The sequence below is a fragment of the Pongo abelii genome, chromosome 5 (assembly GCF_028885655.2).
Source record: "Pongo abelii isolate AG06213 chromosome 5, NHGRI_mPonAbe1-v2.0_pri, whole genome shotgun sequence".
Classification (NCBI taxonomy): Eukaryota; Metazoa; Chordata; class Mammalia; order Primates; family Hominidae; genus Pongo; species Pongo abelii.
The window spans coordinates 29,249,453-29,516,770 of NC_071990.2; the positions used below are offsets into that span (position 1 = coordinate 29,249,453).

At 40.5% G+C, this 267,318-nt stretch overlaps 11 protein-coding genes, 1 long non-coding RNA gene and 2 pseudogenes across 16 annotated transcripts; 7 read left to right on the forward strand and 7 right to left on the reverse strand.

Moving 5' to 3' along the window:
• Positions 1–12,954: 12,954 nt before the first annotated feature.
• Positions 12,955–14,392, reverse strand: LOC100447926 (probable ATP-dependent RNA helicase DDX6; annotated as a pseudogene).
• A 24,342-nt stretch (positions 14,393–38,734) lies between these two features.
• Positions 38,735–147,791, reverse strand: LOC100448298 (olfactory receptor 5V1). Of its 3 annotated transcripts, XM_054557331.2 has the most exons (3): positions 147,681–147,791; positions 145,831–145,916; positions 38,735–39,865 (listed from the first exon to the last, which is right to left on the reverse strand). In XM_054557331.2, the coding sequence occupies exon 3, from the start codon at positions 39,781–39,783 to the stop codon at positions 38,821–38,823; it is 963 nt and encodes a 320-aa protein (XP_054413306.2). In that variant the 5' UTR covers positions 39,784–39,865; positions 145,831–145,916; positions 147,681–147,791; the 3' UTR covers positions 38,735–38,820. The 3 variants fall into 3 exon arrangements, with proteins under 3 accessions (XP_054413306.2, XP_002816651.3, XP_063581487.1); XM_002816605.5 differs by lacking the exon at positions 145,831–145,916 and having other exon boundaries at positions 147,681–147,782; XM_063725417.1 differs by lacking the exons at positions 145,831–145,916; positions 147,681–147,791 and adding an exon at positions 97,303–97,500.
• Positions 59,186–60,135, reverse strand: LOC134761610 (olfactory receptor 12D3). Its single transcript, XM_063725275.1, is given in 2 exon segments — positions 59,186–59,868; positions 59,871–60,135. Coding segments are annotated over 2 exon segments (948 nt in total).
• On the forward strand, positions 86,916–87,835 carry LOC134761611 (olfactory receptor 12D2-like). The gene is given in 2 exon segments (XM_063725276.1): positions 86,916–87,180; positions 87,183–87,835. Coding segments are annotated over 2 exon segments (918 nt in total).
• LOC100449030 (olfactory receptor 12D1) lies at positions 108,517–109,479 on the forward strand. Its single transcript, XM_009241574.4, is given in 1 exon segment — positions 108,517–109,479. A coding segment is annotated over 1 exon segment (963 nt).
• On the reverse strand, positions 116,762–147,765 carry LOC100449389 (olfactory receptor 11A1). Of its 3 annotated transcripts, XM_009241575.3 has the most exons (5): positions 147,681–147,765; positions 123,106–123,226; positions 121,544–121,668; positions 120,161–120,203; positions 116,762–118,998 (listed from the first exon to the last, which is right to left on the reverse strand). In XM_009241575.3, exon 5 carries the CDS (start codon positions 118,905–118,907, stop codon positions 117,960–117,962), a length of 948 nt encoding a protein of 315 aa, XP_009239850.3. In that variant the 5' UTR covers positions 118,908–118,998; positions 120,161–120,203; positions 121,544–121,668; positions 123,106–123,226; positions 147,681–147,765; the 3' UTR covers positions 116,762–117,959. The 3 variants fall into 3 exon arrangements, with proteins under 3 accessions (XP_009239850.3, XP_054413308.2, XP_002816653.3); XM_054557333.2 differs by lacking the exons at positions 120,161–120,203; positions 121,544–121,668; positions 147,681–147,765 and having other exon boundaries at positions 123,106–123,311; XM_002816607.4 differs by lacking the exons at positions 120,161–120,203; positions 121,544–121,668; positions 123,106–123,226; positions 147,681–147,765 and adding an exon at positions 119,479–119,731.
• LOC100449736 (olfactory receptor 10C1) lies at positions 130,561–132,232 on the forward strand. The gene has a single exon (XM_002816608.5). The coding sequence runs from the start codon at positions 131,271–131,273 to the stop codon at positions 132,207–132,209; it is 939 nt and encodes a 312-aa protein (XP_002816654.3). The 5' UTR covers positions 130,561–131,270; the 3' UTR covers positions 132,210–132,232.
• An 81-nt stretch (positions 147,792–147,872) lies between the features above and the next one.
• Positions 147,873–153,555, forward strand: LOC100450092 (olfactory receptor 2H1). Its single transcript, XM_063725418.1, is given in 5 exon segments — positions 147,873–147,901; positions 149,146–149,261; positions 149,962–150,056; positions 150,714–150,859; positions 152,188–153,555. A coding segment is annotated over 1 exon segment (951 nt). The 5' UTR covers positions 147,873–147,901; positions 149,146–149,261; positions 149,962–150,056; positions 150,714–150,859; positions 152,188–152,462; the 3' UTR covers positions 153,414–153,555.
• A 21,137-nt stretch (positions 153,556–174,692) lies between these two features.
• MAS1L (MAS1 proto-oncogene like, G protein-coupled receptor) lies at positions 174,693–178,132 on the reverse strand. The gene is made up of 3 exons (XM_002816622.4): positions 177,904–178,132; positions 176,774–177,207; positions 174,693–175,415 (listed from the first exon to the last, which is right to left on the reverse strand). The coding sequence occupies exons 1-3, from the start codon at positions 178,130–178,132 to the stop codon at positions 174,693–174,695; spliced, it is 1,386 nt and encodes a 461-aa protein (XP_002816668.3).
• A 442-nt stretch (positions 178,133–178,574) lies between these two features.
• Positions 178,575–178,982, reverse strand: LOC100461108 (small ribosomal subunit protein eS17-like; annotated as a pseudogene).
• Positions 178,983–218,729: 39,747 nt separating this feature from the next.
• On the forward strand, positions 218,730–223,728 carry LOC100938784 (uncharacterized). Its single transcript, XR_008526715.2, has 2 exons — positions 218,730–219,744; positions 220,109–223,728. It is a non-coding gene; the product is annotated as an uncharacterized LOC100938784 (long non-coding RNA).
• Positions 223,729–230,811: 7,083 nt separating this feature from the next.
• On the forward strand, positions 230,812–237,684 carry LOC100461842 (protein lin-28 homolog A-like). The gene is made up of 2 exons (XM_063725283.1): positions 230,812–230,869; positions 235,821–237,684. Exons 1-2 carry the CDS (start codon positions 230,812–230,814, stop codon positions 236,549–236,551), a joined length of 789 nt encoding a protein of 262 aa, XP_063581353.1. The 3' UTR covers positions 236,552–237,684.
• A 7,094-nt stretch (positions 237,685–244,778) lies between these two features.
• Positions 244,779–250,063, forward strand: LOC100450467 (putative olfactory receptor 2I1). Its single transcript, XM_054557081.2, has 2 exons — positions 244,779–244,784; positions 247,232–250,063. Exons 1-2 carry the CDS (start codon positions 244,779–244,781, stop codon positions 248,171–248,173), a joined length of 948 nt encoding a protein of 315 aa, XP_054413056.2. The 3' UTR covers positions 248,174–250,063.
• UBD (ubiquitin D) lies at positions 249,621–253,827 on the reverse strand. The gene is made up of 2 exons (XM_002816611.3): positions 253,683–253,827; positions 249,621–250,355 (listed from the first exon to the last, which is right to left on the reverse strand). Exons 1-2 carry the CDS (start codon positions 253,707–253,709, stop codon positions 249,885–249,887), a joined length of 498 nt encoding a protein of 165 aa, XP_002816657.3. The 5' UTR covers positions 253,710–253,827; the 3' UTR covers positions 249,621–249,884.
• Between the last annotated feature and the right edge of the window lie 13,491 nt (positions 253,828–267,318).

Below are 267,318 nucleotides of genomic sequence, written 5' to 3' on the forward strand. Positions count from 1 at the left end.
TTCTTTATGAGCATATTTTATTTCCCTTTATGCACAGCTCCAGGCTCCTTTTCCTACTTCCCTGTTTCTAAAAGGTATCCACTATAAATTTCTGAAAAATTATGTTTTTCCCTTTGACATCTAAAACTTCCCGATATAATGTGAAATCGTTCTTCAAAGTAGTTTTAGCAATTTACACCCTTACCAACCTTGTATATGAGCTCTCAGAGCTTTACATACTTATCCAACGAGTTACTACTCTAAGGATACTGACAGATACATCACACTCTACTTTTAATTTGCTTTTTCTATCTTATTAGACATTTTTGTTTATGTGTTTACTAGGCATTTGGATTTGTTTGCACACTTTTGCTCATTTCCATTTTGGCCATTTTCTTTTTCTTATTTTTAAGGGAATTATGTGTCTCTTTAGAATACTAAACTGTGCCACTTAATAGAAGTGGCAGATATCCCTTTCCCTTCTGTAGCCTGATTTTTCATTCATTCTGTGGTTTCCTTTGATGTGAAGATGCTCTAATTTTAGATTGCGGAATTATGAAAATAAGTCTTTCTCTTTATGCTAAAGTCTTTTTTAGTTCTTTTGTTAAGGAATGTTTTCCACTCCTAAGGACATAAAGATAATCACTGTCAGGCCTCTGAGCCCAAGCCAAGCCATCGCATCCCCTGTGACTTGCACGTATACGCCCAGATGGCCTGAAGTAAGTGAAGAATCACAAAAGAAGTGAGCATGCCCTGCCCCACCTTAACTGATGACATTCCACCACAAAAGAAGTGTAAATGGCCTGTCCTTGCCTTAAGTGATGACATTACCTTGTGAAAGTCCTTTTCCTGGCTCATCCTGGCTCAAAAATCACCCATACTGAGCACCTTGCGACCCCCACTCCTGCCCGCCAGAGAACAAACCCCCTTTGACTGTAATTTTCCTTTACCTACCCAAATCCTATAAAACGGCCCTACCCTTATCTCTCTTCGCTGACTCTCTTTTCAGACTCAGCCCGCCTGCACCCAGGTGATTAAAAGCTTTATTGCTCACACAAAGCCTGTTTGGTGGTCTCTTCACATGGACGCGCATGAAAATCACTTTATAGGTACTTTAAGAAGTTTTACAGCTTTGATTTTAATATTTCAATCTTTAATCCACCTGAAACTCATTTTTAGATACACTCATAGTGAGAAATATTTCAATCTATTTATTTTTCTTTTCTTAATGTGGAAAACCAATTGCCCCAGTGCCATTTACTGACTTGCAATGTGTGTGTGTGTTTGTCTGTGTGTGTGTGTATATATATATATATATATACACAGATCTCTTTGGTGTCCTCTCTTTTTGTCTATTCATCTACCTGTCTGTTCCTGTGCTAACACTATACTGTCTTATTTCCTATACATTGTAAATCTTGCTATTAGAACAAATCTCTGAATTTTATTCCTGTTTTTTTACTTTTTGTTTTTGTTATCTTGCACTCTTCCCCCTTTGCATAAATGTGAGAATTGGTGCAATAAATTTTTTTATAAATTAAAAGTATCTTTTAATTAAAATTTCATTGACTCTATATGTTAGCAAAAAAATAAAGTTACTGAAGATAACTCCTCAACCATTATCAAGGTAAATATCCATGTTTATTTAGATCTTCTCTAATGTATTTCAGTAAAGTTTTATAATATTCTGTGTTCTATTAGATTTACATCTGGACATTATTACTTTGGTAGTTATCAAAATTATATTTTCCAAACTACATTTTACTCTTTGTTGCTGGTATATAGAAATAAATTTGATACCTGGGCCAAGGGATTTTCTAAATTATCTCATTTTTCTAATGTTTTATTTGCAGATTCTTAGGGATTTTTTTTTTTTTTTTTTTCGAGAGGGAGTCTCACTCTGTGGCCCAGGCTGGAGTGCAGTGGTGCGATCTCAGCTCACTGCAAGCTCCGCCTTCCAGGTTCATGCCATTCTCCTGCCTCAGCCTCCAGAGTAGCTGGGACCACAGGCGCCTGCCACCACGCCCGGCTAATTTTTTTGTATTTTTAGTAGAGACGGGGTTTCACTGTGTTAGCCAGGATGGTCTCGATCTCCTGACCTCGTAATCCACCCGCCTTGGCCTCCCAAAGTGCTGGGATTACAGGCGTGAGCCACTGAGCCTGGCCAGGGATTTTTTAAGTAGGGAAATATAGCTCCTATAATTAAGGAAAGTTTTTAAACTTCCATTCTAGTTCCTATAAATTTTCTTTATCTTAATGCACTAGCTAAAACAATCAAAACAGTGTGGAATTAAAGTGATAACAAGTGGCAGTCATGTCTTGTTCTCACTGAGTACGTGTTTTGACCTAGGTTTTAGATGGACAAGTGTTTCATTTATCTATTTTTGTATAAGGAGACGCCCCAAAACAGTGACTTCAAACAATAACTATTTAACTTATTTACTTTAGCAGAGCTTGGTAAAGATAGCTTGCCACTGTTCCAATAAAATTAGTATTAGGTTTTGCCTAGAAGTCCAGCTAGAGCTGTTGGCTGGTCCTCCATATGGTTCTCCGTATGACCTTTCTACATGGCTAGGTTGGGCTCCTCACAAAATGATGGCTAGGTTCCAAGGATAATCTGAAGAACAGGTGTTTGAAGAATATAAGCCACAGGTGCAACCATTTATCAAGCCTCTGCTTAGATCTGTCACATTGGTCAAATTTATCACATGGCCAACTGTGGAGTAAGTCATTGTGAAACAAAGGTGAGTACTGAGGGCATGGTTCATTGAGCCCATTGAAGTACTAATCTACCCCAGGAGCCTTTATTAAATTGACGAAGTCCCTTCTTATTTCAGGTCTGCTAAACTTTTCATCATAAATATATGCTGACTTGTATGCAATGTTTCTTTTTCTTATGTCTATTAAGACCATCATACAGTTTTAATTCTTTTATTCATCATTTATTCATGTGAATTTATTGGAACTCCAACTGAAAATCCAGAAGTGATGAATTAGACAAAGTTTTCATATTCATGAAGTACAATCTATAGTGGTAGAGAAATCACTAACAAATAAACATGTAAGCATGAACCAGGTTAGATGGCAACACACATTACAGAGGTAAAGAAAGCAAGGCAAGTGACATAGTGCAGGAAACAAACTATTTTATATTGTAAAGTTTTCACTAACAGCACCACATGTAAAAATAAAGCTTAAATACAGTTAGCTAATTGAGTATCTGAGGAAAAACATTCCAAGCAGAGAAACCAATGCAAAGTCCAGAGACAGGAGCATTCTTAGAATGTGTAATTAATAGCAAGGAAGCCAGTATATTTTTTTAAATTGTTCTTCACCGTTACTAAATTATATTCACTATTTTTTCAAACCTATTGGCATAACGTTTCATAATTTATTCTTTTATCTTATTTTTGCGGTTACCTGAAGTTGTGTTTCCTTTCAATCCGTAATATTATTAATTTGTGCATTATCAGCTATTATTCTTAAAAGATTTTGCCAGAAATTTGACATTTTAGTATCTTTCCCTCTATTGTTCTTAATTTCAATAACTCTTGCTCTTATCGTAACACTGTATCATTTCTTCCACTTATTTTGAAATTTTTCCATTTTGTATTTGTAATTTTTCACATTAGAGACTTAGCTAGTTAATATTTATTTTTTTCTTTTTTAATGTAAGTATTTATGGCTAAAATTATCATTAAAATCAGTTTAGCATATTTGTCATAAATTTGGTGATGTTTATATATGGTGATGTTATATTTCTTGATACTTGATTCTATGCCATAGATCTAGTTAGTTATCATAGCTTTGTAAGTTTTGATATCCAGTGGTATGAATTCTCCAGCTTGGTTTTTCTTCATGTCATTGTGGCTTTTGGTTGCATGCATTTAGATATTAATAGAATCATTTTGTGAATTTCCATAAAGCCAAAAACCTGCTTGCATTTTACTGAGAATCACAATGAATTTAAAGATAAATTTGGGAAGAATTGACTTCTTAGCAATATTGAAACTTCCACTTTATAAAAATGTAATATTCCTTGATTTATTTGTCTATTTAAAATTTTTTTTAGCAATCGTTTGTAGTTTTCAATGTAGAGATTTTGCCAATATTTAATTAAATTTGTTCCTAAATATGGGGAGCCTTTTGATGCTACTAAAATTTTATGGCCTTTGTATTTTATTTAGTTTACTATTTAATTCTAATAGTTTGGGTATATTTCCTTTCCAAATCTTTATGTACCCAACCACATCATCTATTTTCAAATTTTATACCTTCTTTGTCGTTTTCCTGGCTCTATTGGGCTACTGAGCAGAAATATTGATAGTAGTCATTCTTATCTTATTTCTTAACCTATAGTGGAAATTTAAAGTATTTCATCAAGTATGATATATACTGTAGCTTTTATGTAGAGTCTTTTCATCAGATCAAACATTCCCTTTTCATCTGAGTATGCTCAGTAATTCAGCGATTTTATCTTTAGTAAATGTTAAATTTTTTCAAATGTTTTGCTGTATCTATTGGAATGGTTAAAGTTATTTTTCATCTGTGTATATGTCTGTGTGTGTGTGTGTGTGTGTGTATAATGTCTTCGTTTAATTTTGTTACCAAGTTGATACTGGCCTCATAAGACAGATTGGAAGTGTTTCTTCTTCCCTATTTCCTGGACAATTTTGTGTAATAAAATTTTATTTATTTATTTATTTTTAAGCATTTTATTTTGACATAATTTCAAGTTTACATAGAGATTATCAGAATAGAATGAATAATACTCATATATCCTTTACCCAGATTCACAAATTATTAACATTTTTGCCCTAGTTGCTTTATCATTTACTCTTTTAATAAACTTTTTTTTAACCTTTTGAACAATGTGTATTTCCTAAGAACAGACATTCTCTTGCATAACTAGTGAAATGACCAATATAAAAAAATACCTTTTATACAATAATATTATGTCATCTAGAGCCAATATTCAAATTTAATCCATTATCCAAATGATATCCTATATTGATTTTATTTCCTGGTCTAAAATTCAACTCAGGAATAAAAATTTCACTTAGTGGTCATGTCCCTTGAGGGTCTTTTAATCTGGATTAGCTCCTCAGTCTTTTCTCTTATAACATTGGCAGCTTGGAGTTCCTGTTATTTTGTAGAATGTCACTCAGTTTGGGTCTGATATTTCCTCTGATTAGATCTAGGTCATAAATGTCATACAGGAAAACAGACATGAGATTGTCTTCTCAGCACATTACATCGGAAGGCACATGATGTTGATCTGTCCCATTACTGGTGATATTGGCTATAATCAGTTGGCTAAAATGGTTCTGCCAGGTTTCTCCATTATAAATTTACTATTTTCCCCTTAGTAATTTATGAGTAATTTGTGGAGAGGTACTTTGACAATACATAAATATTCTTTATTCCCCAAACTTTGACCTACTCATTTAAGTATTCACTGATAATTTTTGCTTAAATTTTTGCTTATAATTTTTATTACAATTGTAGCAAAATGGTGATTTTCTAAGTCTACCATCTCTTCCACATTTATTGGTTGATGTTCTACTTAAAGATATTAAATCCCCTGCTATTAAACAATTTTTTAAATTTATTTGTTATTTCAGTGGGTTTTTGGGGAACAGATGGTGTTTGGTTACATGAATAAGGTCTTTAGTGGTGATTTCTGAGATTTTGGTAAACTCATCACCCAAGCAGTGTACACTGTACCCAACACCCAATGTGTAGTATTTTATCCCTCACCATGCTCCCACCCTTTCCCCTGAGTCCTCAAAATCCACTGTGTCATTCTTAGGCCTTTGCATCCTCATAGCTTAGCTCCCACTTATGAATGAGAACATGCGATGTTTGGTTTTCCATTCCTGAGTTACTGCACTTAGAATAATGGTCTCCAATTCCATCTTGCTTGCTGTGAATGCCATTATTTTGTTCCTTTTAATGGCTGAATAGTACTCCATGGTGTATATGTATACATCTCCCACATGTTCTTTATCCACTCATTGATTGATGGGCATTTGGACTGGTTACATATTTTTGCAGTTGCAAATTGTGCTGCTATAAACATGTGTGTGCAAGGAATCTTTTTCATATAATGACTTCTTTTCCTCTGGGTAGATACCTAGTAGTGGGATTGCTAGATCAACTGGTAGATCTGCTTTTAGTTCTTTAAGGAATCTCCACATTGTTTTCCATAATGGTTGTACTAGTTTACATTCCCACCAACAGTGTTAAAGTGTTCCCTTTTCACCACATCCATGCCAACATCTATTATTTTTTGAATTTTTGATTATGGTCATTCTTGCAGGAGTAACGTGGTATCACACTGTGGTTTTGATTTACATTTCCCTGATCATTAGTGATGTTGAGCATTTTTCCATATGCTTATCGGCCATTTATATATCTTCTTTTGAGAGTTGTCTATTCATGTCCTTAGCCCACTTTTTGATAGGATTCTTTGTTTTTTCTTGCTGATTTGTTTGGGTTCTTCGTAGATTCTGGATATTAGTCCTTTGTCAGATGTATAGATTGTGAATATTTTCTCCCACTCTGTAGGTTGCCTGTTAACTGCTGATTATTTCATTTGCTGTGCAGAAGCTTTTTAGTCCTATCTGTTTATCCTTGTTTTTGTCGCATTTGCTTTTGGGTTCTTGGTCATGAAATCTTTGCCTAAGCCAATATCTAGAAGGGTTTTTCTGATGTCATGAGTTTTTATGGTTTCAGGTCTTAGATTTAAGTATTTGACTCATTTTCAGTTGATTTTTGTATAAGGTGAGAGATGATGATCCACTTTCATTTTCCTACATGGGGCTTGCCAATTATCCCAGCACCATTTGTTGAACAGGGTGTCTTTTCCCCACTTCATGTTTTTCTTTGCTTTGTTGAAGATCAGTTGGCTGTAAGTATTTGGTTTTATTTTTGGGTTATTTATTCTGTTCCATTAGTCTATGTGCCTATTTTTAGATCAGTACTGTGCTGTTTTGGTGACTATGGCTTTACAGTATAGTTTGAAGTTGGATGATGTGATGCCTCCAGATTTGTTCTGTTTGCTTAGTCTTGCTTTGACTATGCAGGCTCTTTTTTGGTTCCATATCAATTTTAGAATTGTTTTTCTAATTCTGTGAAGAATGGTGGGGGTATTTTGATGGGAATTGCATTGAATTTGTAGATTGCTTTTGGCAGTATGGTCATTTTCAAAATGTTGATTCTACCCATCCATGAGCATAGGATGTGTTTCCATTTGTTTGTGTTGTCTATGATTTCTTTGTAATAAAATTTTAAATAAAACATTAATGGACATAATATGTAGCACCATTAAGTGTCTATTTTTGAGTCACTCTGCTAAGCACTTTACAGAATTATTTATTCAATATGCTCATTTTACAGATGCAGAAAGATTAAGCGACTAAAGTCACCTCACAAAGGATAAATGGTAGCACTAGAATTAAACCCAAGCAATCTGACTGTAGTTGTTATGTACTTATATATGATACAGTATGCCTTCTATTATTAAGTATAAAAAATAACAAATGATAAATTCCTCATGTTGGCTAGACTGAGGGAGAACAATACTGGAAGCAATATAATATTTTACAATAATTTTAGAAAGGAATTTATCAATATTTAAATGCATACAGTTTTAGAAATAAACTTAAACTGAATAATCTTATATTCTTTAATTTTATTTTAAGGAAAAAATCAACTGCAGAAAATGCAATATTTATAAAGATGATTATGCTATCACTTAGTTGTTATGTTATTCATAATTAAGAAAAAATATTAATAGAGCTATTTAACCTGTTTTGTTAATGTGATAATCATTACAGAAAACATTGACTAATGCTGCTTATAATAATGAAAAACTGGAAAAGTGACTGGTATGCAATAGGCAATCAATAAATATTTGTTAAATAAATAAAGAAAATTTTTCTGCAAATTGTGAATTGTTATCTGAGCAGAATGCTATGTAGCCTTTAGAAAAATAATGTATATCCACATAGCTTCAGAGGATTTTTTTGTAACTAATTATATTATTATTAAAAATACTAAAATGTGTATACAAGATGGTGAGACAACTCCAAAATACAAAACAACATTATGGACTTACCTTTATTTCTAAGTACTTACAAAGTTGTTGCAAAAATTTTAATATACATATTAATGGATTTAGCTATCATATGAGATTTGCAGATATAGTTGCTAGATTTGTTTTTGAATATTTCAGTAGATATTTCTGATTGTTAGAGATCGTAATTTATGACCAAAATAGCTGTTCTAAATCTAATTTTGACACAAAGGTTCAAATTTGTAGCATAAAAAAAATGTTAAGTACTGACTTCTAGTTTTCCAGGAGGTCTGGCATTAGAGATCCATTAATTTTTTAAAGGGTTAAATATTTCTGTTTCTTTTTTGGAAATATGTGATTTAGAGTGCATTGATTCTCCAAGTTTGGCTCTTGGACTAGCAGCAGCAGTACCTGGGTGCTTGTTAAGCATTCAAATTCATGAGTGCCATTCCAGACCTACTGAATCAGAATTCATGAGTTTGAGGCTTAGACTTAGGTCCTTATGTTTTAACAAGATCTTCAGGCAACTCAAATGTCTGCTAAAATTTGAGAACCAATGCTAAGGACGACAAAACCTCATAACTTACTAAACTATTTCCCTTCTATATGAAGCTTTTAAGGGCTCCAAATTCCAGGTGCTAGAAGAGTATGAAATTGAAATATTTTTATCATATAGTCCAGACTTCCGGTATGAAAGATGTAAAATAAAAAAATCCTGAATCTTCTAAGGAAACAATATGTTTAAAAATATCTGAGAGTAGATTTGAGAGTTTTAAAAAAGAACTATTTTTAAAGACATAAAGTAGAGCTATGAGCTCACCAAAGTCCACTGAAGTTCGCCAAAGAGCTGAGTTACTTCAGCTCTCATGAGACCAGTAATTTTTGCTTGACAAAGGTATTTGGCAAGAAAATAATTCCACAATAACACAATTAAAGATACCTAGAACATTGAAAAAATTCTCAAATTAAGATAATATGGCTTAATTCCCAAGAACTTATTTCATCTCTTTTGTTACTAATCTAGAAGGTCAGGAGTGTGGTAAAGGCAGTGTCTGATAAGGTTATGAGCTTCCAAAGAGTTTCTACATTTTTAGTGCAGACACTCTCCCTTTGGGGCAAAGTACATTTCCTCCCATCCCCATTAAAAAGAAAACAGTTAAACTAAGTCATCAGAATGAGATATTTTGATTCTAGCAATTTACACTCAAGGCTTTATGCTGAGTTGTCTTGTTCTAATCAAGCATGAAGGTGTCAAGCACAAAGCACGTGGCAAAGGAAAGATGCTCCCGCCTCATTCTGAAAACAAATACTGACAACCAACCCCACCCTCTTACCATTTCAGGCCAACCCATCTTATGATACTGGGACCAACTTGAAATAATTTAGAGGTATATTTAGGTTTCCCTCTCCCTTACTTCAGTGAAAGATCATTTTAGAATAACTTTATTCCTTTCCTAAGGGAAAGACAAAAAAGTTTCTACCCCATCAGAACATACGGGGAGAGAAAACACACAGGCCCAGAGGTGGGAAGGTGTGTAACAGTCCATAACCCATTACACAACGATGCAACCAAAGGCTAAACCATGAGTTGAATACAGTTTTAATATTAAAAATAGGAACTAGGTATCATCCAAATGAACCACTGGAAAAAATATTACCATTACTTTAAAAAACACATTCCAATATTGGAAATAATCTGAAAACACTTTCCAGTAGTAACAATCCTCCTTAATATGAGGGACAAAAAAAAAGAAAAGACCAGGCTTTGACCAAGTCCTTAGAGCATATTTCCATTTCATGATTTATATTCAGGAATCAAGCAACAAAGCTGGACAGTTGCCTCTGTAACACTGTGTCCAATAGTGGTGCCCCAGATAGTTTAAGTGCCACTCCTCATTAGATGTTATACTTCAGCAATACTTTCAATTTTAAGTCTGTACTTTAAGAGGGACCCACAGGCACACAGCACCAGGCAGAGCAGTGTAAGACTGGAAAAGAAGACTGAACTTTTGATTGGTCACTCACATGTTCTCTAGCGAGATATAGAATTACATTTACACTCTTTCCTTGCATTTCTTCTATATTAATGATCCCTCTTGCAAGAGGTGTAGGAGAAAGAGTGCTGCGTCAGTACAAGAAGAAGACTTTTTGGTCAAAAGTTGATACCGTTTAAATTCCCTCTCCCAACCCTTCATGCAAAAAAAAAAGGTTACTTCTGAATTAAGGTCTGTATTTAGTAACCAACATTGACTGGACAGAACATACGTGACTTGGATTCCAAATAAATGAGCTTGCTCTTTTTTGGGTTTGTACTGTGCAGCTCTTGCTATCAGGAGGCATCTGTAGGATTTTGATCTCCAAGGAATTGTGGGTGAGTCACATAGTTTTGCTTAGAAGTAGGCAAAAATTAGCTGGGTGTGGTGGTGGGCACCTGTAATCCCAGCTACTCAGGAGGCTGAGGCAGGGAGAATCTCTTGAACCCGGGAGGCAGAGGTTGCACTGAGCCGAGATCATGCCATTGCACTCCAGCCTGGGTGACACAGTGAGACTCTGTCTTGGGAAAAAAAAAAATAAAAGAAGTAGGCAGAGTCAAAAAAGCAGCTTCAAATAATTAATTCCTTTGTCCATATGAGTTAAATACAAATGTACATATTTTAGGTTTTTAAAAAACAATGGAATATGGGAATCAATTTTTTAAAAATTATTTTTTGCTTTCTTTCTTCCTCCCAGATGCCTTCTGATTGACCTAGTACACTGGGTTAAAAGGGAATTCAAAAACATTAAAAAAAAAGTTCACTGGTTTTGATTCATCTCACTCTTTCGGCCTGGAGATTAGGCCAAACATCAAGCATGTTGGGAGGGCAACAATTTAAAGCAACATTATTGACTGTAAAGCATTTGCCAGGAATTTACAGTACAAAACGACAGATAACAATTACTGTCATAACACAAGAGAATGGTAAGCAGCTTTGTGTGGTATGAAAGTTAAACAGCTCTCAGGGGTTGTCCATTCCTGCAAAACTTTATGTATTAAGGTGGGCAGAAGGCAATACCTTTACACACTACAGATGATCCATAGAAAATTAAGCTCCAGAACTGCTCACATTACCAAAGCTGGTACTGGCTAATACTATGAAATGCGAATCTGTGCTTTATGCATGTACTACTCAACAATACTACCACTCAACAGAATCCCCACACTGCAAGGTGCAAGGTAGATTAATCTTTGCCCTCTTTTGGAGAGCTTGAAAAATTCCTTAAACTTTTAGAAAGAGTGAAGAAGCAAAATAAAAGAGCTTCTCAAAAAAAAAAATCTTGAATTATCAATTTTTGACGCTTTCTTGCTCTCTCTGGTAAGCCTCCTCCAGGGGTACTAGATGAGACAGTGTGGGAGCAAACAGGACATCCCAGATTTCTGTGTCCCTTTCCTAACAAAGGGTACCACAGAAACCTGCTTTCTACAGCAAGAGGCCAAAGTACTTTCTAGAATTTAGTGCTGAGTAAACTCAGCCCCTTCATCTTTAGCTGCTCCCATAATCACTCTAATCCCCTTAATCCCATCAACCTTCATCATATATATGTATATATATATATATATACACTTATTTACAAGGTTTATAAAAGTATACACACTCAATTTTCAATGCAACACACTCTGCCACAAAAGAAATAGGGTCAAGGTTCTGACATGTCTACAAGTCAAGTGCCATATTGTTACTGGAGACGTACGTAAACTTGTCTTTAGTGTTTGCTATAGAGCACAAAGTCTTGTCATATGGCTCCTGCAATGATAGACTGCTTTTCCTTTGGGAGCATTGATGTTTTATCTACTCAGACCAGAATAAATTTTTACTTGGAATTATTATTATTTTGAGACGGAGTCTTGCTCTGTTGCCCAGGCTGGAGTGCAATGGCACGATCTCAGTTCACCGCAATTTCCACCTCCCAGGTTCAAGCAATTCTCTTGCCTCAGCCTCCCAAGTAGCTGGGATTACAGGCACCCACCACCACGCCCGGCTAATTTTTTTGTATTTTTAGTAAAGACAGGGTTTCACTGTGTTGGTCAGGCTGGTCTCAAGCTCCTGACTTCAGATAATCTATCTGCCTTGGCCTCCCAAAGTGCTGGGATTACAGGCATGAGCCACCATGCCCTGCTGGGATTTTTTTAATACATGTGTTTACAGTGTGGATGAACTGCAGCTGCATATCAACTCCTCCATATAAAGAAAAAGAAAATGGTGTTTAACTGACTAATAAGTTTCATCTACCAGCTCTGGGCTTCAGTATTGGGTAGAAAGAAAAGAGAAAGACTTCACTCTAAAACCAAAATGAAAAGACAAAAATTTTTTAAAGAATAAAGGAAAGAAAGAGTACTATTGTTGATTCTTTGATCTGTGTCTAAAAGATGATATTCTGACTATCTCAGAGCATACAGCATTTAACACAAATGAGTAATAAGCTCTTCAGGCTTAAAAAAAATGGATGACTAGGGAGAAGTTGAAATGTCCTTGAGAGTCAGATGTTGGAGAATTTTGAAATAATAGACAAGCTTTTGTGTTCATTAAGATTCTTCTCTTTTTAGGGTTTCTCCCCTTCTTTCTTTTCCTTTCCTGTCCCCTTTCCCCAGAAAACATTTTTTTAAAACCAGCAGTTAGTGCAACTAATGTTCACTTAGCATACAGTGCAAACAGATGAAACAAAAAAAAGGAATATTCCTTCTTTTCAGTTTTTTCTCTTCACCAGTTAAAAAAAGAAAAAAAAATTCTGAACTCTTTTAAGTCTTCATAGTTCTGAAATAAAAGATGAAAAACCCACAAAGAGAAGAGCACCCCTCTCTAAAAAATGGCATGTCATAGATCCAAACAAGGCTTCCACAGTTTGTCAAAGAGTGCTTGTTAAGGCTTCTCATTTTCTACAGCCTTGCTGTGGAATTCTGCCACATGCAGGCTCTTGTCAGTGTTGCTTGGAATAGGTTTAGTTTCTGTTCCCAGCTGCTCCTCAATACTTTTCAGGTTGAAGTGATCACCCTATGTGATCAAGTTGACGGCTAAGCCAAAATGGCCAAAGTGACCTGGTCTTCCAATATGACGGAGATAGGTCTCTTCTAGCTTCGAAAAGTCAAAGTTTATTACCACATTCACAGCTTGTATATCAATACCTCAGGTAAACAGTTCAGTGCAAATGAGAATAAGCCATTTCAGAAATAATAAAATACACAATTTTGACATTCTTGCCTCATTTTAGCATGAATATAGAAACACAAATAACCCAGTTGAGAAATTTTGGCTGGCCATTCAACTTGCTGAGAGCAGTTAAAGAAAATGATCGTCTGGTTTAGCTGAAGCCTGGAGAAAAGCGTGGTGAGGCCGTGTACTTTTTCGTGCTCAGTTACATATGCGTAATACTAGGTTATGTCCTTCAGAGTTAGTTTTTCCATCAGGTTAGTCTCAGGGTTTCTGCAAATGGGAATTCATGAACTTCTGTATACTAAGAGGGAAAGTAGCAGAATACAGTAAAATCTGCCTGTCTTCAGGTAGCATGAGAATAATATCTTCCATTAACTGCACAAAATCCTGTGACAGCAACTTATCTGCCTCATCCAATACTGTCACCTGGACATGACTGAACTTTGCTACTCCTTTCTTAATAAGATTCAGGATTCTCCCAGGGGCAGCAATCACCATGTGCACTGTATCATCAAGCCTCAGTACGTCATCTCCTGAATTGGTTCCTCCTGTGGTCGTAATCACTTTGACTCCTCCCATGTGTTTGCTGACCTGGATGCAAATTTGACTGACCTGTAGAGCAGGTCCTCCTGTGGGAACAATCACCATTGTTTGTATAGTGTCCTTCTTCAGGTCTAGCCTTTTAAGTGGGGGAAGTCATGGGCACTGCTCTTGCCTGTTCCATTTTTTGCTCTAGCTAAGATATCCCTACCAGATAAAGCAATGGGAATGCTCTCTTCTTGAAAAGGAGATGGCTTTTTCCATCCCATTTCAAAAATTCTCATCAGTAACTCCCGCTTCAAACAGTAATCTTCAAATTAATTTCCTCTTGTGGAGGTCACATCCAACGTTTTGATTCTTAGATCCTTTGGAAGGAGTTTTAAAGTCTTCTTCCAGTTATCACCAGGCTTAATAGTGGTGGTCATACTCTGCGCTTGCGGCTGAGTGCTATTATTGTGTTGGTGTTTTTCAGCTGGTTCATCTGTTGCTGCGTCTGTGTGGCCTCTCCTCTAGGGCCACCATGGGGTTTCACGGGACCCCTCAGCTGACCATTTTGACTGTCATTTTGACCCATTATAACAGCGTTCTCTGTTCTGGTTGTGCTCATGCTGTGTTAATTGCAAAGGTGTCTTTCAAACTTCAAAACGTTTGAAAGTCAGTAGAGAAACTGTAATAATAGTTTATTAGGCTGTCCAAAGTGAAGAGATAAATATAGGTCTTGCTCAATAATTGAGTTCTTTTATTATAATGCAGGCAAGCACCCGTAAGTCTCTGAATGGTAAGCAGCAGTAACTTGCTTTCTTGTACTGAATCAACTTTTAATTTTTAAAAGGCCCTCTTACCAGCTTCAATTATAGCTGAATTCACTCACTTCAATCACTGAGGCCACTCCTGTGCTGGACATTCTTGGTCCTTTATTGTTGACTGGAAGCTCCCAAAATAGTGCCACTCCTTCCTCTTTGGACACCTCAACCTGCACCTCCAGATATAATTTCTAAGATCAATTACTGAGACACACAAAGAAAGCTGGTGAGATTTTACATGGTTTAGAATAAAGTCCAAAGAGGCTGTTTGATATAGTGGTTTTTCCTACTTCTTTCTAGAACTCACAGATGAAAAAGAAAAATGCAGAAATATGAGACTCATTACCAAGTGACTCGTCAACACTCACATACTGATGTGTATTTTGTTTTGTTTGTTTAGAGATAGTCTTGCTATGTTGCCCAGGCTGGAGTGCAGTGGTGATTCACAGATGTGATCATGGTTCACTACAGCCTCAAACTCCTGGGCTCACCCTCCCACCTCAGCATACTGCGGAGCTAGGACTGCTGGCATGTGCCATCATACCCAGTTAAATTATATGTATTTTAATTAGGGTAGAACCCTTAGTTATTTCCAAAGCTATTTCTTATACTGTATTTAAAACTTAAACTTAATTCTAAAGAAAAGATAATGAATAAATGAATCCCTTTTTTTTGTTGAGATGGAGTCTCACTCTGTCACCAGCCTAGAGTGCAGTGGTGCGATCTCGGCTCACTGCAACCTCCGCCTCCCGGATTCAAGTGATTCTCCTGCCTCAGCCTTCCGAGTAGCTGGGACTACAGGACCACGCACCACTACGCCCAGCTAATTTTTGAATTTTTAGTAAAGATGGTGTTTCACCATGTTGGCCAGGATGGTCTCGATCTCCTGACCTTTTGATCTGTCTGCCTCAGCCTCCCAAAGTGGTTGGATTACAGGCGTGAGCCACCGTGCCCGGCCATAACTTATTTTTAATATCTCTTGACTGCAGCTGCTACCACAATTTGCATCTTCAAACTGGTTATGGAGGTTCAAGATGGCTGACTGGAAGCAGCTAGAGTATGCCACTCTCAAAGAGAGAAAAGAAAGTGGCAAGTAAATAGTAGCTCTTCAGGTGAATTCTCTAAGAAAGCATGTCAAGATTCACCACGGAAGTGAGGGGGCTCACGAAGACCTCAGCACATTTTACCAGGAGCTTCTCCTAGCCACACCCATCAGGGCTGGTGCCTGCACCTGTCATTGAGATATTCGTGGGAAAGCCATGGTTCCAGCTCTGCCCAGGTATATCCCACCACCCTCACAAATTAGGAAGCTCAGAACACTGGGCACCCCACTGTCCAGTCCTTCACCTGAAACAACAGAGAGCACCTCACAGTAAATAAAGGTCAGCTCCGCTCCCACCTACTTGTGTGGCAGCTGACTCTTACCTGCAAATGCCATATTCTGAGTCGTAGGTCAAACCACACAGCTCAACACAAAACCTGCTGACAGAAGTGCATAGGACTATAGAAACAACCCCAAAGACCCTACCTAGTACAACACTCTCCAGATGAGAAGGAACCAGCACAAGAATTCTGCCACCATTAAAAATCTGAATGGATTGACACCATCAAAGGCTGACTCTAGGTTTCCAGCAAAGGTTCTTCACCAAAATGGAGGCAAGAGGATGACAGATGAGGAATTCAAAGTATGGATCACAGGGAAACTCAATGAGATCCAAAATAAGGTTAAAAATCAGTACAAAGAAACCTGTAAAGCAATCCAGGAAATAAAAGAAGATGCAAGCATCTTAAAAAGAAATCAGTCAGAGCAATGAAAACTATAAAACTCACTTAGGGAATTTCAAAATACAATTGAATGCTTTCTCAATAGACTAGACCAAACAGAAGAAAGAATTTCAGAGTTTGAAGATTGGTCTTTCAAACTAACCCAGTCAGACAAAAACAAAGAAAAAAGAAATTTAAAAATTCTTAAAGTTCTTGGAACAAAGTCTCCAAGACACATGGGTTATGTAAAATGGCAAAACCTATGAATGACTGGCATTAATGAGAGAGAAAAAGAAAAAGTAAAAAACATGGAAAACATATTTAAGGGAATAATTTGAGAAATTTTCCTTTATCTAGCTAGAGAAGTAGACATACAGATGTAATAAATCCAGAGAAGACCTGCCAGATCCTATATAAAATGAACGTCACCAAGGTATATGGTGACCAGAATGCCCAAGGTCAATGCTAAAGAAAAAACGTTAAAGGCAGCTAGAAAAAAAGGTTAGATCCCATACAAAGGGAATCCCATCAGGCTAACAGCAAACAGAGGAAACATTATAAACTTATGGGGGCCTTCTCAGCAGAAATCTTATGTGGGACTTATATTTAGCATTTTTTAAGGAAAGAGACTCCAACCAAGAATTTCATACATCACCACACCAAGCTTCATAAGTTAACAAGAACTAAAATATTTTTCAGATAAGCAACAGCTAAAGGAATTCATTACCACTAAACCAGCCTTACAAGAGATCCATAATGGATTTCTAAACATGGAAAGAATAATAACTGCTACTACAAAAACACACTTAACTACATAGTCCACAGACCCTATATAGCAACCACACAATAGAAACTACAAAGCAACCAGCTAACAACTTTATGATATGATCAAAATCTCACATATTGATATTAAACTTGAATGTGAATGGTCTTAACACCCTACTTCAAAGGCACAGAGTGGCAAGTTGGATAAAACACAAGACTCACCCATCTGCTGTCTTCAAGAGACCCATCTCACACGTAATGACACTGATAGACTCAAGGTAAAGGGTAGGAGAAAGATCTATCACCCAAACAGAAGACAAAAAAGAGCAGGGGTTACAATTATTATTTCAGATAAAATAGACTTTAAAACAACAGCAGTCAAAAAAAGGATAAAGAAGGGCTCTATGCAATGATAAAGGGTTTGATCCACCCACATGGCTTAACTATCCTGAATATATATGCAACTAAAATTGGAGCACCTAGATTCATAAAACAAGTACTGCTAGACCTACAAAAATGCTTAACCACACCATGAGAGTGGGTGACTTCAACATCCCACTGACAGAGTTAGATCATCGAGGCAGAAAACTAACAAAGAAATCCTGGAGTTAAACTCGACACCTGACCAATTGGACATAATAGACATCTACAGAACACTCTACCCAGCAACCACAGGATATACATTCTTCTCATTTGCATATGGAACATATGCTAAGATTGACCACATGCTTGGACATAAGGCAAGTCTCAATAAAGTTAAAAAATTCAAAATCATACAAACTATACTTTTGGGCCACAGTGGAATAAAAATACAAATCAATACCAGTAAGTTCTCTCAAAACCACAAAATTACATGGAAATTAAATAACTTTATTCTGAGTAACTTTTGGGTAAACAATAAAATTAAGGCAAAAATTTAGAAAATTATTTAAAATAAATAAAAACAGACACTATTTTATTTTTTATTTTTATTTTTTATATACATATTTTTATTATACTTTAAGTTCTAGGGTACATGTGCACAATGTGCAGGTTTGCTACATATGTATACATGTGCCATGTTGGTGTGCTGCACCCATTAACTCATCATTTACATTAGGTATACCTCCTAATGCTATCCCTGCCTCCTCCGTCCACCCCACGACAGGCCCTAGAGTGTGATGTTCCCATTCCTGTGTCCAGGTGTTCTCATTGTTCAATTCCCACCTATGAGTGAGAACATGTGGTGTTTGGTTTTTTGTCCTTGCGCTAGTTTGCTGAGAATGATGGTTTCCAGCTTCATCCATGTCCCTACAAAGGACATGAACTCATCATTTTTTATGGCTGCATAGTATTCCATGGTGTATATGTGCCACATTTTCTTAATCCAGTCTATCATTGATGGACATTTGGGTTGGTTCCAAGTCTTTGCTATTGTGAGTAGTGCTGCTATAAACATACGTGCACATGGAGACACAATAAAGCAGTGTTGGGAAAGCTTACATCACTAAATACCTACATCAAGAAATTAGAAAGATCTCAAATTAACAATCTAACATCACACCTAGAGAACTAGAAAAACAAGAACTAGTCCCAAAGCTAGAAGACAATAAATAACCAAAATTCATTAGAGAATTGAATGAAATTGAGACTCAAAAATACATGCAAAGTAATAACCGAAAGCTGGTTCTTGTCAACAAGATCAATAGGACACCAGCTAAATTAACAACAAAGATAGAGAAGATCTAAATAAGTGCAATCAGAAATGGCAGAAGTGAAATAACAACCAATCCCACGGATATATAAAAAATCCTCAGAGACTATTATGAACACCACTATGCACACAAACTAGAAACTCTAGAGGAAATGAATAAATTCCTGGAAGGTCACAACACCCCAAGATTGAGCCAGGAAGAAATAAAAACCCTGGAGAGATGAATATAGAGTTCTGAAATTGAAAAACAAACCTACCAAATAAAAAGGGCCCTGAAACAGGTGGATTCATAGCCAAATTCTACCAGATGTACAAAGAAAAGCTGGTACCAATCCTACTGAAATATTCTTTAAAAATGGGGAAGAGGACTCCTCCCTGACTCGTTCTATGAAGCCAGCATCACTCTGATACAAAAATCTAGTAAAGACACGATCACAAAAGAGAAAATTACAGACAAATATCCCTGATGAACATGGATGCAAAATTTCTCATTAAAATACTAGCAGATGGAATCCAGCAGCACATGTAAAAGCTAATTCACCACTATCATGCAGGCTTCACTACCAGTACGCAAGGTTGGTTCAACACATGCAAATCAATAAACATGACTCGCTGCATAAACAATTAAAAACAAAACCATTTAATCATCTCAATGAATGCAGAAAAAATGTTTTGATAAAATCCAACATCCCTTCATGAAAAAAATCCTCAACATACTAGGCATGGAAGAAACATACCTCAAGATAATAAGAGCCCACTATGACAAACCCACAGCCAACATTATACTGAATGGGCAAAAGCTGGAAGTGTTACACTTAAGAACTGGAACAGGCCAAGGATGCCAACTCTCACCATTCCTATTCAACATAGTACTGGAAATCCTACTCAGAACAATCAGGCAAGAGAAAGAAATAAAAAGCAACAAAATAGGAAAAGAGGAAGTCAAATTATCTCCTTGCTGGCAATATGATTCTATACCTAGAAAACCTTAAAGACTTTGCCAAAAGGCTTATAGAGCTGATAAAAACTTCAGTAAAGTTTCAGGATACAAAATCAATGTACAAATCAGTAGTATTTCTATATACCAATAACACTGAAGCTGAATGCCAAATCAATAATACAATCCGATTTACAATAGCCACAAAAAGAATAAAGTACATTGGAATCCATGTAACCAAAGCAGTGAATGATTTCTTTGAGGAAAACTACAAAATACTGAAGAAAGAAATCATAGAGGATACAAATAAATGGGGAAAAAAACCCATGCTCATGGATTGGAAGAATTTATATTGTTAAAATGACCATACTGTCCAAAGCAATATACACATTCAATGCTATTCCTATCAAACTACCAATATTGTTTTTCACAGAATTAGAAAAAATATTCTAAAATTCATTTGAAATCAAGAAAGAGCCCAAATAGCAAAAGCAATACTAAGCAAAAAGAAAAATGCTGGAGGCATCATACTACCCAACTTCAAACTATATTGCAAGGCTACATTAACCAAAACAACATGATAGTGGTACAAAAACAGACACGTAGGCCAAATGGGAGTCTCTTAGCAACTACTTTACTAATATTAATTTGCTTATATTTTGAAAAAGAGTATGGACCATGTCACTAAGCTGTTATGAGTTACATAATTGGCATGTGAAGTTGGTTGGTGGAGAGGAGAGACTGTGCTTCTATGGAATACAACCTCAGACTGCACTCTGATCCTAATCTCTGTCATGGCCCTATCAATCACGAGCCATCTCCAGAGACTCATTCTGGCCAGATATTTAAAGTACATTTTTCAGTGAAAGTATTCAAACTATAGTAAAATAGGAGAATGAGGTGGAATAATGGAAAAAACTGCTTATAAATTTACTGTACACATAAAAATCATCTCTTCAAATCACCATGCCACCCCTTACTAAATGTGACTAAAGGTTTCCAAAAGCTAGGGAAAGTTCTTTAGCCTTTCTGTGGCTTTGTTTCACCATATTTCTTCTGCGCCCACACATGAAGAATTATGCAGTCCAAAATGTCAATTGTTCTTCTGTTGAGAAACCCTGAACTAGGTGCACTGTGACTTAAGAAAACTACTCCAACGCAAAGACAGATAAATTTGTTCATGTAATTTTTATATTCCAAGTTTAGGGATATTACAGCCAACATGGAAGTAAGGATAAGTTGTTGGTTAAAGAGAAGTTGTTGATCCTTCATTCTATATTAGATGTAAAGAAATGAAAAATAAGGAGTGGGAAAGATTACCCATTCACTCTGCCTACTGAAATTAGGGTTCCACCTGTATCTCTTTACCAGAACTTTTCTGGTCAGGGGAAATAACTTCCTTGCATTTAGCAACAGTTTCATGGGTGGACCTAATTTTTTTTTTTTTTTTATTCGAGACGGAGTCTCTGTCGCCCAGGCTGGAGTGCAGTGGCGCGATCTCGGCTCACTGCAAGCTCCGCCTCCCGGGTTCACGCCATTCTCCTGCCTCAGCCTCCAGAGTAGCTGGGACTACAGGCGCCCGCCACCACGCCCGGCTAATTTTTTTTGTATTTTCTAGTAGAGACGGGTTTTCACCGTGGTCTCGATCTCCTGACCTCGTGATCCACCCACCTCGGCCTCCCAAAGTGCTGGGATTACAGGCGTGAGCCACTGCGCCCGGCCAAGGTGGACCTAATTTTTAACAATATTTTAAGTATTTGAACTTGATTATAGACTGAAGTAAGACAGAAGAGTGGTTGGAAATACAGAGAATGACATTAGATGAACTTATCTAATGCTTTATGTTTCTTCTGTGGAACAGAAGGTGAGACTGTCTGCCAAGCATGAAGGGAGTGTGGGTAAATTAATGAAGGAAAGATGAATGTTTAAAACAGTTTCTGAAGGAAATAGGAGATGGCAGTAACCATAACAAATAAAATAAGAGAAAAGTAAGATTGCTATTAGTTTTAAATAACATCGGAGTGTGTGAGTGTGGAGTTTTCTCCAGATTTTCTGAACCGTATGTATAGAAGAGACTGGATGCTGTTTTGGAGTATTCCCTGGAGATGTGGCTAGAGGATAAATGTGTTATGAAGTTGGCAGTCCCAGAAATAAAATGCAAATTGTTTTCCTCTGGCTTACTGTTCTAGCCCTTTACAGACATAGAGTTCTGGCTCTATAGGGACATAAGCACAGTTACAAGGAACTGAAAGACTTACGGAAAGTGGGCAGTTAAGAAACTGAAAGTATCTTTGAAGCTAAAATAATGAAAACGAAGTAGAGAAAAAAGACACATATCATATGATTCTACTTGTATTATTACATTAGGGAAAAGAAAAAAACTATAAAGATGGAAACAAATTTATGGTTACCAGAAGCTGGAGTCAGTGATGTGTTGTTTATAAAAAGGAATGGGAGGATTTGGGAGGTGATAGAATTGTTTTATATCTTCCTGTGTCTATAGTTGCATGACTATATGTGTTTGTAAAAAATCAAGTAATTATATGCTAAAAAAGGGAATATTACTGTCTATAAATTATACATTTATAAAATAAATTGGAATGAGAGAAGTAATGGGAGAATGGCAAAGAGCATACTCCAACACCAAACAAAAGACTATGAAGGTGGGATATAGTCTTAGAGTAGACATGTAGGTAATCTTCATGATGTGATCATAACATCTGCACTACTTTTGTAACTTTCATATTAACTGTTGCACTTACTACATTGTATTCTAATTATCTGGTATATGTGTTTCTCTCTTTATATGGTGAATGATTTGAAGGTGAGGAATTGAGACTTGACCTGATACACAGTTGAATTTTTGATATCTGGATTATGCCACAATGTCTTGTATTAGGTTGATGATCAACAATAATTTTAAAAAGAATAGAAAAGGAGTGGAGGTCAAGGAGGTCTGAGGTTATTGTGGGGAGGCAAGATAATCTACCTAATATTGATTGTGGCAGCATGATGGTCAGTGAGAAGGTTGCATCATCAACATAGATGCCTGGGTGATGGCCATATTTGATACTGGAAAGAAGAAACTGGTATAGGCACCCAATATGCTGTTAGGAACATGCCTGGAAAATAAGCATATGAGCAAAACAAGAAGATGTAGAGAATTTTTTGGTAAGAAAATGGCCTCAAAGTGCAAGATATTTTATATGAAAGAGAAGAAGTAACAGTCAGAAAAAAAATAAGGAACTTAGAGAATACAGACCTTGATCCTACCCACCTCCTCAAACTGTGAGAGAAGGAGCAGCTTTGAATTGAAGAATAAGAGAAATAGCTTTTGGGAGAAGAACCAAATGTTAATGACAACACAGAAATATCAGGACTAGGTAGTGGTATTGGAGAACTTTTTCATAATAGTGCTAGGGTTCTAAGGAATTTTATTAGTGAGCAAAGAATTCAAAAAGTAACATTCCAAAATGTAGGTATGATAGCATGGGATAGGAAAAGGTGGGATGACCTAAGTTAAAGAAAAGAAAATAACATTATGTTGCTTGAAATTATTTTTCTAGTGATAGAACTTCTGCAAATGAAAACACTTCTTCACCATGCAGTTATGTACCTTTTGGTCCTAGAGAAGAAATAATTTATTTTCAAAGATGTGCTAACCTTTTGGGTTAATTGTTATTTAACTAACAACTATTTACTCATGAGAGAGAGTGACTTGCATGACAAAAAAAATTTCATAATTATTTTTGTAAGTAAGACAAACATACAGTTTCACTTTGCTTTACAAAACAGTCTTTTGGATAACAGCATATAAATTACTTATACTCCAAATCATGGTTGCCACACACAACAATGACATTATTTAAAACAACTTTTTTGTAAATCATTTTGTAAAATGGAAAAAAAAGAACATGTTTACATTAGGTGCTTCCTGCAGACAATAAAAACAAAATGGAATTTATTTTTCCCTCAGATGTGTTTGACATGTGATAAAGGTAATTCTCACATGAGAAATATTGTAGAATGCTTACAAAGAATACATGAATCGTAAGAATAAATCAAACACAAGTCTCTAGAACTTGTATTGCCATATTAATATAATTATTCCAAAAAAAAAGGTTAATTTATAGTTTCCTAAAAAAGATGACCTTTGAGAAGGACAAAAGAGAAATATTACAGCTACGTGAACTGGCATTTTGAATGTTGATATGGTTTGGTTCTCTTTCCCCACCCACATCTTACAATTCGAATTGTAATCCCCAAGTGTCGAGGGAGGGAGGTGATTGGATCATGGGGGTGGTTTCCCCCATGCTGTTCTCGTGATAGTGAGTGAGTTCTCAAGAGCTCTGATGGCTTTATTAGTGTTTGGAAGTTCCTCCTACACTCTTCTCTCTCCTGCCACCATGTGAAGAAGGTTCTTGTTTCCCCTTCACTTCCTGCTATAATTGTAAGTTTTCTGAGGCATCCCCAGCCATGCAGAACTGTGAGTCAATTAAGCCTCTTTCTTTTATAATTACCCACTCTCAGGTAGTATTCTTTATAGCATGTGAAAACGGACTAATACAAATGTTTTACCCCAATTAAGTTTGATTATTTTTTTCTTTTTTTTTTTTTTAAAAAAACAGCTTTATTGGGAGTATAATATACAAAGAATTGCACATACTTAATATGCACAATTTGATGAGCTTTGACATATACAAATATCCATGATACCATCACCACAATCAAGGTAATAGACGTATCTATCACCTTCCAAAGTTCCGTTGCATCTCTTTGCTGTTTTTGTTTTTTCGTTTTTTTAATAAGAACACAACATGAGATTTACCCTCTTAGCAAATTTTGAAGTGCACAATACCTATAGCCACTATGTTGCACAGTAGAGCTCTCTATGTTGCACAGTATGTTGAGAGCACAGCTCTCTATGTTGCACAGTAGAGCTCACAGTCATCTAGCATAACTGAAACTGCATACTCATTGGAAAACAATTTCCCTATCTCCATTTCCCCCATCCGCTACCTTTGGCAATAACTTTCATTCTCTACTTCTAGAGGCTAAATGTTACAGGTCCTCATATAAGTAGACTCATGGACTATTAGTCTTTCTGAGTGGCTTATTTCACTTAGCATAGTGCTCTCCAGGTTCATCCATGTTGTTGCAAATGGAATAAACTTTTTATTTTTTATTTTTTTATTTTTATTTTTTATTATTATACTTTAAGTTTTAGGGTACATGTGCACAATGTGCAGGTTAGTTACATATGTATACATGTGCCATGCTGATGTGCTGCACCCATTAACTCGTCATTTAGCATTAGGTATATCTCCTAAAGCTATCCCTCCCCACTCCCCCCCAAACTTTTTATTTTTAAAGGCTGATTTTGCATTTTCAAACTAAAAAATTGGAATACCTCACTCTATTTGTTTGAAAATAGGCAGGATACGTAGGTCCACAATCATGCTCACTGTACTCATAACCCCACCTTTTTACCAGCTATCTATTGTCGTTTGATTTCAATTAACAGTTAGATTTGAGTGAGGCTTGAATAGGATAATCATGAGAATGGTTCTAGCATGTGAGTCTGAGTAGCTATCAAGGTTTCCAATTACCTTGAAGCAGGACTTAACTCTCAGTCATATCACTTTTGTATATGCATATAAAAACACAAATACATTAATAAAAATCAATGAGACTTATTTCATGGACTTGTTTTTTTATTTGCTTTAGAATAATAATATATTTGTTTATATCTTGAAGTACACACCAGGAGATTGGTAATGGAAGACAACTGGTAAATTAGATATTAAAATTTTGATATATCATTTCAAAACCAAACCAGATTAAAATTTAAAAAGCATATAATTTTCACTTTGAACTAAATGACATTATCTGCAATTTTGAACAAGATAAAAGTATACGTCCTCTGCCCAACTAGTAACATGAGAATGTCCTTGCAAAATGTACCTCTGTCCCATATAATATTTTACTTAGTTATGTATGTAGTCTAGTATCATTGAGCAGATGATACTTTCATGCATTTTAGAAAATAAAACATATGAAAGCTATATGATGGAATATTTTTCTCATATTGATGTGGCAAACATTTATTCACCACATCAATTCATTTCCTCCAAATAAAAACTGATACTAGTTTCTTGATACAGAAAAAGCAGAGGACTTGGATAGAGGGAATAACAGTCACTAATTTGACTGTACCTGTATTAGTCCATTCTCACACTGCTATGAAGAAAAATACCCCAGGCTGGATAATTTTTAAAGAAAAGAGGTCTAATGAACGCAGAGTTCTGCATTGCTTGAGAGGCCTCAGGAAACTTACAATCATGGCAGAAGGTGAAGGAGAAGCAAAGACACATCTTACAGGGTGGCAGGCAAGAGAGCTTATGCAAGTGCAGAAAAAACTACCAGTTATAAAAACATCAGATCTTGTGAAAATCCACTCACTGTCATGAGAACAGAATGGGGAAACCACCCCCATAATCCAATCACTTCCCACCAGGTCTCTTCCACAACACCTGGGGATTATAATTCAAGGTGGATTTGAGTGGGGACACAGAGCCTAACAATATTAGTGCCAAATGCAATCCTAGATGAATTCCTAGAGCAGGAAATTTTAAATATAAGTTTTGAATGGAAAGATTCAGCTATAGAGGAAGAATATGATTTCTCAAAGAACTATTATAAGTGTCCTGTTCTTGTCTAAAGTAATTCTTCCCTAGCACAGAATCTCACTTCCTATAAGTTCTTAAGCATGGTGATACATGTTTTATGGCTGAAATAACCTAATGAAATATTCCAATACACAATTTTATTACATATATATGTTAGTAAATTGTACATAGCTTTATAAGTATATATACAAGTATACATAAGTTTATAATATGCATCTAGCTTTTCAAAACTACATGAAAAGAATCTATGAATGATATAGTAACAAAAATCAAACATAAGGCTATATATACAACAGTAAATTGAATTCATAGATGACAAATTTATACTATAATTCACGAATAGCAATAAATAGTAGAAAAGCATGATCTTATATTATGAAACTGAACAAAATTGATTTTAAATGCTACAACATAAATATCAAGTGGAAAAAAGCTTCCATTTTACAAGATGAGGCACATTTTTTACAATTGTATGTTACCTGGATTAGTATTTTAATTTGTAATTTAAATAGAACTTTCAATATGGTAGACTACTATAATAATGATCCAGTATATCAGAATAGTGAATTAAATAAAACAAGAGAATAAGTGAATGGGTGACTATGTGAATATATACTGTACATACATAGTCCCCAGGGTGAATGAGAACTGGAACTTTGCTGATACCAACTCTCTCCCTTGCCTCTCTCTCTGCCCTCTCTCTATGCATATATATTTGTATTAACAAGAACCCAGTTCTCATTCATTCTGGGGTAAGGGGCTTTCAGAGAAAAAGTAAACACCCTTGAGGTTTTCTGAAATGTCTTCCTTTTTTAATAGTAATGACCCTTTCTCCTTTACAGTTGAGTGTGGTGCTTTGCATGAAGTCACCCATCTCTTTCCCTAAGGAGGCCAACTTTGAAGGATAGACTTTGAAGAAAGTTTATCTCAATGCTGTTTGTTAAGTGGCTTACCCCAAGAGGCCTCTTGCAGAAGTAATTTTTAAAACCATGAGGCACACCTGAGAGAAAGGCACCAGGGACTACCTAACAAAGCCGGCACCTCTGGAGACACTTTGGAGGTATTTAATACTTATGCCCTGATGGATCATCTTGCTCTTCAAAGAAAACAGTTTTGAGGCACCTAAGCAATTATGTACTTATTGACTTTGTGAAAACATTTATAACATCTTAACAATACAATTATCTGTAAGCTTTCTAATGAGCCCCCAAGTGACCTACTAGTAGAACAAAAACTTTCTTGATAAGAGCCAGTTTCCAAGAGACCATTTTTAATTGTACGAAAACTGAAAAATGATGGTGTTAAGAAGCTGCTGTTAGCTCTGTGTAAACTGTGTGGACTCTTTGCCAGTACAGCCCTCAGTGAACACACATCTTTAGTAGAAATTAACAATTGCTATAACCTGTAGTCTTAGAAGAAAACAAATACTGAGGAGGCCTCCAAAGTTATTCTAGTTACCTACTCTCTATAGTGGGAGACAGAATTCAAACTCCAAAATTTCAAATTCTTCTTTGTTTTATGTCTAAGTGGGTTAGAATAATCTAATAAAATACTCCCAACAAACAAATCAATCCTGCATTCTTTTTAAATGTTCTGTGAAAGCAATAAACCTTGTTGCTAATTTTCAATATGGCATATACACCAGTTAACAATACATCTTTTAGAATCAGATTGTGTGAGTTTGAACAATGAACCACCAATTGTTAGGTATGTGACTTAAAGAAAGCTAGTTAATTCGGTGGCTCAGTTGTAAAAAAGATGGTAATAGTATCTCTCACATGTGGTGTGTTAAATGGGTTAATATATATTAACTACACTAAATAACATCACATATAAGCATGGAAGAGCATTCAGCCACCCTAGTAATGATGTATTATTTTCTATAGTTATTTCAAAAAATACTTTTGTATTTTTGTTTTTAAAAATTATTTTTATTTTATAGGAAAGAAAATTCAGATTAAAGAAACCATAACTATCTTGACTAAGATTGCACTGGTATTTATCAGTAGTGTTCAACTTCAAATGCACGTCTTCTGATTATGAGTATGGTGGTTCTTCCATCACCTTATAGCTATTTCCACATCCATTTACAATTCAAACTCTTCCAATACTGGAAGTGTTAAAAATGGGATGGAAAAATGTAACTGGAAGAAATAAACACTGACTATTTTGTTTCACTTAAGGTTAATCAAATTTCAAAATACACATTCTTTTTCCCATTATGGTGGTGTAAGTACACTCATTCTGTCTCTTCCCCTGAGAAGGTTAAAATTGTCCCTGATTGCATGTGGTATATTATCATACATAAAAACTATAAAGAATTTATCAAAAAACTGTTAGAAATAATAAATGAATTCAATAAGTTTGCAGGATACAAATCAACATATAAAAATTATTTCCATACACTAACAACAAACTATCTAAAAAAGAAATCAAGAAAACAACCCCACTTACAATAGCTACAAAAAAAGAAAAATAACATACTTAGGAATTAACATAACCAAGGAAGTTAAAGATTTGTACACCAAAAAACTATAAAGCATTGATTAAAGTAATTGAAAAAGACACAAATAATTGGAAAAATATCCTATGAATATATCCTACGAATTGGAAGAATTAATATTGTTAAAACGTTCATGCTATTCAAAGTAATCTACAGAGTCAGCATAATCTCATCAAAATATCGATGATATGTTTCACAGAAATAGGAAAAAATCCTATAATTCTATGGAACTAATAAATAACCCAAGTAGCCAAAGCAATCTTGCAAAAAATGAACAAAGCTGCAGGTATTATACTACCTGATTTGAAAATACACTCCAAAACTAGAGCAATTAAGACAGCATGATACTGCCATAAAAACAGACAGAAAGACTAATGGAAAAAAATAAAGAACTCAGAAATAAATGTATGCATTTACAGTCCATTGATTTTTGACAAAAATGCCAATAGCACACAATGGAGAAAAGACAGTTCCTTCAACAACTAATGTTGGAACAATCGGATATTTGCATGCCAGTAGAATGAAATTGGACCCTTATCTCACACTATATTTTTTAAAAAAACTGAAAATGGATTAAAGACATTTGGATTAAATGTGTAATTTGAAATTGTAATAATACTAGAAGAAAATATTGGGGAAAAAGTTACATGACATTGATGTGGGAAAGACTTTTTGGATATGACCTTGAAAGTACTGGCAATAAAACCAAAAAGAGACAATTTTGACGACATCAAACAAAAATGCTTCAGCACAGCCAAGCGAACAATCAACTGAGTGAAGAGACAACCTTTGTAATCGGCCAAGCACACATCTGTTAAGAGGTTACTATTCAAAATGTACATTACAAATAACCCAATTAAAGAAAACAAATAACCCAGTTATGATCAAACGACCTGAAGAGACATTTCTCAGAAGAAGACATGCAAATGGCCAACAGGTATATGAAAAAATACTAAATTATTAGTCAGCAGAGAAATGCAAATGAAAACCACAATGAGATATAACCTTATATCTGTTAGAATAATTAATATTAAAAAGACAAAAGGTAACACATGCTGGTGAGGATGTCAAGAAAAAGGAACTCTTCCACACTGTTGATGGGAATGTGAATAAGTATAGCCATTATAGAAAATAGTATGAAAGTTCTTTAAAAAATTAAACCCACCATATGATCAAGGAATCCCATTACTTGGTATATATCCAAGGAAATGAAATCAGCATATCAAAGAAATATGTGCACTCCAATGTTTATTTCAGCACCATTCATAATAGCCAAGACATGGAATCAACCTAAGTGTTCATCAGCGGATGAATGGATAAATAAAACATGGCATATGTACACAATAGAATACTATTCAGTCTTAAAAAACAAGCAAATTCTGTCATTTGTGACCACATGGATGAACCTGGGGAACATTATTTTAAGTGAAGTAAGCTAGGAACAGAAAGACAAATGCTACATGATCTCACATTATGCAGAATTTTTAAAAGTCGAAGTCATAGAAATAGAGAGTAGAATTGTGGTTACTAGGGGCTGGGAGGGGATATGGTGGGAAGATGTTGGTAAATGGATACAATATTTCAGTCATATAGAAGAAATAAGTTCAAGAGATCTATTGTACAACATGGTGACTGCAGTTAATAACGTTTTGTATTCTTGACAATTGCTAAAAGAATAGATGAGTTTTCTCACCACAAAAAAGTATGTGAGATATTGCATATGTTGATTAGCTCAGTTTAGCCATTCACAAGGTATACATATTTCAAGACATCATGTTGTATGTGATAAATATAATTTTTATTTGCCAACTATAACAATAAACGAATAATAGTGTATGACAGGTAAAAAAAGATTGTAAGCAAATTATTTTCTTATATTACAAAGAAAAACAAACCTTTGATTCCTTTGATTTAAAACCTCATCAGTTTTTAACTTCCAAATCCACAGGTGTACCTACCATTTCTGCCTTCATTTCTCTAACTGTGGTGAACTCCTCCGGCTATGCTCAGTATGGTAACTGCTGCTGCTTTCTCAGGTGTATAATGCCAATGACTATTGGCTCACTTTTCTATTTCTTTATCCTCACTTCGCACAGTTCTGACTGTCCTTCCTTTTCTGTTATGAGAAAACAGGGCTCAAATTGTCTGTGAACCTCTCTAGTGGTATTGAAATGGGAAAAGTTCCCTTGTCCCCCTCGCAGGGCATGCGATGGGGATGTGGCTCGCTTTTTCAGGGCCCCACTGCTCAAACATCTAGGGGAGCTTACAGACAGGCAGGCTGTGGAGCTGCAACCCCATGGCAGTGTTTAGGGGTAAATGTTTGCAGCTTCTGAAGCCCCAGTGGGCGTGTGTTACAGGGTGCTCTTAGTTTGCTGTCTACAGGTGGCTTGTGTTAGCTCAATTAGACCTTCTACCTTGTCACAAGGACAGAAGGCTTTCTGTATCCCAGGGTTTCTTGCCTTGGTGTACCGGGAGAATTAGATCACACATGGGCTTGGAGAATTAGTGTAAAGCTTTATTGAGTGGAAGTAGCTCTCAACTGATGGGGGAGCCAGAAGGGAGATGGTCTTCCCCTGGAGTTGGGCCACTCGGGCCTTGCTCTCCCATGCCGCAGTCAAACTCCACCTCCTCCCACCAGTTGATGGCCTGCTGGCATGCTGGTGCCTGTCTGTGTGCTCTTCTGCCTGCGTGCTCTTCTGCCTGCGTGCTCCTCTCGACATCCTCTCGAAGACCAGCCGCTTGCATCTTCTTCCGCCAACGTGCTCCTCTGGACATCTGGCCACCTGTGTGTCTGCCTGCTGGGGCCTCAGGTTTTTATAGGCCAAGGATAGGGGCATGGTGGGTCAGGGTGGTCTTTTGAAAAGCAACATTTGGGCGAAAAAGCAGGAGTGCCTGTCCTCACCTAGGTCCGTGGGGGTGGAGCCCTAGTCAGGGACCACACATTCCTCTACCCAGCACTTCTCTTCTCCCCTTTTGTATCATTTAAAGGGACCACGTTCTTCCCTTCCCAGCACTCCCTTATCAGTATGGTAGCATATTGCTTTTGGGATTTGCTTCTCTAGGTTTTATTATATGTATTTTACTTTTTTTTGTTTTTAATATTTCTTTACTTATTTTCTTTAGTATATTGAAACTGAACAGCCTTAGATTTAACAAAATGCTATATTTATTCAGAGCTGTGAATTAATCACTGGAAGAGCATCAGAAAGTAAAGAAAACGAATGGGATATAAACAGAATGTGAGAATTGCAGTGGTATTGATAAAACAGATGGCAACTGATTTTGATTAAAGGGTTATGAGTTTGAATTAAAACAAAATATGGCATTATGAGATTTGGTTGAATTTAGAATAGAAGTAAAAGCTGCAGACATATAAAGTGAAAGTCAGTTGTACATGGTTAATATTTAAAGCAAAAAAAAAGTGAAAGAGGTAGACTACATTGAGACAGAAGAGCATGCTGTCAAAGTATGAGGCTTGGATGTTTCCCACTTTGGAAATATTTGATGAGAAATATGTGTTGACCAAAAAAATTTTTTATCATCTAATAAGCAAATGTGTCAGAAAATTTTGACTTAAAATAATATTAACAACCAACTAAATTATATCATTTATTATCTCTGCTTATTCATCTATTCTGTGAACATAATATTCTGGAATAATATTCTATGGTGAATGAAATAAACTATGGGATGTGAGAAATACTAAAATATATACTTCCTGTAAGATGTGTGTTAACTGGGAGCATAAAAAGTAATAAGAAAGCAAAAACTTTCATGCACAAACCCTCTAGAATGTTCAATGTCATGGTAGTTTTATGGTATGTTTATATATATTTTAAATTTTATTTTATTTTAGGTTCCGGGATACATGTGCAGACATGCAGGTTTGTTACATAGGTAAACGTGTGCCATGGTGATTTGCTGCACCTAACCACCCATCACCTAGGTATTAAGCCCTGCATGCATTAGCCATTTGTCCTGATGCTCTCCCACCCTCCACCCTCCAACAGGCCCTGGTGTGTGTTGTTCCCTCCCTGTATCCATGTGTTCTCATTATTCTACTCCCACTTATTAGTGAGAACATGCGGTGTTTGGTTTTCTGTTTCTGTTGCTTTGTTGAGGATGATGGCTTCCAGCTTCATCCATGTCCCTGCAAAGGACATGATCCTATTCCTTTTTATGGCTGCATAGTATTCCATGGTATATATGTAGTACATTTTATCTATTCTATCATTGATGGGCATTTGGATTGATTCCAGGTCTTTGCTATTGTGAATAGTGCTGCAATAAACGTATGTGTGTGTATCTTTAAAATAGAATGATTTATATTCCTTTGGTTATATACCCAGTAATGGGATTGCTGGGCTAAATGGTATTTCTGGTTCTAGATCCTTGAGGAATTGCCACACTGTCTTCAGCAATGGTTGAACTAATTTACATTCCCTCCAACAGTGTAAAAGTGTTCCTATTTCTCCACAGCCTTGCCAGCATCTATTGTTTCTTGACTTTTTGATAATTGCCCTTCTGACTGGAATAAGATGGTAGCTCATTGTGGTTTTAATTTGTATTTCTCTAACAATCAGTGATGTTGAGCTTTTCTTCATGATTTGTTGGCTGCGTAAATATCTTCTGAGAAGTGTCTGTTCATATCTTTGCCCACTTTTTGATGGGGTTATTTGTTTTATTATTGTAAATTTGTTTAAGTTCCTTGTAAATTCTGGATATTAGACCTTTATCAGATGGGTAGATTGCAAAATTTTTTTCCCATTCTTCAGGTTGCCTGTTCACTCTGATGATAGTTTCTTTTGGTGTACAGAAGCTCTTTAGTTAATTAGATCCCGCTTGTCAATTTTAGCTTTTGTTGCGATTGCTTTTGACAATTTCATCATAAAATGTTTGCTGATGCCTATTTCCTGAATGGTATTACCTATATTTTCTTCTAGGATTGTTATGGTTTTGGGTTTTACATTTAAGTCTTTAATACATCTTGAGTTAATTTTTGTATAAGGTGTAAGGAAGGGGTCTAGTTTCAGTTTGCTGCATATGGCTAGCCCATTTTCCCAATTCCCATTATTAAATAGGGAATCATTTCCCCACTGCTTGTTTTTGTCAGGTTTGTTGCAATTCAGATGATTGTAGATGTGCCATCTTATTTCTGATCTATTGGTCTATGTGTCTGCTTTGGTGCCAGTACCATGCTGTTTTGGTTACTGTAGCCTTGTGTTGTAGTTTGAAGTCAGGTGGCGTTGTGCCTCCAGCTGTGTTCTTTTTGCTTAGGATTGTCTTGGCTATACAGGCTCCTTCTTGGTTCCATATGAGTTTTAAAGTAGCCTTTTTTTTTTTAATTCTCTGAAGAATGTCAATGGTAGTTTGATGGGAATAGCATTGAATCTATAAGTTACTTTGGACAGCATGGCTATTTTCACAGTATTGGTTCTTCATATCCACAAGGATGAAATGTTTTACCATTTGTTTGTGTCCTCTCCTAATTCCTTGAGAAGTGGTTTGTAGTTCTCCTTGAAGTCCTTCACATCCTTTGTTAGCTGTATTCCTAGGTATTTTATTCTCTTTGTAGCAATTATGAATGGAGGTTCATTCATGATTTGGTTCTCTGCTTGTCTATTGTTGGTGTATAGGAATGCTTGTGATTTTTGCACATGATTTTGTATCCTGAGACTTTGCTGAAGTTGTTTATCAGCTTAAGGAGATTTTGGGCTGAGACGATGGGGTTTTCTAAATATACAATGTCATCTGCAAACAGAGACAATTTGATTTCCAGTCTTTTTATTCAAATACGCTTTATTTCTTTCTCTTGCCTGATTGCCCTGGCCAGAACTTCCAATACTATGTTAATAGGAATGGTGAAAGAGGGTTTCCCTGTCTTGTGACAGTTTTCAAAGGGAATGCTTCCACCTTTGCCCATTGAGTATGATATTGGCTGTGGGTTTGTCATAAATAGCTCTTATTGTTTTGCGATATGTTCCATCAATACCTAGTGTATTGAAAGTTTTTAGTATGAAGGGATGTTGAAATTTATCGAAGGCCTTTTCTGTATCTATTTAGATAATCATGTGGTTTTTGTCATTGGTTCTGTTTATGTGATGAATTGCATTTATTGATCTGTGTATGTTGAACCAGCCTTCATCCCAGGGATGAAGCCGACTTGATTGTGGCGGGTAAGCTTTTTGATGTGCTGCTGGATTTGGTTTGCCAGTGTTTTATTGAGGATTTTCACATTGATGTTCATCAGAGATATTGGCCAGAAGTTTTCTTATTTCATTCCATCTCTGCCAGGTTTTAGTATCAGGATGATGCTCAGCTTATAAAATTAGTTAGGGAGAAGTCCCTGTTTTTGAATTGTTTGAAATAGTTCCAGAAGGAGTGGTACCAGCTCTTTTTTGTACCTCTGGTGGAATTCGACTGTGAGTCCATCTGGTGCTGGGCTTTTTTTGGTTGTTAGGCTATTTATTACTGCTTCAATTTCAGAACTTGTTATTGCTCTATTCAAGGATTTGACTTCTTCCTGGTTTAGTCTTGGGAGGGTGTATGCATCCAGGAATTTATTCATTTCTTCTAGATTTTCTAGTTTACTTGCATGAGATGTTTATAGTATTCTCTGATGGTAGTTTGTATTTTTATGGGGTCAGTGGTGATATGCCCTTTATCATTTATATTGTGTCTATTTGATTCTCCTCTTTTTTCTTCTTTATTAGTCTAGCTAGCAGTCTATTTTCTTAATGTCTTCAAAAAAGAAACAACTTCTGGATTTATTGATTTGGTGAAGCATTTTTTTGTGTCTCTCTCTTCTTCAGTTCTTCTCCGATCTTAGTTATTTCTTGTTTTCTGCTAGCTTGTGGATTTATTTGCGCTTGCTTCTCTAGTTCTTTTAGTTGTGATGTTAGGGTGTCAATTTGAGTTCTTTCCAGTGCTACAAATTTCCCTCTAAACATTGCTTTAGCTGCATCCCAGAGATTCTGGTATGTTGTCTCTTTGTTCTTATTAGTTTCAAGAATGGTTTCGTTTCTGCCTTAATTTCATTATTTACCTAGGAGTCAGTCAGGAGCAGGTTGTTCAATTTCCATGTCGTTGTTGGTTTTGAGTGAGTTTCTTAATCCTGAGTTCTAATTTGATTGATCTGTGGTCTGAGAGACTGTTTGTTACGATTTCAGTTCTTTTGCATTTGTTGAGGAGTGCTTTACTTCCCATTATGTGATCAATTTTAGAGTAAATGCCACGTGGCACTGAGAAGAATGTATATTCTGTTGTTTCAGGCTGGAAGGGCTTGTAGATATCTATCAGGTTCACTTGATCCAGAGCCAACTTCAAGTCCTGAATATCCTTGTTAATTTTCTGTCTTGATGATCTGTCTAATGTTGAGAATGGGGTGTTAAAGTCTCTTAGTATTATTGTGTGGAAGTCTATGTCTCTTTGTAGCTCTCTAAGAACTTGCTTCATGAATCTGGGTGCTCCTGTATTGGGTGCATATACATTTAGGATAGTTAGCTCTCCTTGTTGAATTGACCCCTTTTACCATTATGTTATCCCCTCCTTTGTGTTTTTTATCTTTTTTGGTTTAAAGTCTGTTTTATCAGAAACTAGGATTACAATCCTTGCTTTTCTCTACTTTCCATTTGCTTGGTGAATTTTTTCCATCCCTTTATTTTGAGCCTATGTGTGTCCTGGCACATGTCAAGGATCTCTTGAATACAGCACACTGAGGGGTCTTGACTCTTTATCCAATTTGCCAGTCTGTGTCTTTTAATTGGGTCATTTAGCCCATTTACATTTAAGGTTAATATTGTTATATGTGAATTTGATCCTGTCATCATGATGCTAGCTGGTGATTTTGCACACGAGTTGATGTAGTTTCTTTATAGTGTCATTGATCCTTGTATTTCAGTGTGTTTTTGCAGTGGCTGGTACTGGTTTTTCCTTTCTGCCCCCCCATGTTCATATATTTATTCAGGAGTATTTAACACCTATGATAGGCCAGGAATTATTCTATTCATGGCCCTAAAGATAAAGAGGTGAATAGGATACATAATTCTGATAATAATAACTTTAGATAACTGCTATGAAATGAAAGACAGAGTGGAGTTATCAAGAGTTATTGAGTGGGGGAGTGGTGAGAAGTTGTAATTTTAAATAGATTAGTCAAGTAACTCTCACTACCACCACCACCACCACCATTTCAGGCAGTACCATGTGATTTAAGAAGGAATAGAAAACATTAGGTGGAATGATGGAGGAGAAAGTAGATTTTGAATTGAACTATAAAGAATGAAGAGAATTTTGAACAAATAAGGGAGGAGATGTGAATTCCAAATTAAGGGAATCATCATAATATTCCCTTATGTAGTAATATTACATCACTACATAATAGTGGTATGTAGTCAGAAAAGATCAAGCAGTACCTGGGGAAGAATTATTTAGGGTTCCTGCAGGAGATGAGTTACAAGGTAGGTAGTACTTAGATTTTATAGACAGCGGTTACAAATATATTTAGTTAAATGAAGAGTGTGCCAGTAAGCCAGTAGAGTTTATTAAAACAAAAACAGTACAGGAGACTGTACATAACGCCATGTTAATAAAGTTAACTCAGAGATGATGTGCAGGGTACATTAAACAGGATAGGAGTGGAGACAAGGCACTCCACTAGAACACTATGACAACATTACACAAAAGAGGGGCTGAGAAGTCAAGACTTAATCAAGGGAGTCATCAGTAGGTATGGGAAGAAAAAGAAGACGGTCCTGAGAGAATAGTGAAGAAAGACACTAGACAACTTGTTTCTGCCTGATCTATAAGCCTTTTTCTATCTCTCTTTCCATCTCTTAGGCTCTTACATTGTATGTTATTTATTTTCCCTTCTTGGTATCTCTAGGTCTCTTTATCTTTTAAATTTTCTCTCCAGTGTCTGTATTTATTTCTCTCTTCCACCACTTAGTCTTCCTTCCCATTTGTCTTGACTTCATAACTGTACGTTACATGGTAATAACACATAGAAAATAGTAATTAAGTACTTTTACTTTTAACATTAGTAATTTCTACTTTTTTTTCTAAATTTAATCATTATATAACTAAGACTTTTTATTACCCATCAAAAAACCCTTGCTTTTTCTCTGTATTTTATCTGATTCTGTTTTCTAAATTTTTAGGGAAAAAAGTTTCCCAAATTTAAGATACTCTATAAAATAGTAATATGTTTTGGGGACTTAGTTTTAGAAAAATCCCTCAGGAAATTCTGCCTTTTGAATAGAATAAAGAATGCATGTGAAATGGGATTGAAAATTATGACTGTCTTCATTCCAGTGTGAAGATAAATTGGTCTTGGCCCATGCAGCAGGTGATAAAATTAAAATTAGCTACCAACAGATCTGGAGGTAAAACATCACTTTACCGTGATTACATTTCTTAATCTATTGGTGATGATGTTTTATTAAGAGGGCCTACTAAAGAAAGAAAAGTCAAAAGCATGGCTTAAGTAGTAAGAACAGAAAAATATGACAAACATATGAGGAATGTGAAGAAAAATATTTCACATTATTTAATATACAGAAAGCAATATGAAAAAGCAGGGAAATTTTCAAGTGATGAAGTCCATTAAACAAATATCTCATGAAAGAGGGAAACAGTCTTTGAATGCAAGATTCAGGAATGGAAAAATAAATAAGAAGATAATATCTAAAGAGAGCAACATTGATATCTCTCATAGAACTAACTAAAGCTCAAGAATAAGTACACTAAGTACACTTAGACTGGAGTGTACCAAGTCTTCAATATCTGTCCCAACATTGCAATTATCTTTTAAACTTTTAATAAAAACTGCTGACTGGTGAAAAAGTTAATTTTGTAGTATAAGATTATTGAACCTGTGAGGTTCAATAAGTGAGTTTACTATCCAAAGAGGAAATTGGTGGCTGCCACTTGCTCCCTATAGTTTTGACAGCTTCTTTGATGTCCTTATTCCTCGATGTGTAAATTATAGGGTTTAGCATGGGGGTAACAACACTGTACAACACTGAAATCAACCTATCTTTCTTTAATGAGTAAGTTGAGATGGGCCGTACATATGTAAAGATGGCACTGCCATAAAAGAGAAAGACAATGGCCAGGTGGGAGGCACATGTAGAAAAGGCTTTTCGTCTTCCCTCTGAGGAGTGGATCCTCAAGATGGTGGAGATTATGCAAATGTAGGAAAGTACAATACAAAGGAAAGGAGTCCAACCAATGAAGACCCCAATGGATAGCAGTGCCAACTCATTGACAGAAGTGTTTCCACAAGACAAGATCAGCAAAGGGGGGATGTCACAGAAGTAATTAATCTGATTGTTGCCACAGAAGGGCAGGCGGAATGTCAACACTGTATGCACCACTGAGTTAAGGAAACCAGCAGCCCAGCATGGGGCTGCTAATTGATTGCATAGAACCTTGTTCAGAATAATTGAATACCTTAAAGGATTGCAGATTGCAATGTCACAATCATATGCCATTGCTGCCAGTAGGAGACACACTGATCCTACAAAGAAAACAAATGTAGAAAGTTGAACCACACACCCCAAATAAGAAATGCTTCTTTTCTTTGAGAGGAGGTGCACCATCATCTGGGGGACATTGCTGGTGGTGCAGCAGATGTCAATAAAGGCCAAGTTCCCTAGAAAATAATACATAGGTGTATGCAGGTGTGGATCAGTCACAGTCATCAAGATAATTAATATATTTCCTCCCAAAGTAAAGAAATAAGTCAGAAAGAAGATGGTGAATAGTAAAAACTGCAATTCATTTAGGTTGGAGAATCCCAAGATGATGAATTCAGTTATAGCTGTTTGATTCTTTCTTTCCATGATGTTGCCTGGTTTCCTATCAGGAATGGGGCAAAGAGAAGACCAGATTATAAAAATGAATCATATGCTGCAATAGCATGACCTGAAAAATATGAGAAAAAAAGGTTACAAATAAAAGTAATCACCATTTATGTCAAACCAGAGAAGCAGCATTCTTTTGCAAACCATAGCTCCTACCTACCATGGAACACAGATATAAATACATCCAATGTTTCATCTGCAGATCAAATCTTTGTAAAATATACAACACTGGAAGTTTTAAATTAGAATACAAATGGACACCATATGTCCTAGAGTTCTCTGTTAATAATGGCTGGGTCAGCTCACCAGCATTTTCTTGGGGATGTGTGAACCTGTGCTGTAGAATGCGATTTCTAGAAGAATCTCTGGTATTCATTTGCTTCTTTGAAGCCATCCCTGCTCCCCTTTTTCATACTTCAACGTTAATATAAATTTTGTTTTATATTCTTTTCCGATTAAAATTAATGTATTTGTTTTAGAATATTTGGGAAAAATATAGAAAAGAAAATTTAAAACATTAAAAATCTTTAGTAGTCACCAGAGAAAATCTCTATTAATGATTTGGTATATGTTCTTCCGATCCATTTTCCATAAGGAAATGTTGAATAGAGGATCAAAAGTACCTATTTTAATCTGATTTTTCCTTAATTTCCCATGGCAATACGTTTTATGCTAAAACATGATCTTTGAGTTGTATTCAAGTATTTGTATGAATATAGCAAAGTTTTTATATATCCCACCCTTATTAATGAATATTTATATTGTTTTATTTGTTCATTTTTGATATGATAAATTTCAACAAGAAGTATATTGAATTAGATTCCCTGAATTTGGGGTTAGGTTATCTGAATTTTTATAAACTTTCCAAGAGACTCATCCTAATGAATTAGAAACCTATTGCTATAGATCATCAATTTGGAAAATTCAAGAGCTATTTGGCTGGTGCAGGAATTAGTGTCTGTTTCAACAAATCATTGTTAAGTGCTTCATATAGAAGGACACTGATAATCTCTGAGCACTTCCTACACAGCATCTCATTTAGTCTTTACATAAATCCTTTAAGATAAGTAATATTTATCATTCCCATTCTCTGGATGAGAACACTGAGTCTCAGCAAGATAAATGTCTGGAAGATGTCATGCAGCTAGCAGGTAAAAAAAGGTAGCTTTATCACTCCCAAAGCTAATATACTTTCAATTGAGTGGCTAAAAATTTAATTTCCATTAACTTATGACAACAGAATGCCCTTAAAAAACACTTCTCTTGTTTTGAATATAACCTAGGTTCATATAATTGAATTATTTTAACTGGTTACAAATTGTTATGACTTCTATTTCTGACTGTTAATGGCAATGTGCTATGCTTGCAGTGTTTTGATGGTTAAATCCAATTGTTTCTAAATATCTGGTTGTTATTTGAATATGGTTATTTGAACAATCAATTTCTAGTGTAGTTGTTTATTTCTTGGACCAGCTATAGATTAATTTAAATGTTCATGTTTGTGTTATTAAAAGATACTCTTCTAGAGCTTAGTTTAAGTTGGTTAATAAAAATGTTTAATAAAATTAAAACAGTTGTAGGGAGAATCCCCTAATTTAAAATGCTCAAGGCCTAATTCAAGTGAGAAAAATTAATCTGCAGTTCAATGTTTGAAGCAAATTATAAAAACGTAGATAAATAAAATAAAATAAAAATGTAAAAACGAAGATAATTGTTGTATATTCATTCAAACTACATACTTTATTGATTGCCCTCACCTATAGACAAATATGCATTTCAATGTGAAGTTTGAAAGGTGGCTTAATTGTGCTTTTGTTGTAATTGCTGTCTTCTTTCCTTGTGAACTACTGTGGATGTTTTTAATGAAGGGAGAGGATAAGTTGAAAAAATTCACATAATATAGTATTTCATATTACCACAATCGAATAAATTCACTAGGACAATTTTCATTCCATCTACAGAAGAACTCCAAAATTGTATTCTCAAATCAATCTTTTTCCCTATTCCTAATCTCTATCTCCCCTTTCATCTTTTTTAACCTTTCCTTCCACTTCTGAGGAGGAATTAACCCTTCTACTCATTTTATTCAACAAATATATTTTAAGGCAAAAATGTGGAAAAAAGGGAACTGGCACAGTGTTAATGGAAATGTAAATTAATAGAGCCATTTTGGAAAACAGTGCAGTTTCTTCAAAAAACTAAAAATGCAACTACTATGTGATCCAGCAATTCCACTTCTAGATATATATCCAAAGGAATTGAAATCACTATCTCAAAGAGATATCTGCACTCCCATGGTCTTTGCAGCGTTATTCACAGTAGCCATGGAAACAACCTAAATCTTCATCAATAGATGAATGAATAAAGAAAATATGTTATATATACCTGGTGGAATACTATGCATCCTTTAAAAAAAGAAAATCCTGTCATTTCTGACATGGATTAACCTAGAGGACATTATGCTGAGTGAGATAAGCCAGGCACAGAAAGACAAGTATTGCATGATCTCCCTTATATGTGGAATCTAAAAAGGTCAAATCTATAGAGGTAGAGAATAGAATGGTGGTTACCAGAGGTTGAGGTAGGGGTGGACAGGGGTGGACTGGTCAAAGGGTACAAAGTTTCAGTTACACAGGAGAAATAAGTTCTAATGATTTATTGCATAGCATGGTGACTATAGTTAAAATGTATTGTATATTCCAAAATTGCTAATGGAGTGGATTTTAAATATTTTCCCCACAAAGTAATGATAAGTATGTGAGGTGGCAGATATGTTATTTAGCCTGCTGTAATCATTCCAAAATATATACACGCATTATAACATCACATTATATATATACTGCAGACTAGAGTGGTGACAATTTGGTTGGATAGAAATAGAGGCATTTGAGAGATATTAGAATATACAGTGTTACAATTTTGGTATAAAGTGATGAAGAAGGATAAATTAAGGATAGTAGTCATAACCAACATATATTAAATGCTTATTATAACATAACAATTCAACAATCATTATATTACCCAGTTCACACACCCACACACACCAAAAACACACACACACACAATGGAAGAGACATATCATGTCCATATTACAAGTACAAAATTTTAAAATAAGTTTCAGAGAAATTAAATAATTTGCCTAAAGTTACTCAGACTTGCAGTGGTGATATTGGGTTTTACATTTCACTTTGTGGCCTAAACGAGTGCACTGTGCTGATTTAGATTCCTGGATTGAACATGCAGATGGCTGGGGGTGTCGTTCTCTGAAATGAAAGCAGGAAATTGGCACTTGCTGGCGAATCTGGCAAGATGGCTGAATAGGAACAGCTCTGCTCTGCAGCTCCCAGTGAGACCAATGCAGAAAGCAGGTGATTTCTGCATTTCCAACTGAGGTACCAGTTAGGTAAATGGTTAGGAAGAAGGTGCAGCCCCTGGAGGGCAGGCAGAAGCATGGTGCAGCATTGCCTCACTCGGGAAGCGCAAGGAGCTTCCCCAGCCAAGGGAAGCTGTGAGGGACTGTGCTCTTCAGCCCACATACTACACCTTTCCCACGGTTTTTGCAATCCGCAGACCAGGAGAGTCCCTCATGTGCCTACACCACCAGGAGCCTGGGTTTCAAGCACAAAACTGGGTGGCTGTTTGGGCAGACACTGAGCCAGCTGCAGGAGTTTTTTTTCATACCCCAGTGGCACCTGGAACATCAACAGACAGAACTGTTCACTCCCCTCGAAAGGGGGCTGAAGCCAAGTGGTCTCAGTCAGCGGGTCCCACTCCCATGGAGCCCAGCAAGCTAAGGACCACTGGCTTAAAATTCTCACTGCCAGCACAGCAGTCTGAAGTTGACCCTGGATGATCGAGCTTGTTGTGGGGAGGGACATCCACCATTAGTGAGGCTTGAGTAGGCAGTTTTCCCCTGACAGTGCTAAGGAGGCCTGGAAGTTTGGACTGGGTGGAACTCAACACAGCGTGGCAAAGTGGCTGTGGCCAGACTGCTTCTCTAGATTCCTCCTCACTGGGGAGGGCATCTCTGAAAGAAAAGCAGCAGTCCCAGTCAGGGGCTTAGAGATAAAACTCCCATCTTCCTGGGACAGAGCACCTGGGGGAAGGGGCAGCTGTGGGCGCAGCTTCATCAGACTTAAGCATTCCTGCCTGCCGGCTCTGAAGAGAGCAGTGGATCCTGACAAGGAGGGTTCTCCCAGCACAGCGCTCAAGCTCTGCTAAGGGACAGACTGCCTCTGCCAGTGAATCCCCGACCCCAGTGCCTATTGACTGAGAGAGACTTCCCAACAGGGGTTGACAGACACCTCATAGAGGAGAGCTCCAGCTGGCACTGGGCTTCCCTTTGGGATGAAGCTTCCAGAGGAAGAAGCAGGCAGTAATAGTTGCCGTTGTGCAGCCTCCACTGGTGATACTCAGGCAAATAGGATCTGGAGTGGACCTCCAGCAAACTGCAGCAGACCTGCAGAAGAGGGGCCTGACTGGTAGAAGAAAAACTAACAAACAGAAAGCAATAACATCAACATCAACAAAAAGGACCCACACACAAAATCCCATCCAAAGGTCATCAACCTCAAAGATCAAAGGTAGATAAATCCATGAAGATGAGGAAAAACCAGCACAAAAATGCTGAAAATTCCAAAAACATTTTTCTAGAGAAGAATGTCTTCTCTCCAAATGATTGCAACTCCTCTCCAGCAAGTGCACAAAACTGGGCAGAGAATGAGTTTGATAAATTGACAGAAGTAGGCTTCAGAAGGTGGGTAATAACAAACTCCATTGAGCTAAAGGAGCATGTTCTAACCCAATGCAATGAAGCTAAGAAATTTGACAAAAGATTACAGGAACTGCTAACTAGAAGTTTAGAGAAAAACATAAGTGACCTGATGGAGCTGAAAAACATAGCATGAGAACTTCATGAAGCATACACAAGTATTAATAGCTGAACTGATCAATAGAAGAAAGGATATCAGAGATTGAAGATCAACTTACTAAAATAAGGTGGGAAGACAATATTAGAGAAAAAAGAGGGAAAAGGAAGGAAAAAAGTCTCCAAGAAATATGGGACTATGTGAAAAGACCAAACCTATGATTGAGTGGTGTACCTGAAAGTAACATGGAGAATGGGACCAAGTTGGAAAACACCCTTCAAAATATTATCCAGGAGAACTTCCCCAACCTAGCAAGACAGGTCAACATCCAAATTCAGGAAATACAGAGAACACACTAAGATACTCCTCAAGAAGGGCAACCCCAAGACACATAATCATCAGATTATCCAAGGTTGAAATGAAAGAAAAAAATGTTAAGGGCAGTCAGAGAGGAAGGTCAGATTACCTACAAAGGGAAGCCCATCAGACTAACAGTGGATCTCTGCAGAAAACCCGCAAGCCAGAAAAAAGTGGGGACCAATATTCAACATTCTTAAAAAAAAAAAGAATTTTCAACTCAGAATTTCGCATACAGCCAAACTAAGCTTCATAAGTGAAGGAGAAATAAAATCATTTACAGACAAGCAAATGCTGAGGGATTATGTCACCACCAGGCCTGCTTTACAAGAGCTCCTAAAGGAAGAACTAAACATGGAAAGGAAAAACTAGTACCAGCCACTGCAAAAACACACCGTAATATGAAAACCAAAGACACTATGAAGAAACTGCATCAACTAATGTTCAAAGTAACCAACTAGCATCATGATGAATGGATCAAATTCACACTAACAATATTAATCTTAAATGTAAATGGGCTAAATGTCCCAATTAAAAGACACAGACTGGCAAATTGAATAAAGTGTCAAAACCCACCAGTGTACAGTATTCAGGAGACCCATCTCATGTGCAAAGACACACATAGGCTCAAAACAAAGGGATAGAGAAATATTTACCAAGCAAATGGAAAGAGAAAAAAAGAGCAGGGGTTGCAATCCTAGTCTCTGATAAAACAGAATTTAAACCAACAGAGATCAAAAAAGACAAAGAAAGGCATTACACAATGGTAAAGGGATCAATGCAACAAGAAGAGCTAACTATCCTAAATACATATGCACCCAATAAAGGAGCACCCAGATTCATGAAACAAGTTCTTACAGACCTACAAAGAGACTTAGACTCCCACACAATAATAACGGAAGACTTTAACACTCCACTGTCAATATTAGACAGATCAATGAGACAGAAAATTATCAAGAATATTCAGGACTTGAATTCAGCTCTGGACCAAGCAGACCTAATAGACATCTACTGAACTCTCCACCCCAAATCAACAGAATATACATTCTTCTCAGCACCACATAGCAATTATTCTAAAATCGACCACATAATTGGAAGTAAAACACTCCTCAGCAAATGCAAAAGAATGGAAATCAAAACAGTCTCTCAGACCACAGTGCAATCAAATTAGAACTCAGCATTAAGAAACTCACTCAAAACCTCACAACTACATGAAACCTCACAATCACATTAACAACCTGCTCCTGAATGACTACTGGGTAAATAATGAAATTAAGGGAGGTATAACGAAGTTCTTTGAAACCAATGAGAACAAAGAGACAATGTACTATAATCTCAGGGACATAGCTAAAGCAGTGTTAAGAGAAAAATTTATAGCACTAAATGCACATGTCAGAAAGCAGGAAAGATCTAAAATCGACCCCCTAACATCACAATTAAAAGAGCTAAAGAAGCAAGAGCAAACACATTCAAAAGCTAGCAGAAGACAAGAAATAACTAAGATCAGAGCAGAACTGAAGGAGATAGAGACACGAAAAACCCTTCAAAACATCAGTGAATGCAGGAGCTGGTTATTTGAGAAGATTAACAAAAGAGATAGACTGCTAGCCAGACTAGTAAAGAAGAAAAGAGAGAAGAATCAAATAGACACGACAAAAAATGGTAAAGGGGTTATCACCACTGATCCCACAGTAATGGAAACTACCATCAGAGAATACTATAAATACCTCTATGCAAATAAACTAGAAAATCTAGAAGAAATGGATAAATTCCTGGACACATACACTCTTCCAAGCCTAAACCAGGAAGAAGTCGAATCCCTGAATAGACCAATAACAAGTACTGAAATTGAGGCAGTAATTAGTAGCCTAAAAAACAAAAAGTCTCCAGGATCTGATGGATTCACAGCTGAATTCTACCAGAGATACAAAGAGGAGCTGGTACCATTCGTTTTGAAACTATTCCAAACAATAAAAAAGAGGGACTCCTCCCTAGCTCATTTTATGAGGCCAGCATCGTCCTGATACCAAAACCTGGCAAAGACACAACAAAAAAAGAAAATTTCAGTCCAATATCCCTAATGAACCTCGATGCAAAAATGCTCAATAAACTACTGGCAAACCAAATCCGGCAGCACATCAAAAATCTTATCCACTACAATCAAGTTGGCTTCATCCCTGGGATAAAAGGCTGGTTCAACATACACAAATCAATAAACATAATCCATCACATAAACAGAACCAATGACAAAAACCACATGATTATCTCAATAGATGCAGAAAAGGCCTTTGATAAAATTCCATACCCCTTCATGCTAAAAACTCTCAATAAACTAAGTATTGATGGAACATATACATAAAAAAAGACCTATTCACAACAAACCCATAGCCAATATCATAATGAATGGACAAAAGCTGGAAGCATACTCTTTGAAAACCTGCACAAGACAAGGATGCCCTCTCTTACCACTCCTATTCCACATAGTATTGGAAGTTCTGCCCAGGGCAATCAGGAAAGAGAAAGAAATAAAGGGTATTCAAATAGGAAGAGAGGAAGTCTAATTGCCTCTGTTTGCAGATGACATAATTGTATATTTAGAAAACCCCATCATCTCAGCCCAAAAACTCCTTAGGCTGATGAGCCACTTCAGCAAAGTCTCAGGATACAAAATCAATGTGCAAAAATTACAAGCATTCCTATACACCAATAAGAGACAAGCAGAGAGCCAAATCATGAGTGAACTCCCATTCACAATTACTATAAAAAAAAATAAATACCTAGGAATACAACTTACAAGGGATGTGATGGACCTCTTTAAGGAGAATACAAACTGCTTCTCAAGGAAATAAGAGAGGACACAAATGAAGAGAAAAAAATTCCATGCTCATGGATACGAAGAATCAATATTGTGTAAATGGCCATACTGCCCAAAGTAATTTATAGATTCAATGCTATTCCCATCAAGCTACCATTGATTTTCTTCTCAGAACTAGAAAAAACGACTTTAAATTTCATATGGAACCAAAAAAAGAGCCCGTATAGCCAAGACAATCCTAAGCAAAAAGAACAAAGCTGGAGGCATCATGCTACCTGCCTTCAAACTAGACTACAAGGCTACAGTAACCAAAACAGCATGATACTGGTACCAAAACAGATATATAGACCAATGGAACAGAACAGAGGCCTCAGAAATAACACCACACATCTACAACCTGACAAACCTGACAAAACCTTTGTTTTGACAAACCTGAAAAAACCTGACAAACCTGACAAAAACAAGCAATGGGGAAAGGATTCCTTGTTGAATAATTGGTACTGGGAAAACTGGCTAGCCACATGCAGAAAACAGAAACTGGACCCCTTCCTTACACCTTATACAAAAATTAACTCAAGATGGATTAAAGACTTAAACATAAAACCTAAACCCATACAAACCCTAGAAGAAAACCTCGGAAATACCATTCAGGACATAGGCATGGGCAAAGACTTCATGACTAAAACACCAAAAGCAATGCAACAAAAGCCAAAATTGACAAATGGGATCTAATTAAACTAAAGAGCTTCTGCACAGAAAAAAAAAACAAAACAAAAAAACTATCATCAGACTGAACAGGAAACCTACAGAATGGGAGAAAATTTTGGCAATCTATCCATCTGGCAAAGGTCTAATATCCAGAATCTACAAGGAACTTCAACAAATTTACAAGAAAAAACAAACAACCCCATCAAAAAGTGGGTGATGGATATGAACAGACACTTCTCAAAAGAAGACATTTATGTGGCCAACAAACATATGAAAAAAAGGTCATCATCACTGGTCATTAGAGAAATGCAAATCAAAACCACAATAAGATACCATCTCATGCCAGTTTGAATGGCAATCATTAAAAAGTCTGCAAACAGCAGATGTTGGCGAGGATGTGGAGAAATAGGAAGGCTTTTACACTGTTGATGGGAGTGTAAATTAGTTCAACCATTGCGGAAGGCAGTGTGGCAATTACTCAAGGATCTATAACCAGAAATACTATTTAACCCAACAATCACATTACTGGGTATATACCCAAAGGATTATAAATCATTCTACTATAAAGACACATGCATATGTATGTTTATTGCGGCACTATTTAAAGTAGCAAAGACTTGGAACCAACACAAATGCCCATCAATGATAGACTGGATAAAGAAAATGTGGCACATATATACCATGGAATACTATGTAGCCATAAAAAAGAATGAGATCATGTCCTTTTAGGGACATGAATGAAGCTGGGAACCATCATCCTCAGCAAACTATCACAGGAACAGAAAACCAGACACCACATGTTCTCACTCATAAGTGGGAGTTGAACAATGAGAACACATGGACACAGGGAGGGAACCTCACATACTGAGGCCTGTTGGGGAGTAGGTGGCAAAGGGAGGGAGAGCATTAGGACAAATAGCTAATGCATGTGGGGCTTAAAACTGAGATGACGTGTTGATCAGTGCAGCAAACCACCATGGCACATGTATACCTATGTAACAAACTTGCACATTCTGCACATGTATCCCTGAACTTAAAGTATATTTTAAAAAAAAAAAAAAAGGAAATCCAGATCCAGGGGGAGATCACGTGTTCAGTTTTGGCCATGCTGAATTTGAGATATCTTTGAATATCTAAGAAAATATGTTTATTTGACATATTTTGGTATGTGGCCTCAGAGGAGAGGTATGTACTAGAGATACAAATTTGTAACACATCAGCATATAGAGGATAGTTGAAACTACTCCTATGAATGAGAGAGTGTGAAGTAGGAAAAAAGAGAACACAGAATTGAACTTTCTCAGAACGAATTTCCTGCAAGTAGAAGCTAAACTACGAGACTAAGAAGGAGAAGCATAAAAGTAGAAATTCAGGGAAGCACTGAATTGCAGTTAGTGTATGAAAGAGTGCTGTTATTAAAAGAATTGTTTGTGAAAATAAGGGGCCCCATTTTTCTTGCCAGACTGTTCCTCATGTGAAAAGCTATCCTGCAGAGAATTGTCCTCCAACACAAACATAGGCCATTATGAGATGGTATCAGCTGTCCAGTTCTCAAAATACAGGAGGAGGACACACTTGGCTCAGCAGCCCACCTCCCTTCTCAGGGTCTCTTACACATTAAGAGAAGGAATTACTTTCTCCCGGGGATCTCCTGATGCTTTTGTTTTGTTACCCAAGTCCTCTATGTTCTGTGATCATTGCTCTTTACTTCAAAACATGCCTTTCCCATGTCCCTATTTGTGGGGAAGCTGTTGTGATAAAACAACTAAACGAAATAACTTAAACAATAATATATTACTCCTCTAAGGTTATTTGCCTTGAAATAAGAATTTTCTTTTTCAGAATAGCCTCTTAATTTTAGTCATTTTTTATCCACTCAGCCTGTATGTTTTTCTTCCTGCTTTCATTTCTATCTGCTAATCTACATATTTTTAAAGCTCAGCTTAAATGCCTCTTTTCTCTTCAAGTGAAATGTTTCTGTCCCTTCCTGGAAAATCTGTAGGCATTTGTTTCAATCTTGACTATGACGCATAACACACAACGTACTTATTTGTGTGACTTATATAACCTGTTTGTCCATAATATCGTATGGTGCATATTCTGTCTTACTAATCTATTTCTCAATGAATTAATAAGTAACTGGGGACACAGTGGTCTAACATTCAGTAATGGATTACTACTGTTGAAATATAAGGCAGTATAGCAAAATTTTCCAAGAAAACAATTGCATTTCCTCCCTTTTTTACATACTTATTATGATGTAGAACTTGGAAAAAATGTTCAGACCTTACATATTATTTTTATTCTTATAACATTTATATTAGTTAGAGCACAGGAGTCTGTAATTTATGGAGGATTACTTATAAGATCACATAGTTAACAAGTAGTGAACTAAGAGTAGAAAAAAATTCTTCTATTTCCAAATCTAGAACAACATCCCGCAGCTGGTACTCAAATTGTGCTACATGGATCATTGTTGCCTCTCATAGGCATAGATTGACCCTGGCACAGAATAGAATTCACCACACAAAGCACAAGTATTTCACACAGAGTTATAGGAAAATTACTCCTTTTCCAAGCAGCCATGGTCTTGACTCCTTACTAAAGAACCAAAACTTGATATAATACAAGGACAACCGAGAAAATGTTTTCAGAATTTCATATCATAGTAAAGAGCTCAAGAATGGCCTCTAAGAGCCCACAAGGAAAGGCCGCCAGAAAATTCACGAGAATGTGTGCCCTCCAAGCTCTCAGTCTTGACTTTTTCATTTCCTTCTAACAGACCCAGTAGCTCTTCATTAAAGAGTGTTCTCAAAAAAGAGACCTTAGGAATTCAGAATCTTAAAATTTCAAATTTTCTCAAAGTATACTATCCAATTTCTTACTAAAAACTGAAATCATATAGCAAATATGTGAAAATCAGTGTGGCAAAACCTCAATCAATAATAGCTAGCATGCAAGGATATTAGATCGACATGAAAGATGGTTTCTTGTGAGAAAGTCACACAAAGTGTGTTCCTGATACTATTCTCTGCAATCCAGTGGCATTTTAATCTCTTTTTACAGAATAAATACACTGTCCTTTATTTAATAAAAAATCGGCAAACCAGCAGAGGGCTATTCTGAATGACATAAAAATTACCCAAAATGAAAGAAGCTTCCTGATTCACATACTTAATAGGTTGAGTGTCACCCAAAGCATGGGACAGACAATTTTATTATCCCCTCCTTTGGAACCCCTCAGGTCATTACACTTCCATCTGCTACACAGTTAGTCTCATATCCGAAAAGCAAGACAGAAAAGTGTATCTCTAAGAGCAATGAAGCCATAGTTAAGCAATTAAAAATACTTACTCACCTGTGATTGGAGATATTGAGCAGAGATTACCATTCAGACTCTGAGAGACTGATACAGGGCTGCTTTTATGAACACAACGAAGTAACACAAAATAATGTTCCCTACAGAGTCTGTGCTGATAAACTTCTGAGTGATGGGTTTTCTAGGTGAGTGCCAAGACTCTACTCAGTCTCTGAAGGCCAGTGCATGGGGCTGGAGTGAGTAAGGAAAATGCCCTTTGGATTAAGAAGATCCCCACATCTTATGGGAATATTTCAAGAGCCTCAGAGACACACCTTGGGGATCTTCAAGCACAAGTCCTGAGACTCACTACTTCTGATTCCTGCTTCAACCCCTGAGCATCTATTTGTCTTCTAGTGGCTCTGTTGCCATCATAATTATGTTTCAGGAAGTGTCCTGCGGAGTCCGACCTGCTCCAGGTGGACTACTACCTCCTGGCCCACATCTGTCCAGTGAGAAACAACCCACATGCTTCCCCTATTATCACAGGAAATGCAGTTCTCTAGATTTTGCTTCTTGGCCACGTAAGAAATATCAGTCTTTGGACTCCAAAATTCCAGATGTAGAAATCAAGCTCTCTAACTGGTTTTTCTCTCAGCTTAAATTAGGAGAAAGCATCCTGATTTCCTCCTGGAGGTGGGGGAAGCTTACATTGCACACTACTTCTTACTAAAGAAATATTCTTCAGGCACTGAAGACTGATTAGTCCTCCAAATATCTATTCCTTTGCATGTTATGTGTTCTTGAAGATGTATCAAAAACTCACTAAAGAATATACAGTATCCATATATTTTGTGATAGATTAAATGTTAATTTTGAGCATGCCTTGTAAAAGTATAATTGCTTGATTAATTTTGATCATATAATTATTTAAGAATTGAGGCAGCTAAGTATGCCACTATCACATAAAAACAGAATTTCTGAATCCTTTGACCTCTAATCATTATATTGCCTGCCCTTTAAAATTAAGAATTTGGATTAAAGAAGAGTTATTTCTCCCAGATTCATATGGTTCTTAATCATCACCTGTGATTTAAAATCAAATCTCAATTCTCAACAAATTAATTACCTACTAGGCATTATCCAATTTCATCACTTGCTAAATTCTTACTGGCTGACTTAGGTACATACAGCAAGAGAGTTATCATCTGAAGATATCTATGAGTGGTTATTTCACTCCAAAAAGAGACGATAATAAATTTTGCATTATTCATTTATTGTATCTAACATTCATTACCAATAAGTCTTTTTTAATTTTTTTATTTTATATTTATTTTTAGTTTTTACCTTTTTAAAAAAAATTCAACTTCTATTTTAGACATAGTGGATATATGTGCAGATTTGTTACATGGGAATATTGCATGATGTTCAAATTTGGAGTATGGATCTCATCACCCTGGTAATAAGCCTAGTACCTGGCTTGATAGGTAGTTTTTTTAACCTATCCTCCCCCATCCCTGAAGCCTCTGGTAGTCCACAGTGTCTATTGTTCCCATACCTATGTTCACGTGTGCTCAATGCTTAACTCCCACTTATAAGTTACAACATGCAGTATTTGGTTTTCTGTTCCTGTGTTAACTTGCTTAGAATTATGACCTCCAGCTCCATCCATGTTGCTGCAAAGGACATTATTTTATTCTTTTTTTATGGCTGCATAGTATTCCATGGTGCTTATGTAACACATTTTCTTTATCCAGTCTATCATTGATGGGCACCTGGGTTGATTCCACATCTTTGCTATTGTGAGCAGCGCAACAATGAACATATGAGTGTATGTATCTTATTGGTAGAATGATTTATTTTATTTTGATATATACCCATTAATGAGATTGCTGTACTGAATGGTAGCTCTGTTTTAAGTTATTTGAGAAATCTCCAGACTGCTTTTCACAGTTGCTGGACTAATTCTCATTCCCACCAACAGCATATAAGCATTCCCTTTTCTCTGCAGCCTTGATAGCATCTGTTGTTTCTTGACTTTTTAAATAGTCATTCTGACTGGTGTGAGATAATATCTCATTGCAGTTTTGATTTGCATTTCCCTGTTAATTAGTGATGCTGATAATTTTTTCATATGTTTGTTAGCCACATGTATGTCTTCTTTTGAGAGTGTTTTTTCATGTCCTTTGCCCATTTATTAATGGGATTATTGGCTTTCTGCTTGTTGACTTGTTTAAGTTCCCTATAGATTCTGGATATTAGGCCTTTGTCAGATGCATTGTTTGTGAATATCTTCTCCCTTTCTGTAGATAGTGTGTTTGCTCTGTTGATAGTTTCTTTTGCTATGCAGAAGCTCTTTAGTTTAATCAGGTCTCACTTGTCTATTTTTGTTTTTGTTGCCATTGCTTTTGGTGACTTAGCCAAAAATCTTTTGCCAAGGCCAATGTTGAGAAGAGTATTTCCTAGGTTGTCTTCCAGGATTTCTATAATTTGAGGTCTTACATTTATATCTTTAATCAATTTTGAGTTAACTTTTGTATAGGGTAAAAGGTAGGTATCCAGCTTCAATCTTCTGTATATGACAAGGAAGTTATCTCCACACCATTTATTAAATAGGGAATAATTTCCCCATAGCTTGTTTTCTTCTTATAAATCTAGGAGTTTGGGGTGTCTTTGCTTTTTATGATGTATAATAAGGGATTTACCAATAATGTGTGCTCTCTAACATTAAACCAGCTGTTTTTTCCAGTGAATAAATTGAGATTAAATGAGTGTACGTGACTATAAATGGCCGTAACAAAAAAGAAATAGATAGGGTAGAGAAAAAAAGGAAAAAAAATTCACTTCCTTTTTAAATATGATCTATTCAGAATAATAAAAATGAGGTGAAAATAGGAAAATATTATTAAGAGCAAAATAATAGTAGAATCAACTCTTTTATACAGATGTACTCATAGAACAGAGTAGGAAAATAGGGACATCATACAACGAAATATTTGCTCTGTTTGTTTCTACAAAAAAAGCAGAAAAAAGTTAACAAAGTGTGAATTTTTTTCTTTTTCTTTTCTTTTATTTTATTATTATTATACTTTAAGTTTTAGGGTACATGTGCACAATGTGCAGGTTAGTTACATATGTATACATGTACCATGCTGCTGTGCTGCACCCATTAACTCGTCATTTAGCATTAGGTATATCTCCTAATGCTATCCCTCCCCACTCCCCCCACCCCACAACAGTCCCCAGGGTGTGATGTTCCCCTTCCTGTGTCCATGTGTTCTCATTGTTCAATTCCCATCTGTGAGTGAGAATATGCGGTGTTTGGTTTTTTGTTCTTGCGATAGTTTACTGAGAATGATGATTTCCAATTTCATCCATGTCCCTACAAAGGACATGAACTCATCATTTTTTATGCCTGCATAGTATTCCATGGTGTATATGTGCCACGTTTGCCTAATCCAGTCTATCATTGTTGGACATTTGGATTGGTTCCAAGTCTTTGCTATTGTGAATAGTGCCGCAATAAACATACGTGTGCATGTGTCTTTGTAGCAGCATGATTTACAATCCTTTGGGTATATACGCAGTAATGGGATGGCTGGGTCAAATGGTATTTCTAGTTCTAGATCCCTGAGGAATAGCCACACTGACTTCCACAAGGGTTGAACCAGTTTACAGTCCCACCAACAGTATAAAAATGTTCCTATTTCTCCACATCCTCTCCAGCACCTGTTGTTTCCTGACTTTTTAATGATCACCATTCTAACTGGTGTGAGATGGTATCTCACTGTGGTTTTGATTTGCATTTCTCTGATGGCCAGTGATGGCGAGCATTTTTTCATGTGTTTTTTGGCTGCATAAATGTCTTCTTTTGAGAAGTGTCTGTTCGTGTCCTTCGCCCACTTTTTGATGGGGTTGTTTGTATTTTTCTTGTAAATTTGTTTGAGTTTATTGTAGATTCTGGATATTAGCCCTTTGTCAGATGAGTAATCCTAGTCTCTGATAAAACAGACTTTAAACCAACAAAGATCAAAAGAGACAAAGAAGGCCATTACGTAATGGTAAAGGGATCAATTCAACAAGAAGAGCTAACTATCCTAAACATATATGCACCCAATACAGGAGCACCCAGATTCATAAAGCAAGTCCTGAGTGACCTACAAAGAGACTTAGACTCCCACACAATAATAATGGGAGACTTTAACACCCCACTGTCAACATTAGACAGATCAACGAGACAGAAAGTTAACAAGGATACCCAGGAATTGAACTCAGCTCTGCACCAAGCGGACCTAATGGACATCTACAGAACTCTCCACCCCAAATCAACAGAATATACATTTTTTTCAGCACCACACCACACCTATTCCAAAATTGACCACATAGTTGGAAGTAAAGCTCTCCTCAGCAAATGTAAAAGATCAGACATTATAACAAACTGTCTCTCAGACCACAGTGCAATCAAACTAGAACTCAGGATTAAGAAACTCACTCAAAACCGCTCGGCTACAAGGAAACTGAACAACCTGCTCCTGAATGACTACTGGGTACATAACGAAATGAAGGCAGAAATAAAGATGTTCTTTGAAAACAAAGTGTGAATTTAAGATAAGGCCTGGAGTGCTGGCTCACACCTGTAATCCTATCACTTTGGGAGGCAGAGGCAGGAAGATCCCTTGAGCCCAGAAGTTCAAGACCAGCCTGGGAAACATAGGGCAACTTTGTCTCAATTTAAGAAAAAAAAAAAAAATAAGCATCAACCCTGAACAGTATTGCCAGCTACATATGTTGTACCTCGATCAGGAGCGACTACATTAGTGGCTGTGATTTAGATTATATCACACTAATGTTATTGATGCTAGAAAGTGGTCCTGTGTACCCACAACAGATAGGAAGATCTACATTCCATAACCCCAAAAATAATGATTTTTGTATCTCATTACTTGCCATAATAAAGTAATGAGATTTTCTCTCCTGATTAAACATCTAAAAAATGGAACAAAATATATAAAGCAATGATTTTAATACACTGTACAAGACAGGGTTGGGTATGTCCCATGACCCATCAGCCTGATTGGAACAACTTGTAATAGACAAGGACTTAGGTAGAGTCCCGAGAAGGATATTACCTTAGTAGTGGTGGCTAAATTAACCTCAGAATAAACAATATTCTGGATCTACATTAACAACAAAAAAAGTATGCCTCAAAATAAGCATAATAATTTAGGGGAAATACAGACATAAAAAGAGAGAGAAGATTTTTTTAAAGACCCACATAGAACTTGTTTAAATAAAAAATACAAAATATAAAGTGAAAAATGCAGTGCATGGAATAAACAGTAGATTAATTACTGCAGAAGAAAAAATCAAGGAACTTGGAGACATAGATATAAAAAAAACCAAAATGAAGCATAGAGAAATTTTTTTAATAAAATGGACAAAGTGTCAATGACCTATGTCATAATTTCAAATGGGCTAACATATGTGCAAGTGGAGTCCTAAAGAAGTGTTTGATTAAAAAAATTGAAGAAGTAATGATTGAGTTTTTCCAAATTTGACAAAATATATAATCTATAGATCCAAGAAGCTCAATAAAAATTAAACAGAATAAATATTAGAAAACATTACAATGAACATCATAATCTATTTGCTAAAAAAGTCATAAAGAAAAATCTTAAAATCAGCAAGAGAAAAATGAACACAGTTATTACAAAGGAATAAAGATAAGAATGGCAGCATGCATCCCACCAGAAATTGTGTGAGACAGGTAATGGAGCAACAGCTTTAAAGCACATAAACAAAAGTCTGGCAATTTAAAATTTTATATACAGAGAAAACACCTCTTAAAAATAAGGGCAAAGTACTTTTTCATGCCAACAAAAGTTGAAGTAAATTATTACCAGCAGAATTTTACTGCAAGAAATAGTTAAGGCAAGTCTTTAGACAACAACAACAAAAAAATGATACCAGATGAAAATCAGTGTCTCCATGAAGGGACCAAAAATGCCAGAAATTATAAATATGTGTTTAAGTGTAAAAGACATTTTGTTATTTTTAATTACCTTAAAAATAATAGAATTTTTTTAAAAAAACAATTGCAGTGTCTTGAATACTAACAACATAAGTAAAAGTAAAATGTGTGACATTAAAATCACAAGGCATGAGCAGGGAGATGGAAGTACGGTATGGCATGACTCTAGCAATATATCTTAAATGGTGTAATATTATGTGAAGAAATATTTTGAGAATTTAAAATGTACATTGTAAACCCCAGATTAACCACAAAAATGTAAAATAAAAAGGTATAAATAAAAGGGCAATAGTGAAAATATAATGAAATCATAAAAATATTCCCATAAAAAACAGTAAATGAAGGAAGAAGCAATAATGGACAAATAGGACAACCGAAAGACAAACAGTTGGAGGAAAAATTTAAATTTAATTCTATCAAAAATTTAGTTGGAGGATAAATTTAAATTTAATTCTATCAAAAATTTACCAAATTTAAATTGTGCAAACACTCCAACTAAAGCAAAGAGCCTGTCACATTGGCTCAATGGGTATGAAAATGCAGTTAGATAGAATGAATAACTTCTAGTATTCAATAGTAAACTAATGCAGGGACAGTAATGTAGGTTTAACTTGATTGTGGTAGTCTCTTCACAATGTATACATACGCTAAAGCATCATAGTGTGAAGCCTAAATATATGCAATTTTTATTTGTTAATTATACTTCAATAAAGCTGGGGAAAAACAAGATATTTTCAATGGCTAGAAAAATCTCTCCCTAAAATTAAATACCCGTTAAAAATTCTCTTTAAGAATTAAGATTAACAAAAATGATATTCTAGACAAAAACTATTGTGAGAAAAATTATCATCAGTACATTCCTGCTGAAGGAAACACAAAAGGAAAAAAAATAGGCAAAAATAAAGATTATCTCATAGGGAATTTCAGTAAGATACTTCTGTTACTTGGAAAATTCCAAAGGTTTTTGTCCTAGGAGAAATGCCACATTCTTTTTTACACAGCAGATACCTACTCTAACCCTCCCCATACTTCCTACCTCCTTAGTTCTCCTTGCCACCGAATTATCCTGACATATGTATTTATGCGTTTGGTTATTTTGGGACTCCATCACATTGAACTTTACATTTGATGACATTATGGAATTTGTTTTGCTCGCTCCTGTGTTTCTTGAACCTACTACACTGCCTAATATAATATGTGCTCAAAATTTTTGAAAGAAAAATATAAACCAGGTAAACTAATCATTTCTTACAGTGAAGTGATGGACATCAGTCTTAATAGAAATCAGATATCCCTCATTAGTCCTAGTGGTGTTGCTGCCAGTCTTTAAACAACTTCCTACCAAAGATTTTCTTCAGAGCCATCATCACTTCTTTGTTCCTAAGGGTGTAGATCAGTGGATTCAGTACAGGGGTGATGGCACTATATATGATGGCCATTATCCGGTCCTGAATCATGGAGGTGGCTGAAGCAGGATGAATATATGTGAAGCCCACAGGTCCATAGAAAAGACATACCACCATAAAATGGGAGGCACAAGTGGACAGAGCCTTATGGAGTACTCTGCAGGACCTGTTCTTAAACAGAAGGAAGCCAATTATATGGAAGTAGGAGAGAAGAGTCAGAAAGAAAGCTCCCATGGATATGCTGCCTGTGACAATGGAAAGAAGCCATTGATTGAGTAGTGTGTCACTACAGGCCAGTTCTAAGAGCGGCTTGACATCGCAGAAAAAGTGATTGAGTTTTTGAGAGCCACAAAAACTCAGATGTGCAGTCATGACAGAATGCATCAGAGCGTAAAAGAAGCTGATGAGCCAGGCTGCAGCTGCCAACAGAATACACACCTGGGGGTTCATGATGACAGTGTGGCGAAGAGGATTGCAGATGGCAACAAAATGGTCAAAGGCCATGACAGCCAGTAAAATGGCCTCTGTGCTTCCCAAAAAGTGGAAAAAGTGTAGCTGGGTGATGCAGCCTAGACAAGATAAGCCCTGCGACTGCACACAAAGTTTACAAGCAGCTTGGGCAGTGTCACTGAAGAATAAGAAATATCCAGACAAGAAAGGTTTCCCAGAAAAAAATACATAGGGGAGTGGAGTTGTGGTTCTAAAACAACCATCACCAATATAGATCCATTTCCAATCAAGTTTATCAGGTAAATGATTAAGAAAATCCCAAAGAAGAAAGGCTGCAGCTCCTGAACACCAGTCAGGCCAAGTAGAAGAAACTCATTCATTGTAGTGACATTCTCCATTGCTCTGGGAAGCAAATTTAACAAACAGAATTAATTTTTCTGAATTTTTAATTTTACACTGTGAGGATTAAATAAAGCAAGTTTACTATTTGGAGGAACCTAGGGGTGAGCAACAGTGTGAAGAATAGTTAGGAACAGTAAAACTAAATTTATTTACAACAAAATTGAGGAAGACTAATATACCTGATAAATTCTGGGCTGTTAAAATGGCACTAGACTAATAAAAGCATTATATTATGAACAAATCAGATATCGATAAAGGGCATTTGTTTTCAAAACTAGGAAGTGTAAGATTTGATGGACATAATCATAACCTCATGTATGGCATTAGAATTATGTATTACAAAAATTTTAAACATACAAACAGGGAATAGTTTTTCAACTTATGATTCTAGGTTCTGGCAAAAATTCAGATGTAGCTTAGTGGGGATTTTGTCCCTTCTTCTAAGATACATAAAAGCCACAAGAGAGTAACATATCTCTTCTGACAACCCAAACTTTCAGTGAAAGTAAGAAACATAAACACCCACAAACCAAATGTTGTATGAGTAGAGGAGAAAAAAACAGCAAAATTAGCATCATTAGTCACAAGACTGTGGCATAGCAATGAGGCAGTGGATGTAGTTGGGAAAAACTTGAAATAGTTGGAGGTCCCATTAGTAGAAGAACTTCGAAAACACCCCCAATTTTTCAGTCCAAAAGGGGAGTACCTCCCAGGGAGTGAGAATTTCTGTGGGGCAGGGGATAGAAAAAGACACAGTCTAAGCACTGAAGGTGATGGAGAGAAGAGGTATAGCAAATGTATGAAGAACAAAGGAAGCTTGTCATTTGTAAGTAATTAATAATAATAATGATAATAACAATAATAATAATCACCACCTTATCAACAGAAGAGGGAGCCCTTGCACTGCGGAATTGGAAAGGCTAACTAGGATACTCCTCCCATCCACGCCTACTAACATTCTTCTGCTAATAATTGGTCCAGAATATCATAAGTTCTCCAGTGTAAGTTCTCCATAAAATAACTCTAAAAATTGACAGAAATAAAGACATAGTTAAAACCACAATCACAATGAGAAGATTTAACAAGTTTCTCTCTATACTTGACAGAAGAATCAGCCAAAAAGTCAGTAAGGATATAAACATCTGAACAACATAATTTACAAATTTGATTAACATATAAAGAACACTGAACCCAACCAAAAAATGATTCACATTATTTTCAAGCATGTCTTGAACATATTTACAAAATCAAGCATGAGTTGAGTATTACCAAAAGGCTTCAAAAGATTTCAAAAGGTTGAGCTATTCAAAGAATGTCTCTTGACCACACTGGAATTAAAAAACAATAAGAAAAATGCATCTAGAAACTCACCAATTGCTTAATATTATGTAATACACACAAATAATTCATAAATAAAAAATTCAAATAAAATTAGAAAAAATTGAAATGAACAATGATGAAGATGAGATATATCAAAACTTTTGGCATATAGCTAAAGAAATAAATAGAGGGAAATTGTCAGCCTTAAATTCATATGTTAGAAAAAAAGAAATATTGAAAAACCAATAAACTAAACTTTCGTTTCAAACAGCTAAATGAATGAATCCATGAATGAATGAATAAATAATCCAACAACTCAAACAAAGTAGAAGGGAAATAGCTAAAATAATAACAAGAATAATTGAAATAGAAAACAAAAGTTCAATAAAGAAAAGTCAACAAAGTCAAAATTTAGTCATTTGAAAAGATTAATGAAAGTTATCAACTCAGTAAAATTGTTAAAAGAGAGAGAATACAAATTTTAAGGTAGTATCACTACAGATACTATCAACGTCAAACATTGTAAAAGGTCGTTATGAACGACTTCGTGCCAAAGAATTTGACAATTTAGATAAAAGTTTAAAATTACTTAAACCAAAAGTAACTTACCAAAATTGACAGTAGAACAAAGAAAATTTGAATAGTTTGATATTTATATAGGAAAGTGTAGTTCTTATTCAAAATTTTTCCAGAAAGTAAACACCAAGTCCAGATTTTACTGGTGAATTCTACCAAATAATTAAGGAAGAAATAATAACTTACACAAATACTTTCAAAACAATGAAAAAGGAGCACTTCTGTATTTCTTTTATAAGGTTAGCACAACTTTGATACCAACACTTTAAAAATAACTTAACAGAGGCCAGGCACGGTGCCTCACGCCTGTAATCCCAGCACTTTGGGAGGCCGAGGCGGGCGGATCACGAGGTCAGGAGATCTGGACCATCCTGGCTAACACGGTGAAACACCGTCTCTACTAAAAATACAAAAAATTAGCCTGGTGTGCTGGCGGGAGCCTGTAGTCCCAGCTACCCGAGAGGCTGAGGCAGGAGAATGGCGTGAACCCGGGAGGTGGAGCTTGCAGTGAGCTGAGATCACGCCACTGCACTCCAGCCTGGGCGACAGAGCGAGACTCTGTCTCAAAAAAAAAAAAAAAAAAAAAAACTTAACAGAAAGGAACTGCAGACTAACCTGTCTTGTGAATATAGATGCAAAAATCTTGAAAAAATGAATAAAAACAAGCAATATCTACATTGCAACCAAATAAAATTTATTTCAAGATGTAAGGGTAATTTAACATTAAAAAATAATACAATAGCCATATTAGAGAAAGAAAACAAGAAGCACCACAGATGCAGTAAAAGCATTTGATTATGTTTAGCACCCGCTCATGATTTAATAAAATAATCCTTAGCAAACTAGGGATACAAGGGGAATTAGTTTATTTGATAAAATTAATTAAAAAATACTATAAGAAAATATCATACCTAATGAAGAAACATGAAAAGTTTCAGATCAGGAATGAGACAAGGATTTCTCCTATCATCACTTTTTTGAACATTGTCCTAGAGGTTCTAGCCAGTGTCATAAAGCAAGAAAAAAATAAATAAAATACTTTAGAATTAGAAAGGAAAAAGTAAAACTCATTTTCACAGATGATATGCCTGTATGGTTAGAAGATTTCTGAGATATGAGGACATTAAACAAGAATTAAATATATTTTGTATGCTAACCACAATGAAATGAAAATAAAATGTCCAATGATATTTTCAATAGCACCAGAAACTATAAATGTGTAGAAATAAAACTAAATAAAAATATATAAGATCTCTATCCTAAAAACTACAAAACATTATTCTGAGGAAATAAAGAATATCTAAATAAATAGAGGAATATGGTATATTCATGGGCTTAAAGATATACTATAATGAAGATGTCTACTCTCCTAAAAGTAATCTAAAAAGTCAATGCAATCCCAATACAAGTCCTTGATTTTTAAAATATAAAATTGTCAAGCTGATTTTAAAAGTTACATAGAAATGCAAAGGAATGGGGAACCTGAAAACTCTCTGGGGCTGGGTTCTCACCGGCATCTGGAGACCTTCCTGAGCCCCCAGCAACAAAACCACAACGCAGTGCCACTGCACGATAACTAGAACAGTTAAAATAAAAAATGATGGAAAACGCGAAGTGTCAACAAGGATGTAGAGCACCCTGAGCACTCATATACTCCTCCAGGGAGTTTAATCAGCATAGTGATTTTGGAAGACAATCTGGCAGTATCCTCAAGCTAAACACATGCATATATGAATAAGCCAGAAATTCCACTTCTAGGTATATAGCCAATATAATGTGCACATAGCAAAATATATAAAAATGTTCATAGCAGCAGTATTTTTTATCAAAAACTGACAACTATATAAATGTCCATCAACAAAATGCAACATTGTGAAGGAGTCAAAATGAACTACAGCTATATTAAGTAATATGGATGAAGCTGTTTCTTCATGTGGGTGTTTTTGTTATACAGCTATGTCATTTTGTGAAAATTCATTGAGACTCAGGATTTATCACTTTTCTGTATGTGTGTTGTACTTTATATGTCATATAAACTTTTACAGAAAAAAAGAGAATAAGGGAGGAAACAATAATCTTGGATTTGGAAATAGTTTTCTAAATATCATAGAAAAACCTGAAGCAATAAAAGAAAAGATTAACAAATTTGACTACCTAGGCATCAAAAATGTCTGCATGACAAAAATCCTACAAATAAAAGATCAAAACGCATCCAGGAATAAAATCACAAGACAAATTGTAGACCATGTGCTAACATTCTTAATATATAAATTATTTAATAAACCTAAAAGACACAGACCAATTTTTTTAAAAGAGAGAAACATACAGACAATTCATAGAAAAGGAAATATGAATACATCTTAAAGATAGGAAAAGCTGCTCAACCTCATTAAAAATAAGAAAAATGCAAATTAAAATATGACATGCAGGCAAGGGCTACAGTGGTGAGCTTGCCTGCAGCATTGACATCAGGCTGCTGTGAGCACTGTAAACAGCACCAACGCGCTGCACCTCGACTCCCACCCCACTTAGTCACAAGCACATGCCCAGCTGTTCAAGGCATGTTCTACCGCTGCCCAGCTCAGGTCTAAGCACCCAGCAAGTTTGAGATTTTTTGAAATAAAATAACTTAAAAACAGTGATTTTGACTTCCGGATAAGATGGTATATACAAGTTTCTCGCTTCTCCCTTCCCATTAAGTACAACTACAGACCGTAGAAACAATACAAGAGGTAACCAAGAAAGAATTCTCAAATGTGGGAAAAGGAAGGTGAACTGCTTTGGGATTCCAGAACTGTAGGAACCACACAGCAGCAGGGCTGTCCCTTCACCCAACTAAAGAAGGCAATTAGTTTATTTGACAAAAAATGTTTGCCTCTTCCAACACACCATCCCACAACAAAAGGCAGCGCAGGTAGGTTTTTTCCTGCCTCCTATCAAAAGGTAGTTCCTCCAACAACACAGCACTTGAGTAAGGGAGGCCCATCAGGAATTCTACTAACCCAGAGAAGTACTCTACTCAGCTCCTCTCTCCCTGCTGTCTGGCATTCTCTTCCCCTAAAGAGAGACAACAGAGCAGTCAGGTGGCATCTGCAGAAGGACCCCACCATAAAAAGCATCCTGGCCCTCTGGCCCTGCAGGCCTGAGACTTCCTTCTGCCACCCACAGACACCAGTGTGAGAAAGGGAGAAAGAGAGCACCAGCAAGAAATATTCCAATTTGACAATCATCCAGCAAGTAGCAGTCTCTGTCTGGCACAAGCAGGCAATCCCGCCACAAGCACCCAGACAGGGAAGCCTGTTTGCCCTCATAGTCTTGATATTCTCTCCACTGTACAAGGACACCAGAAGGCTTAGCCTAAGGAAACCCCTTCTTCTGCCTTCTCAGGCAGTACCAGCAGAGAACAATGGAAACCCCAGTAGTACCAAATAAAACTAGAACACAAAAATAACAGCTAAAAGTATCTTAAAAAATTGCCATTGGATGCACAGCCTACAAAATTAGGTCAGGACCTGTGTGCTAGGTCTAAACAGAGTGACTATCTGCTAAAATTAAAGATTTAAACAGGACCTAAATTCCAATTTATGGTTATATAATAGCCAAAATGTCCAGGATACAATATTTTAAAACTCTACCTGTTATAAATTATGGAACTAGAAAGTTCAGTAACAGAAATAAAATCTCACTGAATGGGCTCATTAGCTAAGTGGAGATGACTGAGGATGAAATCAACGAACATGAGGACAGATCAACAAAATGTAGCCTATCTGAACAATGGGAGAAAACAGACTGAGAAACAATGCAAAGAACCTCAGGGACCTATGGGACAATAACAAGAGATTCAACTTTCATATCATCAGAGCTCCAGAAGAAGAGGAGAAAGAAAATAATGCCAAAGGGTATTTAAATAAATAATAGTTTAAAACTTCCCAAATCTGTTGAAAACATAAGCATATACAGGTTGAAGAAGCTGAATAAACCCCTTGCAGGATTAATCCAAAGAAATCCAAGCCAAGAAACATCATAATTTGATTAACATTACATATACTATTATACTATATAACATGTGTATATATAAACACACCAACATAAATATATAGACTAATATGCAGTTCAACTCCAAGGGCAGTATGAAACAAAAAAAATACATTCCAATATCTCTCATGAATATAGACAAAATATCCTCAATCAATTATTAGAAAATAGAATGCAATATGTAGAAAGAATTTACATAGGCCAAGTGGATTTATTTCAGGCATACAAGACTACATAGACATTTGAAAATCAATAAATGTAATCTATCATATAAACAGAATAGAGAAGAAAAATTATATAATCGTATTAATTGAGGCAAAAAACAAATTTGATAAAATCCAACACCCATTTATGATAAAACCTCTCAGCAAGCTAGGAATAGAGAGAAATTGTGTCAACTCAATAAAGATCATCCATAAAAATCTTCCAGGTAAATGCTTTCCTTCTAAGATTAGGAATAAAGTGTGGATGTCTGCTCTCACCACTTGTAGTAGGCAAGAAAAAGAAATAAATGGCACATATATTGAAAAGTAATAAATAGTCCCTCTCCCTCTCCCTCTCCCTCTCCCTCTCCCTCTCCCTCTCCCTCTCCCTCTCCCTCTCCCTCTCCCTCTCCCTCTCCCTCTCCCTCTCCCTCTCCCTCTCCCTCTCCCTCTCCCTCTCCCTCTCCCTCCCCTTTCTTCGGTCTCCCTCTCCTTCTTTTTTCAGTCTCCCGCTGTTATCGAAGCTGGACTGTACTGCCATGATCTCGGCTCGCTGCAACCTCCCTGCCTCGGGCTCCTGTGACTCTCCTGCCTCGGCCTGCCGAGTGCCTGGGATTGCAGGCGCGCGCCGCCACGCCTGAATGGTTTTTGTATTTTTGGTGGAGACGGGGTTTCACCGTGTTGGGGCTGGTCTCCAGCTCCTGGCCTCGAGTGATCTGCCTGCCTCGGCCTCCCGAGGTGCTGGGATTGCAGACGGAGTCTCGCTAACTCAGTGCTCAATGGTGCTCAGGCTGGAGTGCAGTGTTGTGATCTCGGCTCGCTGCAACTTCCACCTACCAGCCTCCTGCCTTGGCCTCTTAAAGTGCTAAGATTACAGCCTCTGCCCCGCCGCCACCCCGTCTAGGAAGTGAGGAGCATCTCTGCCTGGCCGCCCATTGTCTGGGATGTGAGGAGCCCCTCTGCCCGGCCGCCCTATCTGGGAAGTGAGGAGCGCCTCTGCCCGGCCGCCCATCGTCTGGGATGTGAGGAGCGCCTCTGCCCGGCTGCCACCCCGTCTGGGAGGAAGTGAGGAGCGCCTCTGCCCGGCTGCCCCGTCTGGGAGATGAGGAGCACCTCTGCCCGGCCGCCCCGTCTGGGAGGTGAGGAGCGCCTCTGCCTGGCCGCCACCCCGTCTGGGAGGAAGTGAGGAGTGCCTCTGCCCGGCTGCCCCATCTGGGAAGTGAGGAGCGCCTCTGCCCGGCCGCCCACTCTGGGAAGTGAGGAGCGCCTCTGCCCGGCCGCCCACTCTGGGAGGTGAGGAGCGCCTCTGCCTGGCCACTCCGTCTGGGAAGGGAGGAGCGCCTCTGCCCGGCCGCCCTGTCTGGGAGGTGAGGAGCGCCTCTGCCTGGCCGCCACCCCGTCTGGGAGGAAGTGAGGAGCGCCTCTGCCCGGTTGCCCCATCTGGGAAGTGAGGAGCGCCTCTGCCTGGCCGCCACCCCGTCTGGGAAGTGAGGAGCGCCTCTGCCCGGCTGCCACCCCATATGGGAAGTGAGGAGCGCCTCTGCCCAGCCGCCCCTTCTGGGAGGTGAGGAGCGCCTCTGCCCAGCCGCCCCGTCTGGGAGGTGAGGAGTGCCTCTGCCCGGCCGCCCCGTCTGGGAGGTGAGGAGCGCCTCTGCCTGGCCGCCGCCCCGTCTGGGAGGTGAGGAGCGCCTCTGCCTGGCCGCCATCCCATCTGGGAGGAAGTGAGGAGCACCTCTGCCCAGCTGCCCCATCTGGGAAGTGAGGAGCGCCTCTGCCCGGCTGCCACCCCGTATGGGAAGTGAGGAGCGCCTCTGCCAGGCCGCCCACTCTGGGAAGTGAGGAGCACCTCTGCCTGGCCGCCCACTCTGGGAGGTGAGGAGCGCCTCTGCCTGGCCACTCCAGCTGGGAAGGGAGGAGCGCCTCTGCCCGGCCGCCCCGTCTGGGAGGTGAGGAGCGCCTCTGCCCAGCCGCCACCCCGTCTGGGAGGAAGTGAGGAGCACCTCTGCCCGGCCGCCCCGTCTGGGAAGTGAGGAGCGCCTCTGCCCGGCCGCCACCCCGTCTGGGAGGAAGTGAGGAGCGCCTCTGCCCGGCTGCCCCATCTGGGAAGTGAGGAGCGCCTCTGCCCGGCTGCCACCCCGTATGGGAAGTGAGGAGCGCCTCTGCCCGGCCGCCCCGTCTGGGAGGTGAGGAGTGCCTCTGCCTGGCCACCCCGTCTGGGAAGTGAGGAGCGCCTCTGCCCGGCCACCCCGTCTGGGAAGTGAGGAGCGCCTCTGCCTGGCCACCACCCCGTCTGGGAGGAAGTGAGGAGCGCCTCTGCCCGGCCGCCACCCCGTATGGGAAGTGAGGAGCGCCTCTGCCCGGCCGCCCCGTCTGGGAAGTGAGGAGCGCCTCTGCCCGGCTGCCACCCCGTCTGGGAGGAAGTGAGGAGCACCTATGCCCGGCTGCCCCATCTGGGAGATGAGGAGCACCTCTGCCCGGCCGCCCCGTCTGGGAGGTGAGGAGTGCCTCTGCCTGGCCGCCACCCCGTCTGGGAGGAAGTGAGGAGCGCCTCCGCCCGGCTGCCCCATCTGGGAAGTGAGGAGCGCCTCTGCCCGGCCGCCACCCCATATGGGAAGTGAGGAGCGCCTCTGCCTGACCACTCCGTCTGGGAGGTGAGGAGCGCCTCTGCCCGGCCGTCACCCCGTCTGGGAGGAAGTGAGGAGCACCTCCGCCCGGCTGCCCCATCTGGGAGATGAGGAGCACCTCTGCCCGGCCGCCCCGTCTGGGAGATGAGGAGCACCTCTGCCCGGCCGCCCCGTCTGGGAGGTGAGGAGCGCCTCTGCCTGGCCGCCACCCCGTCTGGGAGGAAGTGAGGAGCGCCTCTGCCCGGCTGCCCCATCTGGGAAGTGAGGAGCGCCTCTGCCCGGCCGCCACCCCATATGGGAAGTGAGGAGCGCCTCTGCCTGGCCACTCCGTCTGGGAGGTGAGGAGCGCCTCTGCCCGGCCGCCCCGTCTGGGAGGTGAGGAGTGCCTCTGCCCGGCCGTCACCCCGTCTGAGAGGAAGTGAGGAGCACCTCTGCCCGGCTGCCCCGTCTGGGAGATGAGGAGCACCTCTGCCCGGCCGCCCCGTCTGGGAGGTGAGGAGTGCCTCTGCCCGGCCGCCACCCCATCTGGGAGGAAGTGAGGAGCACCTCTGCCCGGCCGCCCCCTCTGGGAAGTGAGGAGCGCCTCTGCCTGGCCGCCACCCCGTCTGGGAGGAAGTGAGGAGCGCCTCTGCCTGGCTGCCCCATCTGGGAAGGGAGGAGCGCCTCTGCCCAGCCGCCACACCGTCTGGGAAGTGAGGAGCGCCTCTGCCTGGCCACCCTGTCTAGGAGGTGAGGAGCGCCTCTGCCCGGCCGCCCAGTCTGGGAAGTGAGGAGCGCCTCTGCCCGGCCGCCCAGTCTGGGAAGTGAGGAGCGCCTCTGCCCGGCCGCCCTGTCTGGGAGGTGAGGAGCGCCTCTGCCTGGCCGCCACCCCGTCTGGGAAGAAATGAGGAGCGTCTCTGCCCGGCCACCCCGTCTGGGAAGTGAGGAGCGCCTCTGCCCGGCCGCCCGGTCTGGGAAGTGAGGAGCGCCTCTGCCTGGCCGCCCCCTCTGGGAAGTGAGGAGCGCCTCTGCTCGGCCGCCCGGTCTGGGAAGTGAGGAGCGCCTCTGCCCGGCCGCCCCGTCTGGGAGGTGAGGAGCGCCTCTGCCCGGCTGCCACCCGGTATGGGAGGAAGTGAGGAGCGCCTCTGCCTGGGCGGCCCCGTCTGGGAAGTGAGGAGCGCCTCTGCCCGGGCGGCCCCGTCTGGGAAGCGAGGAGCGCCTCTGCCCGGCCGCCCTGTCTGGGAGGTGAGGAGCGCCTCTGCCCGGCTGCCCTGTCTGGGAGGTGTACCCAACAGCTCCGAAGAGACAGCGACCATCGGGAGCGGGCCATGAGGACGATGGCGGTTTTGTTGAAGAGAAGGGGGGGAAGTGTGGGGAAAGGAAGGAGAGATCAGATTGTTGCTGTGTCTGTGTAGAAAGAGGTGGGCATAGGAGACTCCATTTTGTTCTGACTAGGAGAAATTCTTCTGCCTTGGGATGCTGTTGATCTATGGCCTTTCCCCCAGCCCCCTGCTCTCTGAAACATATGCTGTGTCAACTCAGGGTTAAATGGATTAAGGGCGGTGCAAGATGTGCTTTGTTAAACAGATGCTTGAAGGCAGCATGCTCTTTAAGAGTCATCACCACTCCCTAATCTCAAGTACCCAGGGGCAGAAACACTGCAGAAGGCCGCAGGGTCCTCTGCCTAGGAAAACCAGAGACCTTTATTCATGTGTTTATCTCCTGACCTTCTCTCCACTATTATCCTATGACCCTCCCATATCCCCCTCTCCGAGAAACACCCAAGAATGATCAATAAATACTTCATAAATTAAAAAAAAAAAAAAAAAAAAAAGAAAAGTAATAAATAAAAATGTACTTATTTTCAGATGTCATTATCTATGTAGAAAACTCCCTGGATTCCACATAAAAATTCCTGTAGCTAATACGTGAGTTCAGCAAGGTGACAGGATACAGGATTAACACAAAAAATTAAATATTTTTAATAAACTATGAATATGTGAAAACAAAATTAAAACACAACTTAATTTATAATCTCTCAAAATATGGAAATATCTGGTTGTAAACCTAAAAAAACATGTTTAGTACTTGCATGCTAAAAACTTCAAACACAGATGAAAGAAATAACAAAAGATTTACATAAAGATAGAGGCATATTATATTCATGGATTGTAAGATTTAACATAGTAAAGATGTCAATCCTCTCCAAATTGATATACAGATTTAACACAATTCTTATCAAAATCCCAGAAATATTTCTTAGCAGACAGAGATAGGATTATTCTAAAATGTGTATGTAAAGGCAAAGGAAATTGAATAGCTAACACAAATTTGGAAAAAGAAGAATAAAAGTGGAAAAATCAATTTACTCAATGTTAAAGCTTATTATGTAACTATAGTTATCAGGTTTTGTATGGTATTAACACAAGTGATAGTGAAACAGATCAATGGAACAGAATAGAGAACCCATAAATCAGCCCACACAAATATGTCCAACTGATTTTTTATGAATGTGCAAAGTAATTAAATGGAAGCAAGACTGTCTTTTCAACAACTAGTTCTGAAATAATTGGACATCCATAATAGAAAAGAAAAAACTAAATTCAAATTTCACCTCATATACAAAAATTAACACAAAATAGATCATGGACTTATATGTAAAATGTAAAGCTATATATCGTCTAGAAAAAATAGAAAACAGTATTCAGGGTCTAGAGCTAGGCAAGGAGTCCTTAGATTTTCCACCAAAAGCATGACACATTAAAGGAAAAATTTTAGTTTGACCTAACCAGAAAAAAAAAGACCTCTGCCAAAACACTCTATTAAGAAAATGGAAAGACAAGCTGAAGACTGAAAAAAAAATACTGTTTCAAATCACATATCTGACAGAACTCTCAAAACTTAATAGTATTCTTAAAAGTCCAAAACATGGGCAAAAACAAGGAAAAGACATACAAACATAAAGAGAAAATGATATATAAATGGCAAATTAACACAGGAAAAAGTGTTCAAAATCATTTTCGTCAGCACAATGCAAATTAAAACCAGTAAAATGCTACAACACATCTATCAAAATAGATAAAATAAAAATAGTGACAACACCAAATGCTAGGGAGGATACAGAAAGACTGGATCACGAATATAAAACTGGTCAGGATATAAAATGGTACAACTGCTCTGGAGAGAGTATAGTCGTTTCTTACAAAATTAAACACACACTTACTATATGACCCAACAATTGCAGTCTTTGGAATTTATGTCAGACAATAAAAACATGTTCACACAAAAACTTGTATGTGAATGTTCATAGACTCTTTATTTATAATAGCCAAAAACTGGAAATACCCCAAATGTCCTGCAATGGAGAAATGGTTACACAAACTGTGGTATATCCATACCATAGAATGCTACTTAGCAACAAAAAGAAAACAACAATTTGGTAAACTCTCCAGGAAATTATGCTTAATTTTTTAAAAAGTGAATTCCAAAAAATTATATACTGTATGATTCCATTTATATAACATTTTTGAAATAATATTTTAGAAATGGGGAAAAGATTGGTAGTTACAGTTGGAGAATGAAGTTGGAGAAGGAGCAGAAGAGAGGTGGGTGTGGTTATGAAAGGATACCAAGAAAGATCCTTGTGGTAGTGGAACTATTCTGTATTTCGACTATGATGGCAGACACAGGAACATGAGATAAAACTGTGTAGAATTAAACTCAGATACACAAAACAAATGAATAAAAATAAAACTGGGCTATCATTCAGATTCATGGGTTGTATCAGCATCAATATCCTGATTGTGAAACTGTGCTGCAATTTGTTACCATGGGGAGGAGCCATGTAAAGGGAAAACAGCATCTTTGTGTATTTTTTCTTACAACTGCATATTGTAATCATACATAAGATTTTAATTAAAATGGCAAATCATATTTATACAAAGATCAAAATACTTAATAAATTATATGTGTTTGAGAATGGCTAAATAGGAATTTCTGATGATGATAATTTGTACTAGTTATATGCTGGGTAATTTTTTCAATAGCTCTCAAAGTTGAAAATTGTGAATCACATACTTTGTATTATAATTTACCTGTAGATATTATTCAATGTGTGGAAATCATTATTATATACCATAATATTTATTTGAGTATTTTAAAAGCAAAAATTAGACAGAACCCTAACAGCCAAAGTAGGGGACGAGGTGAATTATTACACCTATGAGAGAGAATAATATACAGCTTTAAAATATATATATGTACATATATATACACACACACAGAAAATAGCCAGGTGGATAGATACAGAAAGGTGCACAGATCATATATATGCAAATTTTTACATATGTACCTATACACATATAAATTATATATGTTATGAATGCCAATGTGACTTGTTAAATTATATAATCAAGATGCAGTACAATGTGAGTCGTATGCTAAAATTTCTGTTTAAAATTTTTTTCTATACGCACATGTACTTCTGAATGGACATAAAAGAAACTGATAGCAGTTGTAGTCTCTAGGAAGAGAAACTGGCTGTCTAGGAAACAAAGGCAGAAGAAATACTCTTTTTAGTATATTTTGAATTTTGTACCATGTTCATATATTATGTACTTAAAAAACAAAATTATTTTCTTTAAAAATAAGCATGGCAATACTATGCACAAATATATAATTGTGAAAAAGAGCAGTGAACTGAGCATCTAAAATATTTAGGCCCAGTAATATTATGTATAAATGGCAGTGTGTATGACAAGTACAGTCTGTTTTATAGATGGCAAAGTGGAGACTGTGACTTACTTTGGACTAGAAAGTCTACTTCGGCATCTGTAAAACAGATTATAATTGTCATACGCACTTCTCTGTTTTATCAAATCAAAGGCACTATTCCACTTATTCTTTTTTTTTTCAAGACCGTCTTGCTCTGTCACCCAGGCTGGAGCGCAGTGGTGCAATCTTGGCTCACTGCAACCTCCGTCTCCTGGGTTCAAGCGATTCTCAGGCTTCAACCTCCCAGATAGCTGGGATTACAGGTATGCACCACCACACTGTGCTAATTTTTGTATTTTTAGTAGAGACAAGGTTTTACCACGTTGGCCAGCCTGGTTTCCAGTGCCTGATCTCAAGTGATGCCCACCTCGGCCTCCCAAAGTGTTAGGATTACAGGTGTAAGCCACCATGCCTGGCCACCATTTATTCTTATAGGTAGAATTTTACATGTCTGTCTGCTCATTGGAATATCAGATTATTAGAGGTGAAAAAACTAAAAGTCTCTTACTCTTCATATTCTTACAGTTCCTATACCACGTAGAAAAACAGAACAATGGTGTGGAAAAATAATCTATAGAATAAAATTGGTCACTTATTCTGGCTATCCACGTACTCTTACAAATGACTGTTATTCTAATATAATAATTAGTAAATATAAAATAAATTCTGAGAAAAAATAAACATAATATTGAAAGAAAGACAAATAGTAATATCTTTAAGTGACTTTGAACTAGTGACTTTGATGTCATAACTACATGTCTTCCAAGTATAAAATTAATTCTGGCTATATAGCTTCTAAGAGGGAGATCTCTAGTCTAACCCCCACTCTGAGTTCTGGACTTATCTAATTTCATATTTGACTCTCCACTTGAATTCACACAAAAACTTGTATGCATATATTCATAGAATCTTTATTCATAACAGCCCAAAACTGGAAGTAGCCCAAATGTCCTTCAATGGAGAGATGGTTGAATTCTTTACTGAATTACAAAAATCAACATGTCAAATAGAACGCATCCTCTTTCCAAGCATGCTCCTCTCACAGTGTCTCAATGTAGTGAACAGAATAAGAACCATCTAGTTGCTCAAACCAGAAATGTGAGAACCACACTGATTTTTCCTTCACTTCAATCCACTCTCTTTAAGTCAGTCATCAAGCCTCTGAAACATCCCTCAAATTCATGTCTCTTTATCCACACTGCCACAATCCTGGCGCAAGTCATGATTTCCTTTCAACTTAACTACTTCAAAGCAACCCTACAGTTCTTTTCTTCCCCTACTCTCAAGCCATCTTCATAGTGTAACCAAAATGATTGTTTAAAGGCCTGTGTTATAGTATAAACTTCTATGTGAAACATTTCAGTACCTTCCAACTGGACAAGCTTACAAACCCTCCATGAATGTCTGTGGCTTATCTCTTCAGTCTCACCTTTTATATTACTTGGATGTGGTCATACTGGATATCTTCCAATTCCTCAAATATATCAAGGTGTCCCTCGACAGGGACTTCATTCACGCTTGTCCTCCCTGGATCACTCTTTCCTTCCCCTGTCCTTTTTTTTTTTTTTTTTTTTGAGACAGAGTCTTGCTCTGTCGCCCAGGCTGGAGCACAGTGGTGTGATCTTGGCTCACTGCAAGCTCCGCCTCCCGGGTTCACGCCATTCTCCTGCCTCAGCCTCCCAAGTAGCTGGGACTACAGGTGCCCGCCACCACGCCAGGCTAATTTTTTGTGTTTTTAGTAGAGACGGTGTTTCACCATGTTAGCCAGGATGGTCTCAATCTCCTGACCTTGTGATCCGCCTGCCTCGGCCTCCCAAAGTGCTGGGATTACAAGCGTGAGCCACCGTGCCCAGCCTCCCGTCCTTTAATGTAAGAAAATACCTATTTATCCTTTGGGTTTCAGCCTATCTCAAATTAAGTTAGATCCTATTATGATACCCTTCTATAGGTTTCTGTACTTCCATTTGTCTGATAATCATTATTATCCTTCTTCAGCTACTTTCTCCTATCATTAAACCCTAGATTTATTAGTCATTACTCACTAGTCATTAATAACTTCAACCCTTCATAATCTCAGTAATAAGCATCCTAGACTCCAACTACCACCAGATAAATTCATAATTTACTCTCTCCAATACCACAAATCCTATCATCTTTATCCCCTAAATTACAGTTATTCTATTTCATGTTCTTTACTACTCTCATGTACTCACACTCCTCCTTACCCATCTTAAGTTCCATATGCATATTTATAGTCACTTTATAGTAGCATATATCCTTACATCCCTTGACCAATTTGTGCTTCATGTCTTTACCTGGAAAAAGTCAAATCACTCTCTACTTACTCCGCATCTAAACATTTGCAGCTGAACACGATTGGAGGAAAATGCACCTATGCTCACTTGCCTAGATCCAAATTCATTAATACTCAACTGCATTGAAATCTTGGGAATGCCATTGACTCAGCCACCAGGCCCACCAACCTGATGACCCAAGCACTAAGCCATCCTGCCCAGGACTCCAGGAACAAACCTACTTCCAGACCACGCCATATGACCTGCCCAGAATCTCTGGATAGGCTGATGCATGAAGGGCATTCCCTGCTGAAACAGTCTGTAAAGACTGGAATATATTTCTTCAGATGCACAGACACCAACACATGACCACAAGGATCATGAGCAATAAAAAAAAAAACCCAGAAATCTTAGAGATTCCAGTCAATTACATATTTCCCTTTCTCTTTACAGCCCATACCTCTAACTCTTCTCTCTCATCCTCTCTCTCGGAGAATGACATTGTTTCTTTTATTTTGGAAAAGTAAAGGCAGTCAGAAGAGAATATCTCCAAGTTTCATCCTACTATCTACCCACAGTTTTGTAACTGTGCTCATATACTGTGCATTCACTGTGTTTCTAATGGTTTCATAATTGATACTCCTGATGAAGGCCACCTCTTCCACCTGTGTCCAAGAGCCCATTCTCTCTCATCTTCTAAGAACATTGCTCCAGTTATTTTCTCATCTGTCTTAAATCATGAAAATTTTCCTCTCCTCTACTAACTTTCTACCTCCATTCCATTTCTGTGCTCCCCTTTACAATTAAATTCTGTAAACATTTGCCTATACCAGCAGTTTGCAATTCTCTTTCCATTCTCTCCTACACCTGTACCAATTAAAATTTTACCCTCACTCTTCTACCAAAATTTCTTTTATAAACAACACCAATAACAATCACGTTAACAAATCAAAAAATGAAGTCTCATTTTACTTGATCTTTGAACACCATGTGGCAGGGTTAATCACTGTCTCCACCTTGAAATGGACATCACATGCTTGTGTTTTTCTTCCTGTCTCACTAGCTTCTCTCTGTCTTATCTTTCTGTATTTTTTGGCTCATTTTCCCTCATCCCCCCACCCCATGTCTTAATGCTGAAGTACCTAGGACTCAGTCTTACATCTCTTTCTTTTCCTCTTCTCTAACTACTTTCTTTGGTAATCTCACCAGGTTAATGGCTTTCTATATAATCTATTCTCTGACAACTCTCAAATTTATATCAATGGTTAGAACCTCTTCCTTGAATTCATGAATTTCCAACTGTCTAATCAATATTTCACTGGGAGGTACACTAAGCATACAAAACTTAACCCTGGATGTTTTGCACAAATCTTATGCATTCTTCTCCACCTGGTAAATAATAACTCCATCCTCTCAGGTGTTGAAGCCCAAAACCATGATTCAAGCCTGACTCTACTCATTCTCTCACATTCCATTCTATTGACAAATTCTATTGGCTGTAGCTTCAAAATAAATGCAGAATCTAGCCTTTTTTTTTTTTTTTTTTAACTATCCCCTATGCTACTCTGTTAGTGTAAGCCACAGCAATATTAGTGCATCACCCATTTGGAATATTGGAATAATCTTATTTCTACTCCTGTCCAACTAACACTACTCTTGGAACAACATCCAAGATTATTCTCTCAACTGTAATTCTAATGCTGTAAGCTCCCTAGTGGTTCCCATAGTAATCAGATTAAAATTAAGTCAATATAGTGACCTACAAGATCCTGCATGATCTAACCCCTTTTTACTTTCTGCATTTACTTCTACTCTATCCCTTAATTACTCAGCCCCGTTGATCTCTATGCTGTTCCTAGCACTCACTAATCACACTCTAATTTCAAGCTTTGTGCAGTAGGTCTCCACTTGATTAAAACACTCTTACATGTGGTAAATGGACATGGTTAATTTCCATATGCCTTTCATGTCTTTCCCTAAAGTGTGGCTTTATCTGATTGCCCTACATTAAATTCGTCCCCCAACACATACATATGTGAGCACACTTTCATCCTTTCCTGCTTTGTTGTTATCAATGGCACCTCTTTTAATCTTGTGTAATAGATCTTATTGCATATCTTAAATTTAAACATAAGCTCTAGAAAGGAACAAATATTACATATTTTATTCAATACTGCACTCTCAGCAACTAAAAGAGTGCCCAATACATTTTAGGTACTCTCTTTCTAGTTACTGGATTAACTAATGGATTGTTATTAACTGTTCAATGCTTGTCAGCTATGAAAGCTATCCTCATGAGGTCAGATCTGTCTTTTTGTAAGCACTCTAATATAGAATCTATTCACAATATTTCTCTGAATGTGATACCAAGCTCAGAACAGATTCCTCCACTTTTATCAAAGGACATGGCAACACAGAACGTAAACATGTATATTTCTAGAAAAAGTAATGGTTTTTAGTGAATAGGTACAGGTTTTTCCACAATTCATTTTTGGCATGACCTGCTCTCAATGGCATTAATAATTCTTATTGATTAATTAGCATCAGTAAATAGTATTGAAAATTTAATTATAAGATTGGTGAATTGACACAAAAAGCTAGGAGCTGTATTCCATGGGTATAGATACAGAATAAATGTTCAAAGTGGAATTATTGATAGCGGAGAGAAGAGAATTAATTTCACGAATCATAAACATAGCTGAAGGACACTGTAACGGATGCATATAATTAAGGGTTTGGGATGTACACTTGTGAAACTACATAAGTAAATACTTTATACAACAGTTTCGAAATTATTTTTTCCTAAATAATTAACACCATCCCTCTTCTACTAAAAATAATACTACTGCAAAGTTATGTAATTATCTAACACTAAATACAATCTAATATATTATCTAACACTGGAATTGGAATCTGCTACTTTTATGAAAACTGATTGTGATAGATACTAAAAGATTACTCACCTATTTTTTTTTTACTTCTCCCTCACTTCCTTTTCCCTTTATTTCCTCTCTTTGTAACACAAATATACACACACTACCACTATCTCCATTAGACAGTCGTACACACTCATAGACACTTAACTACAACATACACCTATACTTGATCATAGAGTCTGCTGCCCTGAAACCAAAAAAAGTCCAAAAAAAAGCATAAGTAAATAGATCAGGAAATTTGAAGCTTCCCTCATAAATGTTTTATGTAATGAGCTCACCTGTTGCATCCTGTAATCTTCACAGCCTATATTCAAAGAGGTTCCTCAGTCACTCTAACCCACTCATTCCAGTGATCTCAACCTCTTTTCATCAAGAATTTTTCTCTACTATCATAATATCATTTTTCTATTTAGTCTAAGCCAATTTGCCCTGCACATTCCTTTGCATGTACCTTAGTATAAATATAATTTTTGGCTCAAAAGAGTTATCCAAATATCATAGATCAGATGTATTTATTGTGTCCTTGAATAAAGTTATCAGAGAAAGTTCTGACTGCTCAAAACCTATTATAAACACCTTTATTGAAAACAACTTATATGGAATCTAAGCAAATCTCATCTCTTATTATGGACAGAGAATTAACAGGCTAAATCCTCTCAGTAAACCTTCCCAGTAGCATCTTGAGCATTAACACTTTGGGATTTTCTCTCCAAGGACTTATTCTCTTCATATTTCTCTTCCCCTATGTATCGGCTTATTCCTTCTTTGATGTGCTTATGAGATCACTACATTGATTTAAGTAATAATAATAAATTTTTGACACAGCCCTTCATTAATCATAAGAAAAAAAGAGTGATGATAATATAAAAGAAAGAGAAGACACAGCTCCTATCCTTGAGAAATCTAACATCTAATGAATCTGAAAAGTAATATCACTTAGAACAATATAATGAAAACTAAAAACGATTAATTATAAACCGAGGTCTACAGTTGTTGAAATGAAAAGATTTAAGCAAATTATGATCAAACATGGAAGACTAAACAGTGGAGATAAATTTGGTTAACATACTTTTAGGGATTAGTGTTTATATAGATTCTTAGCAGAGACAACTTTATGTATGGAGTCTATTGAAATAATTAAAAACATCTAACTAAACTGATTATTTGTACTATTATGATCAGTGTTCTTTCTTACTGTGAATAAAGAAATGATAAATTTCCTGGGCCCTATGTTAATTCACGAACAACCAACAAAATCAATTTTATGATTTACTAGAAATATCTCCAAAGTTTTAATTTCAACACTATCCCTGTTACTTTAGGTTAAGTGTCAAAGACAAGTCATGTTAACACAGAGATTTGTTGTAGGATAAGACTCAATGAAATAGGTCTTAGGAAACTCAGTCTTAGACAATTTAGTTTTCAACAATTGGCCTATTCCCCTCAAAGTCCCATACAATGGAGAGTTATGCTGCCAATATGGCCATGAAAGCTCCTGTAGAGAAATAAAATGCAAAATAAATCAAACAAAAACTTAACATCCTAGAGAATGTTTAAAAGCAAGCATATTTGTGAGTGGAATCAAAGGTAGAAAAAAGAGATAGAGAACTAGGTGGGGTTTTTTTTCCTGATATCTATATCTTTGGTACAGTTCTCATTCATAAACTGAATTGTTTTCCTGATTTCTTTGTATAATTTTTAAATACTGTCTTGTATCTCACTGAGCTGTTTTAGTATCAAAATTTTGAATACTTTGTCTGGGATTGTTTACATTTCCTTTTTATTGGGATCTGTTGCTGGAGAATTATTGTGTCCTTATGTTGATATCTGCCTATCTAGTGTAACAGTTACTTTTTTAAATTTTTTGAATTTGCTTTCATGGGGAGGACTTTTTCCAGAAGATGTTATCTAAGGTGTAGGTTGGGTAGGGTTCTCTGGTTTTGATTCTGGGTGTGTACAATAGTGCAGTCTCTGTATGATTTCTTCATCTGTAAACAGTGTCAGTGGTGTCTGTGATTTCTTTGGTGGCTTAGGATATGGTTGTTAGTGGAGGCTGTGCTGAAGTCTTGCTAAGAACTGAGATGCCAGGTGGGCCAGTCTTCGGCTTCCATTGGTAGAATCAGTGGGATAAGCATGTGTGTCCTTGGGCCCCAGGGCAGTATACACTGGCACCAATGTTAGCAGGTTTAGGCAAGCCAATTCTTGTGCTTCCATGTGGCTTGCTTGGGTTCTGGGAATGGCATCAGTAGTTCAGATATGGAGATGAATTCTTGAGTCCTTTGGCAGTGGATGTGGTGTGGGTGATGGCAGTAGCAGTTGTGGGACAGCCCTCTGGGACCTGTGTAGTCCATGCTGATATTGGCAATGGCTGTGACAGGTTGGGCAGGTCAGTTCCCAGATCCACAGGAGGCACATGAGTGTGGATGTCAGCTGTGGTGCCAGGGGAAGGTTGATTGGGCCTGACCTCAGATCCCAGGAGGGGTGCTGAGGTGCTACCAGTGATGGACTGGGCTAGGTGACCCTCAGGCCCCTGTACACTGTGCTCAGGTTCTGTGGGTGGGTGAAGCCAGGCTGAGCAGACCTTCCCATGGGCTCCTTGGTGGTGTATGAGGTACTGGCTATGGTAGGCAGGGGCAGGGGGATCCCCAGGCCACAGATGGAATGCTCAGATAGGAGTGGTAGTGGCTGTTTTGTGGTCCTGGACTGGGGAGTACTGGGTTGCTTTTCCTGGGAGCAGCCATAGGCAAGAAACTGGGGAGGCATGGGCTTTGCTCATGCCTCTGCCCCACAGTAACTCATCATGGCAGCAGTTGCAGGCAGTGAAATTTGTCCTCAGGGTGAGTAAAAATGTGTAGTTGTCCCTCTGGTCGGGGTAATGGGAGGTGGGATTACTGCCTAGGGCTCTTGCCTTGGTCCCAGAAGCAGAGTAAGATGCAGTGCTTTGGGATCTGTGCTGTCAAAATGGTGCTGTGCTGCAGTTAGTTAGGACTAGGGTTCGTGGGACCGAGTGTGAGGTTCTTTCTTGGGCAACGCCTTCACATGGTCTCCAGGCAGCTCCCTATGTTAGTCTCAGGGGCTACGATGGTTGAGAGGATCTCCTCTGGCTAGAATTGTAGGTGTCTGTGGTGAAAATGCGGGCTGCTGGGAGTCTCTCCCTTTCCCTTTTCCCACAATGGAGAGCCGCTTGAGACTCACATCCAATCTTGGTTGAACAGGCGGTCTCATTTCCTTCTCCTTTGCTTTTGGTGCTTCCTGGTCACTTCTCTGCTGACTTCCAGTGTCCTCTCTTAGATGATCTATTCAAGGTGTGATTATTGACTGGTTATTTTGGTTACTTTACATGTAAGAGTCAAGTACCAGATGTATCAAGTCAGCCATGTTGGAGCCTCTCCAGTTCCATTCAAGGGACCTGTTTTGAGTTGGCCATAGGCCTTTCCCCGTAAGCAAAATTTCTATAACATTGAAATTACTTGGGAAAAAAAGCTGTCAAAACACTTTGAGGGTTTTTTGTATTGTTTTGGTTTATGGCATCTCACTCCGTCACCCAGGCTGGAATACAGTGGCGCAATCTCTGCCTCCCAGGTTCAAGCGATTCTCCTGCTTCAGCCTCCTGAGTAGCTGGGATTACAGGCGTACACCACCATGCCCAGCTAATTTATGTATTTTTAGTAGAGATGGAGTTTCACCACGTTGGCCAGGCTGGTCTGGAACTCGTGACCTCAAGTGATACGCCTGCCTCGGCCTCCCAAAGTGCTGGGATTACAGGCATGAGCCACTGCACCCAGCCAACTTGGAGGTATTTTGGGGGGGGGAAAAAAAAAAGAAGTAATGATTTTTCCTAACTTATGAGATATTAAGACCTACAATAACATCATATTAATTAAAATACAGCTTATTCAATGGAAAAAATAGTAAGTGGAGAAACAGACCATGTATTGAAGGGGACTTGGAATAGTATAAAGATGGCCTCACAGATCTATGAAGAAGGAAGCGTTAGTCTGTCTACATAGGGACAACTAGAACCAAGACTAGCTGATTATCTCACAGTATATGTAAATATAACCTCTAGAAGACTAGAGTCCTAAAAGACAAATATAAAACTCTAAATCTAATTAACAGGACCAGTTACATAATCTTTAAGGCTCAATGCAAGATAAAAAATGATAAAATTTAGGGGGCTGACATTTTGAAAAAATGGAAATTACATTGCAGTAATCCCTAAAACTAAAGAGCCTTATTTTGAATCCTAGTTTCACAATCCATTGCAAGGAAAAGGAAAATTTACTTAAATCCTTTGAGCCTTGGTTTTCTTGTAGTAAAGGAATAATTTTAATACTTTTACATTGAGTTTTTGTGAGAATAAAATGAGCTAATATATGTGAAGAACTCAGAACAATAACATACATAATGAGCATGCAATAAATAAATTATTTATAATATATTTGCAGTATATAAAATAAGGAATTATTTGTATGTGGAATGGCTCATACCTATAATCCCAACATTTGGGGAGGATGATATGGGATGATTGCTTGAGGCCAGGAATTAGAGGCTGCAGTGAGTTATGACTGCATCACTGCACTCCAGCCTGGATGACGGAGCAAGACTCTGACTCAAAACAAGAAAAAAAATTAAAGATTGAAAAAAAACCCCAAAATTAAAAAATTAAAATATTATTGTGATCAATATATATAATAAATTTTTGCCAAGCAACAAAAATGGAAACTCAATGGAAAGCTGGAAAAAATACAACACAGTTATAATTGTTAGTAGAATCCTTGGATTGATGGAAGGTCACACGTAGATACCCTGGTGTAAATCAGACAGAATTTTCTTACCTAAAAGATAGCAAAAAGTAAGGCTATACATTGGTAAGACCAACATCCTTATCCCAAACAGAGAAAAATGTGAGCTTTTGAACCCCAAAATTAATTATTTAAAATAATTTAGTATTATTAGCAACAGTGAAGAATAAGATGTAGAAGGTACAAAAGCAATACTATTTCTCTTTATTTCTCTTTCTTTGGTTTTCACAGAACCACCGTAGAATATTAAAGATAATCATCTTTCTGTACTGATCAATGGAATGTGGGTGACCACATTTATTAATTTTTATTGCCAATTTTCTTTCACTTTATATACCAAAATATTTTCCAAGGGAGCCCTCAAGAAGAGAAAGTGAATCTGAACCTCTACCGTAGGAAATGAAAGGAAATTTGACTAGGAAAAAGTATTTTAAATAAACAAATAAATATTTTAACAAACAGTATTGTGAAAGGTCAAATAAAATATTGGGTTACTATTTTAAAGAACAAGTCCAGCAAATATATTAAGCTATTGAAAACTGTCTTGTCCATGGTTATGAAACCAAGGAGCAAACACATTAAGAAAAAAAAATAAGAAGAATGTCAACAACAGAAAAATGGAATTCTACAGAGAAATTCCATATGGCTACCCCCTCGTGCTGCAGGTGTGGAGAGACCTCCTGTTTATTCTCACAACAATCCTTCTCAGCACCCAGGGGACAGTTTCTCTCAGGTTTTTATGTCTAGAGATCTCCAGCTCATTCGAAGGCAGGCAGATTTTCAGAGAGGAAAAGATTTTTGAAGATAATTTATGTCGCAATCTCAACATCAACCATCACTTCAAATATTTTTCTATTTATAATCACTGGGAGTGTAAATCTGAAAAGCTCTTTTACCTGTGATTCTGAACACTCAATCAGGTGAGAGAATAGAATAGGAGGCAGGCTGGGAAGCTGTTCGTATATTTTATCTGTTAATGAGTGACCTGACTGCTTGTGAGTATTAAAGTTAGATGCCCAGGATTTAGAGCTGGTTTCCTATTTTTATGATGGAGTCTTCATTGTGGTTGTAGATTATGAAAGCATTTTGTCTTCTGCACTTTTATTGCCATATCTCCTTCTCCATTCAACATGCCTGGTTCTCTAGATATTCACTAAAGCAAATCTGAAATCCCTAAATATTGAAATTGCAGTGAAAGAAATATTTTCATACAGAGAAGTTGGCTAAACAACATTCTTTAAATGTTAGGAAAATGTTGTTTTATTATTTATTATTTTTTAAATTTTCTTTTTACCAAATAGATTTTTGATACAATTTTATTTTATGGGTCAGAGAACCAAAAATAATATTTTAGCTATCATTTGTACTTTTAAAAGACATGATAAAAGTTTTGAAAAATATGCAACATATGTGGCTATCAAAGAAAGCTACTTTAAATTGTTTGAAGGCAGTCCTTCAGGAGGTGTGGTAAAGGTTAGATAATTTCTCAAAATTTCCTCCAGGTGTAAAGCCAAATATCCTATGGGCTCCCTAGAAATGTTTCCTAGTTCATTTTTTTTTTAACTTTAGTCACACCAAATCATTTTCTTCTCTCATCAGTAATTTTTCAACCTTGAATTATTTCCCATTTATAGGAAACACTCTAATGTCTGCATCTTTCTTCTGATTTCCTATTAGTTCTTATTCTTTTCTAAGTGCCTTCCATTTCTATGGATTTCCCACACATTCTTGCTTCTTTCCTCCTAATATGCAAAAGTTAATCCACTATGTTTGTACAAGAAAGGAACAAACAGGAAGCTATTTCACAAAATTATGTCTGCTTTTGTCAGTGCACCTATAGAAGATAATCCCAAGTACTTTGCAAATAATGTTAGAAAAAACCTCCAAAAGATATTTCTGCCTTTCGGTAAACAGTATAAATTTAGTCAAATATTAAACCTCATTATAATGATCTTACTTATAATCCCTCGTGTGTTTTAACAGTTACTGAAAAAATTCTATTATTTCAATTCTGCAAAAGAAAGAAAAATGAATACATTTCTTTCATAGAAAATGGAAATTTTATTTGATGGAAAGAAGGGGCAAATAGAGAAAACACATTTTACAAATGAAAAAGGCTAGAAATGTGTGGCAACTTTGGAGAGAACTGGTATGAAGCCAATGGACTCTGGGTTGATGGAGGAGAAACTGTCAGTGCCACATTAATGAAACTAGAAGTAAAGAGAGAAAATTCACTTGAGATACAATGTTTCTTCACATCTAAAAAGTGAGTTTATTTCAGGAAAAATAAAAATAAGACTTAAGAAAAGACACAAGAGAAGACAGAATTTTCAGTGGTCTAAATTCATAGATACTTTAGAAGAAGAAACTATTGGGTAAAATGAAGGAAGAATTGTTGAGTCTATTGGAAGAGTTTTTCTTATTCAGAGATTCAGGGGTATGAAAAAGGAAAAAGTCCCAGTGCAACTGGAGACTAGAGGAACAGTATTTGTCATCAAGTAAGTAATTTGGGATTTACTTTGAAAAAATTTAAAGGCTTAGATAAGAAGAAACTAAGCACGTTATCTGATATAGCAGAGATAAAACTTCAAATATACCTCAGGTTAATATTTGATTGATGTATTATTTTTTCCTATCCCAGTAGAGCTCCATGACATTGCCAGAGATGTGGGTTAGAAAGAGATCAGTAAGAGAACATCTCTAGCCTTATCTACGTTCTAAGATGAGAACAAAACAATTACTACTATTTTAAAGAGGTTTTTATATCTCTTTAAAGACTTTGTGATTATAATGAGTTCATCTTTATCTTTCTCTCTTAAGTCAAAAAATTTCAGGAGCCATTTTCCTGGGTCAAGAGATATCCAAGTGGTGGTGCACCTAAAAATTGCCCCCTATTAACGCTGACTTGGTTAGGAAAGGAAAGTTGTATCAGAATACGGATGTTCACAACCAGAGAAGATGTAAGTTAACAACATGTTCTAAATCCCCAGAAGAAAGAAATATGTTAATGATAAACTTAATTTTAAAAAATAGTTAAGTCATAGTCCATAATATGCATAAATCCTTAACATTGAAGAGACCAACAGCTAAGCTTCTGTACAACTTCTGAGGTTTGGAAGAAGTACAACAACAGTACTCTCCTTCCAAGTATCTTTGGCTTGGTGAGAAAATTCTGAGCTGGAAGGATTCTGATTAGTGTTCCATACTTTATTTTGTCTTTTGTCTGAAGTGATGCTGAATACAACCTCAGTCACCAAATTTCTCCTCTTGGGAGTGACAGACATTCAACAACTGCAGCCTTTTCTTTTTATGGTTTTCCTCACCATCTACTTCATCAATGTGGCTGGGAATGGAGCCATCCTGATGATTGTCATCTCTGATCCTAGACTCCATTCCCCTATGTATTTCTTCCTGGGAAACCTGTCCTACCTGGATATCTGTTACTCTACAGTGACACTGCCAAAAATGCTACAGAACTTCCTCTCTACACACAAAGCAATTTCTTGGGATGCATAAGCCAGCTTCATTTCTTCCACTTCCTAGGCAGCACAGAGGCCATGTTGTTGGCTGTGATGGCATTTGACTGCTTTGTGGCTATCTGCAAGCCACTTCGCTACATTGTCATCATGAACCCTCAGCTCTGTACCCAGACGGCCATCACAATCTGGATCATTGGTTTTTTCCACGCCCTGCTGCACTCCGTAATGACTTCTCGCTTGAACTTCTGTGGTTCCAAACGTATCCATCATTTTTTCTGTGATATTAAGCCATTGCTAAAGCTGGCCTGTGGGAACACTGAGCTTAATCAGCGGCTACTCAGTACTGTCACGGGGACAATTGCCATGGGCCCCTTCTTTCTGACACTTCTCTCCTATTTCTACATTATCACCTGTCTCTTCTTCAAGACCCGTTCCTGTAGCATGCTCCGCAAAGCACTGTCCACTTGTGCCTCCCACTTCATGGTAGTTATTCTTTTCTATGCACCTGTTCTCTTCACCTATATTCATCCTGCCTTAGGGAGCTTCATGGACCAGGACCGGATTGTTGCCATCATGTACACTGTGGTCACTCCAGTACTAAACCCACTGATCTATACTTTGAGGAACAAGGAAGTGAAGGGGGCCTTGGGTAGAGTGATCAGAAGGCTTTGATTTGAATAAACCAGAGAACTCTTCTGAGGCATAAATAACCAGCAATGAAAAAGTAGAGATGTGTAATTTTACTGCTTCTCAGATGGTTTATAAGTGTAAAATAGAGGTAACTGGATAAAAGAAGAAAAAGTCCAATCTAGTTGTAGTAAACAATACATTTCTAAGTAACATGAGGAATACTTGAATATGCAAGACACTAGCCATGGAACCCTAATGCTGAAAATTTTTTGGAATATCAGTTGATATAATTGACTTGTTATGTATTCTAACATGTACTTGTATGCAATTGTATGTAGAATTTTGCCTATATTGCCCATGTGTTATATAGATAGATAATATTTAGGACTGTTTATCTGTAAGATCCTTTTAGTTTAACATATTTTAGTCTGATCAATAAAATTGTTATGCTTTTTTATTTTAAGGATTGTCATGTAGGGCTATGTTTATTCAATTGGAAAAGTAAATGCTAACTTGCATATTATTTAAATAAATTTTAAAGAGGTATGTCATGATTTCTTTTTAGTTTGGTTGGTTTTTGTTCTTTTAATAGTGATTCAAAATACAAAAGACATAGAAAGGTGTCAAATGTTTCTCCCTCATCTCTGCCCTCCTGCCACTGACTTACTCTTCATATACAATCAATGTAATCAGTTGTTATCTGTCCTCACAGAGATCCTTTATGCTACAAAGTCAAATACAAATATTTTCTTTAAAAAAGAATGGCAACAAAAGCCAGAATTGACAAATGGGATCTAATTAAACTCAAGAGCTTCTGCAGAGCAAAAGAAACTACCATCAGAGTGAACAGGCAACCTATAAAATGGGAGAAAATTTTCGCAACCTACTCATCTGACAAAGGGCTAATATCCAGAATCTACAATGAACGCAAACAAATTTACAAGAAAAAAGCAAACAACCCCATCAAAAAGTGGGCAAAGGATATGAACAGACACTTCTCAAAAGAAGACATTTATGCAGCCAAAAGACACATGAAAAAATGCTCATCATCACTGGCCATCAGAGAAATGCAAATCAAAACCACAATGAGATACCATCTCACACCAGTTGGAATGGCGATCATTAAAAAGTCAGGAAAAAACAGGTGCTGGAGAGGATGTGGAGAAATAGGAACACTTTTACACTGTTGGTGGGACTATAAACTAGTTCAACCATTGTGGAAGTCAGTGTGGCGATTCCTCAGGGATCTAGAACTAGAAATAGCATTTGACCCAGCAATCCGATTACTGGATATATACCCAAAGGATTATAAATCATGCTGCTATAAAGACACATACACACGTGTGTTTATTGCAGCACTATTAACAATCGCAAAGACTTGGAACCAACCCAAATGTCCAACCATGATAGACTGCATTAAGCAAATGTGGCACATATACACCACGGAATACTATGTAGCCATAAAAAATGATGAGTTCATGTCCTTTGTAGGGACATGGATGAAATTGGAAATCATCATTCTCAGTAAACTATTGCAAGACCAAAAAACCAAACACCACATGTTCTCACTCATAGATGGGAATTGAACAATGGGAATACATGGACACAGGAAGGGGGAACATCACACTCTGGGGACTGTTGTGGGGTGAGGGGAGGGGGGGAGGGATAGCATTAGGAGATATACTTAATGCTAAATGATGAGTTAATGGGTGCAGCACAGCAGCATGGCACATGTATACATATGTAACTAACCTGCACATTGTGCACATGTACCCTAAAACTTAAAGTATAATAAAAAAAAAAAAGAAGAATGGCAATGAACAATACATGTTATATGAACAAACCAATGTTGAGGGCAATGTGTATCTTGGAGATCTTTCCCTGTTAGTACATAGAGCTTCTTTATTTTTTTAACATGCATGGTGTATGCCAATTTGTTCATGTATTATGCTTGATAGATGAGTCTCCTATCATTGGACATCTGTGTTATTTCCAATCATATGTTGCAGTGTATAATCTTGTGTACATGTCATTCCATATATGTGCAAGTCTATTTGTAGGACAAACTTCCAGACATGGAAATGTTAGGTCAAGGGATATGGTTATTGTAATTCAGATAGATACCACCAAATTGCCCTCCCCAGAGGTTATAAAAAATTTCATTCCCACTTGCAATGTAGAAGTGTTTAGATTTTACACTACATTGAATATGAACGATGCCAGTGACTTATTTTGTAGATGCTTCCCTGAAAATATTCTACTTTTACAGCCTGGTTATGTAACAAATGACATCCTAAAGACATGTTCCATAACATGGAAGTCTGCATAATTTTGCCATTGTTATAGAAAGTTTTCAGACTATTTGAAGCCCAAGCAAGATGGCAACTGGGAGAATGGAAAGCTAAGATTACAGCAATTCTTGTCATTCTTAGCTGGCACGCATGCAACATGAAGTATTTTCCCCTACTTCAGCATAAAATAGTTTAAACTTTCCTCTTACTACACCAACAGTTATTCATGTGAAAAATTAATCAACTGTGTTGTTTATTATTTTAATCAAACAAAAAAGCTCTATAGGTGTTAGATTTATGAAAGTCCTGCGCAAAAGAACTTTACTAAATAAAGGAAGGGTGCCCTAAGAGACCCACCCTATAGCTAAAGAAAAAGAATCTCACACAGAGGACATGCTGCAGAGAGAATGAGCTACTGAAACACACTGGAATGTTTCATTTCCTTTATAACACACAAAGAATAGGAAAGAGCAGAAAAAGGAAACAAATTTTTACTAAAAGTTGATAATTTTACTTTTACATTTTAAAATACAAATGAAAAAATGCTTTTTATTTGGTCCAGAGAGGCAAATAAGTAATTAAATTGAATGACATTGCAATCACTAATTAAGAGATAAAACAACCGATTGTTCAGCTAAGAGTTCTGGCACCTGTATCTTCAGAGATGTTTTAGAAGTCACCTGGCCAGACTTCAAAGATTACTATGAAATACCATTAAAAGTGGAGCTAGGTTAAAAAAAAAAAAAACACCTCAAGAATCACTTTGTATCTCATTAGAGTGTTATAACCACTCGTATCACTCCACACTTGGTCATGAAAGATGAAGACTTTAAACACTCTATTATTTTGGTTTTGTTTTCCTGTATCTGTCCTTATTTTGTCAGATTGTAATGCATGTAATATGATGTAATACAGGTGAAATACAAAAAAAATCATGAATTTTTTTTTTATTTTCCTTTGGTACCAAACTCATACTAAGTGAAAACAATGAAATCATAATTGTGGAGGTATTTCTGGAGCTAATAGACAAGAATAGGTATGATGCTCTTAGTTTCTAAGTACCTAGAAGTGGATTCTGGCCCTGAAAAGATGTGATATGCCAACATTTGTAACTGTTTAGAGATACAAATAGACAAGACTATGGAAGCTATGTTGAGCAGGTGGGCTGACTATTCAAAACCTCTGCCTTCACTTTTGCAAACCCAAACGATCTGACCTCTCTCTGGTACTTCTTCTGTCTTCCAACTCAACCTTCTTTGGTCCTTCAGTTCCAGTTTTGTTGATGAGAGAATGCCTGTGTGGAGAAGACACTATCCACCTGAACTGTCTCAGACTATCACTTCTGTTGGTCAGAGTTTATTGCATAATCCCATCTACATGGAGGCTGTGAACTGTAGGAAAACACGTGGGTTCTAGTTATCTACTGCTGCATAACAAATAGTATCCTAAATCTAAATGGCTTAAATTAATTTATTTAATCAAATCCCAGGATTCTGTGGGTCAGAAATTGGGAAGGGCACAGCAGGAAAGGGTTGACTATGCTCAGTAATATCTGGATCTGCTCTCTCTCTCTCTCTCTCTCTCTGTTTCTCTCTCTCTCTCTCTCTCCAGTTTCTTAGTTGACTGTCATGTGCTTCTTTAACAGGGAAGCCCCGGGACAGACTTTTTCATGGGGGACAGCAAACCAAGACAAAAACTGTTAGTTGTCTCAAAGACAAAAACCAAGAACCAGCATTAACATAACTTCTATCATACTCTATTGGCCAAAGAAATTGCAGGCCAACTGAGCTTCTCAAACTTTCAATGGAAAGAGTGTCAAAAATTGTGTGGACATCCTTAATCTACCACAGTCTAACCACTAATAATTCATGCTGTTCCCATATGCAAGGTACACTTACTCCTCTTCCTAATAATCCTAAAATCTCATCCCTTTATAGCATCAGCTCAAAGTCTGGGTTTTTAAAATCCAAATCATGACACAGTGCAAATGGGGCATATTTAGTATGATTCCTCAAGAATGGTTCCTTTTGACCTGAAGACCTTTGAACTTGAAGAAGTCAGGTTATCTTCCCATCACACACTCAGCACATAATGATAAGGTAGATATAAGATGACAGTAATAGAAAATCTTACTCCACAAGAGAAAAAATGGGAGGCACATAACAGTTACATAGCAATTGTGAAACCCATTTGGGGACATTTTTCTCACTCCGGCCTCTAGAGTCTAAGATGATGAAATTGAAACTGATGATACCAATAAAATTCTCTCTCTTCTTCTTCTTCTCCTTTTTTTTTTTAAACACGGGTCTCACTCTGTCACCCAGACTGGAGTACAGTGGAATGGTGCAATCTCGGCTCACTGCAACCTTCACCTCCCAGGTTCAAGTGATTCAACTGAGCCTCCCAAGTAGTTGGGATTACAGGCATGTGCCACCATGCCCGGCTACATTTTGTACTTTTAATAGAGACAGGGTTTCACCGTGTTGCGCAGGCTGGTCTCAAACCCCTGATTTCAAGTGATCCACCCACATCAGCCTCCCAAAGTGCTGGGATTACAGGTCCGAGTCACTGTGCCTGGCCCACCAATAAAATTCTTTTTAAAATATTTTAGGTTCTTAGGATTCTTATTTGGGTTTAGTCAATTAGATAAGTACCACACTCATAAATCTCCTTAGGACAGGTCTTTCTCTGACTTGGGCTGACAATTAGTGTACTGTGAGACAACACCCTTGAGATTTCTGTCTGTCTGTCTTCATGCCAGTAGCATACTGTTTTATTTACTGTACCTTTGCAACATCTTGGGAAGTCAAGAAGAGTGATACCATCTGCTTTGCTATTCTTTCTGAAGATCACTTTGGCTATTTGAGGTCTTTCTTGAATAGTTTTTTCCATTTCTGTAAAAAATGCCTTTGGGATTTTGATAGTGATTGCATTGAATTCATAGACAAGTTATGGTAGTGTGGACATTTTACAATTTTAATTCTTCTAAGCCCTGAACATAGGTTATGTTTCTATTTATTTGAGTCTTCTTCAATTCCTTTCATCAATGTTTTTATAGTTTCCAGTGTACAAATCATTCACTTCTTTGGTTAAGTTTATTGCTAAGTATTTTATTTTTTTTATGCTACTTTAAATGAAATTGTTTTGGTTCTTCCTTTTCTGATAGCTCAGAAAAGCTAGATTGTTAATGTATAGGAAGGCAATTGATTTTGTATGTTAATGTTATATTCAATTTGAATGCCTTCATTTAATTAAAATAGTATAGTACTGACATAAAGACAGACATACAAGCCAATAGAACAGAATGGAGAGTCCAGAAATAAATGCACATATATATATAGTAAACTGATCTTGGACAAGATTGCTGAGAACACACAATGGAGAAAGAATAGTCCCTTCAATAGATGGTGTAGAATAAACTACATAGAGAAGAATGAAATTGGACCCTATCTCATACTATATACAAAATCAACTCAAAATTGATTAAAGATTTAAATGTAAAACTTCTAGAAGAAAAAAATAAGGAGATAACTTCTTGATGTTGGTCTTGGCAATGATTTTTTAGATTTGACACAACAAAATAAAAAATAGACAAGCAGGACTATGTAAAGCTAAAAAGCTTCTTCACAACAAAGGAAATGATCAACAGAGTGAAAAGTCATCCTATGAAGTGGGAGAAAATATTTCAAACCATCTATCTGATAGGGGTTAATATCTAAAATACATAATAATCTTCTCAACTCAATAATACACACACACACACACACAACTTAAAATTGACAAAATAATTGAATAGGTATTTCTTTAAAGAAGACATATAAATGGCCAACAAGTATATAAAAAGGTACTCAATATCACTAACCATCAGAAAAAGGCAACCATAGTCAGATATCACCTAACATATTTTAGGATGGTTATTATTTTAAAAAAAGTGTTGGTGTGAATGTGGAGAAACTGGATCCCTTATACACTGAATATAGAAATTGCAGCCACTGTGCAAAATGGTATGAAAATTCCTTTAAAAATTAAAAATAAATCTACAATCTGATCCAGCAATTTCTCTTCTGTGTGTGTAGCCAAAAGAATTGAAATCAGGGCCTTGAAGAAATATGTGCAACCCTGTGTTTATTTTGAAATTTTTTACAGTAGACAAAATACAAAAACAACCCAAGTATTCATTGGCAGATGAATGAATAAAGAAAATGAATATATACATGAATATTATTTAACCTTTAAAAGAAGGTGAACCTGCCAATTATTACAATATGGACAAACCTAGAGGATATCATGATAAGTAAAATAAGACAGTCTCAAAAGGACAAATGTTGCATGGCCACGCTTAAATATCTAAAATGGTCAACCTCATAGAAATACAAAATAGAATGGTGATTGTCAGGGAATGTGTAGAGGGGGAGATGGGGAATTGTTTATCAGTGGGTACAGTATAAAGTTTCTGTTATGCAACATAAATAAGATCTAGAGATCTGCAGTACAACGTACTACCTATAACTAGCAAAATAGTATTTTGCACTTTAAAATACATTAAAAAGACTATAGATCTCATGATAAGTGCTTTTACAAAAACAAAAGCAACACAAAAGAACACAAGGACATTTTTGGAGGTGAGGGATATGCTTATTACCCTGGTTGTGGTGATGATAGTATGTGTACATATGCCCAAACTCATCGTGATGTATACATTAAACACATATAACTTTTTTATGTCAGTTGTACCTCAATAAAGCTAAAATAAGATTTCTGGAAACATTTTTGCCTCTAGTTGGAAATGTTGACAAGGCATGTTCATAAGACTCATAGTGACCTCTTTGTCTAACATAGAGGGCTTAAGAGGCCTGTCTTAAGATTTTTAGAAACTATTCTAGGCTTCCCCATTATCTTTCTGAGGTTTCAACCAAGAGTATTATAGTCACATCCTTGGGAACTTTACCTAAAAACCACACTTCACTAACAGCACCTTGGAATATGATCTTCGCCCTGAAGCGATTTCTTACTTTGAGAAACTTCTACCATCTAGACTATTTAGCATTAATATACAGTTTAATTTTTTGATCCTGTGAAGTCCTGGAATCTAGTTTTCCTCTAAATACTGATTGAAAATTGAATGCCTTATTTTTTAGTTCATCTTATTTCTGCCCTATTTTGTAATAGTCAGCTAAAAGAATCTGTTGGAACTTTCACTATTTTGATGGTTTTTATGTCAGCTTGACTGAGGATGTCCACACTTTATTTAATTAAGCAGTTTTCTGGATGTGTCAGTGAGGATGTTTTTAGATGAGACTAACATTTGAATTGATAGATTGAGTAAAGCAGATTATCCTCCCTAATGTAGGTGGCCGTCATCCAATCAATATTCTGTTGACTCTGTTTCTCAGAAGAACCCTGACTGCTACAATCATTCTTCCTAGTAACCATCTTAGCAAGATCAATGAGTTCAATAGATATCCTTTCTATCTTCTTTGTTACTGTGGATAGTACATGTCTTCTGTACTACATATTACTGTAGATAGTGGATGTCTCTCTTGACCGCCAGGCCAATAATTAGAGTTAAATCCCCATAAATTAATTAGGGTTGTGCTAGAGATGTTAAAATAGAAAAGAGATTAAACTGACAGGAGTGTAAATAGTAGTTAGAATGTGCCAGCAGGAATACCATGGAATTGAATCTTGAGTGTGCATGATCAAGGGACTAGAACACTAAACTGGATAAATGAGAATATATTAACTAGGGACATTGAATTCTTAGACACGGAATCTGGGGCTTAAGCAAATTTGCTGCTAGTGTGGCTCTTACAAGCACAGGGAAGGCATTGGCCCATGATGATCAAAGTTAAAATGACTGAGTTGCCCTGACAGATGGTATGGAAAGGAATAAAGAGACTCAGGAAAGTAGGGGTACTGGATGAATATACTGTGTGTAGGTCAGAAAAGCCACCAGAATATTATGTTCCACAAGAGTACTCAGAGGAGACACACCATTCACAATTCAGAAAGCTCTGGCAGAGGAGTTCTGGAATTACTAAGAAATTCAGTGGTGACTCTTTGTAGACCAGGGATAATGGTTACAGAAGTAATCACAGAGTTCGAATTGATGGAGAAAAGGGGCCTACAGCAATAAAAAATATATGGTAGCATTGAACCACTGGAAGCTAGTAGTTTGCAATTGCTGTAATCATCAGTGAGTCAAAAAGGTAGCCAAGGGGTCTTGACCTACAGGAAGCTGTGGTGATGGTTAATAAAACACGTGTCCCTAAAGACAAAATTACAGGACTGTTGATGAGGCTGCTGCTTAAAAACTACAATCAAAAGAAGGCAAGAGTAGAGGAACAGGACACTGAGGGTGGTCACTCTAATAAAATGGCTTAATTTCCTGCTCAGTTCACAGATGCAAGCTAATATTTAGGTGCACAACTTATTACCTGAACATTTAGTCATGTCCTCCAGAAAGAAGTGAACTTCAACATTGTGGTAAGCATTTACTGGAAAGACACCTATAGTTTTTCCTGAGAGGGAGCTAACATTATTTATGCAAATTACTGCACACTGGGAAAGGGGGAATACCCAAATATTTCAAGTACAGTTGTCTGAGTTGACACTGATACTCCAAGAGCCAAAGCATCACCATGGCCCAACTATTACAATGAGCATACAGAAGCCAGATTATAAATGGAGTCATGTTAAAGTCTAGCTTACAGTAGGTCACCCAGTACTGTAGGCACATCCAATAGTCATTCCCACAGTCACTGGCTATACAATTAGGACTGATATACTTGGCAGTAAGAGAAGCCTCTATGTCAGTCTTTGGCCAGTGGGAAATGCGCTATCGTACTGGAGAATGCCAACTGGAAGCTTTGAAACTGCCCCATCTGGCAAGGATATTAAACTAACAACAATATCACATCCTGGGAAGGATAGCCAAGATTAGTGCCCCCTTAAATATCTAAAGACTGAAAGATCACTTGCAAAAAACAGATAAAACCTGAATAATAGCTGCAGACTATCCCAAGCTCAACCAACTAGTAGTCTTGATCACAGCTGTCATGTCAGACATGGTATCATTGCTAGAACAAGTTAACAGGGCTTCAGGTAAATGGTTTTTGTCCATTGATATGGCAAATGCATTCTTGTTTCTTGGGAGCATCCCAAGAGTGACTGTTTCAGGAGATCTATTAAGATGTTGTAAGGTTTCTTTTAACGTACCTTCGAAGTTCCAGAACATCATTTTTGTTGCATTCTATTGGTGAAGTCACTGTGCCAGCCCAGGTTCAAGGAAAACGAACCACACAGGGCATCAATGCTGAGAGGCATGGTTCACTGGGCATCCATGTGTCTAGTCTAGCTACAACGTTGACTTGAGACTCATTTTGATAGTCCCGTCTGAAGATTAATGTATTTGTTTTTACCTAGCAAAAACATATATGGTGCATTGTATGTGTCAGACACTATTCTAAGTACTTTATACATATTAGCTCATTTAATCATTGTAACAACCTTTATTCTTATTTTACAGATGAAGAAATAGAGGAACAGAAATGTAAGTCATTTGCCCAAAGTTTTTCCAACAGTGATTAGCAATGATGGATGTAAGCCCAAGCAGAATGGCTACATTTATTTTCTTGAAAATTACACTGTGCTTTCTCAGCTGTTATATCTTTAAATACAGACCATTCTCTTTGTGCTCTTTTTCTGGACCTCCTTTCTAACAGATGTGCTGGGAAGTTCACAACGTATTTCCTGCAATCAGGCAAGAGAAAGAAATAGAGAGTATTCAATTAGGAAAAGAGGAAGTCAAATTGTCTCTGTTTGCAGATGACATGATCTTATATTTAGAAAACCCCATCATCTCAGCCCAAAATCTCCTTAAGCTGATAAGCAACTTCAGCAAAGTCTCAGGATACAAAATCAATTTGCAGAAATCTCAAGCATTCCTATACACCAACAACAGACAAACAGAGAGCCACATCATGAGTGAATGCTCATTCACAATTGCTACAAAGAGAATAAAATACCTAGGAATACAACTTACAAGTGATGTGAAGGACTTCTTCAAGGAGAACTGCAAACCAATGCTCAGGGAAATAAGAGAGGACACAAACAAACAGAAAAACATTCCATGCTCATGCATAGGAATAATCAATATCATGAAAATGGCCATATTGCCCAAAGTAATTTATAGATTCAATGCAATCCCCATCAAGCTACCATTGACTTTCTTCACAGAATCAGAAAAAATGACTTTAAATTTCAAATGGAACCAAAAAAGAGCCTGCATAGCCAAGACAATCCTAAGCAGAAAGAACAAAGCTGGAAGCATCATGCTACCTGACTTCAAACTATACTACAAGGCTACAGTAACCAAAACAGCATGATACTGGTACCAAAACAGATATATAGACCAACGGAACAGAACAGAGGCCTCAGAAATAACACCACACATCTACAACCATCTGATCTTTGACAAACCTGACAAAAACAGGTAATGGGGAAATGATTCCCTATTTAATAAATGGTGTTGGGAAAACTGGCTAGCCATATGTAGATAGCTGAAACATGATCCCTTCCTTACACCTTATACAAAAATTAACTCAAGATGGAATAAAGACTTAAACATAAGACCTAAAACCATAAAAACCCTAGAAGAAAACCTAGGCAATACCATTCAGGTCATAGGCATGGGCAAAGACTTTATGACTAAAACACCAGAAGCAATGGCAACAAAAGCCAAAATAGACAAATGGGATCTAATTAAACTAAAGAACTTCTGCACAGCAAAATAAACGATCAGCAGAGTGAACAGGCAACCTACAGAATGGGAGAAAATTTTTGCAATCTATCCATCTGACAAAAGGCTAATATCTAGAATCTACAAAGAACTTAAACAAATTTATGAGAATAAAAAATCCCATCAAAAAGTGAGCAAAGGATATGAACAGAAACTTCTCAAAAGAAGATATTTATGCAGCCAACAAACATATGAAAAAAAGCTCATTATCACTGGTCATTAGAGAAATGAAAATCAAAACCACAATGAGATACCATCTCACACCAGTTAGAATGGTGATCATTAAAAAGTCAGGAAACAACAGATGCTGGAGAGGATATGGAGAAATAGGAACACTTTTACACTGTTGGTGGGACTGTAAATTAGTTCAGCCATTGTGGAAAACAGTGTGGCAATTCCTCAAGGATCTAGAACTAGAAATATCATTTGACCCAGCAGTCCCATTACTGGGTATACACCCAAAGGATTATATATCATTCTACTATAAAGACACACACATGTATGTCTATTGCAGCACTGTTCACAATAGCATTGACTTGGAACCTACCCAAATGCCCATCAATGATAAACTGGATAAAGAAAATATGGCACATATACACCATGGAATACTATGCAGCCATAAAAAGGGATGAGTTCATGTCCTTTGCAGGGACATGGATGACGCTGGAAAGCATCATTCTCAGCAAACTATCACAAGAACAGAAAACCAAACACCACTTGTTCTCACTCATAGGTGGGAGTTGAACAATGAGAACACATGCACACAGGGAGGGGAACATCACACCCCAGGGCCTGTCAGGGGGTGGGAGGCTAGGGGAGGGGTAGCATTAGGAGAAATACCTAATGTAGATGACAGGTTGATGGGTGCAGCAAACCACCATGTCACATGTATACCTATGTAACAAACCTGCACGTTCTGCACAGGTACCCCAGAACTTAAAGTATAATAAAAAAAAAAAAAGGAAGTTAAAAAAAATTGCTAAGAGTTTCAAGACAGTGACCACAAAGCATTAAATGAAACATAGGGCCCTTCTGAATGCAGGGTCCTTTGTGACTGCATGGGTCACAGGCCCATGAAGCTTCCTCTGTAATAAAAGAAAATTTAAAACAAATATTATGTACAATCACAAACAGACAATACATAAAGAAGAAAATTGCTGGTCATGACTTCATTAAAATAGTGAATTGCTAGTCAACTAAGAAAACTGTAGATAAAATTAAGATGAATAATATTTGAAAGAGCACAATACAGTGATCACTAGAACTAAGAAGTCTCAGTTTGAGTCCTGGTTTCACAATATACCACAAGAAGAAAAATTTACTTAAATCCTTTGAGCCTCAGTTTTCTTGTGATATAAGATAAATGATTGTATTACTTACTTCATTGGGTTTTTGTGAGAATTAAGAGAGCTAATGGATGTAAAGAACTTAGAACAATACCTTACACATAATAAGCATGCAATAAATAGTATTCATTTGTATTATATTCACAGCATATAAAATAACAAGAAGGTGAGGGCTGGCCAAGATGGCCAACTAGAAGCACCTATTGTGCACCACTGTCACAGAGCAAAATAGAAGAGGCAAGTAAATACAGTATCTTCAACTGAATTACCTAGGTACATGCATTGGGATTCATCAAGAAAACAACCCGTCCCACAGAGAACAGAGAAAAGCAACGCAGGATGACTACCCACGTGGGAACGACATGTAGCTAGGGCAGCCTCCCCTGCCCAGAGAAGTGGTGAGTGAGCGAGCGACCTTGGGAACCCATACTTTTCCCAGAGAACTTTGCAACCCTCAGGTCTGGAGATCCCTCATGAACTCACTCCACCAGGGCCTTCAGTCTGACATGCAAAGCTATGTGGAGTCTCGTCAAAGCATCCACTCAGGCACACTGGAAGCCACAGGAGCTTTGGATACCCAGGCTTCCCAGCAAAAGTAACTGCAACTCTGGCAAACTGGGAGGTTAGACCCCCCATATATACCCCTAGAAAACAGTCTAAATCCACGGGGCTGAGCAGTGACCATCTGCAGGCCCCATTTCCATGGAACATCACAGGATAAGACCCAATAGCTTAGAACTCCAGGCTGCCATGGGTAGCAACATTATACCTCCCTGAGATGGAGATCTCAGAGGGAGGCTTGGGCTGCCTTCTTTGCTGTTTCATAGCCTTAACCATTGATGCCTTCAGGCTCTGGGGAATCTGAGGTGATTAGGGACTGGAGTGGTACCCCAGCACAACACAGCAGCTCTACAAAGAGATGGCCAGACCACTTTTTCATGTGGGTCTCTTATCCCATTTCTCTTTACTGGGAGGAATCCCCTGACCAAGGTCTACAACCATTCCTGCTGGTGTTTTCCAGCCAGTAGCAATCCCAAACCTCCCTGGCAGAGCTCCCAGAGGAGGGGTAGGCCTCTATCTTTACTGTTTTGCAGGCTTAGCCATTGTCACTTTTGGGCTTTGGAGAGCTGGAAGCAACTAGGGGCTGGAGTAGACCCCAAAGACAGCATAGCTGCTCTATGAAAAAGTGGCCAGACTGCTTTTTAATGCACCTCCTGATCCTGTTTTTCCTCACTGAGTGGGACCTTCTGGGATCCCCAGCCAACCCTGCCAGTGTGTTTGGGCTGGTAACAGGTCCATTCCTTCCTGGAGCAGAGCTCCCAGAGGGAGGGGCAGGCCGCCATCTTTGCTGTTTGGCAAACTTCACTGTTGACACCATCAGGTACTGGAAAATCTGAAGTGACTAGGGACTGGAGCAGATCCCCAGAATATGGTAGCAGCTCTATGGAAAAGTGGTCAGACTGTATGTTATGTGGATCCCCAATCCTGTATCTTCTTCTGGGGCAGATCCTCCCAGCCTGAGTCTCCAGTCACCCTTACACTGGGACTATTGAGCCAGTAGCAGTTCTGCAATGCTCTAGGACAAAGCTCCCAATGGGAGGGGTGGGTTGCCATCTTTGCTTTCTCACAGTCTTCATCCTTGTGTTCCCAGGCCCTGGAGAGTCTGTGGGACCAAGGGCTGGTTGGGACCCATAACACAGAGCATCCACGTCATAGAAAAGTGGCTGAACTGTTCTCCATGCAGATCCTGATCCTCACTTCTCAATGGGCAAGGCCACCTGACCTGGGACTCCAGCACAATCACCCAGCTGCCACCTGACCACTTCCATCAGAGGCAGTTCTGCAGTTAAAGGAACACTCACACACAGAGATGGGGAAAAAAAAAAGAACTCTGGCAACTCCAATGATCAGAGTGTCTTATGTCCTCCAAATGATCACTCTAGTTCTTCAACAAGAATTCTTAAGCAGGCTGAGATGGCTGAAATAACAAATAGAATTCAGAATACAGATAGGAATGAAGATCATTGAGTTTCAGGAGAATGGCAAAACCAAATCCAAGGAAGCTAAGAATCACAATAAAATGATACAGGAGGTGACAGACAAAACAGCCAGTATAAAAACAACCTAACTGACCTGATAGAGCTGAAAAACTCACTAAAAGAATTTTTCAATGCAATCACAAATATTAATAGCAGAGTAGACAAAGCTGAGGAAAGAATCTCAGAATTTGAAGCAGGCTTTCTGAAATAAGAGAGTCAGACAAAAATAAAGAATAAAAGCAAAAGGAATGAACAAAACCTCTGTGAAATATGAGATTATGTAAAGAGGCCAAATCTACAAATCATTGTCATCCCTGCAAGAGAGAGGGAGAAAGCAAACACTTGGAAAACATATTTCAGGATATCAACCATGAAAACTTCCTCAATCTTGCTAGAGAGGCCAATAGTCAAATGCAGGAAATACAGAAAATCTCTGCAAGATTCTAGACCAGAAGATCATCCCCAACACACAAAATCATCATATTTTCCAAGGAAAAAATGAAAGAAAGAATGTAAAAGGCAGCTTGAGAGAAGGGGCAGGTCACCTGCAAAGGGAACCGTATGAGGCCAACAGTGGACCTATCAGCAGAAATGTTGAAAGCCAGAAGAGATTGCAGGTCTATATTCAATATTCTTAAAGAAAAATTTCTTTAACCAAGAATTTTATATCCAGTCAAACTAAGCTTTCTCTGTGAAGGAGAAATAAGGTCTTTTCAGACAAGTAAACATTGAGGGATTGTATTACTAGACCCACCTTACAAGAGATCTTGAAAGGAGTACTAAATATGAAAAGAAAACACCATTTCCAGCCAATACAAAAACACATTTAAGTACACAGACCCGTGACACTACAAAGCAACCAAACAAACAAGTAGGCATAATAACCAGCCAGCAACAAAAAGACAGGATTAAATCTACACATATCAATACAAACATTGAAAGTAAACAGGCTAAATGTCCCAATTAAAAGGCACAGAGTGGCAAGCTGGGTAAAGAAGCAAAATCCAATTGTATGCTGTCTTCAGGAAACCCATCTCACGTGCGTGACACCCATGGGCTCAAAATAAAGGGATGGAAAAAATCTGCCAAGTAAATGAAAATCGGAAATAAGAAGGGGTTGCAATTCTAATTTCAGAAAAAAACAGACTTTAAACTAACAAAAATGAAAAAAGACAAAGAAGGGCATTATATAATGATAAAGGATTCAATTCAACAAGAAGATCTAGATATCCTAAATATATATGCACCCACAGCAGAAGAATCCAGATTCATAAAGCAAGTTCTTAGAGACCTACAAAGAGACTTAGATGCCCACACAATGGGAGTCTCCAGTGGGGTATTTCAACACTCCCCTGACAGTACTAGACACATCATCAAGGCAGAAAATTAACAGAGATTTAAAAAAAGATTGAACTCAACATTGGATCAAATAGATCTGATAGACCTCAGAACTCTCCACCCCAAAACAACAGAATGTGCATTCTTCTTATCAACACATGGCACATACTCTAAAATAGACCCCACAATTGGACATAAAACAATCCTCAGCAAATGCAAAAGAACTGAAATCATACCAAACACATTCGCGGACAACAGCTCAATAAAAATAGAAATCAAGACTAAAAAAATCACTCAATCTATGCCATTACATGGAAATTAAACAACCTGCTCTTTAATGAATTTGAGGTAAGTACTGAAATTAATGCAGAAATCAAAATGTTCTTTGAAACTATTGAGAATGAAGATACAACATACCAGAATCTCTGGGGCACAGCTAAGGCAGCGTTAAGGGGGAAATTTGTAGCACTAAATGCCCACATCAAAAAGATACGAAGATCTCAAATTAACAGCCTAACATCACAAGTAAAAGAACTAGAGACAGAAGACAAAACCAACCCAAAAGCTAGCAGAAGACAAGAAATAACCAAAATTGAGCTTATCTGAAAGAAATTGAGATGAGAAAAACCAAACAAAAGATAAACAAATCCAGGAGTTTTTTTGGGGGAGAATTAATAAGATGAATAGACTCCTAGCTAGATCAATAGAGAAGGAAAGAGAGATGATCCAAATAAACACAATCAGAAATGACAAATGGGATGCTACCATTGACCCCACAACAATACAAATAATCATCAGAGACATGATGAATCATGAACACATATGCACATGAACTAGAAAACCTAGACGAGATGGATAAATTTCTGTACACATACATCCTCCCAAGTCTGAACCAAGAAGAAACTGGTTCTGTGAAGAGACAAATAACGAGCTCTGAAATTGAATCAGTAATAAATAGCCTACCAAACAAAGGAGGGATGACTCCTCCCCAACTCATTCTATGAGGCCAGCATCATCCTGATATAAAAACCTGGAAGAAACACATACACAAAAGGAAAACTTCAGGCCAATATTCTTAATGAACATAGATGCAAAAATTCTCAACTAAATACTAGCAAACTGAATTCAGCAGCACATCAAAAAGCTAATACAAAATGATTAAGTAGACTTTATCCCTGGGATACAAGGTTGGTTCAACATATGCAAATTAATAAATGTGATTCATCACATAAACAGAACTAAAAACAAAACTCACATTATTATCTCAATAGATAACAGAAAAGGCTTCCAATTAAGTTCAACACTGCTTCATATTAAAAATTCTCAATAAACTAGGTATTAAGGAAAATACCTCAAAATAGTAGGAGCCATTTATGACAAATCCAAGGCCAACATCATACTGAATGGACAAAAGCTGGAAGCATTCCTCTTGAAAACCAGCACAAGACAAGGATGTCCTCTCTCAGCACTCCTATTCAACATAGTATTGGAAGTCCTGGCTACAGCAATTAGGCAAGAGAAAGAAATAATGGGCATTATAGGAAGAGAGTAAGTAAAACTATTCCTGTTTGCAGATGACATGATTCTATATCTAGAAAACCCCATAGTCTTGGCCAAAAAGCTCCTTCAGCTGATACACTATTTCAGCAAAGTTTCTGGATACAAAATCAATGTACAGAAGTCACTAGCATTCCTATACAGCAACAACAGTCAAGCTGAGAGACAAATCAGGAACACAATCCCATTCACAATTGCCAAAGAAAGAATATAATACCAAGAAATGCAGCTAACAAGGCAGGTGAAAGGTCTGTACAATAAGAACTATAAAACACTACTCAGAGAAATCAGAGATAACACAAACAAATGGAAACAGATTTCTTGTTCATGGATAGTAAGAATCAATATAGTTTAAATGGCCATACTGCCCAAAGCAATTTACAGATTCAGTGCTATTTCTATCAAACTACCAATGACATTCTTCACAGAACTAGAAAAAAACTTTAAAATTCATATGAAACCAAAAAAGAACCTGAATAGCCAAGCAATTCTAAGCAAAAAACAAATTTGGAGGCATCATGTTACCCTACTTCAAACTATACTACAGAGCAACAGTAGCCAAAACAGGTTTCCTGAAAAATACCAGGGTATTCTTTCAGGAAAGTCCCCAAAATGGGAAAGTAAATCCATATCTCTGTCCTAGGAAATGAAAAGAAATTTGACTAAGAAAACATATTAAGCCATTGAGACCTGTGTTGGCCATAGTTCTAAAACTAAGGAACAACCTAAGTAAGGAAAAAAAAAAAAACAAGAATGAAAAAAACAAATGAAACTTCACACAGGAATTCCCCAAGGCCACTGATTCATATTACAGGTGTGGAAAGGCATCCCGCTAATTCTTACAATCTTTCTCAACACCAGGGGACACTCTCCCTTTGGATTTCTATGTCTAGAGACCTGTGGCTCATTAAAAGGCCGGCTGATTTTTCAGAAAGAGAGAAAGAGGTTTTTAAAGATGAGTTTATGCTGCAATCCCAACATGAACTATTACTTCAAATATGTTTTAACTTTTATAATCACTGGGAATATAAACATGAATAGCTTCCTTAACTGTGAATCAGAACAATCAATCAGGTAAGAGAATGAACTAGGAGACAGGCTGTGAAGTTGCACATAATCTCAATATCTTAATGAATGATCTATCTACTTGCTAGTATTAAACACCCAGTATCTAGATCTCATTTTCTATCTAATGGTGGACTCCTCATTGTGTTTGTGAGATATGAAGGCCCTTGACCACATTTTTATTGCCATATCTTGTTCTCAATTCAACTCATCTAGTTCTCTAGACATTGTCCAAAGCAAACATGTGATTTCTAAATGGTGGAATTTCAGTGAAGGAAACGATTTGCTACAGACCACTCTGATTGCTAATTTTCTCAGAAGCCAGGAATATATGTTTTACCATATGGATTTTTGGGACAATTTTGTTTTCTGGGTCCAAGAACCAAAAATTATATTTGAAATATAATTTGTATTTTAAACAGGAGCGGTAATTTTTAAATATACAAAATATACATGGTCATTCAAGAAAGTTACTATGAATTATTTAAAGGCAGTTCTTCATGGAGGTATAGTAAAAGTTAGATTGTTTTTCAAAATTTCTTCCCAGCTATGAAGCCAAAAAGCCCATGGGCTCTAGAAGTGTTCCCTTGTTCATTATTTTTTTTTACTCTAGTCACATCAAATTATATTCTTCTCTCCTCAGTGGTTTCTAAAACCTTGAATGATACTCCTTTTATAGGAAGCACTCCAATGTCAGCATCTCTGTTCAATTTCTTTACAGTTCTACTAGCTCTCTCAGTGCCTCTCACTTCTGTAAGTTCCCCACACATCCTGACTTTTTCCCTCCCAATATACAAGAGCTAATCCATTACAGCCTAATGAAAAGAACAAAGAAGAAGCTACTTCACAATATTATGTCTGCTTTTATTAGTAAACCTAATGAAGATAATACCAGTACTTTGCAAATTACAGAGAAAAAATTTTTCTAGAAAATGTAATGGATCTAGAAGAGAAGAAGATGAATTTCACTTGAGGTAGAATATTCCTTAATATCTGATGAGTGAGTTTATTTTAGGCAAAATAAAAACAGAACTTAAGAAAATAGATCACAAGAGAAGACAATTTCAAGAAGGCTGAATATATATTTTGAGGAGAGTTTAGTATTGGTGAAAAAAGAAGAGAAACTACTGAATCTATCAGAGGAAAAACTATTCTTATCCAGGGATTCACAGATTTCCTAGGAAAGAAAGAGTCTAAGATCAGCTGGTGAATAAAAGCACAATAACATTTGCAATGAAAAAAGTAATTTGGGATTCTATTTCAAAAAAAGTATAAAGGGTCAGATTATAGGAAGAAACTGAGCTCATCATCAGATATAATAATGATGAAATTTTAAATATTCAGGCTAATATGTGATTAATGTGGTCATGTTTCTTACCCCAGTAGGTCACTACAACATTTCAGGGATATGGGTCAGGAAGAGACCAGTAAGAGAATATCTCTAATTCATTTACATTCTAAAATGAGGAAATACAATTACTACTACTCTTTCAAGATTTAAAAAAAAATTATGGTTTTGATGCATTGAAACCTGTCTTTTTATTTAAGTTAACATCCTACTGGTGGTTTCTTACTAGGCTAAGAGATAGCTATGTGGTATGCTTAAAAATTGTCCCCTGTGAGAGCTGCTTGGGAAGATGAAAGGAAAGCTATAACCGAATGAAGATATTCATGGGCCCAGAGAGGTGGCTAATGCCTGTAATCGCAGCACTTTGGGAGGCCGAGGCAGGCAGATAACTCGAGGTCAGGAATTCGAGACCAGCCTGGCATACACGGTGAAACCCCATCTCTATTAAAAATACAAAAATTAGCCAGGTGTGGTGGTGGACTCCTGTAATCCCAGTTACTTGGGAAGCTGAGGCAAGAGACTCTCTTGAACCTGGGAAGCAGAGGTTGCAGTGAGCCAAGATCACACCACTGCACTCCAGCCTGGGAGAAAGAGTGAGACTCCATCTCAAGAAAAAAAAAAAAAAAAAAAAGAATGAAAATATTCACAGCCAGAGAAGACTGTAGGCTAGCAACATTTTCTGATTCCTGGGAGAAAGAACTATATTAATGAAAAACATAATAAAAAAAAGTTGTATCAGAGATCATAACAGATATATATATATATATCTTTAATATTTAGCCATCTAAAAGCCAAAAATGTAAAACTTGTGAGGTTGAATCATGCAAAACAACAATATTCTCCCTCCAGATATTCTCGGCTTGGTAAGAAAATTCTGAGCTGGAAGGATTCTGAGTGCGATTAGTGTTCCGTACATTATTTTGTCTTTTGTCTGAAGTGATGCTGAATACAACCTCAGTCACAGAATTTCTCCTTTTGGGAGTGACAGACATTCAACAACTGCAGCCTTTTCTCTTCATAGTTTTCCTCACCATCTACTTCATCAGTGTGGCTGGGAATGGAGCCATTCTGATGATTGTCATCTCTGATCCTAGACTCCGTTCCCCTATGTATTTCTTCCTGGGAAACCTGTCCTGCCTGGACGTCTGCTACTCCAGCGTAACACTGCCAAAGATGCTGCAGAACTTCCTCTCTACACACAAAGCAATTTCTTTCTTGGGATGCATAAGCCAGCTCCATTTCTTCCACTTCCTGGGCAGCACAGAGGCCATGTTGTTGGCCGTGATGGCATTTGACTGCTTTGTGGCTATCTGCAAGCCACTTCACTACACTGTCATCATGAACCCTCAGCTCTGTACCCAGATGGCCATCACAATCTGGATCATTGGTTTTTTCCATGCCCTGCTGCACTCCCTAATGACTTCTCGCTTGAACTTCTGTGGTTCTAACCGTATCTATCACTTCTTCTGTGATGTGAAGCCATTGCTAAAGCTGGCCTGTGGGAACACTGAGCTTAATCAGTGACTGCTCAGTACTGTCACGGGGACAATCGCCATGGGCCCCTTCTTTCTCACATTACTCTCCTATTTCTACATTATCACCTATCTCTTCTTCAAGACTCATTCTTTTAGCATGCTCCGCAAAGCACTGTCCACTTGTGCCTCCCACTTCATGGTAGTTATTCTTTTCTATGCACCTGTTCTCTTCACCTATATTCATCCTGCCTTAGGGAGCTTCATGGACCAGGACCGGATTGTTGCCATCATGTACACTGTGGTCACTCCAGTACTAAACCCACTGATCTATACTTTGAGGAACAAGGAAGTGAAGGGGGCCTTCAATAGAGCAATCAAAAGGCGGCTTTGACCTAAAGAAATCTTGAAGAACTCTTCTGAAGCATAAATAAACAATTAAAAAGTTGTTCGTAATTATATTGTTTCTTAAATTATTTAGAAATGTACAGCAGAGGGAACTGGATAAAACAAAAATATATGGAAAAATATGCTGTAGTTGTATTTAACAATGCTTTCCTGGATTATATAAGGGACATTTGAATGAATGGGATGCTAGCCATGGAACTCTACTGCTGACTATGTTTTGAAGATATCAGTTGATAAAATTGATGTTAGGTTTTTTATATGTTCTTATGATGAAATTGGGTATAGAAATATGCCTGTTTTTCCCATGTATCAAATATATGGATAATACTTGGGTCTATTTATCTATCTGGTCCCTCTAGGTTAATGCATTATAATATTATAAATAAAATTATTATGCTTTGATATTTTGAGGGTTTTACTTTAGGGCCATGGTTACTCAACTGGAAAAGAATACGCTAACTGACATATGAGTTAAGGAGAATTTTTAAGGGGTGTGTCTTGATTTCTTATTCTTCAAACAAGGAGACAAATAAGTAATTAAAGCAAATGACATTGTAATCACTAAATAACAACAACAACAAAAACCCTGACAGTTCATCTAAATAGTTTTGCCACCTCTGTCTCCAGATATCTTTTATTAGTCAACTGTCCAAACCCTCAATGATTACTTAAAATATTAAAAATCGGAGATAATTTAACAAAGCTCTTAAGACTCTTTCAATCTCATTAGGATGTTATTGCTCCCTCCGCCTTTAATTGTGGAAGATGATGACTTTATCAAAATTTTATTTTCTTTTTCTTACTTGGCACCAAACTCATACTAAGCAAAGGCATAGAAGTCATAATTATTGAAGTATTTCTAGACATGAACTACTATGTTCCTCACTTTTTAAGTTCCTATAAATGGCTTCTGTCCCTGAAAAAATGATGGATTCTATAACTTATAAATATTTAAAGAACAGACAGAAAATACTATGAAAAGGCATTTTAAGCTGGCGGACGGATCCTTCAAGGTCTCTGCATTCACTTTTGTAAATCTAAACAATTTTATTCTGACTTCTCTCCATGCTTCTTTTGTCTTCTAACTTCACCTTCTTTGGTCCCTCAATTCCAGTTTAGTTTATAACAAAACAAAACAACAATGTGTGTGTGGAGACGGCAACTCCTAATCTCAACTGTCCCACACTATCAGTAATATATTTGATGCATATTTTTATACAATATGTTTTTTCTGTCATTTCTGGTGGTGAGAATTTGTCACATAATTCAAACTTCAGAGAGTTTGTGAACTATAGAAGAGCACATGGGGTTCTGGTCAACTATTAGTGCATAACACACTAGGACCCCAAAATTCAATCACTTAAAACCCTTAAGTTACATGCTTTGTTGGGTAAGAAATTTGGAAAAACACAGCAGAGAATGGTTGACTCTGATCCATAATGTCTCTGACCTTTGCTGGAATGACTTCGATCTGGTAATGGAATAGCTGAGAGCTGAGTAAGTCTCTCTCTCTATTTCTTTTTCTCCTTCCTTAATTGCTCCTTGTGACTGTCATATGCTTCTTCAACACGGAAGCCTCAGACAGACTTTTTCATGTTCCAGTAGACCACGGCAAAAGCTGCCAGCCTGGGGCTGAGATTGACCAGTAATAAAATGTCTCCTATTCAAAAAAGCCCAGGATCTGATGGCTTTATTGATGTATACTACCAAACGTTTAAAGGATAATTAATGCCAATCTTCTCAAACTCACTCAAAAATATGAAAAGGAAGAAATACTTTCAAACTCACTTTATGAGGTCAGCATTACCCTGATACCAAAGCCAGACAATGCAACTATAAGGAAATACAGTTATAGGCCAATATCCCTGATGAACATAGATGCAAAAATCCTCAATAAAAACTAGCAAAATGAACTCAACAGCACATTAAAATGATCATACACCATGACTAAGTGGGATTCATCGTTAGGATGCAAGAATGGGTTAACATACACAAATTAATAAATATGATATGCCACGTTAACATACTGAGGGATAAAAACCATATGATAATAGGTGCAGAAGAAGCATTTGATAAAATTCAATATTCTTTCACAACTAAAAGAAACTTTCAACAAATTAGGTATAGAAGAAACGTAGCTTAATGTAATAAAGGTAATGTATATCAGGTCCACTGCTATTCTCATTATCAATGTTGGAAAGCTAAAAGCTTTTCTTCCAAGATCAGGAACAAGTCAAGGAGGCCCACTTTCACAATTTCTCTTCAATATAATTCTGACATTACTAGCTACAGCAATTACACAAGAAAAATAAATAAAAGGCATCCAAACTAAAAAGGGAGAAGTAAAATTTTCTGTTTGCAGATGACATGATCTTACATCTAGAAAACCCTAAAGACTACACCAAAAACTGTGAGAACTAATAAATTTAGTTAAGTTCACAGGATACAAAATTAACATACAAAAGCCAGTTGCATTTTTACAATGATCTATCTGAATAGAAAATCAAGAAAACAATTCTATTTACAATAATATCAAAGGTAAATAAAATACTTAGGAATAAATCTAACCAAGAAGGTGAAAGATCTGTACCTTGAAAACTATAAGGCATGGATGACAGAAATTGAAGAAGATACAAATAAATGGAAAGATATTCTTTATTCATGGATTGGAAGAATTCATATTGTCAAAATGGTCATACTTTCCTAAGTAAACTATAGATTCTTTGCAATCCCTATCAATATTCTAATGGAATTTTTTACAGAAATAGCAAAAGTACTAAAATTCATATGGAACCACAAAAGACTCCAAATAGCCAAGGCTATCTTGAGGAAAAAGAACAAAGCTGGAGGCATGACTGTCTGGAATCAAAATATACTACAAAACTATAGTAATCAAAACAGTATGATACTGGCATAAAAACAGATACATAGAACAATGGAACAGAATAGAGAGCCCAGAAATAAATAAATAAACTGTACTTATGGTCAGTTGGTCTTCGGCAAAGGTGCCAAGAACATACAATGGGAAAAGAATATTCTCTCCAATAAATTGTGTTCGAAAAACTTAATAGCCACCTAAAGAAGAATGAAATTAAACCATCGTCTCAAACGATACACAAAAATCAATTTAATTGGATTAAAAACTGAAAGGTAAGACCTGAAACTGTAAAACTACTAGAAGAAAACAGGGAAAAACTTCTCAATGGTGGTCTGGGCAATGATATTTTTAAAATATCATACCTAAAGCACAGGAAACAAAATCAAAAACAAACAGGATTCTACCCAACTAAATTGCTCCTATTTAACAAAAGAAAACATCAACAGAATGAAGAGACAACCTATGAAATGGGAAAACAATATTTCATAAAGAGTTAATATCCAAAATATATATTTTTTAAAAACTCAATAGCAAGAAAACAAATAGCCTAGTTTAAAAATGAGGAAAGAATCTAAATAGACTTTTTTTTCAATGAAATAGATATTTCCACACAAATGGCCAAGTGTATTTTTTAATGTTCAACATCATTAAATCAAAGGAAATACAAACTACAACCACAAGATATCAATTCACATCAGTTAGAATGGCTTTTATCAAAAAGATAAAAGATAACAAGTATTAATAAGGATATAAAAAGAGAACCTTTGTACATTGTTTTTGGGAATTTACATTTGTACAGCCATTATGGGGAACATATGGAGATTCCTCAAAAAACATAAAGGTAGAAATACCATATGATTCAGTAATCCCACTGCTGGGTATATGTCTAAAGGAAATAAAATCAGTATTTCAAAACCAAACATTTTATGTTCTCACTGATATGTGGGAGCTAAGCTATAAGGATGCAAATACATAAAAATGATACAGTGGACTTAGGGGACTTGGGGTATAGAGTGGGAGGGGGGGTGAAGGATAAATGACTACAAATACAGTGCAGTGTATACTGCTTGGGTGATGAGTGCACCAAAATCTCACAAATCACCACTAAAGAACTCATGTAACCAAATACTACCTGTACCCCAATAACCTATGGAAAAATAAAAAAAAATTAGTATTTCAAAGACATATCTGCACTCTTGTGTTCATTGCAGCATGATTCTCAATAGCCAAGATATAGAATTAGCCTAAAGGTCCATCAAAACAGAGAAGTGGATTTAAAAATGTAACCTATATAATGTGCATATAGCATGGTGATTATAGTTAATAATACTGTATTATATACTTGAAATTTTCTAAACTAGAAGATCATGAATGTTCTCACCACACACATACAAAAGGTTGTAACTAAGTGAGGTGATAGATGTGTTAATTGGCTTAATTGTGGTAATCGTTTCACAATGTATACATATCTCAAAACATCACAGTAAACATCATAAATATATACAATTTTACGTGTCAGTCATACCTTAATAAAGCTAAGGGGAAGAAAACGACCACCAAACCCTCTAAGTGTGGGAATATATCAATAGGAACTTTAAAAACTGAAAAGCAAAGAAAACAAAGACTTATTAAAGCAGAGAAGAATATTCAAGGATTCTGGAAAAACTCCAAAATATGTAGTACATACAATGGGAATATCAGAAGGAGTAGAAAAGTAGATAGGAACAGAAGAAATATTTGAAGCAATAACTGAAAATTTCCCCAAATTAATATGAGACACCAAACTTCAAATCTAGGAGGCTCAAAGAATACCAAGCAGCATAAATGCCAGAAAAACTATGGCTAGGAATATCATTTTTAAACTATGGAAAATTAAACAAAAATCAGAAAGTCAAAGATTTTTTTAAAATCATGAAAGAAGCCAGAGGATAAAAAATACCGTATCTTTAGGGAAGAAAAGATGACATCTGAGTCCTCAGAAGCCACAAAAGTTAGAAGAAAATAGAGTGAAATATTTAAAATTTTTGATAAAAGAAAAACCAATCCAGAATTCTGCAGTATGTGAAATTATCCTTCAAAAGTGAATGAGAAATAAACCTTCTCAGAGGAATAAAAATTGAGGGAATTTATTGCCAATAGACTTGCCTGGTAAAAAGTGATAAAATAAATTTTTTAGAGAGTAATAAAATTATACAAGTGAGACATTTGGATCCCCCTTTAAGAACAGAAGAGCATTGAAGAAGAAATAAGTGAAAGTAAAATAAAAGAAAAAATGTCTAATTATGTATGCTTATGTACGTGTGTGTGTGTGTGTGTGTGTATGCTTTCATATGCTTAGGATGGTTTCATAACTTTGCTCTTGTGAAAAGTGCTGCAATTAACATACACATGCAGGTGTCTTTTTTGTACCATGATTTGTTTTCCTTTGGGTAGATATCTAGTATTGGGATTGCTAAATCAAAGGGTAGTTCTAATTTTAGCTCTTTGAGAAATCTTCATACTGTTTTCCATAGAGGTTGTACTAATTTACATTCTCATCAACAGTATATAAGCATTCCCTTTTCTCTGCATTCTCACCAACATCTCTTGTTTTTGACTTTTTAATAATAGTTATTATTACTGGTATGAGAAGATATCTCAGTGTGATTTTCATTTGCACTTCTCTGATGACTAGCAATGTTGAGCTTTTTTTTTATATGTTTGTAGGTTTTGTAGGCTGATTGTATGTCCTCTTTTAAATGTAAGACCTGAAACTATAAAAATTTTAGAAGAAAACCTAGGAAAAACTCTTTTGGACGTTGGCCTAGGCAAAGAATTTGTGACTAAGTCCTCAAAAGCAAATGCAACAAAAATAAAAATAGACAAACAGAACTTAATTAAACTAAAAGGCTTCTGCACGGTGAAGGGAATAATCAACAGAGTAAACAAACAACCTACAGAATGGGAAAACATATTTGCAAACTATGCACCTAATAGGGGACTGGTGTCCAGAACTTACAAGGAACTTAAACAACTCAACAAGAAAAACAAATAACCCCATTAAAAAGTGGACAAAGGAAATTTTTGTATTTTGCGTATGCATGAAATGTTTGTATTTTAAAACATCAAAAGAAATAAAAATTAGTACCTAACATTATCCTTTCACACTGTGCCAAGAGTAGACATTCATTATCATGCTTTTACATCTGTGAACACCTCCACTACATTGTGATCATTTCCTAGATTCCTTAACAGCTGGTAACAACCATGGAAATTAGGTCCTACCAATCAGCAAGACTATGCATGTGGAACTCAGTCTTCTCTGCATGGAACAGAGGAATCTGGTCCTTCTGGAGCATCAGTGATGGATCTAGAAGTACCCTAAGGTTAAGTAATGATGGCAGTGATATTTATGCCAACAAGAGGCCCTCTGTGTTTCTGCATCTCATTCCTGGCAGAATAATTCAGTCTGACTCTCTTTACCTACAGGATAGTGTGTGAGCTATCAAATATTATATAAGAAAAAACAGCAGCTTAAATTAGCCAAGGTAGATTATGTTGTTTGCAACTAAAACCACACCAAGAAAATTCACTTCTCTCAATTGCTCACTCCTAATTTTAGTTACATATGCACACAGACACACAGAATAGAGCTTGATATGGTTTGGTTTTGTGTCCCCACCCAAATCTCATCTCAATTGTAATCTCCCATGTCAAGGGAGGGACCTGGAGGGAAGTGATCTGATCATGGGGGAAGTTTCCCCCATGCTGTTCTCATGACATACACACTAAGTAAATGGAGCTCTGGTCTATATAACCCTGGGAATCAACCACATCCTCTCTGTACTACTTACATCCAGACTTCTTTTACTTGAGAGAAAAATTAACTTTTACTTACATGACAATGTTTACTTTTAAAACTTTGTATTGACAGTTTCTAATAGCTAAATGTGATTCCTGGCTGACTCTGATATATAATGTACTAGAGAGCCATTTAGTAAAATGGTGAATTTTGGAATTGAAAAAGGAACATAAAAGCATTTGGAATAAAAGTTAATCATCACCTTTCCTTGATGGATGATTAAAGTATTAGGGAAAATGTTAATTAGAAACTGGGTAATGGATAGATCTGACTGATACCACCTCAACTCACTGGTCAATAATATAAATAGCATCTCTAAGAGTGGGACAACCAAATATCATGTGTCTCAGGATATGATGCAATAAAAATAACATAGCAACTTAAGTCAATGGCATGACAAAAAAGTGGAGTCTGCTATGTTATAAAGGGACTGGAAAGACAATAACAAAATGCATTGTGTGAGCCTTGTTTAGATCCTAATTTTAAGAAATTACTTAAAGATCAATGGAGGAATTTGAACATGGCTTGTGTATTAGATGATATAAAGGAAATACTGATAATCATGCTAAGTATCATAATGGTATGGTGGGCATGGTTTTTTAAAATGTCTTTATCAGTCACAGATCATACTAAATACTTACATGTGGAATATGTACCTATACAACTTACACAACATAATAGTTACACAACATCTGGAATTTGCCCTAAAATATTCCATGAAAACAAACAAACAAGGAACTGTAGCTAATTAAAATAAGATTGCAAAATGTTGATGTTGGAGCTGGATGGTGGCTACATGGAATACATGGGGGTTCTCTGGGCTCTTCTCTTTTGTGTATGTTTGAAATGTTCTATAAGAAAAGACGTTTAAAAGCAAAAGGAATTCAGCTTTAGATTTTTAAAAACACATAACCTTAGATCTTGCAATTTAGGTGCTAAAAGCTTATTGCAGGAAAATCCAGATGTAAACAATGTACAGTCAAAGAATGGAATCAACTAAAAATTCCCAAAATAGAATAACAAATCATGTTTAGCCATATGATGAAGCCCAGAAGAATAAAGAAATAGATGCTTGTTAATAGAAAAAGTTGTTCGTGACACAGTGTTCAGTGGAAAACCAGATTACAAACTCCATGATGCAACTTGTATGTATAAATATAAATATACATAGAAAGAAATTTTAAAATGTCATACAACAATAATATAAAAAACAATATTTCTAGGTTTATTTTGGTATTGCTCTTTTGTTTATTTTTAAATATTTATGGCATATTTAATAAAGAACTAATCAAACTTTAAATAATTTTGATTATTTGACATGGATGGAATTGGAGCCTACTATCCTTTGCAAACTAACACAGGAACAGAAAATCAAATACTGTGTGTCCTCATTCATAAGTGGGAGCTAAATTGTGAAAACATATGGATGCATAGAGGGGAGCAACACACACTGGGTCCTACTTGAGGGTGGAGGGTGGGAGGAGGGAGAGGATCAGGAAAAATGACTAATGAGCACTATGCTTAATACCTGGGTGATGAAATAATCTGTAGAGCAAACCCCCATAACACAAGTTAACCTATGTAACAAACCTGCACATGTACCCCTGAACTTAAAATAAAAGTTTTAAAAAATTGTTACCCTATCATTTTCATTTTTAGTATAACTGCGGAAGAGTTCAAAGAGAATGGTCGAATAAGACAAAGTTACTCCTCTCCAACCCATCCTAGAAGAATTCCCAATGGAGGTGTCTGAAGTCCAAAATAACATCTTCATTACTCTCCTTCAGTCAAGTGTTTCAGTTCGTTTGATATAGAGAATCTTCCGAAGTACCTGATGCACCTCCTTGTTCCTCAGGGCATAGATCACAGGATTGAAGAGAGGGGTGACCACAGTGTAGAGCAGGGAGAAGACCTTGGAGAGGAGCTGGGAATGGACAGCAGAGGGTGCAACATATAAGATCATGAGCGTTCCATAGAATGTGGTCACTACAGCTAGGTGGGAGGAGCATGTGGAAAAAGCCCTTCTCCTGCTTGCCCCAGCAGGAACTCTCAGCACTGCCACCACAATTCTGGCATAAGATGTCAGAATCAGACCAAAAGGAATAGTGAGGCAGAACACAGACAGAATCAGAGTTGTCACCTGAGCCACTCTGGGATCTGAGCAAGCCAGGCCCACGAAAAGCATAAAGTCACAGTAAAACTGGTCAATGTGATTGGGGCCACAGAACCTCAGCTGGGCCACCAGGGCCACAACCAGTCCATCGACCATAAATCCAGAGAGCCAGGTTGTGACCACCAGCCCCATGCACCGACTGGACCCCATCAGGAGTGGGTAGTGGAGTGGGTAGCAAATTGCCAGGTAGCGATCATATGCCATGAGAGCCAGCAGTAAGCATTCAGCTGTGGCTAGAGAGCCGAAGATAAAGAACTGGAGCAAGCAACCAGCCACAGAGATTGTTGCTTCTTGCAGGAAGCCCTCCAGCATTTTTGGCATCACTGCGGAGGTGTAGAGAATATCCAGGAAGGACAGATTCGCCAACAAAATATACATGGGTTTGTGGAGCCTCTGGGAGCTAACCACTGCTACAATAATCAGCATATTTCCTATGATGATGAAGACATAGACAGCAGTGAATACAATAAAAAACAAAAAATGCAGCTCAGGGATGTCATAGAAGCCAAGGAGGACAAACTCAGTAATAGTTTTGTTTGCTATGGAGACAATTTCCATGTTGATCGTCCAAGTTTCTGCTTGCCAATAATTGGGGGAGAAATTTTAGCATGTCTCTGTATCTTCTATACCAAGCCTAAGGTTATTAGAGCTAAAACAAAACAAAACAAAAAAGACAAAAATGAGTCTCTAAAACAAGAATCGCTCACGAAGTCTTCAACTATCCCCCTTCTTAGTTGTCATTCCTTCCCCAACTCTCATCCTTCCCTGCCTTCCTTAATTGTGCATATTCTTTAAGGCTCAAAAGAGTTTATCCAAATTCATAATTTTAGTCTTTCAAAGACCTTTACCCCATTAATTCAATCTACTACCTCTATCACATAATCAACTCTATCATTCTTATCTGTACAGTCAGCCATAGCCTCCTTCTTGAGCACTAGTGTAATATTCTCCAAATGTGTGATATATAGACATGGCCCACAACCGCAAACTCTTCTATCTTCCTCAATCACAACCAATTCCTCTATGAGTGGTTTGAGAATTCTGTCTAATTCCCATGGTCACTATCTCATCCTTCTCATTGTCTCAACCGCCCCTTTCATTCCCCATCTCCTAATCAGTGATATCGTACCAACTGTTCCTTGGATAATTCTTATATATTCTTCACTTTTTGCCTTCCTTAAATAGTAGTTTCATCAAGTCATTCAGGAGTTGGTAGTGAAAATGTGGTAAATGGTAATAGGGAAGGAAGTAGGTGCCATGGGAGCAGAGAAGGACCAAACCCAGCCTAGAGTTGTGGGGCAGAAGGTGTGGGATCAATGTCGGGGAAGGCTTTCTGAAGATAGAAGCAAGTAGGCTAAGTTTTGAGGGCCAATTAAGAGTTGGCCAGGCGGCCGGGCGCGGTGGCTCACGCCTGTAATCCCAGCACTTTGGGAGGCTGAGGCGGGTGGATCACGAGGTCAGGAGATTGAGACCATCCTGACTAACACAGTGAAACTCCGTCTCTACTAAAAATACAAAAAAATTAGCCGGGCTTGGTGGCGGGAGCCTGTAGTCCCAGCTACTTGGGATGCCGAGGCAGGAGAATGGCGTGAACTCAGGAGGCGGAGTTTGCAGTAAGCCGATATCGCGCCACTGCACCCCAGCATGGGCAATAGAACGAGTCTCCATCTCAAAAAAAAAAAAAGAGTTGGCCAGGCAAAAGACAGGAAACCAGACCAGGCAGGGCATCCCTGGCAGGAAAGCATATGCAAAAGCAAAGAGTTGTAATTGAGCATGACACTTCTAAATATCTGAAAATGGCTCTGCCATACCTGCTGGAAGGTTATGCTATTCAAAGCAATGTGTGTTTATTAACTGAAGACAATGAGAGAGAATACACGGAATGATTAGAAACAGTTGAGAAAGGTAGAAAAAAAAAGCAGATAGCATATAAATAAATATAAATACATAATATTAACAGTGTTACTTTCTAGAAAATGGGATTAATAAACATACATTATATTTATTATCACAAAAAATGTAAGTTATCTTTAATACAAACAGTCTAGAACATCAGTTTCCTAAGAGGTGAAAAACTGGATGCCTCAGGCACCACGGTGCTGGGAGCCTTCACGGCACACTGTTTTGTAGTTTTGCCTAAGACCAAATCTGCCTTTTGAATGGAATCCCATTTTCCATACCTCTGCTCATTGCTAACGTTAAATCCTCAAAGACCCAGCTTAAGAACGTATCTCTACCAAGAATCCCCCTTGACTAATAGAGCCCTTTATTTCCCTCCCAATCATGTACTAAGGATCTGGTGTATAGAAGATATTACATCTGTTTCTGAGGATAGTGGGCCAAAGAAAACTGGTCCATACTCTTAAGGAGCTTACACTCTTGTGTGACAGATGGACATATGAACAGAAAATTGCAATACGCCAAAAGACAGTTAATGAATTCAACCTGAAAGAAATAGTACTAGGAGGAAGTGATGCTGAACTGATGAGTGATTGCAGTGGAAAATGGAAAGAATGGAGGTGAGGGCATTTTAGGTAAAAAGAAAACCATGAGTACACACTGAGGCAAGAAACAACATTGGATGTGAGTAGGAGAAAGAGGTAGCAGGGGGTAAGTAGCCAAGGGTGGCTCAAACAATCCCCTCGACTCTGAAGGAGAATTAGGATTGGGGTGAAGAATGGGGGAAGATAGGGAGAGAAAGGGGCCAGGATCAGAGTCTGGGGATCCTTGCTTGTCACAAGAAGGAACTAGAGCTTCATTCTATAGGCAGCAAGGCACAGCTGAAGGCTTTTAAACAGTACAGTGGCATGTTTCAACCTAAATTTAAATAGTATTATGGAAGCTAATAACAAGGTAACAAGAGTGAAAGAAGGGATGGCCCCACTCATCTGATACCTGATGTGCAAATACATGCTGCCTTGAGTTGATCATTAATTATCTTATGGTATGCACTTTCTCTTTTCCAAAAGACTAAAAGTTCATTTAGCACAGGATTTAAATTTTTACAACTGCTACTGTACCGAAGTCTTACAAAAAGATAAAATCTCAATGAATACTTAATGTTTAACACCATGTCTTCCTTAACCTAAACCCATATGAATTGATCAGAGCAGAACTCTGTTCTCCATAGACTACAAAATTCCACAGGTTCTGTTATTGCCCTCCAACTACTGTCTCTAAAGCTATTCTCTTACCCTTTGATCCCATCTGCATTTCCTTGTGAGTGAATCTGGCACTCCCTATGTGGGCCATCTTTAACTCTAGATTATTTTATCTGGTCCAAACTCATTCTGAGGCTTGGAGTCTTTCTATAGGATTCCTGCCAGGAGAGAGGTGAGCATGTAAATCAGGCAAGAATACCTCTAATAATAAATAGCTCATGACCACTACCTCCCCTGGAAATCAAGACTGTCATTGGAGCTGGAGGCTATTATTTTAAGTGAAATATCTCAGAAACAGAAAGTCAAATATTGCATATTCTCATTTATAAGTGGGAGCTAAATAATGTATGCACATGAACACAAAATTCAGAATAATAGACATTGGAGACTTGGAAAGGTGAGGTGGGAAGAGGTGAGGGATGAGAAATTACCTAATGGGTATAATGCACACTATCTGTGTGATGGTTACACTAAAAGCCCAGACTCAATCGCTACACAATATATTCATGTAACAAAACTGCACTTGTACCCCTAAATCTGTAAAAGTAGATATGAAAAGAAGAGAAATGGGAAAAACACAGAAACAGTAGGATATATGAGAGGCTGTTATTCCCTTAAAGACAGAGGGGAATCAGGGAATAGAGGAAGTTGATGAATTTAGAGTTGAAAACTCCAAGGAATAGAGCTGAATTTGAAATTGGAAAACTCAAAAAACTGCGGGAAGAGTTTGAAATCAACATGAATTTTGCCATACTAACTGGTAGAGAAGTGAGAATAGTGCAAAATGCCTGTTTGTTGTCTAACGAACAATCAGTCACAAACTCAATTCTAAGTAAAAACCATAACCCTCATTCAACCCAGACTCTGAGATAACATAGAGTCCTTAATTAAAACTAGCAATTCAAAGAATATTCTAGGAAAAAATATTTTAAAAAATATATACAAAACTATAAATTTTAATTCATCTTTAGGTATTAGAAAAAAATTTATTCTCATATTTTGAAATGTCTGCTAAACAAACATGTTATCTTTGTAAGCAGAAAACAAAAAAGTTAATTCAGATTGATTTTTTTAATCTGTTAATTCTCCTCAAGTCTCTTCAGTAATTACTCCATAATAAAACATTAAAATATACTTAAAAGGTTTAAAAAGAAAACTGTACAATTTTAAGCATATCCCAGTTTTGTCAAGCCATGGGATAGCAGGAGGAAAACTTTCCACCATGAAAACATTAGTATGAGGGTGTCTCGCTTCTTCCTACTCTGTAACATACCAACTGAAGCTTGGGGAGCATGAATATCTACTGTTCCCCATCTCCAAAAGAGAAGAGAGAATTTCAAAAACAAGTTAGTATGCACCCAGAAGGATTAGAAATCAACTTTTAAAAACATCCAATGGAGAAAATAGCAGCACTGGTATTCTAGAGAAATACTGCGGGACTTCTTGAAATGATTTTTAATAAAATACTCTTTGACTCTCTGGGTTAATTGAAAGTTGCTACTGATTACAGGATAAACAGCCATAAAAACCAGCCGTTTAACTTTTTAAAGGATCTGTGAACTAAGCTGTAAAGAATTACACAAAAATAAACGTACCCGAAATAGCTACCCTGTTCTCTAAAGACAGGATTGTGAGAAGATGATCTGCTAAGATTTGCTGAAGACTTCAGAATGTTGGAATTTCCTACCTTCAGCTCCCTCCCTGCTTGAGCTCAACCTGAAGCAACGTAGAACATTGATTACAAATGTCACCCTTGTTACCCTCCACTCCTGAGCCATTTTCTCTTCCACCCTCCATCCCCTTTTCTAGCTCTCAGGCTATTCTGTCCTTTCATCGCAGTCCTTTCCCTCTATCACATGGGAGGGAAGGCAATTGCCACAGAGGGAGAGGCCCCTGAGAACCAATTACAGATTTACTGGAGAGCAGCCTGAAATGAGCAAGACATAGCAGACCCCTAAGGAAATTGTATTTTTTCAAAGGCGGTTTCCTGAACTGTTGGCTTGACCATAAACGGAGCAGAAACCAAAAGAGCCAAATGGAGCCCACCTTTCCATCCCCTTGGGGACAAATGCTCTCCATTTCACCAAACATCTAAAGCCCCAATTCCTAGTCTCCATAACTCACCAGAAAATTCTGTTTCTCTGCAACATCCCTAAATTCCCCATTACCAACAGTGGTCCTCCCAGGAGCCTGCTCTCAACTTTCATTCTCCAATCTACAGCCTCCAAATTGCCCTCTTACCATCCCAGGCAATTGTTTCAATAGGTACCACCCTTAGTAGGGGTGTTTTATATAGATCATCAAAATCTTGCCAATGCTGAGCCTGATTTAAGGAGAAGGAAGGTGGCGTGATGTTACAAAATGACGTTCAAATGCTTATGTAGCATTTCAATATCCTTCCTGACCAAATTACTGCCCAACAACTTTGTCTGCCACTACTCCCTTTTTTGAAGCTTCCACAGAAATCAGGCTGATATATTTATTTCTCATCCCTAGGAGTGTGTTGAAGGCACTTCTGTGTCATTTATGAAACTCAGACCACTTTCTCCCTGACCGACCGAGAACACTTTTTCTCTGAACTACTCTGTCTACTGTTTGTAGCTCACAGTAAATGCCACCCTATTTTTTCTTGGCAGCAGGAGGGGTTCTCTTAATCGTTTATTTTTTTCATCAAACAGCAGCCTATGCTAAAAGGTAAGTATATGTGTCTTGAAATGAAAACTTTCGGAAAAATTTAGCATTTTTTAGTTAGCCTACATTATTATGATTTTTAATTGACAAATTAAAATTGTATATATTTATGATGTATAACATGATGTTTTGATATATGTATACATTATGGAATGACAAAATCAAGCTAATTTACATGAACCATTACCTCACATACTTATCATGTTTTTGTGATGAGAACACTCAAATCTACTCTTCTAGCAATTTTCACATATAAAATTCATTAATTATAGTCACTCTTTCATATAATAGATCTCTTGAATTATCTCTGCTAACTGTAATTTTTGTAACCTTTGATCAATATCTTCTCAATTCTCTCCATTTCTGCCAGCCCCTGGTAACCACCATTCTATTCTCTGTTTCTATGAGTTTGACTTTGTAGATTTCATATATAAGGGAGACCATGAGGTATTTGTCTTTCTGTGCCTGACTTATTTCACTTAACATAAGGTCCTCCAGATTCATCCATGTTGTTGCAAACAACAGAATTTCCTTCTTCTTTAAGGCTGAATGGTATTCCACTATGCATATATACCACATTTTCTCTATCCATTCATCTGCTGATGGATGCTTAGGTTTATTCCATATCTTGGCTATTGTGAATAATACTACAATGAACATGAAAGTGTAGATATCTCTTCAAGATACTAACCTTATTTCCTTTGGATATATACACAGACAAGGGATTGCTGGGTCATATGACAGTTCTATTTTTAATTTTTTCAGAATTTTTCAGAAACCTCCACAGTGTATTTAATGACTGTACTAATTTACGCTTCCACCAAAAGTGTATAAGAGTTCTCCTTTTCCACATTTTCATCAACATTTATCTTTTATCTTTTCTGTAGTAGGCTTTCTAACAAGTGTGAGGTGATCTCTTATTGTGAATTTAATTTGTATTTCCCTGATGACTAGTGATGTTGAGCATTTTTTCATGTACCTGTTTGTCATCTGTATGTCTTCTTTTGAGAAATGTCTATTCAGGTGCTTAGCTCATTTTAAAATTGAGTTATTTGTTTCCTTGTTATTGATTTGTTTAAGTTCCTTATATAGCTTGAATATTAGCCACTTACATGTATCATTTACAAATATTTTCTCTCAACCTGTGGGTTGTCTTTTCACTCTATTGTTTCCTTTGCTGTGGAGAAATGTTTTAATTTGATGCAATCCCATTTGTTTACTTTTGGTTTTGTTGTCTGTGATTTGAAGATCATATACAAGAAATCTTGCCCATACCAATGTCATGGAACTTTTCTCCTATATTTTCTTCTAATAGTTTTACAGTTTGCAGTCATATGTTTAAGTCATTAATCCATTTTGAGTTAATTCTTATATATTGAGTGTCATAAGGATCCAATTTCATTCTTCTGCATGTGGATATTCAGTTTTTCCAACATCATTTATTAAAAAGACTTTTCTTTCACCATATCATGTTCTGTTTATATGATCATATGGTTTTATCCTTAATTCTGTTAATGTTACGTATCACATTTATTGATTTGTATGTTGAACCATCCTTGCATCTCAGAGCTAAATCTCACTTGATCATGGTGAAAGATCCTTTCAGTATACTGTTAAATTTGGTTTGATAAACACAACTTCAGAGATAATTCAAGTTTAAGATGGGAAAGTTTGACTAATCTTAATTTTTAGAGATATTTTAGCAAACTTTTTGTCAAAATACATTTTATGGACTTTTTAAGGTCATCAGTTCAGACCACAGTCCCATGGATAAAGACAAGGATCTGTGGGGAGTAGATGTTTGTATTGTTAATCACCCTGGTGACAGGTTAATCCTGGGGTATAAATGAAGTCTCCAAAAGTAGGTGCTATATTAGCATGAAAAATACATTTCTGCCTTCCTTTGTGTCCTGGGATCAATTTGGCCTAAACTGAAAGATGTGAAAAGATTATAAGCAGTTCCAAATGAAATGAAATATACCCTTGGCCACATGAATTACCTAGTGGAATTCAAGTGTGTGTGGATCAGTATAACAGCATGTAATTCTCTGCACTACATTTACTTTCCATTAAGTTAGAACTATAGTAAATTATTCTATAAGCTACAACTTGATATAGGTTGTACTAGGAGAATTCTAAGAGGGCCTGTGCCCTTGCTTAGGAAAAGCAGGTACAGGGGACAGTGGTTGCTGTTCCCACAGCCAGGGTGGAGAAAGCAATGTCAACCACTGCAAAGGATGACAAAGTAAAAAGAGTCAGTCAGCTCTCACAGAGCAGCAGCTGGAAGGCACAGAAAAGACACAAGAGAGGAAGGACCAGAGGAGTCATTCCTGAACGCATCTTGCAAATTCCCAGAAGTGACTGTGGGATGCTTCAGGGGGGCTAACTTCAAGCTCAAGTTTGACAACCATTTATGTTGTTTGGCTTTGGTCACATATATATCCTATTTTGTATCAGTAATTCCAGTTGGAAAAGAAAGCACACATTTCCATGAGTCTCCCATGTTACTAAAATATTTCATAAGCTCGAGCTCAGTGATGTTTTCTGATTATTTGTTCCTTAGACTCCAGCCTAGGCATCCAAGGCAATCTGAATCCACAGAAACTTTAATAACAGTACATCATGGACCTAACCCAACATATTGTTTGATCTCTTATCTTTGAAAACTTCTTGAGGATTAACAGTATATTTTAATACAAAAGAGATTGTATTCAACCCAGCAGAATTTTACAAAAACAAATTATAGCTCTTTGTGGTTTCTGTTAGAGATTTACATAGTCTTACCATTTAGATTTCTTCTTCACTAGACTACGAATTAGAAGTAAATATTATCCAGGGCAGATGGCATATCCTATTCGTCTTTGTATCCCAAGAATATTTTAGCTGTGTCATAAATGATTAGTGAATAAGTAGCAATGCATGAATGCATGAATGAAAAAATAAAAATGGTCACTTGATTCATAATCCCTGGCCTTCTAAAAATATATTAACACAATGTCCAGTTGAAAAGAAAGTTCCAAAGATTCCACCAGTAGGCATGACTAGCAATAGAGTTGACCTTCATTATTTGTGGATTCAGTATTTGCAAAGTCACCTGCTCCCTAACATCTATTTTTAACTCCTAGATCAATACTCACAGCACCTTCGCAGTCATTCATGGACAAGTGCATGAACATAGTGACAAAAAGTTTGAGACACACTGTATGCATCCCCACCTGATGCTGAACAAGGAAACGCTCTGTCCTCTTGTTTCAGCTATCACACTGTAAACAAGTGTCCTTTTCATGATTTCCTGATTTGCTGAATGCCATATTTTTCACATTTTTTGTTTGTTTTTTGGTGATTTCATAATTCAAAACAGCCCCAAATGTAGCGCTGAAGTGCTGTCCCATGCTTCTGAGCACAAAAAGGTTGCAATGGATCTTATGGAGAAAATGCATTTGCTAGATAAGCTCTGTTCAGGCACGTGTTATAGGGCTGTTGGCTGTGGGTTCAACGTTAATAATCAACGATATATATTATATAAGATGTGTTTAAACAGAAACACACTTACAGTAAGGTTATTTATTGATCAGGTGACAAAAATGTGACCAAAAACTCATAGGAATCTAACCCTGCATCTCCCCTAAAGCAAGAAAAGATTTAGTATTTGCTCCTACAGGGTTCAAGGCAACTTTATAGAATGCAACTGCAGTGAAAAATAAGAATCAGCTGTGTCTGCATTTTAAAGATGAGAAATATGAGTCTCATGAAAATGAAGTGAATTGTACAAAGTTATAGAATAGGTTAGTCATAGAGCCAGGATTAAAACCCTGGCCTAGTTCAGTGCTCTGTCATCTATATCTTCAGTTCTGAAAATGCAATAAGAAAAGATAAAATACGGAATTCAGTCGGCCAGTGGCCCGCAATCCTCTTCTCTCGGTTCCTCTTTCCTCGCTCAAGATGGCGCTGCTCGCAAAGCGTTCTTGGCGTTGGGCGGCCGCAGCGGCTGCTTTCGAAAAGCGCCAGCACAATGAGATACCATCTCACACCAGTTAGAATGGCGATCATTAAAAAGTCAGGAAACGACAGGTGCTGGAGAGGATGTGGAGAAATAGGAACACTTTTATGCTGTTGGTGGGACTGTAAACTAGTTCAACCCTTGTGGAAGTCAGTGTGGCGATTCCTCAGGGATCTGGAACTAGAAATACCATTTGACCCAGCCATCCCATTACTGGGTATATACCCAAAGGATTATAAATCATGCTGCTATAAAGACACATGCACATGTATGTTTATTGCGGCACTATTCACAATAGCAAAGACTTGGAACCAACCCAAATGTCCAACAATGATAGACTGGATTAAGAAAATGTGGCACATATACACCATGGAATACTAGGCAGCCATTCTGCATCTTTCTAATGACAAGAACATTCTCCAGCATAACCACAATACTATTATTACACCCAAGGGAATTAACATTGAACCAATAATATAAAACCCATATTCAATTTTCCCACTTGTTTCAAATCTCTTTTATAGTTGTTTTTATTTTGTTTTGTTGATGATGTAGGATCCAGTCAAAAATCATGAATAACATTTTATTACCATGCCTTTTGGTCTTCTTCAATCTGGAACGATGTCATCTCCCATCTTTGCTTTGTCTTTAAAGACATTGATTTTTTTAAGAGTTTGTGTCAGTTGTCTATAGAATATGCCACAATATGGATTTGTCTGACTGTTTTCTTATACTCCAATTAAACATTTTTAGCAATAATACTACATAGGTTACACTAAGAGTGGGCAAATAGCAATCCAAATTATTCTACTCCATTCTGTTCCGTGTAACATTAATGGCATCATCTTCAGTCATAACAGGGCTACACTCTGGGAGTAGATGACTGATGAGCTGAGAGAAAACAGATTCCTGAGGAATTCTGGATCAGAGCAGCCATATTTCCCTGAACTACAAATCTTTAGACATTTAAGTGAGAGATAAATTTTCATTCTCTTTGAGCCATTGGCATTTCCATTACTTTCAGCCAAATCTAATAAATAAATGAAAGGATAAAATGTAAAGCAGTCAGAAGAAAACTAAGTACGAAATCCAGTATATGTAAACCCTGAACTTCTAGTTATATAAATTAATAAGTAAATGTATTACTTAAATCAGTTGGAGTTGGGGCTTGTTGTAATGGTTGGTATGTCTTGAAAACATTCTATTTGACACACAGCTTTTATCACATCTATGAAAATGTATAAAACACAGAAGAAACAAATCAAATAATAGATACTGACGATAAAAATGCAAAGCAAGATCTTGTAAAATAAATGAAAAAGAAATCAAAGCAAGAAAAATTAGTGACAATTGTATAAGAAAATGACATTTAACAGCTCAATTAAGTCAAATCATGTTTATTTCTCTTTTATATTATTAGTTACCTGTAGAATCAATAAACCTGCAAGGGGCTCTATAAATGGTTATCAAATAAATTGATTACTGGATTGTATCAATATCAATAAGAAGGGTAAAATTGCATTATTACTTTTTGTAGATGTACTAGAACATCTACAGTGATGGGAAAAAATCATGAGAAAAAAGAAGAAAATTAAAATGGTTGAACCAGAGATATGAGAGAACTAAGAGAAACCAACAGCTCTGGATATATTCTTTGAAATATATCCAGTTCTTAACAGGATATTCTGTTCTTAACAGATCTTTCTGTATTTCTTGCAATCTAAGAAACAGATTCAAAATAACAGATTAATTGGTTCTGTGAACCATTCTCCCCATTGGAAAGCCAAGAATGCTTGGAGACTCAGATCCTCAGAGACCTTAAAGAGAGACAACAAACCTAAGAAAGCCTTCCACAAGAGGGATCCACTATGTAGATAAAAAAGAAGATAAGCAAGTCACAAATGCCATCTGCCTTCACTGGTTATTTCTCCAAATAGAAAATAGAAAGACACTTTTGAGATAATATCTTTTGGAAAACACTGAAAGAGCCCCCAGAGGAGAATGAACCAAGGGCTCTTCAACTGCAAAAGGATATCAGTGTGTGGACTTGTATTTCTAATACACAACCTTGAATATGGTTGGAATATTGAATTTATGTATATATTCAAGTGTATCTTTGGGTGTTTATAGTTTTATGTTCAGTGTATTTTGACTTTCACTGTTATCTGTAATAATGCCAATAGAATACATGATTTGCAACTTTAGATAAATCTGGCATCTGGGAATATTAGGCTATTCTTCTGTGCCTGTATTTTGAAGTATAATTTGACAGTGTGTGAATTTGTGGAGTTTATGTGTGTAGTTTGGGGATTTTCATGTTTACAATGTAAGAGGACTAAGTTTGAAAGACTGTAAGATGCAGAAATAAGCAATTAAGGAAGTTCTTGTCATCTTTTGCCTGGCATGTTTTAAAACTAGAGAAATGCTCACCCCTCTAAATAGTTGAACTGTTTAACTGCTATAGGAGCTTAAAAAGAGAGGATCTTTCTCATTTTTTTTCTCCTCCTTGAACACTGTGAAATTTATGGTAAAATGATAGAAAAAGAAGAAAGACTAAGTGAATCTGGTAACTAAAGAAAGAGCTGGGAAAAAGAAAACTAGAGGGCAAGAGGTGATAAGACAGGTCACCTCTTATCAGACAGGAGACAAGTTGATGGAGAAAAAGATCTGCTATGAGGGAAAATTCTGTCTCCAGCCCTGCAGGAAGAATTGGAAAATCAGAAAAGAGTGAAAAGGGAGCTAAACTGACTTAATCCTCAGCCCAGGTGAAACTGGAAAGACAGTTTAACATATTCTTCAGAATGATAGGCACTATCACGAAGAGATGAAGTCAGGGATTCAGGCTCAGAGAGACAAATACTCATCCAGGATCCCAAGAGTGAGCAAGGGTGGAATATGGACTCCAGGCAAGGCTGCCTAATTTCAAAGTCCATGATATTCTAATAGAAAGGGAGATCTAGTGCTTCGATCAGATGCAGACAGAGGTCATCTTTGCCCATTTCACTATTCCATAGTTGTGATTTTTCCTTGCCATTTCTTTTGTCTTCCAGTCAAAGGTATGCAGGCAGGATGAGTGCAAACACCTCCATGGTGACTGAGTTTCTTCTTCTCGGCTTCTCCCACCTGGCCGACCTCCAGGGCTTGCTCTTCTCTGTCTTTCTCACTATCTACCTGCTGACCGTGGCAGGCAATTTCCTCATTGTGGTGCTGGTCTCCACTGATGCTGCCCTCCAGTCCCCTATGTACTTCTTCCTGCACATCCTCTCCGCCTTGGAGATTGGCTACACGTCTGTCACGGTCCCCCTGCTACTTCACCACCTCCTCACTGGCCGGCGCCACATCTCTCGCTCTGGATGTGCTCTCCAGATGTTCTTCTTCCTCTTCTTTGGCGCCACGGAGTGCTGCCTCCTGGCAGCCATGGCCTATGACCGCTATGCAGCCATCTGTGAACCCCTTCGCTACCCACTGCTGCTGAGCCACCGGGTGTGTCTACAGCTAGCTGGGTCGGCATGGGCCTGTGGGGTGCTGGTGGGGCTGGGCCACACCTCTTTCATCTTCTCTTTGCCCTTCTGCGGCCCCAATGCCATCCTGCAGTTCTTCTGTGAGATCCAGCCTGTCCTGCAGCTGGTATGTGGAGACACCTCGCTTAATGAACTGCAGATTATCCTGGCCGCAGCCCTCCTCATCCTCTGCCCCTTTGGCCTCATCCTGGGATCCTACGGGCGTATCCTCGTTACCATCTTCCGGATCCCATCTGTTGCGGGCCGCCGCAAGGCCTTCTCCACCTGCTCCTCCCACCTGGTCGTGGTCTCCCTCTTCTACGGCACCGCCATCTTTATCTATATTCGCCCTAAAGCCAGCTACGATCCGGCCACTGACCCTCTGGTGTCCCTCTTCTATGCTGTGGTCACCCCCATCCTCAACCCCATCATCTACAGCCTGCGGAACACAGAGGTCAAAGCTGCCCTAAAGAGAACCATCCGGAAAACGGTGCCTATGGAGATTTGAAAAGGGGGCGATAGTGACTTCTGTGCAGTGCTCTGAGTCAGTCCCAAATAACTAAGGATCAAAGGGTCTCCCTTAAGGTCTTTCTTCACATTAGGGGAGGGCCAGCCTGTCAGAAAGACAAACTTATCTTTGAAAAGCTACCATAGTCAAATGCTCCCCTCAGACCCTCACAACACATACATATTCTATTCTGCTTTCTGTTGCAAGAAACAAGAAACCCAGGATGGAGGATCAATTTCAGAAGCAGAGCAAGTTGACAACCAGGGATAAAGTTACAAAATATTATCCTCATCAGACTAGCAAGGCAATAAAATTTTCAGCCACAGCAATGATCCTTAAAGTCATTTGACATTTGTACATCCTAGGTAAAGCATTTGTTTCTTGGGTGGTACAACTGGTTAGTACCTTAGCAAACATAATTATACCTAATTAAATCTACTACCAGCTAAAGACAGATTCCTCAAGAAGGAGTGGCCACAAAAGTTTCAATGAAGGTAAGTTCTTATGGAAATTCATATGCCGCAGAGGTTAAGAGAACAGATTTTGATGTCAGACAAACTTAAAGTCAAGTCTTATTTTTTCCAGCTAGTTAGCTGTGTTATCACAGGTGAATGATACAATCTCTATGAGCCTTAATTTTTTTAACTTTTATTTTAGATTCAAGGGTACATGTGCAGGTTTGTTATATAGGTAAATTTCACCTCACAATGATTATTTAGTCACCCAGGTAATAAGCATAGTACCTGATAAGCAGTTTTTTGATCCTCAACCTTCTTCTATCCTCCATCCTCAATTATGTCCTGGTATCTGTTGTTCCCTTCTTTGTGTTCATGTGTACTCAGTGTTTAGCTCCCACTTTTAAGTGAGAACATATGGTATTTGGTTTTCTGTTCCTGTGTTAGTTTGCTTAGAATAATGACCTCCAGTTCCATCCATGATGCTGCAAAGGACATAATCTGTTTGTTTTTTGTTTTGTTTTGTTTTTATGTGAGGCTTAATTTTCTTACCTATAAAGTTGTGGTAACAACAGAGTCTAATTCATTGGGTTTTTGTGAGGATTTGTAGACTTGCAAACAATCAAGCTTAATATCTGGCACAAAATAGTATCTTGATAGATGTTTTTGTTAGCAGGTGAGACAGGTCAGCGCAAAGGCTAATGTTTGGCTCGCATGGGGTGCCTTTGCTGAGAAGAGAAGGGTATTCTTGAAATATCAGTGGTATTGGAACCCAAGAGACCCAGAGGAAGGTGGAAGAAGAGGCTCTATACATCACTGTTAACAGAAACTGCTACCCAGCACAGATATGAGCCAAAAACTACCAAGACACGGAAGAGCAAATATAAGAGCTATGACATGCAGAAGAGTCAATGAGCTGCAGAACAAATAAATGGGATAAGCTGAGAGGTTGAATCAAAAACAGCCATCTCCAAGAGGCAAGTATTTATTAATATTAAAAATGCAATCTACATACTTTATATCATTCCAACACTTTATTGAAATGCACCAGTATTTATTGCAAACTTTTTATGTGCCTATTGCTCTTTGGCACTGTGGAGAATATCAAGTACATGCAGGGTGGTAATTCTGTCCAGAGAGCACTTGCTGTCTCATTAAAAAAACACTGATTCTCATGAAACTATCAGAGAACAGTTTACAAAGTAAGAAAACACTCAAAATGTAAAGCGAAAAGACAAAGGTGTTACTCCTTGTCCCCACCCCCCAAAAGGGATTCTGTGGCCTTCCTCACACTCATTTTATCAATGTGAAAAACCTCAAAACTGCTGCTCTTCAATTGAACAAAACTTCAATAGAGAGGAACAGCATTTAAGAAGGGTTGCCTAAAGGATACTCAAAACAGCTTTTCCTCTGATAATTTAAAATCTAAATCTTATCCCCAGGCTAAAGCAGATGAGCACAGAGCTACACATTTAAAATGCTAAACTATTTCCACCTCCTACACATCTCCATCAACTCATCTTTCCTAGAACTGGTCTTGCTAAAGAGTGTTTTGGCATTAAGCCTTTGGTTTACGTTGAGAAAGATTACGAGAAGCAACATTATGAAACTCTCGGAGGGATCATTTCTCTCATATCTTGGTGATAGGAATCACTGTACTTTTCCTGTTGTATAAGCAATAACTTCCTCACCGTTTTATGGAAGTACAATTGGCATATGACAAATTGTACATGTTTAAGTGTGCAATTTGATAAGTTTTGACCTATGTGTGTACCATGACATTACAGGCACAATCATGAAATGAACATATCCAGCCCCCGTGCTCCCTCATGCTCCATTGTAATCTCTTTCACCCCTCCCGAAACTCCTCATTCCCAAGCAACCTCTGATCTGCTTCCTAGCACTATATTTTTCTTTTTTCAGTTTTATATAAATGGAATTATAAAACATGTACTCTTTTTAGTCTGACTTATTTCATTCAGCATATTTGGAGATTCAGCCATGTTGTGGTGTGTACAACAGCCATTCCTTTTCATTTCTGAGTGATACTCCATTGTATAGATATGACATAATTTGTTCATCCATTCACCTGCTGAAGGAAATTTGGGTTGTTTTCACAATTTGTTTATTCATTCACCTGCTAAAGGAAGTTAGGGTTGTTTCCAGGTTTGGTTCATAGAATGAAGGCTCTATGAACATTTGTGTACAAAGTCTTTGTATGCTTTCATTTCTCTGGGGGCAAATAGATAGATGTGAAATGGCTGTATCACATGGAAAGTGTATGTTTAATTTTTTAAGAAATTAAGTAATCACTTTTCCTCTTAACATGACAGCTAGCAAGTTTCCACCTGAATTTTTAACTCATCTCCAGGAAATGTGCAATTCCTCACAATATATTTTTGAGATATCTAGTTTCTGGCCTCAACTGCTATTGTTGTTGTTGTTTTTCTATTCTACCTTTTCCTTTGTCCAGTCTCTCTCATCCTATTTTCTGCACATTTATGTAAGCCAGCACATTAATCTTTCTGGAGCAAGACTTAGAGCCATCAATCAGTAAGAAAAAAAAAAAATAGGCAGGGGAAAGTATTGAATGAAAAATCCCTGGTGATATAGTTTGGCTCGATGTCCCCACCCAAATCTCATCTTGTAGCTCCCATAATTCCCATGTGTTGTGGGAAGGACCTGGTGAGAGATGATTGAATTATGGGGGTGGGTGTTTCCTGTGCTGTTCTTGTGATAGTGAATGGGTCTCACATGATCTGATGGTTTTAGAAATGGGAGTTGCCCTACACAAGCTCTCATTTTTCCTGCTACCATCCACGTAAGATGTGACTTGCTCCTCCTTGCCTTCCACCATGATTGTGAGGCCTCCCCAACCATGTGGAACTGTAAGTCCAATAAACCTCTTTGTTTTGTAAATGCCCAGCCTTGGGTAAGTCTTTATCAGCAGCGTGAAAACAGATTAATATATCTTGGTAAAGATTGAAGACATGGGTTATGATCTCTACTCTGTTACTAAAACTTTACATGACCTAGAGCAAACTCTTTGCATCACCTTTTTGGTTTTCAATTTCATCATCAATAAACATAAGGGCTAAATCAAATGAGCTCTGGATTGAGTTCCAGATCCACTATTCTGTGCTTATTTGTCCCAAAGACTATATGCTTCTTATAGCTGATACTCTCACAAAGAACCAGAACGAAGATTGCAGCTAACGCTCTTTCTCCACCATGGCTACTAAGGGACCTTGAACTACATTAATCCTGGGCAATATAAGCACAGTCATTGGTTTTCAAGCCAAACACCACTCAAAAGCTAGGGGGAGTCCATCAGTGATCCCCATATTGAGTCTTCCCCCACTGTATTCTACCTTCCTGAACCTCACATCTCCCCTATTCACATCTGCCGTTGCCCCTGAGCAAGCCTTGACCTGCTTCTTGAAATCCCACTGCTCTCTCCCTAATACTTCCTCCTACCAACCTTTCTCCCCTGACACCCCCTTCCTCAACTTCCCTAATCCCATGGGACCCACGCACTATAGTGCACCCCAGCTCTTGATGGTATCTGCTACCAGAGGTATCCTCATTCTTTCTTTCTTTTTTTTGACAGGATTTTACTCTTGTTGCCCAGGCTAGAGTACAGTGACACAATCTCGGCTCACTGCAACCTCTGCCTTCCGGCTTCAAGCGATTCTCCTGCCTCAGCCTCCTGAGTAGCTGAGATTACAGGAGCCTACTACCATGCCCAGCTAATTTTTGTATTTTTAGTAGAGATGGGGTTTCACCGTGTTGGCCAGGCTGGTCTCGAACTTCTGACCTCGTGATCCACCCGCCTTGGCCTCCCAAAGAGCTGGGATTACAGGCGTGAGCCACTGTGCCTGGCCAGTATCCTCATTCTTTAGCTTTGCAGAACAGTCTTTCCCCAGTCAGGGAAGACTAGAAAAGAGTTGGAAGAGGAAATGTTGTAGAAGAAGGAAGAGAACTCAGGTACATCAGGGCCACCAAGAAACAGGGGCTCTGGGTCTCGCAGGGACATAAGGAGAAGGATTAGGAGCTGACCAGGCTTGCTACACAAAAGATTCCAGGGTTGATCCTCTGAGAGCTGAGAAGAACAGAAGGTGGGACCTCAGTGCAAACTTCAAGCTTCAAAGATGCCACCCATCGTCAATTCAACCTTTTTTTTTTTCTTTTGGCTAACCCTGTACACTTCTTTCAAGTCTGCGAATAATTATCAAGTTCCCACAGTGTGCCTTATTCTACATAGTCCTCACAATCTGGTCAACTTCCTTTGTATTTCTCCTCTGCTCAGCTTTTCGGTGGATCCTCTTCATTCTCCTTCACTCTCACTGCAGCCCAGACCCACTTCCTCCCTTCCCTGAGCTTCCCTTGCCTGTCTCCTTCCTCACCACCCAATCCCATTTCTTGCAAGAAGAGGCAATATTATTAATCTGTCTCATCTACCATAACCACCACCTGGTTTGTGCAATAGCATTTTCTGGATGTTTCCCCTCCTGTCAGCCAGGGCTGACAATGTCACCTGCTGGGGGCCTGGAAAGCCAAGCCACAACGTTCTTAGCCAATTAGAGGCACTGCAGAGAAGCAGCAGGGGTCAGGGCACTTGCATCCAAGAATGATGGATATATTTATTCACCATATATGTATGGATATAGTTAGAGAAACAAGCCTCAAGGCACAGCACTTGACTGAGGTTAGACATTCGGCCACTTGAGAGAATGAGGAGGTGGAAGCACAGGAGTTAAAAGTCATCTCTCTCCCATTTGCTTCAACCTCATCATGCCTGTAAAAACATGGTTGATAATATACCAGTCAGTGACCAAGCCCTAATGAAATGACTGACTTACCAATACTGACTTCTCAAGAGGCTGATTTAGAGCCAAAGTGACTGTTGAGTTCTTCTGAATAGACAGCACACCTGGTCTGCATAGTAAGATCCATTTTGCAACTACCCTCTTCAGGAAGCCAAATAATAGGTCAAAAGGTGGTTTAGAACCCAAGCAGAGAAAAGAACACAATTGAGGACTCTGTCTACCATAGGCACCTTGATGGACCTAAACAAATTGCTCAACTTTTCATAAGAATATTTTACCTAATAACTGGAACTTATCTTCCAGAACAATGTTTTCTACCGCTTCATTTTTCAGTTCATGATGTTCTTGTGGAATATCTTAACTCCTAATTTCCCACCGCAATAAGATCCTGGTCTAATTCTTGGTATCTGGGCCTTATTGCCCATTTGCATAAAGGAATACAAATGATAAACATAGAAAACCCTAACCATCCTTGACTCCAAGGGTAAAAATATTGCCCTAGGCAATCATGATGCCTCTTATTTACTGCCTTTCAATAGTTAGGAAACTTTCTAAAGCAGTCATTGGGAAATAGTTCATTTTTGCAGTGAAGCACAGATACCTATACACATTGGACTTATCATTTTGATCTTTATTCAGCTCCTAAAAACAGTCAGTTTGAAAAATGGGGTTTGCATTGACAGTTTTATATTATTGATGCCAATTTGGAATTTTGTACTTGATAATATTTGTTTGTTGAACGAATTTGAACGAATGGTAGAAGACTCTTCTGGCTGGAGCACTTGTAAGTCTTGCACTAGCATGAGTCTGGAAATGAACTGAAGGAGGCCTAGAGATAAGTACAGGGGTGCATCCCAAGTGTGAGTGAGAACACAGGCCATATACTCTTTGGAGAATCACCATTATGGGCACTCTGGCAGTGTAAATGAGGCCATTGTAGAGTTATTCTTCTGTATTATCCGAAGAGAGAACCTAAAACAATTAGTGAAATAAATACTGTAGGTTTTCTGCTAGATGACAAGGCTTTTAATTCTTCCCATTTCTGGGATGGCCTGGCTGGGCCTCCTTAGGAACCCAGCTCATTCCCCACTCCTCCTGACATTGGATATGCATTCTTTGCATTCCTTGGCTTTCTCTCTGGTGTTCTGTAGAAAGTAAATGAGTCACAATTCCTTTAGTTCTTTCTTTTAGCCAGTCTATAGCACTCTACTGGTCATCAAACAGGATCCAAAAGTGATCAACATGACCCTTTCTTTTCTTTCTTTCTTTTTTTTTTTTTTTTTTTTTTGAGACGGAGTCTCGCTCTTTCACCAGGCTGGAGTGCAGTGGCGCAATCTCGGCTCACTACAACCTCCACCTCCCAGGTTCAAGTGATTCTCCTGCCTCAGCCTCCTGAGTAGTTGGAACTACAGATGTGCACCACCATGCCCAGCTAATTTTTGTATTTGTAGTAGAGGTGGGGTTTCACCATGTTGGCCAGGATGGTCTCGATCTCTTGACCTCGTGATCTGCCCGCCTCGGCCTCCCAATGTGCCGAGATTACAGGCATGAGCCACCACACCCAGCCACACGACCCTTTCTAAGGAAGTGAGGATGGCACATGGAGACAAAGTACAGAAAGGACTACTGGGAGTCGTGGATGGCCCTCCAATGCTGTTGTCTCTCCAGTTCCTCTTGGATAATTCTGGTGTCCGTGAGTTATTATGTTGCCACATTTGGATGCCCCATAATGGTCACTTGAGAAAATCATGAAATCTGGGAAAGGAAAGACAAGTTGTAGAATCCTGCCACTATAGAATAATGTCTGACAACCAAGTGATACATTCTGTTTAAGTAGGCACCAAACTGTTGGCAGAAGCCCCATTTTCGAGTTGGCCAGTTCTGGCAATTTTCTGTGTCCATTCTGCATGCCACTCAACTCCTCTAATGAATTCTTATTCCCTTTCAAGCCTTCTGTATTCCTTCTTATGATACTGGACACTTTGACATCTGGTGTCCTAGAACTCCTACTTTCCATGACTTCCATCTCAAATTCCAATAAACACCTTCATTTTAAAATTTTCCTGATATTACCCAGTAACTCTCATCCCTATTTCCCTTTGAGGTACTTATGTTTTTTTATGACCCCTTCTCCCAACACTTTTCTTGCCTTCAGTGACCTATTTCTGTATCTTTAATTACTGATAACCTCTTATCTCTCCTTCTTTTACCTTAACCTCTAACTTCTCCTAATCAATATGCCTTAAAACTCTTTCAGTGAAGGCAAAACGATGAAGAAAGTAGAAATATCAGTGGTTTCCAGAAGTTACAGCAGGAGTATGGGGTCAGAGAAGGAGTGATGAATAGAAAGCACAGAGAACTTTTAGGGCTGTCACACTATTCTGTATGTATTATGACTCACTTGTCCAAACACATAGAATGTATACTACCAAGAGTCAGCCCTCAAGTAAACAATGGACATTGGGTGATAATGATATGTCAGTGTAAGTTTATCAGTTATAACAAATTACCACTCTAATATGGGATGTTGTTAGTAGGAGAGTCCACATGGGGAGGAGGTGCAGGAGGTATATAGAAAACCTCTCTACTTTCTGTTCAATTTTGCTGTTTAAAGAAAAGGAAAGAAGAAGAAAACTTCAAATACCTCCCCGTAATCCTATACTAAATGATACTCTTGCAATCTTGCCCTCTCTTAATTACCAGAAGTCTCTAATCTCCACTTATGTTAAGTACTCAAAAAATATTTCAAAAAATCAAATACCAAAAATAAATTACCCAAGCCACCTCTCACAAAAAAAGTATCTTTCTTTCCCATTTACGATTTTTCTTCCTTCTTCTGATATCCTCACAACTGAACATTACCTTCGAATACACCCACCCGGCCATAAATGACCAAGCTTTCTCTTTTTTTGTTGTTGTTTTGGAGATGAAGTCTTACTCTGTCTCCCAGGCTGCAGTGCAGTGGCATGATCTTGGCTCAATGCAACCTCCACCTCCCAGGTTTAAGAGATTCTCCTGCCTCAGCCTCCTGAGTAGCTGGGACTACAGGTGTGCACCACCACATCCAGCCAATTTTTGTATCTTTAGTAGAGATAGGGTTCTTCCATGTTGGCCAGGCTGGTCTTGAACTCCTGACCTCAGGTGATCCGCCTGCCTCAGCCTCCCAAAGTGCTAGTATTACAAACGTGAGCCACCGTGACCAGCCCAAATGACCACCTTTCTTACCACTCATCCACAAAGCGCACAAAACAAGCAGCTGCTCAAAACCTGAGATGCCCCTCTGGGCTGGTAACAGTGTGACTTAGAATAAGTCCTCCAACTTTCTAGCTTTCTCACCCAAAAATGGGCCTGTGGCAGCACAGTTTTATGAGTAACTAAGATATGGGATGTTGAAAGACCCTTGAAGAGTAACAAAACACAACAATGGTCATTGTTAAAACCAGGGAACTACATTTGTCCTCAGTTCCACCACTGTGCCACAGCCCCAGCTGGTAGCTTGGCTTCTCCCATGCAGCCTCCCTCTTTGGCCCAGCCATAGTATCAAAACCCTCAACAGCTATCCCAGACCTGCTGGGTCATCCCTCACGACAGAAACACAGTGTTTGGGCAGAGTGGGAGGGCTTGTAGTGATCATAACTCTCCTGGGAATGCTCAGCCTAATTACGTCCTGGGTATAGAATCTGACTTCATCCTTGAAAAACAGAAAGCTGTCCATAGCTATAATCCTAAAATATTTTGTTGGAATCTTAAAAGCAGACGTATGTTCATGACAACATCCACTGCTCTATTAGGTACTCCATCTGGCATACCACAGAATATGGCAACAATGTCCAAGCTGAGAGACAAATCAACAATGCAATTCTGTTCACAGTAGCTACACACACACACACACATAATACGTAGCAAAGCAGCTAAACAGAGAGATGAAAGACCTCTACAACAAGCAAGCATTACAAAACACTGCTGAAGGAAATCAGAGACAACACAAAAAAAATGGAAAAAAACCTTCCGTTTTCATGAATAAGAAGAATCTGTATTATCCAAATGGTTATATGGCCCAAAGTAACTTACAGATTCAATGCTATTCCTATTAAACTACCAGTGACATTCTTCACAGAACTAGAAATAACTATTCTAAAAGTCATATGTAACCAAACAAAAGCACAAATAACTAAAGCAATCCTAAGCAAAAAGAACAAAGCTGAAGGCATCACATTACCCAACTTCAAGCTATACTACAAGGTTACGGTAACCAAAATAGCATGGTACTCTTGCAAACACAGATACATAGACCAATGGAACAGAACAGAGAACCCAGAAATAATGCCACACACCTACAACCATCTTATCTTCAACAAAGTCAACAAAAATAAGCACTCACTATTCAATAAATGGTGCTGGGCTAACTGGCTAGCCATATTAGGAAGATTGAAACTGGACCTTTTCCTTTCACTGTATGCAAAAGTCAACTCTAAGTAAATTAAAGATTTAAATGTAAAACCTAAAACTATAAAAACCTTGAGAGAAAACCTAGGAAATACCATTCTGTACATATGAATGGGTGAAGATTTCATGATGAAGTCGCCAAAAGTAATGGAAACAAAAACAAAAATAGACAAGTAGAACTTAATTTAACGAAAGAGCTTCTGCACAGCCAAAGAAACCATCAAGACAGTAAATAGACAGCCTACAGTATGGGAGAAAATATCTGCAAACTATGCATCTGAAAAAGGTCTAATATCCAGAACTTATAAGGAACTTAAAGAGAAAAAAAAAATTTTTTTAAATGGGCAAAGGACACAAACAGACACTTCCAAAAGAAGACATATGTGTAGCCAAGAAGCACATGAAAAAAATGCCCAATAACACTATTCATTAGAGAAATGCAAGTGAAAACCACAGTGAGATACCATCTCACATCAGTCAGAATGACAAAAAAAAACAGATGCTGGAAGCATCGTGGAGAAAAAAGGAATGCTTATACACTGCTGCTGAGAATGTATATTAGCTCAGCCACTGTTGAAAGTGGTTTGGAGATTTCTCAAAGAACTTAAAACTGAACTTCCATTTGACCCAGCAATCTCATTACTGGAAACATACATGAAGGAATATAAATTATTCTACCATAAAGAGTCATGTGTGTGTATGTGTTCACAATAGCAAAGACATGGAATCAACCTAAATACCTATCAACAGTGGACTGGAGAAAAAAAAAGCATGACAATTATATACCATGGAATACTATACACCCATTAAAAATGAAATCATGGCCTTTGCAGCAACATGGATTCTGATGGAGACCATTATCCTAAACAAATTAAAGCAGGAATGGAAGACCAAATACTGCATGTTTTCACTTATAAGTGGGAGCAAAACATTGAATACACATGACCACAAAGAAAGTAACAATAGACACCAGAGCCTACCTGAGTCGGAAGAATGGCAGGATGGTGAGGGTCAAAAAACTACCTATTGGTTACTGCGCTCACTACCTAGGTGACAAAATCATTTGTACACCATACCCCAATGACACACAATTCACCTGTGCAACAAACCTGCACCTGTGCCCCTTGAAACTAAAATAAAAATTAGGGGCGAAAAAAGAAGAGAGATAAAAGGGCAAACAAAAAATTGTTCAAAAAATGTCGGCAAAACTTTTTCAAATTAGATAAAAATAGCCATCCACATTATCAATACCGCAACTACATACATCATAGTTAAACTGTGAAAAACAAAAATTTAAAAAGAAAAACTCTGAAAACTTGCAGAAGCGGTAGAGACATATTGCAAAATAAGGAATAACAATAAAAATGACTGCCAACATCTCAACAGAAACAAAAGGAGTCAGAAGGCTATGAATTATCTTTAAAATGTTAAGAGAAAAAAAATCTGCCAACCTAGAATTACCCAGTGGGGGAAAATAATCTTTCTTAAATGAAGGCAAAATAAAGCCATCTGAAATTAAAAAGAAGCTGAGAAAATTTGTTGCCAGAAGATACTCACTGAAAGAATAAAAAAGGATAAACGAAGTTTTTCAAGCTACAGATAAATTATAATAAAGTTTCAAATCTATGGGAAGGAATGAAAAACTTTGAAGATTGGAAACATAAGAGTGTATATAATAGTTATCTTCCTACTTTTCTTAAATTCATTAAAAGTCTAAAAATAATGAAAATATATTACAAGGTTTGTAACATATGTAAAGTAAAACATGGCAATAGCTGCACAAAGAATGGAGGAATTATAACTAATTTTATTATTATAAGCTTTTTATATTCTATGTTAAAGGGTATCATATTAAGTCAGAGTAGACTGTTATAAGTTCAGGATCCATATGGTATCCCCAAGAACAAAACTTGCACTTTAAATATAAAGACAGCTTAACCATAAATACATTTATAGATTAAAATTAAAATTATAACATAAATTATAAAATAAATAATAAATATAAATTAATATATAAATATAAATTAAAAATAAAATTCACCAGATATGGTGAATTAAAGAGGACAGAAAATCCTTCCTTCCTCCACCTCACAAATTATAAAACCAGAAAAATTGTCAAAAACAATCATTTCAGATGTCTGGAAATAAACCAAGGCAAATAATAAATTGAGAACCACTTTTTCATAAAGCATTGCTAGAAGCTTAGGTAAGAATCATAGGTAACTGTGCCTGCCTTATGAGAAGTGCACCAATACTACTCCAACTCAGTTGAGGGTAGTTTTGCAAGGCAGGAATGGCCATAAAAACCAACAATTACACTATTAAAGAGGGTTGAGATGATTTGGAACAAAGATAAAAATTCATGCCCAGGGTTTATGTCAGTAAAAGTAACAGACTCAATCGTGTTTAAGGCTCAGGTACCCAGAGGTTACAGTTTTAATGAGGTGAACAGTGAACCTATCAGAAATGTAATGGGAAGATGCTGGGAATTAGATAGCTATAGAAGGATTCAATAAGATCTCTACACATTCCTGGCTGACTGGGAAACTACAGGTATGTGCAGAATAAACATGAGAGAAACCAGCACAAAGTAAAATCCAAGACAAACTTAAAAGCTGTCTGAATTTGAATGTGGTCCCAACACAAACACCGATGCATTAGCAGAGGATGGAAGCCTTTTGAACTCAAAATATTTGACCAAAAACCTTCACCCAATCATTGGCTGAACACTAAGCTGTTCAAGAACAAGGGAAACTTCTGGGATCCAAGATTTTAAAATATGAACTTTTAAAATCTAAGTTGAGACCATGGAAGCCATAAATGGTGGAAGATACACAGTCCACAGATTATGTCCAATAAAGTTAATAAAATAATTATTAGAAAAAAATAAGAGTGTAAACTTGTCAATATAGTATCTAAAATGAGACATGCAAAGAAATAGGAAAGTATAATCAAGTCTTAGAGAAAAGAATGCAGTTAATGGAAACTGACTGTAAGTGGGACTGTTGTTGAATTTAGCAAACAGAGATTCAAAACATCTAATATAAATGGTTAAATTAAAACCATTTTTAAAGAATTAATGGACAATATAGTCTTTCACTGGGTAGGGAAGATCCACTGTCAATAAAGATGGGTATCATCCGATCAGCTGGGGCCCAGATGGAAAAAAAAGGCATGAAAAGATGCTCTTTATCATTGGTTATTAAGAACATGAAATTAAACACAATACTTACAAGTCTACTAGAATGACTATAATAAGAAACTGATGGTATAAGATGTTGACAAAGATGTGAAATACTGATTAAGTGTTGGCAAGAATATGTCAAAATTGATAGAGCCACTTTGGAAAACAATTTGGCAGGTTTTTTATTAAAAAAAATTTACTATACAACCCAATAATTCCATTGTTAGGTAATATCCAAGACAATTTAAATCATATGCCTTCAATGACTCTTCATAAGAACATTATTAGTAACAGCCAAAACGTAGAAACAATCCAAATGTCATCAACTGGTGAGATCAGTGGAAATGAATAGAAAGTGCAGAAATAGAGCCAAACACATAAGATCTATTGATTTTACACAAAGACACAGAGATAATTCAATACAGAAAATGATATTCTTTGCAACAAATGGTACTAGAGGAACTAGATGTAGGTATAAAAACTGTACCATTATGATTTGTTTAAAAAAGCAGCCATTTTCATAATATTTTATTATATGTGTGAAAATGAACTATGACTTCTATATCACAACATACAAAAAAATTAACATGGGTCATATAAATAAACATATAAGCTAGAAATTAAAAGCTTCTGAAGAAGAACATAAAAGAAAATATTTATGACCTTAGAATAGGTAAAGATTTCTTAGGATTCAAAAAGCACTTAACTGCAAAAAGATAATTGATGAATTTTGAGTTAATCAAACTTAAAAGCTTCTTCTCCTTTGAAGACACCATTCAAAATGAAACATCGACTGAAAAAAATAGCACAATGCATTTATTTGACAAAGGACTTTTAAGCAGAATATATAAAGAAGTCATATACTTTTATCATAAAAGGAAACACTATAAAATATGGACAAATGACTTGAACAGACACCTCACAAAAGAATATGTAAATGACCAATGAAAAGATGCTCAATGACTTAGTTGTTGGATAATTGTAAATTAAAAACTACTGTGAGATTAATAAGTCTAGAGATCTAATGTATAGCCTGAGGACTACAGTTGATACCATTGTATTATATACTGGAAATTTCTAATAGATTTTAAGTACTCTTACCACAAGAAAAGTAACTGTGAGTTGATAAATATGTTAATTGGGTTGACCATAGTAATCATTTAACTATGTATATCAAAACATCATTTGGGAGGCCGAGGCGGGTGGATTGTCTGAGCTCAGGAGTTCGAGACCAGCCTGGGCAACATGGTGAAACCCCCTCTCTACTAAAACACAAAAAAGTAGCTGGACGAGGCAGAATGAACCTGTAATCCCAGCTACTTGGGAGGCTGGGGCGGGAGAATGGCTTGAACCCAGGAGGCGGAGGTTTCAGTGAGCCGAGATCGTGCCATTGCACTCCAGCCTGGGAGACAGAATGAGACTTGCCTCAAAAAAAAAAAAAAAAAAAAAAAAAAAAATCCTGTATGTCCTAAGCATATACATATACAACAAAAAAAATTTTAAAAATTAGCCTGCCGCGGTGGCTTACACATGTAACTCAGCACTTTGGGAGGCCTAAGCGGGTGGATCACCCGAGATCAGGAGTTCGAGATCGGCCTGGTCAATGTGGTGAAACACCGTCTCTACTAAATATACAATAATTAGTTGGGCATGGTGGTACATGTCTATAATCCCAGCTACTCAGGAGGCTGAGGCAGGAGAGTCACTTGAACCCGGGAGGCGGAGGTTCCAGTGAGCCGAGATCACACCACTGCACTCCAGCCTGGGCGACAGAGTGAAACTCAGTCTAAAAAAAAAAAGCCGGGCACGGTGGCTCACGCCTGTAATCCCAGTACTTTGGGAGGCCGAGGCGGGCGGATCACGAGGTCAGGAGATCGAGACCACGGTGAAACCCCATCTCTACTAAAAATACAAAAAATTAGCTGGGCGTGGTGGCGGGCGCCTGTAGTCCCAGCTACTCGGGAGGTTGAGGCAGGAGAATGGCGTGAACCCGGAAGGCGGAGTTTGCAGTGAGCCAAGATCGCGCCACTGCACTCCAGCCTGGGAGACAGAGCGAGACTCCGTCTCAAAAAAAAAAAAAAAGAAAGAAAGAAAAAAATTAAATTAAAAAGCTATAATGAGATATCACCTGATATCCACTAGAATGTCTATCACACGACCCTGAAATTCCACTAATAGGTTTTGACCAAAGAGAAATGAAAATATACATCCACAAAAGACTTGTACACGAAAAGTTTATAGCAGATTGATTCACAACAGCAAAAACTGGAAACCACCCCACATTGGTTCTCTATTACAGCATAAAAAGTTATCCCAAAACTTAATGGCTTCAAACAGCAAATATTTACTATCTCACAGTTTCTATGGGCCAGCAATTCAGAAGCAGCTAAATAGTAGCTGGTGATTCTAGCTTTGGATCTCTCTTTTAACTTTTTTAAAACTTTTTGTGAATACATAGTAGATGTATCTATTTTAGGATCTTTCTTGACATTGTAGTCAAGATGTCCTCTGATTGTATTTCTAAGAAGATTTGGATGAAGCTGAAGGATTCACTTACAAGATGTCCCGGTCACATGTTGCATGTTTTTAGTAGGGAGCCTTAGTTTCTCCCCATATGTGTGTTTCCATTCACTGCTAGGATGGCTTCCTCCAAAGTAAACAATCCACAAAGAAGAAGTCACAATGTTACTGTGACATAGTCTTTGATGTCACACCCCATCATTTCTACCAGATTCTATTTGTTAAAACTGAGTCACTCAGTACAGCTCGCATGCAAAGGTAAGGGAAGTAGGCTCTACTTTGTGAAGAGGATATAAGAAAATTGGGGGCCATATTTTAAAACAACCACAAACCTGAATGTTCATCAACAAGTGAATGGATGAATAAATTGTGATATATTTAGGCAAGAGAATACTACTCACTGATGTTTTTAAAAAAGAAATGGACTATTGATACACAAAACAACATGGATGATCCTCAAAACTGTTGTACAGAGTATAAGACACCAAACACAAAAGAGTATGTACTGAATGAATCTTTTATGTGAAGTTCTGGAACAAGCAAAACAAAATGATAGAAATCAGAGCAGTGGTTGCCTAGAGCATGGAAAGAATTATTGTAAGTGGGCATGATGAAATTTCTGGAGTGATGGAAATGCTCTACATCTTCAGTAGAGTAATGGTTGTCTGCATGTATACATTTGTTCACATTCAATGAATTGTCCATTAAAATATGTGCACTTTATTATATAAATCATACCTCAATTTTAAAAAGAGAAGGGAAATAAACCAAATAAGGGGGGACTGAATGAGCACATTTGAGGCTTGAGGGGAAGACTGGAAATATGGGCCACTCAGAAGGTGTGGATCGAGAGAGAATAGTGCCTTTCTACTCCCCAGTGACACACAGAAGCAGAGGTGACATTTTTATATACCAAAGAGAACCCAGTTTCTGGCATGCTTCCTTTGAATCTTCACATCCCTTCTTAGCCATTAGTAGCTGTGGTCAATTAGCTGTCTATAGGTTATGGGGCCCCTAGTCTTGGCAGAATTAATGAGCTACTTCTCTCTATGGGATGGGAGTCCTGGGATTCCTCCCCACATCATCTCACTATGCCTTTTTTTCTGCCTCTAACGTCACTAAAAGAGAGGTTAACTTACTGGATTGAGGAAAAGAAGTCGTTAGCAAGAGTTCCATAGTAAAGAGCTAACTCTAGCTCATGTGTCTGGCAGAGTGATGGTGGAACGTGGTTAGTGCATAGCTTCTTCAGCCAGACCACCTGGGTTAAAATTTGGTCTTTGGCGCTTACTAGCTATACTTTCTAGAACAAGATATTCAAACTCTACATGTCTTCAATTATTGATCTGTAAGGGAAGGTAATAATAGTATCCACCTTTTGAAGTTATAAGGAGCCGTAAATATGAAGCACTTTTTTGAGTGCCCACGGAAGTAAGCACTAGCAATCAATACTCTTAACTGAAATCCAAGTTCCAATAAATATCGAGTGTAACATTCCTCTGTAGTTTGCTTTTAGTTCTCATTGTGAGATCACAAGTGGAGGCTCCAACCCGTCCAGAAGTTCCTTTCTATGGGGAAGCTGTGGCAGCAAGGCCACAAACAGAGTCTGACTTAATTGCAAGTAAGTCACAAGTTTATTCCCCTACAGCCCATCAATTTCCACATGTTCTTAAGACAGTTCTGAATCAAACAGGGTCTACAATCCTGGTACTGATACTCATTGGCAGGGGAACCCTGGGCAAGTTACTTAACCTCTTTGAGACTGTTCTTCTGCAGAGATATTAACTGTCTAGCAGGGTTCCTTTAGGAAGCAGATATTCCAGGAAATTATTTAGCACAGTGTTAGTATATAGGACATAACAGATAGTAACTGTCAAAACTATAAGTGGTTATTATTATTGAACTGTAGAAAAGAATTTGTCTCATAACTTTGTAGCAGTTAGTACCTGACTGGCTCTTTGAGGACCAGAAAAGAATAAATTAATGTGCTTCTGTGTGGAGTTAATGGGACGTAGGGAAAGTAGTGCTTGCCTATTATTGGTGTCAGAGAAAAGGACCAGAAGAAACAGGGTAAGTAAAAGGCACGTTATTAAAGATAGAAAACGGGAGAGTGCAGAGAGTCAAAGGAAGATATAAACTGAAGAGATTCAGAAAAAACATACAGTGAGACAAGTTGCCAAGAGAGTAAGAATGTAAGAAATGCTGCAGTTTATGGATGAATAAAACTCTGGACAATTGCTGAGACACAAAAGATATGGGGCTACAAAGTTTAAAAAGAAATGATAAATTTAAAATAATCAGAATAGTGTTTACTTCTTCAGTGGGAGAGAAGGAGATGTGATCAGGGAGGAGAACACAGAAGACTTCTAAGATACCAGTAATATTTGATCTGTTCTTAAATCAGGAGGAGATTCAGGTACACCATGTGTTTATTATTCCATAAAATCCACAGATGTGTTTTATATACTTTTTGTTTATATAATTTTTTTAAAATTAAGGGAACAAATCTTATCTTCAAGGAGAGACATAATGATGGAGGAAGGAATATAGAAGGAGACAAAAAGGAGGGAGTCTTGATGAAAAGGGAGATGGGAGGCAGCTTTTAACACCAGACAGGGTCTTCTGATGCAGAGGTGATTGTGCCATCCCATAAAGTCCCAGGGCACTGTCTGCCAATGAGACCACCAACTTGCTTGCCCTAAATGGCCACATACCCTAAATGGCCCTCCTGCCATTGTCTGTGCTCAGAAAACCCTCAGTTTCTGCCTCTTACCTGCCAGGGTGGTGCCGCATCCCACCCCCATCATTGAGCTTGCCTCATGTGTCTCAGCGCAGTCTTTTACAGCAAAAATGCATGTCACCTCCTCCTAAAGGCTTTCCTTGGCCCACCCACCCAGATTCCTCCTTTATTGTGCAGACTCTTTGCTAACCCACACCTCATCTTAATTTATTTGCCTTCAATTCTGGGTGGCGGTGTTGGGCGGGAGGGTGGTCTCAATTTTCCCATGTATTTCCCAGTGTTTATTGAGTACATGAGGCCATACTCTTCTAGTCTCTTTGCTTCTCATGATAGGAACTGAACCCACCAGCCTATACTTTAAAGCTTGTTATTTCACTGACTAAGGAAAGGCTACTTAAGAGGGCAAGCTCAGACATACATGATCTGGAGTGGATCTTCCATGGGAAAACACGTATATAACAGAAATTATTGGCAAAATTGTAAGTATGGTCTACGGAGTGAGTAATAATATTTTATTATTTATTTAGTTAGTTTTGAGACAGAGTTTCACTCTTGTCACCCAGGCTGGAGTGTAATGGCACGATCTCAGCTCACTGCAACCTCCACCTCTCAGGTTCAAATAAATGATTCTCCTGCTTCAGCCTCCTGAGTAGCTGGGATTACAGACACCTGCCACCACACCCCACTAATTGTTTTTTTTTTTTGTATTTTTTGTAGAGACAGGGTTTCACCATTTTGGCCAGGCTGGTCTCGAACATCTGACCTCAGGTGATCTGCCCGCCTCGGCCTCCCAAAGTGCTGGGATTATAGGCATGAGCCACTGCACCCAGCCAATAATACTTTATCAATGTTGGCTTTCCTGTATTTAGTAACTGAGCTGTTTTTACATTAAAAAATATTTCTATCTTAGAAACATGAAGAAGTAAAGAGGCATTATATATGCAACGCACTCTCCAATAGCTCAGGGTAAATATAATTGCATATGTAAAGATAAAGCTGTGATGATAAAAATGTCAAATATTAGCACTTTACCAATATAGATAAAGAACATTCAGAAATTCTTTAAATTACTCTTAAAATTTGGGGGGTTTGAAGTCTTATAAAAATAATGTTTTAAATCTTAAATAGTGAATAGAATTAAGAAAGTAACAAATTCTGATTCCTTCCTTTTTTTCTTTAAATTCTTCCAGATCCTGAATGATTTCTACTTAAACATCCCAATATCAACTCTCTATTTTGCTATTGACATAATTTTATTTGAAAGGCAAAAAATTTTTAAAATTATATCATCTTTTTAATTTCTAAGCCCCAGAACAAGACAATTGGCAGCATTTTCTTTCATGTTATTTTGCTACATTCTATATAACGTTAAGTTGAGGTTAGGGATTTTCATTTGTAGAGAAAGCTCTTACATTTAGTTTGCATCATAATTTTTTTAATGGAGAAGGAACAAAATACCTCATTGATTTTTCTATGGATGGAGTCAGTACACACAGAGGAGAAATCTTTTTGTTAATTCTACACTCTGCCTCTGATTGACACCTCTGCAAACAAAGATAAAGTAGACAAAACATGAATAATTCCAGGAAATTTATACCCCAGAATACAGAATAATTTTGCATAAATATGAATAGTAGGGAAATTCTATCAAATGATTCTTTTCTAATTCTTTATGGATGTACATAATGAAATATTCAGAACTACCACAACATTTAGAATAAGATAGAGCCTAACAATTTATTGTTGAATTAATGAAGATTGGTTAATTAATCCATGTTTTACATCAGCTTTCTTTGCCCTCACCCAGGAAGTCAGAGGCACCAATGTGAGGTTCCATCTGCTTTCCAGCACATTCGTGGTTTCCTCACTTCTGCTAGACAACGTTTGATCAGAAGGAACAGGGAACGAGAAGGAGCTGCTGGATGGTGATAAGCCTGAGAAAGAGAGGCTGGACGAGCAAAGACAGAAAAGAAACACCCACCTACTGTGACATCACAAACACCCAGGCTGAGTTTTGATAAGACAGGTTGAATCACACTGGGGTGACAGCCTCATCCCTCCAGGTACAAACAAGAAAAGGCCATGGTTAACCAAAGCTCCCCCATGGGCTTCCTCCTTCTGGGCTTCTCTGAACACCCAGCACTGGAAAGGACTCTCTTCATGGTTGTCTTCACTTCCTACCTCTTGACCCTGGTGGGCAACACACTCATCATCCTGCTGTCTGTGCTGGACACCAGGCTCCACTCTCCAATGTACTTTTTCCTCTCCAACCTCTCCTTCTTGGACCTTTGCTTTACCACAAGTTGTGTCCCCCAGATGCTGGTCAACCTCTGGGGCCCAAAGAAGACCATCAGCTTCCTGGGCTGCTCTGTCCAGCTCTTCATCTTCTTGTCCCTGGGGACCACTGAGTGCATCCTCCTGACAGTCATGGCCTTTGACCACTACGTGGCTATCTGCCAGCCCCTCCACTATGCTACCATCATCCACCCCCGCCTGTGCTGGCAGCTGGCATCTGTGGCCTGGGTTATGGGTCTGGTCCAATCAATAGTCCAGACACCACCCACCCTCCACTTGCCTTTCTGTCCCCACCGGCAGATAGATGACTTTTTATGTGAGGTCCCATCTCTGATTTGACTCTCCTGTGGAGACACCTCCTACAATGAAATCCAGTTGGCTGTGTCCAGTGTCATCTTCGTGGTTGTGCCCCTCAGCCTCATCCTTGCCTCTTATGGAGCCATTGCCCATGCAGTGCTGAGGATTAACTCTGCCACAGCATGGAGAAAGGCCTTTGGGACCTGCTCCTCCCATCTCACTGTGGTCACCCTCTTCTACAGCTCAGTCATTGCTGTCTACCTCCAGCCCAAAAATCCCTATGCTCAAGGGAGGGGTAAGTTATTTGGTCTCTTCTATGCAGTAGGCACTCCTTCACTTAACCCTCTCATATACACCCTGAGGAACAAGGAGATAAAGCAGGCACTCAGGAGGTTACTGGGGAAAGAAAGAGACTCCAGGGAAAACTGGAGAGCTGCTTAATGTACTTTTGAAAGTAAGAAGAGTTTCTTCATGATTTATGAACATGCTAAGTTTTCCAGACTACCCTTCCCACACACACCTGAGCCACTATGGTGGGTCATGGTGTGGCTTTGTTATCTATGAGAGGGAGAATGAGAAAGAGAGGGAGCGAGAGATAAAAAAAATTGGGTGAGAGGAGATAGGTAGCTCCATAAGGCACCATAAATTCAAATATTATCATTCCTATCACTGTCCATTCTTAATATTTCTATCCTCCATTCTGTTCTTTTTACTATCATCACTTCTATAGATTTCCTAACTCCACCATGCCTATTTCTGGTTATATAATTGCTCTCCAAGTGTCATGTCAGTGTAGGGGAACTACTCCATCATGGCATTCTGGACACCTTGCATGTATCTATATAAGTCATGTAAGGAAAGGCTTGAAGAACAGCTAATCTGAGATTTAGAAGGATGCTTTTTGATCCTCCTGGAATATGAGAGGATGGGAGGCTCTTTAGGACTTGCCTCAATGCCATCTCTCACTCTCCTTCTTATATCCCTGGGAGGATGCCACGTGATAAGTCTTTACTGTATCCGAGGTTTTGATGGACCATGGGGTTTTCTGCCCCACACCCTTTAGGATACAGCTGAAGAATATAATGAGGAATAGCTGGATTCTAGAACTGACTCCTCACCAGTGGTATAGTCCACAATAGTGTCACAGTCATCTGGCCCCTTTTGTTTCCGTGTCATCCTTTTTGGTGTGTAGGACAAGGAGCCAGGGAATTGGCACGTTTGGCTTTTACTTCTTTTTTATATGTAAATAATAAGCCATCTAAGTGTAAAAGTGGCTCATATCTATTCCAGCCAAATCAGCTGGGCCTTGGCCTTGCCTTGCTTCTCATGAGTGTGCTTGACAGTCATCACCTTCACTCTGTCTCCTTTTCTGGTTCTTAGCATTTTAGCTTAGTTCATTCAGGCTGCTATCACAAGCTACACTTAAATTGGGTGGTTTATAAATAACAAACATTTCTTTCTTACAGTTCTAGAGGCTGCAAACTCCAAGATTAAGGCAGATTTCATGCCTATTGAGGGCCTGCTTTCTGATTATAGAAGGTGATGTCTTGCTGTGCCCACACATGGCGAAAGGGGCTACCAACTCTCTGGAGTCTCTTTTATGAGGGCACTAATTCCAATCATGAAGGCTCTTCCCTCATGACCTAATCACTGCCCAAAGGCCCCATGTTCTAATGCCATCATTTTGGTGGTTTAGGATTTCAACACATGAATTTTGGAAGGACATAAGCATTCAACCCCCTGCACATGTCTTCTTTCCTTCTTCCTCAAGTTCCTTTATGTCCAGTTGCTCCTTCTTCTATTGACCCTTTTTTGCCTTCTCTTTCTCCTTCACTCCCTCAAGTTACAGCCAGAGGAAAGGAGGAACTAAAACTTAGCAAGTCTATGATCACATGCAAATACACACAATGGATTGTTACAACCAAAATGCAGGCTCTATTATTTTCAGTTTAGCAGCCTTTCAAATGTGTATGGTTCTTGCCACATTAAAGTTGCAAATAACAATTTATTTAAGACTGAAATAAAGGTGAAATATTGGAAGGAAAAGTTTAATGTTTTATTTGTAGTATTTTTTTTTCCTTTTTCCACTAAAAAGTCCAGAAAAAAAAAAGCAAACATAATATAACCTTTGAGTTATAACAGAATATTTCAACAAGGACTTTGTTGCTATCAAGTAACCATATAGTATAGGTTATACAGAACTCCTGTCTTCCGAATTAAGACTCCCTGTCTTCAAAGTATTTAGGCACCCTGGTTACTGAACATGAGCTGGAAGAAAATGAACTGCCTTTCCTTAAGCATCGCTCTACCCCTGGGTCACCTCCAGTGGAGTGGTATGTCAAGAAATGTAATTTGTCCTTTCCGATGCCATAATCTACCATATTTTTTAAAATTAAGTCATGTCGGGAGGAGGTTTCTCAGCTCCTTATCACATGTTTCCACCAGAAACATGGGCAGCTCCGCATCTTGGGCTTCACCACCTTTAGGGTGAGGTGGATGGTCTTCTTGGAAATTTCATAAGACGATAGTGTTTTCTTGGGCTTTGGGGTCTTAAAGCCCAGCAGAAAAACCAAGTCTTGCATGGGAACCTTGGTTTTAGACCAGAGCTGTTCATCTATCTTCTTCACTCCATTTTAGCAGCCAATGTCATGAATTCCCATTCCTCACAATTGACACTCATTTGGGCAATTCTACATAAAGTTGAAATATTCTTCAGAAATGAAGATGAAGTAAAGACATTCTCAGTGAAAGTAGGTATCACCAACTCATCTGATTTAAAAGAAATGCTTTTAAGCATGGATTGCACTGCTTCAGGCAGAGAGGAAATAAAACCAGAGGGAAAATCAGAATATCATGAATGAAAAAGGAACAACAGAAAGGGTAATTATCTGGGTAAATGCAATCGTATATTATTCTCTTTTTGAATTCTTTAAAATATGTATCTCTGTTGGAACTAAAAAGTACAACACTGATGGGGATTCATACAGATGTAATACATATGACAATTACTGAATAAACTAATAATAATAAATGGATCTATTCATTCTAAGTAGGCCATGAAAGGTTAAATATTTATACCATAATTCCTAAAGCAACAATTCCAATAAAACAAAAAACCATACTGTTGTTATAGGCGTTTTAACCAGAGTGACTCCATCTTGAGTAGCAGCTGGGTAAAGTAAGGCTGAAACCTCCTGGGCTGCATTCCCAAAAGGTTAGGCATTCTCAGTCAGAGGATGAGATAGGAGGTTGGCATAAGATACAGGTCACAAAGATCCTGCTGATAAAACAGGATGCTGTAAGGAAGCCGGCCAAAACCAAGATGGCAATGAAAGTGACCTCTGGTCGTCCTCACTGTTCATTATACTCTAATTATAATGCATTAGCATGCTGAATGACACTCCCATCGATGCCGTGACAGTTTACAAATGCCATGGTAATGTCCAGAAGTAACCCTATATAATCTAAAGAGGGGAGGAACTTTCAGTTCTGAGAATTGCCCACCATTTTCCCGGAAAACTTATGAATAATCCACTCCGTGTTTAGTATATAATCAAGAAGTAACTGTAAGTATACTCAGTTGAGCAGCCCATGCCACTGCTCTGTCTATGGAGTAGCCATACTTTATTCCTTTACTTTCCTAATAAACTTGCTTTCATTTTATGGACTTGCCCCAAATTCTTTCTTACGTGAGATCCAAGAATCCTCTCTTGGGGTCTGGATTGGGGCCCCTTTCCAGTAACACAGTGACATCAACAAAAATAATAGAGTAATGACTTCCAAAAATGACCTACTCCCTAAGAGTAAAATGAACTATGGAAGAATTGTCAGAATTAATATTGTTTAGAACTCTAGAAATTAACCAAAGGCTTGCTGCAATCTGGGGAGTGTTTGTTCAAGAATAATAGCTGAATCTTGATAAGAACAGTGAGCTCTGTGATGTTTTAACTGGTTCCACTCCTGTTCGTTCCTCCTCAGCTCTTAAAAACCAACAGTCCACAATCATGGTGAAAACCAGCAGACATGAAGTCACTGGAAGGGACACAATAGGGTTACAGGTCCTTTAATCCCTTATTTCCAGAGGATTGTTATTATTTTACCTGTCTGGTTGTTCCCTAGAACCCACAATGCTATCCTTATTTGACTTGACTCAGAGCTATCCCAGAGAGAACAATGTATTTCCTGGGGAAATGAGTAAAAAGAATCATAGGCAGTTGTTGAATATCATGGTTGCCTATGGTCATAAATAACAGTTGGAACAAACAATAGCCTAACCAAGAACTTAAAAAGGAAATGTCAGCGAATGAGATGTCCATAAAGGGGATTGAAAAGCCTTAATATACTCCAGAAAGTCCAGAGGGCCATATGCATGCATAGATGTGGGCATGACAAGTGCTGCATATATGCTTTGAACAGACCTGAGCAGGCTCTAAGCTCTAACCCTGAATAAGTTTGAAGCACTGCACAGACAGGAAATGAAGGCTAGGACACAGTGTAAACTGCTTGGTTGGGCTTTGAAGACCTGTATCTACCTGCACACAGAGCCTCTCTACATACACTGGGAGACATTACTTCCAGGAACCTAAGGAAATCTTTGTCCAGTCTTTACCTGGCCACTAAGCTAACCAAGCAGAGACTTCAGTGGCCACGTTGAACAACAACAACAAAAAAAAACAAAACAAAACAAAAAAACAAAAAAAAACAGACTTGACAGATAGTTTTTTAAAACCTGATCAAAAAACAACCACTAGCAATAATAAAATCTGGGAACAGAAAAAATATGACTTCCAGAGTTGCCACATTATACTGTTTAAAATGCTAAGTTAAAAAAAAAGAACTAAATAATACAACATGCAAAGAAACAATGAAGTAAGGCCCATACACAGGAAAATAAGCAGTTAGTAGAAACTGTCTCTGGGACCAGGCTCTGAAGGAGGTATCTGCCTCAGTGCAGCCAAAACAGCCAGGTAACCTTTGCTTTGGGACTGAAGTAATGGCTCTGATTCTGAGATGAGAGCTCACACTAGCCCTTAATTTAATCTTTACTTGAGGTGAAATTCAACGGATTATTAGAATGGGCCCTAATCCAGTAGGACTAGTGTCCTTATAAGAAGACGAGATTAGGATACAAACACCACAAGGGACAACCATGTGAGGACACAGGGAGACGATATCCATCTAGGAGCCAGGGAAAGAGTCCTCAGAAGAAACCTATCCTGCCCACTCCTTGATCTCAGACTTCCAGCCTCCTAGAACTTCTGTAGTTTAAGCCACTCAGTTTGTGGTCTCAGTCACGGGAGTCCAAGCTGATGATCACAGTTGTGATGAGAACTTTACAAATTGAATCATGGGAAGTCTTGCAACAGTGAGATCTACGACCTGGTAGATCCTATAATCCTATAATCTGAGATGCTGATTCTACAACTCTGAGCTGCTAAGGCTTTGCTTCTGGGTCACAGAAGCTTCCGGAAATAAACTTGTCCCACAAACTGATAAATGCCTGTGATTTTTCTAGAAATATGCCACAGGCAACCCTGGCATCTGCAGTCACATGTCAGTAAATCAGTGGGGTTTCAGGAGAAGTTTAGGGATCGGCTCCAAATGAATCTAGTATTTCAATCTTCCCTCCTTGCTGGGATGATGGAGTCACCTTCCGTCAAGGATCTGTTGAAATGAAAGGGTCTGTTCCCAGTTCCACTCTTCCCACCTAGGGTTCTGGACTGCTAATGGTTGTCCTTTTTTTGTTTTCTTCTCATCGATTCTTTTACCATCTTCCTCCTCTTACTGATTTTGCATGAAGGGGGGTTTTGATGGAGGTAAGGTAGCTGATAAGAAATGAGGTACTGAAAAAACTAGGGAGGGGTCTTCCGGCTGTCCCCAGACAGTCCTCTTGTGGTCCCCAGCTCAGCCTGCAGGTTCTGGGCTGGCCACCTCATGGCCTCTGTGCTGTGTGTCTAGAGCTGGGCTCTAAGCGAAGGGCCCTGTGAGACCCGGCAGAACAGGGTGACTGGTCCAACAAACATCCCTCCGTTCTTCTGGCTCCGCAGCTCAGGATTAGATCTAGACAGCATGTCCAGTAGGTGCCAGACCACCTCATTATATCCTGTGAGTTGGGCCCAGAGGGCCTTGAGGTGGGTAAGCTTGAAGCTGGGCACCCAGAGCCTGAGACTGACTGTTCCTCCCTCCCTGTGTCCTGCAGGAGGGGCCCTGTCCCAACAAGAGCCCCAGGGCCTGGCCTGAGGGTGTGGATGTGGGGAGAGGAGGGTCTGTGGGCCCAGGAGGGGGCATTTGTAGGGGACATTGAGCACTGCTGCTCAGAAGACATGAATGACAGGGTGGGAGGAGTCTTCCGGGTCTGTCCATGGCACAGCACCCCTGTGATTCCCGAGGGCTGCCAGGGGCCCATTCATCAGAGCTCTTTATAGATCCTACATATGAGTCCTTCATCAGATGTGAGATTTGCAACCACTTCCTCCAGCCTGGGACTTGCCTTTTCATTCTCCCCACAGGGTCTTTGAAAGTGCACACATCTTTTATTTTGATGAAATCCAATTGATCAATTTTTTCTTTTATGCATCATACTTTTCGTATTCATCCAAGAAATATTTTCCTAACCATAAGTTACACTGATATTCTCTTTTCTTTTCTTACATACAGCTTACAGTTTTAGGTCTTACATTATGGTTTATGATAAATTCTGAATTAATTTTTATGTATGATGCCACGTATGGATTGAAGTTCTGTTCGTATGTGCATATGTATATCCAATAATTCTAAGGACCGTTTGTTGCTAAGATTGTCCTTTCTCCACTGAATTTACTTTACACCTTTTTCAAAATCAATTGAAGATATATGTTAGGGTCTATTCTGGACCCTCCTCTGTTCTGTTGACCTATTTGTCCATCCTGTTACCAATATCACACCATCTGGATTTCTGAACCTATATAATAAGCCTTGAAGTTGAGTATTATAAACTGTCTCACTTGTTTCTTCTTTTTTCAAAGTTTTTTTTTTTGTTTTTTTTTGTTTGTTTGTTTTTTGTTTTACTAATCTAGGTCTACTGCATCGCCACACACAGAATCACTTTCTCATGAACATACATACATGTGCACCAGAAATATAAATATATGCACATCAAGACCAAGTGAAATTTATCCCAGGGATACAAGGCAGGTTTAACATGAAAAATGAGCCAATATAATTTACCACATTAACAGATTAAAAGGCAAAAACATTAAAAGGAAAAAAATTCAGCAGATTCAGAAAAAGCATTAGACAAAATCCAATAGGCTCATAAAAAATTTCAGTCAACTAGGAATAGAAACGAAGTTTCTCAAAATGATAAAAGGCATCTACCAAAAAAAAATCCTATGGTTGATATTTAGTGGGTATTACCCTTAATAACGAAAGACTGGATGCTTTCACCCCAGATGAGGAACAAGCCAAGAATATTGGCTCTCACCACTTATTTCAGCATCTTAAGAAGATACCATCAGGGCAAAGGACTCCTTCCTTAAATAGACACAGATTTCCATGTGGAGTCATTATTCTCTTGCTGGATGTATGTCTTTTACCACTTCTCAGTCTGCATATATCCTGGTGATGATTTCTTTCATCTTTTTTGTGTCTCCAAAAACCTCTTTATTTTGCCATCTCTTTGGGAAATATTTTGACTGTGTAAAAAATTTTAGGCTGACAAATTTATTTCTTTTAATATTGTAAAGAATTTTCTCCACTGTCGTACAACTTGCAACTTTCCAACAAGAAATCTGCTTCATTCTTATCTTTGATTTTCTGTGTGTATATGTCTTGTTCTTCTCTGGCTGTTTGTAGGATGTAGGAGGACTCAGTTTCCTGGGCATAGATATGCATAGGAAAGATGCAGTAACTACATGCAGTGTGGTGTTGTCCAAGGGTGGATAAATAGGCCAACAGAACAGAGCAGAAAGCCCAGAGACAGACCCACATAAGTCTAAACATGATTGATAACCAAAAATCAGAGCAATAGTGAAGGACTATATTTGTTATAAATGTGCTGGGACCATTGGATTACAACCAGCTAAGTGGGCCAAGCAGCCTTTTGGCTTAGGCTGAAGCAGGATAATAATGTTACCTATTAATAGAGTTGTTAAAATTACCTGGCTTCATGCTTTCACAGTGATTAGAGCAATATTGAGATATAGGAAATCATCAGTGAACATATTTGCTCTAGTTGCTATTGCTACTATTCACCTTCCTGTCCCGTGCAGCATCTTATGGTTACCATGATTCAAGTGCCTCCTTGTAAGGCCGAAACTCCACAAGACACTCTGGTCAGTCCTGGGGTACAGTTTCTTCCAGGTGGCAGAGGCTCAGTCCTGGTCACCCGCTGATCCCTTCTCAGGATGTGCCACACAGTTCTGCCCTACTGCAGGGTGAATGCTGGGATGCCTCTCTCTTTTAAAATTCCAAACAAGGGAACTGGTGTGAGAGGGTGGGTGCCTCCACTCCCTCAGCCCTTATTTCCAGGTGGGGATCACCCCAGAGAAGTAATTCTTGAGATGTGGTCCCCAACACCTTTTTAGGGGAAGGGAGGCCAACATAATCTTCAGGTAATACTTGAAGTATTGAAGTGAGTCTGTGTTTCTCACACTCATGCCCTCCTGAGTGAAAGTGGAGTTTTCCAGAGACCGTATGAGGTGAGATGAAGCCACCAAATGGAAAACTCCACCAATGCAGAAGCAGCTGTGAATGTCCAGCTTGCTGCTGGACAACAGGCCTCTAAGAGGTCTGCAAAATGCAAAACCATCTTGCTCTTCTCAGTAACATACCTTTTTAAAGAAAATATAGTTATTTTTTCTAAAATTTATTCATGTTTACATGGAATAGGCATATAATTGATGTTCTAAAGGAGTTAATAAGTAAACATTTGTAAAGTTCTGAGTTATAATTACTAATACTATAAATATTGAAAGATACAACCCTGATCAACAAAAGTTCTTTGAGTTCCTCAATACTATTTAAGACTGAGAATCTCAGGTCTATTTTAAGCTCTGGGCTCTCTCTCTTTCCCCCCACTTTTTCCCTCCCAGGGGAGAAGGAAGGAATCTGATGAGTGAGTTTGGAAGAATAACCTGGAGTGAGTGCTCCCTTCACCAGTGGGTGGTGAGTTCCCCAGAAGGACTGCTTTCCTCCAAAGAGAGATAGGCAGGAAGAGGGAGGAGGGATGGGATCCTCTGGAGTAGGTACCATTTAAGGGGCACTTTTGAAAGTCAATTTTTTAGACATCCAAGCCACTTTCTCCAGTTCACTTTTAGGAGCAATAGAAGTAATGCATTGTTCTCCATCTGACACTGCCCTCATTCCTTCATTCATTTTCATCAGTAGTTCTGAATTCCAGAGGGAAGGAAGGGGATTACTTACTAAACTGTAGTAGTCCATACCTAGCCTTGATATTTTTGTTTTTCTGAGTGAGTGAGAGAATTCAGGAAACTGAGGACTGTCTGTGTTGCCAGGAGCTCATCAGCTGCAAGGATAATAGAGACGTTTCCATAAAAAACTAAAGAACCATAAGCCAGATGCTCACCTCCAAGGGAAATGTTGGCCCAGGGTAAAGGCAGGCACATAAAATGCCCAAATTGTATCCCCTCCCTGAACATAGCAGCAGCCCAACTCTGTGAGATCAACCTGCCTCTTACTTCCAGGCATCCAAACTTCACAGGCTAAAGTCCTAACCCTGAATGTGACAATATTTGGAGATAGGGCCTTTAAAGAGATAATTAAGGTTAAGGAGCTCATAAGACTGAGGTCCTAATCCTAAAGAATTAAAATCCTCATAAGAATAGAAAGTGTCCCCAATGATGTGGGTACACAGAAAAAGGCCATGTCATGACACAGGGAGAAGGCGGCCATCTCAAGTCAAAGAGGGAAGCCTCAGGGGAAGCCCACCCTGCTGACACATTGATCTTGAACTTCCAAGCTCCAGGACTCTGAGAAGATAAATAACTGCTGTCTGTAGCCTAATCTATGGCATTTTGTTAGAACAAACCACGCTGACTAAAGACAGGCAGCCCGGATCAGCCCTCCTGTGCTCTAGGGCCAGGGTTTCTGCCATTCACTTATCAAAGGACAACATCAAATTATGTAAATCAAACTCTGTTTCAAATTCTAGTGTGACATGAAATAAACTAATAGGAGATATGAACATGTCCCTATCAATTTTGTCATTTACACTAGGCAGAAATCAATATGATCCAAGTAACAACATTTAAAGAATTACTGTAATCTAAACATCTCAGAATTACTTTAGAATGTATCACGTTGCATATCTAAAATAAGAGAATGCACATTGTTTACCAGTATCATTGGCACATTTACAAACCTGAGCAAGTTTTAGGCAACAGAGAAAACAGTGTGAATTTCACGTAACAGTCATAATATTATACAAGTGACATTTTGCAAGTGAGTAAAAAAGTGACAAATCAATTACAAGAACACCGAGAACAATCTCCAAAGACACGCTCAACGAATTCTAGTTAGAATATGGTTGGGAACCATATCAGCCATAAAAAATGATGAGTTCATGTCCTTTGTAGGGACATGGATGAAACTGGAAATCATCATTCTCAGTAAACTATCGCAAGAACAAAAAACCAAACACCGCATATTCTCACTCATAGGTGGGAATTGAACAATGAGAACACATGGACACAGGAAGGGGAACATCACACTTCGGGGACTGTTGTGGGGTGGGGGGAGGGGGGAGGGATAGCATTGGGAGATATACCTAATGCTAGATGACGAGTTGCTGGGTGCAGCACACCAGCATGGCACATGTATACATATGTAACTTACCTGCACATTGTGCACATGTACCATAAAACCTAAAGTATAATAATAATAATAATAATAATAAAAGAAAAAAAAAGCTAAAAAAATAAATAAAAAAAAAAAAAAAAAAAAAGAATATGGTTGGGAAGCCTCAAGAAGGCAGAGACAATGAAAACATGTGGAAACATGCAAGGTGGAAAGGTGGACTAGTGAGCGATTGATAACACCAGCTGATGGGGGGGTAATGTCAGACTTGCAGGGCATTTTGCTACTCGCTGGGAATATGCTAGGGTACAAGGAAGGTGTGGCCTCTGCCCTACTGGGGCTTCAAGTGCAAATGAGGCAGGAGTACAATAAACTGATAATAACACACAACACGGAATACATAGAAAATAATTATAGACAATTATCCTCACATTAAAAGAAACAAACCTTTTAGAGAAGAGTCAAAAAGGGGTGGATATTTAAGTGGGGTGGTCTGAGCAAACGTCTTTAAGGAGTGAAGGGTGAAAAAGAGTAAAATGTACAGATAGTGTTGAGGGAATGCTCTAAGCAGGGAAGGGAGAAAGGGACCTTGCAAGGTTGGGGGTGAGTTTGGTGCAAACAAGGGAGAGAGTGAATCCTGCGTGAAGATGTCATGCGACAAGGTCAAATGGTGCACCTGAGGACAGCTCAGGTGGTGGACACCATCCTGAAATCTGAGAGTTACGCTGGCTGGGGGGGCAATTGAACAAATGAAGCAGGGTGATGTGCTGCTGTTATGGCTATAGAGCATTGACGGGAGGGACCTGGGGCTGGTCAGGGGCTCTCGTTAAGGTTCTGACCGTGGTGGGTGCCAGGCAACACCCTGGTCAGGGTGGGGAAGAATGCATGACATTCTGCAGGGTAGGATTGGAGGAACAGCTGATGTGGTAGGCTTCCTGTGAAGAAGCTGAGACACTAGATTGTGTGATGAGTCTGGGAAAAACACAGAGAGTAGCCTGTGCATGGAACCTGGAGTGAGCAGGGTGGAACAGCTTGGAGAAACCAAGCTGTAGGCTGGACTGCCAGCATTAGGTCTCTCCATGGTAAGCAATGCCAGAAACAACTTGTTATGGCACTCTTACTGAATCACTTTCCTGGCTTTCGTAGGAAGGGATGGATGGAAACTTGAGGCTATAAATGGTGGAGGAACATCAGGATCATGAATCAGTCTCTGCCCAGAGGTCCCCAGGAAGGATGCACTGGGGTGGTAGAAGCCAGAACTCTGAGCAAGGTGACTGAATAAGGATGAAGGACGCTTGTCACTCTCAGAAATATGGAGCTTGCAAAAGCCAGGAAGGTCTGCTTTGCTTCTGACCTGCCTTTCTAGGGGGTTTCCATGGGAACTGAGAATAATGGGCTATCAACAGAAGCAAAGTAATTTTGTCTTGAACTCAGTCAGAAATCCGGTTACTCTGAAAATACACAAAGGTAATAAATAATCTCAAGAGCGTTCGCCCTGCACGTTGGAGGATCCAGCATGTTTTCCAGACATGATCTCTTTTACAGCCTTGTGCATAGGCAGTCCCTGCCTTTGTCGAGGAGCTGAGCCCCCTAGAAGAGCAGTTTGTTTCCAGCTGTGAGGCTGAAATCTGCCCTGGGATCGGGGGCCTGAAACACCTAATTTTATCCATGCCTCCATTTCACTCAACAAAGCCCGCTGAAAAACAGCCTTTAGGGACTCCCTGTGCCTCTTCCTGTAGCGGTACTCAGCCAAGAATTAGATGACTAGGTGAGGCATGCTGACCACAATGGACAGCAGCAACAGGAGGTCAAAGGCAAGGGTCAGAAACTTTTCTGGCAGGTACACAAGGACAACTAAGGGCAGGACCCAAAGGAAGAAGCTGATGATCACAAAGCGGACAACGTGGTAGGTCCTGATGGGGGAACGCCACTGGGGACAGCACAGGCCCCAGATGATCAGGATCAGCTCGGACATGCCCATTACAAAGCAAATAAGTACATGAAATGTCACAAAGCCTCATGAAATTGATCACATGCCAAGCACTTCTCCCATTACTCACAGACCTGGCTAACTGCATACAAAGAAAGGGCCGGGGCCCACCTCACCATGGCAGAGGTGTGCTCTGGGAAGTGGCAGCACCAGGTGGGACAGAGGACACACAGAAAGCTCTCAATAATCATGGCCACCAGGAGACAGAGACCCACTGTGTCAGAGAAATAGGAGACAAGATCCAGAAACACGGCCACCTGCAATGCCACCTGGTGATACAGCACAAGGATTTTCTCCAGCAGGATCACAGTTACACAGGAAAGGTTGACCATATCAACAGTGGCCAGGTTAAGGATGTAGGTCACATAGGGACTGCTCCAGACCTGTGAGTAGAGAAGCCAGCAGATCACATCATTGCCTACCAGCCCACAGAGGGCCACCAGCACTGTCAAGGGGAAGACCACCTGCCTGTCCACCAACTACTCGCCTCCCGTATGGCCCATGTTCACATGTCCTGAGGTCTCAGTCTCATTGTCCCAATCCAGCTTTCCAGAGAGGGTTGCGAGAAGCTAGGCTATGGTGGGCTGCCTTTGCTGCCTGGGCACATCCTGCAAAAACAAAGGCTGGTAACCTACCAGGTCTGGAGAGGAGAGTCAGGGTTGCCCTCTGTCCTCAGAAGTTCCTACTGAGCCTCATGAGATTGGCAGGTATTCTGCACAGCAGAGTGGAGGAGAGGAGCAAGCTTCCTGTGGGAGACCCATCCCTTCCCTCCCAGATTCTCCATTGCAAGATGCCCTCTCATGCATACCCTTACCCATCTCTCCACCACATTCAGTTATCCCTGATGCTTCATGCTGTGCCCAAGGCCCAGTGGGTATCCGTGCACCCAGGTTATCTATAAGGCTGCATCAAAAAATACATTTGTTTACATTACCCCATAAGGATGGTTCTCCAACTTTCCCACTGGTGCAGACTCTTTTTGTGACATAGTTTTGGTGGGGGCACTGGGTGACTACTTTACCCTGAGGTTCTGAGACTCCTTGAGTCCTGGATGGGGAGGTTGCTAGTCAGTACTCAAGGGAAGGGCTCCTGACCTTGCTCCTGCTCACCTCTTCTCTATTAGCACTCAGGCCTCCTCCCTGGACCTTTGCACATGCTGTTCTGCTGCTTGGAAGAGCCTCTGTGCCTCAGTGAGCTCGGTTTCCTCCTTCTAGTCTCTGCCTCAGGGTCATCTTCCAGGTGAGCTTCTGCTGATTATCTTTAAACATTGCACTCTTGACCTGCTGGCAGTCTATGATATTCACTTACTTGCTTTTGTGGGAATCATCTCCTGGAATGGAAGTTCCATGAGAATTTATTTTGTCGTTAAAATTCTGTTCACTGCCTTTTCTCCAGTCCCTGGAACAGGGTCTGACACTGAGGAGCTACTTGGGGAGGGTGCCTGCAGTCGCTCTGTTACATGTGGGTGAGAGCAGGGGACCCTGCACACCAGAAGCTGCTTCACGGGGTCCCGAGGGAGACATGCTCTTGAGCCATGGGCTCTGTCCACTTCAGGAGCAGGCACTCTGCTTCAGGCTGCCAATCACAGGTCTTTGTGTGTAGAATTGTGCAGGGAAGGCAAAGGTACCACTTTGCCTTAGAATTTCCTAGTTTTTAGCCCTGAAAATTCCTTGTCCTGAATATCCCCATAGCCCTGGGGAAACCAAGCTGGTTGGTCACCTAACTAAAAATGAAACGGGAGAGGATCAATACCTCTTCTGGAAACCCACAGCTGAGTCAAACCTAGTAACATGGGAGTTCAGGCCAAGGGTATGAGAGCTGACCTTATGTGGGCAAATCACAGCTATCTTTGATAAGAAGTGGATCCTTTTCTGCCTCAGTATTCCTAGCTATCTAAGGGTTGCTGTTATGAGCTAAATTGTGACCTTCTAAATTCATATGTTAAGGTCCTAACCCCTAATACTTCAGAATGTGACTGTATCTGCAGACAGAATCTTTAAAGAGGTAATTATGTTAAAAATGGTTCTTTAGGTTGGGCCCTAATCCAACAGGATTGGTGTCCTCATGAGATGAGGAGATTAGGATTAGTTAAGCACACAGGGACAACCATGTAAGCATGCAGGGAAAAGACAGCCATCTACAAGCCAAGGAGAGAGGTCTCAGAAAGAACCGACAGTGCCGACCCCTTAATCTCAGACTTCCAACCCCCCAGGACTGTGACAGAATAGACTTCTATCATTTAAGTCACTCAGTCTGTGGTCTCAGTCATGGAAGTCCAAGCTGATGATCCCAGTAGTGAAGAGAACTTTTTACACAGAATCATGGGAAGTCTCAGAATGATGAGACGTACCTGGTCCTACAACCCTGAGCTACTGAAGCTTTGTTTATGGATCACAGAGGCTTCTGAAACAAAGATTGTTCCACAAATTGATAAAAGCCTAAGATATGCCAGGAAATATCTCACACGTGATCCTGTGATCTGCAGTCACATATTGGTGCATCAGTGGGGTTTCGGGAGAGTGCTAGGGACCAGCTCCAAGTGAGCCCAGTGCTTGAATCTTCCCTCCTTGCCGGGATGATGGAGTTCCCCTTCAGTCAGCAGCTCTGTTGAAATGGAAGGGTCTGGCCCCAGTCTCGCCCCTCCCTGTGCCTGTTGCCTAGACTTTCTTATCTGAGGCCAGGAGAGGAAAGCAGATCCAGCTCGTATCTAATCTGGTCATAAAACGAGGCTTGGGGCTTAGTAACATTGGTGTCCACGGAAACATCAGGCTGATGTGTGGTTCTGTGCCCAGGCCAGGGTGTCAGAACTCGTGATGGTGACAGAAGAGAAACTGCAAACAGGACTCCATGGGCCACCCCAGGCCACCAGGGCACCAAGCAGGAGCAGTTGGGCTTTGGTCTCCAACAAGGAGAGGAGATTTATAGATAAAATAGTTTCATGGGAAGAAGTGACTTCCCCTCCAGCCAAAAGAAAAGATCTGCTATGGAGGTGGCATGTGGCCTCAGGGGCAGAGCCACGCTTCCCATTCCTGTGCTCATTGAAACTCAGCTCATGCCCAGAGATGACCACTGAGCCCAGTGACTGAGCAGTACATTCTTCGTTGTCACCCAGGAGGAGGAGGCAGCCCTCCTGGGGTGGAGAGGCCTCAGCATCTGATGTGGCCCCAGCACTGGGCACAGAGAGATCCTGGTACTTGGAAATGTCATTTGTGTTCTTGGGAATGTCATTTCCAAGTTGGGTCATGAGCCAGGCTCCCCAAGGAGTAGATACAACAGGTTGGATTCTGGGATTCAGGGAGCCAGCGCTGATGGAAGTGCTCAGTTTGGTGCAGCCAAAATAGCCAAGTAGCCTTTGCACTGGGATGAAGTATTTGCTCTGGTTCTGAGGTGAGAGCCCACCCTCCCCACCTAATTTTTATCTGAGGTGAAATTCACATAACATAAATTAACCAATTTAAAGTGCACAGTTCTGCCTCACTTTGCCCCTTCACAATATTGGGCAACCACCAACTCTATCTAGTTCCAAAACATTTTCATGCCCCATAAGGATGCCCTTAGCAGTCACATCCCTTTCTCCCTCCCAGCTCTTGGCAACCACCATCTGCTTTCTGTCTCTGTGCATTCACCCATTCTGGACATGTCCTATTAGTGGAATCAAACCCTCTGTGACATCTTGTGTCTGTTTCTTTCACTCAGCCTCATGTTTTCATGGCTTGTTCATGGTGCAGCATGTGCCAGAACTTCATTTTCTATGTTAGATGAGAACTAAATACAAATATAGAAGCTGGGAAATCAGAAAATCTGAAAGGTTACACCCAGAAGTCATAGACCACCCCTCAGTAACACAGTGGCTCAAATCCTACCTCTAACAGAATAACACACCCTCTGCCCATCTACACAGCCAGGGCACCTGTGAACCAGGGACCAGAACACAGAAGTAGCTCACCCACTGGGGCTACCCTGGGAACCGCAAGGCCTCCTTTTTCCAGGAAACTGGTTTCTATCTTGTCAATCTTCAAATGCACCTTCCTCGGTAAAAAAAAAAAAAATCACAAGGTTTTAAATTTAAAAAAAATGAGTCTTCGAGTTAAAATGCTTTGAAAATGAAATAAAAGGTAGAGGGAACTTTTTTCTCATACCTGGGAGGACTTGGATGGACTTGGTATCACAGAGGCCAACCTCCTGAGAGATCAAAGTTCTGCCCTCATGTCAGGAAGCTTTCTAAGCATATCTGCTTTGAACTGGGTCTTGACAAGCAGTCATCAAGTTCCCTGTGTCCTTTAGGTCTTCCTGTACCAGGGCCACTTGCATATCAGAGCCCAGGCCTTTAACCGAAACATCATTGTCTCAACACCTCGTGATATCCCCATTGCTTTTTTCTGTCAGGTTTTTCAAAGATCAGATGATTGTAGATGTGTGGTGCTATTTCTGAGGTCTCTGTTCTGTTTCATTAGTCTATATATCTGTTTTGGTACCAGTACCATACTGTTTTGGTTACTGTAGCCTTGTAGTATATTTTGAAGTCAGGTATCGTGATGCCTCTAGCTTTGTTCTTTTTGCTTAGAATTGTCTTGGCTACACGGGCTCTTTCTTGGCTCCATATGAAATTTAAAGTAGTTTTTGCTAATTCTGTGAAGACAGTCAGTGGTAGCTTGATGGGGATAGCATTAAATCTATAAATTACTTTGGGCAGTATGGCTTTTTTCATGATATTGATTCTTCCCATCCACAAGCATGGAATGTTTTCCCATTTGTTTGTGTCCTCTTTTGTTTCCTTGAGAAGCAGTTTGTTGTTCTCCTTGAAGAGGTCCTTCACATCCCTTGTATGTTTTTTTTAAGAAACAGAATCTCACTTTGTTGCCCAGACTGGCATGGAGTGAAATGATCTCGACTCACTGTCTCAAATTCTTGGGCTCAAGAGCATCCTCTGTTCCCACTCTCTAATGATACATAATACTGGTGATTATCAGGCTCAAGTCCTGCCTATAGTCATGTATCTGAAACACAATTGGGATTCTATCCAGGGACTCTTGTCCACAGGACACTCCTAAAAAGATTGGCCTCCCCCATATAGTGTATCTCTTATGCCTTCCTACCTTTGAGAACCAGCACTATTTGCTTCTATCGCAGTAAAAGCCACACCCAGCTAATTTTATAAACATAAATCTAGGCCCTGGTTTAACAACAATGGGCATCAATGTATGAGGCAAGCTTATCTAGTACTAGGATTCCAGTTTGCTGTGTAGCATTCCCATAGAAGGCTGTCTTTGCCTTTTCATTCAACGATAAGAAAATATTTCCAGTTAGAAATGTTTTTGGCTGCCAAATAAAGAGAAACTCAATTAAACTAATTTTAGCAGTCAGTGATGTATAATATTGAAGCACAAGAAACCTGTAGATAGGGCTGCTGCAAGATGTTCAAGTCAGTGGCACAATGTCTTGAAAAAATTAGAATTATCCACTTCTACTTCTGGCATCTTCAGAATATTGTCCTCATTCCTCACTGGGCATATTTTCCAAATGCTTAGGATATGACTTCATACTCAGAATATGATATAAAAAATGCAAGAAAAAAGAACTTCCTTTCCTTCCATCTCTTTTTATATCTGTGAAAACTCTTCTTAGAGTCATACCACATAGAATGTCCTGCTATATCTCATTGGAATGCTCTCACCATAACCAACACTTAGGCCTTTTTTACCTACCCCCAAATTATATACACCTCCCTCCCTTGTCCAAGTTAAAATTAAAATATTTGCATCTATGTGAAATGCACTCATTATTTTGTCAAGAACTGTACCTAGTATCATCTTGTTACTGCCTCTAGCTCCATTGTGGTACCCACGTGATAGGCATTTAATTCCATTCATTCAGTGAGTGTCCTTTCCAGCTTGACATTCTTGGGTAAAAGAACAGACAGAATCACACTTGTTGTCAGGAAAGTAAGCTCCATCACCCTCAAGCTCACAGTTCTCTGTTCTTCTCATTGGAAGGATTCACCTAATCTATTTAGTGAATTGTCCATGGACACCGGAACTTCCCTCTGGGAGATTTTCCTTATTTGGTTTATTCCGCGGCCACACCTGGATGTTTGAGGTGAAACACCCTTCTAATGTTTGTTCACATTTCACAATCCCATTTCTTTTGGCAAAAGGTCAGGGTTCAGGTTTGGGCCTTTGGGTCTGAACATATGATGTTATTGGCCATGTTATTTTCACTTATTAGTTTGATTTTATTTGTTTCATTTTTTCCTTTTATTTTAAGAGGTGGGGAGTAGTAATTTCATTACAAACTTTTGTCTTACAAATTCCCTGGAAACAATCTCATGAAAATATTTATCAATGTAATTTTTGTGTGTGTATATGTGTGAGAAGATTCCTGTTCCCAGCTATGGGCACCAGCTCCTGCTAAGTCCTACTTAATGGCTTTGCCTCGGAGAAGTACATAACAGCTACAGGTGTGAAAGTGCCCAGTCACCCAATCCCTCCCAGATGCATCTCTGCGTAGGGATAGTAGGATTTTCTGCCTTGGGAGCAGGTAAAACCAGTATTGTTGCAATAAACACCTTGTCACGGACATCACTTGGTAACACTATTTTGTCTCTGTAAAATTGAGCAATAAAACTTTAAACGTTGATTGTAAGTGTATGTGTGTTTATAATTTTAAGGTACAGTACTCAATTTTTCCCCAACAAAAGTGATAACTTAAACTCACCACTTTGGTTGCAGAAGACATTAAATCCTCTATATTCTTCTGTGTGTCCAGCCATTAAAGCTTATTAATAACAGGGGTAGAAAATCATATCTCATTATGCAGTGCTCCTGATGACTAACAAATTTGAATAATTTAACCATTTAACAAAAAAGATTAAAGTGGGCTCATACTGCACACTATCCTCCAGTAAAAAAAAATCAAATTGATCAAATATTTACATGTTTACAAATGAAATAATTTAATAGTATTATAAGACAGCATAGATTCATTTTATATTATCTCATGTAGGTAAGACTTCTTTAGTCATAACTCAATACATAAGCCATAAAAGACTGACAAATTCAAATTTATAAAAATGGTGTGCATGACAATAACATTTTTTTAAAAATCATAACCGAAGTGAAGTGACCAATGAAAATGTTGGAAATTGTATTTGCAGCTCAGACAACTGAAAAAAGACTAATCTGCTTATAGGTGGAGAGCTAACAGAAGTGGAGAGACAAAGACCTGTCCACGAGAAGTCTCATGCCCCTTCCTTCACTCTGACACCTCCTCAACATGCTCCCGAAATGTCAGCATCATGAGACATGAGCTACACAATGATGCAATATGGGAATTAAGAGGTAATCATATATTTTAATGTCAGACTTGAATGAATCTTCTTTGTTTTGAGTAACATGTACACATAATTGAATAAGCACATATAGAAATCATTTTAAAAAGTTATTTGGTAAATTACACCTTAAAAGGAGATTATACATTATTTTAAACACCATGGTGGACAAATCTGACCATGTCTTCAGCCACAGAGTAAATCTCAAAGAAATACAAATAATAATATTAATAATAACATTTTGTTGGTTATATTATTTGACCACAATAAAATAATATATACAATAACTAGAATTTAAAGCATATATATAAAGCAATATTATAGAATGGCAATTCTAGTCCTTGAAGGATTGTCTAAAATCATAGATATAAAATTAATAAGGCTTAAATAAAGAGTATGTACTTAAAGGGAATACAATTTTTATTCAAATTACAAAGAGGTATTATTAAAACAACTTATTATGTACAAAGCACTGGGACATTAAACTGAATCATGAAGTAATGACTTCAACCTCACAAAACTTCTCGTCTTCTAGGGGAAGCTTAAGATAAGACCAAAATGGTGGAATCATTACAAATTACAATAATGTTGTAAGAAATAAAAGATCAATAAGACCACCCAGAGAATGTGGTCATAGAAATGCTCTTAAAGTTGACCTTTTTAACTAGAGATAAAACATGGAAAAGGCAAAGACAAGGAAAATTGTGAATGACATAATTCCTCACAGAGGAAAGAAAATTTGCAAAAAGGATGTGTTCCATTTAACAAAAGAAAGCCAATATGAGGGTTTTGTAAGCAATGTAAGCAAGATGAAGAATTAAATGGTATTAAGTTGGAGAGAGGATGAGGTAAATTTGTGTTCTTCAAAGTCAGAGGTTTGGGTGTAAATTCTAACCTAGTTAGGAGGGATTATATTGTCCAACGTAATGTTTTTGTACATTTATTCAACACACTGCAACATATTCATCATCCTTACTAAATAATTATTACACACGTTGTAAATAAAATCCAAGGAGTCCTGTATATTCATAAGGTTAATTAATCCTCACACCAACCATGCATATTAAATACCAACTTTATCCTCCTCTTGCATAAGATGAAACAGAGTTACAGAGAGTTATTTGCCCACAATAACATGCTTTGAATGGGAGAGCCAAAGTTTAGACAAAGGCAATCTGGGTCCAAAACCCTGACTCTTAACTCTTATGTGATGATGCCTCTTGGTAGTTCAGATAAGCTCAAGCTCTATCTAAGGAGGAGATAGACAAAGGGAGGAAAATCTGTGGCTGGATTTGGAGGATGCTCCAGGATAATGATTGAGAATAATGCATGGCCTTTTGTATGGTCTTTATTTGGGATTCCACAGGTACCAGGAAAGTCTCACTGGGTCCCATTCCCCTCATCGTTGGAAATGGAGCGCATTCAAACTGGGCTTACTGCCTAGGGAGGAAGTTAATGTCTCTTCCAACAACAAACAGTAAGGGGTTGTTTTGAAAGTCCTTGAAAGCTGAACTTGATTAGAATAAAGCATTGATTTGATGCAGCAGCCTTATGAGGCAGAACAGGCTGGGTTACTATGTGTACAAGTCCCCAGCTCAGATGTGGGAAATTATGTTTCCACATCAACCCTGTGCTCCGTGGGAAGAAGGTTCTCCACATGCTGAGTAGAGTCTGGTTGCTCCTTCGGGTCAATGCCAGCTGCCTTTTTGTTCCTCCCCACCTCTGGCTTATCTGCTAACACCCATTGGAGAATCACTCTGAGAGGTTCCTTCAGCCTTTTCTTTCTGAGGCTCCCCACAAAGAAATAAATGATAGGGTTGGTACTGCTGTTTATAATGAGGAACAAGGAAATTAAATAGAAGGTGGTGACCAACATTTTGAAATCTGTTATGAGGGGTGCCATGCTCAAGGGTAGGGCCCAGAGCAGGAACATGGTGGCTGAGATCTGCACCACCGCATAGACCCTGGTGGCCTTTCGCTGCTGGGAGCAGCACAGGAGTCTAATGAGTAGAGTCAGACTTGACACACACATCACAAGTAAAAGGATACCACGGAAGAGCCCAGAAAGCTTTAGAAATATGACACATGCCTTTACATGTTTCCAGTAAGTTAGGAAAAGTGATTTTACTATGTTGATGCAAAAAGGCAGGCCCCAGATGAGGGTGCAGACAACATTAGATGTGTATTTTGGGCGGTGGCATCTGTACCAGATGGAGAAGAGGACACACACACCCCGCTCTGTGCTGATGGCCACCAGGAGACAGAGACACACCTCAAAGGAGAAGGGAGACAATATGGCCAGGAAATCAGGGATAAAAAACACGACTCCGCTCTCCCCCTCCCCCTCCCCCTCCCTTTCTTCGGTCTCCCTCTCCTTCTTTGGTCTCCCTCTCCTTCTTTCTTCGATCTCCCTCTGTTACCGAAGCTGGACTGTACTGCCATGATCTCAGCTCGCTGCAACCTCCCTGCCTCAGGCTCCTGTGATTCTCCTGCCTCGGCCTGCAGAGTGCCTGGGATTGCAGGCGCGCACTGCCACACCTGACTGGTTTTTGTATTTTTGGTGGAGACGGGGTTTCGCCGTGTTGACCCGGCTGGTCTCCAGCTCCTGGCCTCGAGTGATCTGCCTGCCTCGGCCTCCCGAGGTGCTGGGATTGCAGACGGAGTCTCGCTCACTCAATGCTCAATGTTGCCAAGGCTGGAGTGCAGTGGCGTGATCTCGGCTCGCTACAACCTCCAAGTCCCAGCCGCCTGCCTTGGCCTCCCAAAGTGCTAAGATTACAGCCTCTGCCCTGCCGCCACCCCGTCTAGGAAGTGAGGAGCGTCTCTGCCTGGCCGCCCATCGTCTGGGATGTGAGGAGCCCCTCTGCCCGGCCGCCCCCTCTGGGAAGTGAGGAGCGCCTCTGCCTGGCCGCCATCCCCTATAGGAAGTGAGGAGCGTCTCTGCCCGGCCGCCCATCATCTGGGATGTGAGGAGCGCCTCTGCCCGGCCGCCCCGTCTGGGAGGTGAGGAGCGTCTCTGCCCGGCCGCCCCGTCTGGGAAGTGAGGAGCACCTCTGCCCAGCCGCCCTGTCTGGGAGGTGAGGAGCGCCTCTGCCTGGCCGCCCATCGTCTGGGAAGTGAGGAGCGCCTCTGCCCGGCCGCCCTGTCTGGGAGGTGAGGAGCGCCTCTGCCTGACCACCACCCTGTCTGGGAGAAAGTGAGGAGCGCCTCTGCCCGGCCACCCCGTCTGGGAGGTGAGGAGCGCCTCTGCCCGGCCGCCCCGTCTGGGAAGTGATGAGCGCCTCTGCCCGGCCGCCCCGTCTGGGAGGAGAAATTTTTCTGCCTTGGGATGCTGTTGATCTATGGCCTTGCACCCAGCCCCCTGCTCTCTGAAACATGTGCTATGTCAACTCAGGGTTAAATGGATTAAGGGCCATGCAAGATGTGCTTTGTTAAACAGATGCTTGAGGGCAGCATGCTCGTTAAGAGTCATCACCACTCCCTAATCTCAAGTACCCAGGGACACAAACACTGCGGAAAGCTGCCGGGACCTCTGCCTAGGAAAACCAGAGACCTTTGTTTATGTGTTTATCTGCTGACCTTCTCTCCACTATTATCCTATGACCCTGCCATATCCCCCTCTCTGAGAAACACCCAAGAATGATCAATAAATACTTTAAAAAACAAAACAAAACAAAACAAAAACACGACTCCATGATAAGTTAGCAGAGTCACCTGTAAGAACCCCACTGCCGAGCAGCAAAGATAGATCACGTCAGCAGCAACCAGGTGGAGGATGTACACCATGTAGGGATTCGTGGCCCCACAGCAAAGCAGCCAGAAGACAGTGCCATTCAATAAGACCCCACAGAGGGAGACCAGCACAGCTGTGGGGGCAATGATCTTCAAGGGCAGGGCCTGCTGTCCCACTGCCATGCTCATTTGCATATGTATGGTTTCATTTGTCTCATTTTGAAGAAAGACGCCACGGAGCTGAGATAGCAGGTTTGGGTTCTGTGCCTCCTGATCACCACTGTGGAGACAAAGGCTACATGAGAGAGATATCTGTGACTCAGCAAACACTGTCCATCCAGCCCTCTGGCTGAACCAGCAAACTTTTCCCCCAGACCATGGGGTGCTGGGACCTGAGTGGGCCACAACATCACAGTCAGGAGCAGTGGTCCATCTAGTGGTGTCCTCTGGACTCAGACCCCTTGCCTCTACATTTTCCTAGGCTGGAATAGAACACCCATTGTTGGGTGTCCTTTTTAGGAACAGCTGAACATTAACTACATATCAGAGTGGACGGGAGTATCTGCTCTGCAAATAGCTCCCCATGAATTTGTGATATGTTCTCCCTCCCCCAACACATCTCCTATTGTACAGGATGCCCCAGGCCTATCCACATAGACCCAATATCTTGTTGTTGGGCACTAATGAGGCACTAAGCATTGGGAATGGAGATTTGTGTCTGGTCCAGGTTCGACTCATGAGACACTAGTGTCTCATCTCTTTTTTTTTTTTTTTTTTTTTTTTTTTTGAGACAGAGTCTCATTCTGTCACCCAGGCTGGAGTGCAGTGGCGCGATCTCAGCTCACTGGAACCTCCACCTTCCAGGTTCAAGCGATTCTCCTGCCTCAGCCTCCTGACTAGCTGGAACTACAGGCACCCACCACCTTGCCCGGCTAATTTTTTTGTATTTTTAGTGAGATGGGGTTTCACCATATTGGCCAGGCTGGTCTCAAACTCCTGAACTTGTGATCCACTCGCCTTGACCTCCCAAAGCGCTGGGATTACAAGCGTGAGCCACGGCACCCGGCCATGTCTCATCTCTTTCAAACCCAGTCCTGGGGCATCCTTGGATAGCCATACAGGATGCAGCAGTGCCACAGTATGGCGCTTCCCTGGGCTCAGACAGGTACAAGGGAGCACTGAGATTTCCAAGGCAGGCATTTCACAGCAGTTGGCACCAAAGAAGTCCTTTCTATGGCTGGCAGGACTTGACCTGGAAAATAAGGAAATCTGCCTTTCTCCAGGGGCATGAGGCTCAGGCAGTGTCTGTGTGGGCATCATTGACTGCTGTGCTCCAAATGTCAGCTGAGGAGAAGGAAATGAACAGACTTAGGGTGCAGCAAATACAAAAGAGGCCTAAGAATATTAATATAAATATTAATATAGAGCATAGCATTTTAATACTATGTAAATATATTAATAGAGAGACTAGCATATTAATACTATGTAAATATATTTACATATTAATAAATTATATTACTATAATATTGCTATATTAACATGTTATTAATATTGATGTTAATATATTCACATTATATATTTGTTAATATATTAATTATATTAATATAACATATTCTCAATTATACTATCAAGGATATTGATAATTAATATTGACATTATTTAGTTTATTAATATTTATGTATTTATTTATTGCTGTTGTCCCAGGTTTATTGAAAATAAAATCCAGTGAGTGCTGTATATTACAGCATTGGAGAAAGATTCAAACAGCTCCACGAGGCATTTTGAAATTCATCCCAACTGTAGGCTGTGTGACCTGCAGGTTGGACAGGCTGCCAAAGTCCAAAAGCTTCAGCATTTCCTTAGTGTCAGGATCTACTTCGATGATCTCCTGATCCAGGGCTGAGACCTTGGGGACATAATTGTCCCTCCTTTCTTTCTCCTCCTCCCGTAGCTTGATGGAGATACCTCTCACTGGACCTCTCTGAATCTGCTTCGTCAGATGTGTGACATAGCCTGCTCTCCTGTTGTGGGGCTTCTTGCTGAGGATAATGGGGATCTCCTCACACACACACTTGTTTGTGTGGAAGTCATTGCCCAGGCACATGTAGTACTTTTCTACGATGACCTAGGCCACCTTCGTCACAGTCTTGATGCCAACAAGACCCATGTTGGTGGGTCTTTGGTCATGAATATTAATTGATATTAACATTATTCAGTTTATTAATAATGTATCACTAATAATATTTATACAATATTAGTAAAATAGTTTATCAGTACATTTTAATGTTAATATGCTTTCAATATTAAGATAGTAATGTATTATTGATTACATGTGAATATATTAGTATATTAACAGTATATATTAATATATTTGGTATACTATATTAATATTTATATGATATGAATATGCTATTAGTGGCATGTTAATAACAATATATTAATAATATAATATGATTAATAGTTGTATGTGATTATTAATTATATTATTTATGATTATATTATCATTAACAATTAGTACTATTACATCTTGTTTATAATGAATAATTATTATTAATATTCAAAAAACTAATAATAATTAGTATTTTTATAGAACCTGGAATTGTGGAGCAGACTTCGCAAGGCTTCTTTGACTTCTGCCTCCAGCTCTGCGATCTGTGAAACGCACTGGGGTCTTCTACTAGACCTCCCTTTTTGAGGCTCCTCCAAAGACCATTTCATCATCTGCACTCAACAGTCTCCTCAGGAAAATGCCTCTTTGGTATGCAAATGTCACTTGCCACAAACTTATCTTTGGTATGAGGATAAGACAGTGGTAAGGTAGAACTGTCTGTACCTTCTTTGGGTTTACATTGTGATAATTGCAATGAGAAAAATAAATTGGGCTGAGTGGATAGAAAATGATAAGGGTAATGGATGTTTCCTAGTGGGATAAATGAGGGGAGCTTCTTAGTAGGACATGGAGATCTGAATGACCTACTGGAGCAGCAGGGTGACAGCCGGAAGGAAAGAGCCACAGGCAGGCTCAGCAAGCTCACCACCCTGGGGCAAGTGGCTTCATCCGCTTTGTTAATCTTTGATGCTCCTGTCCAGAGAGGGCCTCTTAAGCAACTTGAGTGCAATAACTATTTTTCAATTATTGAGTTAGTAAACCCCAAAGAGGTCCCTTTAACTCCCCAAGGAGTTAAAGACTTATAAGCCATATTCAAGATTGGAGAATATTCTGATCTCAGCCATCAGTGGACAGAAAGGGGCAGCCAGGCCCCTTCAGAGCAGCACTGAGCTGCTGTCCCTGGAGTGGTAGGGCCTGACCACAGCTTCCTCTTTCACCCATGGAATCTTTATCACTATTTTGCAGAACACCAAAGATGTAGCCTCAGATGTGAATCTACTTACATGCTGGAAGTTTGTCCATGATGTTGAGAGCCGATTTAAATGGAAGATCCTGGATGAGTGCAGATACAGACTGTGAGCAGGAGAGCTCTGCTCTGTCTCTTTTCAAGACTCTGAGACAGAGGCCAAGAGCCTAGCATGCAAAACACCTCAGACAGTGCATCCAGGGTAGGGGAGAACTGATATGAACCATTCACCCTCAGCCAAAAACCAGCTCACCTTGGGCAGGTGTGGTACCTCAAGGCTGACCACAGACTAGAGGAGATCTCATGTGTCTTCCTTGGGGAGATTCCTGGCCACCTTCCTGTCTCAGGAAGATGGATGGAATCATTTCACTGGAGGATGCCAACATCCCCTGTCCAGGGCCCACTGCCTGAGCCTTGGACATTTCTGCTGAGCTGGCTAGGCCTCTGAGAATCAGCCCTGATGACCCTTGATGCCCCACTATGGAGTCCAGAACACTGAAGAACTTTGGATGCTTGAGAGGTGAAACGCTCTGGGCCCAAAGAGATCAAACCATCCTTTGCTGAGATCCTGAACACTGATAATTACTTCTCATACTTTAAGACAGCTTCATAGACGAAGTTGTCAGAGAAGCTGAGCTCACTAAAGCAGGATGTTTCTGTAACAAGGAAAAAATCATTAAATGAATTACTATAGCTGATCCATGGGAATGTCCAAAAAGATGTTACAGATTTCACTAGGGCTTAATCTTAGTCCTGCAGCACCAAGGACACACTCTTCCTCCTACTGACCTGGGAGGAGCCAGTTCAGGAGAGAACAGGAGAAAATAACCCAAATGTCCATTAACAGAGAGTGCCAACAGCTTCCAAAATGTGTCTCCAGTCAAGGACAGGCCAAGATGACTCATCAAAGAAATGCACATCAAAACCACAACTAGATAGCACCTTACACCTGTTAGGATGGCCATTCTGGAAAAACAAAAGATAACAAGTGCTAATGAGGATGTGGAGAAAGGGAACCCTCACACACTGTTGGTGAAAATGTAAAATGGTGCAGCTGCTGTGAAAAGCAGTATGGAAATTCCTCAAAAAATTAGTAGTAGAACTGCACCATATGGTCTAGAAATCCCACTTCTGAGTATTTATCCAAAAGAATTGAAATCAGGTTTTCAAAGAAATATTAGCACTCTTATGTTCACTGCAATACTATTCACAATAGCCAAAATGTGGAAACAACCTAAAAATCCATCAAAAAATGAATGGATAAAGAAAATGTGATATAAACATAAGATAGAACAGTATCCAGTCTTTAAAAAGGAAGAAATTTGGCCAGGTGTGGTGGCTCACACCTGTAATCCCAGCACTTTGGGAGGCCGAGGTGGATGGATCACGAGGTCAGGAGTTCAAGACCAATTTGACCAACATGGAGAAACCCTGTCTCTACCAAAAATACAAAAATTAGCTGGGTATGGTGGTGGATGCCTGTAATCCCAGCTACTTGGGAGGCTGAAGCAGAGAATTGCATGCACCTGGGAGGTGGAGGTTGTAGTGAGCTGAGATTACGCCACTGCACTCCAGCCTGGGTGGCAGAGTGAGACTCCATCTCAAAAAAAAAAAAACAAAAAAAAAAAAGGAAGAAATTCTGCCATACATGACAACACAGTTGAACCTGGAGATCATTATGGTAAGTGAGATTAGCCAGTCATAGAAGAATAAATACTGCATGCACTTAAATTGGGTGTCTAAAATAGTCAAATTCATAGAAACAAAGAGTGGGATGGTTGTTCCCTGGGCTGTAGGATAGGAAGTAGGGAGCTAGTAGTCAGTGGGCATAAAGTTTCAGTTTAACAAAATAGATAAGCACTAGAGATCTACTGTACAAAAGTAGTAGTTGCCTATAGTTAACAATAGTGTACTGGAATGTTTTTGCAACTGAAGCTGCTTCAACTTTTTGAGCCTCAGGTACTTCCTCTGCAAAATTAGAATACTGATAACACCTACTTGTGGGTTTGAAAATTAAATGGGTGGATAGCATGTAAGTGCATAGAACAGTGCTGAGCTATATAGTGAGAGATGGATGAATAAATATCATTCTTTTGGGACAGATGAATATCAATATGCAAATGTAGTAAATTGGATCATTTCAGACAGTGCTTACTACTCTGAAGGAAAAAAAAAGTGGCAGTGGGATGGACTATCTTAAGGAAAACAAGAAAGATACTGAGCCACTTAGGTCCTTTCTGAGTTGACGATATTTCCTGGCTTTTTCAGGAAGCCAATCCTGGGAATATCTAGAGGAACAGTGCCCCAGATAGTGGGAACAGGAAGTACAAAGGCCCATAGGAAGAACAGTCATATGGTTGAAAAGAAAGAAGGCCAGTGTGGCTGAAGTTTAGGGAGGGAAAGAGAGAGTGACAGAAGTAAATTTTTAGAGAGGTAGGCAGGTGTGGAATCATATAGGCCAAGATAAGAAGTTTGAATTTTAGGTGCAATGGCCAGCTGTTGGAAAGTTTTAGTTTTTAATTATTAATCCAGATAATGATAGTATCAGGATTTACTTATTTATTTAGAGACAAGGTCTCACTCTGTCACCCCCAGGCTGGAGTGCAGTGATGCAATCACCGCTGACTGCAGCTTCTACCTCTCCAGCCCAATCGATGCCCCCACCTCAGCCTCCTGAGTAGCTGGGACCACAGGCGTGTGCCGCCACATCTGGCTAGGTTTCTTTTCTAATTTTCTAATTTTTTTCTTTTTGTAGAGATGGGAGTCTCCCTATGTTGCCCTGTGCTGGTCTCAAATCCCTGAGCTCAAGAGATCCCCTCCACCTCTACCTCCCAAAGTGCTGGGATTACAAGGATGAGCCGCCGTGCCCAGCCAAGGATTTGCATTTTAAAAGATCACTACTGTGCACTTAAAATTATTAGGATAATGGATCTTGTGTCAAGAATTCTTACCACAATAAAGCAAAATTTACACACAAAAAAAGAATAAGCAAGGATGGATTCCAGCCCCCAGTCCTCAAATGAAGGGTTGCGCTGTCCTGATAATGTTCTTTCCCTTGGGGAAAACACATCTAAAATCCTTGCAAAAACTCCTCCGAATTAGAGAGATGAGAGAGAGAGCCAGGTGAAGAGAGAACACAGTTCTCTTATCTGTGACATTCTTCCTGGGAGCAGGGGTAAGTCAGGGGGCAGTGAGGCTGACACAGACACAGAAGGACAGGTGACACCTCTGTGGACCAATGATCTGGAATTGTCTTCCCTGTCCTCTGACTATGAGCTCTCTGTTGGGCTTCCAGAAGTTACTGGACCTTGAGCAAGTTTGATCAAGATTTCCATGTGCTCCTTGTTTTTCTTCTGGCCAATGAGTGGCTTCTATCTGTGGGGACAGATAGCTGAGCATCCCATGGTTTATCACATGGTCAGCTGCTCCACTGTGGCTTTATGTGCCCAGGCAGGTCCTTCCTCTCTCCATCGGGCTCCTTTCTCTTACTCTGGTCAGAGCTCCGCATTGCCCTGGCAGCCCCTGGCTCCCTCATCCTAGGGACAGGGAACAGGGCCTTGCAAGGAGTAGACCCAATTCCAAGTTGGATATGTTGAGTCAGTTTCTAGCGAGCTGAAATTCATGGCATTGCTATTGATAAACACAAGATCAAGATCAAATTCAGAGAACCCCTCAGGCAAAAGCTTTCACCGTGCTTCACTCCCAAAGAAAGCACCCCTTGAGGGGTGTTCCAATACAATGTGTGCAGAGAGAACCCAGTAATGTGGCCCTTTCTTCACCTCAGTAAGAAAAGCTTGGCCCTGGCCCTCACAGTATGAAAAGAGTGTCCCCCTGTTACAGGCATGGGTATGTATTGGGACTTCTTTGTCCACATTTCACCTGCATTCTCACCTCTCAGGGACCACAGCAGGTCTGAGAGATTCTGCCTGTCTTTCTGACGCACATCGGGTCAACCCTGTGCACTGACTGATGTCTTAGGACTCAGATTCGGGGTTGCTGTGAGCTCACTGTCATTTTACCTTCTGAGTACTTTTCCCTTGCTCTGATCTCATCTGCCACATTCACTTTAAAAGTGCACATTTCTAGATTATTGATTTTCCAACTGAGTTGTCCCGAGGGCTGATGTTCTGTAAACAGTTATTTCATTTCCTCTGTTCAAAGATGGTTTGTACCCACCATCCTCATGTAACAGTTTCGTGGTCACTTACCATGTGAATATGCAGTCTCTGGGCATGGAGTCCTCTGGACTCTCAATATCTTGTGTCCTGTTTTGCCCCCTGATCCTAGTTAGAACAGGCACTGAAAATCAACACCAATGACGTATTGTTACCCTGAGAGAAAATGTCTTGCTTAAGTGTAGAATAACATTTTCTGTTGTTTCTTGCCACCCCTCCTAGGCTTTTCCCCACAATCCCACAGTCATGTTGATGCGTGCTGAAGGGTGTTATGCCCCACTCTGTTCCTCCCACACTGACCGGCTTGTCTCACCCATCAGCTCTGAAGCACAAGAGGCTCCTGGACTTCAAGGTGCTCTGCAAGCTCCTCACCTGTATCTGCCTCCCAGTTCCCACAGTGCCCTTTCATGGCCTTTCTCCTGGACATACGAAGTGTGCTTCTCAGAGGAGTTTTACTTAGTGGAATTATCTGTCTCTTAAAGTGTAATCTGTATCTTTTGAATGAAAAAAAAAAAAGGCCTATGTTTGTTCTCTCTGGTATGCCGACACCAGACTCTTTTGTGACCCCTGAAATCAGTTTCTCTGTTTCTGATGAACTCTGGAGGTTTTGTCACTGCTGCTGCACTGCTTTGCTTGATTCCAGGAATTTGTCCTTTGTCCTCTGTGGAAGTTTTAGTTCAGGTCTCATTTTTTTCCCTTAAGCACAAGACCCCTCCCTTAATGTAACACCGCACATTCTCCAGCGCAGGCCATCTGTTCCACTGAAGCGATTCCAACAGCTTCTGCAATTAACTTGTCAAGAGAAGGAAGAAAAGAAAGAAATGAAATGGTCAGGTATCCCTTGAAGATTCTAATGGTCACACAGAGGGAAAGAGCCTTGTGTGTGGGACCTCGAGTGTCAGGCCACCTCTTCTCCAAGATGGGGAGAGTTTGGTCCATCTTCCCAAATGGAACTAAAGATCCATGCTGGAGATTTCCCTGCTCTAGAACAGACAGCTTGGAGTGATGAGTCATGATGAAGACCTTTCTACTGATTCTTCATTGCTGGGGTTTCCAACCTACAGGGATGAGGACTGATGCATCTGTGAATGAGCATGCCATTCCCTGGCAGACACCTGAGTTCATTGCTTGCTAAGAACTTGGTTCTACATCACTTCTTCTGAAATAGAAGGGTCTGCTGACTTGTCAGCAAATAAGCAAAGTTTGGCTTGCTGTGTGGAGAAGCCTAATTTTATCAGTGTCAGCTCAACATTTAAATTTAAAAAAGGAAATTCAGCATAAGTAAGGTTCACATTCAGGTGTATGCTTGAATTCTAGGTATTCATCTCATTCATGAACTCAGTCAGTAGCCAGAGTTTCCAGGATGCCTAGGGATTGCCCCCAAGGATCAGTGCTGGCTTGCGGCTACAATACAGGAGTTTGACTCTGATGCCACACTCTGAGGGCCGTCCTCACCTATTGTGATAAAACCCTTCAGGTCCTGTGGCGTAGCCATGGCCCATCCTGGACATGTTTAACTTCACCCACCAGGCACCCATCTCACTAAGAAGACTTCGATGTTCGTGAGAAATGAATTTCTGCTGCCTACAGGAAGGAGATAGGACTTCTCTGAAACGTTGAGGCTCCTGCTACCTCCAGAGCAGGCAACAAAGATTAGACCCTGCCAGGAGGGAAGCACACCAGATAAGGACGGAGAATTATCTTGATAAGAGGCATGAAAAAAATTACTGGATGACAAAAAAAAAAATCACCAAAGATCAATAAAACATTTTTAGAACACCCCACGGAGATGTGATCTGCCCCCTGTGCAGATCAGAAGAGCTTCCTTTTTTTCTTCTGCATCAGAAAATATCTGCTTGCTGGTCAATGTCCAGAGGATGATGTGAAGATGGGAAAGGACATTTTCCTTGGACACCATTTCTGAAGTTACATCTCTGTGTGTGCTTTCATTGGTGATGCCATTTCCCTTTGCTCTCTCTTCTTTTCTTGGGAAGACTTCTCTGTCTACATTTGTATATTTATTTGGCTGACTTTCCCTGAATTTGCTGCCTGACTGAGTAATTTATTTCAAAATAACTACATGGCAAGCTGTTTTAAGCTGTTTAACTAAATCCATTGATTGAAGCATTTTCTGACACCTGGCCGTCCACATGGAGATTTCTCTTTTCCAGTCTTCCTAGTCTGGAAAAGACGTCACCATCCACAGGAAGTGTTTGCCATTGTACCCAATCTGGTCTCAGTAGCACCATTTACATACCAATAGTGTAAATCTCTGTGTTTCTTATAGACATATGATACGGTTTGGATTTGTGTCCCCGCCCAAATCTCATATCGAATTGGAGGAGAAGCCTGGTGGGAGGTAACTGGATCATGGAGGCAGATTTCCTCCTTGCTATTCTCGTGACAGTGAGTGAGTTCTCATGAGATCTGATGGTTGAAAAGTGTGTGACCTTCCCCCTTCACTCTCTTTCTCCTGCCACCATGTGAAGAAGGTGCTTGCTTCCCCTTGGTGTTCTGCCATAATTGTAAGTTTCCTGAGGCCTCCCAGTTTTTCTTCCTGTTAAACCTGTGGAACTATGAGTCAGTTAAACCTCTTTTCTTCATAAATTAGCCAGTTTCAGGTAGTTCTTTATAGCAGTGTGATAATGGACATAATGGACTAACACTATCTTGTTGTCTGGTATCTTTATTAAAGCATTCTCAGTGTCTGCTCATGCTGTCTTCTCTAACAATGATGTGCTTTCTGTGTTTATTCCTGTGACATGCAGCAGCCAGCACTGCCAGCCCCCATGGCTCTGCATGTCCCCACTGAGGTCCTGTTCCAGTGTCTGCAAGTCCCTCCTGATATTAACATATTACCACTGGCAATTTTCTCAACATTTCTATTTTCTAAATAATTTTCATTTTAAAATCCTCCAGTAGCAAAAGTTGTTTAAGACAAAAGCAAATAGTTAATTTCCAGTTAGCAAAGCTTTCTCTTTGTATTAAGTATGCTTTAATCACATTTTCAAAAACATATGGTTTCTATTTTAATAACTTCTAAAAAGTAATTTGGATTTTGTTTTGGGTGGATTATATTGTATGAAATCCCTTGTCTTTTCATATTTTGACCATTGTATGTTAATGTTTTGTATCATGTCTTAGAATGAATGCAGGTGTTCCTTTGGAGCATATATCCAACGAAAAGGAGTGAAATTACTGGGTAGCAACTTCTTTTGTTTTTTTTAATATTTGATTAAATGAAATGTTTTACATCTCTCTGTTCCTCTTGCTCTTCTGTACATTATCATTCTTGTGGCTTTTTAAATTCAACTTTTAATTTTTAAATAATTATAGATTCACATATAGATGCAAGAAATAATGCAAACAGATCCCATACCCAGTTTTCCAGTGGTAACATCATGCAAAATTATATTATAATATTTTTAATGTGGGTGTTTATTACTGTAAACTTCTCTCTTAGAACTATTTTGCTGCATCCCATAAGTTTAGGGATGTTGTATTTCCATTTGTGTTTGTCTCAAGATAGTTTTTAAATTTGCCTTTTGGTTTCTTCTTTGACCTACTGATTGTTCAACATGATATTATCTAATTTTCAAAAATTTGTAAATTTTCCAATTTTCTTCATGTTACTAACTTTTAATTTATTACCATGGTGGTCAGAAAACAGACTTGATATGATTTTAATCTTCTTAAATTTGTTAAGAATTGTTTTGTGGCTTAATATATGATCTATCTTAGAGAATGTTCTGTGTATGCTTGAGAAGAATGGTCATTCTGCTGCTGTTGAATGAAATGTCCCATAAATGTCTCTTAGGCCCTTTTGGTCTATTGTGTTGTTCAAATCCAAAGTTTCCTTTTTGATTTTCTGTCTGGACAATCTATCCGTTGTTGAAAGTGGGGTATAAAAGTTTCCTGCTAATGTTGTGTTGCTGTCTGTTTCTCCCTTCATTGTGTTCATATTTTCGTTACATATTTAGGTGCTCTGAACTTGGGTGCACATACACTTACAATTGTTATATTTTCTTGATAAATTGACTCCTTCGATCATTACAAAATTATCTTCTTTGAATCTTGTGGCAGTTTTTAACTGAAAGTCTATCTTATCTGATGTGAGTATAGCCACCCCTTTTCTCTACTAGCTACCATCTGCATGGAACATCTTTTTCCATCCCTTCACTTTTAGCCTATGTGTGTCTTTAAAGATATATTGAATCCCTTAGATGCAACACATAGTTGGATCTTGGTTTTCTTTTTCTATTCATCAGCCACTCTATGTCTTTTGATTGGAGAAATCAATTCATTTATATTTAAAGTGATTATTGATAGATGAGGACCTACTACTGCCATTTGTTCAGGGGTTTCTGACTATTTTGTAGATATTTTGTTCTTTATTCTTCTTGCTGTATTCCTTTGTAATTTAATGATTTTTTTGTGGTAATATGCTTTAATTTTACTCTTTTTGTCTTGTGTGTATCTACCACAGGTTTTTGTTTGTTGTTGCCATAAGACTTACATAAAACATCTTACAGTTTTTAGTCTATGTGAAGCTGCTAACAACTTAACTTCAACTGCATACAAAAACCCCACACTTTAACTTCTTCCCTCTACACATTTTTATGTTATTCATGTCACAATTTACATCTTTTCATACTGTGTATCCACCAACAAATTATTATGGCTATAATTGTTTTATTTTATCTTTTAATTTTATACTAGAATTAAAAGTGACTTATGCCATCAGAGTATGAGAGAAGTCTGAATTGTACTATATTCTTATTTTTACAGTGAGTTTTATACTTTTGAAATGAGAAAAGTTCCCTTGTTCCCCTCGCGTGGCACGTGATGGGGGTGTGGCTCGCTTCTTCAGTGCCCCACTGCTCAAACCTCTAGGAGAGCATACAGATGGGCAGATTGTGGGGCTCCGACCCCACGGTGGCATCTAGGGGTGGATGTTTACAGCTCCTGAAGCCCTAGGAGGAGAAACTTCTCATCTGCTAAATGGGGCTCCCTTGCAGCTCTGAAGTTCTGAGATCTTAATGTGTGCACTGTGTCTTCAGTGCACACAATACCACCCAACACAAATTCAATGCCATTGATTCCCCAGCAGTTAAACTCAATCACAATGCCACTGGCCTTGTTCTAAAAATTAGAGAACTGCTGCAGGAAGGGCCCTATAAATTTTGTTATCATAACTGCCTGAGCCACAGATGCAGGGTGTTCCCTGCCAATCAGGGCAGAGCAGGTTGACATGGGCCAGAGGTCCTGGAGGAGATGCAAGTCACACAGGCCCCCTCAGAGATATCTGCCAATGTCAGTGTTGGGGTCTCTTCTGAAGGATGCTGTCTGTGAGATTGTGAAAGGCACCCAGCAGCCTTGTTTCTGTGGCCCAATACTTTTTCCACTAGACTCCTTCACGTGCCTAATTTGGGACACAGTTTCTGAGCTGCAGATGTTGCCCACTCCAGCCCAGAGATCCCAGAACATCCTGCAAGCTCAGAGGCAGTTGGATAAAGGGCCACAGGAGCAGGAGCCTCATCTCTCTGGGCAACTTCAGACTGTTTCCTGACTGTGCTGTCCTAGAAGGGGCTGACGCAGTGAACAGAGCCCTTGGGGCAGGTGGGGCCTGGGCTCAGCTGCAGAGACCAGGGGAAGGGCTGGACCACATTCTCTTTCTGCCATATGCAGCTGCCTTACACTACAAGAGGGGGAAGAAGGGAGCTGAAGAGGTAAAACGAGAAAAGACCCAGAGCCAGCGGGCTTTGTCACATCGGCTGTGACAGTTAAACCTGGCATTACTAGTAATTGCTAACATTTACTACACATTCACACAGAGGCCATGCTGTAGCTAGGCGTTTCTGGGCTAAGAATGTCTTATTCATTTAGAACTAGTACCTCGGACTCTGATTACAGGCCTTGCTGTGTGTAAGGAACACCACTGCCTTAGCATGAAGACTAGCCTACTGTCAGTGGTCAGAGAGCTCTGACACCAACAGTTGGTTTTCCTACAAAGAATCACGTAATATTTGGGTTATAGAAGCAGGGCAGTGCTGACTGGATGTCCTGAAAGGGATGGACCTGGCATAAGAAGGGATGGAGAACAGAATTTGAAAAGCATCCAATCCTGAAACTGGGCTGGAGGGAGCATGTCCCAAGCCTGTTAGGGACTGCAGAAAATTCATGACCAGTATGAAGGTGGGGCTGGGCACCTGCAGACAGGCTGATCTACTCTCTCTGCCTGTGACCCTCCTCAGGGCAGGCTGTGTTGTCAACAGGTGTTGTGCAATGCCAAGCACCCATGAGAATTCCCACTACCCAGGGATTTGAGGCACCCCTGTTCCCAGGTTCCTTCCTAGAACCCAGGTCGCCTTGGGATGACTAGGGGATTCTGGTTGACTACCCAGGGAAATCTGAAGCTTGGGAAGTTTGCAATGTTAAGTCTCGGTCCAGAGCCAGAGCCAGACCTGGCTCCGTGCCTCTTCTGGCAGCAGCAGCAGCAGTCCCTATCCATTTCCAGAGCCCTGCCCAGTGGATACCGTGTGGTCCTTCCACAAAGTTGCATCTTTGAGCCCCTCACAGGGAATCTGGAGCCTCCTAACCAGGAGGACATGAGAAAAGATCCAAAGAAAAAGGCCCGGGTGCTTGGGGTAAGAACAGCCATGCAAAGGGCAGAGGCTGAGTGGGTGCTGGGAGGACTTTTCACTTTGGGGACAGAGCCTTTTGTTTGGCTTAAGGAGTTCCAGGCTGCTCTGGAGGTATCGGGCGAGCCCTCTGGAACCACCTAGTCGTTTTCCACAAGAAAGCAAGAGATTTCCCAGTTTTGTGCTCGTGGGGAGCATTCACCTGAGATATAAAACTTTGGCTGCTTAACTTATTTTAAGGGAATAATAACATATTTGCATACACTTTATTTGGAGGCAAAAGCAAAAAAACAGTCTGTTGAATAAATTATTCTAGATTTTACTTCCCAGGGATTTTTTCTTTCTGAAAATTATAGAAACTTCATCTCCTATTCTCCCTTCTTGAGAAATTAACCATTTGAAAACAGATACTTGCCCTTAGTCTGCCTTCTAACATCTCTCATATGATCCATGATTTTTAGAGAAATACAACTCCATTGCATGACCAAAGGGAGCAGGGGGGAATGGAAAGAAGGAGCTGGGCAACACAGGCACCAGGAGGAAGGGCCTGGGGCCCAGGGCCAGGAGCTCCCTACTTGTAGGAGCCTCAGCTGTTCTTTCAATCCCCAGGCCACGCCTAACCTTGGGTTGAAAAGTGCTTTCTGGGCTGACTCCGCTGTTAGAACAGGTAAGACATTGCTTGGTAAATGTTGCATGAATGTGAAATCTTGTGGTAGAAATATTCTGAGGCTGATTCAGAGGCCGCCTGGGACCCCGTCACAGCTCTGAGGTCCTTCTCCCCCAAGGAGCCATGCCCCAAACAGAGGTACCTGTGTCCACCCATCCTGCAGAGAGTGGGAGCCAGTTCCTGCCCTACCTGCTGTCTCCTAAGTGCTTCTTTGTGCCCAGGAGGGAGACGGAGCACAGGGCATGGGCACCTCCTGGGCTGGGACCAGTCATCACCTGGGATCCCAGCGCCACAGTTCAGAGCTAAAGACAGAAACACCCAGCATTTACTGCACGCTGATCTCAGCAAGCACTGGGAAGGGCTGGGAGCATGTCCTGCGTGCTGGGTTTCCCATGCCCCTGAGAGACTTTTCCTGCTTCTGCACTATCTCCTTGGGTTGCACAGAGTTCCAGCACTCCGCTTCCCTGGGGAAACTGACAAGGACTGGCCCTTGATTGACTCACCCAGTGAGTTGGTTTCCTGGGGCCATGGTAAAAAACTACCACAAACCAGATGGCTTAAAAAAAAAAAAAAAAAAGAGAGAGAGAAAAAAAAAAGCAGAAACTCATGCTTTCCCAATTCTGGAGGCCAGAGGCCAGAGTCTGAAATCCAGGTCTGGACAGGGCCAGGCTTTCTCTCCCAGCTCTGGTGGATCCTGGCAGTCCTTGGCCCTCCTTGGTTGCAGCTGCATCCCTCCCACCTCTGCCTCCGTTTTTGTGTGACATTCTCTCTGCCAGCATCTGCCTGTTTCTCTTGTCTTGTACCTACACCAGTCTTACTGGATTAAAGGCCCTCCCTGCTCCACTCTGACCTCATCTTAACTGACATCCCAATGACATCTACAAATACCCTATTTCCAAAGAAGATCACATTCCCAGGTATCAGGGGTTAGGACTTAAACATATCTTTCTGAGGCCACACCAGGTGACCCTTCTTCCCTAACAGACCATCCGGATCCTCTGTGGCTTTGCAGTTATGAGCATGGGGATCCTTTTGGCATGTACTTCCTTTCCCTGTCACTTTGGCCCAGTGGTTCTCACCTTGGTGATGTCTGGATTCCCATTCGTAGGAGCCAAGTGTGTGAGTAGGATGGGTGCTCATGGAGGGTGGTCTCTGGGATGGAGCAGGGCACAGACAACTGATATGCTACCTAGCAGTGTCTCTGTGGAGAGCAAAGATGCAGGAATGGAACTTGTTTTGAGGGCAATCAGCCAGGAGTGAGAGGAGGCCTGGCAGGAGAAGGGGTTTTGCCAATGGGAACAGAATTGATCATCTGGCTCAAATATCAGTTCTTCCAAAATCCTCATAGTGCCATCCTCGAGGGCCCTGGGAGCCCTGCAGCATCTCTCTGGGGTGACCATACCATGCGTAGCCCCAACAGGGACACCATAAGAATAAAAGGTTGTGCTATTAATATTTATGCCATGGCAACAGGAATACCTAGGACTGTCCCTGACACACTGGACATAGGGTCACCCTACTTCTCCCTAAGTTCAGGTGACACAAGGAGTAGGAGTGAGGTGGGCAGACAGCAAGTGAGAAATGGGGTGGACAGGGCACACAGTGGGGTGGCCAGGCTGGTGCATCTGTGGCCCTGTCTATGGGGCCAGCAGGCCCAGTGGGGTCAGTAGAGCATGTACTGAGCTTGAAGAGGTGGCATGGAGCATTTAGAAGCTCTGTCTGCTGCTTGTCATCTCTTGGCATGTAGAAGGCCTTCTGCAGAGTTCCACTCCAGACATAGCCTCAGAGTCCTGAATATCTCCCATGCTCCTGGAATCAAGGAATGTCTTAGAAAGCTTGAGCTGCTTTAACAAAAATACCATAAGCTGGGTGGCTTATAAACAGCAAGCATCTATTACAGTTCTGGAGGCTGGAAGTTCAAGATTGAGACACCAGCAGATTTGGTGTCTGGTGAGGGCTGTTGCCTGTTCATAGATAGAGCGTTCTCGCTGTGTCCTCACATGGTGGAAGGGCAGAGGAAGCTCTCTGGGTTCCTTTTAAAATGGAAGTAATCCCATTGATGAGGGCTTCACCCTTATGACCTACTCACCTCCCAAAGACCCCACCTCCAGATACCATCGCATTGGAGGTTAGGCATTTAGCACATGAAATTTGGGGGGCAACAGACATTCAGGCCACAGCAAGAAGCTTCAGGAGAAAGCTTTTAGTCTTGTGAAATGTGAATGAGGCTTTCCCACAGCCTAGACCTGTCTTCACGCCCCAGCCCCAGCCTCTTGCATTCACGGTGGCTTTTGAGCATCCCCTGACCACTGAGTCACAAACCTCCCTGTTCCCTCTCTATCTGGCTATTTTCTTGCTAGGACCAGAACAACATTTTTTTATAGTCTTGCCACCATGCCATGTAGTTTTCGTACATTGCAGCTATTTCAAATTACTGCATTTCCACAGAACACTTTTTCTGTAATAACCCAGAATCAACTGCTTTTTTCTAGCTGTTAACCTGGCCTCAAAGTCTTCCCTTTACTTGCGCCCCCTTTTTCTTCTCTCCTTAACTCTGACTCTGGAAGAGCCCATGGAACTCACAGTTCAAAACCCACATGACTTTTCTTTCCCCACCACAACATCTTCATCTAAACAGAGTCTTGTAACATTTACCTGCCCTCTCTCCTTGAAAATCACTGTTCCCTGGTCCCTGTGGGGGAGCCTGGGCCTTAAGCCCCTTTGTCTTTGCTCTAGAGGAACTTCCTCTCCAGCTGAGTCAGGTCCTCATGAGATTCTAGGAGTTGCTTGGCCTCCTATATCCACTCTCCCCAACACTGGCCTGTAGCCACATATGGCCTGGACTTTGGCCCAGCTTCCAACATGTCCAATAATGTCAGCCCTGTGGGGAAGTTCCTGGAGGTGTACAAGGACGTGACAATTCAGTGGCAGGGACATTGGGGTGCTTGTTCATGTGGAAACTGACTTTACCATTTTCCTCTTTTCTGAGTAGTTTATCATTTCTGGATTGCTGTCTGTCATTTTGGGAAGAAAATCAAACAAGCATCTGGTGAGTATAAGAACAACAGTGCCTCACTTACTAAAAAGAAACTTTGGTGGAACCTCATCCAGTTGGATCTTTCCTAGGTTCAGACAAAGGAACTGAACCCCAGGTTGCTGACAAGTGTCCTTTGGTCAGTGGCCCTGTGGAAGTACACAGGGCCCACTGATCTGAGGGACACCTTTCATGATCCTCATTTTGCAGAGAGTCCTGTACCCTCTCCAGGCTCTGGGTGGCTTTATGGGAAATTCTGCCTCATCATGATACCTTTTGGTGTTCACTGACCACCTGGGTCCAGGTCCTTGGTGAGCACAGGGGAAAGAGGACTGTGAGAACATGGGTTGTTTGTTGTGCACCACAGCCTGGGTGAGAAAAGCATCAATCAAAAGAGATAAGCCTTGCTGGTGGGGGCCAGGAAGGGTTACCTGAATCCTTGTGTTGCCAGGGACAGAAAAGAATAGGGTGCAGAGTGAAAAGCGGGTGTTCAGTGATGGGAGCACATCTGATTGATAAACTTTTGCAGAATCATTTCCAGGCCTTTCTTAGGAGGCTAAGAAGCATGGGTTGGGGGACAGAGATGGGTATGGTGGAGGGTCTGGTGACCTGGGATTTGGGGGTCTCCCTGTCCTGACACAGAAGCTGCCAAGAAACTGGCAGCCAAGCCTCAAGGTGGCAGTGCCAGGTTTGGAAGCTGTCATTCTCTCAGACCTCCCTCAAAGGATCAGATGCCCTTCTTCATCCCTACTCTCAGCCTCCCCTGAGCCCTCCAGGAAAGCAGCCTGTGTGGGTCCCCTAAACAGGGGCAGGAGCACCAGCCCTACAGAGCAAGCAGCAGCTGGTGAGGCAGATGGTGGCACAGGGTGGGGACCATGGTGTTCCAGGGCCACTTAGGCTCCTTTGAAATTCACCCGCCACCATCCTCAGGGCCCTCTTCTCTGAAAAAAAAGGGACTTTCTCAGAACATGCTGACAACACGAGTTGTGAATCCCTGGTGCTGTATGGAGAAATGGCCCACCACATTTTCCCATCTCTTCCCCCATCACTGCCCAGCTCTGAGATTGAGCCCCTGGGAAGAGGGCCCGGATCTTTGCCAGAGGCTGCTGGGCCAACCTGAGCACACGTGCCATGGGCTGTTTGTGACGGGCTGGAACACCTAGCCCAGGTGTCCCGGAAGCCACCACAGACATCAGCCTATTCCTTCCCTGGTGTTGGTCTTTGAAAAGTGAGTCTGGACACCCTAAAACTGGAATCCAGGTTTCCTGCTTGCAAGGAGAGGTGGCCCCCCATGGCGCAGCTGTGATTCTCAGCCCACCTCTGGGCCGTGCCCCAGCCAGGATCTGAGCATCCACCCTCGGCCCCAGGTGCTGTTGCCCCCACACTGAGCCCTCGCACCCCATGCTTCCTGGCCTTCCTGCCAGGGCACCCTTCTCACAAAGTGAAGTGGATGAAAAGAACAGGAAAGAGCACCAATCCTGCTGCTGTCCCCATATGACAGAGGCTGCTGTGGGGGCATCTGTTGTACTTGGGTGAGAAGGCCCCTTGGCCTCGAGCTCTGCCATGCAGGGTTGCTGCAGACAGAGCCAGGTGACAGGAAAGAGCATGTCTGGGAACCCACCTGATGCCAGCCTCAGCTCAGGATGAGACAGGAGGCCTCTTGCTAGGCTTAGGGGAGATGGCAGGAGGAACCTCCTCAGGGTGCCAGTGGACTGGGTAAAGCCAGCAGGGGGCTTGGAGGTCAGGGAAGCTGTGATTTATCAAGCACTGTGGGCACTGCAATATTTTCTCTGTTCAGTTCAGTCCAATGGGACATCAGTTCTGTACATATCTTCCTCTTCCTCTAGCCCTGCCCAGTCCTGGGTGGAGAAACTACCAGAACCACATCTCCTGTCTCTCCCACCATAAGTCTCTGCTTCATTCACGCATTCATGTACCATGCATTCAGCAAGCATTTGCCTGTAGGCTTGCGGAGCTCTGAGAGGAGTCGGGAGTGAACAAAATTAATCAAATCGTATGACAGAAGAGGAAGTCCCATCCTGCCAAGGGTCCTAGATGTGAGAACCTGCTGCCGACCTGGTGGGATCGTGGTGCCCCAGGAGCATGAACTGCTCAGGAGCAGACCCTGACCAGATCCCCCGCAGGCCTGGAACAGCCTGATCAGCAGCCTCCTAAGCCCTGTGGCCGCCACAGTGGGCCTCATTGTCCTTCCCTATCACCTGGCCGGGGTGTTCTCGGCTGCCAGACAGTGCCAACTGGTGGTGCCTCCCCATCAGTGTCCCAAGACAGCCACTACTTTCCGAAGAATGAGACCACCAGCTGCTTTGTGGCCAGCTCCAGCTTACTGGTGAGTATTTTTAGGTAGAATGTTCCAGACTAGTGAAGTCTTTGAGATTTTCTACTTCTTGTTCACTGCTTCCTTCTGGTGTGGACCATGGGGAAAGAGGCAGAACACAGGAACCCACACATGGGAGAATAGCAGGCATTTGGCTGGACTGTGCCAAAAGAGTTGTTCAAGTACAATATCAAGCAAGACTGTAGTTGCAAAAAGACATAACCAACAACTTGGTTTCAATTTGAGCACCTTAATGAACAAACTGATTTAACTGTTATAGTCTCAAGGGATGGGTTTGTCCAAGCAAGAACTCTAGGGTCAGGGTTGTGAATTGTTCAAGAAAGGCCAAGAGCTCAGGGAGACATAGGAACCTCATAAACAGGGTGGCCACAGGCTGGCAGTCCCCAGGTCCAGCCAGGCAAAAGCCACAGGTCAAGGGAGGCTGCAAGAGGCTAAATCCTAATTCCACCACATGCACAAAAATGGATGGGATGGCCAAAAATGACCCCCAAAAATCAGGAAACAAATACAGAATGGGCTTTTTAATTGTTGTTCGCAATCAGAACTTTATGAAAATGATGGAATGTGGTTTCGCATTCTCTGTTGCATTAGAGCCAGTCTGAGCATCAGTATTTGCTCTAAAATGTGTTTAGTCAATAAAGTCAAGAGAACATGTGTGTGGAACATTGAGAAAAGAAGGCAGAGGAAGTTTGCGTTCCTGCAGCCATAGAGGGGGATATTCTAGGGGTGGAGAGGCAGCAGGCAGGGGGAATGTGTGCACGGCCTGGCCGTTGTCCCATCCCCTCATCGCTGGCTTCAGGCCATCCTCCCATAGATGGAGCAGCTATAATGGGAGTGGAGGGTTGCAGGGCAGGGGAGGCATCTGCTGAGTGGCTGGATGGGGTTTGTGTAGTGGATTAGGATGAGCTCCTCAGAAACCAGCCTGAGCTCTCTGGCTCAGGAGCTTCTCAGGAAGAGCTGAGAAGCGGCAACCCCTGCCTGAGGGGTCCTTGTGTTCATTTCCCATGGCCACAATAACAGAGGACCACAAACTGGTGACTGAAAACAACAGAAGTGAATTCCTTCACAGTTTTGAAAGCAAAGTCCAAGATCGAGGAGTTGGCAGGGCCGCGCTTTCTCTGAAGGCTCTAGGAAAAGACTCTTTCTTGTCTCTTCCAGCTTTGGGGAACTCCAGGCATTCTTTGGCTTCTGGACACGTCACTCTAACCTCTGTCTCCATCCTCATGGGGCCTTCCCCTCTGTTTGTCTCTGTGTCCTGGTCTCTTCTTATAAGAGTACCAGTTATTGCATTTAGAGTCCACCCTAAATCCAGGATGATCTCACCTTGAGATCCTTAACTAATTGCACCTACACAGACCATATTTCCAGATAAGGTCATATTCTCAGGTTCTATGTAGACATGAATTTGAGGGGGGACACTAACCCACTACAGTCACAGTCTGTACAAATAAATTCAAGGTTCTGCACACCTGTGGCCTTACCTGTTCTACTTGGAAGCCATCATTCCATGGAAGGTGACCCAGGGAAGCAGAATTGTTCTCCTCCTCAGGTGGGTACCTCCTGGGGACTGGCGTGAGCATTAGCAACTGTGCCAGCACATCACTTTGATTGGTCAAGGTGCCCCTTGCTGCCTCCCGGCCAAGCCAAGCAGGCCCATCCCAGGGAGCATAGGTGGGTAGCAGGTGCTGGCAATCAGTTTACAAAGGAAGGCCTTTTGCCTCACCACCTCTGTGGACCTGCAAACTGCCATAAGGGGTGAGTGTGAAGTCCCCATCTTACAGAAGACGAAATTGAAACCCAGACAGGCGGAGACTCTCCCTGGAGACCGGATGAGTGAAGAGTCAGGAGGCTCAGCTCAACCTTGGGTGTCACCTGCCACCTGCACTGCTGTCCCTGGAGTGGCCCAGGATACTAGGATATGACACTGTCTCCCAGATCGTGAGCAGGTTGAGTCAGGTACGAGGGAAGAGGAGCCAGCAGATGACACTGTCTAAACCCATCTGGTCATCCCAGAAAGGCAGAAGGGTTGGCCAGTCCAGCACAGACCCTGTGCATCCTGCATTTCAGAGGATCCTGTCTGTGATGCTCCCCTTCACGGCATTGGAGCTCAGCGTCGTTATCCCTTCTTCTGTCCTCTTGTGAAAAAAGACCTGTTCAGATGTCCTCAGGGTGAATCTGCTGTGCCCTGGGCTCTGTGGCCTAGGTGGTGGCACAGGGCATGGTCCTGGGGCCAATGGCAGGTGGTACTAAGGTCGACCCATGAATCTTGACCTTAGTCGAAGTTGACAGGTTTTGTTGAGTGAGGCAGCAGCCGACAGAACAGGATGAGAGCAAGTGCCCAGGGTGGAGGAATCACAATAGGAAGCAATGGGGCCAAAGAGAGCACATCACACATCTGCTCATTTAGCAGAGCAGGAAACAGGCTAAGGTGCAGAAGCCCTTTGGTCCCTGGAACCCTTAAGTTTTTATATTTGTGTATCCCTTGTCTTTTGTTTCAAGATATTTTTTAATTTCTTTGGTTTGATTTTTTGGAGATAAAAGGCCTTCCACTCAGCGTACAAGGCCTGTTCACTTGCTTTGTCCTCTCCGGAATGTGTGTTTCCTGACCCAAAGTGACACAGTGATCACCAGCATGCCCCAGGCAGCATTTGCTGACACTGTCCTGGAGATGAACAAGGAGTGCACCCTTAGCGTGGGGGCAGAGAGAGAGAGCACATTGTCTGCAGGAGTCAGCTGAATGATCTCACAGACCCCACCTGCTGGGCTCTTCCATTTTATCACAATTGCTCCGCCTGTTCACATGCAGAGAGAACTCTTGGGGCAGATTTTAAGACCTTAGAGAGTAACTTGTTTACAAATAAAATATCTCTTTGATGACGTATTTGGATTCCATGTCATTTTGCCACATTTCTCTTAATTTACTGGACACCAACAATGAGATAAAAATCAAGATTTTAGGATATGTAGAAAATTTCTAAGTAAGAATCAAAAAAGAAAATAAAACAACAAAATGAAGAGCTGCCTGGGAGAGATGAACCCATGGTCCCTGTCTTCACGCTAAGATGCAAAAGAGCAGAGCTTCCAGCTTCCAACTGGAGCTCCCACACAAAATACTGGGGAAATCTTCCTCCTTCCAACAACAGTCTTCCTATTGATCCTGAGACCTTGCTGGCAACCAGCCCGTGTCTCTGCCCCTCTTTCTGTGCTCTCGTGACTCATCCCAGCTTCTCTGTCTGTGCCCCTTTCTTGTTCCCCTCTGCCCATTTCTCTCTTTATCTGAATCCCCAGATGCCCCTGCACAATGTGAGTGTGCAGAGTGTCCCAGCCCTCCCTAGGAAGGGAAAGCACCGTCCCCTTGCTTGGAGAGAAGGCAGAGACTGCTCTCCCACAAGACTGTAGTGCCCTCAAACCCCCGGATCAGCTCATAGCTTGTTTCCTGGTGGCCAGGCCAATGATGAGGTTCGCCACAGCCCACCTCAGCCAGGGACCTTATGACTTAATAGGGGAAGAGCCACAGAATATAGCCACATATATGGGCAGAAGTCCTGAGATATCCATGGGGCTGGATACTAAAGGGTCTCCATTTCCAAGTAGAACTTAAGGTTAGATGAGAGAGGTTTATCATCAATGCAGGAGGATCCTCACAGGATACAGGATTTAACAGCCTAATAGGGATTCCAGAAGATAGTTCAAATCAGATTCGAGGTAAGCTCCTGTAGGTATGGAAAAAGTGACAACTCCCCATGAAAGACAGAGGTGAGAAGGCTCAGAGAAGTGGATATGCTGGGGTGGATACACTCTGTAAATCCAGAAAAATCCACCTGCTGCCTATTTTTCAATTGTTCAATTTGCCTGTTCAATCATCTGGGCCTGGTCATGCTAAATTTTTTTAACTACCAATTTTGATTTGCTTAATGATTGTAAATCTGGTTTATCCATTTCTTCTGTTTTTTAATTCACTCTGCATTGATATTTATTTATACTACAACTCTCCAAACACTATTTCACAAATCAAGCTTTTACAGCAAAAGTAGGAAAATGTTTTAAGAAATTTTATTTTACCTTGTCAATGACCGAAAACACACAAGACTGGCGTCCTCACCCAATTTCTCTAGACTTTGTTTCTGGGATCAACCAGCTATCACATGTTGTATTAGTCCGTTCTCACGCTGCTATAAGACAGCCTGAGACTGGGTAATTTATAAAGGAAAGAGGTTTAATTGACTCCCAGGTCTGCAGGGCTGGAGTGGCCTCAGAAAACTTACAATGCCAGCAAAAGGGGAAGCAAACACCTCCTTCTTTACATGGTATCAGCAAGGAGATGTGCAGAGTGAAGGGGGGTGGGGGAAGCCCCTTAAAAAACCATCAGATCTGATAACAATTCACTATCACAAGAACAGCATGGATGTAACCTCCCCGATGATTCAATTACTTTCCACCAGGTCCCTCCCACGACACGTGGGGATTATGGGAATTACAATTCAAGATGAGATTTGGGTGGGACACAGCCAAACCATATCACATGTCTTCAATTTCTGCCTCCTAAAAATGACATCTTTGCCAGGTGTGGTGGCTCACACCTGCAATCCCAGCACTTTAGAAGGCTGAGGCAGGTGAATCACTTGAGGTCAGGAGTTTGAGACCAGCCTGACCAACATGGTGAAACCCCATCTCTACTAAAAATACAAAAAACTTAGCCTGTGTGGTGGTGCACACCTGTAGTCCCAGCTACTCAGGAGGCTGAGGCAGGAGAATTGCCTGAACCCAGGAGGTAGAGGTTGCAGTGAGCCGAGATCTTATCACTGCACTCCAGCCTGGGTGACACAGTGAGACTCCATCTCAAAAAAACAAAACAAAACAAAAAAATGACATGCTCAACCTTGGTCTTTCCCCAACTGTCAACTCTGACTGCTAAGAACCTAAAAGATATCTCCGCTTTACTGCACAGCAAGGTCTTTGTTGTGAGTTGGGCTGTGTCCTCTCAAAATTTGTATATTGAAGTTCTAACCCCTAGTATCTCAGAATGTGACTTTCTTTTTTTTTTATTTTACTATTATTATACTTTAAGTTTTAGGGTACATGTGAACAATATGCAGGTTTATTACATACATATACATGTGCCATGTTGGTGTGCTGCACCCATTAACTCGTGATTTAGCATTAGGTATATCTCCTAATGCTATCCCTCCCCCCTTCCCCCATCCCACAACAGTCCCCAGTGTGTGATGTTCCCCTTCCTGTGTCCATGTGTTCTCATTGTTCAATTACCACCTATGAGTGAGAACATGCGGTGTTTGGTTTTTAGGATTCCCTATTTAATAAATGGTGCTGGGAAAACTGGCTAGCCATATGCAGAAAGCTGAAACTGGATCCCTTCCTTACACCTTATACAAAAATTAATTTAAGATGGATTAAAGACTTACATGTTAAACCTAAAACCATAAAAACCCTAGAAGAAAACCTAGGCAATGCCATTCAGGACATAGGCATGGGCAAGGACTTCATGTCTAAAACACCAAAAGCAATGGCAACAAAAGCCAAAATTGACAAATGGGATCTAATTAAACTAAAGAGCTTCTGCACAGCAGAAGAAACTACTGTCAGAGTGAACAGGCAACTTACAGAATGGGAGAAAATTTTTGCAATCTACTCATCTGACAAAGGGCTAATATCCAGAATCTACAATGAACTCAAACAAATTTACAAGAAAAAAAAAAACCCATCAAAAAGAATGTGACTTTCTTTGGAAATAGTGTCTTTATAGAATTAAAACGAGATCATTAGGGTGGGCCCTAAGAGGATATTAGGACACAGACACTCACAGAGGGACAACCGTGTGAAGACACAGGGAGAAGACAGTTATCTACAAGCCAACGAGAGAGGCCTCAGAAGAAATCAACACTGCAGACACCTTAATCTCAGAATTTTGACCTCCAGGACTATGAGAAAATAAATATTTCTTGTTGAAGCTTCCCAGTCTGTGATACTTTGCTATCGCAGCTCTAGCAAACTGATACACCCTTCAAACTCACCAGGGCCAAATGGAACCTACCATTCTCCTCTAAAAATTTCTTTTGCCTTCACCATTTTATTTAAGGTCCTCACTCTTCCCATCACTCAAACTCTGAAAGTTCTTTTCCCATAGTGAAAAGGCCTAATGAAGGTGTTTCCTCATGGATTCTTTCCTTTTAGTTCTGTCTTGTGGACTGCAGCTGACTCAGCCCTGAGTGTGCCCTTGATGTCCCCACTCAATTAGCATCTCCACCATTTCACCATTGCTTGCATGAGACAGTCAAAGGGTCATGAAAGCTTCTGTGATCTGGAAGACACATTCTATAACAGCAGCCTTTCACAGCAGAAGCCACACTTGCAATATTGCAAAGATCATGATATTTGGAAGCAGAAAACCTGAGTTTCTATTTGGACTCTGCCACTTACCAGGTGTAGAACTTTTGGAAAACCTTGGAAAGTCTTCCTATCTCCATTATGGATCAAGAGTGTGACCTTGGTTCACCCTCTGAGCATTCTTTCCTTAATAGCTTCCACCTTCCACCTTGTAGAGAAATTGTAAACTTCATAACACATGCAAAGCACTTGACTCAAAAAACAGGAAGCACTAAGGACTGTTAATTTAACTGGCATCTCATTACTTTTATAAGAAAGCCTAGCATAAAGAAAACGTGTGTCCACTGTTACAGGTTGAATTGTGTCCTCCCAAGAAAGATAAATTGAAGCTCTACTCCCCAAACCTCAGAATGTGCCCTTATTTGGAAATAGCAGCATTGCAGATGTCATTAGTTAAGACAAAGTTATACTACAGTAGAGCAGACCCTAATCCAATACGGCGGATGTCTTTATGAAAAGATAGCATGTGAAGACACAAACATACAAAGAGAAGGCAACCATGTGGTGACAAGAGGAGAGATTGGAGTGATGCTCCTGCAAGCCAACGATTGCTGGTAAACCACCAGAAGTTAGGAAGAGGCAAGGTAGGATTCCCCCACAGGTTTCAGAAGGAGGGTGGCCAGCTGACACTTTAGACTGCTAACCTCCAGAGTTATGAGACAATACGTTCCTGTTGTTTGAAGCCACCCAGTTTGTGGTACTTTGTTGCAGCAGCCCTAGGAAACCGATAAATCCACACAATGCAATGTCCTTCAGCCATAAAAAGGAATGAAACACCGATATTGGCTATCATGTGGATGAAATGTGAAAACAGCATGTTCAGTGAAAGAAGCCAGGCACAGAAGACCTCATATTATATAATTCCATTTGTGTAAAGTGTCCAGAATAGGTGAATCCATAGAGACTAAACACAGACTAATGGTTGCCAGGGGCTGCAGGAGGGGAGAATAGGAACTGACGGCTAATGAGTATAAGCTTTCTCTTAAGGGTGATATAAGAGACCTATCATTGCTGGAATTAGATAGCAATGATAGTTCCAAATCTTGTGAATATATTTAAATTTAATTGTATAACTTAAAATGGTGAATTTTATGTGGAATAATAGCAATAAAATTAAATAGAATAAAACAAAAAGAATGACATGAAGCCCAACACCTCACTGGAACATGCAAAACCCTTTCCTTATTCTCTGGTGGATCCCATTTCTCGCCATTGTTCAGTGCTCTTCTATGCTGTCCTACTCTCTTCATCCTCTGCCCTCTCCCACGCTGTCTGCCTACCTATAGTCCCTCTTTCCCCACACCCTGTTTTGTTCCTGTGCTGTCCCTTTCTTACCCTGTACTCTTTCACTTTGAAGTCACTGCCCCAGAACCTTCTCTTTCACTCCATGATTGGGTTGTGTTGACCCACTTGCACATCATATGTTTCTGAGGGCAGAAATGTTTGCCCATAATTACAGTTTTCTGCTTATGTCTCTGTCTCCCTTGCTAACATGCAAGCCCTACAGAAGCAGGAGCTGTGTCCAGCATGTTCACCGGGGTAACTTCCAAGTGTATCACATGATGCTAGGTACTCCATAGACACCTGCTCAATGTCATACAGGTTTTGATCTTCTCTTCCAAATAAGGTAGAATAGTTATTTTTCATTTTACAGGTGAGAACATTCAAGTTGAAAGAAATGAAGAGAATATTTGATGTCCCGCAATACAGGGGAAAGCCATTATTGCATCCCAGGTATGTTTGACTATAAAGCCCTTCCCTGCCCACTTGGCCAGGTATATCCCATTATAGAGCCCCTCACCCCACTTGCAGGTTACCCTTCCAAAGTGCTGTTCCAAAAAAGCTCACCGAGACAAGGTGATATTGGAGAAGTGATAGACACATAGATCTATGGAAGACATTGGGAAGCTTGAGAATAAACCCACACAATTATGGCTAATTATTGACAAAGGAACAGCAGCAATTCAACAGAGAAAGGAAGGTCTTTTCAACAGTGTTAAAACAATTGGACAGTCTTTTTTTGGGGGGGAGGGGTTTGTTTTTGTTCTTAAGATGGAGTCTTGCTCTGTCATCCAGGCTGGAGTGCAGTGGCGATCTCAGTTCACTGCAACCTCTGCCTCCTGGGTTCAAGCAATTCTCTGCCTCAGCCTCCCAAGTGGCTGGGATTACAGGCGCCTGCCACCATGCCCAGCTAATTTTTTGGATTTTTAGTAGAGACGGGGTTTCACCATCTTGGCCAGGCTGGTCTTGAACTCCTGACCTCGTGATCCACCAGCCTTGGCCTCCCAAAGTGCTGGGATTACAGGCGTGAGCCACCGCACCCAGTCAACAATTGGACAGTCTTATCCAGAATAATGAATCTTGATCTAAACCTCCTAATTTACATGTAACAAATTGCATTAGTTACAATATTAACTCAAAATGGATCATAGATCTAAGCATAAAATGTAAAAATATATAATGCTTAGATTAAAACATAGGAGAAAAAAATTTACCAGTCTAGTTAGGCAAAGAGTTCATAGATGTGACACTGAAAGCAAAGTACATCAAAAGGCAAAAAAAAAATCAATAAGTTGTACTTCATCAAAATTATAACTTTTGTTCTGTAAAATACATTGTTAAGTGAATGAAAAGATGAGCTGTAGATTTGGAGAAAATATTTTTTAAAATCACACGTCTGACAAGGACTCATATTCAGAACACTTAAGAACGCTCAAGCCAACCCAATTAAAACAATCAATCCAATTCAAAAACAAGAAAACAAAACCAGTTTCAGAAATGAGACAAAGACTCAGACACAAACTTCAGCAACGAGGACACGCAGCAGGCAGAGCAGCCCAGAGAAGGTACCCAATACTGTGACTCACTAGGGGACTACAAATCAAAACCACAGTAAGATCCTATTACACACCCATTAGAATGTCTAAAATAAAAACCACAGACACTAGTAGTGCCGGCAAGGATGTGGAGCAACAGGACTCTAACACATCGCTGCCAGGAAAGCAAAATGGCACAGCTGCACTGGAAAGCAATTTGTTTCTTGTAAGGTTACACATATACTTACCACGGGAACCAGCAATCTCAGCCCTGGTATTTCTCCTAAAGACATAAAAGCTTATGTCCACACAGACACCCATACACAAACTGTTATAAAAGCTCCAGTCATAATAGGCAAAACCTAGAAGCAAACTAAATGTCCTTTAACAGGTGAATGTGTAAACAAACTATGGTACATCCATACAATGGAGTACTGTTCAGCAAAAAAAAAATAAAAATAAAAAAATACTACACTGTATACGCATACAGGTACACACACATATATCACCTAATGTTAGCAGAATGTTTTTAATGTATAATACAGCATTGTTTACTATAGGTAGGATGTTATGCATCGAATCTCTAGAATTTAATCATCTTCCATACCCGAAATTTTACACAAACTGAAAAGCAACTCCTCATGTCCCTCTTCTCACCTCCCGGTAACCCCCATTCTACATTCTGCTTCTGTGGGTTTAACTATTTTAGGTACTTTATCTCAGTGGAATTATACAGTATATGTCTTTTTGTGACTGGCTTGTCTCACTTAGCACAGTGTCCTCCAGGTTCATCCATGTTGCAAGTGGCAGGATTTCCTTCTTTTGCATGGCTGGATAATATTCCATTGTGAGGATAGACCTCATTTCCTTTCATCTCTCAATGGACATGAGGCTGTTTCCACATGGCTGTGTGGGAGCAATGGGGTTTCTTAGCCATTGGAGTGCCCCATTAGGATGGGGCACTGGTGGTGACCCCTAAGCAGGGATGTGCCCTAATGGACTTGCATCTGATGGGGTCTCCAGACCACTATGGCCCCATGCCTGGGTGAAGTTAAGAGTTAAAGGGTAGAAAACAGGAGGCCAGTGAGGGGGCATTTTTGGGCCCATGGGAAGGTTTCTGAGGAGATGGAAGGGCTGCAGGTATAGGTTCCCAATATGTCCCCACCCCAGTTCAATTTCAATGACCAAGGGAGATAGCAGAGGTAAAGAAAACAGACAAGAGGGGGTCACCTGACACCTAGTGGACAGAAGCTGACATCCAGGAGGTGATTCCATCCACCTCCCTCCTGAGCTTCCTCCTTCCTCAGGTCCAGTTAGGCAGGGGACCTTGTCAGTGGTGCCTAGTCACCTGCCACTGTGTGACCTCAGGCAGGAGATTTGTCCTTGGAGCCTCCTTCCCTCCATCTATAAAAGGGGAATGGACACAGCAGCCCAGAAGGCTTCAGGGAGGAGGACATGAGAAGGTGTGCTGAATCCTGCCCTGCTGAGCAGGCAGGCCTAAATTTTACACACAAACTGAGTCCCTATGAGGAAAGGGCAAGCCCTCTGCCCTCTGCCCTTCCTATGTCTGCATATCCAGAACTGCCTCAGGTGGAGAGGGCAGAGACTGGGGAGCACCCATAGATGCTCTGATGCTGGCCACAGCCCTTGGGGGTGACAGTGATGAGGACCTGGGTGCACATGTGGTGGAGCAGCCAAGACCAGCCAGAGAAGAGACACAATCATGCACACATATGTTCACAACATACACATTCACACTCACACACAAACACATTGAATGCACACATGTTGACAGTTCAAGGGATAGAGGACACTGGACCTGGGTGGGCCCTGCTGACCCAGGCAGGGCCCCTTCTGATGGGTGCTGTAGCCCCAGACGTCACTGTTGCTGAACATCTGCCTGCCTCTGAGTTGTGGAGCAGCTGGAGACACACAGTCTGTGAGTGTCTCTGTGTGCAGGACCCTTTTCTAAGTGAGAGGCACATCTCAGCACAGCTGACTAATCATTCTCAGGTAAGTGTGACCTGCTCTCTCCCCTTCCTGCTGACTTGGGGGCAGATGCTACCAGATGGCAGCACTGGCCTCTGGGGCGCTGTGGAGGGTAATGTCGCTGAGCTCCCACCAGGTGCCTTTTCTTCACTGACCATGTATTGCAGCCATCTCATTCACCCTCACACTGACTTCGTGGAATGGGTGCTAATGTACCCATTTGACAGATGAGATGCCTGAGGTCAGAGGGGAGGTAACTGACCCAGGGACCCAGATGTGACTCTGGACTGTGATCTCAGCCCTGCCTTGTGCTGTCCTGCACTCAACTCCTGGCCTCTGCAGCCTTCCTGCCTTAGATACAAAATCTGCCGAGGATTCTGGACCCCAGTGGGAGCAGAACCTGGCCCTGGAAGAGCCACAGGAATGGGGGGCCCTGTGGGTGGGCTCAGGGGCATCCCTCAGTCCAAGTCTGTGCAAGACAAAGGTCCCCAGAGGCAGGGATCTTATCCATTCAGACTTTAGGTGTGGGCTCCGATGGTTACTGTGGGACCCACCAGAAACTGGAGTTTTCCAGTTTGGCAGCAGAGCTGGGAGCCCTCTGCCCTCGAATAGTTGTGGAAAATGAAGAAACCCTGGAGGTCTGGCCCAATGGTGACAGTCATTCCTCCTGTTGTCTGAGGCCTGGGGACAGGGGTTTAACCTGCAAGGCCCTCTCTCTGACCTGTCCTCCAGACGTATCACCTTCCCTTTGTCTCAGGTATTCCCAGGAGAGATGGCCACTCTGGGTGTTCTCCAGAACCTGTCCCCAGGAGTTCACTTATTCTTTGGTGACCTGGGAAAACAAAGCCTCTTCCTGTACCGACAGCTCAGGACTGTGGAATCTGTCCTCCCTCCACCAAAAGGAGGCTGCTTTGGAGACAATAGATCAAGCCTTCTCTGAACCAAACATCCTCCTGCTTGACTGGTGTTATTCTTCAAATGGATTCACTGGCCACAGTGAGCAAAGATTTGAGTGGAACAGAACATTTATGAGATTTCTTCTTTCCTATAGAAAACTGGGCATCTTCATGGTCTCTGAACAATTGCAGGAGGCTGATCATATAGAGTTTTCTGGTTCCTGGCCCTAGTCTGCCTCCAGGTGTCCATTATAGTCATCATGGCCCTTCACCCTGAGCAGGTAGATGCGGTTCATCCTGCTGTGGGATGTGTGCCCATTTCAGGACATTTAGGGACAACAAGCCTTGTTGTCTAGGTCCCCTTGTTTTAAAGTCCTCAGGAAAGGGCCCACCTCTTGTCAGGCCCAGGGACTCCAGAAATCCTGGCAGAGGTGGGGCCATTTGGCTTGGTCCCATTGTCCTGGGGGTGTTGGTGAAATGAAGTTCACCCGGCTGGCATCTGGGAGCAGATGTATGGGGTGTTCTCTGAAGCTCTCAGGTGCCATGTAATTTTGGGAGTGTTTTGTCTTATAGGGTGGATATGGACAAAGACATGGATATCCTGCTCGCCCAGGAGAAAAGGGACATCATTGCCAAGTATAAGCAGACACAGGTCAGGCTGCTCCCTCCAGGGAGGCGGGTCTCACCTCTCCCTCTGTTCCCTGGTCCAATGTTCCTGGACTCCTTCGGGATGCAGGGCAAGGAGGAGCCGCCCACACCCCCATACCCGACAACTTTTATTTTGGCCTCCCTCACCCTCTCTCCCTCTGCCTTGCAGGTTGCTGATCCAGGGCACCAGTGGACACAGGAGATGAAGATGTTTACATCTACAAGGTCATCAGTCAGCTCGAGATTCCACAGTGAGTCAGTCTTCTGTCCTCCCAACCAATTGCCAAGACCAGCTCGGTCGTGGAGACCCTAACCCAGTGGCGCTAGAGGAATTAAAGACACAGACACAGAAATAGAGTGTAGAGTGGGAATCAGGGGCTGACAGCCTTCAGAGCTGAGAACCATGAACGGAGTTTGACCCACATATTTATTGACAGTAAGCCAGTGATAAGCATTGCTTCTATAGATTATAGATTAGCTAAAAGCATTCCTTATGGGAAACAAAGCATTCTTAGCGAGGAGCAGAGAAACAGGCCCTGGCTGATATCTGCAGCAAAAGCATATTGTTAAGGCACAAAAAGCATGTTGTTAAGGAATCCCCCTGCAGATGTGGAGTCAGGCACGGTCACTCCTGCTGGACGTCAAGAAGGTGAAGGCTGAAAACCCAAGTAAGTACCAGGTATGGTCCTTCCACACTCAGCCACAGCGGAACAAACAGGCCAGGCCATGTCAGGAGCCCAGGTCTCTAGCTAGAGGAAAAGTCAAGCCTGAGTGATGGTCAGTCCGATATCCTAGGCACAGACGATGGCATGGGAACCACAAGTGAACTGGGCTCTGGTGACCCTCCGTGGCTTTGGAAATAAGATAGAGAAGGATATTTCTGCAAAAAAAAAGAAAAAAAAAATCTCCTTTCCTTCCAGAAGTGCTGAATGATTACTGTTTGTGGTAGTGAGCCTTTTGTCTGTTATGAGGCTGGCTCCTTCCTCAGGAAGGAACCAGCCCTTTAGCCCTGCCCTAAAGAAAATAAAGGAGCAGGGCTCCTATACAGGGCTGTCACTGTAAAGCAACTGCAGGAGAGTGAGCCCCAGGGAAGGACCAGCCCCATCCTCATCCACCACAGGTATCAGTCCAGGTGGCCACTTAGGGAAGGGAAGAGGGTCTTTCTATGGGCTCTCACTCAGGAGGGCCTAGGACTTGGGAGCAGAGGCAGCAGAAAATAAAGGAGCAGGGCAAGATGTCCTCAGTGAAAATAAGCCAGATTGACCTGGACATGAACTGCACCTTCAGACACCATGTCATGTTTTGGGAGCACTACAGAGTCAGGTAAGGCCTATGGGGGATGGAGGGTCCCAGGGGAGACGGAGGAATTCAAGAGGAATAGGGGCATCCCATGCAGGAGTCCAAGATAGGCAGTGACAGAGCCCCCCAAGGGCTCTCCTGGCCAGGGAGCAGCCAGCATCACAGAGCATCTACTGAGCTCCAAACCGTGGGCCAAGCTGGGGCATGTAGGTCCAGAACCCAAGTGGCTACTCAGGAAACAAGCAGTAGCAAACAAAATCATGCTGCATGGTGAAAAGTTCTCTCCATGACCCACAAGTACCTGGGGTAGAGACACACAAGAGGGGCTCAGACTTCACAGGCAACACTGACAACACCAAACACCGTAGAGGATGTGGAGCCACAAGAACTCTGTCCATTGCTGCCGCAAAATGCTGCTGCTGCTGAATGCAAAATGGTACAGCCACCTTGGAAGACAGTTGGAAAATTGCTCACAAAGCTACATGTACTTGTACCACATGACCACAAGTGTCATAGACATTGACCTAGCTGACTTGAAAATTTATGTCCACCTAAAACCTACATGTCACATTCACTGCATTATTCATTATCACTAAAACCTAGAAGCTACTGAGATGACCTTCAAAACAGGTCCCAGGGGAGATGGAGGAATTCAGGGGAATGGGTGCATCCCATGAAATGAGGTTATACTTGTTTGGTATAATAAAATTACAGGTTAAATCTATAAATATAAATTATAATTATAGATTATTAGGTTATACTTATTTGGTATAATAAAATTATACAGTGGGTATTGTCAAATATGAAATTAATATCTAATGATTGTATTATACCAAATAAGCCAAATATGTGTCTTTTGGACTTAAGGGGACCTAATATCAAAAAAATTAATGAGTCAAAAGGACTGAATTTAGAATTTAATTTTGAAAAAATCAAATATCAAAACTTTAAAACACCTGATTTCACAAAATAGGATCATAGGTCATTGGTCATTTTAAAATAAGTCATTCAGTTAGCCAAAGTGATAACTCAAAGATTTCCAAAAAAAAAAAAAAAAAATCAAGAGGCAAAACCATTACTCTTTGAGAGAGGAGACTTAATTTTCCAAACAATAAGCCCTAATAAAGATAGCATGAGGCCAATGAAGTCTGTCTCTCAAATCTTACAAACAAATCTATTAAATTTTAATCATCTTCACCATACTATATAATTTCCAAAAACCTTTTTGTAACATTTTATAATTTTTTAAATAAAAAGTGGGTTAATACTCCAAGATAACCTTGTTAATCTGACACAGGGGCTCAGAGGCTAGTCTTGCATCAGTGAGCCTTTGATACTAGTGTTTACAGAGAAACTCTGAACCAATTTTATCTTTCAAAATAGGCCCTTACAATCTCATGTACCCACATCTTCCACAATAGCCCCTGGACTTTGAGGGGTAAGATAGTTTCCATTTCTGGCCCTGTGTCTCATGAGTGCAGTTTCTTTTGATTATCATCTTCTCCTGGTTCTGAAGATAAGGTTTTAGAAGTTTTCAATGTTTAAGATTTAGCAGGACTTGGTATCCTTTTTAGATGCAGGAGTCAAAGCCCTGTAACTCAACAGAACAAGGACTTTAAAAGCAATACAGAACATTATATGAATGTTAATAACTTTAATTTTTTAAATCTCAGTTTTCCTAGGCAAATAAAAAACTTAATAACAATGACATAGGAATTGTTTCAATAAAATATAAAATCTGTTTGTTAGGCCAGTTACCAAAAGGCAAAAAATAAATAAAAGACCTTCTGCAACAATTGCTTTTCCCTAGACTTCAAGTCAAAACAAATGAAAATGATACTTGAATTAGTTAGATATAGGAAGGGTGTGTCTTGCGTCATAAGTGAAAATTTTCAGTTTCATAGAACAACTTCAAACCAAGAGCACAGAATATTATACTGGAAGAAATTATTTCCTTTAGACCTTTAAGATAAAACACTTTTAGCATCACGTCACAGTAGCAGTTAGAACCTGAGGGAAAAAAATATAGAAGCTGACAAGAAAGTTGGAGAGAGCTATTATCTCAAGACTTATGAAGGGGAGAGAAAGGCGAAAACAGTGAGATTCAATGAAAGTTGAAATCTGGGGTAAAAAAATTAAAATGTCTTGTAATTTGTTAAGAGTAAATTAATATCTTAAGAAAATTTTGTTCTTCTAGCCCATTCTTGAGTGGATTAGTGTATTTTTAATATACACGAAGTGCAAAAGCACAATCTCTAGAAAGACTAATTTCCTTTTAATTATAGCCAACTTGATCAAATAAATTCTTTTCTCATAAAGTCTCTTTTTACAAACCTTACTATGACTTACACAAGCCACTTACGACATGTCTAGACTTCCTGTTTTATCCTAAACATCCTTCTTTCCTAAATAACCAATCATTTTATCTTCTTTTTCTTTTTTTTAAGATTTCTTTGTTGTTGCTGTTGTTGTTGCTGCTGTTGTTTCCTTGAGACAAGGTCTCTCTCTCTCTGTCACCCAGGCTAGGGTGTAGTGGCATGATCACAGCTCACTGCAGCCTTGACCCACCCAGGCTCAAGCAATCCTCCCATTTCAGCCTCCCAGGTAGCTGGGACTATAGATGTGCACCAGCATGCTCAGTTAATTTTCTGTGTTTTTTGTATAGACAGGGTTTCACCATGTTGCCCAGGCTGGTCTGGAACTCCCAGGCTCAAGCAATCTGCTCACCTCAGCCTTACAAAGTGCTAGGATTACATGCAAGAGCCATTTGCACCCAGCCATTTTATTTTAGAACAAACATTTACCATGCAAGATTTTTTTCTCATATAAAATTTTCCTTTTAACCTTTCTTACCAAAAATATCTCTTTATATTTTTAACTTTCTTTATATCTCTCTTATTTAGTGATTCCTTTTATCTTGTTTCATAACCCTTAAATAACCTTTGAATTCAACAAAAATTATTTTCCTTTAAATAAGAACATATTCTTAGCAAAATGTTTTTCTATAATTTTTTAATTGTGAATGACCCAGTCATTTAATAAATGCCTGTTACGTAATATAACTTTAGATTCTAAATTATATTGTTTATTTGCAAGCATTTCTTCCATTACATTTACCTAATTAACTTATTTTTAGTAGTTTACCTAGATTACTTATGAAAACTGTGATAATCATCATTTAAAGGTATTTTCCTGTTAATCATTTATATAGTCTGTGAATTTTAGGTGTTTACCTAAGTAAGAAGCTTAAGGTTAAATAAATGAGTTTTTTGCCAATAACTCAGGATAAATGACTTATTTATCAAAAAAAATTACACAAGGATAATTATCTTTTGAGTTACATTTATAACTTTATAACCCTCATGCCAGATTTTGACACCTTATATATGATATTAGCATTTAATCAAGCTGACTTTTAACCACTGAGCTTTAAAAATCCTTTAAAATCTCATTGCTGTAACCGAGTACACCCATTTTCCTGAGACATCAGTTTTTTTTTTTTTCTCTCCTTTTCTTGTTCCTTCAGTTCCCCACTTCCTACTTAGGCTTTTAGGAATGCAAATATAGCCTTTTACCTCCCTATTACCGGACTCTTCCTACGGTGCAAGTTCATCTAACTACATGCTCAAACTGGAAAGTCAACTTGAGAATTAACAGTTGATTTATAAACCAAGCATGCCCACTGTGGAACTCTCACTCTTTAGGGGGTTGTCTCAAGAGATAACAGCCTGCCCATGAAGGTGCCAGCAGTCACAAGCTGATTGCCCAGTAGATAAGGCACAAGAGCTAGCATGGACCCCCCGACCACCCTTGCTCACTTCCTCCCCTGCCTTCTAAAAGTGAAGCCATATGGAGGACACCTGCATTTCTTCCCCTAAGCTAGTTTTGGAAATAAATTACTTTCTTCATACCAGACTTCACTTTTGTTAATTGGATTCTGCAAGCAACAAGCAACTAACCTGCATTTTGGTTACATTACCATGTTTTAGGTGGGACAAACTTCTAATATTTCAAATGTAACACAAATATCAAACCAGAAAGGACTTTATTTAGGAACCAAACCCAGTCTGCCATAGTGGCAAAAGGGCAGAACCTTAGCTACTGAACTACAGCATGGGGCAATCACTATTGCTCTTTCAGTTCGGCTTGGCTAGCAAAGGGTTGTTTTGTTATGTAAATAAAGCCCTTCAGGTAACTGAAATCTTTCTTGTTTTGATGGCTGATTTGTCTTTTTTTGTCTTTTTTTTCCCAGCTTCAGGAATTTAGCCAGTTCAGAGGTCTTGTTCCCCATAATTTAGAACTTTCCTTCAGGTTTGACCAAATCAACTAGAGTGGTCAAACCCAATGGAAAAAAGACTAAAACAACAAAAACAGAACCAAACAAATAAACAACAACAAAAAAGTAAAGCAAAACAAATGATTGCACAATTTATAAGATTACTGAGCACTCTAATGGTAAGGAGAAATCAAGACCAGCTGGTAGTTTAATCTTAACTTTCAGTCATTAAGGAGAATTTCCAAGACAAACTCCATTTCAGCTACTTATGTAGGAATAAGGCCCAGGTTGAAGACTGCTCTCTATCATCCTAGAAGCAGGAAAAAAACTCAAAACTCATCTTCCCTGTTGGAAGCAAGCTGAAACTCCAGAAAGGAGTTGCCTGCTTTCCATTATCATGGATTCAGAAAAACTCATCTTTGTTGGATGCAAGTAAAACTCCAGAAAAGGAGTTGAACAGCAAAAGAAACCTTAGATCTCAACAACATTTTGAGAAATCAGGGATTCTCTGGAGATGGTACCTCCCAGGCCTCAGCAAATTGTCCTGTTGGTTTTGTTACTGGCAGCAAATCCATACGGGTCTGCAGCAATCTCAATTCTTGCCTTCTCAGAAGAAAGAATTCGACTGAGGGGCATATGGCAGAGTGAAAGATTGAGGCAAGTTTTAGAGCCAAGAGTAAAAGTTTATTAGAAAGCTTTAGAGCTGGAACTGAAGAAAGTAAAGTCCACTTGAAAGAGGGCCAAGTGAGTGACTTGAGAGATCAAGTTCATGGTTTGATCTTTGACTTGGGGTTTCATACATTGGCATGCCTCTCGGGGCGGGGGTGTGGTTTGCATCCCTTCTCCCTTGATTTTTCCGTTGCGGTGGGCTGTCCACATGCACAGTGGCCTGCCAGCACTTGGAAGGGGCAACGTACACATTGTGTTTACCAAAATTGTACACATGCTCACTTAAGGCATTCGTCCCTTACCAGCCAAGTGTTCCTGGAGAAAGGTTATATACTGGTTCAACTCTCCCATTTTGCCTGTTAGTGCACATGCTTAAGTCCACTAGCCCAACTCCTGAGATCTTATTGGGAAGCTGCTGATTACCAACTTGAGGTGTTTTTATTGGGAGGCTGCCTTTCCCTGGCACCAGCTGCAACCAATTATTATTTTCAAGAGGCAGTTTAACAACCTCCTGACCATCATCTGATGGTTGCCTGACATTCCTGGGCTACGGTCCTTCTCCTGCCCTATTAATGTCTGACTAATTACCTATTGTAACAGTTTGAACAATAAAGATAGCTCAAGGCCAGACATGGTGGTTCATGCCTGTAATCCCCGCACTTTGGGAGGCCTTGCAAGGCCAGAGGATTGCTTGAGCCCAGGAGTTCAAGACCAGCCTGGGCAACAAGGCAAAACCCTGTCTCTATGAAAATTACAAAAATTAGCCAGGTGTGGTGGCACAAGCCTGTAGTCCCAGCTACTCAGGAGGCTGAGGTGGAAGGATCACCTGAGCCCAGGAGGTGGAGGCTACAGTGAGCAGTGATCGTGCCACTGCACTTCAACCTGGGTGACAGAGTGAGACACTGTCTCAAAATTAAAACAGATAAATTAAAAATATAGCTCATACTGGTACCATGCACCAATAGATTTGTCAAAGGTCAGGGCCACCTTCACTCAGAGTCTCTTCCATTGGTTGCCAACTTGTAAACGAAAAAGTATGTAAGATAGGTCTCAGTCAGTTTAGAATTTTCATTTTGCCAAGGTTAAGGACGCACCCAGGAAACAGGTATATGTGCCTTTCTCAAAGATGATTGTGAGGGCTTCAATATTTAAAGGTGAGAAGTGGGCTGGAGGGGAAAGAGGGTGTGGTTATCCACATGTTGCAAGAGAAAAGGAGCAGGCAGGAAAACAGTCAATTATGGATTCATCTCATACTCAGTAATAGGCCCTTTACATAAGATGAACATAAGACTAGCTACCTGAGGAGCTATTTAACCTTCTATCTGTAGCTATCTGCTGAGGAACAAAAGGAAAGACAGTTTTTTGCATGACTCAGCTTTCAGGTTAATTTTTTCCTTTTGGCATAGTGAATTGGAGTCCTGAGTTTTATTTTCCTTTCCCACCTCAAACCCCACAAGCTTTGCATTGTTGCAGATTGTCCCTCTCAGAATATTTTACAAGTTGGTGAAGTGCCTAATGAACATTTCTTTTGTCATAAAGTGAGTTTGGATCCTGAAGAAGCCATCATCTTAATCAGGCTTTGGGATCAAAATTCCCCTTCACCCGAACCCTGAACAGCACAGCAGACAGGGAAGGACTTACTGAGATGGCTGCTCCCACTCTCCAGCCCCCACTTTCCAGACCATTCCTGGCAGGAAGAGCTGCTGAGCAGACTCCATGGGCTGCCCACACAGGGTCTGGACCTAGCTGTCTTCCTGTGCCCAGCAGCCTGTGAGCCATCCCAGGCCCCTATGTGCAGTGGTCAGCATCCACAAGCCAGGCTTCATAGGGATTCAGTTCATGGGTGTTGCCCTGAGCCCGGCACAGTGGCCTCCCCAGCTTAGCATCTGCAGTTCGGGTCAAGGTGTTCTTAACAGCCCTCACCTATGCCCTTTCTGGCCACACATGAGTTTGGATGAAGCAGGAGTCTCTTCCGTAGCTCCTTGTCAACTGAGATGTCCATGACTGGCTCAAGTGACCCACAGTGTCAGGAGAGGGGCACGGAAGCTGCACCCTAAATTCCCTGGGACCTGTGGCAGGCCTCCCCGGTGACCTCTGCCTTCTCAGGTGACTTCTGCCCTCCTGGGTGACATTAGTTCTCCCCTCTCAAGTGACCTGTGCCCTCCTAGGTTACCTCAGCTCTCCCAGGTGACCTCTGCCTTTCCAGATGACTTCAGTCTTTTCAGGTGACCTCAGCCCTCCTAAGTGACATTAGTCCTCCCTGGTTATCTCTGCCCTCCCTGGTGAACTCAGGTCTTCCAGGGGACCTCTGCTTTCCCAGATGATCTCTGCCCTCTCAGAGGGCATATTCTCCTCCTATTACCTCTCCCAAGTGACCTCTTCCCTTCCAAGTGACCTGTTTCCTCAGGTGACCTCAGCTCTGCCAGGGGACTTCTGCCTTTCCAGGTAACTTCTGCCCTCTTGGTGACATAGTGTGCTCAGGTGACATTAGCCCTCTCAGGTGACCCTCAACCCTCCAAGGTGACGTCAGCCTTGGTGAAGTCTTTCCATGATGACTTTGGCTTTTGTCAGAGGTAGCATAAGCCATATCACTGCAGGGGCATAAGCCACATCACGCCATGAGCCACTATCCTGCTCATGTTCCAGAATGAGGAGACATCTGGGTGCTGGCCCAGCTGCTGGCCAATGAGAGGCTTGCCAAGCATGGTACTCTCCCAGGTGACCTCTGCCCTCTCAGGTGACACAGTCCTCCCATGTGACATTAGCTCACAGTGGACAGCTACCCACGAGGCATCGCACAGCCAGGACAGGGGATGGCCACACTGGCTGGGTAATTGTGACTTACAGACAAGGCACCTTCTGTCCCCTGCTCGTTTTGAGCCTCCAGGATATCCCCTGCTGAGAGTCCCACAGGAGCCTGTGACTGGCCAGGGACCCGACACCCCAAGTCAGATGCCTGTCATCCCCATCAGCAAACGGGATCACAGCTGCCCTGTGACCACCTTCTGCATCCTGGTGCCACAACCTTCTGGCCCTGACCTTATACAGGGGACTCTTACAACCCTGCTGGTCCTTCCACCTCCCAGCTGGCCACCCTCCCAACCACCCTCCCTGCCCATGGCTAGACCAAGCCCAGATGACAGCTTCTCTCTGTCCTGTGTCCCCTGCCCTGACCCCACATCCAGGAGAAGGCCACACACCCTCCAGCACCCCTGATCACCCCACCAGCTCCCACCTGTCCTCACTGCTTCAAAGGCAGGCCTGCCCTTCTGGAACCATGGCCCAGGAAGCCACTAAGCGGTGCCTCCAGCCAGGCCCCAGGGGCGTTCCCACCCCTCCTCTCCTGGCCGAGACCACATGATGGGGTCACTGGATGGGAGAGTGAAAGGCCTTGGGGTCTGGAAGCAACCACCACTGCCCAACTGCCACTGCCCAACCGCTGCTGCCCAACCGCTGCTGCCCAACTGCCACTGCCCAACTGCCACTGCCCAACCACTGCTGCCCAACCGCTGCTGCCCAACTGCCACTGCCCAACTGCCACTACTCAGCCTGATGGCTCCACATCTCAGGAGTAGTCTGATTCCTTGGGGCCCCAGGAGCCTCTCAGGAGTCTACATCCCAAGATGTTCTAACTTCCAGAGTCTCCAAGCCCATCAAGAGCAAGTTTTGCTAAAAGTGTTCTGAGAGCTTATGAAGCACATGGTGAGTGGACAGTCCCTCAGCTCTTCCCCAGAGGCCCTGGGTCCCATGGGGTTAGTGGGGACAGGGGAAGCCTGGGGCTGGTAAGAGGCCAGCTTCCAGCCAGGGCTTGATCTGGTTTTCAACGGATTCAAAGTTTGGCCTCCTTTTCCTTACCTGGAGGGTACAGAGGCACTGGGACCAGGCCAAGCTCTGGCTGAGCCAAGGCTAGGGGAAGTACATCCACTGGGGGCCCATGCCATGGGGAGGTATTGGGGCACAGCCACCACTGTTCTACCTCTTGGGGAAGGGTCTGCAGTGGGGCCTGGAATACGGAGGTTTTCACAGAAGCCCAAGGGGCCCTGAACACTTCTATTCCTTCTATCAGGACAAGGAAGGGTTGTGCATCCGGCTTTCCACCTTAAACTGGTTTCTATGGTGCTTCATCGATGGGATAAGGATGCATAGAGAGACCCCCGGCCAGGTACCTTCTTTCCCCACAGTGCTCAGCTCCCCCAGCCCAGGGGTCTGGCTTCCCCAGGAGGACCCAGCTCACCCCCACCCCACAGGAGGCACAGGCAGGTCTCTGCAGGGCACACAAACCAGGACCTGTCTGATAGGAGCATCACACACCAGACACCAGGGAATTCTGGGCAGACTGGGCCAGGACCCATCTTGGAAGAGCCAGAGGAGCCAGGGAAGCCACAAGCCCTCAGGAAGCCCCTTATTCTGGGAGCCACATTTCTGCTGAGATGAGTCCATCCCCATGAAGAGCTGCCGGACCTCGTCTGACCCAGCCTTATGGAAGATGGGGTGGGTCTCTTCCCAAGCAGAAGGAGCCTCAGGAAGTCCAGACTGAGGCTACAGTGGGCCCTGCTCAAGCCACCAGCCCCCAGGCTGGAAAGGCCAGGTCCTCCCAAACCTGCTGTTCCCACAGACTTCCTTCATGCTCATCCTGAGGCTCTGGGATGTCTACCTCCTGGAAGGTGAGTGCGTGGTGACAACTACAGTATACATGGCCTTCACAGCCACGGAATTAAGTCCCTGGGTGGCCAATGGTGCCCAGAAGGAGCATGCAGGACAGACCCTGGGACCTATAGCCAGGACAGATTCCTGGCTTCTGGTGTGTGATGACCTGACAGCAGCATCCACACTGTCCACACGGCTCTCTGCTCCAGCCTGGAGGTAGGGCCAGACCAGGCCTTGTGCGCTGGGCAGGGAGTGGACCCAGGTACCAAACCCACTCCTGACACAACCCAGATGAAAGGCAAGAGTGTGTTGAGCACTTCCCTGCCCAGGCCTTCCTGCAGCTGTGGTTTTCTGTGAACATCTGGACCCCTGGGGCAGCCACAGTAGGATCCAGCACTGCCCAGTGGAAGGTGCCTGGGGCGGGAACAAGGTGCAGACACTGACTCTCCCACATACACCTCCCAGCCTGATAGTCACCCCGTCCCTAGAGCACCCCCTGAAGCTGTTCCTGTTTGGCCTGCAGGAGTTCCTTCAGGACACACTGTCCTAGGCCTGGGCCCTGGAGGAGGATGTGGTGATGAGGCGCCCTGAGGCCTCCATGGGGGAGCTGAGAAGCATGCACTGTGACCTGCACACCCAGGTGGGCTTCAGCACCAAGTCTTCTCCTGTGTCACCCTGTGAGGCAGTAAATAGTGGGAAGTGCCCAGACCTCACCAGCCCTGCTCCCTGGGCCTTCCTCCAGCCCCTCCTCTCCCTCCTCCTCTAAGAAGCTTCTGAAAACAGGCTGCCTGGGCCTAGGGCAAAAGCTGACCTTGGGTTTACTGGACATGCCTCAAAGACAGTGAGATGTGAGCAAGACTCTTCCAAGCCCCTCCCCTGTACCCTCCTGCTCTCACTCCTGAAAGTCCCAGAAGGACACTGGAGGGGTCATATCCATCTGCGCAAGCCCACAACCACACCTGTGAGTACCAGCAGCCCTGGAGAGCAGCAGGGGCCCTTCACTCCTGAGCACCCCTCCAAGGGCCTAAAATCAGTGTCAGAGACCCTAAGAGGATCTAGGGAGAGGGCATAGGTGAAACCCTGGCCCAGAGCCAGAATTGATTGCTCAGCTGAGTGTGGGAACAGTCCAGCCCTGGCATGGAGATCCCCCAGAGGAGTGGAGGGTGTCTCACCCACTGTGGAGATAAGCCCGCATATTGGGCGGCAAAGGGGCTAGGTAACAGTTAAGGCCCCATCCATCTGAGCTCTGAGTCAAGGCTAAAACCCAGGCTAAGCAGCCCTGGGGCAAGAGTGTGAGGCAGGAAGACTGAGTCAGCCTGAACCCTGGGAGCTGTCCCTGGAGTGACTTGAGCTTCCCTGACAGCTTCCCCACTCTAGGCTGCACACACACCTCCCTCTGGGAGTAGCAGCCTGCAGGAGTGTCCTCAGCATTAGACCAGGGGGACCACACGGGGACCCTGAGGACTGCAGGGACCCAGGTCTGTGGGATCCAGCCTGGCAAAAGCAAGATGTTCTCAATGGAAAAGCTGACCAAATCTGCTTTCCTTTCAGCCAAACCTGAGCAAGACCCCCAGCACCCAGGCCTCTGCAGATATCCCCCAGCATTGAGACCCTCCCCAAGGGGATGGGCTGGTTCTCCCTGGCCCACAGCCCAGCTCCAGCAGCCCATGGGTGTAGCCCTCCTGAAACAGGAGCCTCGTCCTCCCTTACCCTCACCTGGCTATGCTGTACCCAAGGCTAAAGCCCAGAGGCATAAGGGAGCTTCTGCAGAGCCCAGGACAGCAGGCTGCTCTCTGGGGGCCCTGGGAACTCAGAGTGTGGCCAGCCCATCCCCAGCTCAGGATAGACCACAGGGTGCTTGGTGATTCCTGCATTGGAACGCCCTCTCTAAGCTCCACATGGACCTGGACCTCAGAGGCCTGTGGTTTTCACAGTAGAGCTTGGAGCAGAGATGCTAGGCCCCTGTCACTTCCATATCTGCCCTGGACACCTCTAAGACCATAGGACTGGCCTAGCCCCCAATACCAGACACTGCCCAGCCCCCTGATAGCCCAGAGGTAGGGCCAGAGACAACTCTCCTGCATGTGGTGGCTACATCTGATCACCCTTGGCAGACGGTGACCATCATGGCCCAGAAGGAGCCAGGGCAGCACTTAGCAAGCTGCCCCAAAGCTCCAGAGAGCTCCTTAGACATGGAAAAGCAATATTGATGGGGAAGCTGGACACTTGGAGGCCACTGGAGGGAAGGGTGAGCATGGCGTCCCCACAGCCCAGGCCAGCCAGCAGCATGCACTGCATCCATGGTCCCAACCTGTAGGGCAGAACCCCCCTCTCAACACACAATTCCCAGACCCAGAGGGCCCTAGCCCAGACTCAACCTGAGCCCTGAAAGGGAAGGGGGACCAGGGGTGCCTTGGGGCCCCCAGCAGCAGCCAAGATACACAGGAGATGGAGCCCCCTGTGGCCGTGGCCAGAACTAGTATTTGGCTTAAGGCGGAGCAAGCCCCCTTGAAGCACTGCGTACATACCCAGGCCCTATGTGTGCCTGGCAAGGCCAAGCTGATGATGTTACCAAGCTCAAACTACCACTGGCCACCTTGGTGAGGGTGGGGCAGAAACACGTGGACCAGCCACCAACCTCATCCATTCAAGGAAGCAGAAATGGCCAGGATCCTGCAGGATAAGTGGCCACCACCAGACCACCAGTGGGGCGGAGTTCTGAGGCCCAAGCAGATGGCACTGGGGCCCTGCTTCCAGGGTCCACAATCTGCTCCAGGACACAAGACTGAAGAAAACTAAGCAAATGAGAGTCCAGGAGGCTGGAACCCTCATCTGCCATTCTTGGCAGTTGTATTTTGTGGTCAGAAAAAGTCAGGAAACTTGGCGCTACTCACTGCAGGAGGCTCCAAGGTGGGACCAGAGCTTCCAGCATAGATTCAACAATGCCTAAGAAAGCCTCTTCTGGGGGAAAAGGACCCCTTCCTTGGCCTCAAAGCCCCTACTTATTTTGATTAAAGCACAATAAAGTCTTTGTTGTTATGTCCTGCCTGTTTTTGAGTTGCCCAGAGCTCTCTGCAGGAAGCCCTGGATATACTGGGGTGGATGGGAAATGAGGGTGGCACAGCCCAGATCCTGACCAGCCTCTCACAGTCTCCCCATCCCAAAGGCCGCAGTAGGGCCGAGGACCAGAAAGGCCAAGGTTCCCACACAACTGTGAGCCACACTGCACTGCAGCCTCCCACTCTCAGGCAGATGCCAGGGTTAAGACCATCCAGTAATTTCCTGTAATTCAAACTGCACCTGATAGGGACCCCCAGAGGGCTGGGAAGGGAGCAAAAGTTGGAGTTCCAGTGACATTGCTCATTCATGACAGGCTGTACAAAGCATCCCTGAGAGGGTCTGCTGTCACCTGTGTCTACTGTCCGTGGGTGGCTGGTCTCCGGCAGCCCTCCCTTCCTTTCTTCCCTCCCTCCCTCCCCACATCCCTCCCTCCCTCTCTTCCCTCTTCCCTTGCTTCCCTCATCTTTTCCATCTCATCTCATCTCTCAGCATCTGGCAATCCCAGGTCCTGAGCCTGTGCCAAGGCGGGACACAAAGGACACCACTGACAACAGGCCAGGTGACTAGCGGGGTCAGGGGAGCCTTGTGGAGTCAGAGTGGATGGGGAGGGGCTCATCTGTGCAGCCCAGGACTGCTACCCCGGGAGCAGTCTAGAACAGTGCAGAAGTGTGTGTCCCTGTGTGTGCACATGTGCACGTGTATGTGTATGTGTGTGCGTGCCTGTGCACATCTGTTTACTCAGTTCTGCTCTAAGTCCATGTCCATGACCCCAGAAGATCCCAGGTATGTCCTCACTGACGTCTGCTGAAATCAAGTATGGCCCCTGCTGGTAGTTATTGCACTGTGTAATGCCATCTTCGGGACCGCAGAGCAATAGAAACCAATGGACCCCTTTAGGCTTTTCTTTCCAATGGGACATAAAGAAGTTATATGGACAGATGTTCTATCCTGCTTTCTTTCCATTGATTCTTTTACCACCTTTCTCCTCTTACTGATTTTGAATGAAGGGGGTTTTTCATGAGGGTAAGGCAACTGGCAAGAAATGAAGTAACAGCCAGATGCAGTGGCTCACGCCTGTAATCCCAAGATTTTGGAAGGCGAAGGAGGGTGGGTTGCCTGAGTCCAGAAGTTCAAGACCAGCCTAGACAACATGGTGAAAGCCCATTTCTACCAAAACAAAAAAATTAGCCAGGTGTGGTGGCACGCGCCTGTAGTTCCAGCTACTGGTGGGGCTGAGGTGGGAGAGTGGCTTAAGCCTGGAAGTCAGAGAGTGGAGATTGCAGTGAGCTGAGATCATGCCATTGCACTACAGCCTGGGCAGCAGAGCAAGACCCTGTCTCAAAAAAAGAAAAAAAGAAAAGGAAAGAAATGAGATACCAAGAAACCAGCAAAGCTTCGCCTGGCTGTCTGGAGACAGCCCTTGTGTGGTCCCCGGCACACTTCACAGGTTCTAGGCTGGCCATCCTGTGGCCTCTGTACTGTGTATCTAGACCCATGCTCTGTGGGAAGGGTACCTGGTCTGACATACATCCCTCCATTTTTCTGGCTGCAGCTTGGGAATAGGCCCAGACAGCATGTCCAGGAGATACCAGAAAACCTCACTATATCCTGTGAGACAGGCCCAGTGGGCCTTGAAGGAAGGGGTGAGCATGAAGCTGGGCACCCAGAGCCTGAGACCAACTGTCCCTCCCTGTGCCCTGGAGGAGGGGCCTGGCCTGTCGGTGTAGATGTGGGGAGAGAAGGGTACTTCAGCCAGCCAAGAAGTACCCAGGAAGGGACATTAGTAGGGGACTTTGAGCACCACTGCTCAGGGGACATGAATGACAGGGTGGGAGGCATTTCCCATTTCTGCCCTGAGCACAGCACCCCTTTGACTCCTGAGGGCCATGAGGAGTCAAAGCTTTTTGTAGATCCTACATATGAGTCCATCAGAGGTGAGATTTGCAAATACTTCCTCCAGCGTGGGGCTTGTCTTTTCATTCTCCCCACAGGGTCTTTCAGAGTGCACATATCATTTTGATGAAGTCCAATTGATCATTTTTTTTCCTTTTATGCATCATGTTTTTGGTGCTTATCTAACAAATATTTCTCTAATTCAAAGTCACACTAATATCTACCTTTTTCCTCATGCAAATTTTAAAGTTTTAGGCCTTACATTTTGGTTTATGATACATTTTGAATAATGGTGCCATGTATGGATTGAAGTTTTTAATATGCATATCTAATTGTTCTAATAGTATTTGTTGCTAAGATTGTCTTTTCTCCACTGAATTTGCTGTACAACTTTTGAAAAACAATTGAACATATATGTGATGGTCTATTCTGGACTCTGTATTCTGTTCTATTGATCCATTTGTCTAGCCTCTTACCAATACCATACCATCTGAATTTCTGAACCTTTACAATAAGTCTTGAAGTCAGGTACTGTTAGCCATCTTACTTAATTCTTCTTTTTTAGAGGGTTTTTTTTTTTCTAACCTAGGTCTACTGCATTGCCACACACAGAAACACGTGCCCTTCAGCATACATACATATGCAACACAAATATAAACATATGCACAGAACAACAAAGTGAAATTTATCCCAGGAATGCAAGGCTGCTTCAACATTAAAAATGGGCCAGTATAACCCACCATATTAACAGATGAAAAGACAACAGCACATCATTATTTCAGTATATTTGGAAAAAGCATTAGACAAAATCCAACAACCTTATAAAAACTTCCAGTCTATTTATATTCCTAAAAACTAGGAATAGAAGTGAATTTTCTTAAACTGATAAAAGGCACCTACAAAAACCCTATAGCTGATGTTTACTGGACGTTATTCTTAATGATGAAAGACTGGATGCTTTCACCCCAGAGGAAGAACTAGGTGAGGATCTCAGCTCTCACTACTTGTATTCAGCATCCTATGGAGAGTCCAGCAGTGCAAAGGGCTCCTTCCTTTAGTAGACTCAGATTTCCATCTGGAGTCATTATTCTCTTGCTATATGGATGTCCTTTACCATTTCTCAATCTGTACATCTCCTGGTGATGATTTCTTTCCTCTTTTGTCTATCTGAAAACCTCTTTATTCTGCCTTTTTATTGGAAAATATTTTGACTGTGTAAAGAATTCTAGGTTGGCAATTTTTTCTTTAAAAAAAATACTTCCATACAACTTGCAATTTTCCAATAAGAAATCTGCTTTGTAGCTTTGATTCTCTGTACATATATGTCTTTTTCTTCTCTAGCTGCTTGTAGGAGGACTCAGCTTCTAGCAGATAGACATGTATGATAAAGATGCAGTAACTACATCAAGTGTGGTGTTGTCCATGGATGGATAAATAGACTGATGGAATAGAGCAGAGGGCCCAGAGACAGACCCACAAGAGTCCAACTGTGATTGATCACCAAGAGGGAGCGTGATGGTGAAGGACTGTGCTTGTTATAATGTGCTGGGGCCTTTGGATAACCACTGGCTAAGTGGGCCAAGTGGCCTTTTGGCTTAGGCTGAAGCAGGATAATAATAAAGTTATCTATCATAGCATTGTTAAAATTACCTGCTTTTATATTTGCAAAGTAATTAGAGCAGTCTTGAGGTAAAGGGAGTCTTCAGTGAACATTTCCTCTAGTCACAGTTGTTTCCACCACTTGACTTCCTGCCCTATTCAGAGTCTTATGTTTGCCAGGACTCAAGCACCTCCTTATGGGGCAGACTCCACAGGGCATGATATGGTTTGGATCTGTGTTCCCCACCCAAATCTCATGTCCATTTGTAATTTCCAGTATTGGCGGTTGGGCCTGGTGGGAGGTGATTGAATCATGGAGGCAGATTTCCCCCTCAGTGCTGCTCTCATGATAGCGAGTGAGTGCTCACCAGATCTGATTGTTTCAAAGTGTATAGCACCTCTCCCATTGCTCTCTTCCTCCTGCTCCTGCCATGTGAAGACGTGCCTGCTTCCCCTTCACCTTCTGCCATGATTGTAAGTTTCCTGAGGCCTCCTGTGCTCAGGAGTGCTTGCTGTACAACCTGTCAAACTGTGAGCCAATTAGTCCTCTTTTCTTTAGAAAACTCAGTCTCAGATATTTCTTTATAGCAGTATGAGAATGGACCAATACAGGGCATCATGGTCAGTCCTAGGGAACAGCTTCCTGGAGTGGGAGGAGCTCAGTCCTGGTAACCTGCTGTTCCCTTGCCTGAGACCCCTTGTTTCCTCCACCTTCCATCTCATTCAACAAAGCCCTTGGGAGAACAACCTTTAAGGACTCCCTATGCCTCTTCCTTCGAAGGCAGCCAGCCAAGAAGTACATGGCTGTTTGAGCCATACTGACCACCATGGACAGCAGCAACAGGAGGTCAAAGGCAAAGGCCAGGTATTCTTCTCCTGGCAGGTGCACAAGGACAACTAAGGGCAGGCCCCAAACAAGGAAGCTGATAGCCACAAAGCGGACAATGTGGTAGATCCGGATGGGTGAACACTTCTTCAGGTAGGACAGGCTCCTGATGGTCAAAGTCAGGCTGGAAATGCCCATCACAAGACAAATAAGCATGTGAAATATTATAAAGCCTGCCTGAAATTGGTCACATGCCAGGCCCTTCTCCCAGTACTCACAAACCTGGCTAACCACATGCAAAGAAAGGTCCAGGGCCCAGCTCAGGATGCTCATCATGGCAGAGGTGTGCTTTGGGCGGTGGCAGCACCAGTACCAGGTGGGACAGAGGACACACAGAAATCTCTCAATACTTATGGCCACCAGGAGACAGAGACCCACTGTGTCGGAGAAATAGGAGACAGGCTCCAGAAACACGGCCAACTGCAATGTCACCTGGTGATACAGCACGTGGATTTTCTCCAACAGGATCACTGTTACACAGGACTGGTTGACCATATCAACAGCGTCCAGGTTAAGGATGTAGGTCATGTAGGGGCTGCTCCTGACCTGCGAGCAGAGGAGCCAGCAGACCACACCATTGCCCACCAGCCCACAGAAGGCCACCAGCACTGTCTGGATGAAAACCACCTGTTTGCCCACCAACCACTCGCCTCCCGTATGACTCATGTTCACGTGTCCTGGAGTCTCTGTCCCGTTGTCCCAATCCAGCTTACCAGAGAACATTGAGAGAAGCTGGGCCATGGTGGGCTACCTTTGCTGCCTGGGCACACCCTGCAAAGACAAAGGTTGGTAACTTACCAGGTCTAGGAAAGACAGTCAGGGTTGCCTTCTGACCTGCTAGGTTTCCCAAGAGGGTCCTGCTGGGCCTTCCAAGGTTGGTAGGAATCTCACAGAGCAAAGTCAAGGAGAGGAATGAGTCTCCTGCAGGAGATCCATCCGTCCCATATCCTCCACTGCAGGGTACCCTCTCCTGCTTGCCCTCTCTCCACCTCGTGCAGGTATTCTTGATGCTATGCCCAACGCCAGGTGTGTATCCATGCACCTAGGTGCCCATAAGGGAAAAAGGTGCATTTCGTTACCTTTGTTCTCCAACTCTCTCACTGACACAGACAGTTTTCATGGCATGGTTTTGGTGGAGGCATCAGGCAATTCATCTACCTTAAGGCTGTAAGATATTCTGAGTCCTAGATGGGGCAGTTGCTTTTCAGTGCTCTAGGGAAGGTCTACCCAACCTCTCTCCTACTCACCTCCCCTCAATTCCTCACTTTCAGCATGAGGGCCTCCTGGTAGGACCTTTATGCTGTTCTGCTGCCTGGAAGGGCCTCTGCACATCTGTAAGCTTTCTCTCCTCTTTCCAATCTTTGCCCCAGGATCAACTTCCAGAGAAGCTTCTGCTGATCATCCTATTAACATTGCATTCATCACATGCTGAGTGTCTACGCAACTTACTTACTTACTTTTGCAGGAATCCCTCTGTGGGAATGGAAGATTTATCGGGGTTTTTATTCTCTTCACAATGTTTTTCACTAACTTCTCCAGCTTCTGGAACAGGGTTTGACATAGAGGAGACACTTGGGTAGGGTGCCTATGGAGAGCTTTATGCAGCTCAGTTACACTTGGGGAAGTGCTGGTGACCTCTTCATGAAAGCCAACGTTGCTTCTGAATCATAGAAGCTTCTGGAACAAAGCTTGTTCCACAAAATGGTTAAAAAAAAAAAAGGCTTCTTGGGGTCCCAAGGGAGACTCGCACCTGAACCCTGGACTACGTCCGTCCACAACAGGAGCAGGCACTCTGCTCCATATTGCCAATCACAGGTCTTTCTTTGTAGAATCATGCGGGGAGGGTGACCAACTTATCCTGCTTTGCCTAGGACTTTCCCAGTTTAAGCTCTGAACATCTCTTGTCCTGAGAATCCTCATAGCCCTAGGAAAACCAAGGTGGTTTGTTGCCTAACTTGAAAGTTAAACAGAAGGTCATTACCCCTTCTGGAATCCCACAGCTTGGTCAAACCCAGTGATTGAGGAGTTCATGCTGAGACTGTGAGAGCTGACCTCTTGGGGGCAAATCCCAGCTCTTTTTCATAGTAGCTGACTCTTTTTTGCCTCAGCATCCCCAACTAAGGGCTGTTGCTATGAGATGAATTGTATTCTTCTAAATTCATATGTTGAATTATGCCAGTACCTCAGAATGTGACTGAATTTGGAGACAGGGACATTAAAGGGGTAATTATGTTTGTTTAGATGGGTAATTATGTTTAAATGGGTCATTAGGGTAGGCCCTAATCCAGTAGGAGTAGTGTCTTCATAAGTAAAGGAGATTAGGACACAGACACCCACAGAAGGATGACCATGAGAAGACACAGGGAGAAGGCAGCCATCTACAAGCTAAGGAGAGAGGCTTTGGAAAGAAATGATCCTGGCGATCTTTGGATCTCAGACTTTCAGCCTCCTAAAACTGAGAGAATGAACTTCTGTTGTTTAAGCCACTCAGTCTGTGATCTCTGTCATGGGAGCCTGAACTGATGATCACATTTATGATGAAAAGTTTACAGACGGAATTATGGAAAGTCTCAGAACAGTGAGATCTACCTGGTCCTACAACCCTGAGCTGCTGAAACTTCGCTTCTGAATCACAGAAGCTTCTAGAACAGAGTTTGTTCCACAAACTGATAAATGCCTGCGATATGCCTGGAAATATTCCACAGGTGACCTTGTGGCCGGCAGTCACATATTGGTGCATCAGTAGGGTTTAGGAGAACGCTAGGGACCAGCTCCAAGTGAGCCCACCTATCTTCCCTCCTTGCTGGGATGATGGAGTCCCCTTCAGTCGGCAGCTCTCTTGAAATGGAAGGGTTCAGCCCCAGCCCCTCCCCTCCCTGCGCTTGTTGCCTAGACTCTTATCTGAGGCCAGGGAGGACCACAGATCTGGCTCAGATCTAATCTGGTCATAGGATGAGTCTTGGGGCTTGGTAACATTGGTGCCTATGGAAACATCAGGGTGACCTGAAGTTCTGTGCCTGGGCCAGGGTGTCAGAACTCATGATGGTGACAGAAGAGAAGCTGCAAACAGACCTCCGTGGCCCACCCCAGGCCACCAAGGCACCAAGCAGGAGCAGTTGGGCTCTGGTCCCCAACAATGAAAGGAGATTTATAGATAAAAGAGTTTCAGGGGGAGAGGTGACTTACCCTTCAACAAAGAGAAAATGCCCACTTTGGAGGCAGCATGTGGCTTCAGGGGCAGAGCCAGGCTTCCCATCCCTGGGCTCACTGAGACCTAGCTCATGCCCAGAGACCGCTACTGAGGCCAGTGACTAAGCAGCACATTCTTCCTCATCACACAGGAGGAGGACACAGCCCTCCTGAGGTGGGAAGGCTTCAGTGCCTGGTGCAGCCCCAGCACTGGGCACAGAGAGATCCTAGCACCCGGAAATGTCATTTCCAAGTCGGGTCATGAGCCAAGCTCCCCAAGGAGCATATACAACAAACAGGTTGGATCCTGGGATTCACGGAGCCAGCTCTGATGGAAGTGCTCAGGTCGGTGCAGCCAAAATAGCCAAGTAACATTTGCATTGGGATGAAGTATTTGCTCTGGTTCTGAGTTGAGAGCCCACCCTCCTCACTTAATCTTTATTTGAGGTGAAATTTACATAACACAAATTAACTAATTAAAGGGGAAAGTTCTGCCTCACTTAGCACCTTCACAATGTTGTGCAACCACCACCTCTATCTAGTTCCAAAATATTTACATACCCCCATAAGAAAGCCTTTTATCTGTTAGCAGTTACTCCCCTTGTCTTCCTCCTCCCAGTTCTTGGCAACCTCATCTACCTTCCATTTCTGCACATTCACCTATTCTGGACATGTCCTATTAGTGGAATCAGACCCTCTGTGATCTTTTTGTCTGTTTCTTTCACTCAGCCTCTTGTTTTCATGGCTTATTCATGGGGTAGCATGCATCAGAACTTCATTCCTTGTGTTAGATACGAACTAAATATGAATATAGAAGCTGTAAAATCAGAAGATCCAAAAGGATTTTCCTAGAAGTCATAGACCACACCTCAGTAATACAGTGGCTCAAATCCTACCTTTAACAGAATAACACACCCTCTGCCCATCTACACAGCTGGGGCATTTGTGAACCAGGGGCCAGAGCGCAGTTGTGGCTCACCTGCTGGGACTACACTGGAACCCCGAACCCTGCTTTCTCCAGGAACCTGATTTCTGTCCTGTCCCCATTTTCCTGAGAAATGCACTTTCCCCAGTAAAAAAAATCATGAGGTTTCAAATTCCAGGAAAATGTGTCTCTGAGTTAAAATGGTTTGAAAATGAAGGAAAGAAGAGAGATCTTTTCTCGTACCTGGGAAGTCTTGGATAGAATTGGTACCACGGAGGCCAATGTCCCAAGAGATGAAAGTTCTGCCCACAGGTCAGGAAGCTCTCTAACCATGTCTGATTTGAACTGGGTCCTGACAGGAGGTTGTCAATTTCTCTGTGTCTGTTGGGTCTTCCTGTACTGGGGCAAATTGCATATCAGGGCCCAGGCTTTTATCTGAAACATTGTATCTCAGCATCTCCTGATATCCCCCATCCCATTGACACTTCTAATTACTCCATCCTGAACAATAGCTTCCCTCAAAAAAGAAGGATCTTTAAGACAAGCTGTTGCCTGCCTCCCTGTGTGAATCTGCTAGAATGACATCCAGCCCAGCCCAGCCCATCTGAGACAGGCAGGAGAGGGAACTCTGGTGGGCATTTTGTCAATAAGCTAGAGCGTGCCAGGAACTCGAATGTGCTCCTTTCATTTTGCTGTAAATTGAATTGCATTTTTTTTGCAAAAGACGTGGAAGTTCTTGTAAATCTGTCTCAGAAACTTACACTGGATTCACCAAGCCTAGGGCCTAGGGAGATTTGGCTGTGCTTGGTTGGAGCCAACATTTTTCGCCCTGGTTCACCCCACCACTGACTTGCTTTTTTTTTTTTTTTTTGAGACAGAGTTTCACTCTTGTTGCCCAGGCTGCAGTGCAATGGCGCAATCTCAGCTCATCGCAACCTCAGCCTCCTGGGTTCAAGCGATTCTCCTGCCTCAGCCTCCTGAGTAGCTGGGATTACAGGCATGCACAACCACACCTGGCTAATTTTGTATTTTTAATAGAGACAGGGTTTCTCCATGTTGGTCAGGCTGGTCTCGAACTCCCAACCTTAGGTGATCCGCCCACCTTGGCCTCCCAAAGTGCTGGGATTACAGGGGTGAGCCACTGTACCCGGCTTTGACTTGCTTTTATGAGGTAAGAAAAGACATGCCTCCTTGTTCCACTAATTTCAATCAATCAATAAGTCAATTAATTCATTTTCATTACATCTCTCTGAATCAACTGAGAGATAAATTGAGAAGTCAAAACAATGCTCAACAACATAGCATCTTTATTCCTCCCTCCCCTAATGACCTGGGAAGCAGTTTGTGACCCCAAAGCACTTGCTTATATGTTATTCTCTCCAGGAATTGAATTTACTCCTCAAAATAATAGGCACAGGCACCCATAGTCAACACCTGTCTCCTGAAGCTTATCACTTAATGGAGAGAACCCAGGAGTATGATTCCTCCATGCAGTCAGATTCCAAGAAGAAAGGAGGAAAGGGCCTTCAAATGCCACGTTCAGCCCCTTCTTCTGGATGCCCTACTCAGCAAAGTCACTTGTGGCTGATGCTGGTCAGAGAAGCCCTTCCAAATGGGAACATGGGTGTAGGAAATATGTGCTTCTCACACTCCCAAAGGATCACAAATGAGGCCCTGTGTCTCTTAACTTCCTTATGTATAAAAGTACATACTCACTAGAATATGATTTTACAACACTTCTATCATTCCTATGCAATGTGTTGGGAAGTGATCCTTTCTGATCTATATTTTGGAAGAGTTTGTATAGATTTGTATTATTTTTTTCTTTAAATATTTGGTAGAATTCACCAGTGGAGACATCTGGGCCTGGGCCTTTTTTGTGGGAAGATATGCAATGACAATTTTAATGTCTTTACTTCTTGTAGGCTTATACAGATTTTCTATTTCCTCTTGAGTCAATTTTGGTAATTAGTTTTTCTAGAAATTTATCCATTTCATCGAAGGTGTCTAATATGTTAGCATAAAGTTGTTCATAGGATTTCTTTATAATCCTTTAAATTTCTATAAAGTTGGTAGTGATGTGCCCAATTTCATTTCTGGTTTTAGGAATTTTAGGCCATTTGTTTTTCTTGGCAAGCCTAGCTAAAGGTTTGTCAATTGTGTTGTTATTTTCCATGATTCAACTTTTGATTTCATTACTTTTCTCTATAGCGTTTTATTTTCTATTCCATCTACTCTTGCTCTCATCTTTATTATTTCCTTTCTTCTGCTTGCTTTGGGGTTAGTTTTCTCTTCTTTTCCTTGCTTCTTACCATAGAAAGTTGAATTATTGATCAGAAGTATTTTTCTTTTCCGATGTAGGCATTTACAGCTACAGTTTTTCCTCTAAGACTGCTTTATCTCCATCTCATAAATGTTGACATGTTATGGTTTCATTTCATTTCATGCATAATTCTTTTTAATATTTCCCCTGTGTTTTTTTTTCTTTCACCTGTCATTTGTGGATTCCTGAAGTTTCCAACTGTTGGTGATTACTAATTCAATTCCATTGTGGTTGGAATACATATATTGTATTAGTTCAATTTTTTAAAAAATTTATAGATAATTTGTGCCCTCCCATCTAGTCTATCCTGGAGAATGTTCCATGTGTGTTTCAAAAGCGTGTATAATTCATTTGTTGTTGTCAAGTAGGTCAAGTTGGTTGATAATGTTTCAGCCTCTGTATCCTTGCTGATTTTCTATCTAGTTGTTCTATCAATGATTGATAATGGAGTGCTGAAATCTTCAACTATTATTAATGTTTTGTTTATCCCTTCAATTCTGTCATTTTCATGTTTTATGTATTTGGGGGATGTGTTGCTAATTGTGTATATGTTTATAATCCTTATATCCTCCTGATAAATTGAAATTTTATCATTATAGAATATGCCTCTTTATTTCTAGTAATGCTATTTTTCTCAAGGTACTTTGTCCAATATTAGTAGAGGTGTCTCAGCTCTTTTATCATAGTTTTCTACATGGTATACTTTTTTCCACCCTCTTTTTTTAACCTATTCATTTTTAAAATCTAAAGTGCCTTTTGTAGACTGCATATACCAGACATTGGACATACTAGGTGAACATATTAGGCTAACAATTTTAAACAAGTTCAAAGAACTAAAGGAAACCATGTCAAAAGAACTAAAGGAATGCATGAGAATGATATCTCACCAAATACAGAACATCAATAATGAGATGGAATGCTAAAAAAGAAACAAATAAAATTCGGTAATTGATAAATAAAATCATAGAAATAAAAACTTCACTAGATGGCCTCAATAACAGATTTGAGAAGGCAGAAGAAAAAATCAGTAAATTTAAAGATAGGTGGTGAAATTATCCAGTATGAGGAACATGAATTAAAAAGAAGAAAAATGAACAGTTTCAGAAACCTGTGGGACACAATCCAGTGTACCAAAACACATATAAGGGAATTTTCAGGAGAGGATAGAATAAAAGGAACAGAAGGAATACTTAAAGAAATACTAGCCGAAAACCTCCAAATTCAATGAAAACATGTTAATCTACACTTTCGCAAAGCTCGACAAACTGAAAGTAAAATAAATTCAAAGCCTTCGGACTTCTCCGGGGCCAGCAGCCGCCAGACCAGGGGCCCGGTGCCACGGGCTCAGCCAACGGCCCTGGGCTCCGTGTCCAACCAGCAGTTTGCAGGTGGCTGCGCCAAGGCGGCAGAAAAGACGTCCGAGGCGGCGCCAGAGGACGCGGCCCGGGCGGCGGACGAGCCTCAGCTGCTGCACGGTGCGGGCATCTGTAAGTGGTTCAACGTGCGCATGGGATTCGGCTTCCTGTCCATAACCGCCCGCGCCGGGGTCACGCTCGACTCCCCAGTGGACGTCTTTGTGCACCAGAGTAAGCTGCACATGGAGAGGTTCCGGAGCTTGAAGGAGGGTGAGGCAGTGGAGTTCACCTTTAAGAAGTCAGCCAAGGGTCTGGAATCCATCCGTGTCACCGGACCTGGTGGAGTGTTCTGTATTGGGAGTGAGAGACGGCCAAAAGGGAAGAACATGCAAAAGCGCAGATCAAAAGGAGACAGGTGCTACAACTGTGGAGGTCTAGACCATCATGTCGACGAATGCAAGCTGCCACCCCAGGCCAAGAAGTGCCACTTCTGCCAGAGCATCAGCCATATGGTAGCCTCACGTCCGCTGAAGGCCCAGCAGGGTCCTAGTGCACAGGGAAAGCCAACCTACTTTCGGGAGGAAGAAGAAGAAATCCACAGCCGTGCCCTGCTCCCGGAGGCGCAGAATTGAGCCACAATGGGTGGGGGCTATTCTTTTGCTATCAGGAAGTTTCGAGGAGCAGGCAGAGTGGAGAAAGTGGGAATAGGGTGCATTGGGGCTAGTTGGCACTGCCATGTGTCTTAGGCTTGGGTTCACACCATTACCCTTTCTTCCCTCTAGGTGGGGGGAAAGGGTGAGTCAAAGGAACTCCAACCATGCTGTGTCCAAATGCAAGTGAGGGTTCTGGGGGCAACCAGGAGGGGGGAATCACCCTACAACCTGCATACTTTGAGTCTCCATCCCCAGAATTTCCAGCTTTTGAAAGTGGCCTGGATAGGGAAGTTGTTTTCCTTTTAAAGAAGGATATATAATAATTCTCATGCCACAGTGAAATGACTAAATATAAGACCAGATTCATGGAGCCAAGCCACTACATTCTGTGGAAGGGAATCTCTCAGGAGTAAGCAGTGTTTTTTTTTCACAACTTGTATCCTCATACCCACTTTTGGGATAGGGTGCTGGCAACTGTGCCAAGCAATGGGTAATGCTGATGGCAAAAAGGGTGTTGGGGGAACAGCTGCAGACCTGCTGCTCTATGCTCACCCCCACCCCATTCTGGGCCAATGTGATTTTATTTATTTGCTCCCTTGATACTGCACCTTGGGTCCCACTTTCTCCAGGATGCCAACTGCACTAGCTGTGTGCGAATGACGTATCTTGTGCATTTTAACTTTTTTTTCCTTAATATAAATATTCTGGTTTTGTATTTCTGTATATTTTAATCTAAGGCCCTCATTTCCTGCACTGTGTTCTCAGGTACATGAGCAATCTCAGGGAGAAGCCGGCAGCAGCTCCAGGTCTGCGCAGCAGGAATACTTTTTGTTGTTTTTGCCACCGTGGAGAGCAACTATTTGGAGTGCACAGCCCATTGAACTACCTCATTTTTGCCAATAAGAGCTGGCTTTTCTGCCATAGTGTCCTCTTGAAACCCCTCTGCCTTGAAAATGTTTTATGGGAGACTAGGTTTTAACTGGGTTGCCCCATGACTTGATTGCCTTCTACTGGAAGACTGGGAATTAGTCTAAACAGGAAATGGTGGTACACAGAGGCTAGGAGAGGCTGGTCCAGGTGAAAAGCCCAGAGAGCAAGCCAAGATTAGGTGAAGATTGTCTAACCCTAGGGCACATTAGATTAGGCCTACCATGTACCACAGGGTGTGTGTGTGTTTGTAAAACTACAGTTGCTAAGGATAAGTTTAACGACCAATACTCCTGTACTTAATCCTGTGCTGTCGAGGGATGGATATATGAAGTAAGGTAAGATCCTTAACCTTTCAAAATTCTCGGGTTCCAGGGAGACACATAAGCAAGGGCTTTGTGGTGCCTGGGGCCTGTGTCCTGCCCTGCTGCAGTAGTGATTAATAGTGTCATGGTAGCTAAAGGAGAAAAAGGGGTTTTCGTTTACATGCTGTGAGATCACCGCAAACTTACCTCACTGTGTTGAAACGGGACAAATGCAATGTTGAACGCATTGGGTGGTGTGTGTCTGATCCTGGGTTCTTGTCTCATCTAAATGCTGCCCCCACCCCAGTTATTGTATTTGTCTGGGCTTTGTAGGACTTCACTAAGTTGATTGCTAGGTGGCCTAGTTTGTGTAAATATAATGTATTGGTCTTTCTCCGTGTTCTTTGGGGGTTTTGTTTACAAACTTCTTTTTGTATTGAGAGAAAAATAGCCAAAGCATCTTTGACAGAAGGTTCTGCACCAGGCAAAAAGGTCTGAAACATTAGTTTGGGGGGCCCTCTTCTTAAAGTGGGGATCTTGAACCATCCTTTCTTTTGTATTCCCCTTCCCCTATTACCTATTAGACCAGATCTTCTGTCCTAAAAACTTGTCTTCTACTCTGCCCTCTTTTCTGTTCACCTCCAAAAGAAAACTTACACACCCACACACATACACATTTAATGCTTGCAGTGTCTCCACAACCACACCCACACACATACACATTTAATGCTTGGAGTGTCTCCACAACCACACCCACACACATACACATTTAATGCTTGGAGTGTCTCCACAACTCTTAAACGATGTATGCAAAAATGCTGAAGCTAGGAAAACCCTCCATCCCTTGTTCCCAACCTCCTAAGTCAAGACCATTACCATTTCTTTCTTTCTTTCTTCTTTTTTTTTTTTTTTTTTGAGATGGAGTCTCACTCTGTCACCCATGCTGGAGTGCAGTGGCATGATTGGCTCACTGCAGCCTCTGCCTCTTGGGTTCGGGTGGTTCTCCTGCCTCAGCGTCCTGAGTAGCTGGGATTACAAGGGCCTGCCACGCCCAGCTAATTTTTGTGTTTTTAGTGGAGACGGGGTTTCACCGTGTTGTCCAGGCTGCTCTGGAACCCCTGACCTCAGGTGATCTGCCTGCCTTGGCCTCCCAGGGTGCTGGGATTGCAGGCATGAGCCACCACGCTGGGCCGACCATTTCTTGATGTATTCATGCCAAACACTTAAGACACTGCTGTAGCCCGGGCGCGGTGGCTCACACCTGTGATCCCGGCACATCGGGAGGCTGAGGCGGGCGGATCACAGGGTCAGGAGTTCAAAACCATCCTGGCCAGCACGGTGAAACCCCGTCTCTGCTGAAATACAGAAAGATTGGCCGGGTGTGGTGGCTCATACCTGTGGTCCCAGCTATTCAGGAGGCTGGGGAATCACTTGGGCCCAGGAGGTGGAGGTTGCAGTGAGCTGAGATCGCACCACTGCACGCCAGCCTGGCTACAGAGCGGGACTCCGTCTCAAAAAAAAAAAAAAAAAAAAAGACACTGCTGTATTTTGGATGGATCAAACCTACTTAATTTTAATTTCTAATCCTAAAGTAGAGAGATGCAATTGGGGGCCTTCCATGTAGAAAGTGGGGTCAGGAGGCCAAGAAAGGGAATATGAATGTATATCCAAGTCACTCAGGAACTTTTATGCAGGTGCTAGAAACTTATGTCAAAGTGGCCACAAGATTGTTTAATAGGAGACGAACGAATGTAACTCCATGTTTACTACTAGAAACCAAAGCTTTGTGTAAAATCTTGAATTTATGGGGAGGTAGGATAGGAAAGCCTGTACCTGTTTGTTTTTTTCCTGATCCCTTTCCCTCATTCCTGAACTGCAGGAGACTGAGCCCCTTTGGGCTTTGGTGACCCCATCACTGGGGTGCGTTTATTTGATGGTTGATTTTGCTGTACTGGGTACTTCCTTTCCCATTTTCTAATCACTTTTTAACACATGCTGATTCTTGCCTTCCCTTCTCCTTTCCCTGGGAAAATACAATGAATAAATAAAGACTTATTGGTACTCAAACTGTCAAAAAATAAAAATAAAAATAAATAAATAAATTCAAAAATATTCACACACAGAAACATTATAATCAAACTGCCAAAAAAACAAAGAAAGAATTTTGAGGACAAAAAGAGGGAAGTGACTTATCATGTACAAGAGATTCTCAGTAAGAATAAGAACTAATTTCTCATGAAAAATTACAGAGTCAGGAGGCAATGAGATGACATATTTAAAGTAGCAAAAGTAAAATACTGTCAATGAACAATTCTAAAGCCAGCAAAACTATTCTTCATAAATGAACTAGAAATTAAACATTCTCAGATTTTGAAAACTGAGAGAAGTTGTAATTACCAGACCTATCTTATGGGAAATTATAAAAGCAGTCTTGCAGGTTGACATGAAAGGACACTAGATAGCAACTCGAATCCCCATGAAGAAATGAAGAACTCCAGTAAAGGTAACTACATGGGTAAATATAAAAGACAGTATAAATGCAATTTGTTTGCAATTTCCTCTCTCATATTATTCAAAAGACAAATACATAATTAAATAATTATAAATCTGTACTGATAAGCCTACAATGTATAAAGATGTAATTTGTGTGGCAATAAAAACACAAAGAAGCAGAAGAGAATGGAGCTGTGTGGAAGCAAAGGTTTTGTGTGCTATCGAAATTAAATTGCTATTAATCTGACTAGATTGTTATAAATTATTAATTGCAAGATCCAGGGCAATATTTAAAAAATATCTCAAAAAGTATAGTAAAAGAAACAACAAGGAGAATTAAGTAAAACACTAACAAAATTTATTTAACATACAAAGGCAGTAATAATGGAATACAGCAATAAAAAACACATGATATAAAGAAAATAAGTAGCAAAATGGCAGATCAAAATCCTATACTATCAGTAATTACATTAAATGTAAATATATTAAACACCCCCTTTAAATGGCAGAGATATGAAAAAAAAATGAAATCCTGTCATTCATGGCAACATGGATGAACCTGGAAGACACCATGTTAACTGAAATAAGCAGGCACAGAAAGATAAAGACTATGTGTTCTCACTCACATATGGAAGCTAAAAAATGTTGAGCTCATTAGAAATAGAGAGTGGAATTTTGATTATTAGAGCATGGGAAGGATCAAAGGGAGGGGAGAGGGAAGGATAGGAAGAGATTGGTTCATGGATACAAAATTACAGCTAGATATGAGGGGAGGAGGCTGGCAAGATGGTCGAATAGGAATAGCTCTGGTCTGCACCTCCCAGCAAGATTGACCCAGAAGGTGGATGATTTCTGCATTTCCAACTGAGGTACCCAGTTCATCTTATTGGGACTGGTTGGACAGCGGGTGCAGCTCATGGAGGGTGTGCCAAAGCAGGGTGGGGCATTGCCTTACCTGGGGAGCACAAGAGGTCGGGGAACTCCCTCTCCTAGCCAAGGGAAGCCGAAGCCTTGAGGGACTGTGTGGGGAGGAACGGTGCACTCTGGCACAGATACTGCACTTTCCCCACATCTTCGAAACCTATAGACCAGGAGATTCCCTCTGGTGCCTATGCCACCAGGGCCCTGGGTTTCAAGCACAAAACTAGGAGGCTGTTTAGGCAGACACCAAGCTAGCTGCAGGAGGTTTATTTTTTCTGATTAAGTCAAGCAGCAGTTCTCACCATGGATAATTATGCCTCCCACTGGGACATTTGGCAATGTCTGGAGCTGGTTTTGATTGTCACAATTAGAGAGGAGGCACTACTGTCACCTAGTGGGTAGAGCCCCGAGATGGTGCTAAACATCCTACAATGCACAGGACAGCACCCCCAACAAAGGATGATCCAGTCAATATCGTCAGTAGTACTGAGGTGGAGGGCACTGATCTTTAGATCTTGTGACTAGGCTTTTTCTTTCTGAGTAACATGGAAACTGCTGAAAGATCTTGAGATAAGAAGTGGTATGATCTGAGTTGTTATAAATGGGTTACTCTGGCTTCCATATTGAGAATATACTAAATGTTAAGGGAAGAACCAGAGGATTATTTCAATCGTCCAAGCAAGAGATGTTGACAAGGACAGACCAGAGTGGTGGTCCTAACAGTGATAACGACTTGTCAGTTTCACAACATATTTTTGCAGGTAGAGCCAATAGAATTTGTGGTTAGATTATATGTGAGTGAGATGAAGAAAAGTCAGTATCACAAGATTTTTGTCTGAGAAACTAGAAGAATGGATTTTCATTACGGGAGATGAGAAAGCCTACAGAAGAAGCATATCGTGGGGGAGAGGGTGGGTAGTAAGGAGATCAGTTTATGGCATGTTAAACCTGAGATGTGTATTAGATACCAAAAGCTGCTGGTGGGTAGACAATTGGACATAGGAATCTGGAGGTTAGGAGAAAAATCCAGGCTGGAAATATAAATTTAGGAGTCATCAGCATATAGATGGTGTACAATGTCATAAGACTGGATGAGGGAAGTGCATGTAAAAAAGGAAAGAGGACTGAACCCTGGGCACAGCAGGGAGAGGAGGAGAAACCAATAAAGGAGATTCAGAAGGAGCAGCTGGGAGACTTTGGTGATTTGAAGCTGTCAGTCAGCTCAGACTGCCATAACAAAATACCATAAACTGGGTGGCTTCAACAACAGAAGTTTATTTCTCACAGTTCTGGAGGCTGGGAAGTTCAAGATCAAGATGCTGGCTGATTTTGTTCCTGGTGATGGCTCTCCTCCTGGCTTGCAGACAACTCCCTACTTGCTGCCTCCTCACATGGCCTTTCCTCTTTTATAAGGAAACTAATCCTATTTGGCCCTCACCTTTGTGACCGCTTTAACTATAATTACCTCCTAAAATGCCCATTTCAAATACCATCACATTGAGGATTAGATCTTCAACATATGAATTTTGGGGGGGACACAATTCAGTCCATAGCAGAAGTGAAAGGCATGTTCCAAAAAGGAAAGCTAAGTCCACTCTATTGAAAAGCTTCTAACAGGTCAAGTAACATGAGGACTGAAAACTACTATATCAATGTGGAGGTCAGTTTGTGACCTTCGATGAAAGGTTTCCAGTGCAGAAGCCTTGTTGGAGCCAACCCAAAAGAGAATTCAAGGACTTGGGTGGTAGCTAGGGGGAAGTGAAGTCAAGAGAAGATTATTTTTTAATGAGTGAAATCAAAGTATGTTTATGTATTGATGGGGATGGTCCACTGGAAGGACAAATTATATTACAGGAAAGAGGGGAAAGACTAGAGTAATATCCCTGAATAAGTGGATAGGGATGGAATATAGTGGGCAAGTGGGGGTACTGGCATCAGACAGATGCAAAATAGTATATTCCTAGCAGTATCAGAAGAAAAGGTGGAGTCCTATATGTGAGCACAGATGCAAGTAGGTGAACATATGGGTTAGTAAGAACTTCTCTTTTTATTGCTTTATATTTTTTCAGTAAAAAATGAAGTAAAATTTTTATCTGAGAAAGATGACATTATTTGAGAGAGAGAAGTATTGGGGATTTGAGGAGAGACCAGAAAGTATGCATGAGTTACGTAGGAGAGGGGAAAGTGAGTGGACTAGGGAAATATGATTATCCATGACATTAGCCTCTTCCTCTTAAAGTAGTGGTCATGAATGTAAAGTGAAACCTCTCAGTGTGGCTATGGGCTTTTCTTCAGCCACAGTCAGCTGAACAAATATAGGGAGAGAGTAGGATTATAGTTGGATTTAAATAGGAAAGCAATTTAGCTGAAAGAGTGTAACAAGTGAAAAGGGCAGGAACACTGAGGTATGCAAAGGAGTAATAGTGATTGATGAGACAGTCTAAGCTTGATAGAGAAGTGAAGATACAAGGGGCGTGAGGGGCCACAATGAATTTGCAGACCTCTCACTGAGGAAGAAACTGAGAGGAAAGTATAGAAAGGTAATCTATGAGGATACTGAATTCACCAAGAATCATCACAGTACTGGAGAGAGTGAGAGGGAATCAGGGACAAAAATCTTCAAGGAGGAAGGAGGAGCAAAGGGAAAGAGAATGATGACAGCCACAAGTCGGGAGGTGGGCTTTGGAGCAAAGCTGATAACATAACAGTCAAAGCTACATTCAAAACTGAGAATGACTTCAACAAATCTACAAAATTCCTGACAGAAAGGGTTATTTTCCTTTTTTTACAGATGATGACATTGAGAGTCACTGAAGTTAAACAATTAGCTTTAAGGTCACTCCATCAGAGAATGAAATTCTAAACCAGTTCCAATTGAATAGTAGAAATGTTAATGAGAGGGAATTATGCTGCCTTTGGCTTTCATACACTGCCAGAGGCACACTACCCTAAAGGGACTTTCCCTCCAGAATTTCCTCTTCCCCACTCTTGGGGACTCCTCTCCAGACACCTTCATGCAAAGTACTAGTAATAGGAGTGGGACATCTATTCCCCAGAGCTCCATCCTCTCTTCTAAATAACAGGGAACGTTGAGTCCCCTGTTTTTTCTCTAGTGAGAGCACTCATCAGCATGCTTCCTCCTTCTCTCTAACTGTGTCCTTTAGATCCAGGAGGGATATTTGCTGCCCGCACCAGCTAATGCTGATTTGCTACCAGCACAAGGCCCAGGTCCTTGTCTGGTCTGTACCCCATTACAAGGTTCTCCAGGAACAGACATCATCACCTCTGCCTAGATCCTGAAATTTCACAAATGTAGGTTCTTTCTTACCTGTTCTTTTTATTCCTCTATTTACAAGCACAATGACACCTACCCCTTGTCTTCTTCCTGAAATACCTGGCTCTGATCTCAGGCACCCATTCCAGAAATCAACACAGCTATGCAATTGCATCTTTTATTAAATACTCCCAACTCCATTTCAAATCCAGAGAATCCAGAGCAGGAGCAAGAGACCAACCTATCTGGAAATTCAAGGTGTAAACATTAGTGCCAAAGATTAGACATGAAGGTAAGTTGGGTATTACAGTGCCCTACAACAAAATGGTCTTGTGCCGAGAGGCACATTCTGAAATACCAAGTGAAGTTTGATGACACATTATATTATATTATATATATTATATATTTATATAATATATTATTTAATATAATTTATATATATATTATATATTTCACAACAGATTTGTCTTCTAGATGTGTGAAGGTGATGGGTTTATATGTACAGGTGCACACATGCCTATGTTTTGGGGAATTTGTGCATACATGTAACAAGAATGTTATCTGTGCAGTTTTATTATTGTGTGCCTGTTTTCATGGTGTGGCATATTTGAAGAGGAATGGTTTAGAGCTTGCCTGGCTAAACTGTTGTGTGTCTGTGTAATCACCACATTAAAGAATTTGACCTTTTGTAACTCAACATCTCTAGCTACCATTGGTCTGTAAGCCTGAATGGCACCTCTCCTACTTTATTCATCTCTGATATGACCCCAAATTATAAAATGATCTATAAATATAGGTCAGACTTTGCATGTCCTTTTATACTCCACAGTCTCTAGCACAGTGGATCCTGGTTGATCAAACAGGAAGGACCTCGAAGTTAGTCAAATATAAGTGGAAAACCTATTAAGCATTTACAAATGATGTGGCCTTGGGCAAGTAATTTCACTTCAATTACTCTCCTAACATACTCTATAAAATAAGGCTATTGCCTAATTTTCAAGTGAGTGAAGATTAGAGTTAATAAATGAAAAGAGATGTAAATGTTCATAGCAGTTATAGCACTGCCTAGCATAAGAACCCCTTAAAAACCTGTTTCTTAATTTGGGAAACAGATATGACAACAGTTAGCGTTTATTAAAGGATGACAATAGTTAACAACTGCTGTGTGCCAGGCCTTGTTCTAACAGCTTTTCATATTTAGCCCACTTAACATATTTCTATTTTCATATGAGGAAACTGAGGCAGAGAGATGCTAAGTAACATACCCAAGGTTTTTCAGCTAGAAAATGGCAGAGCCAGGACTCAAACCCAGGCAGTTTGAGCCCTGGCTGCTGAGCCCTGGTTCTTAATCACAACATTAATGCTTGTTCTGCCCAGTGAGGATAAAATGAGTGAAACATAAAATCAAAGAGGATGTTTTGGTAGGGAACAGTGTTTTTTCCCCTGAAAAATGAAAAATTAGGTTATTGTGATTTTGTAATTTACAGCAGTGAATATGATGTGAAAAATAAGTTATCTATACAATAATTTATGTCAGGAGTCATGCAGCAGAAAGATTTCTATCCATCACATAAACTTTCATCCATCACATAAACCATATGTTTCTGTACCATTAAGACACTTGGTTCAACAAGACCCTTTGGAGAATGAGGTTCCTTTTGTTCCCTGGGGTTCTCTTTTTATTTTATTTTTTGATTAATATTTGATAGTAAAGCCAAGGAGTTGGGACAGGAAACTTAGATGTCATCTAGTTCAAAGTCCTTGATTTACACATGAAAAAATTGAGACAGAGGGAAATGAAGATTTCCCCATATCATATAACTGGCTAAAGGGAGCTATGTAGGTAAAACCAAGATGTCCTGATGTTCTAGTCTACCAGAAAGTGTTCTTTTTTTCTACCCAACTGATTTCTGATTTAAAGGCTAGTATGCGTGTGCTGATCTCCCCTCAGTGGGAGGGGCATGGACGTTGGGAGTAGTCTCTATTCACAACAAATTAAAAATCAGTAATCAGCAGCATAATGGGTTGTGTTAGAAAGTAAACTAAGGCCCAATAAAATATTTAAGAGTTTATTTGAGCAGTGATCCATGAATTGGGCAGCTCCAAGCCAGAAGTGGCTAGGGAGCTCCCCAGAGAGAACATGAGGAGGAGGCTTTTTAGGACAAATAGATAAAAGCAAAGATAATATTTCATTGGTTACAGTTATACAGTTATACAGTTGCCTTATTTGGTCTATCCCATGAGGAAGTCCTAGTTACTAATTACGTTTTTGTTGGCTGCTTCTGATTGGTTGAGCTTAAGTTCTGTGTTTCTTTAACATAGGCATTTACAAGAAACACCACAAATAAAGTTTCAGACATGCTTGCAAATCAAGCAAGGTTAAGGTCACTTAGGAGGCCCAACTGGCTCTGTCTGCTCAAGGATTCTTCTGGCCTCGTCTCCATTTTACATGAACTGTTGCATAAATAAACACAGAGTACCTGAAACAACGGAGGTGATCATTCTGCCTACTGAGTGTTGGCCAGGCCAAGCTTGGAGTGTTGCCCTTATTCTTAGGGAGTTTATTTTTAAGTAATCTCATCTGTAAATGGGATTACAATCCACAAACTGACCTTGTATATGCTTCCATTCCTTCTCCCAGCCCAACCCCACACTCCAAGGTTTTCCCTTTGCTTATAAGGGGTAGTCACCCTTTTTTATTTCGACCTTCCAAACATTCTGGGAGTTTTCCTCCTTTAGGCCAACTACAGCGCAGAGGAGCGCTTTCTCCTGCTGGGTTTCTCCGACTGGCCTTCCCTGCAGCCGGTCCTCTTCGCCCTTGTCCTCCTGTGCTACCTCCTGACCTTGACTGGCAACTCGGCGCTGGTGCTGCTGGCGGTGCGCGACCCGCGCCTGCACACGCCCATGTACTACTTCCTCTGCCACCTGGCCTTGGTAGACGCGGGCTTCACCACTAGCGTGGTGCCGCCGCTGCTGGCCAACCTGCGCGGACCAGCGCTCTGGCTGCCGCGCAGCCACTGCACGGCCCAGCTGTGCGCATCGCTGGCTCTGGGTTCGGCCGAGTGCGTCCTCCTGGCGGTGATGGCTCTGGACAGCGCGGCCGCAGTGTGCCGCCCGCTGCGCTACGCGGGGCTCGCCTCCCCGCGCCTATGTCGCACTCTGGCCAGCGCCTCCTGGCTAAGCGGCCTCACCAACTCCGTTGCGCAAACCGCGCTCCTGGCTGAGCGGCCGCTGTGCGCGCCCTGCCTGCTGGACCACTTCATCTGTGAGCTGCCGGCGTTGCTCAAGCTGGCCTGCGGAGGCGACGGAGACACTACCGAGAACCAGATGTTCGCCGCCCGCGTGGTCATCCTGCTGCTGCCGTTTGCCGTCATCCTGGCCTCCTACGGTGCCGTGGCCCGAGCTGTCTGTTGCATGCGGTTCAGCGGAGGCCAGAGGAGGGCGGTGGGTACGTGTGGGTCCCACCTGACAGCCGTCTGCCTGTTCTACGGCTCGGCCATCTACACCTACCTGCAGCCCGCGCAGCGCTACAACCAGGCACGGGGCAAGTTCGTATCGCTCTTCTACACCGTAGTCACACCTGCTCTCAACCCGCTCATCTACACCCTCAGGAATAAGGAAGTGAAGGGGGCAGCGAAGAGGCTGCTGCGGAGTCTGGGGAGAGGCCAGGCTGGGCAGTGAGTAGTTGGGGAGGGGAGATAGTATTAAGCCACAACCCAAGGATGGAAATACCCATTAGTGAGTCAGTTTAGACTTCAGGCTGTTCATTTTTGTATGATAATCTGCCAGATTTGCCCTAAGGAGTCCAATGGGGGAAATGTTTTCCTCCCGTGAGGAAATGTTTAGTTCTTGAGGGAAAATCCCTAAATCCTCTATATACTCAGGTTTAGGGAAGGAAAACCTACCCCTCACAACTCCACGCGCAGGGAAGATGATGGACGTGATGCTCGCCTTTAGCTTCCTCCCTATCTGATGGAAGACCATGGAAGACCTCTTGGTCTCTACAATCAGAAGTCTCAAGTTGACAAGAAAATCATGGTCCCTACCCTGCAGGAGAGGGTACATCCAGAAAAAGCGGCCATGGACTCTCTTCTCAGAAATCAGTCCAACTTAGTGCAGACCTTGCCAGATGACCAGTGCCCTCCCCGGGGCATTTCACCCATAAATGTGATGAGGAAAGCCCATAAATGGTGGTGAATTTTGCTGAGTGGGGTTAAGACTGGAAACCCCCCTGCAGGAGTTGGTTCTTGAGCAAGTTTTAAAGAAACAAGGAACTAGGATGAGTGTGGAAGAAGGCGGGCATGTCTCAGGCCGTGAAAAAAACTCACAGGTGATTAGTAGTGAGTCATGAGAGAGAGAGCAAGAGAGAGAGTCAGAAAGAGGAGTAAATGGAGGGAGGAAGACGGAGGAAGGGACTCAAGTTCTCAAGACAGGAACAGGGATCTCCTCATGAAAAAGGAAGAGAAGAAAATGCTCAATCAGCAGAACCTGAGCAGAATATTGAGGTCAACCCAGAAGCCAGCTCCTCACCCACCCTCACCCAGACTGGCGCCCTCATCCTGGAGAAGACCTGCTAGACCCTAAGGCAGGTAGGAGAGAGGGTGGTCCACAGTCCCCCAGCTTTAGAAAATTTGTTCACTCCCAATGTCCATCTACCCCTAGGAATCCCCACTAGTTAAACAGAATCGCTAGATTCCTGTGGAAAATACCTTTCCTTGCCCACCATCATCCCCAGAAATAATAACTATTTTAGTCGGGTGTGGGACATAGAGAATAAAAGGGGGCATGGTGCCAGACTTAATTTCATACAAATAGCTTTAAAGAAGAAGGGGGGGAAGGAGTTTAATTTAGTTTCTAAAATGTTTAGTAATTTGATTGTGATCATGTCAGAGCAACTAATACATTTTATAAAAAATCATTTCACTGTGCTCTATACGTAGAAATTCAATTTGGTTCAACCATTATTGAGTGATATAAATAAAGCACTGGACTTAACAAAGACAGAAATACAGAAATCAGTAGAACATGGATCCCAACCTAAAACTTACTCTCTTGTCATAAAGGAAAGGAGACAAGAGTTTTTCCATAAATAACAAGGTATCAAGAAAGAATTAAATTCCAAGCTGGCTTTGAATGCTCTATTTTGCCTTAAAAATTTATTTACTAGTCTCAGTAATACATTATTAAAAATCATGCCACTTAATTAATTGTGTTAGAATCAAAGAAACAGAGAGTTGGGCAATATTCTTCATCCTACCCATCTCACCCAAATCTTACTCTACTCATCTCATTCTCATTAATTTTGGGAAATCATCAAAGGATGTGGTCGTTGAGTAAGAGATTAAAAGAAATAAGCTTTTTGACCCCTGCCAACACCCCATCCCCAGGGTGGTCACCCTCCAATACCATAAGATGCCAGGAAGAGTAAGTTGCCCTTTCTGATGCCATAATCTGCCATCATCTTCCCATCTTCCAGTCTCTTTCCATTGCAAGTCACAATCTGGGTCTCAGGGGTTACACCCGTCTTAGTCTCAATCATTGCTTTTACTTGTGCCACTGAGCTGGACCTTCGCACCTGGAGGAGGTGCCTCTGTCCCTCATCACCTGACTCCACAAGAAACAAGGGCAGCTCCTCATCACTGGGCTTCACCACTTTCAGGGTAAGGTGGATGGTCTTCTCTTTGTCAGTGCCATAAGATGAGAGGCTTCTCCGTGGCTTTAGGATCTTGGAGCCCAGCAAAAGAACCTGGTCCTGCACAGGAACCTTGGTCTTAGACCGGACATGTTCTTTGATTTTTTTCACGCTGTCATCTGGGTTGGCATCAAAGGTCATTAAATCCCCTTCCTCGGAACGGACATGCACCTGGGAAGTGAAAGCCACAAGACAGTTACCTAGGATGCCTGCCTCCCTTACACTTCTACTCCCCACCACAATGGCTCCCCCGCTTCCACTATCTATCTGGTCCTCTAGCTCCTGTTCAGTAGCCAGTGACCCTCTCTTTCTTGGAACTTCTTTTTTGGAATTACCAAGTTACAACACAAATAAGATAATTTGTCCCATTCCTTTATAATCACACCTTTTTTTTCAATCTTGAGAATGGAAAATAAAATCCTGAGCCCCCAACCAACTGAACGGACGCTCTTTTGCTCAGGGGGACCCTAGAGAAACTTTAAAAACTTAGTCATTGGGCCAAGGGTGGTGGCTTACACCTGTAATCCCAGAACTTTGGGAAGCTGAGGCAGGCTGATCAATTGAGGCTGGGAGTTTGAGACCAGCCTGGTCAACTTGGTGAAACTCCGTCTCTACTAAAAATACAAAAATTAGCCAGGCATGGTGGTGAGTCCCTGTAATCCCAGCTACTCAGGAGGCTGAGGCATGAGAATCATTTGAATCCAGGAGGCAGAGGTTGCAGTGAGTGGAGATGGCACTACTGCACTCCAGCTAGGGCAACAGAGTCAGACTCTGTCTCAAAAATATAAATAAATAAAACATTTCAGTCATGATGGAACAGGAGGTTGGACATGCCTCATTATATCTTCTCCCTTTTGCAGTTTAGACACAACTGACCAGCAATGTTAGAGATTATAGGACTGAGAGAGTGGATTCTTTGTGGCAATAAGATAGCAAATTATAAACAAGACCGAGGGTTATAACAGGCAAGAGTTAAGTCATGCATCCCTACACTTAAAGAATAAACTATGTTCTGCCACAAAGTTTTTTCTTTTTTCTCTAGCAGCTAAACAAGCATGGGCCTTGAGAGGAACAATATTAAAACAATTACAGCTCACCCCGTGTTGTGGAACACAGGCTAACTGACCCTCTGTTCCACAAGCCATAACTACAGTTTTAATTGGACAAAAGACTGATTTCAGTAATTTTCTCCTGATAAGAGACCACTGACCATGGACTGGTTCTGGCTAGTTTACAGAAGCTGCGCATTTGAATGCCTTTGTGTCCCTGCTTCACATTTTCATGTATAAGGCCTAACTGTAATGCAATTAAATGTTAAGTCTCCACTTCAGAGTGACCATGGGTGGTATGTAACATGCAAGCTTATTCAATATGCATGCATTAGGACCCTCTTCCTGAATATTCATTGCCTCTGCTATAACCTATTGGATATGTATACTTAGCAAACCCCTGCAGCATAAATTCCTGTGTCACCTTTCCTCCTGCAAAGTGCTTGCTTTTGGTTTTCAATCAGAAGCAAAGCCTCCCAGCCTGTCAGAATGGCTACCTTGCAGACTATAACCTTTCATAAGAAATAAACTCCCCTTCTAAATTTATGAATTGTGTGATTTTTTTTAGTTGACAATCTTTACATTTCGTTTTTCTGTGCATTTCAATGGATGTAAAAAACATACCTTTATCCATCTCAAAATGTAATTAGTGATTTTCCACCTTATTTACCTGCCTCTCCTATCCAGATAAATTTTGTCAAATGTCGAAAAGTAAATATGAGGCTTCAAAAGATGTACATCAGACTCTAAAAACAACTATCAAAGAGAATTTCCAAAATATGACAGCCTCATGAAGATACTCATAGCTATAGGATACCCTCTGTCAATACTTCAGAAGGAAATCCTGGGTAGGACACATAATCACTGAACTGTTAGTTTCTTTTCAAATATCCCACTGCTTTATAATAATAACTTACAAATTACCGAGACACTATGTTCAGTGTTTCTTGTTAATTTATATTTCTTGTGTTTTTATTTCTATCTAATGAGAGACAAGACTAGCTGGATTTCCTAGGCCGACTAAGAATCCCTAAACCTAGCTGGGGAGGTGACTGCAACCACCTTTAAACACGGGGCTTGCAACTTAGCTCACACCCGACCAATCAAGTAGTAAAGAGAGCTCACTAAAATGCTAATTAGGCAAAAACAGGAGGTAAAGATATAGCCAATCATCTATTGCCTGAGATCACAGTGGGAGGGACAACGATCGAGATATAAACACAGGCATTCGAGCCAACAAAGGCTACCCTCTTTGGGTCCCCTCCCTTTATATGGGAGCTCTGTCTTCACTCTATTAAATCTTGCAACTGCAGTCTTCTGGTCCGTGTTTCTTACGGCTCGAGCTGAGCTTTTGCTCGCCATTCACCACTGCTGTTTGCCACCGTCGCAGACCCGCGGCTGACTTCCATCCCTCCAGATCCGGCAGGGTGTCCACTGTGCTTCTGAACCAGTGAGGCGCCCATTGCCGCTCCTGATCGGGCTAAAGGCTTACCATTGTTCTGCACAGCTAAGTGCCCGGGTTCATCCTAATCGAGCTGAACACTAGTCACTGGGTCCATGGTTCTCTTCTGTGACCCACAGCTTCTAATAGAGCTGTAACAACCACCACATGGCCCAAGATTCCATTCCTTGGAATCCATGAGGCCAAGAACCCCAGGTCAGAGAACAGGAGGCTTGCCACCATCTTGGAAGCAGCCCACCGCCATTTTGGAAGCAGCCTGCCACCATCTTGGGAGCTCTGGGAGCAAAGACCCCCTGGTAACACTAATATAGAATGTGATCTCCTTTGATAAGACTAGGGCCTCACTCACAGAAGGTAGGGACTATATCTAAGTCTTACTTCAATAGCTGGGAAATCCTGAAAGATGAGAAAACTCACCCCTAATGGCCACTTGAAAGCCTGAGAAGACCTCCCTCATACTCCATTCAGAAGTATTTTCCCAATCTAGATATTGCAGACATTTCTTCACTGGAGGCTCTGTGTTAAGCATTGCATTAATTCCAGGTTCTCTCCATGGTGCATATTTTCTTATGCAATGTAATGTGTTAGATCATTAACAACTTCCGATAAATGAGTTTTGTGAAGCTCTCCTTTGAAAGGAGAGGGAAGATTAAGTTTAAGAACCCTAAAAAATGTTACCATAATTTCAAATCTCACCAGCCCTGTGGAACACAAAGCTCACCCCCACTTTTTCTTCTACCATTTATCCCTAAGAGTAGCTAGTCCAATGTTTTATTTAAAAAAGAACACAGAAGCCAGATAACCAGCTTCTCTTCAGACAATCCCTCTTCCCATTCTGCAAATGTCGATGCCAGCCTCTTCTCCTTAAGGATGCCTGCCCAGCCACCCAGAGCCCTGACTACTGCCCATCCCCCGTTTCTAAGATCTCTCCCCAACTCTTGAAAGTGCTTTTCCTTTCCCCATCCCCTTTATCAAATCCCAACTTACACAGAGGCATGAAGCATTGGGAGCCATCTCTGCAGTCAAGGGGCCAGAAACCAGAGACAGAAAAAGGACTTTGCATGCAGCTTATATACCAGCGCTGAGCTGGAAATCCCCTGCCTGGATTGCTGAGTTTGTCCAGCTTTGCTGTGCCCTTTGTTCTTGCATGCTCCCGTGAATTTTCTTTCACTTTTGCTGGGCAGGAGTTAATAGACAAAGAATGCTTTCTGATCACGTACTTCTCCCCTCAAGCAATCTATTTGCAAACCTCATTCCAAACATGGGATGGTCTTTCTGTGTTGAAAACTTTTCCCTTTTCTCAGGAAAGATCTTTGTCTGTTGAAGCCACCTGGATCTATACCCACAGCCCCAACCTAAGCTGCAGATCTCTATGTCTAGCGGTGTCTGTGTCTATGGGAATTCTCATTCCTTGAATTCCCAGCATATCCTTGAACACCCCAATCTCTCTGCCATCTCCATGCCACTGAGCATGCCTTTTCCTCCAACTCTATCCCCACCACTATGAATTTATAAGAACACATGGTGTAAACAGCATCTTCGTCAAAAAGCCTTCCCTAACTCTTTTCCTCCCCATCCTGGGTTATGTGTCCATCTTCTATCCTCTACGCTTCCTTCAAATGGCTCTCAGAGCATGTTTCTTCAACAATAGCATCGTCTGCTTGTCTGTAATCTTTAGAAAACAGTAGGAATCTTGAAGGTCGTGATTGTGTCTTAATTAACTTGTATCTTTAGCACTGCTCCAGCATGCTGTCTGGCACAGGAAATAATTTATAAATGTTTACTAAATGCACAAATGAATTAATAAATGAATGAAAAGTAAGTAAATAACAAAAAAGGAAAAGTAATATTTAGTGAGTACTTAAATTTCAAGAACTGCACAACTTATTATTAAATGTTACCTAATTTACTGTTTCAGCATTTTAATGAAGTAAGTACAGGTGCTCCTTCACTTATGACAGGGTTACATCCCAGTAAACCCATTGTACACTGAAAATATCCAAAATTAGAAATGCATTTAATACACCTAACCCACCAAACATCATAGCTTAACCTAACCTGCCTTAAACATACTCAGAACACTTACATTAGCATACAGTTGGACAAAATTATCTAACAAAAAGCATATTTACTACGGAAGTGTGAAATATCTCATTTAAGTTATTAAATACTGTACTGAAAGTGAAAAGCAGAACGATTTTATGGGAACTTGAAGTAGGTTTCTACTGAGTATGTATTGCTTTGGCATCACTATTAAATAAAAAATCATAAGTGGAATCATTGTAAGGAACCACCTGTATTAGTACCCCTGTTAATAAGTAAGAAGCTACCTCATCCACAATCATATTAGTAGTAGCTGGTAAGCAAGGGTTCAAACGCTAATCTGTATTTCTATAGTCCTTGTGTTCTTCCTATATTGTTGTTATTTCAGTGGGAAAAGGCAGGGAGAAAAGTGCTACTGCAGTTGGGTATTTCCAGCATGGGGTTACTGTGAGGGCAAATCTAATATACTCTCAGAAAAAACTAATTCAGGGGATTCCCTACCCAGAGAGGACCTGGATTCTGGGAAATAGTGCCCTTTCAAGAAACCATATGAACAACAAACCTGGACTCTGACCTCTCTCTCTCTCTTTACTTTTCCTTTCCTATGGGAAATTCCCTCCCTGCCCAAAGCCAGGGCCGGGACTGTCCCAGACACCTTGGTGCCCCTTTGCTGACCACAGGCAGGATTTCATCTTGGGACCTGACCTCCTTGCTTCTTACCCAGTGTCAATCTGACTTTTTCTGTCTCTCTCTATGTCAAAATAAGTTCTTTCAGAGACAGATCTCTTTTCATTTGCTGTATTAGTCTCTTTTGCATACTATAAAGGAATACTTGAGGCTGGGTATTTATAAGGAAAAAAAGTTTAATTGATTCATAGTTCTGCCAACTATACAAGAAGTATGGCACCAGCATCTGCTTCTGGTGAGGCCTCAAGAAGCTTTTACTCATGGCGGAAGGTGAAGGAGAGCAGGCGTGTCACATGGCAAGAGAGGGAGGTAAGAGACAGTGGGAAAAATGCCAGGCTCTTTTAAACAACCAGCTCTCATGGGAGCTAATGGAGTGAGAACTCATTCATTACGATGATGACAGCCCCAAGCCATTCATGAGGGATCTACCACCACAACCCAAACACCTCCCAGTAGGCCCATTTCCAACACTGGGGGTCACATTTCAACATGAGATCTGGAGAGTACAAACATCCAAACTACATCATTTACCCCTCTGACAAATTCAGAAAACCAGCTAAAGTGTCAGAGGTGTTTGAACCAGAGCAACTCCATCTTGAATAGGGGCTGGGTAAAATAAGGCTGACACCTACTAGGCTGCATTCCCAGGAAGTTAGGCATTCTAAGTCACAGGATGAGAGAGGAGATCAGCACAAAGTACAGGTTATAAAGACCTTGCAAATAAAAGGAAGCAGTAAAGAAGCCAGCCAAAACCCACCAAAACCAAGATGGCAACGAAAGTGACCTCTGGTCACTCCCACTGCTCATTATATGCTAAATAAAACATTTGCATGCCACAAAATATTCCCACCAGGGCCATGGCAGTTTACAGATGCCATGGCAATGTCCTGAAGTTACTCTATATGGTCTAAAAAGAGGAGGAACCCTCAGTTCCAGGAATTTCCCACTTCTTTCCTGGGAAACTCGTGAATAAGCCGCCCCTTGTTTAGTATATAATCAAAAAATAACCATAAAAATAGTCAACCAGCAGCCCTCAGGGCTGCTCTGCCTATAAAGTAGCCATTCTTTTTTTCCTTTACTTTCTTAATACGCTTGCTTTCAGTTTACTCTATGGATTCACCCTGAATTCTTTCTTGTGCAAGATCCAATAACGCTCTCTTGGGGGCTGGATCAGGATCCCTTTCCAGTAACAAAAGTAAAAGATGATGGTATGGAGATCTTGCCAAGTTATAAAACAATTGTTGCGGTTATCTACGAGTGTCCCAATGTGGCCCTGGCTGACGGGATGCTCTTGGGCCTGTCACTGCCCCCATGGAGGCCTACTTGGAACAGATGTCTCTTTCTAGTCTCTTTAATAACGTCCATGAAAGAGTTTCTAAACTGCTTTGAGATCTAGAATATTGCTTCAAAAATGCCAACCAAACTCAGTCAGAAAGTTACTGTGTATTCTCATTTATTGGTGATTGGGAAAAAAGTCTACACTCAAAGAAGAACAGTTTGAAAATACCTACCAAAATTTAAAATGGACATACCAAACCAAGACAACCAAATGCCTATCAGTATTAGGGAGATAGGTAACCAAATTGTAGAATATCATAAGCAGCATAAATAGAAGGATCATACCTGCAAACAACAATACGGATGAATGTGCTAGAACCTATTGAGTGAAAAAAGTGTTAGAAACAAATGCTTATTCCACTGTGCCACAAAGAAATAGCACTCAGACATAAATTTAATTTTCTCAGCAAGGAATTTTTACTTCTATAGGAGGGTGCGACTCATGGATGGAGTAACGGCAAGAGCACACCTGGACAAGGGAGGGGAAGGAGTTCTTATTCCTGAGGCAGGTAGACCCTACTGCTGTGTCGTTCCCCTATTGGCTAGGTTTGGACCGCACAATCTAAGCTAATTCCGATTGGCTATTTTAAAGAGAGCAGGGGTATGAGCCAGAGTGGCAGGGTGGGTAGTTTGGTGGGAAGGGTGGTTACAGAACAGGTGACTCAGGATGATTCAAGTCAAAGCAGGTGGCCAGGGGTGACTCCGGATGGAGCAGGTGACCAGGGGAACAGATATGAACTACTGATTAGAACTGACAGGAAAGTTGTTTACTGAAACTAGAGGCAAGAGGGTGAAGAGAACCCGGAAGCTCAACTTTCAAATGGAGAATCAAAGAATAAGAGAGATGAATATGCTGACATACTGATTCTTTGAAGAGAAACTTGGAGTTCACTATATCTAACAAAAGCAAGATGAGTAAGACTACATAAAGTATGATACTCTCCATAAATCTCAAAAGCAAGCAAAACTACATAGTGAGACAGAGAAAAAGAGGAACTACTTGAAATTCAGGATATGTCTGCTTTTTAACAAAAATGAAGCCCAATCTAAATGCTGATATAAGCTACTAGAAGATTTTCTACAGGAAGTAAGAGGGCATTAGAAGCCCTGATATTATTTCATCTTGCCATATTCAGAATCTGAAGTTTAACCAAGAGAACTTAATGTTTGTTAAAGCAATTTATTACTTGAGAGACATACTGTATATTCACTTTATTAAAGGTAAAGTAATATTATCTAAAACAAATGTTCCAAAGAAAACTAAACATAAGCAAAAGTGAATATAGTATCTAGAACTACATATGTAAGCAATAAGGCTGTTATAAAAATGTAAAAACCATGAGTGTTCATTATGCTACTATTATGCTTTATAGTGTTACATTATATTATTCTATATGGGTTACATTTATTTATCTGTAGTATCAAAGATTATAATAAAAATATAATTTAAAAATTTTCGTGTTCATATCCTCTAGCTCAGCAATTCTGCTTCTAGGAACTTATCCTATTAGTACACTTTTTTTTTTTTTTTTAAGGAGTATCACTCTTGCCTCCCAGCCTGGAGTGCAATGGCGCGATCTCGGCTCACTGCAACCTCCGACTCCTGGGTTCAAGCGATTCTCCTACCTCAGCCTTCTGAGCAGCTGGGATTGCAGTCATGCGCCACCATGCCTAGCTATTATTTATTTATTTATTATTTTTATTTTTAGTAGAGATGGGGTTTCAGCATGCTGGCCAGACTGGTCTCGAACTCCTGACCTCAGGTGATCTGCCTGCCTCCTCCTCCCAAAGTGCTGGCATTACAGGTATGAGCCACCATGCCTGGCCCTATTAGTACACTTATATATGTGTGAAATAAGCCATGTACAAGAATATTCATTTGAAATAATTATTTGCAACCGAAATAAATGGGAACAACACTTATCAATAGACAACTAAATAAATGCTGGTGTATACAGTTGAATTAAATTTAAAAGCCAAGTTGCAAAATATATGTATAATATTTTGTTATTTAGAAAGGAAGAAAATATACACATATGCTAAAATGTGCATACAACACCTCTGTGAGGAGACACTGACTCTGTGAGTTGCCTGAGGAACAGGAATGAGAGGTGGACTATTCATTATATGTCTTATCTTATTATTGTTGTTATTTTTTAGTTTTGCAACTGTGCGTGTTTTACATATTCAGATAGGCAGATAGTGTGGGAAGGGATAGTATATTTTTTATATAGTCATCAGCTCAGAATGGAGCTGGCTATAAGCTATGCACCAATGGGAACCAGTTTCAGTGCTCATCACTAGTTGACAGGCAAAGGGCCATGAAAAGTTGGTGGCTATAGTAGGTTAACTATTGTGATTCTGTGCCTTCCCTACTCCCCAAAATTTATTTTCCACTAATCTTTTACATACTGCAAAACTTAGAAACATTGATAATATAGCCCATAATATATCTGAAAGCAAAGAAATTTATAATTAGCTAAAATCAGAGAACAAACCTAACAAAAAAAAAAAAGTAATTCTGAGACAATTGCTGAGCCTGGTACTTGGGACTGATGTCAATGTGCAAAAATTGTCCAACCTGACAAAGCAACTGGAATAACTAATGCAGTCATAAGTGCAGGATGATGTGTTGACCAATGGCCCATTTCCACTTTGTAGCAGTCAGGCCATCTTGGAGTGAATCCAGGCTCTGCCGCCTACTTCTCATGCAAGTTATTTGGTACTTTCTTCTGTCAGCTGGGGATTTCAGATTTCACTTAGGATTAGGCTCTGCTACCATTAACAGACACCTGAAAATAATGTGGCTTTAACTGAAACCCCAAAAGGACCAGATCCTAGAAGTCAAAATGACAACCAAGGCTTAAGGAGTTCACCCTAGAACCAAGAAAAAACTGCAATGATCCATTCCAGCAAAATGTAAAGCCAGTTTTTCAGAAGTTCAAAGTGATAAGTGGGTAATATATCTGCTTATTGAACAAGATTCAATACGCTTCAGAGAAAGATAACAGAATACGAAATAGATAAAGATAATAGAATACGAAATCTCTGTAACACATTACTCACATCATCAAGTGTAAAACAGGAAATCACCAATCATGTGAAGAAACAGAAATATTAGACAAACAGTTTTAAATCCTCAATAAAAACAAACCCAAACGCCACCCAAATGTTAGAATTATCAGATGGAAACTTTAAAATCACTATAGTATTTTAAAGAATCCACAGGGAAAGATTTATACAATGGGTAAAGAAATGATGAATTTTAGGAGAGAGATGTAGAAACTGCCATTTTAAAAAGCCAAACGGAAATGCTGGAACTGAAAAATACAATATAGTTGACCCTTGAACAACAAGGGTTTGAACTGCATGGGTCCATTAAATGTAGATTTTTTTCAGTAAATATGCTGGAAATTTTTTGTACCTTTGTGACAATTTGAAAAAACTCGCAAACTTCATAGCTTAGAAACATCAAAATAATTAAGAAACAATTAGGTATATCATAAATGCATATAAAACATACGTAGATACTAGCATACTTTATCATTTACTATAAAATATATACAAATCTATTATAAAAAGTTAAAATTTATTAAAACTCACACACAAATACTTATAAACAATCATAAAATACAGTATTAAATCATAACTGCATAAAATTAGTCATAGTACATACTGTCCTACTATAATAATTGTGTAGCCACCTCCTGTTACTATTGGGTGAGCTCAAGTGTTGGGAGTATGGGATTAAAATGCCATGTAATACTAATCATTCCCATGTAAGCAGTTCATCTTCTCTTTAGGAAAAAGTGATGTCTCACGGTTCTTGCGGTTGTTCTGTTTTTCTTTTGTTTGTTTGTTTATTACAGAGTTTTGCTCTGTCATCCAGGCTGGAGTGCAGTGGCATGATCTCAGCTCACTGCAACCTCTGCCTCCCGGGTTCAAGTGATTATCCTGCCTCAGCCTCCCAAGTAGCTGGGATTAGAGGCATGCACTACCACGCCTGGCTAATTGTTGTATTTTTAGTAGAGACGGTCTTTGGTTCAAGACGGCCAGGCTGGTCTTGAACGCCTGACCTCAAGTGATCCACCCCCCTCGGCCTCCCAAAGTGCTGGGATTACAGGTGTGAGTCATTGCGCCCAGGATCTTGTGTATTTTTAATTGTGTTTAGTGCAATTCCATAAAGCTTGAATAACACCGGGAGACCCATATAGTGATGCTGGAAGTTTTCCCAGGAGACAGAGAAAAGCCATAACATTACAGGAAAAAGTTGAATTGCTTGATATGTGCTGTAGATTGAGGTCTGCTGCTGCAGTTTCCTGCCATTTCTGACTGATGATTCATCTTCTTAACAGATGACACAAACTTACATAATTGATAAATACAGTATTGTACTGTCAGTGTATTTTCTCTTCCTTATAATTTTCTTAACAACATTTTCTTTTCTCTGGCTCACGTTATTGTAAGAATACAGTACATAATATATACAACATACAAAATATGTGTCAGTCAACTGTATATATGATCAGTAAGGCTTCTGGTTAACAGTAGTTCATTAGTAGTTAAGGTTTAGGGGAGTCAAAAGTTATTCATGGATTTCCAAATGTATGAGGGGGTCAGCACCTCTAACCCACACATTGTTCAAGGGTCAACTGTATACGATTTTCTGGTAAAAAGAACCAGGAGTCCTTGGAGAGATGGCTGATCCCAGAGAGAGGAAAGAGAACATACAACATAACCCTGGAATACTGTATGGTGCCAGAAACAAAAGAAGTGATTTAAAAAAAAATGAGGACACATCAAAAAACTCACAGTAATCAAGCTAAAGGATTTCCCCACAGCCAAATCTGGGAAAACGTAAGCAGCAAAGTAAATAATGAGAATAATGAAGAAAGAATAAAATAAACATCCAGGAGTCATTACTGGATATGAATAAAGAAAATAAACAGTAAACGAATAGGAAGAGAGGAACAGCTCTTACAGAATTCAAAATAACAAACAGGAGAAATGATGAAAGTTATCATTAGGCAAACAGCCCAATAGTAATTGTTACAGTCAAAACTCATTTGTGGATGCTAAAATTAGTAGGCAAAACTATAATGAGAAAAAGATACTTGCATAATCTCAAAGTATTACCATAAATACTTATTATATTACTTTATTATATTATTATAAGATATGACTACAGTTTTAATAAGACAAATAACACAGTTAAAAAAATGAAAAATAATTTGAATAAAAGACATGTAAGGACCAATAAAGCACATGATAAGATGTTTAACACCATTAACCATCACAGAGCAAATTGAAACGACTTGAGGGAGCACTTCACAGCCGATAGAATGCCTAAAACCAAGAGATTGACAATTCCAAGTATTATCAAGGATGTGGAACATCTGGAACTCTCATTGCTGTAGGGAGTGTAAATGGCACAATCACTCTGGAAAGCAGTTTAGCAGTTTCTTATAAAGATAAACAGACATCAAATGACTCAGAAATTCCAATTCTAGGTATTTACCCAAAATAAAGAACACATGTGTTCACACAAAGAACAAAGAACTATATGCAACACAACTAACTGTTCACTTCTTCTTCTTCTTCTTCTTTTTTTTTGACCCAGGCTGTTGTGCAGTGGCATGATCATGGCTCACTGCAGCCTCAACTTCCTGGGCTCAAGTGGTCCTCCCACCTCAGCCCCCCAAGTAGCTGAGACTACAGGATGCACCACCATGTCCGGCCAATATTTTGTATTATTTTGTAGAGACAGGGTTATATCATGTTTCCCAGGCTGGTCTCAAACTCCTGGGCTCAAGTATCCTCCCACCTTGGCCTCCCAAAGTTCTGGGATTACAGGTGTGAGCCACCACACCCAACAATTGTGGCTTCTTTCATAGCAGCCCAAAACTAGAAACAACCCAAATGCCCATCAATGCATGAATGGATAAACTGTGATATATTTATACAGTGAAATACTATTAGCAATAAAAAGGAGCAAATTACTAATATATGAAACACTACGAATGAATTTCCATAACAAGCTGGATAACGGAAGCCAGAAATAAGGCATGAAGCCAGGCATGGTGGCTCATGCCTGTAATTCTAGCATTTTGGGAGTCCAAGGTGAGTGAATCACTTGAGCCCAAGAATTCGAGACCAGTCTGGGCAACACAGCGAGACCCTGTCTCTACAAAAAGTACAAAGCTTAGCCATGTGTGGTGGCCTGCACTTGTAGTCCCAGCTACTTGGGGGGTTGAGCCCAGGAGGCTGAGGCTGCAGTGAATTGTGATCATACCACTGCACTCTAGCCTGGGTGACAGAGTAACACCTTGTCTCAAAAAACATAAAAAAAGTAAATTTCATTGAAGTACAAATTACAGGTAATAAAATTCACACATTTTCAGTATATTGTTCAATAAGTTTTGACGAGTGTACACACCTGGATAACCAATACCGCATTCAAGATATAGAGCATGCATTTTCATTATTCTAGAAAGTTATCCTATGCCCTGTCCCAGACAACCAATCATCTGATTTCTATCTTGCTAGATTTGTTTTTCCTGTTGTAGGAAAGTTATGTCAATGAAATCAGCTGGTATGAATGTATGAATGCTTGCTTGCTTGCTTTTTTTTTTTTTTTTTTTTTTTTGAGGCAGGGTCTCACTCTGTCACCCAGGCTGGAGTGCAGTAGTGCAGTGGTGCAATCACGGCTCCCTACAGCCTTGACCTCCTAAGTATATTGAACAATATACTTAAAATGTGTGCATTTTATTACATGTAAATTCTACCTTAAAGAAGTTTATTTTATTTTATGTTTTTTTGAGACAAGGTCTGACTCTGTCACCCAGGCTAGAGTGAAGTGGCATGATCACAGCTCACTGCAGCCTCAACCTCCTAGGCTCAGGTTATCTTCCCAGCTCAGCCCCGCAAGGAGCTGGGACTACAGGTGAAGGCCACCACACCTGGCTAAGTTTTTGTACTTTTTGTAGAGACAAGGTCTGGCTATGTTGCCCAGACTGGTCTCGAATTCCTGGGCTCAAGTGATCCATTCCTCTTGGCCTCTCAAATTGCTGGGATTACAGATGTGAGCCACCATGCCCAGACTGAAGTTGATTTTAAAAGCAGAAATGAGCTACTGATACATGAAACAACATGAATAAATTGCAAAATAATTACTCCTAGTGAAAGAATTCTTACTCAAAGGAGTATATATTATTCCATTTGTATGAAGTCCTAGAAGAGGCAAAACTAAGTATCAAGGAAAGAGGCAAGTGGAAGGTTTGTAGGATGATGGAAATCTTCTGTTTCTTCATTGAAGTCATCAAAATTCATCAAAGCATATATTTCAAATCTGTGCATTTTATTGCATGTAAATTATATCCAAATGTCAACAAGTAGAGAAGAAACAAGAAATAATGAAGTCTTACATGGGCTCAAATGAGACTTGAGAGAAAAGAATGGGGCACACTCAGGAGAGGTGGCAATGAGAAAACATGACCTTGTGCTCCTCAATGACACAGAGGAGCAGCAGTGACCTTTTTACTTACCACAGGGAGCACCAATGCTGGCACATTTCCTCTGAATCATCTCCTTCTTTCTTAATCATCATTAGCACCCGTGGCTAATTAATTGTCTGTGGGCTGTGAGGCTCTGGAGTCTTGGGAGAATTAACAAGCCATTTCTCTCCATGGGATGGGAGTCCTGGGATCCCTCCCTCCATCACTTCACCACGTTTCCTTTTCTATCTCCACTACCACTAAAAGAGAGGTTAACTTACTAGGCTGAAGAGGAGAGGTTGTGGGCAAACAGCAACCTTCAGCCTTACAGTTCCAGAAGAAGGACAGTGGTGGGGTATAGTTTGTGCCTGACTCTAGAGCCAGCCCACGTGGGTTCAAGTCTCAGCTCTGGCTATATAATTCTGAGCAAATTATTTAACCTGTCTATGTTTTATTTTCTTCATCTGAAAATATAGAATATAGAAATATTATCCGGGTCATACATAGGTTGTGAAGTGCTTTGAAAGGTGGGGCAGCAGCATTAGAAGTCAACAGTACTACCTGAGTCCTAATCCACCACCCTTTCAAAGGTGCCCAACACTCCTGACTTTGCTTATAGATTTCATTGTGAGGATTAAGTAGAGGCTCACTCAGTCTAGAAGCTCGTTGTCAGGGAGAAGCTCCAGCAGCAGGCAATGGGGAGATTCTGACATGACTGAGGAAAAGTTATAAGTTTATTCTTCTCCTACTGCCCATTAATGTCCACATGTCGTCAATGGTAGAGCTACCCCAGGAGCACCAGATTTGGAATCAAACAGGACTCAGACTCCAGGCCTGGTCTTTATCAGCTATGTAACCTTGGGCAAGCTACTTAACCTCTCTGCGACCATTTCTTCTTCTGTAAAAGGAAGATGATACTAACTACCTCAAAGAGTTATGAGAACCAGGTATTCAGGAAATGTTTAGCACAGTGCCTGGTGTATGGAAGCACACAATAGATGGTAGCTGCCAAAGTATTAACGTGGTTTTCACTAATGAATTGGAGAAAAGAATTGATATTTCATTCCCTTGTAGCACCTAGTACACAACTAGGTCTTTGGTGATTAATAAAGAAATAAATACATCCGTGAACATGAAATTAATAGGAAGAGAGTAAAGTTGTACTGGACTTTTGTTGGTGTCCAAGAAAAACTAAAAAGACCAGAAGAAAGAGAGTGAGAATAAAGATATGTTGTGAAACACAGAACAAGAGAGAACAGAACGAGAGTCAAAGAATTATGTAAATTGAAGAGACTGAAAAATGACATAGAGTTAAGCAATGAATTACCAAGAGTATAACAGTGTAAGACAGGGATGCAGAAAGTGTATTAGAATGATGGTTGACAGATAAATAAGGAGCAGTTGGCTATTTTTTACCAACACAAAGGGTGTAATGTTATAAGACAATATAGGAATGATTTCATAAAAGTAATAATCGAACTAGTCATTGCCTCTTCAGGAGTAGGTAGTGGGTATGATTAGGGAAGGGCACGCAGAAGGCTTTTAAGATTTAAACAATCTTTTGTTAAAATATTTAACAATATTTTAAAGGAAAAATTTTTCTCAGAGTAAAAAGAATATAGGAGGAAGGAAAAGAAAAAAGAGGCAAATATAAACAGATTGAACAAATAAGAAGATGAGATGGGGCTTTTAAACACACAAAAAGAGACACTGTAATGGGGAGATGTTGCCAACCTATAGCCTCTCCAGCCACCTCCGCATCAACTTGCTCAGTTCCTGCCTCTCAACTGCCAGAGTGGCTGCCACCGTCCACCCACATCTGAGTTGGCCCTGTGTGCTGAAACTCTCTTCACCTTCTCAAAAAGACAGTCCCCTCCTCCAGGAAGCATTCCCTGACACACTCAACCACCCTACTAATTTTCTTTACAGATCTATCTCTCACCTCTAGCCCCCTACCCCAGTATTTTTGCCTTCTTTGCCTGCAATGTTTCAAGTTTTCTGCTGATGTTGAATGAACTACCCAGGGTTTTTCAAAGCCATGAACTACTCTTTCTTCCAGCCCATAAGCTCCTCCACCTTGAATGACCACATTGTTCAATAATTTGAAGTAGACTCCTTACTTCAGTGACTTAGGATAGGCTACTAAAGAGGACAAAGTCAGACCTGACATCTAAGTACAATATGTGACTCTCAACTGGATCCTACAAGAAAAAAAAAAAAAATCCTACAAAGAACATTATTGGGACATAGAGAAAATAGGAATATGGACTGTATGTTACATAACAATACTGTATCAATTTTAAGTTTATTGAATTTAATTGCTGTACAGTGTTAATTAAGACCATCTTGTTGTAGAAAATGCATACTAAGACAATAAGGAGAAAGAGGCATGATGTCCACAAGTTATTCCCAAGTGACTCAGAGTAAAAATGATAATACATAAACATATTGAGCATAATGATAGTGAAAATGAGTAAAAATACTAAAAATTGATGAATTTGATAAAGGTTATATAGAAGTTCTTGGAACTACACTTGCAACTTTTCTGTAAGTTTCAACTTATTTCAAAATCAAAGGTTTTTAATTGCATGTGAATAAAATTAACAGAGCATTTTCAAAAGCAAAATTCTACTTACATGTCCCAAATTCAACATGGTATGTTTTTACTACTATATTTTATCTTACATGAAAAGGAGAGGATATTGAAATCTATTTCAGCTTTCTATCACCAAACATCAATTCTTCAGGATTTTTTTGCAGTTATAGAACCAGAACTGACTGACATTATATTTTTTCTTATTTTTACATATTACACTTAATGGAAAATTTAGGCAGGACATTTCATTTGCAGGAGAAATGTTTGTTCTTAGTTTAATAAGTCATAATTTTTTTTGAAAGACCTAAATCACCTGAGTGATCTTTCTAGCGGTTGAGTCATTTCACATACAGAAGAAATCTCCACAGTCCACATTTCTATCACTGGTCGAATCTCTTGCAAAAGTGTAAAGTGGATAGAATGTGAATGATTTGAGAAAATTTATGCCCACCACTAGAAAACATGA

What these genes read in the sequence shown, in the direction of transcription:
- LOC100448298 (XM_054557331.2), bottom strand. Translation starts at nt 39,783, where the DNA reads ATGGAAAGAAAGAATCAAACAGCTATAACTGAATTCATCATCTTGGGA.
- LOC100449736 (XM_002816608.5), top strand. Translation starts at nt 131,271, where the DNA reads ATGAGTGCAAACACCTCCATGGTGACTGAGTTTCTTCTTCTCGGCTTC.
- LOC100461842 (XM_063725283.1), top strand. Translation starts at nt 230,812, where the DNA reads ATGCCTGGAAATATTCCACAGGTGACCTTGTGGCCGGCAGTCACATAT. An exon ending in AGTCACATATTGGTGCATCA is followed by an intron (nt 230,870 to 235,820) that starts GTAGGGTTTAGG and finishes ACTTTCGCAAAG; the next exon opens with CTCGACAAACTGAAAGTAAA.
- MAS1L (XM_002816622.4), bottom strand. Translation starts at nt 178,132, where the DNA reads ATGCCCACACAGACACTGCCTGAGCCTCATGCCCCTGGAGAAAGGCAG. An exon ending in CAAGGATGCCCCAGGACTGG is followed by an intron (nt 177,208 to 177,903) that starts GTTTGAAAGAGA and finishes TGGCCCACTCAG; the next exon opens with GTCCCAGCACCCCATGGTCT. An exon ending in CTCTGCTAACTTATCATGGA is followed by an intron (nt 175,416 to 176,773) that starts GTCGTGTTTTTG and finishes GGGGAGGGGGAG; the next exon opens with AGCGGAGTCGTGTTTTTTAT.
- UBD (XM_002816611.3), bottom strand. Translation starts at nt 253,709, where the DNA reads ATGGCTCCCAATGCTTCATGCCTCTGT. An exon ending in CCAATGCTTCATGCCTCTGT is followed by an intron (nt 250,356 to 253,682) that starts GTAAGTTGGGAT and finishes TTCACTTCCCAG; the next exon opens with GTGCATGTCCGTTCCGAGGA.
- LOC100449389 (XM_009241575.3), bottom strand. Translation starts at nt 118,907, where the DNA reads ATGGAAATTGTCTCCATAGCAAACAAAACTATTACTGAGTTTGTCCTC.